Source organism: Gopherus evgoodei, chromosome 1, assembly GCF_007399415.2.
Source record: "Gopherus evgoodei ecotype Sinaloan lineage chromosome 1, rGopEvg1_v1.p, whole genome shotgun sequence".
Taxonomy (NCBI): domain Eukaryota; kingdom Metazoa; phylum Chordata; order Testudines; family Testudinidae; genus Gopherus; species Gopherus evgoodei.
The window spans coordinates 137530263-137770706 of record NC_044322.1 but is presented as its reverse complement, the minus strand read 5'-3'; the positions used below and the strand labels follow the sequence as shown (position 1 = coordinate 137770706).

The 240444-nt window shown below is 42.9% G+C and overlaps 4 protein-coding genes across 14 annotated transcripts; 3 read left to right on the top strand and 1 right to left on the bottom strand.

Moving 5' to 3' along the window:
• Positions 1-9742: 9742 nt before the first annotated feature.
• BMX (BMX non-receptor tyrosine kinase) lies at positions 9743-43950 on the bottom strand. Its single transcript, XM_030552008.1, has 18 exons — positions 43813-43950; positions 42684-42788; positions 41102-41183; positions 39113-39232; positions 36911-36978; positions 32690-32868; positions 25901-25963; positions 24503-24562; positions 23025-23079; positions 21751-21830; positions 20281-20408; positions 19929-20003; positions 17668-17839; positions 16036-16252; positions 13922-13986; positions 13218-13336; positions 10659-10816; positions 9743-9817 (listed from the first exon to the last, which is right to left on the bottom strand). The coding sequence occupies exons 1-18, from the start codon at positions 43948-43950 to the stop codon at positions 9743-9745; spliced, it is 1959 nt and encodes a 652-aa protein (XP_030407868.1).
• Positions 43951-59945: 15995 nt separating this feature from the next.
• Positions 59946-160593, top strand: PIR (pirin). Of its 7 annotated transcripts, none has more exons than XM_030573499.1 (10): positions 59946-59969; positions 70941-71075; positions 72689-72781; positions 96215-96298; positions 96792-96998; positions 127572-127656; positions 146631-146675; positions 151710-151792; positions 158442-158508; positions 160157-160593. In XM_030573499.1, exons 2-10 carry the CDS (start codon positions 70980-70982, stop codon positions 160270-160272), a joined length of 876 nt encoding a protein of 291 aa, XP_030429359.1. In that variant the 5' UTR covers positions 59946-59969; positions 70941-70979; the 3' UTR covers positions 160273-160593. The 7 variants fall into 7 exon arrangements, with proteins under 7 accessions (XP_030429359.1, XP_030429352.1, XP_030429323.1 ...); XM_030573492.1 differs by lacking the exon at positions 59946-59969 and adding an exon at positions 68620-69002; XM_030573463.1 differs by lacking the exon at positions 59946-59969 and adding an exon at positions 70555-70662.
• A 156-nt stretch (positions 160594-160749) lies between these two features.
• On the top strand, positions 160750-199619 carry VEGFD (vascular endothelial growth factor D). 2 transcript variants are annotated; one of them, XM_030573450.1, is made up of 8 exons: positions 160750-160773; positions 161483-161512; positions 183150-183360; positions 186471-186661; positions 188429-188577; positions 189429-189526; positions 196884-197079; positions 198943-199619. In XM_030573450.1, exons 1-8 carry the CDS (start codon positions 160765-160767, stop codon positions 199067-199069), a joined length of 1011 nt encoding a protein of 336 aa, XP_030429310.1. In that variant the 5' UTR covers positions 160750-160764; the 3' UTR covers positions 199070-199619. The 2 variants fall into 2 exon arrangements, with proteins under 2 accessions (XP_030429310.1, XP_030429302.1); XM_030573442.1 differs by lacking the exon at positions 160750-160773 and having other exon boundaries at positions 160814-161512.
• Positions 199620-209724: 10105 nt separating this feature from the next.
• PIGA (phosphatidylinositol glycan anchor biosynthesis class A) lies at positions 209725-226735 on the top strand. Of its 4 annotated transcripts, none has more exons than XM_030573398.1 (6): positions 209725-209794; positions 214121-214905; positions 217969-218101; positions 221531-221663; positions 223183-223389; positions 226054-226735. In XM_030573398.1, exons 2-6 carry the CDS (start codon positions 214191-214193, stop codon positions 226315-226317), a joined length of 1452 nt encoding a protein of 483 aa, XP_030429258.1. In that variant the 5' UTR covers positions 209725-209794; positions 214121-214190; the 3' UTR covers positions 226318-226735. The 4 variants fall into 4 exon arrangements, with proteins under 4 accessions (XP_030429258.1, XP_030429269.1, XP_030429278.1 ...); XM_030573409.1 differs by lacking the exon at positions 209725-209794 and adding an exon at positions 209968-210141; XM_030573418.1 differs by lacking the exon at positions 209725-209794 and adding an exon at positions 210181-210253.
• Positions 226736-240444: the final 13709 nt, after the last annotated feature.

Below are 240444 nucleotides of genomic sequence, written 5' to 3'. Positions count from 1 at the left end.
TTCCATCTCTGTGTTCAATCAGTGATGTACAAATACACAAGAGGTACATTGTGTGTAGCCCTTTCTTGAAATATATTTATCACATCACACTGCCACTTATGCTGCTATCCGTCAACCAACTATTTGCAATTTCTCTGTGTTTGTTCTATACCCTATTGCCAAAGGTTTTTAAATTAGCCATTTCTAGACTATGAGCAAATATATAAGAAGAACTGAAAAAGAAAGTGCTTCCTCCAGATGACGATGAAGCTGTCCAATAAGAAGAAAAATCAGAATTTATTAGGAGAGCTGAAAAAAGACCTCTTAGTCAATGGACACACACTGAGAAGCTGAGGAACTTCAGCTTTGGGGGATGCAGTTTGAAATTACATGAGTTTTTGCACCTTCAAAGTACCTGACTTCATACTAAATCCAAACCAAAAACTGAAAGAAGACAAACAGAAACTTGAACTTTGTTTAAATGTTGTGGCGTATGTAATTTGCCGAGTTGGTTGGCCTGGTAAGTATGGTGTTGAGGCCAAACAGCGAATGTCCCCCGAATGGGTTATACTTCCAGCTGAAAAGGAAACCTATTGTATAACTTGCGACAAAGAGTCCTGTGGCACCTTATAGACTAACAGAAGTATTGGAGCATGAGCTGTCGTGGGTGAATACCCACTTCGTCAGAGGCATGCATCTGATGAAGTGGATATTCACCATGAAAGCTTATGCTCCAATACTTCTGTTAGTCTGTAAGGTGCCACAGGAGTTGTCGTCACTTTTTATAGATACTACCCCTCTGATATTGTATAACTATGTTTTGGAATAAACTCCTCTAATATCAAATGATCAGAACTTGAATTATAATTTAAAATATTTCAGTATTTGGTTCCATTATTGAACACCTCACTAGTGGTAGCAGTTAGGTCATCATAATCTCATAAGCAGCTTTTATTTGCATGTATGGAAGTTGCTTTACATAGTCTGGTTTCTGACTTACCTTATTTGTTTTATTTAATAGTTCATAGACATTAAGATCAAATGATCCATCCTGCCCATTGTGTCCATCCTGATCATCTAGTCTGACTTCCTGCCCATTGCATGGCACAGAACCTCACCAACCCACTCCTGTAATAGACCCTTAGCCTCTGGTTGAGTTACTAAAATCTTCGAATCATGGTTTAAAGACTTAGTTGTTGGATTTGTCAAATAATATTTCTGATGTTAGTATAGAACAGGATAAAATTGAGATCCCAGGAACTCTCTGACTTATGGTTGTGAGGAATGTGAACTGGGAACATCGTGGTGATTTAATTTTTGTATGAGGCAAGAGAATCAGACTGTTCTTCAGGTTATTAATGTTTCCCATTGAACCATTCCAGATCTCCAGATGGTACAGAAAATAGAACATGCTTTCTCCACTGCCACTAGTGGTTTAATTCTCACCTAAAATGGGCTATTCATCTATTTCTGTGGTTTTCAATCTTTTTTTCATTTGTGGACCCCTAAAATGTTTTGAATGGAGGTGCAGACCTCTTTGGAAATCTTAGGGCAGTGGTTTTCAACCTATTTCATATACAAATAAATCTGTAATAATCATTAACTCACTGAAAAACCCATATAAAACTTAGGGCTGTCAAGCAATTAAAAAAATTAATCACCATTAATCGTGTGATTAAAAAAAGTAATCATGATTAATCACACTGTTAAACAATAATAGAAAACCATTTATTTAAATATATTTGGATGTTTTCTACATTTTCCAATATTTTTATTTCAATTATAACACAGAATAGAAAGTGTACAGTGCTCACTTTATATTTATTTTTATTATAAATATTTGCATTGTAAAAAACAAAACAAATAGTATTTTTCAATTAATCTAATACAAGTACTGTAGTGCAATCTCTTTGCCAGGAAAGTTGAACTTTAAAATGTAGAATTAGGTACAAAAAATAACTGATTTCAAATATAAAACAATGTAAAACTTTAGAGCCTAGAAAGTCCACTCAGTCCTACTTCTTGTACAGCCAATCACTCAGACAAACAAATTTGTTTATATCTGCAGGAGATAATGCTGCCTGCTTCTTGTCATCTGAAAGTGAGAATAGGCCTTTGTATGGTACTATTATAGCCGGAGTCACAAGATATTTATGTGCCAGATATGCTAAAAATTCATATGTTCCTTCATACTTCAATCATCATTCCAGAGGATGTTCATTCATGCTGATGATGGGTTCTGCTAGATAATGATCCAAAGCAGTGCAGACCAATGCATATTCATTTTCATTATCTAAGTCAGATGCCACCAGCAGAAGGTTGATTTTCCTTTTTGGTGGTTCGGGTTCTGTAGTTTCCGCATCAGAGTGCTGTGCTTTTAAGACTCCTGAAAGTATGCTCCACACTTTGTCCCTCTCAATTTTTGGAAGGCACTTCAGATTCTTAAACCTTGGGTCGAGTGCTGTAGCTATCTTTACAAATCTCGCATTGGCACCTTCTTTGCATTTTGTCAAATATGCAATGAGAGTGTTCTTAAAACAAACAACGTGCTGGGTCATCATCCGAGACGGCTATAACATGAAATATATGGCAGAATGCATGTAAAACAGCAGGAAACATACAATTCTCCCCCAAGGAATTCAGTCATAAATTTAATTAATGCAATATTTTTTTAATGAGCATCATCAGCATATCCTCTGGAATGGTGGCTGGAACATGAGGAGGAATACGAATGTTTAGCATATCTGGCATGTAAATACCTTGCAATGTCAGCTACAAAAATGCCATGCAAATGCCTGTTCTCACTTTCTGGTGACATTGTAAATAAGAAGCGAGCAACATTATCTCCCATGAATGTAAAAAAACTTATTTCTCTTAGCAATTGGCTGAACAAGAAGTAGAACTAAGTGGACTTAAAGGCTTTACATTTTTACATTGTTTTGTTTTTTAATGCAGTTATGTAACAAAAAAATCTACATTTGTAAGTTGAACTTTCACGATAAAGAGATTTCACTTCAGTGCTTGTATGACGTGAATTGAAAAATACTATTTCTTTTGTTTATCATTTTTTACAGTGCAAATATTTGTAATAAAAAGTAAATATAAAGTGAGTATTCTGTGGTGTAACTGAAATCAATATATTTGAAAATGTAGAAAAACATCCAAAACTATTTAATAAATTTCAATTGCTATTCTATTTTTTAATAGTGCAATTAAAACTGTGATTAATCGCGATTAATTTTTTTGAGTTAATTGCATGAGTTTAACGGCGATTAATTGTCAGCCCTAATACAAATACATTAATTTTTTTCCTAATACACTTCTACCCCGATATAACTCAGTCCTTGGGAGACAAAAAAATCTCACTGTGTTACAGGTGAGACTGCATTATATCAAACTTGCTTTGTGCCTCCTTGTTCCCTGACCGCCCCCCCCAGAGACCCCTGTCCCTAATCACCCCCAGGACCCCACCCCTTACCCAACCCCCCTGTCCCCTGACTACTCCGACCCTGTCATAAACAGATAGTTAAGGGTTAATGCCTCTTTTAGCTGTAAAGGGTTAAGAGGATCAGTGAACCTGGCTGACACCTGACCAGAGGACCAATAAGGGGACAAAATACTTTCAAATCTTGGTGGAGGGAAGTCTTTGTTTGTGCTCTTTGTTTTGGGTGTTGTTCACTCTTGGGACTAAGAGGGACCAGATGTCAATCCAGACTCTCCAAACCTTTCTGAATCAGTCTCTCATGTTTCAAAAATTGTAAGTAACAGCCAGGCAAGGTGGAGTGGTTTTATTTTTGTTTTCTCAACTTGTAAATGTCCCTTTTTTGCTGAGAGAATTTTACCTTTGTTTGCTGTAACTTTGAACCTTAGGCTAGAGGGGGTTCCTCTGGGCTATACGAATTTGATTACCCTGTAAAGTATTTTCCATCCTGATTTACAGAGATGATTTTTACCTTTCTTCTTTAATTAAAGGCTTTCTTTTTAAGAACCTGATTGATTTTTCCTTGTTTTAAGATCCAAGGGGATTGGATCTGGACTCACCAGGGATTGGTAGGGGAAAAGAGGGGGGATGGTTAATTTCTTCTTGTTTTAAGATCCAAGGGGTTTGGATCTGTGTTCATCAGGGAATTGGTGAAGCGTCTCAAGGCTACCCAGGGAGGGGAAGGTTTTGGGGGGGACAAGAAGTTCTCCAGACACTGAAATTTCTGGATGGTGGCAGAGTTACCAGATCTAAGCTAATAATTAAGCTTAGAAGTGTCCATGCAGGTCCCCACATTTGTACCCTAAAGTTCAGAGTGGGGAAGGAACTTTGACAGACCCCATCCACCCCACCCCCACCCCCTGACAGGCACTCACTGGCAGTGGCAGGAAGCGGAGCAGCCCAGCCCCAGTCCTCCAGCTCCCAGCCATGGCGCTCCGCTTCCCACCGTCAGTGAATGGGAGGAGGTTGGGGAAAGGATGCCCTCCCTCCACACTCAGCTGTGGTGGGAAGCTGAGCGACACAGCCCCAGCCCGCTCCGCTTTCCTTGCCCCAGCCCCAACCGTGTTGCTGTGGAAAGGTTCTGCACTCACCTGTGGCAGGAGGCGGAGCCTGAGGCTGGGAGCTGGCGGAGTGGAGTGGGCTGGGGCTGGGCTGCTCTGCTTCCGCCACTGCTGGGGAGATCCCTTCTCCCAACCCCCCTCCCCTGAGTGACATGGCTGGGGCTGGGGCAAGGGGATCAGACCGGGCTGCTCCCAGTCCCCCACTAATCCCTCAGGGCACTCTGGGAGTGCAGGGCCCCCAAAAATGCCATCCCAGAGCTCCTGTCCCCCAGACCCTGGGGGGGAGCCCCTGACTGCCCCCGAGTCCCTCTGCCCCTTGTCGAACCTCTCGGCCCCAGCCTGGCCCAGCACCCTTAACACGCTGCTCAGAGCAGCCTGTCAGAGCTTTACCGCATTGTATGCGAGTCCGCTTTATATCGGGTCACCTTATATCGGGGTAGAGGTGTACCCTTATTTTTCTATGTAAGCCATGGGTGTAGTTTCCATAGTGATGATGTGACCATAAATAGGAGGGGCGTTGGGCCATGTGACTATGAATGAGAGGAAAGATGTTTCATGAGACACCGTTTCTATTATGCTTATCAATGAGATGATTCATGTCCTTAAATTTAAGGATTTGCTCAAATTAGCAGGACTGAGACCTTACAGTTTAGATAGAAACTTCAGCTTAACCATATCTTCTTAACCAGCCTGCCTTAGCGCCCCTGTTGCAATGCTGAGTGGGACCCACCCGAGGTAAGCCTGTGCCCCAACCCCGAGCCCAGAGAAAGTGAGTGAGGGTGGAGGGGGACTGGAGTGGGGGAGGTGGAGCCTCAGGGAAGGGGCAGGGTAGGGGCAGGGCAAGAGTGTTCGGTTTTGTGCAATTAGAAAGTTGGCAACCCTATGTCCTACCAGAATGATATTAAATGGCTGATGGTGTGATATTTTTTTGCAGCTCCGTGAGAAAATCAAGCCAAATTTAGGAGAGTGCAGAGATGTGCTTAAAGTAGCTGTTTCCTGCCTCAGTTCCATATAAATTAATGGGAATTTTCCATTGATGTGGGACCAGGATTTGGTCTGTAATCTAGTACAGGGGTTCGTAACCTTTTTCTTTCTGAGCACATCCCCCCGCCCTCCCAACATGCTATTAAAAACGTCATGGCTCACCTGTGCCACAAAACTGTTTGTCTGCATATGAAAGCCAGGGCTGGCATTAGGAGGTAGCACGTTGGGTAATTTCCTGGGGCCCCACACCACATGAGGCACCGCAAAGCTAAGTTGCTCAGTCTTCAGCTTCACTCCAGGGTTGCGGGGTGCAGGTCCCTGGCTAAGTTCCCTCTAAGTTGCGAGGCCGCATAGCTGCTTATTAAGCCCCATCTAGGGGCTTGGGGCTTAGGGCTGTGGCGGGGGAGACACCTCTCCCCACCTACCTCAGCGTGGACCTGCCGCCATGGGGAGAGATGACCCTCCCCTGGCGCCCGCCCCAGTGTGGAGCTGCCATGGCTGGGAGAGAGGCGCCCCACTCCTCATACTGGCCCCAGTGCGGAGGTGCTTGCCCCTGACTTGCCGCAGCCGGGGAAGAAGAACCCCTCCCTTGGCCCAGCCCCACTGGAGCTGCTGTAGCCAGGGAGATGCGTCTCTCCTCCAGCCCTGAGCTGCTAAGGTGACGGAGCCTGGGCTGAGGGGAGTCCTCTCTCCCCACTGTAGCCCCTGGGCAGCCCGCACCCCAGACCCCTCATCCCTGGCCCAACCCCAGAACCTGCACCCCCAACAGTTTGCCCCAGCCCTGAACCCCCCTGGACCCCAAACTCCTCATCCCCACCCCAGAGCCTTCACCTCTAGCCAGAGCCCTCCCCCCACACCCAACTGCCTGCCCAGCCTTGAGCCCCCTCCTGCACCCTGAACTCATCCCCAGACCCACCCCAGAGCCCGCCCCCAGAATCTCATCCCCCCTCACCACTGATCCTCTTCCCCAGCCCTGAGCCCCTCCCCACTTCAAACCCCTTGGCCCCACCTCCACCACATGAATTTTGTTATGTGCACCAATATGAAGGTAATGTGTCACATATCACTTTCATATTGGTATATATAAGAAAATTCATTCTGTACATGGATGTAAAAAACTAGAGGGAACACTGGTCCCCAGGCTTCAGCCCTGTGTGTGAGGGCTTCGGCTTTCTGCCTTAGGCCCCAGTGAGTCTAACGCCGGTCCTGCTTGGTGACCCTCCTGAAACCTGCTTGTGGCCCCCGAGGGCTCCCCAGACACCTGGTTGACAACTGCTGCTCTAGCAGACTTTGACTTGTTCTAATAATGAAATCATAGAACACCAAGTATTTTTTCTATTTTATGAATGTTTCAGTGCAACAGCGTACACAACTCCGTTAAAATGTTGCCTCAAGTTAGATGTCATTAATGCAGCTGACAGTATCTTGCTACTAGAACAAAACTGTGCACGCATATGCTCACATATACCCACTAGTAATTAATTTCATATAACTTGTGCATCTTTCACAATATTTAATAGTAGACTCCGTCATCTACTTTTGTTAGGATCTGAATTCTTTTGACAACTGTGTGTCCTGTGTAACTTGTTTTATTTTTCACTTGGACCAACAAACAACTTATATGCAAACAGGAAAACAACTAAGCTTGCCATGTTCCCTTCATGCTGTAATGTCACAAAATGCCATGTAATAATCCAATCGACAATGCTAAATAAGAGATGTGGGCTAAAAATAACACAGTCTCAGCATCCGTTCATAACTTGCAGCTAAGACAAATGTATTCACTTTAGAGTTAAAGTTCCAAATGTCTCATCTAGATGCAGGAAGAAGTCTCATAAATTCTGGTAACCTTGTGCATTGAGATATGTGATGTTTGCATTTAGCTGTGAATTTACAACACAGTGATAGAAAGTCGCAGGATTCTGATACAGACGTGAGCCAAATCAACTTTGCAGCACTCCACTTTGGTTTGTCAGACTCAAACAAACAATGCTGCCTCACACAGGTTTGGAGCTTCAGCCAAAGCACTAATTAAAGCCTCTTCTGAACATGATCTAGTTCAGAGAGAAGCGGCTACCCTGTTTATATCCATAAAACTTGATGCTAACGAGAGAAAGACCAACATCAAACATAGGCCAAGGACATATGGAAAACAGTTCATAACTGGCTCTTACATGTACTAAGCTTCAAAACTAATCAAGCAATTTTATAATTCAATCTAAATGTAACTGAAAACAAGGGAAAGGCCTATAACGAAGGATCAGTTAAAAGCAACTATTTTCATCCGTCTTAAGCAACATTTTCCTTACACTTCCCATTCTGTATTGGGCATTATGGAGAAAAGGGGGAAAAACCTGTTAAAAATGCTATGCAGACATTACTGGCCAGTTCCTAATAGTCAGACAGGAATTTTTGTAAATGAGCATAATTCCCTCTAATGTGCCTGTTTACCACTGTACTCCAGGTGCCAAAGCATCCTCTGCATTAATATTTCAGCCTGACTTTTAAAAATAAACAGTTCTGCTATACATGTTCTTTCTACTCCTTTAAAAATACCAGAAACATGGCAAGACAAACACTGGAGCAGTCGAATACATAAAGTTCAATGTACTCTTCCCCCCTGTAGAGCCAAAACAATTACTGTTACCATTACTATGAATCAAACACTATTCAAAATTTTTCAACATGTACTTAGAGGAAAATAAGCCAAAATTTGCAAACCTGGGTGCCTAAGGTTAGGTTCCTAAATCTATATTTAAGCACTTACATAGAAGTAAGTTCAGAGGTGCTAAGCAGTGCCAGCTGTCATTGCAGTCAGAGGGAGCCAGTTCCTAATAGTCAGACAGGAATTTTTGTAAATGAGCATAATTCCCTCTAATGTGCCTGTTTACCACTGTACTCCAGGTGCCAAAGCATCCTCTGCATTAATATTTCAGCCTGACTTTTAAAAATAAACAGTTCTGCTATACATGTTCTTTCTACTCCTTTAAAAATACCAGAAACATGGCAAGACAAACACTGGAGCAGTCGAATACATAAAGTTCAATGTACTCTTCCCCCCTGTAGAGCCAAAACAATTACTGTTACCATTACTATGAATCAAACACTATTCAAAATTTTTCAACATGTACTTAGAGGAAAATAAGCCAAAATTTGCAAACCTGGGTGCCTAAGGTTAGGTTCCTAAATCTATATTTAAGCACTTACATAGAAGTAAGTTCAGAGGTGCTAAGCAGTGCCAGCTGTCATTGCAGTCAGAGGGAGCTACAGTGTCCAAATATGAATTTAGGAGTCAAATTTCAAGCACTCAAGTGTGAAATTTTTGGTCATGCCATTATATTAATAACATTTCAAATGGTGATGTCTTCTTCAGGTATCTGGTCTTGCTGCTCCCATACTGATGTTTCAATAGACCAGTCTGTTTAAGGCTCATGGAATTCTAGACAAGGATAGTTGTGCATTATCAGGGATTAAATAGGGAATAAGAAGGTATCACTGCCACCAGTAGCCCCAAAATTGTATTTCAAATGCCACACAGATCTAGTTTAGAATGAACAATGAATTAAATCTATGTCATTAGGGCTCAATCCAATATGCACTAGTCAATGGAAAGACTCCCCTTGACCTCAGGGAAACTGGATCAGGCCCTAGTGACCAAACTGATATGCTGTTTACTGGCAATAGCATCCACGTCATTGAAGTTAATACTAATGCCATTGAAATTGCAGCCACTTGCACCAGGTATGAATTTGACCCATAATACCAACCTCAGGTTTATATACCAGAAAATACCCTGGGATCTGATATGATAATGAGAAAACCTATTAAGCTTATATTACCCACGTTTACATTTTCCAAATAAAGATAATAAAATCCTGTTGTGATCTGAAATAAACCCACCATAACAAACCTTGAAAGAGTTTACATTATTACTGCATATTTCTCTGCTTGTGAAGTACTGAGGGTGGGGATCATACTAACAGCATCAGTAATATACTTCTACACTCTTCTTTCAGACAATACCAAGTCACCACAACTTCACAAGACTTTTCTTCTTTACTCTGTGTTGTTAAAGCACTGCGAATTAAAAGACAATGAAAAACCAGTGTAATACTGCTGGAGTCAGCCAAATCCGGAGTCAGCCAGATTTCAGAATTCACACAAGAGTATTAGCTCCCACAAAACAGACTGGTGATATATCAACCAATATTCAAAGCCACATGATAAGGACTTGTCTTCAAGACTTGTCATCTTCTCTGAGTGGCTCAATAATTGATAGGAGTTGCTGAAATGTGGGGCGCTTTTCTGGCAGCTATATGAAAACAAAGAACAACTTATGTGGTTACTTAACAGTGAAAATACAACATAGTTACTGTAACACTCATTTTTCTTAGCTCAAACATTCAGAATTATGTAGAGGTAACTGCATTTATGTGGCAAAGCTATTTATGATTCCAAGCACTGTAAGCTTTAAATCTTTCTTCTATTGCTATTGCTTTCTTTTTTCTTTCTCTTTAAAATTTTTGTTCTAGTAGAACTTATTTTTGTCATGTTTGTTGTGAGTCATATAAAAACTAACAATCACCATTTTATAGTAGCACCAATAATGTGCCAGACAGTTTCTAGACACTCAAGAAGGGACATATCATAGTTTAAAGACCGGTAAACAGAGGTGGGAAGAAGAACAATAAATTGGGAATTTTTTTATACTGGAGAGTCACTGTAGGCAGCATGGCAGCATTGATCTTTAAGAGAAACTTAAATATGGATACAGAATGATCAGTGTTTGACCTACAAACCTTGACAGTGCTCTTATGTTTAGAAATTCAGGCACAGAGACATTATGATGAATCACAAACTCTAAATCTGTCATCTACTTTGCGGTTTATTTTAAAGCTATCTTCATAAATGAATGGTACACCTTCCTCAAAAGGAAAAATTTTGCTTAATTTTCCACACTTGTCCTCTTGTTAATTATGGGCCCTTTCTCTGGATTACTGTTGTAGAGGGCTTTATGGAAGCTAGTTTTTCTCTACAATTGACGTTATTTAACAGAAATAGTTTCCTGTATTGCTTTTTTTTCAACTGCCCATCATGAAGCTCATCAATTGTTTAAGATAACATCTCCAGCGCATATGGACCAAGGTACATACCTCATGCCAGCAGCTGTACATTAACTGATAGACGGTCTCTGAGGCCAGTTGTGGTCGGTAAAGCCGATATCCCTCAGAAACCTTCTCAATCACTTGTATGTTATCATACAGTTCATAGGGTTGCTTTCCCAAAGTGAACACCTCCCACATTAAGATCCCTGCAGAAATTTCCAGGGTTGAAAGACAAGAAATTTAATGAAAAAACCATTCCAGATCAAGACACTTAAGCAATACTCATCTAACAGAATGGTAATAACAGATGAGACTTCTAGCACAAAATGTTTTTCTAGCAAATGTGTGGGGCTGATTTGTGACCAGGGTATGATGAACGGTATTAGTGTTAGTGATGCTGTACTCAGTTGAAAACAACATACTGTTGCAGTGGAAGGTGATGTTGAATGAGACAAATGTTTGATGGTGTTATTCAGTGATAATGCCCAAGACATGGCAATTTAAGATTTGTCCTATGTCAACTTTACAAAATATAGAATAAGTACTAAGGGCATTTTGTAGATGATTTTCTCATGTGATTTTACAGATGTTTTTAAGGGACTGGGACATTTAGTCCTTTAGTGTTAGGAGACTTAAATAAGATTCCCAAAGGACTTACAGTGCTTATACATAAGGTTGCGAGTCTGTCACAGAGATCACAGAAGTCATGGATTCCGTGACTTTCTGTGACTTCTACAGCTGCTGGGCTGGCAGACCCCTGGGCTGCCCGAGTAGCTGACCCCGGAGCCAGCTGCTGGGGCAGCCCTGGGGCCAGCCGCACTGGCTACTGCTGGAGGAGCCCCAGGGCCTTGGAGCAGCAGTGGTCACGGAGGAGCAGCAGTCCCAGAGGCTGCCCCAGGGACTGTCAGAGCAGCAGTCCCCAGTGGCCTTGGAGCAGTGCGGGGCAGTCAGTGCCACCAGAGCAGGGGCCAGCCATTGACCCCCACACACCCTCCCAGAGCATCAGTGTCCCGGGGGCCCCCAGAGCAGTGGCACCCTGGTCCCCAGGAGCTGTTAAGTTTTAGTCACTCAGGAGTATTTATAGTAAAAAAGTCATGGACAGGTCACAGGCAGTGATTTTTTGTTTATTGCCCGTGACCTGTCCATGACTTTTACTAAAAATATCTGTACTAAATCTTAGCCTTAATTATATACCTTTCATACCTGTCGATAAAAACTGCAAGCTCTAGACATCAGTTAATGTAATTGTCATTAGTACCTGATGTTTTGTGACAATTTTGCAGTAAACACTCTTTCAGGCTAATTAAACCTACATGAAACTCATGTCAATTCCAAATTGAAAAAAAAGTATTTCATTGTTTCTTAATTACGTATAGAACTGTACACAAAGAGTTTTTTCAAAAGTATTTTTTTCTGATTAGTTTTTACATCAGAATTAGCAGGCCTTGACTACTTTGTAGCTGCTTGAGGACTCTTCTGAAGACTGGCGAATTGCAGTGGGACAGAAAGGGCATAACAGAATGAAATCTGTATTCCAGCTTTCCCTGGAGTTCTCCTAGAATACCTAAAAATCAACATAACTTCTGTTCAGGATTCAGCTATTGGAATATGACTATTGCTCCTGTTCTTTAGCCCTCCAAAGAGTCATCAGGCAAATACAGGGCAATCAAGAAATGATGGGCCTGATTCTTCTCTTGCTTACACTTGGGCAATGGATCACTGTAAAACTGCTATGAAAGAGAAGACAATCAGGCCCTGTATTTCTAGGGTGAAATACTGTCCCCCCTGAAGTCAAAATTGTCACAAGGCTTCAGTGGAGCCAGGATTTTGCCCACAATGTAAAAGCAAACAGGAAAAGCTATCATTTATAAAAAGAAATTATGATGCCCTCTGTATACTGTATATCATAGTAGTATAGGGCACAAGCAAAACATTTTCAGCATTGCAGTCTTTCTTTTAATGGGATAGGGTGACTAGCTGGAGACAAAGCTGAGAGGAAGAAGAATTTGGAAAACCTTTCTTCTGCCTTGTTCCCCACAGCTCAGTGCCAGGCTGCCATGAGAAGATCAGCTGTTTGAGCTCTCCTGGCTGGAAACAGGTTTGCATCATGTTCTAAGTTCTGGCAAGAAGCTAGCGTGGCACATGCATCCCATGATTACACAGTATCGCGTGCTCACCCATGCTAGAGGTTAGGCTTGAGATTTATGAATCTGCTACAACCTTTGAACTAACTGAACAGGTCTTTTAGCTCAGGCACTAGAGGTTGGTGCTTTTAGAGCTAGAGGGCTCCGGTTCGGTCTCTGCTCCAGCGACCCACCCTGGGCATTGCACTACACACATATTGCACAACATATGGGTAGTGGGCCAAATTCTAGTCTGTGCACCCACAAAGATGCCATTAAGATTACAGCAGCTTGGTCTATTGTTATTGCATGGCAATATTAAGCAGAATATACCTGCTATAAGTAGTAAATACCTCTCTTCGACTTTTGCACAGTAGTTAAAGTCTGTCAGTCATTTTTTTGGCTTTTCAAATATGCAGTCAAGTTTGCATTTTTTTGAGCTTATTAAGCATCTCCAATATGAAAGGTCAAATCCCATACGTACCAAAGGCCCATACATCCGACTTGCTGCTAAACTTGGTATAATGAAAAACTTCTGGTGCCGACCACTTCACTGGAAACTTAGTTCCTAATGAACTTATATACAGGTCATCCAAAACATACCTGCAAGGGAAGAGCCAGTCTTCAGGCTATGACAAATAGCTAGTGAAACATTGTTTACTGCTTCTGCCTGGAATGCCCCGCAAGAACTCTCCAACAAGCCTGTGAGCAAAGCCTGGCCAGAAACCCAGGTCTCCAGAGGTGACCTGATAGAAACTCTAACCTCAAGCTACGAGGTATGTTGCTGCAATCAAGTTATCAAGGGACTCTTTATCATGTCATTGCTAGAGGGATCAGAAACCCAAAATCATGTGAATCTCTCACAAAGGGAATATTGCACACAGAGAATATTGTTGAGATTTCTTTCACAAGCAGGAAACGGTGATGTGCATACATTTGCCCTCTAACCTTTCGCGATGACAGGAGTCTGCACCTTCTATTTTTTATTTCATTGAAAGCCCCAGAATGGGTTACAATCATTAACTCAGTTGGACTAAAGAGAACTAGATAGTCCCTGTGGTTTAACTTTACTAATAACCAGTTCATTCACTGTTGGTTTCATGGCAGCGCTGGCTGGCTAACACCAATAAAGCATTCAGGATTGATATTATTGCACTACAGTGGTTGAAGAGTCAGTCTGTAGCTTACCTAGCCATCCCAAAGTCAGACACCTTCACAGTAAGATCACTATCAACCAAGCAGTTTCTAGCAGCCTTTAGTGGGAAAACAAGAAAACAGAGTGAGTTACCAAAATCCAAGTGAAATAAGAGTTTGGTTATTTTTAAGTAGTATTTCTATCCTTCAGAATTCCTTCGCAAGGGTCCTTGGGCTAGAACCTGGGTCTGTAGAGCCTGGGACAGCTACAGTCGGGGGGACTGTGGAGAGTAAGCACTGCAGGAAGTACTACCGAAGTACTTGCTGCCCTCTGATTTGCCAAGTGCCCCTACTTAGCCTCAGGGGTTGCCCCAGGAAGTTGTCTGGACAACCACATGGACTTTGCCTTGTCTCCTGATCTCTTATCCCAGCCTGACTCTGACCCTGATTCCTGCCTCCTGATTCCAGCCTGGTGCTATCTCTGACTTCCGCTCTCTGACCCTGGTCTGACTCTGATCCCAATGCTTGCTTCCTGAACCTGGCTCTTGTGATTTATGCAACTCCGGCTCAGCGACCACTGTTCCTCACATGCAGACCATGGCCTAAATGTGACTACTAGGTCACACTGCCTATGCCCTGATCACTTATATTCATGAAGTTCTTTGATTAAAAAATGATGCAATATATTTTTAATTTGTAACAATAATAATACCAAGCTCTTCAATAGCACTTGCCATCCATAGATATCAAAGTGCTTTACAAAGGAAATCAGTATCATTATCCCCATTCTACTGATGGGGAAACTGAGGCACAGGGCAGCACAGTCACCCAGCAAACCAATGGCAGAGCCAAGAATTGAATGCAAGTCTTCTGGGTCCCAGACCAGTGTTCTAGCCACTAGGTAACACCACATCAAAAGTTGCTAGTACATTAAAAACAAGAACAACATATGTATGATAGGAGAATGCTGACTTGGTTATTTACTATGCATTATAAGGAGAATGGATTATTGAGAGATAATTTAAGCAGTATGGTCAATGAATAGGCCAGTGAGAGCCCCGATCTGCACAGACTTATTTATTTGAGCATTTACCTAAGGCTATCATCTCTGCCCTGAGGGCTGTTAACAGGGCCATCTCCAGGCACCAGCTTAGCAAGCAGGTGCTTGGGGCGGCCACTCCGGAGAGGGGTGGCTCATCCAGCTATTCGGCAGCAATTTGGCAGAGGGTCCCTCACTCCCACTCTGAGCAAAGGACCTCTCACTGAATTGCTGCTGCAGATCGTGGCTGTGTTTTTTTGGGCTGCTTGGGGCAGCAAACCCCCTGGAGTTGACCCTGGCTGTCAATCCCAGGGACATGGTTCACCTCCTAAAGCCAAGTTCAGTTTTTATTCTTGGCTCTGTATGGTTTGTAACAGTCAGTAGCAAATTTTCAGACATTGCCTTTATATTTATAACTTGAATTTTGTACAGATAAACTGCTCGGCATCCTGGATTTCTGATTTGAATGTGCAGACTGGTTAGTTACATGTCCAGTTACTCAATTAGTATACACAAATAAATAACTGCAAACACTACAATGAATATTTAAAATGATGGTTGAAGCTGCAGATGTTGGGCTGAAGCTCCTTTGAAAATGTAGCTCTCCATAGTGTAGAGTCTCCTGCATTTTCCAATGGCTATAGTTAGAACACAGAGTGTCAAGACTGAGCCTGGAACATGAGTCTCCAGGAGCTAGGGATAGTTCTCTTTCAGTGATCTCACACAATAACAAATCTGCTCCAACCCAAACCTGTCTGCCAGTGTTCTTGAACACATGTTCCTGCCTGGATACCAAGGTCCTGATTCTGCTCTCAGTTATACTGGTGTAAAGTAGAGCTAGATCACTATAAAACCGGGGTGCGTAATAGAAGGAACAAGACCCAACTAGGTAAAATACTGGCTGATTATAACAAAACCTGAAAGGTTCAAGTTCTTGACACAGCAGCTCTTCTTATAATGGTAACAAAACACCACTAAACAAAATGTTCTATTCCAGTGGCCTAAATGTCCACATCGTTACCCTTGTTTTATGCCAGTGTGAGTTACACTGGTATAAAATAGGAGTAACAGAACATAGAATCAGTCCTAACTCGCCTCTTCCTACCTATCCTATGTGGCTAGAGCTTACCAAGTCTCGATGAATGAACTGCTGACTCTCTAAGAAAGTCATAGCTTCACAAATGTCATAACATATTTCCAGCAGCTGAGAGGGTTGCAGCTCCTTTCCGTGACTCCTCAAGTAGTTAAGCAAACAGCCATTAGCCATATATTCTGCCACTATATAGATGGGATATCTCTCTGTGCAAACTCCATAGAGCTTAACAAGTTTGGGATGATTAAGTTTCCTGAAACAAAATATTAAGACATAAATATGTTGCTCTATTTTGTGAGCTTTTATTCCTTATCATCACCTTGACATTTGTAAAGGAACTTTTGGAACCATGCAAACAAATAATAATAAGAGTTCTAGCCTAGTTTGTAAATCCTAACACAAGTTTGGGTTTGGTCAATGAAATCTCAGACTTAAAAATCTCCCTTTCAAGCAAAGGTTAATTTCTTTCTCCATGCTAGCATGAAACAATTGCACAAATAATCACTAATGGTGAAACTGACTATTTTAGGTTCCAGTAGTGCAGACTTCTGAGACCCACCAGCACACATGAAGAAAGCTGCGTTAGTGTATTGGCACCTGAGATTTAAGGGTTTTAGGTCACAGAATGGACTGGGCCCAACCCACCTGTGCCTTAATAGCCTCTCAAAATGGGCCAGATAAAGGGCAGCTGATCTCTGTAAAGAGCTGGAGGAAGGCAGGAAACAAGAAGGGAAAGCTGTGGCAGAGAGTGAGAAAGGTTCCTGCAGGGAAGATCATGCAATCAGGGGAGTTGATCCAGCTTGGAAGGGCTGGGAGCGGCCTGCTGAAGCAGGGAAGATCCTGAGACACTAGGGGAGTTTTGAGACAGTACCTCAGGGAGGATGGGTTGTCCCTAGCTTAAGTCTGGGGAAGCCTCATTTTGAACTTTTTGCTATTAAAACTAGACTTTAAGGAGGGGTAACATTGAACAAAGAGAAGCCTTTTTTGAATTCTTGAGGAGTCCAAGAGGAGAAACGGAGGTAGGGCACGACAGAGCCACCCTAGGCTATCAGAAAGCATTCAAGATAAGAGGTGGCTACATTCCTACTAAGAGAATGTAGCAAAGTAGAATCAGCTATTATAACCATTTCAGCTAGTCCACTGACAGGAACACAGCTCATTTCCTTATGTCGTGACATACCTAAAATGGCCCTGAATAAAACTACTTGCAAACTGGTATCTCACTGTGGGTGGTTACCTCCCCATTGCCAAGGTGAAATATACTGCAGATGCATTCATTGGTCTAATACGTCCCATCTACTCATGAGTATGTCACTCCTACCTGCTTCTGATGACAGAAATAGATAATTCCATCCATGCCTGTTGAAGGAGGCCTTTCAATAATAAAGTACATGTTTAAATCACACATGCAGAAGCTCAGCAGTCAGTGAAGCTGAAGAGCAGTATAATACTGGTTACTGGTAACCCCAGCAATCTCTCTACTATTCTGTTGATGCCTCTTTAAATGTGATGCCGTAGGTGGCCACATACTCAGCCCATGCCTAAAGCTGCCTGTGGTATTCATTTTGAAGAGGAACTTCTTTTTTCAGTGACTATTCTATGTTAGTGAGATGACTTGTGGAAGAGCCTTATTTACAATGTTACTTCATTAAGCAAAGTGCAGCTTACATCATGGTGTGAGCTTCCTCTATGAATTCATCTTCTGACATTGATCTTTCTTTAATCATCTTAATGGCAACATCGTACTTTCCCTTCCATTTTCCCAGCTGTACCACTCCAAATTGGCCACTTCCTAATTCCTTTTGCAGGATGATTTCCTCTCGTTTCAGCTCCCAGATCCCTAGACAGACAGAAGCAATCCCTTTTAGCTACCAGCCTGACATATTCAGTCCCAGGGTCCTAAAGGTGTCCATCCATTTTCTTTTGCAGTGCATGAAAGTGTGCCACATGAAGTCTATAGGTTTTGTATGCGAGTGACATCAGAAATGTAGCACAACCCCAGAGTGCCATTTGATACTACAGCTGAGGTATGTTAGTTCGCAAAACCAGATAAAGTTTGTGTGACTTATGAAGGACTTTTGGGTCAAACAATCGAAATATCACCAGGCTGTTTTTCAGTTGGCTTTGCAAACAAATGCAATCCCACCACATAATGTGCCAGAACAGAATAAGAAAGGGCCAGACTGAGATGGCTGTGGCATGGGTGTGCAGATGGAGGGAGTGCACAAGGAGCCAATCACTTGACCCCAGAGGGAGTTGGGGAATGTGGTTCCCATGGCCTTCCAACATCCACACACACAGCAGCCTTGGGAATAGGCTGTGTGCACTGGTGGGTGGTGACTAAACTAGCTTTAAGAATAATGCTTCTGTGCACTCCCCATATAAGGGAGCTAGGGGAGGGAATGATCACCAAAGAACAATCCCTCTCTACACTCTATGTGTGGCAGGGTGGTTCTGCATTACCTCTGACACAGAGATAAATGTAGGTGGCTGCCAACCAGAGAGTGTAAAGCTTCTGCAGCCTTCTATAAGGTCAAGATTGGAAGTAAGGAAAATCCTAATGGTTTATTTTTACAGACAAATTATACCTTGTCGGTGTGACGATGTGTGGGATCCATCTGTACAACCTAAGGAATTCTGAGTGAGATTATGAACTCTCTCCATGCGTCTTTATCAAACTCTATTTGGAATGTGCAGCCTTTTGTCTTCTCTGTTGTCCTTTTACCTCATCTTGGACAGAAGTTCCTTGGGGGGTGACACAGGACTGGCAATAGAGGGTTGTGAAATCTAGGTGGTCCTCTACTCAAATACAAGTGCCTTAGGAAATAGGCAGGTTCCCACCCAGAAAATCTAGTCTGTCAGGGGAGAAATAACCTGGCCACAAAGTCATCTGGTACGGGTTTGGGATCATCTGTGGAGCCTGATCCAGGAGTCACAGGACAGCAGGAATGGAAGGTTATAAAAGGGCAGGAGCAGTTCTCCTGGGAGCCTTCCGCCATTTTCACCAGCTCACACAGAGGGATGCTGCTGCAGGAGCCTGATGGGGAATTGGGGACCCCTGGCCATCTGAATTCTGATGGACCCCAAAGGAGAAGTGAGTTAGTGGGGCATTGCATTCAGAATGTTCAGTGTTTTCTAAATGATCTATACCCTCTTGTCCTTTCTCTCAGAAGTAAAGAGAAGTAATGGTTTAGAATCTTGTGTAAAATCTGGCTGTGTGAGTTATGCGTAACACCTACCACGTGTCCCTGAGGGGTTAACCTGTTTACCTAGGGTGCTCACAAGGCTGGAATTCTGAGAAGCGCAGTACATAGGCTTTGGTGGGGAATTGTTAGAGTCACTCCTGGTTGCAGAGGCTAGGCAGTTGGACCACAAGGTCTCAGCTCTCAGAAGCGAGTGCTAAACAGAGGATCTTCATCTCAAGAATGTTCCTAGAGCCCCCAAGCCATATATATATATATATATATATATATATATATATATATATATATATATATATATATATATATATATATATATATATATATATATATATATATATATTGTCACATGGGCCACAGCTGTATGCTGTTTGGGCTGCAAGCGGCCTGCGAGTTTAGTACGACCACTCTACAGAAGTGGTCTCCAAGTGGGCTGCACACACCCCAGGGGGTGCACAAGAGGATCCTTGGGGGTGCTTTTTTTTCCACTTTGGCAAAAATGGTAGACCTGGCATGGCAGGGGGTGCATTCTCAAATGTTTTTACTGAGAGAAGTGAGTGATCAAAAAATTTTGGAGACCATTGCTGTAGAGGCTTAGAGGATTTGAGGATTCAGCATTGGGATCCCCTCAAAGCTGTCTGGTGAGTGTCCAGCACGGGGAGCTCAACCAGAGCTGTGACAGGTGGCAAACAGTGACAATAGTTTTAAAAGGGAAAATCATCTCCATACCATTTCCTAAGGATGCTGTCGATGGGACCTTATTTGCTTTCGTAGTCACAGCATGCCGAAGCCTTGTAATCATACCTACAAAGAAAGCCAGTTAATGATCACAGTACATGCAGCTCTCTTAAATAATAATAAAAATCCTAGGCAACTAACCCCACCACCATGAACAAATTCTCAAGATCGACACCTAAAAGAGGGATAAATCTATTCTTAGTATTTAGACTATTCAGTATGGCAAGAGATTCATCATAAATACTAGAAACCCAACAACCTGAGTCTCTCTAAATCTATCTATGATAGGAGAAAAGCACATTCAGGGTCAGCAGAAGGGGAAGAAGAGACAGAAGTGGTTTACCTGCTGAGTTATGCTGATGATAGTGAATAAGCTGGGGAACTGAATCAAAACAGTAATTTTCAGCCAGATAATATTTGTTTTCGTAGTTTGTGTGCACGTGGTAATGTTTGACAGTTCCTTTTTTATCTCTGAAAAATAGCACAAAGTATTTTTTATGTAAGAGCCTTGGCAAATGGACTCAATAAAGTCCAAGCCTTATTTAGTTAATTAAACAGGTAGTCACCAAACTCATAATGCACCATTTACAACTTTAATTATATTTTTTCTTTGCTGCTATCAGCTGTCATTTAGTTAAGGGGACTCTTTGCTTAATAAGTGGTATCTAAATACTTACTGTAGTAAAGTGGTCATGATAAAGTTAATTGGGCCACCCAGAATATTATGGGCTTGAGTGATGCTCCAGCCCTCCTTTACTTTCTGTTCTGTGTGTTCCCACTCTACTGTGGTGCAGATGAATAAAGCAGCAAGTTCCCCAGCTTGCAGTCCTGTGAGTGAAGTGTTACGTCTGTTGCACGGAGCAGTCCCTTTACAAAATTACTTGTTACAAATTTTCCATATTTCCGTAGTTTCCAATATGTAGCATTCAAAATGCTGGTCATATTTATAAGGGATATCGGCTGTCCCACTGCAGGACACTTAACTGCCTGGGGATATGAAAAAACTTCCCCCATGAAAATCATAGAACTATAGGCTTAGGGTCATCTCATAGACTCATAGACTTTAAGGTCAAAAGGGACCATTATGATCATCTAGTCTGACCTCCTGCACAATGCAGGCCACAGAATCTCACCCACCCACTCCTGAAACAAACCTCTAGCCACCCCCCAGCCCCCGCCAAGATGCAGGATTTATTGTGTCTAAATGTTATTTAATGCAAACAATGGTGGTGGGGAATCAGGGTATTATATCTTCCTCTGATGCATCTGCTATTGGACACCTCTGATTAAAGGACATTTGACTAGAAGGACCAGTGGTTTGATCCACTAAGGCAATTTTTCTGAATGTTTGCAGTTCCATTTCTAACCACTCCTTGCTTTTTCCTGCCTCTCCCAAGCTTGGTTTCTTCTCCCCACCCCATTTCTCTCTCTCTTCAGTTTCCCTCTCCTTCCAGACATTACATTAATCTCCCATACAGCCTGTACTTGGAAATGCTCCCTGTTCAGCTGGCAATGAAACAATATTTCTATCAGCTCTCCCCTACTCTCTCTCTTCCCTGCAATGAGCACATCTCTTTGTGGTGCCTTCTGTCACGATAGCACTGGACTCAGCAAAAGGGACCAGAAAAAGGGACCAAAGAGAAGGTTAAGGCACGGATGGATTTAGAGGGATAATACTGTTTAGAAGCCTGTTTTCAAACTTGCCCAAAGTTCAGTCCAGATCTGGTGAGGTAACCTTGGTATTGAATGATTCCCCCAGGAACAAACCCATGGAGTGGACAATGGAAACACAGGCAATCCTTTGAATACTCACTCAAGAGCCTTGCTGAATAGCGACACGGTGTACTTGCCCATTCGGCTTGAATTTCGAACCATAAAAGCACCTTCTTTCTCCTAATAATAATAAACAAAAAAGGAAGGAAAACATCACAAGAAACTCCCACTATTTGAGAAATATTTTGTAACTTTGCCTCGATGCATTTCCAGAATGCCTTAAACTCACAGCAGTCGTCCACTGCCTCAGTATATCTGGGTGACTAAACAGCTAGAGAGATTTTCAGTACATATTCATTTTCAGGCTATTTCTGAGTGAGAGAGGCAGCTAAATCCTACTTTTCCCCTCTTCCCCATCCCCCAACTTTGCACTATAGGTTTCTGCTTTTGAGGATGGTTTCCCAGGTAGGTGCTGAGATTCTGGTTTCCATTAGGACTTTCCTAGCAGTACATGTAGGAGCGACATTAGTCTTGTGCTCGAATTTGGTTGCTGTGTGGCTGGAACAAGACACTTACAAGTCCAGCTGTGGTCTAAGATTCAATGTTGCAAGATGCTGCGCAACCTCATGTCCCATTCAGATCAATAGGATTTCGGACTGTTCAGCCCCTGATAGAGCCATAGGTGACTAATCCTTCTACTGCCCCACCACCCCCCGGTCTTCCTAGAAATACACAGTGATTTGCCAGGATTATATTTCCTTTCTGAACCTCGGGTGCAGGCATCTGGGAAGGAAAATTGGGCCATGGATCCGTGGAGCATGGTATGAACTGCAAGTGGCTGAGCACCAATGGGACAGGCAGTACTCAAGGAGTGAGTGTCACAGGCGCTAGGAGGTGTAATAGGTAAGTGTACTAGCTGCTGACATGTCATGTCTCCGATGGAAAGGAATATGACAATGCCATTGTCCAGTCGTCTCCATTTGTGCATGTCATAGAATCCCCCCACAGTATTCTCTGACTGGCAGTCTGTGCTCCAAAAAGACCAACATTTGAAATAGCAATTTAGAGTATTGTATGTCAGGAGTGAAATCCATTGGCAAAGCTTTGGGGGGAGGGCTCTGCCTGCCCTTTGCCTAGTTTAGATTAGTGCCATTACTTAGTCACCTCTAGGGCCCTCACATTCACCCACAACCTAATTACTCTTATATCTTCATACTAAATTAATACCTATTGGTATTTCAGTTTCTACCACTCTCACCGTAATACTAAAGTTATTTGAAAGGCATCAGCACCCTCTACAGGTGAGGAGCAGCAACAATAACAATAGATTTAAGAGAGAGGTTTAAACGTACTTAATAAAGATATTCCCAGTACCTTCTGTCGTAGCAGTTGCTCTGCCTGGGCCCTGGAGATATCACCAGCATACCAACTGCAGCAAGAAATATTGTTTACAGCATGATTTCTGAATAACGGTTTGGCAAAGTAGACCAATGAAAAACCCTTACAAGATGCCTCATTTTCAAATTTGCTTTTAAAAAGGAAAAGTATCTATCTTACATAGCCCCTGCTAGTAGTAGTAGTACCTGAGCACCTTGCAGTCTTTAATGCGTTTATCCTCGCAACACCCCTGTGAGGCAGAGCAGTGCTATTATCCCCATTCTTCAGATGGGAAACTGAGGCACAGAGAGACTAAATGACTTGCCCAAAGTCACACATGAGTGTCCTAGGCTAGTTCCCTAACCACTGGACCATCCTTCCTCCCTAATATACATTTGTGAGTTATATGTGATATCTAAGGTAATAAGTGTGATCTTGAGATAGCTGGAAGTAGACAAAGATAACCTAAAAATAAATAAATATCTTCTGAATTAGCCTCCTAGACACTGAGATTCCCAGATGTTTATTCCCCATAGACAATGCCTATAAAATTACATTATTAACAACAGATCACAGGACTCTGAGGGCCACATTTCAAGAGAATGAAGTAACTGCCCACCCCTAAGTGTTTAGATGTCTAAATACCCATTTAGATGCATTATTGTGGGTAAAGTGTGAGCAAACTGTGCCTGCCAGGGGGCCTCCCTCTATCCATGAAGATTTGTCTCTTGAGACGCCACTAGCAGGTTAAGAATTGTCCATTTTCAAACACAAAGTTCCTGACCACTGTTTTTAATAAAATCTTGGATCATTAAAATTAAGCATCTGGGGTGGCCGCTGCCTCTCTACGTTCCCTGTGCAGGGGCTTCAGGTCACTGAATCCATGTAAATACCCTACTCCTCTGGCCCTCTTCACCTTGGCCTATTTGGGACCAGCGGGGCACCCTGCCATGCAGCCTTCAGAGAGTGAGGATACTTTCTTTTTTGACAACTCTGCCATGGAGAGCCCTGCATGCACCCCCACCCTGGGGGGATTTTCAGTTGAAAAGCATCAACTGTGTGTAACTCCTTCAACATTCAAACCTCTTTGTGCTAGTCAGGCTTTACCTCACATAATATGCTAATGAGCTGCATGCTCCCAAAAGAAGGAGACAGCTACTTCATACATGTTTTCAAGAGAGACTTCCCCCAGTCTTATCACAGGTGTCAGTCTTTTGTGAGCACACCCTTTTATCGGAGTATCAGACAGGCTTTTCTACAAGCGTCCCCATCTGTGGCTTTGTTGGGTGAAACCAGACTCATTCCATTGGAAGCCTATGGAAGAGTATTAATAATAAGGATGATTTGTATCACAGAAAGGTTGAGAGGAGGATAAGGGCTCTACCGTGCTAGGCACTGTGCAGACAGCTAATGGAAAGACAGTTCTTGTCCCAAAGAACTTAAGATTTACAGATGAAACCACTCCACATACTCACTCATGCTTAGTGATGCTCTCCTCATCTTCTGATGAATGGTCACTTCCACTGGAGTTTCCCCTACAAAGACGAAACACCCCATTGAAATCATGTGAATATGCAGAGCTTCCTCAAGTAAAAAGCCATATTAAATATAGTCACACTGAACTAATGCTAGGCTTGGCCGAAAGTGGATTTTTCCCCCCTTTAGACAAATCTGAGGATATATTTCATTTTCTTTCCATTTCTTTTTTGGTTTGGTGAGGGTGAAAAAAAATACACACTTTCCCATGGTACAATAGTCCAACCTCAGTTTTAGAGCTGCACCTGAATGTTGCAAATGAACATGTTGCGGGTAGAAAGTCCTTTATAAGTAGTGATGCTTTGGCTAGCTGTGCAAGGAAATTTTAACTTGAGTTTTAAAAATTATCAATTGAAAAATCAGAAGCCTGCTCAGAGGGCATTCACTAGGACTTCTGAGGAGAGCCTAACGCGGCTCCTCTCCCTTTGTGATAATATCTAGCGAGCTTGGAGAGTTAAACACTCTCTCTGCCTGTTCAGCTAAGCAGAGGGGCTGAACCTTTCTGCTGCAGTTATTATGAGGAGATTGTAATTGCCTCATTAAAGCTTACACAGAAATCCTCCAAAACCACAAAAGCTCAAAATCCTCCAATAAATGTTCTTAACATCAGGACAGAATTAAAACAGCACATGCCAAAACAAGTTACAACAAAACAAATACCTAACCCCCTCCACTTCCTAACCTCAACAACAAACCAACAATTTAGGATTCTGATTTTTACTGCATTCTACAGCATTCAGGAAATTATAGGAAATTATACGATTACATTTAAAAAAAAAAGTTGTAGGCCTGATCCAGCACTGCTTACTCAAGACAAATCTCTTTACAGTCTATGAGATTAGTTAAATGCTTTCTGCAAATACTCAGGCAAGTGCTTAATTTTATGCACAACATAAGTGTTTGCAAGATCAAGGCCAAAGATACTTAAAAAAAAGGGGGTCTGATCTGGCAGGCTTCACTTAAAATCATGTTACTTTCTATGGGACTACTCACAGGCACAATGTTACTCACATAAGTAAATGTTTGCAAGGTTGGGGCCTTAATAGTGAAGTAAGGATACTTAGGGTGAAATCCTGGCCCTGTTGAAGTCAATGGCAAAACTTCCATTGATGTCAGTGGGGCTGGTATTTCACCCATAATTTTTTTGCATTAAATACATGTACAACAAGGAGATGAAGATCTAGTCATTCCGATATCTTTCATGACATTTTATGCCAGGTACTCAGAAAGCCATAGAATAGATCATAAACCAGTGAAACATTCTGGAAATGTGGCCTGGTCTTTTCTAAAATGGTGGGCTGAAAATTTAAGCACTGAGTGGCCGGATGTTGATTTACCCAGGTTCATCATCATCTGGGGAGATCTCTTTCAGATAGGGACTTGGTGCGAAGCCTTCATTCCTGCAAATTAAACATTTCACAATTCAGTTATCTTGTATAAGTCTATCTTAAATTTGATCTTTTCAAATAGAAAATGGGATTAAACAAACTCACTCACTAACTTTTTATAGTGACAGAGAGATTTTCATGTTTAAAATATTTTAAAATAGTCCTAGTGTTTATATGCCACATAGAGGAATGGATGGGGAATTTTGTTGTTGTAGGAAATTACTTTTTAATACATTAAAACCTGTCATAGCCATTGAAATAATTTCCAATGTAGAGATCGGCTTTCTCAGTAGGAGGAGTGGAGCAGGCAGTTTATAGGTAGGGCTGCTCAGTAACATCTTGATGTACTAATGGCTGCTAGCAGAGGGTTCTCTGATCCAAAACCAATTCCAGACTTCAAAAAGTCAATGGCTGTACCAAGCACTCTCTTTCAGGGTCAACTCAGTCAAGCACCTTTATGGAGTAAAGCAGCTAGGGCTGTGAGGAGGCCACCTGAGGCACTAGACAGCATGGCAGGGCAGAGCTAAACTGACTGAGGGGCTTTTCTGATTGGAAACACAGGGCAACCGTATCAGTTGCAAGCTGTGACTGTTGGAGGGACAGAAAGACAGGACAGTAGCAGTGAATGTGACCTTAACTAAAGCAGAGAGACTGGGCTTCTTGAGCAGAGAACTCAATGGAGTGGAAGATTGCTGAGTAAGGGAACTGCCTGCTTTCTGTTTCTGCTGTGTTAACAGAAAGAGGACAATGTGGGTCCTTTTTTGTTTGTTTCTGCAAATAGAAGGTTACACCAAAAATATACCTGATTCATACTTTCAATTTCTCATCCTAATAGCAATGGCCCTCCAACGCCCTGACTCCGATTAGCCACAAAGGTCAAAGGGAAACACTATAAATAATTCTCTTTCTCGCTCTCTGCTTCTTCCCTTCAGCTCAGGATGCTGTGTCTGAGCTGTGAGAGCCCGGAGCTGATTGCATCAGATGTATACATACACCACTTAGGGCTTGGCTACACTGGCACTTTACAGCGCTGCAACTTTCGCTCTCAGGGGTGTGACAAAATACCCCTCTGAGCTAGGACCGGCACTAGGGGTTTGAGCGCCCTAGGCGCACGGCAATTTCTCCGCCCCGAGCGCTGGTCCCGCGGCTCCGGTGGAGCTGCCGCAGTCATGCCTGCGGGTGGTCCACCGAAGCCACGCGAGCAGCTGACCGTCCGCAGGCACGACTGCGGCAGCTCCACCGGAGCCGCCTGCCGCCCCCTCCGGCAAAACAACACCCACCAATTATTCTGGCGCCCTAGGCGATTGCCTAGGCTGCCTAAATGGTAGCGCCGGCCCTGCCCTGAGCGCTGCAAGATACAGCGCTGTAAAGCCTCAGTGTAATCAGTGCCGCAGCGCTGGGAGCGCGGTTCCCAGCGCTGCAAGGTACACTTGTAGAGGATGTGGTTTACGTGCAGTGCTGGGAGAGCTCTCTCCTAGCGCTGGCGCTGCGACCACACTCACACTTCCTCCCTTTGTGGACCACAAGGGACATAACCAAGAAAATCTATAGATGGGGGTGCCCAGTCATTGCAGTAAAACACTAAGGGCTTGTCTACATGGGGATTTTAATCCAGATCAAATCAAGTTAATCTGGTTTGAAAACACTTGTGTACACATGGTGCAACCATTCACTGTGTATTAATTCCTCATCTATCAGGAGTTCTGGAGTTATCCTGCCCAGTGGACTAGGTTCACTTCAAATTGTATTAGTTTGGTCTTTTGTTTGTGTGCATGCAATTGCTGCACACCACTTTTTGCATGCTTCCATTGGCAATCCCATAGTGCTTTGCAGGTTGACCATTACTGACCTGTCTGTTTACTTGTGTGCACTCCCTGCAAGTTTACAAGATGTTCCTTCCTCCTTTGAAAAGCTGGTACAGAGCCAGATTTTACTGTTTGCTCCTGGATCCCAGTGTACCATTCTGGTGATACCACTGCAATAGTGCTCCAGAAACCCACACCATGCCTCATGCAGTCCCTTGGATCTCAGCTGAGACCCTAGATTTCATCACCATCTGGGGGAGAAGTGTTGGTTCAGGAAGCTCTTTGTGGCCAGCTAGAGGAATAAGGAGTTTTTTGTGGACACTGCAAAGCAGATGTCTGTGAGGCGGCGTGAGTGGGTTGCCAACCAGTGCTGGATAGAGCAAGCAGCTCAGGAGAAAATACATTGAAATAAGGGATAAAAAGAGATAATCTGGCAGTGGACACGTGACCTGTCCATTTTTTTTAATCAGCTGGGCAAATTCTACACAATTATAACATGACCTTTCCCAGGCACTATTTGGAGCCTGCTGCCTGTGCGCTGCATTCCACCGAGGATGACCGGCTCAATCAGTTGGAGAATGAGCAGGAGGATGCCGGAGAGGAGCTGCCCTGGAAAGCCAGGATCTTTTGGGGACTCAGGATGCTGACGATGGCCAGCTGGAAAGCCAGCCCCAATCCTGACGTGCTACAATGGACCCTGACTCCTGCCTTGTATTGCCGGAACCAGAGTCCCGGCCAGAAACCCAGGCTGGGACCGAAGAATCAGATGGATCCCTTGAACCCAGATGGACCCTCCCCTCAACCTCCTTTTGCTGTTTCAAAATGGCGCATATTCCAACCCCCTGTGCCCCTTCCCATGGCAGAGTTGAATACCAAAAGCATTCATTTGTGCAAAATACCACCATTTGTTGAGACAATGGTTACAGGAAAATAACTGGAATTAGTTTTCCTGGTTCATATTAGGTAGGAGTGCAAATTGCACGAGTGGACCAGGCTGAGGTACAAATATCCTGTAACAAGCAGCTTAGTGAACAACCATAGCAGGGCCTTTCTGGTTTTGTCTGCGCTGTCTCCATGTCTGCAGGGGAGGTATAGCAGAATATAAGACTGAGAAATTGCTGAATTTTGTTGAGCATGTTATACAAAATAGTCACATGACCAGCCCCCTCCCGCCAGCATAGCTTGCAAGCCCCTTCCACTCCTGCAGCACTTCTGGGGGGTCCATCCTGATGAATAACTTCACAGTGTATCTCGTTGGTCTGCCTTTTGCCTTTTTGAATACGGACCTTCTGTGCCTCCTAGTCACGCTCTTCAACATAAGTCACTGAAAGTCAGGGCAGTCTAACAGGGATGTAGAGAGGATTACAATCTAGCTTGCCCCCTGATGCTCCCCATAGCCCTCCCTTTGCAAGGCAGATACCATAGAAACCCCTCCAGCACACGAACAAATCTGCAAAAGCAAACCTGGAACATAGCTCCGATCACCCCTCCCCTATCAACAGCCTGAAAGCAGATACAGGACACTGAAATCCAAATGCAGCCAGCACCTTCTCTCCATGCAAACCACTGCCTATCTCTCATGTTCCCCAAGAATGGGAAGAGTCTCAAGGAGGAAAAGTCACATATACAAAGAAGCTATCATGACTTGTCTGGGATATAAACAGTACACAGCTGTTTTTTTCCCCCTACGCCCACGACACGTGCAACAGCCAGACCATCAAGGCCTCTATACATTGCTGAGAGGCTGGTCAATCTGAAGGAGAGAAAAAGGAAGACTCGCAATGAGACATTAGCAGAAGACTGGCTGAGAGGTAGAGGCAGTACATGAGGACTGAGTGGGAGAAAGAAATGCAGCTCTCCCAGGAGGTAATGACAGTGGCCAAGAACAGAGACCAGAGAAAGCATGTCTGTGGCTAAGGTCAACATTGCCATGGCCAAGGAGCACATGGAAAAACACAGAGAGATGCAGAGGCAGCTCATGGATGCTATCCTGAACCAGAATGCCATCTGCAAAACATGCTCCTGCTAGGCCAGGCTCATAATTTGGGACCCTGGAAAAGGCTGGATACTGGGATCAGCAGCAATGCCTAACCTCCAGATCCCCACAGCAGGGCTGATGGCAGCTCCCATTCACTTCTCAGATCCAACCTCTGGGCACTGAGAACACTGACTCATGGGAGCTCTGCGACACCTCTGACAACTTTGAGCCATGGCACTGAACCCCAGAACTCAGAGGCAAGGTGTATTCTCGCACTGTTGCATTAATTAAAGGTTTGTGTACAGTTGATTAGCTAGTAGATTGGTTAGTTAAATACATATACATTATTTTTCCATTGGGTTTCATTAAAACCTTATTATTTGTTTTTGTTGTTGTTTCGTAATAAAAACAGTTCACAATGCATCCGTTATGAGCCATCATTGCATTTAACACAGAAAATCCTTTAAATAAAACTGAAATAATTCATAGGATTTTACATAAGTATACAGGGAACGCTACACTTCAACCACCTACACACAATCCCCCAGTGCTTGCAATGTCTGTGTCCCAGCACAACCCCCACAGGCTGCCATGTTCAGGCACAAGACTCAAAATATGAAAACAGGCATCCCTGGCAGCATTCTCCCAGCTGTTAGTGTTTTCTAGGGGATGCCCTACTGGCTGCTCCAACCTTCAAGCAAGTCTCTCCTAACACCAGCCTCCCACCCATCAGCAAGGTTCCCCCACCCTTGCTTTCACAAATATTGCACAGAAGCGTGATGTGCAGTTAGAATGCTTGGAAAAAAAGTTTCTGTAGCTTCCAACCTATTCCATAAATGGCACCATCTGCCTTTCAAATGACCGAATGCACACTCGACTCCCATTCTGCAATTACTGAGGCAATAGTTACCTCCTTCCGTCGCAGCAACCAGTGTATGGCTTCATTAGCCAGGGCATCAGGGGGTAAATCAGGTCTCCCAGAATAACCAGCCCAGCGTCCATGTTATTAATGTCCACAGTGCTTCTGAGAGGGAACAGGCTTTTCTCCATTAATATAAATGGAACTGAGTTCCAGAAGATGCTAGCATTGTGGATGCTTCCAGAGCACCCCACATTTATTTCTGTCATCCTGCCATGGGAGTCAACTTGTCCTTGGTGCAGCATGGAGAAATACCCTCTTCTGTTTATAAATTCTGCAGCCTGGCAGGGGAGGGGGCAAAAGATAGGCACATGGGTCCCATCACTTGCCCCTATACAGTTTGGGAACCGTATGCATGCAAAGCCATCAATAATCTCCTGAGCATTATCCAGCTTCATGACCTGGTTAGACAGCACCTTATCAATGGCCTAGCACAGAATGTTCCCAATGGTTGACCTCTGTATACTGAATTGGCTGGCTACAGACCAGTAACAGTCTGGGGTGGCCAATTTCCAGATGGCAACGATGACCTGCTTCTCCACCAGTGGGGCATAGCATGCTGGCACACAGTTTCTGCAGCTTTAGGGTCAGTTCCACGCAGATCTCAAAAAAGGTTCCCTATCCAGAAGTTCTATGGCCACTGCTGGTCACCTTGGCTCTGCAGAACGATCCTCTCCCACCAATCCACACCGGTTTCCTGAGCCCAGAAGTGGCACTGAATGCTGTGTAGGTGATCCAGGAACTTGCCTTCTTGTTCTAATGGCATCCTCCTGTTCTTCTACCTTGTCCTGCTGCCACAGCTGTAGAGTATCCCCTCGTTGCTCAAGGAGTTGTTGCTGATGCCATAGGATATTCTCCAGCTCCCACGTCATTCGCTTGGGTGGTGCAATGGGCGTTTGTCCGGCTCTGAGTGCTGTAATGTAGCCCAAGCGGCCTGTGCATACTCATGCTTATCACCATGGCAGTGTGGAGCATTGTGGGGTCCGTACTGGACAACAGTATTTGGGAAATGTTGTGAGCCCACCCAGAGAGGAAGTGTGGGGTGGAGACAGTGGAAACGTCATTCTTTTAAATAAAATTGAACTTGCCTGGCTTTCCACAATTCACAGCAAAAACAATCCCAGGATTCACGCTGCTCAGCAGTGAAGCACAGACATACCCCTTGGAAATACATTCCATGGGACACCTCTGGAGAATGCTATGCCCTCACTTCGCAGCAAACTGCTGCCACATGTTCACATGAAGTGAACTGAAAATGGAACAGTCGTTCCATATGCACACTGTTGGTGCAACTCACATCCTGCAAGTTACCTGATGTGCAACAAAAAGCTTTGGGTTACCCTTTCCCAACTCCCCAGCCCCATGTGGATACCCCAAAGGCAAAAAGTGCTTCTTTCCTAATAGTCTCCATTGACTCTAAAGCTGCCATTGCTATTGCAGGTACATACCAAAATAAAAACCACTAGAGACTGTTCAGATAATAGGCTGCTCAGTGATTATTGTTACTCTTGCCTGATCTGGTAACTAAAATTCTAGTTATTTCACAGAGAGGAGTGGAAGTAGGTGAGATGAAAGGAAAGATGGTGCAGGACAGATTTTTGAACAGCCTTAAGGAAAGCAACCCCCCTTCTTTGTACATATGGTTATACAGTTTGCAAATAGTGGACTTTCTGTGAGCCTTTGAAATGAAAATGATAAATCCCAAGGTGGCTTTACATTCCTCTAAATTCCATACCAACATGTTAAATACACATGCATCAGAGAGATGCTCTAAATGTCAACTATATAAGACTGTGCCAAGAGTCAGACAGGAGCTAGGACTGGAGCAAGGTAAGAGGAGAAAAGTATGGAGGAGTGTAGAGAAAATTAAGGCTCATGAGATCAGCTGGAGCAAGTTTAAAGAGCCACCAGGGTAGTTCTTAATTGGATCTTGGAATGCACCAGTGCCAGCAGGGTTGTTTAAGGATAGGGTGTGATGTGGAATGAGGGTCATAACTGAACAAATATTCTCAATTGAGTGTGCAAAGTAAACTTACCCTTCCATGTCTCTTACTTGCCACCAGTCAGGATCCTCTTCTTTCAGAACATAATACTTGCTGTTCCTGACAAGCTGGATATCAGCGTTTCCTTTGGCTTCATAGTCATACTCTGCCACAGTGATCTTCAGCGAGGGTTTACTAGATGCTAGAACTGGAGGCAGACTGTCATGCTTCAGCTTTTGAAGGCAGAGGAAATAAAACTACAATGAAGTGCATCGCAGTAGAAAATCATTTTTAGCATTTATATTGCAGTTTGCATCTTCAGTGAGCTCTGTGACTGCAAAGAAATTAATGCAAGCTAACTAGAAATGCATGGTGTGCTGAAGTATTTTTTTCCTTCATCTGTTTTGTAATACATTCCAACAGCTGTAGTCCAATATAAATAATGAAATACAAACCAAACTCTGTTACAATAATATTCAAGGTTTGGTCCTCCTCTAATATATGTGGAGTTGTGTGTTTTGTGAAATTAGCAACAGCACAGACCTTATGTTACAAGAGCCAGGGAGCATGGTTTTGTACTATAGCTGAGAACAGGAGTCAGCCCAGAGGGTTAAAATTACACCAGAAGAGGTAAGGGCATTCTCAACTAAAGCTAACAATTTGTGAGCTCACAATGAGCTCAAACTGAAAAGGTTACATGCTGCAGGTGGCTCAGCAAGAGGATGAATTTACATAAAAGGGAAAGGTAATAGGATTAACTGATATTTACACCAGGGGTACATCTGCACTGCAAAAATAGGTGTGTTCCTAACTCAGGTTAGCTGACTTGGGTTAAAATAGCAATGAAAACATGGGAATTTGGCATTTAACTTGGGTTAGCAGCTCAAGTTCAAGCCTATAGGTTACCCTGGGGCTGAACTCAAGGTACTAAAGCAAGTTAAAAACACACCTTTTTTTGCAATGTAGACATACTTGTAGTGTGATTGTGAGTCATGAAGTGTAAGTACCTTCCACCATATGTAAATGTGCTGATAGCAGACTGTACCAAAAGACTCTGCTGTAATATTATACAATAGCACGTTGCATTTTTAAAAAATGTGCCCTAGATCAATAAGAAGTATAATAGTCACCATTAAAAATGAAATCAGTATTAGCCAACTGTTACTGCACGGCGGTGTCTGTTATTTCTTTTTCTGAACACGGTATAGAAGATATGGATATGTCAGATAACCAAGGCTGATTATTTTTCATGGAATAAAATGGGAGGAGTCAGGGCTTTGTCATAGCAGGAAATGCAAATATTGGATTAAAAGAGGAAAGTCATGGCACACACTTATTTTGCTTAATATTAACTCGTCCATCATATGGAATTATGAAAAAGTCAAATAATTGTTTAAAACTAGGCAATAACAAGCAGCTTAAAAGAATTAAAAACTTTTAGTCAAATACAGTGGGCATGTATAGAGCTAAGCTTGTAAAAATTCCCAGAGGAGTCCTGGCTTAGTGGTGGGCTGGTTGGGATTATAAAAGTTCTGAATTTTTGTTTAAAAATATCCTGTAAGTCGCAGTTCCAGTCTCGGAAGGCCTGGCCACCACAAACATATAGATTTGCAGGTAATATACCACCCTGAGCCCTAGTCGCCTTTCAGTGACGTCAGTAAGAGTTTTTCTGTTGACTTTAATAGCAGTAGGAATGAGGCCTAAAGATAACATTTTCAGAATGCCCAAGTCCCGTTGACTTTCAATGAGACTTAGGCACCTATATGCCTGCCACTTTTGGTTACCAGCTTGGATTTGATGTGGAGAGCAGCACTGTGGATAAGTTCAATTTTCCCCAGAGGGATCATGTGTGTTTGTGTGTGTAAGAGAGAGAGAGAGAGAGAGAGAGAGAGAGAGAGAGAGAGAGAGAGAGAGAGGCAGGCTAGAATCCTCAAACTAAGGCCACAGAGTAATTAATAGTGAAACTCCTCAATGGCTATGGAAGCAACCTCAGCGAAGCAGGAAGGGGGTAAGGGGAATGACTGGAGTGAGGGCTAGGACTGGCCCATGGATCTGTCCCTGCCCACCAGCTAGGAGGTGTGAGGGGGCAGGAGAGAAACAGCAAAGGATACAAATAGGGTGCAGGGGACTAACAGACATGAAAAGCTGCCTCTCACGGTAGGAAATAACTGCTGCTCCCAAAGAGTCAGGAAACTCTCTGGCGGCTCCTGTGAAGACACATTCATGCCCATTAATCCGGCTCATGGTCCCCAACTCCCATATTTGCTCCTGGAGTAGCCTCTTCTGTCAGGCCCCAGCATAAGAGGGCAGAGATATGATGTTGGTCTGAGGAAAAGGGACTCCAGAGACCCAGGGAGATGGGCAGAAGGACTGCACAAAGAACAACCTGGACAGGGAAAAGGGAGACAGAGTCGCCAGAGATTTGGAGGGAGGATGACAGGAGGGACATGATCCAACAGAGACTTGGAAGGAAGGTTAGGAGATTATGATGTTGGGTATGTTGATCAATTTGAATGGGTGCTAAACGGGGCAAAGGCAAAAAGAAGAAAGTTATTCAAAGTTGTGTTGGGGGCTTGCACTAATAGTTGCTGGACTAAGTAGATGCTGCTCCCTGTCATTTGATAACTTCTGTAGTCCTGACCTGTGCCTTATGACTGGGGCCAGGAAATAAAGTTGCTTTGTCTCTGACAAGCCCTCCCTGCTTTTTAAATTTCCCTTTCAAAACAGCTCCTTGATAATCAGCTGGGAAGTCCTAATATGAGTCAGTGTATTCAATGGCTGATTTGCATGACTGATCATCTCTTTAGATAAACAAAATTCTTTGACAGGCATCAGGGAGGATGGCCTACAGCATTTGAAACTTGTCTCACTATCCTCAAACTTCATTATCAGAACCAGTGTCAAAAGCCCATTTGCTCAGTTATAAATGCTTTCCAAGTCCCTACTCACACAAACATACTTAACCCAGTGTTGCCAATTCTATGATTTTTATCATGAGCCTTGTGATATTTGGTATGTTTCTTAAATCCCCTGCTGCTGGAGTCATGTTATTATGTGAGAATCTCAGCTTTCATTTTAAAAAAAGTTTCTAGCACTTGCGGTTGCAGGGAAAAGCTGGAAACTGTGACCTGAGTGTATCCTGAAGATTAAAAAGCCAGAAGGTAAATAAAGAGAACCCCAAAAGTATTTTTTGAAAAATCTCATTATTTTAAAGCCGTTGTTGTGATTTTTTTATTTTGGGGGGGGAGCTGAAAGAAGAATTTTGAATCCCTGACATTGGCAGTACTGTGAGCCACCTCTTAGATCTATGACATATAACTGAGCTCTTAGTCCCAAGCCCTCTCCCTAGTTCCAAGCCTGAGTGACTTGTCTGGACACAGAAGCATTCAGTGGAGATAACCCCAATCCCCGGCCATGGAACAACAGTGAAGCGGCACTGCATTCACTACCTGGGCCTAAGTTCTGGAGTGACCTCCATGGATCTTGTGCTCTACAGGGAGGAAAGGACCAGAGAATCAGTGAAGCAGCAGATCCTCCATCCCCATCATGACTCTTGTCTCTGACAACCACCCCCTTCCCTCTAACATGCCTCTGTACATGACTATAACAGAAGCCTCCATGGAGGTGGACTCTGTGGCTGGCAGAGATTGCACAATTCCTATATAGACACATGTAATCCTGCCCTATCCCCAATACAGGGGAACTGCAGCACTTCCACTCTGTAGGAGGCCCTCTGCACCTGCTGGTATAGGAAGGATTTGGACTCTAGATAAACAATTTTGGGCCCAGACCTGCTCTCACTGAAGCCTGTGGGGTAAAATTCCCATTGACTTTAATGGAAACAGGCACATAAAAGCAAATCTGTTCAAACAACTTCACAAGAAGCAGAGGTTTGCTATGGCCCAAACTGACATCTACACACTGCAATGCATTGAAACTATCTGAGACTTTCCCAGCTTTGCAGGCACTCCTGCACGACAGCCCAGAGGTGAGTGTGGGCAGGGTGAGGAATGAGTGGAGAAAGGGTGGAACTGGAAGACTAATAAGCGTACCCTCCTGTCCTTCCCCGGGCTGTGCTGGTGGCCACTAAGGATATTGATGCTACTCAGTAATTAGATTGGAGTAGCTTCCGTTGAACAGTTGGCTGGGGGAGAAGCTTCCCCAATCCTTCTCCAATGGATCTCTCCATCATTTATTTGGGCTGGATGCTAGGGAATAGATTTGCCCCCATAAGCAGAGATCATTGTAGGCAGATACTAAAAGTTTGTCACCTACCAGTTTCCCAGGGACAGGAGGCAGTGGTTTCATAGAGCTGGTTCTGCTAGGTAGACTCATATCTATAACTGGGGGAAAGAAAAAATATCACAAGGAATTTACTGCATGACTCCAAGGCCGTGCGTGCAATAGGGGTTTTCCACTTATGTAGCTCCACTAGTGGCAGTAGTGGTGGGATTACTAGAGGAGACACAGCCCTGGTGATCACCAATGTTTTACCTCCACATTGGGTTAACGTGCTTTAGGTAATGTGATAGTTACTATGTTGGAGGCTGCCTGGGATTGTCCCTCCTCTAGCCCTCTCACACTGTTGCTATCACTAGTACAGCTGCATCATCAACAATAGATGTTTTTCTGAAGAAAATTTAGAGGAGACACAACACCCTCTTGCATTCTGTAGTATTTCAGACAGAAACAAAGTATTTGATACATGGTGACCCTATTTTTGGGAAGGTTTTCTTTTTCTACCTACTACTGTGTGTAGAAGTCCAGTGACAACCAAACAGTTACTTGTGGCAGTGTGTGGGTTTTATAGCATTATTTGCATATATCATATTTGGTTTGGAAGTTACATAAGGCCATTCAAATGACAAAAAAACAACTGGCAACTCTAAAATAGTAGGGTATTGTTTAGTGTTCCTCCACTGTGTCCATACATAGGACATTGATGTTACTACTAAATAGTGCAGCTACATTTTCAAAAGGGGCCTCTATATTTTCACTTGGAATCTCACATATATAAATTGGATTCTTAGGTGTTTGGGCTTCCATTTCAAATGTGTCCCTTAATTATGGGTTGGCTGTCATTTTGAAACATTAACCGTCTTGAACAACTGGGGCCTGATTATCAGAGGAGTTGAGCACTCTCAATGTCAATGGGAACTGCAAGAGTTCAACACCTTTGAAAAATCAGGCTTTTGATATCCCAAGTGAAGCTCCCAAACCGGAGGCACCCCAAACAAGTGTCCACTTTCAAAAAAATGTAAGCCTCAACTATCCAATGTGCATGCAATAATGTGGGGCGGGGGGGGGGGGGGCGAACAGGGGGATGGGCAAGATGCTTACTAATACGTAGATCCTGGCATGCATCCATTTTGAAAATTAACTCCTCAGGTTCTTTATGGTGACTAATAAATGAGCTAAGTAGTTGTGTTTAATTTCCAGTCCAGTATTTTAAAAATGTATATTTAAATCAAAAAACATTAAGTATATAAAATACTCCTTCATTCAGTAAATACATTGTTCCAACATACTGCAGGAGTTTGCTACTTGGATATACCATGTTTGTTTTTAAATGATGCACAGGAAAGAAATGCACAAATGCTCTATGAGGTTCTGGAATGTGTATTTGAAACAACTGCTCCCTAGAACCATTTTGTGGAGTAATTTGACTGGAAATTTTCCCTAACTAAACTTGCTCCTCAGCACAGTACGTTTTATAAAATTAAAATGATTTTTCAGCTAGTCTTTTGATTCCCCTATTCTTATTGTAATCCTATTTCTTATAAATTCACATTCCACTAGGGTGATCAGACAGCAAGTATGAAAAATTGGGAGAGAGTGTGGGGGGTAATAGGTGCCCATATAAGAAAAAGCCCCGAATATCAGGACTGTCCCTATAAAATTGGGACATCTGGTCACCCTACATTCCACAGAGTAACAAAAACAGACTTGTGGAGGAGAATATAGCATTGTTTAGAAAAGCAGCCACTATAAATATGAATATAATGAAAAAATCAGTTTTACTTTGGATTAATTATAAAGTTAAATTCTTTATAACTGACACACAAATGTTGCTAGAGATTATTTGGCTGTTTGGGTGCAGCCATAAAGACAAGTTCTGATATTTTTTTCTCCCACTCCCATAACAACAGCAACAACAACTCAGCATACTAAGTCAAAGGAGTAAGGAGAACGGATTTCTATTTGGTGCATTTCGGAGGTACAGTAAAAAATTGTCATGATTTCAGCATGGGTATTTCACATGCTATATTATTTTCCCCTAGCCATATTATCAAACTACATAGTACAATTGCAGTGCTGTTAAAATAAGTTAAGAACAAACAACAAGAGGAATAATTGACCAGATTTTTATATTTACCACCATTGACTACAATTATCCTTGTAGATTTACCAATATCATGAAAAGCACCATTAAGACTAACATATCAAAAAGCAAATACAAACAAAATGGCTCATTACATTTCTCCCAGATGGTACATCCAGGGGCTGCTTTACATGCCTGGTTGCAGCACAGAAACTTCCCATTGGTAAAGAATTCTTTGTGATACTTGTTTAGTAAATCAGGATTGTCTTTAATCTCTGGAGAGCACAGGCGGGGAAGAAGAAAAAAAAGAACTTTAAAAGGTTTGCTGGTAGCATGTTTTCAGTAAGTAATATACACTGATACAATAAAAGAACTCAGTAAATGTGAATCAAGATCATGGAGGAGATGTGCATTTTATAAAGACTTAAAGACTTTGCTAGACTATCCTAAAGCCCATTTAACTGTGTTCAAAAATCTAATAAAATATTTTATATATCAAAAATATGAAGAGTGATTTATTTCTAATTCATATTATAGAAATAAACTAGACAAACTATAGGTGTTCAGTACACCAAATGGCAAATTTCAGTACAAAACTGACCTGTTAAAGGAATGTCCAGTTAAAATGCAACACTTCCTATTTCTCAAACCTCTTAAATAAACATTTGTTACTTGTATATAAAAAAAATCCAGTATTCTTTAGAAATGTCCCAAAACGGTATAATTGGCAATAGTGACACTGTAGTTTTTTGAATCAGAGTTGTAGTATTTGTTTTAAAAGATAATGAAATGAATAATTTTAAAAGTTTAGGGCGAGTTTATAAATGATTTCTTGAAGTTAGGCTCCTAAATCCCTGATTCGGCACTTGAATTTACAGCCTGGTTTTCAAAAATGTTGCGCACCCAGAAGCATAGGAGCTGATGCATGATTGTTCAAAATCTTGGCCACAGAATTTTGTTCCTTGTATTTACAGCTAAACCTTATTTTAAAAGTTCCTTAGAAAATTTAGTAATCACTTTGCTATAATGCACATCACAAGATTTAGGCAATATTTCCCTGAACAAGTGGTATTCCTCACATACTCTTTTTAAAAAACATATCTTGTTTGAATAGCACTTTTATTAACATGTTCAGCTGAGAATATTGGACCAAATCCTGAGGTCCTAAGGTCAGATCTTTCTCCCATCAGGAAAAAGACAATTTAGGGGACAATAAGCCCCATGAAGAAACAAATCCTGGAGTTTCCATCACATAATTCTGTTGGGTGAATGGAATGAGCAGACGAGTCAGCTGCCAAAAACTCAATCTGCCAGAGATCAGGGCCATAAATGGGGACGTCTTTATGCCTCCAAACTGTCTACTGGTTTCTTGTGGTTCTTCCTTATTCCCTTGCCAGTCTGCATCCCTGCTGGGTTTCAAAACCAAATTTTTCTTCAGAAGAATTATTCAAAAGAATATGTCCCTGGTTTCTAGAAGAAAAAATGTACATAGCCTATTGGAGCCTCCCACTGCTGCCCAGATCATCCAGGGACAATGTTGCAGCAGTAGTTAATATATCTTCACTTCCATGTAGGGAAGGAGAGAGCCACACACTCAAAGTCATCTCCACCCATGGGCCCACAAGGGACAACTGCGGGGATAAACAGGGCCTGACCCAAAGTCCATTAAAGTAAATGGAAAGGCTCCTGTTGACTTTAATGGGTGCTACTGCAATGCGTAGTATGTGGACGGACTCCCCCTCCCCATAGGAGTCCTATTGATTTCACTGTGGTTTACGGGGCCCAGCACTCTGCCTACACACTACTTATTGCATGGACGGAGCCTTGCTCAGTTAAAGACCATGGAAAGAATCACAATAAACTAAGTAAAGACTAGAGCTGGTGGGGAAATGCTGGCAGGGAAATGCTGTGAATTTTTTCCTCTCACCGTTTTTCATTGAAATTTTTGTAATGTTCTCATCCACTCCAGTCCTGTTGCATGGAGGAGTGAGGCTGAGGCTGAAAATGGCTGACAAAACCATTGCATTAAAATGAGAAACTAGATTCATCTACTCCCCTTATTCACATGATTTCTCTGAAAATCCAATCTTTCCCCCGCATGTTAAAAAAATGTTGCTTCACAAGATGGCAAAAGCAAATGTTACCTTTATGTAAAGCTTTCAGCCACTGGTTTCGGCTCTTTTCATTTGCTGCAAAGACATAGAGAAGACCATCCTTGTATACAATCTAAAGAGGCGAGGAAACAATTCATATTAGTTATCCTGTTCTCAAAGTTCATTAGCATTTTTTTTTAAATAAAGACCTAGAGTAACAAAGAAACAAAGAAGTAAAGGACTTAGGAACCCAAATATCAAGCACTGCAGGCCTGTTCACGCCAAAATGCATGCAGCCCAGGCACGGTTGCCAATGTTAGTTCGATGTATTCCTGGAAATTTCATCGCATGACATAATTTTTAATTAAAGATTAATCTTTAATTCCTGGAGACTCCAGGCGAATCCTGGATGGTTGACCACCCTAAACCCAGGACAGTGATGAGCCAGAACAGAATTAAATAGTTATACTCCCATTTCACATGAAAGTGAGCTTGCATTGTGGGCCTGAACCAATCCTGCTTCCAGTGGCAAAACTCCCTTTGGCATTAGTAGGAGAACAATAAACCCCTAAATTCAGTAACTTGCACATTCTCATTGGAACAGGGAAGTACAGTATGTACCTTTAATTCCTTTCCCACCCTCTCTCCTCCATATTTGAGTGTATTAGGTGCTCATGAGAGTAACAAACTAATTTAATATAAAAATACTATTTAATGAGGGTTGGGGGTATTCAATCTGAGGTAAGTCAGACAGTGATAACACTGCTGCCATCTCTTGGGGTTAACCCTAGGGGTAACAATTGTTGGGTGGCAGTTAATTAATGAATTCCTCTGCTGCCCAGATCACGTACCCTTTCCAAGGTACCGTTGCCTATTTTAGATTATAGCACCCTACCCTCGGCAGAAAGGGAAGTTGCAGCTGCTTTGCACTATTGTATACTCTTCTCCTCATGGACTCTCTGCCTCCAGAACTCTCTGCTCTGGCATAGGCTTTGGAATGATAATTAACACATACAGTACAAATAACAGCAAAGTCAAAATTATGGCTTCTGCAGTATATATGACTTCGCTTACATGCACATATGTAGTATTGGTATTACTGTATATGTTGATAAAGATAAGGTTTAATAGAGATGTGCAGTTTGGATGAGGTACAATTGCTGAGGGAACCTTAACTTTGAATTTCTGGACTCTTGTGCATTTAAATGGTCAACCTATAGTTTCAATATCAAAAGGCCAAATTCTGCACTTTTTTTTGCTACTAAAGTGAAAGGCGGTCAGGTGGGGAAGGTTAAAAAGAGAAAATGAATTGTGATTAGTAATGCACAACAAAATAAACATATTTAATATTCAGATAAATGCACCATTCTTGTATGTGTATATGATCACACCAAAATAAATAAACTATTATACACACATGAATGCACAGACAGGTCCTGATCCAAATTCTGCTGTAGTCAATGAAAGGACTCCCGTTGATTTTGATGGTCTTTGAGTCAGGTTTATAGTAATAAGGATTCATTTCCAACCTGCTGTAAGTTTTTCTAACAGTCAGCAGTGACACAAGCCCTTATTTGTCCTAAAAATAATGGTTTACCACACTAAAGATCAGTTTTGTATTTTGTGATCTTACCTGAAATGGATATTGTCTCTCCAAAGGTGCCTGTTCCTCCTGATTCACTGTCTCAACACATCGAATTTTCTTAATGTCAATTGATCCTTTTTTGCTTCCTTTTTTCTAAGAATAAAAGCCGAAGCAAGACTACTCATCATTCTAAACACAAGACTATTGTCCTCAAATCAAAAATACTTTATGGTCACGACAAGTCTTATAAAGCCACACTTAATTTAAGTTGTGTGCAATTGCACACTTCGGATTGGGTAAGGTAGAGTTTCACTTTTGTTAAACTGTTTGGAAAAGACATTGAAAACTTATCCTGCAAACCATACACTGACAAAACTCCCTGTGAAGTGAAGGTTCAAAAGACAACAGGATGGGCCCTATGTCTGGTACATGAACTTTGGTATTACAATGCAAAAGCAGAGATGGAGGATATAAAATCAAAAGTCTCTAATGGGAAATGGGAGTCTGATTTTGTATTATATTATTTTGTTAAGATACTGGCACCGATCCTGCCACCCTTATTCAGACAAGGAGTTGTAACTCACAGGAGTTATCCAAATGTGCTCTCAGGAGTGCAGATGGTAATAATGTATTTTAGTCGCTTCAGAGTTATATCTGAATGCACAAAAGAGGCCACTGTGCTGAAAGTACTGATCATTTTTCGATATACAATCACTTTTTAAAATACAATTATACTTTAGGCTTTTAGTTTATATCAGTTATGGTCCAAATTCTGCTCTGAGCTATCTCCTGTATAAATGACTTCCAAACCAATGCCAGATATATAACTCACCACAGAGACCCTGATTCAGGAAAACATCCCTATTCCAGGCATGTGCTTAACTTTAGGCATGTGCCTAAGTCCCATTGATGTTGACGAGATTTAAGCATATGCCTAAGATTAAGCATGATTAAGTTCTGTCCTGAATAGGGGTGGACTTACACACAGTCTTAAGTGCTGTCCTGAATCAAAGCCAGATTTTGGTCCCGTACCATTTTTAAATCCCACTTGGAACAAAATATATCACTACCCCTACTATATGATATCTAATCAAAGCACAGTGAGGAAGAAGATCCAGAGGCATAAACTTACTTTAGAAAAATATGTACCTCTGTAGTTAAGAAAATGATTTCTCACCTCTTTGTCATATTCATAGTAAGAGAGGTTTGTTTTTGTGAGAACAAACAGCCGTTCTTTGTAATTAATTGGTGAAATTTTTTTCTTCTGTTGTGACTTCTTTAAAAGAAGCTCCTCTAGAATTGATTCCTGCTCCATTTTATTGCCCTAAAAATTGGAAATAGTCATTTTAACAATAATAGTTGTTAAAAGATTAGCAAAGACAGCTATGTCCTTTACTAATGGATTGTCAAGCATGTTATAAAATGAATTTAAGACATATTTATTGCATGTTCTAACAAGCTGTTACAAAGAGTGTATTTTATATTTTATAAACAGCTGTGAGTGGTTAGTTTTTCTACTCAGACAAAAATAAACATGTTATAGGAATTTAAAATTTAAGGTAAAACTGTAGCTCCAACTAAGACATTTTCAGTTCTTTTGTTGCCTGGGAATTTCTCCCTTTAAAGTCTTGCACTGTCTGGCAAGGAATTGAAGCTATATTAAGCACAAATGTATCATATCAGAGACATAGGAAGAAAGTAATTATAGCAACAAACACACAATCCTTCATATCACAGATGAGAAAAAGCATAATTGATCACAGTGTTTCCTGGACTGGTAATTTCTAATTTCTTTCTTTGCACTGAAAGAAACATATGGATATGAAACAGAACCATTCAAGTAAAGAAATGTAAAAAAGTGAAAATATTATTAGATGATTATTAATATGTATTAATCCTGTTATTAATTATGCAATAGCAAGTGAAAAGATGAGCGAAGACCCTTTGGTTTTTAAAACTATTTGGATTTAAGGTTACTTACATGGGTGTTGCACTTACAAGAGGAATTATGTCCTTTGTCTTTTGTTTGTTTGGCGCTCCAAAGGGAAGTGTCCTGCTGACTTATTCTCCATCACGTCCTTATCAAACCTGGAGCGTTTATCAGAAAAAGGATATTTGCATGCCACTCATCACACCCATTCTGTCAGAACACATATAGCTGTGTTTTCTGTGTTAGCATATATTTTGCACAATTCCATTTTTAGCCTTGATACATTTGAGTCAAGGGGGTTTATGGCCTCTGAACAATTCCCTGTAGTGTCAGCAATCAAGATACTGCAACATTATGCTAGTGTATTATAAAAGGAAGAGCAGCTAGTGTGTTTTTGTTGTCTAGTCTCATGAAAAGGATCGGAAGCTGTGAGCGGGGGAAAGCATGGGCTGTTATAGCAGGGATAAGGGGAGACAAGAAAGAACATAGAGGGGAAATCAGATCAGTATATTTTATGTCTATATACTAATGCAAGAAGTATGGGGAATAAGCAGGAAGAACTTGAAATGCTAGTTATTAACACAGCTATGACACAGCTGGCATCACAGAGACTTGGTGGAATAATACACATGACTGGAATATTGGTATAAAAGGGTACAGCTAGTACAGGAAGGATGGGCAAGGAAAAAAAGGAGGAAGTGTTGCCTTATATGTTAAAAATGTACACATTTGGACTGAGGTTGAGATGGAAATAGGAGACAGACTTGTTTAAAGGCTCTAGGTAGGATAAAAGAGTTAAAAACAAGGGTGCTGTCATGGTTGGGGGTCTACTACAGGCTCCCTAACCAGGAAGAAGAGGTGGATGAGGCTTTTTTAAACAACTAACAAAATTATCCAAAGCACAGGACTTGGTGGTGATGGGGGACTTCAACTACCCAGACATCAGTTAGGACAATAACACAGCAGGGTACAGACTATCCAACAAGTTCTTGGAATGTACTGGAGACAATTTTTTATTTCATAAAATGGAGAAAGCTACTAGAGGAGAGGCTGTTCTAGATTTGATTTCAACAAATAGGAAGGAACTGGTTGAGAATTTGAAAGTGGAAGCAGCTTAGATGATAGTGATCATGAGATGGTAGAGTTCATGATTCTAAGGAATGGTAGGAGGGAAAACAGCACAATAAAGATAATGGATTTCAAGAAGGCAGACTTTAGCAAATGCAGGGAGTCGGCATATAAGATCCCATGGGAAGCAAGTCTAAGGAAAAAACAGTTCAAGAGAGTTGGCAATTTTCAAAGAGACATTATTAAGAGCACAAGAGCAAACTATCCCACTGTGTAGGAAAGATAGGAGGTATGGCAAGAGACCACCCTGGCTTAACAAGGAGTTCTTCAATGTTCTGAAACTCAAAAAACAGCCCTACAAGAAGTGGAAACTAGTTCAAATTATAAATGATGAACATAAACAAATAACACAAGTATGTAGGGACAAAATTAGAAAGGCTAAAGCACAAAACAAGATCACATTAGCTAGAGACATAAAGAGTAACAAGAAAACATTCTACAAATACATTAGAAGCAAGAGAAAGACTAAGGACAGGGTAGGCCTATTACTAAATGAGGAGGGGAAAACAATAACAGAAAATGTGGAAATGGAAAAAAGTGTTAAATTACATTTTTGTTTTGGTTTTCATGAAAAAGATTAGTAGTGATTGGACGTCTAACATAGTGAATGCCAGTGAAAATGGGGTAGATTCAGAGGCTACAATAGGGAAAGAGCAAGTTAAAAATAACTTAGACAAATAAGATGTCTTCAAGTCACCAGGACTTTATGAAATACATCTTAGAATACTCAAGGAATTGACTGTGGAGATATCTGAACCATTACCAATTATCTTTGAAAAGTCATGGAAGACGAGTGAGATTCCAGAGGATAGGAAAAGGGCAAATATAGTGCCAATCTATAAAAATAAGGATAACCTACGGAATTACAGACCAGTCAGCTTAACTTCAGTACCTGGAAAGATAATGGAGCAAATAATTAAGCAATCAATTTGCAAACACCTAGAAGATAATAAGGTGATAAGTAACAGTCAGCATAGATTTGTCAAGAACAAATTGTGTCAAACCTACCTAATAGCTTCTTTGACTGGGTAACAAGTCTTGAGGATAGGGGGAAAGTGGATAGTAGATGTGGCATATCTTGACTTTAGTAAGGCTTTTGATACTATTTCACATGACCTTCTCATAAACAAACTAGGGAAATACAACCTAGATGGAACTACTGTAAGATGGGTGCATAACTATCTGCAAAAACCATTCCCAGATAGCAGTTACCAGTGGTTCATAGTCATGCTGGAAGAGCATAATGAGTGGGGTCTTGCAGGGATCAGTTCTGGTTCCAGTTCTGTTCAATATCTTCATCAATGATTTAAATAATGGCATAGAGAGTACATTTATAAAGTTTGTGGATGATACCAGGCTGGGAGGGGTTGCAAGTGCTTTGGAGGATAGGATTAAAATTCAAAATGATCTGGACAAACTGGAGAAATGATCTGTCGTAAATAGGATGAAATTCAATAAGGACAAATGCAAAGTACTCCACTTAGGAAAGAACAAGCAGCTGCACACATACAAAATGAGAAATGACTGCCTAGAGAAGAGTAGTATCTGGGGTTAATAGTGGATCACAAGCTAAATATGAGTGAACAGAGTAACACTGTTGCAAACAAAGCAAACATTCTGGGATGGATTATCAGGAGTGTTGTAAGCATGACACAAGGAGTAATTCTTCTGCTCTACTCCATACTGATTAGGCCTCAGCTGGACTATTGTATTCAGCTCTGGGCACCACATTTCAGGAAAGATGTGGACAAATTGGAAAAAGTCCAGAGAAGAGCAAAAAGAATGATTAAAGGTCTAGAAAACATGACCTATGAGGGAAGATTGAAGAAACTGGGCTTGTTTACTTAGTCTGGAGAAGAGAAGACTGAGAGGGGACATGATAATAGTTTTCAAGTACATAAAAGGTTGTTACAAGGAGGATGGAGAAAAATTGTTCTCGTTAACCTCTGAGAAAAGGACAAGAAGCAGAAAGGGAGATTTAGGTTGGACCTTAGGAAAAACTTCCTGTCAAGGTGGTTAAGCACTGGAATAAATTGCCCAGGGAGGCTGTGGAATCTTCATCACTGGAGATTTTTAAGAGCAGGTTAGACAAACACCTGTCAGGAATGGTGCAAATCAGGGGTCGGCAAACTTTTTGGTCCGAGAGCCACATCTGAGTGGGGATTTGTATGCAGGGCCATGAATGTAGGACTGGGGCAGGGGGTTGGGGTGCAGGAGGGGTGCAGAGTGCAGCAGGGGGCTCGGGACAGGGGGTTGGGGGTTCAGGGCAGGAGGTTGGGGTGCAGGAAGGGTACGGCAGGGGGCTCAAGGCAGGGGGTTATGAGGCTCAGGGCAGGGGGTTGGAGTGCAGGGTGCAGTAGGGGTTTGGGGTGCGGGCTCCGGCCTGGCACCGCTTACCTTGAGCAGCTCCAGGGTGGCAGCAGCGCGCAGCAGGGCTAAGGCAGGCTCCCTGCCTGCCCTGGCCCCGTGCCGCTCCTGGAAGTGGCGGGCATCTCTGGCAGTGGCTCCTGGGGGTTGAGTGGGGCAGGAGGCTCCACTGTGCATTGCCCTCACTTGTGGATATCACCCCCAAAGCTCCCATTGGCAGCGGTTCCCTGTTCCTGGCCAATGGGAGCTGCTGGGGGTGGTGCCTACAGGTGAGGGCAGCGCACAGAGCCCTCTCACTCCTCCTTTCCCCGAGGGGACACAAGGACATGGTGCCCTCCACTTCTGGGAGTGGTGTGGGGCCAATTCAGGCAGGGAGCCTGCCTTAGCACCACTGCGCCACAGGGTTGGTAATCCTGCAAGCTGTATTGAAGGCCCTGATGGGCCGGATCCAGCTCATGGACCATAGTTTGTCCTCCCTGGTCTAGTTAATACTTAGTCCTGCCATGAATGGAAGGGGACTGGACTAGATGATATCTCGTGGTCCCTTCCAGACCTATGATTCTATGATTAAAAAGAACATGCACCATTAAACCATGTCTAACCACCATGATGCTTGTCTTTTCCTTATTTTAGTGTCTGCCCATGCAAATAGAGCAACCGCTGGGATCAGAGAGCCGCTGTCAGTTCCTAACCAATATTCTATTTTCTGAAAGATCGTAGTAAAAGGCAACTGGGACAAAAACAAAAAAAAAACAGGTCATTTTGACTTCAAATGACAATACAAATTGCAATATAATAAATAATGAAATAGATCTTCCACCTGCCCTAAACCTCCTGAATAGAGGCAGTTAATTTTCTTGGTATATTGGCCCTCTATTTAAACTGTCTGCATGAACTGAAAAGGAAGAGCTGAAAGGGCCCCTCTTAGCATGTTGTTACACAAACTCTAAATATCTGGCATATCTAGGAGTCTTGTGAACAAGGTGGAACCAAGGTGACATTTTAAATAGAAACAAGTGCTTATTCATATCTTCTCTTCTTGATTTCATTATGGATTTCACATTTTTAAAACTTTAATCATTTCTGATTTTGAGAAACCTAGTGAATGCAAAGACTTTTGAATATACTCTAACCAAGGAAATTTACATGAAAAAGTCCAACAGAGCTGTGCCTCTAAGCATAGCCTTGGCAATTGCTGTGAGTGTATATTGTGACCATGAAGCCAAAAAATGAATGTTCCATTTGGACAGAATAGAGTCCATGCCTGTCTTGGCTCTCAGAAGAGCAGCTGGGCTATTATTTGGAAGACTGAGAATCTTCCTAAGAAATTTGTTTAGAATCACTTCCAGTCCCATGGTATCATTCCATCCCCATATTTCAGCACCATACAAAATTAAGTGCATACCTTGGCCTCCAACAGTGTGATGGCTGGTGCAATTAAGTAGCCCCCAGGAGTCCAGGAAAAACATAACACAGCTTCCATTGATTTTGAGGCCTTCTCTTTGGTCAGTAATCATGGAACGCAAGAGGCTAGTTCCTGGAAACAATGGATTGTGCTCGACTGTACTTGCCTGACATGTTGCTGTCTCCATCACAGATTTTTCCTCTCAGCTTTTGCAGTGGGAATTCAGACTAAGAAGTAAACCACACACCATACCATAAATATGCTTTAAAAATGTTTTGGAAATTTTAATTTTCCCTTCTCTCCCCTTCTATTCCCTTTTAGCCAACGAGTGAAGAATGAAGTGAAAAGAATAACATCCACAGTTTAGGGCTGTTTTTTTGCTAGTCTGTAACTTTTCACTTATAAAAATTAAAGAGTGAAAAAGGAAGAAGAAGAAAAAATCTCTGAAGTCATGAGACTACTGCATAGGACCTTCAGTTTAATGTTAAAATTGAAATCAGGCCCGTAATGCCCTCAGACCAGCTTTAATAATAAGCCCTTTTATAAAATCTGTAAATAAAGGAAGACAATTGTGACAGATCCAAATGAGTAGGGTACAGGAGTCTGGTAGAGGGCAAATATACTGGTCACTGGATGAGTAGTTTTCTGTTCCCTGAGTGACCAGAGCAGGGGCTGCACTGGAGTAATCAGGAACCTGCAAGAACCAATTAAGGCAGACAGGCTAATTAGAACACCTGCAGCCAAACAAGGCAGGCTAATCAGGGCACCTGGGTTTAAAAAGGAGCTCACTCCAGTCAGGCGGGGGGAGCCAAAGGAGAGGGAGTGTGTGTGAGGAGCTGGGAGCAAGAGGCACAAGGAGCTGAGAGTGGGAGGCTGTGCTGCTGGAGGAGTAAAGAGTACAAGCATTATCAGACACCAGGAGGAAGGTCCTGTGGTGAGGAGAAAGAAGGTGTTTGGAGGAGGCCATGGGGAAGTAGCCCAGGAAGTTGTAGCTGTCATGCAGCTGTTACAGGAGGCACTATAGACAGCTGCGATCCACAGGGCCCTGGGCTGGAACCTGGAGTAGAAGGTGGGCCTGGGTTCCCCCAAACCTTCGCACTCCTGATCAGACACAGGAGAAGTTGACCGAGACTGTGGGGAAGATCACTGAGGTGAGCAAATCTGCCAATAAGCGCAGGACCCACCAAGTTAGAGGAGGAACTTTGTCACAAATGGTGTCAGAAGTGGGACTTGATGTGCACAGCGCAGCAGAAGAAGGAGGGTGATTAAAAAAAAAAGTAGAGGGTTTATCCTTTTTTCACTACAATGGATGACTTAGTGCGCGCATTGATACAAGCTACGGCAGGAGGCTACCCGTGTCTACCCAACAGGAGGCAGTGCGGCTGCAGCAAGAGACTAATCACCTGCTGATGGACCAGGCTTCTCAAGACCGAGCTATGTTGTGGGAACTGGTAAACAAGGTAAAGACCCTTACAGAGCTGAACCGCGGCCGTGATGGGATGCAGATCATAAGGGCCAGCCATTGGCTGCAAAAAATGATGCGGGAGGATGATGTAGAGGCATATCTTCTGGCCTTTCAGAGGACAGCCCTACGGGAGGCCTGGCCTCAAGATCAGTGGTCTGGCATCCTTGCCCCATTCCTGCGTGAGTAGGCCCAGAAGGCCTACTATGATCTGCCTGAAGAGGCTGCAGCAGACTACTCCCAGCTGAAAGCAGAGATCCTGGCCAGATCTGGGGTAATGAGCGCAGTGCGGGCCCAGCAGTATCACGAGTGGAGGTACCAGGAATACAAAACCCCGCGGTCCCAATTGCATGACCTCATCCATCTCGCATGAAAGTGGTTGAGAACGGAGTCCCGGAGTCCGGCAGAGTTGTTTTGGACTATTCTACTTGCTACCGCCAGACCTTCGTGCCTGGGTAAGCCAGAACCAACCCTCCACCTATGATAAGGTTGTCGCGCTGACAGAGAGGTGAAGGACAGCGAGGGAGCTGACCCGACCAGTTAAGGAAGAGTCACCCTGGGTTAAACTAGCAGCACCATGCCCTGGAGCTCGGGTGATTGGGCAACCAGGAGATCACAGGTGGAAAAAGAGAGGGGCTGAAGGCTCACCAGAAGCCACAAGGAGTCGGAGCACTGAGGGAGAAGAGGATCGTGATGTTAGTCTGCCCAAACCAAGAGACCGGGGAATGCCTAGGGCCCCATACAGATGTTATGCCTGCGGGGAGTGGGGACATATAGCTGCACAGTGTCCCAATGTGGAGGAGCCTATGCAGTGTAACCTAGGAAACTGGACAGACCCATGCTCCCTCATCCACCTTGTGGGGGGTCTCACTAACCCCACATATGTACACCAGACCAGTAAAGCTAAATGGGTTAGAGACTATAGCACTGGTTGATTCGGGGAGTGCTATCATGGTTGTCTCGGGGAAGCTCGTCAAGTGTAGTCAGCTGCTATGGGCTAAGCGTTCGGGGATAATGTGTCCACGGGACAGTTGGTTATTACCCCACCATCCCAATAAAAATTGAGATTCAGGGAAACACTACTGAGGTAGCAGCAGGTGTAGTCCCTAAACTCCCATACCTGGTGCTCATAGGGAGGGACTTCCCAGGGTTTGGAGACTTACAGTAGGAGGATTGGAGAAAGAGGGGAATCCTGAAATTAGTGAGGCATCCACAGTAGACTGTCAACCCCAGTCTTCTCTGAAATATCCCCAGATTTATTTTCCATACCCAGACAGGGCAAAAAGTCGAAAAGGGTAAAGAGGGCAGCTAAGGCCTTGGGAACCCAAATACTGACTCATAGCCAGAGGGTCACTCTTGTAGGTAGGTGGACCCGAGCAGCTGAAAAGGAGGCCACCCAGGACGGAGAAGCACCTGAGTCTGACCCCGACCCTAATGCTTCTGAATCAGTACAGGCAACAGAGACTGGGCCCCTAGTTCTTGGGTAGATTAGCTCCGGGAGAGGAAATTTTGGACGAGACGAGGCTGAAGACCCAAGGTACGACATTAGGAAGGAGGTGACTGAAATAGATGGGGTCCCCGTGGAAAGGAAAACCCAGGGGCCAGGACCCTACTTCATAATGAAGAAGAATCTCTTATATCGGGTTGCACCAGTACAGAGGCAGAAGGTACAGCAGATCCTAGTACCTCAAAAACACCAGAACGCTGTATTAATTCTTGCTCATAATCTTCTTTTTAGGGGGGCATTTGGGGGTAGAGAAGACCCTGGCACAAATCCTATGAAGGTTCTTCTGGCCCGGAGTACATGAAGAAGGGCGGAGGTACTGTGTGTCTTGCCCAGAGTGTCAGCTGCACAGTCCCCATCCCCACTTGAGAGCACCTTTAGTACTGCTTCCCATCATAGAAGTCCCCTTTGAGAGAATAGCCATGGACCTACTGGGACCCCTGGAGAAGATGGCTCGGAGCCACCAATATATACTTGTTGTTTTGGACTATTCTACTCGCTACCCAGAAGCTGTCCCTCTGCGGAACACAGCCTCTAAAACGATAGCCAAAGAGCTGGTGGGGATCTTTGCCTGAGTGAGGTACCAAAGGAGATATTAACAGACCAAGGAACCCCATTTATGTCAAAGCTAATGAAGGACCTCTGTACGCTGCTCCATATACATACTCTGAGAACTTCAGTCTACCATCTGCAGAATGATGGGTTGATAAAAACGTTTAACCGAACCCTCAAGGCGGTGGTGGTAAGTCAGGACGGGAAGGATTGGGACACTCTACTACCCTATCTTATATTCGCTATCTGGGAGGTACCTTAGGCCTCAACTGGATTGTCCCCCTTCGAGTTATTATACGGGTGTCACCCCCGTGGCATACTAGATATCGCCAAAAAGATCTGGGAAGAGGAACCCAATGAGGGGAGAAATATAATAGAACATGTAATACAGATGTGAGACCGGATAGCCCGGGTCACCCCTATTGTATGGAAACATTTGGAAAAGGCACAAGAGGCCCAGAGAACCCATTACAATAGCCAGGCAAAAGTCCGACAGTTCCAACCAGGGGATCGGGTGATGGTGGTGGCACCCACTGCAGAAAGCAAGCTTTTGGCCCAATGGCAGGGGCCCTATGAGGTGGCTGAAACCGTGGGGGAAGTAACCTACAAGGTACGGCAGCCAGGATGCCGAAAACAAGAACAGATTTATCACATCAACCTTCTGAAACTCTGGCATGCACAAGATGCATGCATAACTGTCCGAAAAGACCTAACCCAGGAAAACAAGCCTTCCAAACAGGTGAAAGTGTCTCCCAGTTTAACACCAGACCAAAAGAATGAGATGTCTGAGATGATCTTGTGGAACCAAGATGTGTTCTCAACAAAACCGGGTTGAATAACCGAGGCATAGCACCACATCATCATGAACCCTGGGGCCAGAATAACTATGAGGCCCTATCGGGTACCAGGGGCCAAAAGGGAGGAAATAAAAGCAGAAGTAAAAAAAATGCTGGAGTTGGGGATCATCGAAGAATTCCACAGTCAGTGGTCCAGCCCAATTGTGCTGGTGCCCAAACCCGATGGCACCACAAGATTTTGCAACGACTTCCGGCGACTAAATGAAGTATCTCAGTTTGACGCATACCCCATACCTCGCATAGATGAGTTTGTGGACCGTCTGGGTAATGCCCGGTACTTTACTACCCTAGACTTGACAAAGGGGTACTGGCAGATTCCCCTTGCGGAAGACACAAAGGAAAAGACTGCATTCTCTACACCAGAGGGTCTTTTTCAATATACTGTCCTCCCTTTTGGACTCCATGGGGCCCCAGCTATTTTCCAGTGCCTCATGGACAAGCTCTTACGCTTGCATACCAGTTATGCTGCTGCCTACTTGGACGATGTGGTCATTCATATCCCAGACTGGGAAACCCACCTAGAGAAGGTGGAGGCAGTCCTTGATACCTTCAGGCTAGCTGGCCTTACAGCAAACCCTGCCAAGTGCACCGTGGGGTTTACGGAGGCCAAATATCTTGGTTACATTGTGGGAAAAGGTCTGGTAAAACCCCAAGTGAACAAGTTGTTACCCATCCAAAATTGGCCTCGACCACGTCGCAAGAAACAAGTCTGGGCATTCCTAGGTGAAGTGGGGTATTACTGACGATTTATCCCCCACTTTGCCACAAGGGCAAGTCCCCTGACAGACCTAGTAAAAGCCCGTGGACCTGATCTGGTAAGATGGTCTGATACAGCAGAGGAAGCATTCACAGATCTAAGGACTGCCCTTTGCAGTAACCCTGTACTAATATCCCCTGATTTCACCAAGGAATTTATCCTGCAGACAGATGCATCGGAAGTAGGGTTGGGGGCAGTTCTATCACAGATGGTTGGGGAGGAGGAAACCTGATTCTCTACCTCAGTAGGAAACTCCTTCCGAGGGAACAAAAATATGCAATGGTGGAGAGAGAGTGCCTCGCCGTAAAATGGGCCATGGAAGCATTGCGCTACGACTTGGTCGGGCGCAAATTTGTCCTCGTGCCCGACCATGCCCCTCTTCAATGGATACAGCGGAACAAGGAGAAGAACACAAGGCTGACCAGTTCCGTGTGCAACACAGAGCAGGGAGCCGTCATGGCAATGCTGATGGCTTGTCCCATGAGCACTGTCTGGCTTCCCAAGCTGCCCAATCCCTTGGTGTTGAGTAGGGGGGAGGGATATGTGACAGACCCAAACGAGTAGGGTACAGGAGTCTGGTAGAGGGCAAATATACTGGTCACTGGATGAGTAGTTTTCTGTTCCCTGAGTGACCAGAGCAGGGGCTGCACTAGCGTAATCAGGAACCTGCTAGAACCAATTAAGGCAGACAGGCTGATTAGAACACCTGTAGCCAATCAAGGCAGGCTAATCAGGGCACCTGGGTTTAAAAAGGAGCTCACTCCAGTCAGGTGAGGGGGAGCCCAGAGGAGAGGAAATGTGTGTGAGAAGCTGGGAGCAAAAGGTGCAAGGACCTGAGAGTGAAAGGGTGTGCTGCTGGAGGACTGAGGAGTACAAGCGTTATCAGACACCAGGAGGAAGGTCCTGTGGTGAGGAGAAAGAAGGTGTTTGTAGGAGGCCGTGGGGAATTAGCCCAGGGAGTTGTAGCTGTCATGCAGCTGTTACAGGAGGCACTATAGACAGCTGCAATCCACAGGGCCCTGGGCTGGAACCGGGAGTAGAAGGTGGGCCCGAGTTCCCCCCAAACCTTCGCACTCCTGATCAGACACAGGAGAAGTTGACTGAGAGTGTGGGGAAGATCACTGAGGTGAGCAAATCTGCCAATAAGCGCAGGACCCACCAAGGTAGAGGAGGAACTTTGTCACACAATATTGATACCAATTTTGAAATTAAAAGAATAAATGGAAAGTAAGATTAGTATTTGAAGAAATTGCTAATAATTAGTATCAGTTTGTAATGACTTCAGTGAGATTACACAGAATACTGCTAAATTTTTCACATTGGAAAGAAATTACAATGGTTACAGTTATGCCAAAAATGCCACTTAAGATTTTTTTTAAAAACAAGACTGAAGATAAAAAAGAAAACTTAAACACATTGCAATAGGTTTAGCACTTTCCATACTTAATGGTGGGATTCCTGTGTTGTTTTGGAATGTTTGATGAACAGATGTGGAGAAAATAATTGTTTGTATTTACTGTGTATGGTTTGAGTTACTTCTAGGTCAAAACACAGGAAAGTTTGAACATGAGCAGAATGTGGTATTAATGTGAAACAGTTATTTTCTTGTTTTAATTTTCACTGATTTGTAATATCCTAAGAGCATCCTTTTTATATAGATTTTTATATTAACTCTTACCTCTTTTTTTTCTAATGTGAAAAAAATAAATAAGGATATGGAAAATGACATACTGTGGGCCACTTACTGCCTTCAGTCTGCGCTTATAACTCCAGCTGATCTCAATAGACATTAGTAATACCTAGCTGTTCCATACCATAGTACTTCCTATCAGAGCTGAGATGATGTGACTTGCCCAGGTCACCTGGCAGGCCAGTGGAAGAGCCAGGAGTAGCATGCAGATCTTCTGAGTGTCAACCCACTGCTCTGTTCACTGGGTCACATTGTCTCAGTGCAGTAATTGTTAACTTTTCCATGATGGTGACCCCTTTTGCTAAGTCAGAACTTTTGCAAACATCTTCCTCCCCCCAATTACATTTACTATAGAAGTAAGAATAAAAAAATGTATCAGTGATCATAAGGGTAGGCCTAGATAATGTATTTTGTGTGTATATTTGGAGAGGTGGCTATAGATTGCTTCACCTTGAAGGGGAAGGTTGTGCAGGGGGTAGGAGAGTGATAAAGTAGCTCCTGACTTAAAGTCGTCCCAGTTAACGTTGTTTTGTTGTTATGTTGCTGATCAATTAGAGAACATGCTCGTTTAAAGTTGTGCAATGCTCCCTTATAATGTTGTTTGGCATCCACCTGCTTTGCTTGCAGAAAGAGCACTCGTTGGAACTAGCTAGTGGGGGCTTGGAACCATGGTGGACCGGCAGCCCCCCATCAGCTCCCTGCTCCCCTAATTTCCCTGTGTGGCAGCCGCCCAGCAGGCTATCAATTGCCAGGCAGTGCAGCTGTCCCTCCCCCCACTGTCGGGTGCTGCTCCTGCCCTCTGCCTTGGAGCTGCTCCCAGGAGCCTCCTGCTTGCTGTGCAGGGACTGGGGGGGAAGAAGAGAGCTAATGTCAGAGTGTCCCCTTCCTCCTGCTCCAGCCCCCCACTTACCCCTTCTCCATATAGAGCAAGGTGGGGACATGACAGGGCTCAGGCTGGAGGGAGTTTGCTGGCCACAGCTGCTGTCTCAGCTTCCTGATGTACTTAGAGTGGTCTTAGGGCACTTAAAGGGGCAATGCGCATCTCTCGCCCAAACACAGGGTGTGTGTCTCTGTCTGACATGCTCTCTCCCCTCCCTCCATTCATACTGTCTTGTAGAGTGTGAGGCTACATAAACAATGGGTTAACCCTTGATGGCTCAGCCGAATGCTAGTTCACTATTTAGCAGGAAGGTATTCCCTGGGAAGTATCCCACCCTCTTCCACCCTCTGACTTCACCACCTCAACCAAGCTTCACAATCATCATTGCTGTGTACAGTATTAAATTGATTGTTTAAAACTTATACTATGTGTTATATAGGTTTTTGTGTGGTGAAAAAAATTTCCCTGGACCCCCCCCCATTCACATTAATTCTTATGAGGGAATTGGATTCACTTAACATCGTTTCGCTTAAAGTTGCATTTTTCAGGAACATAACTACAACGTTAAGCGAGGAGTTACTGTACTTTCTTTGCTTTAGGTTTTGCAACTTCAAACTGTATAACTTCCAAGGCTTTGCACTGCCCTGACTACCTTTTGTGTGACCCTCTGGTTGTGAAACGCTGTCCTAGCAGAGCAAGAGCACAAAATACTTCTACTTTAGAATTTGGGATCAACTGTGTTCCCTCTAGGAGTAGCAGCACCGGGCAGGGAACAGAAATAGACACAGTGAGGCTGACATTTCTGTTTTTGATTAGGCTTGTTTGGTTTTTGTTGCCAGTTTCAGTTTTTCTTTCCTTTCTTTTTGTTTTGTTTTATTGGGGACCATGTAATTGGTTTCACATTTTTCCCCTCTGCTCTTTCTGAAAAATAAAATGAGAGGCTCACTCTAGAAGATGAGAAATAGTATTGCCTTTGCCCTGCCCAGTATTGGGTAATATTTGAAAAACTGGGGACAGATGGGTCTAGGCCTGCCCAAAACTAAAGACACTCTCCTCAATTAAGGGGGAGGATCCACTGAGCTCAAGCAACAATTGATTTACTGGGGACAGTGAATGAAAAAAGAGGAGTGGGAGTGGGGTCAAAGATTGAAAATTAGGGATCTGGCAGGGGACACCGAGCAGAAACCCTCGACAGCACCCACTGCTACTCAAGGGTGTCTAAGGAGTCAGTGGATGCTGCCCAGAGGAACTCTTCCGGAGGCATGATTGTACAAGGGATTGGATAGGGCCCTGCAGTCGTGGAACACCTCTGTCTCCACCTTTCTCCTCCTGGTATGATGGATGGCCACCTTGGCCAGCTCCAGAAAGAGGATGATGAGGAGATTCCTCCACTTTGTGCGGCCATGGATGAGACGTGCATTGATCAAGAGGAGTGAGGAAAAGTGTAGCCAGAAAAGGGGCTGCAACTTGATGTACCCTATATAGATATCCACCGGGGTGTCCCTCTCTCCACAAAGGACAAGTGTCAGGGAGTTTGTGAACCATATCAGGTTACGGTTACGGCTCAATGAATGAGCCACCAGCTAATATCTCCAGCCAGCCATGGAACCAGAGTGGATTACAGACTGGCCCACTGGAGTGCCTCGCCCTGCTTAGGTGGCAGCAGATCCTGCCACTTGGGACATGAGAGTGAGAAAGTGGATGGAAGAGAAGCACGAGTGCCTACAGATACTCTCTGGGTGTGGTTCAGAGGTGAACAGGCTAGATGTCATGCAGCTGGCTTAAGTGGCGTGTTGGGGGTGGCAAAGGAGGCTCACAGGGCAAGGGCCTGATGATGAGTTAAAGAGGGTCAGAGGTGAGGAGTGGGTAGACAGCAGCCTCCTACAGGACCCACTCAAGGAAAATGAGAGAAACAGGAGGCAAGGCTTCACTTTTTTTCTTGGAGCACATGACGGGGGCACACTGGATGGTCTGCCCCATGCACAGGCCGAGCACCACAGGGTCCAGACAGTCCCTTTGATCGTAACCCAGGAGGACTCACATAAAGGGGGACTCTGCCACCTTCACATGGAGATGAGGTTTGTGTAGCAGGAGTTCTGTGAGGAAATCCTTCCCCTCGATGGCCACCGCTAAGGTACCAGATGTCCCAATTTTATGGGGACAGCCCAATATTTAGGTCTTTTTCTTACACAGTAACTCCTCGCTTAACGTAGTTATGTTCTTGAAAAATGCAACTTTAAGCAAAACGATGTTAAGTGATTCCAATTTCCCTATAAGAATTAATGTTAATGGAGAGCAGAGGTTAGGTTCCAGGGAATTTTTTTTCACCAGACAAAAGACTATATTATATATATGTATACACAGTATAAGTTTTAAACAAACAGTTTAATACTGTACACGGCAATGATGATTGTGAAGCTTGGATGCGGTGGTGGAGTCAGAGGATGGGATATTTCCCAGGGAATGCCTTACCACTAAATGATGAACTAGAACTTGGCTGAGCCCTCAAGGGTTAACACATTTTTGTTAATGTAGCCTCATACTCTACAAGGCAGCATGAATGGAGAGAGAGGAGACAGCAGGGCAGACAGAGGCAGCGACACACATGGTGTGTGTGTGTGTGTGTGTGTGTGTGAGAGAGAGAGAGAGAGAGATATATATGCATTGCCCCTTTAAATATGCTAAACCACTCTATGTACATTGCCTTTTTAAGTAGACCAGGAAGTTGAGACAGCAGCTACTGCCAGCCCTCCATCCTGAGCCACCCTGTCGTGTCCTCACCACCTGCTCTATGGAACTTGGGTAAGCAGGGGGGAGGGGGACACCCTGATATTAGCCCCCCTCTTTCCCCACTCCTCCCTGCACAACAAAAAGGAGGCTTCTGGGAGCAGCTCCAAGGCAGAGGACAGGAGCAGCACATGGTAGTGGTGGAGGGGACAGCTGAACTGCCCGCAATTGCTAGCCTGCTGGGCGGCTGCCGCACAGGGAACTTAGGAGAGCGGGGAGCTGATGGGGGGGCTGCCGGCACACCGTGGTTCCAAGCCCCCATCAGCTAGCTGCAATGGGCTGCTCTTTTTGCAAGCAGTGGTCAAAGCAGGCAGCTGCCAAACAACGTTATAAGAGAGCATTACACAACTTTAAACGAGCATGTTCCCTAATTGATCAGCAACATCACAACAAAACATTACCCGGGACAACTTTATGTGAGGAGGTACTGTATAGGTGCTTATTGTCCCCCTAGCCGCTGTTCCAATTTTTCACACTTGCTTTCTGGTCACCCTAGCCGCCATGGACCTGGTCGTGAAAACTAGCTTGCAAGTCCTGAGGAGGTCTGGGCAGCAAACTGACCACTCAGAGAGGTCTTGGGAGACACCTCTTGGGTGGAGGTAAAAGGGCTGCCAGTTGTATTGGAGGTGATAAAGGAAAGCATGTGCTAGCATGCTCCATGCTGGACTACCTGCACTGTAAAGGAGGCAACGCCGGGCCTGGAGGTAGCCCAGTGTTTGGTGAGTGGTTTCCCTGGGTAAATGAGGTCCCAGCCCTTGTGCACAATCTGCAGAAGAGTGTACTTGGCAGGGGTTGCCCAGAAACTAGCTGTGATGCTGCCTTCCGTGGCTGGGAGCTGGCCTGGCTGAATGTGTCTCAGCTTGGGGAGTGGGCACCAGGCTGGCACCAAGAGTGCTGCTGTGAAGGCTGTGATACATCCCTGAGACTCAAGTGGAGTATGATCCCCCCTCAGCTGGGAGATAAAACCGTCCATCCTTTAGTGGGCAAGGGGGGTGTTGGGAGTGGGGTTTACAGTGCAGAGGATTCTGCCCTCTGCAGGTAGTGTGAGAAAGTGCACAGTGCATGTGTCATCTGGGATTACATCATCTGTGTCTGTGTGTGCACAATTGTGGTCTCTGTGATTGTGTCGTCTGAGTGTGCGATTGTGATTTGTGATTGTATATCTGTGTGTGACTGAGATCTTTGCAATTGTATCATCTGTGTGCATGTCTGACTGTGATTGTGTCAGTTTATTAATCCCTGTGTATAGTTGTTGTCTATGAGTGGAATAAGCCTGTGTGATTGTGTGTGCCATGTCTGCTTGATGTGGCACTCTTTCTCCCTCTAGCATCACCTAGACCATCTAGAGATTTCTGAGTCTGCTACAGCCTTAGCTAAGAACCACGTGGCTTTTAGCTCATGCCGTAGAGGCTCATGCAGTAAGCTTCAGAGATCCCTGGTTTGATCCTGCTGACAGACACACCCAGTACTATTAATATGATAAAAGCCTCCAAACCTCTGTAGTATATAGCATTTTCCCAGCCCTGCACTACTGGAAGCTTCCCCTCCTAGTGTATGTGACCCACCCATCCTTTGTTTCTTGTTTGCTAGGAGACGGGGGATCATGGGCAGCAGGTATAAGACACTAAATGGGGCAAGAAATGGCAGATGCGGCACACCTTCCTTTGGAACTGTGTCCACCCTCCACCTTTGGAGTGCTGCCTCCAGAAGCTCCAAGAAGTGGGGGCTACAGGTGCCCTGACCATGGCCCCACCCTTGCTCCACCTCTTCCCACCTCCAGTCCGCCTCTTCCCCTGAGACCCCTTTGCCTGCCTTGAGGTGAGGGGGAGGCAGAAAGGAGCAAGTGGCAGGTGGGGGTGGGGCTCAGGTGGAGAGGAGTGAGTGGAGGGAGACCTCTGGGGAGGGGGCAGAGAGGAACCAGCAGCAGGCGGGCATAGGCGGCAGGTTATATATGTTTGTGGTGCCCGGGCACCAGGAATATTCAGGAGCTGCAATATTTGGAGCTGGGTCTCTCCCCTGGTCCTGCCTGGATCAGGCCCCGGCCCCTCCGGGTCACCCCCCTGCACTGCCACGTCTCTGCCTGGAGCGGGTCCCGGCCTCTGCCTGCCAGCCTCCCCCTGCGTGTCCCTGCCTGCTTGGGCTCCCGGCAGAACTGCTGTCTGCTGCCCCAGGGTCCTCTCGCCCGCCATCCATTAATGGCAGGGCCGGCTGCCATTAACCTGTGCTTTTGCCCGCTCCCTGAGTCTCCCCAACACCCCAACCCCCTCATCCTCAGCCAGAGCCCTCATCCCCCCGCACCCTGATCCTCTGCCCCAGCCCTGAGCCCCCTCGCAGCATGAACCCCTCATCCTCAGCCCCAACCCTCATCCCCCCGCACCCTAATCCTCTGCCCCAGCCCTGAGCCTCCCACATCATGAACCCCTCATCCTCAACCCCAACCTTCATCCCCCTGCACCCTGATCCTCTGCCCCAGCCCTGAGCCCCCCCAAACACAAGAGTCACACACCACCTAGGCTGGGGATGATTTTGCTGATCATACTGAGTTGGTTACTCTGAAGTGCAGAGGGGGGTTAAATGAGAAGCAATCTTAGTTTGCAGGCTTGCACAGATAGGGAATTGCAAGATAGTGTTTTATAGGTAGGAGCAGGGAGCTAGATTAGCCTAGGCATGTGGTGCAACTTTCCTTTGGTGGAAAAGAGAAAGTCCTTAGCTTCAAAAAATTGAGGCTCCCATCTGCTATTTTGGTTTTTGCTACAGGGGACACGTTGGTTGTTTCCTGATTTAAAGCAAACGACAACGTCGTAGTCTTTTGCCAATTTTCTATCTTCATTTGCAGTTGTGCTGTTAACTGCTGTTTGTGAGCTTGTGTGTGTAGGTGCTTGTGTATGTTTTGTTTCTTTGCTTTCCAAAATATTGTATTGACAACATTTAAAAATCGTATGTATTTCCTTAGCAGATTTTCGAAATCCCACCCACTCCAGCAGAACACATCTCTGTTTGTTTGTCTATATATTAGCATACATTTTGCACAATTCAAATTTTTAGCTGATCCATTAAAGTTAATGAGATTCTCACATGCACCGTGATCCTTAATAGGGGATCCTGATATAGTATTTGGGTGTGGCCTGCAGAGAGTTCTTTTGAGGCCTGGGGCAAAATCTGAAAGTGAGGGCCTCCTCCCCCACCCCCATCCTTCCAAATCCCCAAGGTTACAAAAACACTGAAGGGGAGCCATGGGGCAAGAGCAGGGAGGAGACTGGGGAGCGAGCCTGCCATGCACCCAACCTGCAACTGCAGCTCCTGTCCTACAGTGCTGGGCCTGGCTCCCCACTCCCCCATTCTGGGTGTTGTGATCTGACACACTGAGTCACACACCAAACCTGAGGAGCACTGTGACCCAATAGACTCATAGACTTTAAGATCAGAAGGGACCGTTATGATCATCTAGTCCAGTGGTCCCCAACCTTTTTGTGGCCAGTAGCACATTCACGTTTTCAGAAGAGTGTGGTGGGCACCAGCAATTTTTCAAGGCTTATTTTGTATTTCTACATTAAATAATATGAAAATCATATTTAATACTACATAATATATGAAGCGCTAAGATAAAAAGGGTAATTTTACATGTAAAATGTATTAAATTAAATTATTCGACAATTACTCTTTCACCTTACCATGTGAATTTGCTCTTTTTTATCTACCTGTAAGAAAAATTAAGGAGTTTTTACAAAATAAATATCATAAACAGTTTTCATCTTATTTATTTTAAAAAAGTAAAACATTGTTGAACTGCTGGTCCAAATATATTTATTATTCTTTCTTTAACATAGAATGAAGCCTGCAGCCCCGAAGTTCTCTGTCCCCGGCAGACACGGGGTCACGGCTTCTCTCTGGCTTAAGCCACGGCCCCACGCCTGCCAGGGACTGAGAACACCGGTGCCCGCAGCCCGGGAGTTCTCTGTCCCTGGCAGGGGCCAAACCTGAGTGTGTACCAGGCACAGTACCACTCAGTTTGGGGGTAGTGTTGCCACGCATCCAGTTTTCAACCAGAACGCCCAGTTGAAAAGGGACCGTGGCGGCTCTGGTCAGCACCACTGATTGGGCCGTTAAAAGTCTGGCCATCCCAAGCAGACCGGGATGTGGGAGGGGTTTTGGGGTGTGGGTTTCACCTAGGAGCCACAGGGACATGTCACCACTTCCCAGGGGGTGCCTGAGGTGAGCGCCACCTAGAGCCCAACCACCTGCCCCAGCACCCAAACTCCCTCCCAGAGCCTGCACCCCCAACCCCCTGCCCCTGCTCTGAGACCCCTCCTACACCCCAAGCCCCTCATCCCCAGCCCCATCCCAGAGCCTGCACCCCTAGAGTCCTTACCGCCACTGCATCCTAATCCCCTGCCCTAGCCCAGAGCCCTCTCCTGCATCCTGAACCCCTCATTTCTGACCTCACCCTGGAGCCTGCATCTTCCCAGCCGGAGCCTTCACTCCCTACTATACCCCAACCCTTTGCCCCAGCTTGGAGCCCCCTCCTGCACTCCAAATCCCTGGATCCCAGCCCAGAGCCCCCTCCTGCATCCCAAACCCCTCATCTACAGCCTCACCATAAGTCCACCTCCCCAGCTGGAGCCCTCACCACTTCCACACCCCTACTCTCTGCCCCAGCCTGGAGCCCCCTCCTGCACCCCGAACCCCTCATTTCTGGCCCCACTCTGGAGCCCACACCACCAGCCCAGAGCCCTGCCCCGTATTCCAACCCCCAGCCCCAGCTCAGCCCCCCAGAGCCCACACCCCAAACCCCCTCCCGCACCCCAAACCTCTGCCCCAGCCCAGTGAAAATGTGTGAGTGAACGAGGGTGGGGAGAGTGAGCAACAGTGGAACAGGGGATGGAGTGAGTGGGAGTGGGGCCTTGGAGAAGGGGTGGGGCAGGCACAGGGCAAGGGCATTCAATTTTCTGCAAATAGAAAATTAGCCCTCAAATGTGGCATCTGGGGAGGTCCTGATTTAGGTTATAGTTTTTGAAATAGCTGCATTATTTACAGGCCCTTTGTCTTGGAATTGCCCAGGGAAATCTGTGCAGAACTCTTTCAATATCTGTGGGCTGAATATATCTGGACAACTGCCCAATTCCCAGAATGTAATGATCACATTAGTTATGTAAGACTGGGATTTTAATTCACACGGGACATGACATAATGATAACTAAGGACCACATCAGCTGAAACAGTAAGCAGGGGCCACTGCTAATAAAACTGGTTGTGGACATAACATCTGATCCAAAAAAGGAAGGGCCAGGAGCTCATTCACGGCCTGATTGTGCTCTCATTGAAGTAATTGGCAAAACTACCATTGATTTAATAGGACATGCCACGTCTGGTCCTGAATAAGAAATGAGTAAGCACTGCCAGATATGTCTCAATATAAAGTCTCCTTTAAGCATTAGAATCTCATGTTCCATAAATGTACTTTTGCACAATTCTGTGCAAACAGAGTACTTTTAATTTAACTATTTCTTTATACAATACAAATTATAACATTTTTTTCTGTGATTATATGGAAATAAACATGTTGTAAAACTTATAAAGTTATGAGCTCTAGCTAGGGTATATTTTAACATAGGAAATGATATACTGGGTCAGATCAGTGGTTCATCCAGTTCAGTATCCTGTGTGTCGAAAACCAGTATCGTGTTAGAGGTGTGAGAAACTCTGTAGCGGACAAATATGGAATAACTTGCCCATCCAATTCCTATCAGTCAGTGGTTGCCATATGTCCTGAAGCAAAACATTGTGTTTTTTAAATTTACTAACTACTAAATAGTTATTACAGGCTAGTTCAACATTAAACAGTTACCACATAATGTGAGGGGCTGCTTCCTGGTAATAACAGGTAGTGCTCCATTGTACTTCCCTGACACATTGCTGGCTCCATCAGAGATTTATTCTCAGTGGCAAATATAGGCAAAGAATGATACCACTCACCATACCACAAAGATTCCTTTAAAAAATTCAGTTTTTGAAATTTCATTTGTCCCTTCCCTGCCCTTTATCTCTTTTTAGCCCATGAGTGAAATGATAGGATTTTTTGGTGTTTTACCAGAGTTCTTGTTTTGTTTTTTGTCACGCTGTAACCTTTCACTTGAAAAATTATGGAGCAGACATAGGAAACAAGGAAGAAGACAAACAGGAAAGTTTGAACATAAACCCAACGTGGTATTTATTTCAAATGGTTATTTTCTTGTTTTAATTATCACTGGTTCGTAACATCTTAAAACATGTTTTTTATATAGAATGTTATATTTACTTTTACCTCTTTTTCCTCTAATATAAAATAAATAAATAAGGATATGGAAAACACTATGAGCCCCTGACTGTCTGCAATTTGAATGATGTCGCTCCAATTGATCTGAATGGAAATTAGTAATATCTAGCTGTTCCATAACACTTCCCTTAGGTATCATTATTTAAGCAAAGAGGTGGAGTGACTTGCCACAGGTCACCCAGCAGGCCAGTGGAAGAGCCAGGCACAGCATGCAAATCTTCTGAGTGCCAACCTACTGCTCTGTTCACTAGACCACATTGTCTCAGTGCAGTAATTGTTATCCTTTCCATGATGGTGGCCCCTTTTGCTAAGTCAGATCTTTTGCAATCCTCCCACTTCTATAACATGTACTGTAAAAGTAAGAGTTAAAAAACGCATCAATGATAACAAGGATAAGCCTATACAATTGATTTATGTGGGCTTGTCTACAGTTCAAAGGCTACAGAATTCTTCTGTTAACCTAGTGCTGTCTACTGGGGGAATTATAGAATCATAGAATATCAGGGTAGGTCGGCTTATCTACGTCATTCAGGGGTGTGGATGTTTCACACCTCCGAGCAACATAGTTATGCCAACCTAATTTTCTATTGTAGATCAGGCCTCTGTGTATATTTGGAGAGATGGCAGGGGATTGCTTCACCTTGAAAGGGGAGGGTGTGCAGGGGGAAGGGGAGTGATACTTTATTTGCTTTAGATTGTGATATAATTTCCAATGCCTTGAGATACCCTGACTACCTTTGTGTAACCCACTGGTTATGAAACACTGTCCTAGTAGATTAAGAGCACAAAATAGCTTCTACTTTAGAATTTGGGATTGGTTGTGTTGCCTCTAGGAGTAACAGCACCTGGGCAGGGAACAGAAATACACAGTTAGGCTGATATTTCCAATTTTGATTTCAGCTTGTGACACATATCAGGGTACAGTACAGACCAGTGGGGGGCTGTGTCACCCCTGCCCTGCAATGTTGGGTGCTTTACTGAACTAGCTCCCACCTGGGCCAATCACAAACAGCCTTCCAGCATACAAGCCACACCCTGAGAGTCTGTGTGTAACTGCAGCCTACCAGCCACACTTGGGTTACCCTCTGGCTCTCACAAGTCTGGATTATATTGCATGGTGACCCTAACACACCCCTAACCCCAGATTTTCCCCCAGAACAGCATGTCTTCTGCTGCCCAGCCCTCTCCTAGACAGTATAAATATTTAAGTACATTATTTCTTTAAGAGAATAATATGCCAATTCATTATTACAAACAATTATTCAGACACTTCAATTTAAACACTCCGGATTAGATAAAACAGTAAAACAAGTTTATTAACTACAAAGAAATAGATTTTAAATGAGTACAAGTAGTGAGGCATAAAAATCAGAAATAGTTACAAGAAAAGATGTTTACTAATGCCTAATATAACAAACTATATTAGATTCAAACAAAATTTCCACCACATATTCCAGCAGATTACTGACCAAACTCTTAGGTCAGGACCCCTCCTCCACTGAGTCTACATGAAAGGATGGTCTCTGCTGTTTTTTTTTACCTGTTTGAATTTCCTTTGTCTTCCTTTCCTGCTTGATGACTCTGTTAACTGCTTAAATGCAAATTAAGGCACACACACATTTCTTTGTCTAGAACAGACCTGTTTACCAATTTTTGCCTGGGCAGAGCTCTGGGAAGGGCCCTACCAAATTCATGGCCATGAAAAATGCATCAGAGACCATGCAATTTGGTCTCCGCTGTGAAATCTAGCTATTGTAGAGGAGGAGCAAGGCTAGGGGGCACCTACTGTGTGCCAGGCTCTAGCTTTCATGGCAGTAGTAGGTGCCTGAAGCCATCGGGTGTGTGTACCTTCCTGGAGGTTCCTGGAGACAGGTCTTGCCCAGCCCCTGGGGAGCAGCCAATGCAGGAGAAGAGGACATCCCATCGCTCCTGAGCCTGGCCCCTCCCTGGCTTCAGGTCCAGTGCTCAGGGATTAAAGGGACCTTATGTTGGGTCTGTGTGTGCAGGGGACCACAGCACCCCCCTAACCATGGGCAGTCACCTACTTGCCTGCCTATAAGCCTGGCCTTGCTTCCCCCACTCATGTGACCCTCACTTGTGTGCTGCTGCCAGTGGTGGCGCTGCCTTTAGAGCTGGGTGCCAGGCCACTAGCCCACCCTCTGGCTGCCCAGCTTTGAAGGCAACACTGCTGCCATTAGCAGCGCAGAAGTAAGGGTGGCAATAGCCCTGCAAACCCTGCCCCCTCCCCAACACTTTTTGGGTCAGGACCCCCAGGGTTACAACACCACGACATTTCAGATTTAAATATCTGAAAGCATGAAATTTACAATGTAAAAAAATCCTGTGACCATGAAACTGACCAAAATGGACCTTGAACTTGGTAGGGTACCAACTATGGGGTTTGGAAAGTGTTGCCACACATATTTTACCTGCACAATAGTGACCAGCAAATTATGAGTTTTCAACTGGCACGTTAGGAGCCACACTTTGAAGGAAGCAGCTTTATTACGCTACCACGCAGGGGGCCTGCACACAGGCGTGCATATCACAGCTTGTTGGCTTTGATAACGAGAGTCTGGTTCTCTTCGCTGCCGTTTGGTTTGGTGCGGGGCTTTATTGCTGGTTTTGCAATTTTCTCCTGCCGGCGCTTTCGGACAAGCAGACGGAGCTCAGGTTGCGGAGCAAACCCAGTCTCTGCCCTACCCTGCCCTGCCGCCGGGCAAGTCGCTTCCCGGGTAAATGAGGCCCCGGCGCCATATCCGCAGAGGGGTGCGCCTGGGAGCGGGCTGAACAGGACCCGGCCGTGACGCCGCGTGGGAAGGGAGCGGGCACCGCGCTGCACGTGCAGCCCGAGGGGCCCCACCGGCCGCTCTCCGACTCCCCAGGACTCTAGAACGGGTCAGGGCTCCAACTCGGCTCCCCTAGGCGCGCGGACAGCCTGAAGCCCCGCCCCTGCCTCCCCGCGCCGCAGCCAATACGCAGCTGCGTTCACTCCCCCCCCCCCCATTGGGAGCGGAGAGGGAGCGCTCGCTCCGTTCGCTCCCCGGGGGCGGTGCCTTCACTGCAGCGAGCGGGCGGGGGAGCCTCTCCGGGGGGCGCATGCGTCACCTGGGATTGTGTTTTGTGTGTGAGGGGAAGGCTACACTTGCACCGCTTTGAAGTGTGAGTGTGGTCGGAGCGCCAGTGCTGGGAGGGAGCTCTCCCAGCGCTGCACGTACTCCACATCCTCTACGGGTGTAGCTTGCAGCGCTGGGAGCTGTGATCTCTTGTGTCATCTCAGGGCTTGGCTACACTGGCACTTTACAACGCTGCAACTTCTGTGCTCAGGGGTGTGAAAAACACCCCCCAGTAGCGCTGCAAGATACAGTGCTGTAAAGCCTCAGTGTAATCAGTGCCACAGCACTGGGAGTGTGGCTCCCAGCGCTGCAAGCTACACCCGTAAGGGATGTGGTTTACGTGCAGTGCTGGGAGAGCTCTGTCCCAGCACTGGTGCTCCGACCACACTCTCACTTCAGCGCTTTGAAATTTCAAGTGTAGCCATACCCTCCGTGTGTGTGTGGCTGGGATCCTATCACTGTGTTTGTTGATCCCTGTGACTTGTTGAGTGTCTGCGTTCAGAGGAGCAGCCCTGTTAGTCTGGATCCGCAAAAAGAACAGGAGTACTTGTGGCACCTTAGAGACTAACAAATTTATTTGGGCATAAGCTTTTGTGGGCTACAGCTCACTTCATCAGATGCGTGAAGTGAAAAATACAATAAGTAAAATATATATTATTCCACATGAAACGATGAGAGTTGCCTTACCAAGTTGGGGGGGGGGGGAGTCAATGCTAACAAGTCAGTTCAATTAAGGTGGAAGTGACAAGATGCAACAGAATGGAACATATAGTGAGGAGATATATATACATATTCTGATATATATAATATATACTGTATACATATTAATGTTCTGTATGTATATATATCTTCTTACTATATGTGCCATTCTACACATCCATGAAGTGGGTTTTAGCCCACGAAAGCTTATGCTCAAATAAATTTGTTAATCTCTAAGGTGCCATAAGTACTCCTGTTTTTGTTGGTCTGTGACTCTCACTGAGCACCATGAGCCGGTGTGACTGTGTGTGTGCTGGCTGAGATAGCAATACTCCTGAAGTATTAGCATCATAAAAGCCCCGTAGCCAGACTGTAGCATATATGACGTCCCTTGCACTATCCTGCCCCGCCCCAGGCTGCCCCCCCCCAGCATGTGATTCACCCATCTCGTTTGCTAGGCGATGGGATGATTGTGCTGACTCATGCTGAGTTAGTTACTGTGAAGTGCAGAGGGAGTTAAATGAAAAGCAATCTGCGGTTTGCAGGCATTGCAGTCTTGCACCAGATAGGGAGCAGTAAGGTACTGTACCGCTGTGGGGGGTATCTGAGGCATGAGATGCACCTTTCCTTTGGTGGAAAAATGAACTATTTAGCTTAAGTAAATGGAAACCCCCATCTGCTGTTTTGGCTTTTGCTATAGGCAACATGTTATAGTCTTTTGCCAATTTTCTGTCTTCATTTGCAGTTAATGTTTTGAGCTGTTAACTGCTCTGTTTGTATGTTAGGGCGCTTTTGGTTTTTTACTTTCCAAGAGATAATATTGACAACATTTAAAAATCTTATCTATTCCTTGTGCAGATTTTTGAAGTCTTGGAAACTGCATCTTCTTTCAGAAGGATGGTAACTCTGAGGAAAGTTATCAAAACTGTACTCAGCATTGAGCAGGCGGAAGGGGTTGGGGCACGTGTTCGGAGAAGCATTGGCAGGCCTGAGGTATTCTCTATACTTTCTCGCTTCCCAAAGATATTTGATGTGGTGCTGAATGATGATCATTTCCTGGTTGGAATGTTTGATGGTGGATATATGAAAAGCAAAACCCATCCATAATGCATTAGCTTCATACAGCAGCAGGAAAAAATAGCACCATCAACTAATATAATAGTAAGTCCCCAGTCCTGTGTCAGGGCTTTCCTGATGCTCTGGTTGTGATATGATTTTGGGGCTTGGATAAGAGGAAGCTGGTGATGCTCAACCAGAGATGATGGAGGTAATGCTGTGAAAGCCTCTAGGGCAGGGATTGGCAACCTCTGGCACGTGGCTTGGGACGGGATGGTTTGTTTACTTGCCATGTCTGCAGGTTCGGCCGATCGCGGCTCCCACTGGCTGCAGTTTGCCACTCCAGGCCAATGGGGGTGACAGGAAGCCATGGCCAGCACATACCTCAGCTGACTCTGGCAGCCTCATGCCAGAGGTTGCTGACCCCTGCTCTAGGAGAAACAGGTGAGTTGATACCTGCCTCATTTACTTTTTAAGTTGGAGATTTTCAAACTTTTGTCGATATAGTAGGAGAACTGGGGGTCCTGTTGTGGGGACCATGGCTGGTATTAGATAAGAGTGGCAGTTGTGCCACGGTATTGTCTTGCAAACTGTGGCCTTCTCTTTCACATCTTGCATCCGACGAAGTGGGTATTCACCCACGAAAGCTCATGCTCCAATACATCTGTTAGTCTATAAGGTGCCACAGGACTCTTTGCTGCTCTTTCACGTATAAATCTTACCAGTTATCTGTGTCTTAGGCTCATAGACTGGATTAATACAATGAACACTAGATGATGCTACCCCTAAAAGCTATGGGGAAAACTGCTGTTGCAGAATGCTTGCTTCTTGAAGCTTCCTGTAGGTAGGGAGCACATTATATTTGTGCTCTCCATAGCTTGCACTGGATTCAGGTTTGCTTCTGGGTACAGTTCATAGTGTTGACTTTGGTTGTTCCCAATAAAGCTCTATGTTTTGAGTGCTTGCTGTCTTAAAGCCTGCCTCTTTATCCTTGTGTGGTGCTACAGCAGTTGAGATCAATTGATGCACTCAAGTTGACAAATAACAAGGGGCCTTGTGGTATGGTGTTACCGAGAGTTCAGGACTCTGGAATTCACTGCATCCATCAGAATCTGTCTGCTGACCTTCCAGGCATGCTTCCAGTTCTGTTTATTCACTCAAGCTTTTGCTGGAGTCGATCATTAGTGAGAATCTTTACTCTGGGGGAGGAGCTCTCATTGGACTGGAACCAATCTGTAAATAGTTCTATAGTTATTTTTAAACTACTGGGTATACATGCTATGAAACTGTATTGATTAGTACATTTCAAAAATAAACACAGGAAATAAAGATAACGAGCACTGAAAAATGATATAGCTTCTATAATTTCATTTGCACCTATATTTGTGTAACTTAAATTTTGAATGCTGGGCTGTAAGGGAATTTGTTTAAGAATTAAAGGATATTTTGAGGTTCAGTATTTCTGACAATGTTATGTTTTGTGTGCAGCAGGTAAAGTAGAATTTGATGCAAAATCTTTGTCTAAACAGCCTAAATTTGATTTATTTCAGTTAAAAAATGTGGATCCTTTTTTGTTGCTTGATGAATTCAAAGGAGGTAAACCAGCTGGCTTTCCTGATCACCCCCATCGGGGTTTTGAGACGGTGAGTAATTTAGGTGATTTTCTGATGTATGTGTTTTTAAATTTGAACCTGCTAGTGTCATTATAACTCAGGGACCTGTTATTGCATCTGTGACTGTGTCTGCATGGATGGTGGTGTATAGAGTACAGGTACTCCATGTGTAGCAACAAGGTGCAATGAAATGAAAGCTGCATCCACACTGGTCACTGCAATGTTGTAAGGTTCCCACTTCTCAGGATCAGGGCCCCACCCCCTTCCCCTGGTAACGTCGGGGACTAAGTACCTACGCCAGATCTGTTGCTCGGGAGTTCTGGCTTGCAGTGGGGCAACTAAAAGAGCAACAGCTTAGGCCTCATGGATGTGGGCTGAATGAACTGGCAGTCAATAATTCAGGTCTCATGGATGTGGGCTGAGTAAATAAACAGTCAGTAGCTCAGGCCTCCTAGGTGTGGGTTGAGCAAACAAACAGTCACTGGCTCTGGCCTTCAGCCATGAGTGTGTGCAAGGGGACCTGGGCCCACCCTGCACCACCGGGTCCCAGCCTAGTATCCTTGAAGCAATGACTGATCCTGTTGCTTCATTGGCAGGGAAATGTGGGGTTACTACCTCACCTCTGGCAACTCAGCAGGACCAAAGTCTCGTTTCCCTGGGCTGCTTCTTACTAGCATCTGGTTGGGTTGCTCTGCAGCCACTGGGGCCTGGTTCCCAGTCTCCTTGTCAAATGGCTCACTCTCTGCTTCCTCTTTGGATTCCTGAGTCTCCTGGGTCAATGGCTTGCCTTGACTCCAGGCCAGCTCAGGACAGTTGTCACCCACCACAGCTGGTCACGGACTCCGTGGACGGTTTGGCTCCCTGGGAAGGATGTCTGGCTCCTGCCCTGGTCTGGCCCAAGCTGAGCTCCAGGGCCCTGTTCATATAGGCCTGGTCTACACTAAGTGTTTATACCGAATTTAGCAGCGTTAAACCAAATTAACCCTGCATCCGTCCACACAATGAAGCCCTTTATTTCGATATAAAGGGCTCTTAATATCGATATCTGTACTCCTCCCCGATGAGGGGAGTAGCGCTCAAATCAGTATTGCCATTTCGGATTAGGGTTAGTGTGGCTGGAATTCGATGGTATTGGCCTCCGGGAGCTATCCCACAGTGCACTATTGTGACCGCTCTGGACAGCAATCTGGAGTCGGATGCACTGGCCAGGTAGACAGGAAAAGCCCTGCGAACTTTTGAATTTCATTTCCTGTTTGCCCAGTGTGTAGCGCTGATCAGCATGGACTGTACGGGAGATACTGGATCTGATCGCTTTATGGGAAGACAAATCTGTTCTATCAGAACTCCGTTCAAGAAGTCGAAATGCCAAAGCATTTGAAAAAATCTCTAGACAGAGGCCACAGCAGGGACTCAACACAGTGCTGCGTGACAAGAATAACGGAAAGCCAAAGAATCAAATGGACACTCATGGAGGGAGGGAGGGGGGACTGAGGACTCCAGCTATCCCACAGTCCCCGCAGTCTCCGAAAAGCATTTGCATTCTTGGCTGAGCTCCCAAAGCCTGAAGGGTCAAAAGCATTGTCCTGGGTGGTTCAGGGTATATGTCATCAATTTACCCCTCTCCCCCCATAAAAGAAAAGGGAAACAAATCATTTCTCACCTTTTTCCTGTGTCACCGTATGTCTACTGCATGCTGCTGGTAGATGCAGTGCTGCGGCGCTGAACAGCAGCATCCGCTTCCCTTCCTTTCCTGATGGCATATGGTACAAAAGGCTTGTAAACTGTCCTCATCATACCGTGAGTGCTCCTGGCTGGCCTCGGTGAGGTTGGCCGGGGTCACGTGGGCAAAAATGGGAATGACTCCTGGTCATTCCCGGCAGATGGTGCAAAAGGATTGAAAACCGTCCTCATCATAGCAACTGGGGGCTGAGCTCCTCACCCCCCCATGTCTAATGAAGATTCTGTACTGCGTGGACTATCATAGCAGTGGGAGGCTGCCTCCTTCTCATTTTATCTCACTAAAAAGTCAGTGTTTCTTATTCCTGCATTCTTTATTACTTCATCACACAAATGGGGGAACATTGCCACGGTAGCCCAGGAGGGGTGTGAGAGGAGGGAAGCAATGTGTGGAGTTGTTGCAGGGGCACCCCCTAGAATGACATGCAGCTCATCATTTCTGCGGGATATCTGGGGCTCTGACCCGGAGCGGCTGTGCTCTCTGGTTCTCCAGTAGACTTGCCCCATGTTCTAGGCAGGACTGACTCTAATTTTAGACAAAACATAAAGAAGGGAATGATCTGGGGAGTCATTCCCATTTTTGTCCATGCACCCCTGGCCAAGCTCAGCGAGGCCAGCCCGGAGCACCCATGACAGCAGCAGACGGTACAAAAGAATTGATAACCGTCATCGCCAATTTCCAATTGCAGATGGTGATATAGGGCTGGTAACTGTCTCTGCTACCTTGCAAAGGCAAATGAATGCTGCTGTGTAGCACTGCAGTACCGCGTCTGTCAGCAGCATCCAGTACACATACAATGACAGTGACAAAAGGCTAAACAGGCTCCATGGTTGCCATGCTATGGCGTCTGCCAGGGCAATCCAGGGAAAAGGGATGCGAAATAATTGTGTGCCGTTGCTTTCATGGAGGAAGGATTGAGTGACAACATTTACCCAGAATCACTCGCGACACTGTTTTGGCCCCATCATACATTCGGGTCTCAACCCAGAATTCCAATGAGCGGGGGAGACTGCAGGAACTATGGGATAGCTAGGGATAGCAATCCACAGTGCAACGCTCCGGAAATCGACTCTAACCTCAGTACATGGACGCACACCGCTGAATTAATGTGCTTAGTGTGGCCGCATGCACTCGACATTATACAGTCTGTTTTAAAAAACCGGTTTCTGTAAAATCTGAATAATCCCGTAGTGTAGACATAGCCTTACTTCCTGCAAGGGAGAAGGGATGGGGTTAGCTGAGCTCAACTCTGCCTCAGGGCTATAAGGGGCAGTCCGCAACCCCTTCTGATCTTGCCAGGGTTTCAAGATGTTCACGTGGTATATTTGTAATTTCTTCCTCTTGTCCAGCTGCTGAATTTCATAGTTAATAGCCTTATCCAGCGGATAACTTCATGAGGCCCCAGCCATTGGGCGAGCAGTTTTGACTCCTCAGAGGGGAGTAACAGAAGAATCTTGTCCCCTGGTTCAAAGGCCATTTCCTGGCTCCCTGGTTGTATGCCTGCTCCTGTGACTTCTGTGTGTTGTGAAGATTCTTGCATGCTAAGACCCCCACCTTTTCAAGTTGGGTGCAGTCAGAGGATGTACTGCAGGGGAGACCTTATAATGGGGAAGTGCCTGCTCCCAGCTCTCACACACCAGGTGCAGGACTCCCCGTGGCTGCCTCCCATAAAGCAGCTCAAATGCAGAAAACTTGGTTGATGATTGGTGAACTTCCCAGATTGTGAGTAGCAGAAGCTCTGTCAGGGAAAATCTCCAAAGCATGCCCTTGAGGGTTCTGTTTAAATGTTCTACTAAGCCATCCATCTGAGGGTGATAAACGGACGTCTGAATCATCTCAATGCCCAACAGGTTGCAGACTTGCTTAACTTTGATGTGACATTTGTGCCCTGGTCTGTCCAGGAGGTCCACCTGAGCAAAGACCTTGAATATCTCCACAGCAATGGTCTGGGCTGTGATATTATGGAGGGGGATTGCTTCAGGGAAGTGGGTAGCAGAGTCCAGGATCACCAAAATGTATCTGAAACTTCTCTTGAGGGGTTCCACCAGTTCCATGGTTATCCTCTCAAAGAGTACCCCCACTATGCATATTGGGAGTAGTGTGGCTTTCAGTGCTCACTGTGGAGTGATAAGCTGGGAGTCTGGAAAGAAGCTGCAAAAGTCTTTGACTTCCCGGTGAATTCCTGGACAAAAATAATTGGTCCGAATTTTGGCCCAATGTCTTTTCATGGCCCAGTGCCCAGTAACAGGGACATCATGAGTGAACCTCACGACAGCTCGCTTGTGGCACCAGGGCACAAGCAACTGAGTCTGGGCCTCTTGACTTTGCGGGTCACAGTCAACCCAGTATAGGCAGTCCTGTTTTAGCTCAAACTGGGGGTACTCTGTTGCTGATCGAGGCTCTGTGACCCTTCCATTTATGCTGGCCAGTTGCTTGTGCGCTCAACTGAGTTTAGAGTCTTCTCGCTAGTTTTGGCCAAAGTTGGCTCCCAAGTTTGGTGGATCCTCCCCATGTTGATGAACAGGGTCTGCCTTCTCATCAGGGCTGTCGAGCTTGGTGCCCTGGGCTCCCTCAAAGTCAGTGTCGGGATTACTAGATGTCTCCCTCATTTCCTCAAGGGGGTCCCTCCTCAAACATGGGATCTGGTTTGCCTGGCTCAGGGTTTCTAGTGTGTAGAACCCTTGTGAATCCCTTCCAATCACAGCTGCGGATGACTGTGTAGGCTAGGCCTACCATCATGATTCTGATGTCACTGTCCACGATGACCCGAGTGCTGAGGTAGGGCTTCACATCCCTGTCAATACACTGTAATTGGATGACTCCTCTCTGTGGATTTGGGATGGTGATGAAGTCTTGACAAGTGACTTTGACTACATCCCAGGTCCATGAGTGTGGGGACCCAAACTCTGTTAATCTCCATGGGAACCATCAGTTTGCCAGAGGGCTGTTTTCGAGCATGAGCCTCTCCGGTCCAGCCTTGCCTGAAGTTGCAGTCCATTGCCGGGCATTCTCTTGAAGCCCCTATAGAGTCCCATTGCCCCTGCATCTGGAACTCTCCCAACGAGCCTACACTGAGCCCCTCTGGTGCACCTGGCCCAGAGGGGCAGAGTCCCAGGGTGTTTCTGGGACAGGCTATGTGCTATATTAGGGTCAGGTGCAGCCTCACTGCTGAGTCTGTGTCCCGAGGGTGAGGGGCTGCAGGGTGATCTCCCACCTTCATGCAGCCAGTGGCCTATGTTGCCCACTGCTATGCTGGAGCCTCTGCATTTACTTATTGACAAATAAAAGTTGCAGAATTTTAAAATATTGTGTGCAGATTTTTTTTTTGGTGCAGAATGCCCCCAGTAGTAATCTATTCATACCTTTCTATTCATTATAGGTTCTTATACTGCCCTCATCATCTTAGTATCTGGGTACCTTCCAGTAGTACATGAAGTGACATGATTGATATCTGTTACGTGTGATTTGTTTTCTCTTCCTCTCCCCGGGAGGAGAATTACATGTCCTGTTTGTTTTGGTAGGGTTATTTTTGTGTGTGTTTGTTTTTTAAATTTGCATACTGCTGTGTGTTTTTAAGTTAGAGAGGGCAGATCAAAGAAGGGCACCTTGCAGTTACAGCGGAAGGTGGTGAGGTTTATGATGCAGGTTTCTTCCTGATAAAATTAGATGCTGCAATAAAATACTGTTGATTTAATATATGCCAAAGTGTATGAGAGACAGAGATTTTAACTGCCAGTTAAACTCTAACATTACTTCTCTATTTCCTAACATCATCTCCTTTTTATGCTGTACTTAAAACTACACAGAAACTGAATGCATCTTTCCTCAAACTACTTCTGGTTTGTTTCTTTGCAGGCAGACAGTAACAGTTGGTCTTGCTTGGAGATGTTGGCTATACTTTAAACAATATTCAGCCCACCCATCACTACCCCTTTGCAAACTATTATTTTGCAGTTATTTACATGTCATCTGTCACCACAGGAGCTGGACGTCTTGAATAACATGATAAGAACACTACAATCCCTATTGGGTGGCTGTAAGGGTGCGGACTCACCCCTGCGGCACCTCCTGCTGGGCTCTCAGGGAATTAGCTCAATTTCTAGCCTGGAGCGCCCTCTGCAGGCCGGTGATCCACCTTACTGCTTGCTGTTGGCCCTCTTTGTCCCTCCCTGGACCCGGTGCCCCTTTTGCCTGGGGTGCTGCCCCTTGGCAGTAACCCCTTTCTCTCAGGGTCTCCCCTCCCTAGGGAACCCCCACCCACTATCCCCACCTCACTTCAGTATATGGCTACTGCCAGTCATTGTCTAGCCCCTGAACCCTGGGGCAGACTGCAGTATCAGCCTACTCATCACTGGCAAGGTTGGTTTTGGACCTGCTGCCTTGGCCTACCCCTGGGCTGCCCTCTGCAACCCCCAGTATCTATTAACCCAGTGCTAGGCCACAGTCTGGGGCTTTCCAGGCTGGAGCTCCCCAGCTCCTCTGCCTTTCCCCAGTCCTGCTCCACATAGGTACTCTGTCTCTAGCTCCTTGTAGCCAGGCCCTTCTCCCTCTACAGGCAGAGGGAGGAGACTTTTTGGGCTCCTGGCTCACAACCTTTTTATACAGGCCAGCTGTGGCCTGATTGGGGCATGGCCCAGCTGCGGCTGCTTCCCCAATCAGCCCAGCTTTTAGAGCTGCAGCCCTCTCCAGGGCTGCTTTTTAACCCCCTCAGGGCAGGAGTGGGTAACCACCCCGCTACACAGGCCAAAACACGCTTTTTTATGATGGTGTAATGACAATTAATTGGCTAGCACCCATCTCATCACAGCACTCTAAAACCAACGCTAATTAAACAGATGTATCTTACTCTCATCCTTGAAGGGCAGCAAGCTGTACTCTCCAGTAAGAGGAGGTGAGTTCCATAGCTGAAGGTCTTCTACTGAGAGACTCCTAAAACTGGGACTTCAGAGTCTTCTTCCTGGAAGGGAAAGCAATCATGTCCCAAAAGCACTTCTGAGTTGCAGTGAGTTTGTACATATGGATGTGGATAATGGTAATTCAGTTTTGAAGGGAAAATTTTTCCATATGAGGTAGGTCCGGCATATGGAATCTCTCCTAGAAAGAGTTCTTCATTTCATTAAAGCCCTCATAGTGTTTGCTAGTAAACCTTAGGCCTAGTTTACCCATGCAAACTGCATGTGCAATATTATATTTGCATTTGAAAAGTAAGACTGTGGTGGTTCAAAATACTAACATTTTAACAAAATGTTTTTGGAGTTACAGTATTTTTTATGCATTTTAAAGAAAAGGGGCTCAATTGTCTATGAGGAGAAATTTAGCACAGAGTATCAAACAAAGTAGCCATGGAGGTTACAGAAAACCTCAGGGCCAGCTTGCAATACCCTAGTTGCATTGAACAGTGTTTTACAGCAAGAGCAATCCCACTGAAGTCAATTAGACTACTTTTGGAATAAAACACTACTCAGAGTGAGGGAGGACCTCAGTATCTCAGGAATACAAGATCAATTAACATGGAAATGGGAGCAAATGCAGAGTGATACATTTTTGCATTGTGGTATGCAGGGAGTTAGCAGTGCAACTCACATTAATATTTAAAGAATATAGCCATTTGCCATACCAAAATTCATCCTAGATTCAGTATCTTCTCTAATGATTAATAAGCTGGTTAATTGTGTGGTGTGCTTGTGCAAAAGTGATTGAGAAATCCATGAATTCCACTTAGAACTTGACTTTTTAAAGCTCACTGGCATACATTTCCAGTGAAAATGAACTAGTTGGACTCACTATGTATTCTTTTTATATTGCTGACTGTTAGAAATATTTACATTACATATAAGAGCAAGCACAAAACATACAATAGACATGACAGTTTAAACTCACTACATAATGTACATTTTTTTTTTAAATTGTGCTTATTTTCCCCTCCTCAGATTAACTAGCATTCAGGCTACTGAGTGCCAGAAGGTTTTTCACACAGCATATTAAAGCAAGTAAACTTTCTTTTGTTGGACAGAAACCTAGACAATAAGTTTTTCATGTTTTTGCACAATAATAAACTTGCTGAACCAAGTAAAGAGAGTGATTCTTGACAAAGCTTCAAGATTATAAAATACAAATATTAAAGTGTATGTAATATTAAAGTGTGCATGACACTTAATTTATTTAGAACTGGTCATTTACCAGGTGCTATGGTATGTAACCTATTGCTTAAATCAGCCTCTGTACCCAATGACTGGTGGATTGCTAATATAATGCCAATTTTAAAAAAAGGCTCTAGAGTGGATTCTGGCAATTACTGGCCGGTAAGGCTGACTTCAGTACCAGGCAAACTGGTTGAAACTGTAATAAAGAACAGAATTATCAGACACATAGAAGAATAGGATATGTTGGGGAAGAGTCAACACAGCTTTTGAAAAGGGAAATGGTACCTCATGAATCTGAACAGGCCACAGAACCTCGCCCACCCACTCCTGTAATAGACCCCTAACCTTTGGCTGAGTTACTGAAGTACTCAAATCATGGTTTAAAGACTTCAAGTTACAGAGAATTCACTAATTTAAACCTGCAAGTGACCCAAGCCCCATGTTGCAGAAGAAGGCAAAAATCTGCTGGGTTCCTTGCCAATCTGACTTGGAGAAATTCCTTCCCAACCCCAAATTTGGCAATCAGTTTTGACCCTGAGCATATGGGCAAGATCCACCAACCAGACACCCAAGAAGGTTTAAATGGGATTTAAAATGGTGCATAGAATGGTGAAGGCCTTTCACATACAGGTGAATTGAACCTTTAATGGACTGTATATAAAGGAACGCCCTGAGCCACCGGGGTAAAATTGTCCTTTACTGTTCAAGAGTGGAGGGTGAAGAGTGGCCATCTTCACTTTGCTTTTGATCACTATAATATTCAGAGGTGCCTTGTTTTTTAAGGAAGACATAAAAATGTATTGGCTTTAATCCAATGTAGAGAAGTGATTATTCCATAAGCAATGATAATTTATGCACAGGATAGGAACTAACAGTAAACAGTATGGCCAATCCCAAGTATTCAAAAATCATGAGTTAGGCCCAAAAGAATCATATTTTAAAGAGGAATTTTTGGGGTCTCTTTTTGTCTTCTGGTTTTTGCATCTTTAGGTTGTACTCAGGTCCCACTTACAAGCTTTTCTCCTTAAGCCTGAGTGCTAGAATTTTTTTTTAAATGAGAACTGAGAGTTAACTTAGAGGCGGGTCTTCAAGCAGAACTCCAACTGTCATTTGATTGGTTATTTATAACAATCATGAACTTACAGCAGGAAGATTTAATATGTACAGCAAACATAGTGTCAGTGGGCTGAATCCATCAAACTTTATTTCTCATGAGAACCGGCAGATGGCATTGTGTGGCAGCAGAAAAAATCAGTATGCTGAATGAAGTAAGAATTTATTTCATGAGTATTTACTTGTGGGTGGAAAGTACTCATAAAAATTCCTGTTTAAGAAATTCTTAATTTATGCTTTAACGATATGATCCAATGGCTATTGAAACCAATAGGCATTCCATTGACTTTATAACACCAAGGACCTGAGCCAGTGTCCATTAGACAAGTATCTGCCTTCTGACTCCACTAATAGAAAGATGAAAGAACAAGAAAAATCTGAGTTCCAGTGTCCTTGTATGTGACACACTTGGGATAATGCAGCAGCTTAATGCAGCAGCTATTCTTCTAAGGTTTAATTATAATGGTAAGGTACTACTTATTTCATTGCCCATTTTATTATAATACATAAAACATGGGGTTAAACTTAAAAGGAAACATTATAGTATAGTGCTGATATCATCACACCATCATATATTTTATGAACATAAATATATCACTGTAAGGTCAATATAACAATAAAACAATTTTTTTAATGCAAACTACTATTTCGTTCTAGTAGAACAAGGTATGAATCTGTAACATGAAATGTAAAGAAGAAATAGTATTTATAACGTAAAAATGTTCACTTAAATATAATAAAAATGATTGTCAGAACTGGTAATTCCCGCCCCTTCCCCTCCCCACTCCCAAACTCCAAATGTCTGTGCTTGTAAATAGATCCTGAAAGTATACGTTCATTAAAAATTGCAGAGCGAAACTCAAGGAAACGAATACAGACTTTGGCTGATGAAATAATGTCACTGAAAGTGTTTCAAATTGTGGTCTCACTTATAACTACTGTCAGCTTAGAATCATTACAGAGAAAAGTGTGGTTTGGAAGCCACTTGCATTCAGCTCTGCTATAGAGCTGGTTGGGAATTTTTCAATAAAATATTTTTAATAAAAAAAATGCTGATTGATTAAAACGGAAATTGTTCACAAAACAGGGTCAGTTTTGATGATTCTCCTGACTCGAAAAGCTTCTGGGGAATTTTTTTTCAAAATTTTAATACTTTAGAAATGAAGAATTCGGGTTTTCACTTTTGAAATAGCTTTTTATTTTGAAATTTAAGCTAAATGTGATTGACAAAGCTTAAATAAAAAGTCAGAATCACAGTGGAACATTTGAATTGATTCAAATTGGAAAACTTTGTGACTTCCGTCCAAATTTGGGACGGGAAAAATTTTTGAATTCTCAAAAATAGTCATGGGATGGGAAAATCATTTATCATCCAGCTCTACTCAGCTACCTCATTACCAGATATTCTCACTGTTGCTGAAAGACAATTTCCTGTTCCAGTTGCAGTAAGGAGAGGCAGTACAACCACTTAATAGCTTGAGGGTGCTTGATATTGTGAGGTGAGAACTATATCCAAGTGTTTGATTCTCTGGTGAAAGAATGAATTTCTCCTGTGATGGGAGACTAGGGCCTTTGGTTTAAAAAATGCGTAGGCCAGAGTCTTTCCCGACCCCTCCTTGCCCCAGGATATGCCTATTACTGTACTGTCATGCTGAATATATTGAAACATTTTTATTTTGCCCCTGCATTCTGATTTGTTGTTGTCAAGAGAACTCAACCAAATGCCCACAACAAGCTTGTCAGGATAAGGAGGGGGTTACAAGTTAGTTTGTTGGTGTATGGGTGCTCGGATGGTAGAAGCCTATACGAACAGAGGACTTCATATTTGGTGCAAGCAAAGAGAGAGAACACTTGAATATATCTTCATCCTCAGGAGGGTACAGCCTGTTGCCTCAGTAATTACATCTTGGGTTAAGAAACTCTTTGCCCTTGGGGTATTTTGGTATTTGAGGCTGCCATGTTTGTGGTTGACCTGTCAATGAGGAGTTCTGAGAGTTGTAGCAGAGAGACTTGCATAATCACATATGGTTATTTTCAGTCTGAATTGCCCTATAATATAAAAATAAAAGGCGAACAAGAAAAGAAACAAGTCTCTAGGGAAAAGCAGTATGCTTCCTCTAACATCTTGACACTCAGCATGGCAGCAGACCAATAAATACTTAAAAGTGCAGTTCACAGAAAACAAAACTCACTTACATAGCCACATACACTGTAGGAAAAAATATTCTAGAAAAATATGTGGGCCACAGCCTGGGTGCACTTTAGCAGCATTTTCTGCTCCTGGGGAGATCAGGAAGGAACAAAGATAGCCTTATCCCACCTTTCTGCCTCCCAGCGTATTAAATGGTAAAATTTGTGAAACCAAAAATTAATTATTAACACTTGAGTGTGTTTTCTGTTTAATAAGTATAGCTCTGGCTTTGGTATTCCCTTTATAAATGGTGAAAATTATTATTACTACTATTTATGGATTATGGGCTCCTTTATGCGAAGTGCTGTGCAAACATAGAGGCGGCGCAATTCATGCCCCAAAGAGTCACAGCCAATAAGGTATCATTTAAGGAACTCATATTATTCTCCTGCAAAGTGCAGTAATTGTCCAGCTCACGCTTAATGTTTTGTTAGCTTAGTGCTTAGTTTTGGCTGTGTTATTCTATGAAGCTTCCACACTGAGTACTTTAAAAGCTTAACTTTTAGTATACAATATCTGAGTTTTTGCAGCCTCTCTGCTCAAGTTAATAATCTAGCCTTATTATCATTCTTGTTGACTGCCGCTGGAACATCTCAATGTCCGTTCTGTACAAGGCTGCCAGATGCTTAGTGGAGTATTGTGAATGTCTTAAGAGAAGTAGATTAACTTATTCCTCTTTGTTTATTTACAGCCATATGTTGGTGTTGATGGTTCCACAATTCTGTCTCACACTCAGATCCGCTCTATGTGTTTGTGTAATATATGGGCCTCAGTTTCCATGGGCTGTGCAGCCAGTTTAGGATGCAACTGTGCAACTTGATTCAAATTCACGATGAGACTCATTCGGTGCAAACTCATACAAAACAGAAACAATAATGCTTGCTGAATCTTCTGCAAACTGAAACTTTTGAGTTCTGCACGTCACTGGTTGAGTTTTTTTGAAACCCCCAAACCCTGACATCTTACTGGCTGGATTTTTTGGACTCTGATTTTGTTTGTGAATTGGGACTAAGTTACATTACGTTTGGTTCAGCGAAGCAGTTAGGTATGTTTTAATGTGAACATCTTTTAAAGAGGTTTCCTGAGGTATTTCCTCTATTGCACACAATAATAACTAGGCCTCATATGTTGGTTTTCATTAGAAGATGACAGTTACTGGCTTAGTCAATAGGGGAGAAGCGGTAGGTGTGATAAATCTTGATTTTAGTAAGGCTTTTGACACGGTCACACATAGCATTCTCATAAGCAAACTAGGGAATGATGATCGAGATGAAATTACTATAAGGTAGGTGTGCAACTAGTTGAAAGACTCTACTCAAAGAGTACTTAGCAATGGTTTGCTGTCAGATAGGGAGGATGTATCTAGTGGGGTATCACAGGGGTCAGCCCTGTATCTGGTACTATTCAATATGTTCATTAATGACTTAGATAAAGGAGTGAAAAGTATGCTTATAAAATCTGTGGATGACACCAAGCTGGGAGGGGTTGCAAGCACTTTGGAGGACAGGATTTGAATTGAGAATGACCTTGCCAAATTGGAGAATTTATCTGTACTCAACAAGATGAAATTCAGTAAAGATAAGTGCTAAGTACTGAACTTTAGGAATGAAAAATCAAATGCACGGTTACAATATAGGAAATAACTAGCTAGGTGGTAGTAGTGCTGGAACGGGTCTGTGGGTTATAGTGGTTCAGAGATTGAATATGAATCAACAATGTGATGCAGTTGTGAAAAAAAAGACTAATAACATTGTGGAGTGTATTCACAGAAGTGTCATATGTAAGGCCTCAGCTGGAGTACTTTGTCCACTTCTGGACACCACAGTTTAAAAAGGTGTGGACAAAACAGCGAGAATTCAGAGCATAGCAACAAAATGATTAAACGGTTAGACAACCTGACCTATCAAGAAAGGTTAAAAACACTGGGCATGTTTCGTCTTGAGAAAAGAAGACTGAGGGGGGGCTTGATAACAGTCTTCACTATGGTACGAGCTGTTTAAAAGAGGATGGTGAACAATTTTTCTTCATGTCCATTGAAGGTGGGACAAGAAGTAATGGGCTTTATCTGCAGCAAGAGAGATTTGGGTTAGATATTAGGAAAAACTTTCCATCTCTTTAATTAAACTAATTAAATACAAAATAAATGGAGATCAGCCAAATATAAATCCTGTTTGTAGTAGACTGAGGGCTTGTCTACAATATTGCTTAAGTTGATCTAAGTTACATCGCTCGGGTGTGAAAAAAGCTACTCCCCTGAGCTACAGAAGTTACATCAACTTAAAGCGGTGTCCACAGTTCACTATGACGCTCTCCTGCTGACATAGCTTCCACCTCTCATTGAGGTGGAGTAATTATGCGTCAGCATAGCACGTCTTCACCAGATGCGCTACTGTGGTGCAGCTACACCAATGTAGTGTGGCAGTGTAGACTAGCCTTTAGTTAGACTATCATTTTAACAAACAAGTTTAAGATAAATATAGACCTAACAAGAAGCTGACCTTCAAATTATGATTTGGATGTTTCTCCCCTTTTATATTTTTAAGTGAAGAGTTCTACAGTCTGCCCATTTTTGCTCAATACAAGAGTGGAAAAATCATTGGGTTTGATTCTCCATTATATTGCAGCCATATCACAAGGGCTACTTTGCACAGCCTATATCTGTGCAGTGTCAGGGTAAAAACACTACCATTTGGATTTACATTCACTTTACACAGACCTAGACCTGGTCTACACTATGAATTTAGGTAGAATTTAGCAGCATTAGATCGATTTGCTCATCCACACAACAAAGTCATTTTTGTTGACTTAAAGGGCTCTTAAAATCGATTTCTGTACTCCTCCCCAATGAGGGGATTAGCACTAAAATCGACCCCGCTGGGTTGAATTTGAGGTAGTGTGGACTCAATTCGATGGTATTGGCCTCCAGGAGCTATCCCAGAAAGCTCCATTGTGACCACTCTGGACAGCACCTTAACTCAGATACACTGGCCAGGTAGATAGGAAAAGCCCTGCAAACTTTTGAACTTTAAGTGGGGACACACACAATTGACTGTATCAAATTGATTTCTAAAACAATCAATTTATATTAAATCAACCTAATTTTGTAGTGTAGACATACCCTTAGAGACACATCTATTAGACAAAAGCCATGCATAAACTGAGGGAAGGGCCAGCCCTAGTCAAATGCAGAGTGCAGTCTCATCAACCTCAAACTTTCAGGAATCATTAGTCAACCCACCAGAATCATGGGATTATCTTAAACTTCACGAGATCTTAAAAGACAACAAATTTTTGACTCTGTATTTGCCTTTAATTTTTTTTCATTGAGTCTTCAGTGTTCATGTTGTCAAGCTTTTCTCTGCAACAAGGGCTAAAAATGTACTTTTATTTTAAATGAAAACTACGATTCTCATGATATCAGGAGCTGGGGGCTGCAAGAAAAAGAGCAAATATTGTTAGATTTGCAATAAAATCATGAGTTGTCAATATGCAGTGAGCAGCTCAGCTGCCTCAGGCTGTGAGGGCCCCTGAATTCCAGGGGTCAGACCCTCAGAGCACATGGCATGGTCAGTTCTGGCTGGCTCTGAAATCTCTTCACCCATTCTCTTTCTCGGAGTAGAGAGAAGAAGCAGTGTGGCGCAATCCAAGCTGAAGAAACTCGCTCCCTGCATCCTAGTGGTCCACTGCTCTGCTCACATAGTTCAGACGGTACAGGGAAAGGGATTGGCAGATGACAGTATGCACTGTTCCACAGTCTCCGAGCATGCTTAATGTATTTAACCTATGGTTCTGAAACCTTAATTTGTGGCTAACCCAAGTCACTCCCGATGGTCAGCAAAAGGAGAAGCTTTGTGAACCAAATAGTGGGAGATTGGGCAGGGATTTGAGAAGGATGTTGCTCCATGAAAGGGGCTTTTGCTACGTGGTCCGCAGCAGGATGTTGGGGTGAATCATTATCTGATGTGACTAAGTAATTTTCTATATGGTAAGTTAATTTATCTCATAACACATAGTAACAGAGATTGTACCACAATCTTTCTAAGTTTAAACACATTGAAATAATGATGAACTTGGTCCACAAAATCCTAGTACATCTTTATGCTGTTTATTTCCATCAGTGGTATTTTTGGAATTAAAAGTTGGGTATTGCGATATGTGGGAATGGCTCCTAATTTATTCTGGTTTTTTTTTCCTGACTTGACTTTAGTCATATTTTGAAACCATTCTGATTGTTGTGATATATAAGACCTGACTCTTGGTGGTATTAATGGTTATTAATACTTAATGGGTATTCATTTTATTGTCATGAATATCTTATAGGAAAGGTTTTTCTGCTAGTTAAAAGCTTACGTAGCCATGCCAAACTTTTAACCACATATGGAGATATACCTATCTCATAGAGCTGGAAAGGATCCTGAAAGGTCATTGAGTCCAGCCCCCTGCCTTCACTAGCAGAACTAAGTACTAATTTTGCTCCAGATCCCTAAGTGTCCCCCTCAAGGATTGAACTCCCAACCCTGGGTTTAGCAGGCCAATACTCAAACCATGGAGCTATCCTTTCCCCCACATGATAGTCTATAACTGTTTTGAAGGACAGTAATTATGTCTGAGGGGTACTAGTGCCATGCAACTTCATTGGAGTCTAACACATAAAAAAAACCAAATAAGTAACCTCATCTCAGTTATGTCTCCCTCCTTTCAGAGGGAGAGGGAGAACTCTTTGCCATGAGTGTTGAAATGTGCATATGTGTTGGACTTCAAGAATGTGACTTTTTTTCCTTCCCCTCCATTCCTCTGATAAGTATTTTGTTTCAAACAAGCTTAAAAGTCTCAATATTTTTTGTTGACAGTCTCATGCTCTTATGTGCTGTTGGCAAAAAGGGCTCTTCATTCTTTGGTTACTTACTATTAAGTGTTTTTTCCCTTCCATCTGGCAGAGTCTCAAAGTGAAAACGAAGATTACAAATGCTCTTGTGGGCAGAGTGCTGAATAACTGAGTTACTGCAGACATTCTTATCCTATTTGTGTTAAATTTGACTATTGTCAGATAGAATTTGCATAAAAAAATTATTTGACCATTTCATGCTAGTAAGCTCTCCTGTAAGATTATATACATTGCGGTAATGCTACAATGCAAAAATAAATACTGTTGCAAGAAGAAAAATTGCAGTCAACTTTATTGGACAATTAAAATCCTTAGGACAGGACTTGGTGCTGCTTCCAATCTCTTTTCAAGAAGAGAGTAAATGCAGTTTAAAGCAACTACTTTCAACCCAGTTTAGACTGATATTTTTAAATCATGGATTGACCTTGAACTCCATAAACCAGGGCAAAACAAGTGCAAAGACCTTGTTTAAATTAATCCTAGTTAGGCCCTGCATCTTAAGTTTTACAGTCAAAGTTGCCTAAAACCCATAAGGGTTAATTAACACTCTTTGGGGGACTGCAAAACAGCTTTTCACACTACCCTGCCCACTCTCCCAGATGTAACTAGTTCTTGTCCACTCTCATCATGCCACTATACATAAGGTCAACAATAGGATTTTGGGGAGGATCAGTGAGGTAACTCTTTAGAGGAATTGATTCTTAACTCCATCACCTTGAGCCTTCTGCTGAAAGAGAGTTTGTGCTGGGGTCTCTATATAGTTGCCAATATTTTGTGCAGGTACTAAACAAGTGGCCTTTTTTTTTTAGGTTACAGACACCACGAATCAACTGGAGGCACAGAGGCTCTGTACCTCTGTACCATCCCTTGTAGCTCCACTCCTTGGCGTATGACATCTGATGTTGTCCATCAGAGTCTAAATAGCCTGATTCAATACCAGTGCCATGCTGTTGTAACCACATTGACTTCCATGGAGTTTACGTGAACATCAAATTAGAATAACTTACTGATGAACTGGCCCTTTGATTTAAAAATTAGCTTTCCTTATGTCTTGAAAGAAATAGCTAATGCATGACGATGCAGGTTTTGGTGTATGAGTAAGCCAGCCAGGCACTAGAGGAAGCTTACATTAACTAAAAAGTCATGAGGAAATAATCCTCCTTAAGTGGAGTGGAAGGACAGCCATCAACCTTTAGTAAATAAAAAGGTGAAAAACGAGTAGAAAACTGTTGAACTAAATCTTCTAGTATGGCATTAAATCAGAGTAAAAATGAACTATTACAGCATTTGACAATGTCTTTTTAAAATGGAGAGGAAAAACTATTGAAAGTCAGGAAAACAATTTTTAATTGGAAGCATAGCTGTCAATTAAAAAAAAAACTTGGTTCTTACTATGCAATTCTTGAGTACAAGATGAACGCTACTCATACTGAACATAAAGTGGTGCACAGAACTCCCAAGAAGGTTGTAATTCAGTGGATGCATAGTACAGTACAAACATCATAAACCACAAGGACTTAGCTCTAGAGACTTAAAAATGTTAGCAATGTCTCTGTAATTGAAATAGGCACTTCAGAAACTTGTAATATATGCAGGATAAATTTCAGAAGCTTTAGGTTGTTTGAAGAAAGGCAGAGGGTACATTAGATGAGGAGGAAGATTAGTGTGGATACAATGTCTAACAATTAACTTGTTCTCTTTAAAAATGAGATTTTTCAGGAATTTGAAGCAAACTCACATTGTTCAAAAATAGTATAGAGTGGTTCTCTAAAATATAAACAGATTCATAGCTGCACAGCTCAGGGTGCTTTTTGACCAGGTGACAGTAATACCTTCTTTGTGCCTGCAGACAAGACCTCCTTCATATGGAAAAAGTCTCTACCCCTTTCCTCCATCCTCTGATCCCTGCATAAATAAAACCCAGCTCTTTGGTTATGTTCTGCAAGTAAAGTTCAGCCTTGACATGAGGACGCACATCTATATCAACTCCAATGACTTGCCCTGCTTAATCCACCTCTGAATCTACTGTTACTCACAGTCTTGTGATATTTGGAGGTTTTAAATGTCACTTGATCTCTGTATTTCTGCCTTCCAGTTTATGAATTTTTCCTGATTCAAAATGTCCATCTTTTCCAATGGGGCTGAAACCAAGGAAAGATGGCTGCCATTTTCATACAGTCCTGGCATGTAGACGTGAGGCTGTCTAATAGAGATGGGCCCCATTCTCATTGTTTTTAAAGGGGGTTGAAACTATGATACCCCAAGGAGAAACCTACAGATGTGGCCTGACAGAACCCAGTGTGCAAATACAAGGGATTGTGTGGAGCACAAGACTGAAGAGGTGAATGGAGAGACTGAGGGAACAATGTAGAGGGAGAGGGGAGAGGAGGAAGCCTAAGGGGGCTTATGAAAATGTATGGGATGAGAGGGAGACTAAAGAAGAGGAGAGTGTAGAGGATAATTACATGGGAAGGAGATGGACAGGGATAGAAAAGCTACTCCACTACCCCCGGTATTTTGAAAGAGTAAGCGGAGTCCTCCTCCAAGCAGTCAGCAGGGAGGTGTGTATTTTCCATATGCATTTTAGATTTAATTGTGAACCTGAAATGATTACACATGCCCTGGGAACAAGCAGGCTTTCTAGAGAGACTCAAAACAAGGTGGGTGAGAGAATACCTTTTATTGGACCAGCTTCTGTTGATGAGAGAGACATGCCTTGTCCTCTCTGATGTCGTGGGAGGCACACGACTACCACAACACTGCAAACATCCAAAAGCATATGACAAGTATGTTTTTAAACTATTTTTTAAATCTCATGATTTTTGAAGGTCTGACAATACGTTGGCAATACCAGAATTTGGCTTGGAGTAAGGAGCAGAAGCTCTTTGATAATAGCTGTCTGTTGATGTCTGTCTGTCCTCAGTGTGGAGGATCAAATTTGGTTTAACAAGCTATTTAGTCTGGAAGTCTAAATGTATGGTACATTTTATATCTTTGCTTTATATTTAGCCTTATTTTTATTCCCCCCCCCACATGTAATTGTACTCCTTCCCTTCCTCCACTCTTGGCTCTATTGCCGATGATCCATAGTTTGTTTTGGCTTTGTTTTGCTCCACTTGAGTTATGGCTCAGATTGTGTGGGAGGGTGACTCAAAGATAGATGCACAGTTCATTTGTGGTCCCAGATTCTGAGGCCAACCTGGCATTGGGCTGGTTCTTGAGGTGAGCAGGAACAAGTGATATGCTATAACTTATGCCCAGCTGCTTTGGCCCCAAATGGTTGTTCTGGCGGCTGAGAAGAGCTGAACCTCTTCTTGGCCATGCTCCTGACCATCCCCTACATGTGATGTGGCTGACTGGGAATTTCTCAGTGGCCAGTTCAGCTGGCTTTATTTTACAGTCCTTTTATAGATGCAGAGCCAATGTAAAGATCAGAGGTTAGAATTGGGTTGTCTGCAAGGATATCATTAAATAGACTTCCTTTCCCCTGTAAGGGGACTGTTGGCTCCTTACTAACACTCAGTGGGGTTTTTTTGGTTGGCTAGCTCCTAGTACCAAAAGAAAGGGGAAGTGTTGATAGGAAATCAGGACCCTGAGACTGACAATCCCCAGAGGGACTAGGGAGAGGCCAATGCTTCAGGTCAGCCTGATTGAAAGGGCAGGCAGGCCAATAAGGGAATCAGGAGGCCAGGGGTGTCCCATCCTCTGTGGGAGCTGGAGCTGCCAGAGACATAGTGGGGATGAGCTAAGAAGAGAGAAGGGACATGAGCTGAGCTGAGCTGGGGAGCAGAACTCTGCCAGTCAGAGAGAACCAGAAAAGCATCAAGGAAGCAGGTCAGTGCTGCAGCAGCCAGAGCCAGAGGGACCAGAAAAAGCAGCTCGGGGGCTGGAGGCAGAATGGAGCTGGAGCTGGGGCTAGGTGTGATGAGCAGCTGAGGAGAGCGAGGGAGGACCCTGGGCAGCGGGCCCAGCACAAGGAGATGCCCCCAGCCAATACACCTTGCAGGCCAAACTTGGGCGTGGGTGGGAGGGGGGGAAGGGATCGTAACCCTGACAGAGGAGCTGATACTGGGAAGAAGGGTCCTGCTACCTAGAGCCTGAAGGCATGTGGCCATTGCCAGAGCAAGTGTCCAACTCGCGGCATCCCTGCAGCACAGCCAGGGCCTGAAAGGAGGCCTGGGATGTGTGAGGAGCAGACTGTGAACTTCCCCTACATTCCAGAGATGCTAGTTGTGATGTCCCCGTGCCACAGAGCAGGGTGACATGTTTTCTTTTAATCTTTCCCATTTTTTCCTTATTTTTTTTTAAATTGATTGCTGTTTAATAAATTGTATTTGCTTTGAACTGTACGTAATGATCAGTGGCTCAAGGGAAGCATCCAGCACAGAGAGCACCCCAGAGTGGGGACACCCTAGTCCAGGGGTCGGCATGTGAGCAGCTTTTTACTGGCACGCTGTCGACAGCTGGGGTCCCTGCCACTGGTCCCGCTCAGCCCACTGCTGGCCTGGGTGAACGGAACCCCTGGCAGTGGCTGAGTGGGGCCAGTGGCCGGGAACCCGGCTGGCAGGAGCCAGCGGATGAAACCCCCAACCGCAGCAGGCTGAGCCGCTCAGCCCGCCGCTGGTCTGGCGTTCGAGCTGCCGGCCCCTTGCCAGCCAGGGTCTTGACCATCAGTCCCGCTCAGCCCACTGCTGCTGGCCTGGGATATCAGCCGCTAGCCCCGCTCACCTCACTGCTGGTCTGGAGTTCCAGCCACCCAGCCCCCTGCCAACCAGGGTCCAGGCCTCTGGCCCTGCTCAGCCCTCCTGCCAGCCTAGGGTACTGGCAGCCAGCCCAGGGCTCTGCTTCTGGTCTGGTCCCAGCACTCAGCAGCCCTTATAAAAAATTACACTGCAGTTAGCTTAAAAACTTGAAAACTTAAACTTTCTTTGTATATTATAGTAATCGTTAAAACATGTATAATGTTAATAAATACGTATGTTTGATTAAAGAAAGTAGTTGTACTTATGTGCCTGTGCTTAATTTGTGTTTTTGATGATTTACCTTCTAAAAAAATCTCAAATGTCTCGCATCCCCAGAAAGAGCATCTGGTACCCCAGGTTAAGAACCACTGCACTAAGCTAATAAAATCTGCATTTCAATTTAATTTTAAATGAAGCTTCTTAAACATTTTAAAAAGCTTGTTTACTTTACAACAATAGTTTAGTTATATAATATAGACTTATAGAGAGAGACCTTCTAAAAATGTTAAAATGTTTTACCGGCATGCAATACTTTAAATCAGAGTGAATAAATGAAGACTCGGCACACCACTTCTGAAAGGTTGCCAGCCCCTGGCCTAAATGGTCACGACAACGTTGGGGACCAAGCCCCTTAGGAATTCTTGGCTCAACCTTATCAGGGTTACGAGGACTCTGCCACTCAGGAGAGTGGAAAGGGAGCCCTCAAGGTCAGGCAGGCCTCTGGGTAAAGGAAGTAGGAGTGAGGACTCAGATCCTTTTGCTAGCCTATTTCACAGGGGTAGTGTATAAGCCAGAAAAGTTCCTCACAATAGCGGGACCGTTCGTCCACTTACACCCTGATATGTCTGTCTTTGCAGATGAAACTGACCAAGGCTTGCACTTTGACACTGTCCCTAGTGCCTTCTGCAGTGATCAGGGCCGGCTCCAGGCACCAGCCGAGCAAGCTCGTGCTTGGGGTCACAGATTCTACGGAGAGGCAATCCGCCCAATCCTAGGGTGGCACGGCAGGTTTTGGGGTTTTTTTTGGTTCCCCGATCCGGCCGCCCTGTAGGGGGTGGAGGAGGGGAGCGCCCTGCAGCAAACTTGGCAGGGCAGCCCACGTCCTTCCCTTCCAGTCGAGCAGTGCAGAGCCCTCCCGGCAAGTGATGTAGTGGTCAGGGCCGCGGGGCGAGTGCCCCGCTGAAACCCTGGCAGCCCCCCTGCTCTCTCTCTCCCGCTCCCTCCCCCACCCCCACATTAGACCAGGCACGCACTCTGCAGCGCAGGGAGTCCCTCTACACCCTGGCTCCGGCCGCCCTGAGGGAACCCCACTCCCGCTTTGCCGCTCCGGCCGTGCCGGTTTTTTTTCCCTGTTTTCCCGCTCCAGCCACCCCTGCCTCCCCCCACCTTTTTTTTTTCTTGGGGCGGCAAAAAAGCCCTGGCGGTGATGATAATCTTAGCTGGTTTTACTTTTTCCTTATTGCCATCACAGCAAAAACACTACTATGCAGAAATAGAGCCTTGATTAGTTTCTTCTGCAATTTCCCTTTTTGTTGGAATTGAGACCAAAAAGAAGAGTTCTGAAAGAAAAACAAAAGGGAGAAAAGGAAAACATGATGGTGGGAGAGGTCCATAAAGAGAAATGGAAGAAGAGGAATGAGTGAGAAGCTGAGAACAAAAAGGTGCAGTGCTGATCCTAAAATCGTAATCCTTTTCAACATGGGTAATTTTGACATCAAATTGTGTGGCCATGTGAGTCAATATTGGGCTACTAGAACTTTCTGGTTTCTGTTACAGTGGAATAGACTGATTCTGTTGTGCTCTCACCTATTTTCTTATGAGTGCTATCTATCTGTTTGTCAAGGTTCCTTCCCCACTCTGAACTTTAGGGTACAGATGTGGGGACCAGCATGGACACTTCTAAGCTTAATTACTAGCTTAGATCTGGTATCACTGCCACCACCCTCAAGTACCCCTTGTTTCCCCTGGGTAGTCTTGAGGGATTTCACCAAGTCCCTGGTGAACAGAGATCCAAACCCCATGGATCTTAAAACAGAGAGAAATTAACCATCCCCCCTCCTTTCCCCCACCAATTCCTGGTGAGTCCAGATCCAAGCCCCTTGGATATAAAAAACAAGGAAAAAATCAATCAGGTATTAAGAAAAAGGCTTTTAATTAAAGAAAAGAAAGGTAAAAGAAAACCCTCTGGGAGAGATTAGCATACCAGCTACTCTCACAGACAACAGATTTAAAACACAGAGAATGTTCCCCTGGGCACAAATTTAGTTACACAAAAAAAAAAATACCCAAATACCCAATTATGATAATTCCCTTAATGATACCAAGACAAGTTACAAAGAAAATAAACATAAACCTATTTATTCCTTTCTAAAACTTACTACTCTGATAAGAAGCTGGTTCCTTGATCTTTTTCACTCCGGCTGAAACTGAAACTCTCAAACAAAAGAAAAACTTCCCTCCTTCCTTTTGAAACATCTTGTTCCCCCATTGGTTCCTCTGGTCAGGTGTTAGCTAGGCTAGGTGAACTTTTTAACCCTTTACAGGTGAAAGAGGCATTAACCTTTAACCATCTGTTTATGACACTGTTAAAAACAAAACAAACAAAAGAGAGCTTTTGCATAACAATTTCATCTCTCTCTCATTCTTCCAAGGTAACTTACCTGTTAGATGGTGGCTCTATAGCCCATGAAGATTTTTGCGGACATGCTGGTATATTGAACCCAGGAGATTTACAGGTATGGGAAAGTGGGCAGAAAGGAATCATTGACATCTTAATCTTAAACAGTGACTACTTCTGCCTTTTCATTTGAATTTGTGAAGAGCCTGCAGTTGAGGAACACTACCCCTCTTTCTGTTATAAGAGAAGTTGTAACTGGATGCTTTTAAACTCAGCCACTATATTGCACTCTGTTGTCATATGCTTAGATAAATTCCCACTACACCATGTTACTGTGGGAAACTTCATATTTTAGCTTTTAAAAATCTTGGCTAAAATACATTAACAAATCAATTATATTGTTTCAATGCTGCACTTCAACATTTGAAATCAATAGATAAACAATAACCTTTCCTAACATTTAGTCTATCTAATCCGTCTTCTAACCAGACAAAAGCTTTAGTCATATTAACTTGTCCCATGTAATGAAATTCAAGTGTGTTTTCTTTTCTCCATTTTCTAAAATTTAATGTCTGTGTGTGTGTTCTGTTCCTTCTATACCATTTTTCTAGTGGATGACAGCAGGGCGGGGTATTCTTCATGCAGAGATGCTCTGCTCAGAGGAACAAGCACATGCTCTGCAACTCTGGGTCAATCTGAGAAGTTCAGAGAAAATGGTGGAACCCCAATACCAAGAACTGAAAAACAAAGACATCCCCAAACCCTCCAAGAATGGTGTGACTGTGTCCGTCATTTCAGGAGAGGCACTGGGTGTAAAGGTAAACTGTGATCATTGGTACAACTGGTGCCTATGTACAAGGAATATGTACATTTGAAGCGTTAACTATTCATCATATATTTGCTGACATGTTTAAACATCAAAGGTTTTGTCAGCTCACTTTTGTTGCGAAAGGAGAGATCCTGTGAGTTTTAGAAACATTCTCTGAAGGTTGCAGTTATATGGTAATTGTTCCATCTTGTCTTTTTTGTTTGGTAAGATATGTTTCTTGTAAGAAAATGCTGCATTACAAGTTATTCCCTTATGTAATGTACTGTAAATCATGCATATAACACAGTTCTCCACTCAAGAAGAGCAAAGTCTGTGTGCATGTGCTAGACAGAATGTTCCTCGGCCTTTTGGAGGGATACAGTTAACTGTCAGTTAACAGGCCCTAAGAAAATAAATGTTGTCGCAGCCCTTAATCACATGCATAGTCCCTTTTAATTCAATGGGACCATTTGCATGAGAAGGGCAATTCAATATAAGGGTTGCAACTTCAGGCCCTTAAAAAGTATATGAAGATCTAAATAATGTCTCTGCAACAGGTTGGCTGCTCATCTGAAGCAGCATATCCTGTTAGCAAGGTTTGCTCTTGTTGGAATCAAAGGAGGTTGGAAAAGGCAGGTGCTTAACTGTTCAGGTGCAGTAGTGTGCGAGGAGGGCACAGGGATCTCACTTCTCTAATCCTGTGGTCAACCATGTTGGGAGCAAACGCCTTCTGTTGGGATGCACAAGTGGTGTGGTGAACAGGCTAGCTAGTGGTGCCTGCAACAGTAGTGGACCCTGAGGGCCTGGTTCTATACTGCCTTACACTTGGTGTAATCATTGACATCTGTGCAAAGTGGGTGTGAAATGCATCAGATCAGAATGGCAGCAGTTCACACCCACTAGTCCAGATGCAAATGATTACACAAGGCTTTGGGGAATCAGGCCCAGAATGAACATGTCTGCTTGTGGAGCCATGACCTGAACCACCCAGAGTGCCTGTAGCAAATGGCTCTTCTGAGCGCACTGCCCCACATTTCCAGCACCAAAACAGACATTGTCTCTTTGGAAATCATAAAGCTTCAAGCTGTCTCTACTCTCACCTTTGCAAAAGGCAAAACCAGTTCCCATAGTCTCTGTACTCACTGGGGTCCAGCTGTATTTCACCCTTCTTTTTATAACTAACTGAATGTTGGCTGAATATATATTGCCTAGGGCCTGATTACCCACTGCCTTGCCCTTTGTATGGTCATGTAACATTTCTGAATCAACATGCTAACATTTTACAGCCATTCTGCACAAGAGGCAAGCGGTGGAGAATCAAGCCCTAAAACTATCCATAACATTTTCCCTGCTGACACTTCACAATAGATATCACTATTGTGCATGAAGTAAAGCTTCATGTTAATGTTCAGTTAAAGTAGAGTTTGGGGACTTTAGAACTGTAAATTCCTTTTGACAAATCTTTGTGTGTACTCGTAATTCCTAGTAATGGAAATTACATGCAGCAGAAGGAATCCTATATAACACTTAAATTTGTACTGGAAAAAGCAAGTTTTTGCAAACAGTGACCAGATAAAAACTGGTACCAGAGCAATTTCTAGATATTATTAGGGCAATTTGAAATATCAAACTCAACTTATTTGTTAAGTCTACCTGATTATGAAGTGTCTATTCCCTCTGCCTTTCTTTCAGCTACAAGTAGACTTCTTATGGAATGGATGCCAAGTAACCAATGAAATAGTAATGTTTCACATTTCAAGTACTGCTTTCAACTCATATTTACTAAAACCAGGACAATTAATATAATTAAATCTTGGTTTTTTCATGGCAAACGATGAAGGTTCATAATCTTGGTATTTGAATCAGTCTTTTTATTAGGTATTTTATAAGCTAGTGTGACAAAGTTCCTCCTCTACCTTGGTGGGTCCTGCGCTTATTGGCAGATTTGCTCACCTCAGTGATCTTCCCCACAGTCTGGGTCAGCTCCTCCTGTGTCTGATCAGGAGTTGGGAGGTTTGGGGGGAACCCAGGCCCGCCCTCTACTCTGGGTTCCAGCCCAGGGCCCTGTGGATTGCAGCTGTCTATAGTACCTCCTGTAACAGCTGCATGACAGCTACACCTCCCTGGGCTACTTCCCCATGGCCTCCTCCAAACACCTTCTTTATTCTCACCACAGGATCTTCCTCCTGGTGTCTGATAATGCTTGTACTCCTTAGTCCTCCAGCAGCACACCCTCTCACTCTCAGCTCCTTGTGCCTCTTGCTCCCAGCTCCTCACACACACTTCCTCTCCTCTGGCTCCTCTCTGCCTGACTGGAGTGAGATCCTTTTTAAACCCAGGTGCCCTGATTTGCCTGCCTTGATTGGCTGCAGGTGTTCTAATTAGCCTGTCTGCCTTAATTGGTTCTAGCAGGTTCCTGATTACTCTAGTGCAGCCCCTGCTCTGGTCACTCAGGGAACAGAAAACTACTCATCCAGTGACCAGTATATTTGCCCTCTACCAGACTCCTGTACCCACTGGCCTGGGTCTGTCACACTAGTTAAATTGCACATAAATCTAGCAGCATATGAAAAAAATTGAGCCAATGTCCTCATGTATATAATGTTACTAAGAGGAGACATGCCTTTGTAATCTACTGGAATGTGCCTTGTAAAGGAAGACTGAGCTTTTGTCTTTGCACTGAATCAACGTGATCTTTTAATCAGACAAGGTTACAAAGAAAAAACAAACCACACAGCTGGCTAGGCTGGGGCCAACTGCTCACACATAGTGCTTGTGAGCCCATCCCCTCCCTTTCCAAGGTGAACCTTGACAACTCCATTTTGCCTCTACATTTCACTGCTCTCATTAAACTGACTGTTACCTTGTAGAAGCAGGGCATCAGACAGTTGTCTCTTTCAGAAGTGCTTGTATATTTTCTATCCGCAACTAGAGACAGTTCAAGCTTGATGCCCATTGAAATCTGGGTCTCACACGGGACGGCCAAGTGATCACACGAGCTGGAGTGATCACATCAGTCCTGTTTGAATCTTTGCATCACCTCCCTCCATTCTACTGCATCAAGTCTGATCTTGTTGTCCTTGCTGTCAGGGCTCTACAGGAATGCCCTGCCTAATTATCCAACCCTTAATGCAATGAGGCTACATGGGTGATGTAAGCAGGGTGGAATTTGGCCCTTAGATTGTAACCTTTTGGGTCCAGAAAACTTGTTGTCTTACCCTACTTAACTGTAAATCACCTAGTACACTTTGGCACTACATCATTTTATATTGGGAGGTGGGTTGGAAGAGAACAGTCCACATGCACAACAGGAATAGTTTGTCTTGGACTACTCTTCGAGGAAGTCCATACTTGCATCTCTTAAAAGAATGATTCCTAGTTCCCTATTAGCAGTGGGTGTGGCTGGTCATTTCCTAACTAAGGAAGTGTGAAGTAACTGGTTCCATCTGTAGCTGCAGACCTTTAAATGAAGAGATAGGTGTGATGGGATCCCTGAGGTGCAGTGTGGGACCAATGTGGCCCTTGAACTCTCTCCAGTCTGGGCTGTCTCTCACAATGCTCTGCTAGTGACCAGCAGCAAACCCCTCCAGGTGCTGTGATCACTTAGCACAGCCGTATGTGGAGCCCAACACCCAGTAGATTGCATAAAGGCTCCTAGAGCCACTCATGAATCACCCAGAGAAAGGCACCATCCCAATCCTCCCCCTCTGCCCAGCTCCCAGCACTGTACTCCAGGAATATACTGTCTTGCACTGCTCAAGACAATCAGAGCAGATTTATTAATTGGTTTATCACTTCATCAATGAAAAGTGGACATACACCAGCCTTTGCAAAACTTGAGCAGGTTTGCCAAACACTTCATACAAACCCACTGGTAAAGATAAGCAGTAAAACAAATGTATTGACTACAGAAGATAAATTTTAAGTGATATTAAGTGATAGGCAAAAAATCAGAGTTAGTTACCAAAATAAAATAAAATATAAGCGTGCAGTCTAAACTTTCAACCCTATTAGACTGGGCAACATCTAGATCAGGGGTGGGCAAACTTTTTGGCCCAAGGGCCACATCTGGGTATGGAAATTGTGTGGTGGGCCATGAATGTTCATGAAATTGGGTGTTTGGGTGCGGGGAGGGGAAGTGATGGCTCAGGCTGGGGGTGCAGGCTCTGGGGTGGAGTCAGATATGAGGTGATCAGAATGCTTGAAGGGTCTCCTGGCTGGGGGAGGGAGTTGGGGTGAGGGCTCCAGCTGGGGGTGCAGGCTCTGAAGTGGGGCTGGAAATGCGGGGCTGGGGGTGCAGAAGGATGCTCCAGGCTGGGACTGAGGGGTTTGGAGGGCAGGAGGGGGATCAGGGCTGGGGCAGGAGGTTGGGGTGCAGGAAGGGGTCAGAGGTGCAGGGTTTGGGCAGCGCTTATCTCAAGCAGCTCCCAGAAGCAGTGGCATGTGCCCACTCCGGCTCCTACATGGAGGCACAGCCAGGTGGCTCTGTGTGCTGCCCTGTCTGCAGGCACCGCCCCTGCAGCTCCCATTGGCCGTAGTTCGCAGCCAATGGGAGCTGCGGGGACGGGGGCAGCATGCAGAGCCCCTGGGCTGCCCCTATGCACAGGAGCTGGATGGGGGACATGCCACCGCTTCTGGGAGCCGAGCAGAACGGGGCAAGCCAGCTGGAGTGGAGCAAGCCTCAGACCCCGCTCTCTAGCAGGAGCTTGAGGGCCAGATTAAAATGTCTGGAGAGCCAGATGTGGCCCCCGGGCCATAGTTTGCCCACCCCAATTTAGATTAAGCAGTTTTTCTCACTCCACTGGATACTGCAGTCCTTAATATATAGCTTCATCCCTTAAACTTGGGCCAGTCTCCTCTGTTGGAGTCTTCAGTCTTCTTCTGAGTGTCTTTGTTGCTTGCAGCATAGGTGGGGAAAGGAGAAAGGCCAAGCATGTGGCCACAGTGTTCTGTTTTTTACTCTTAGTCCCAAGTGCTTGGGGAGCACAAGTCCAGGCATGTCTGGGGGGTATTGCTGAGTCTCCAGGAAAGGCTGAGTAATTCCATTGGTGTGACCTCATACTGGTGAGTCACTGAATTGTAACTCCCTTGCTGGACAATGGTGGTTGATGGTTTGTTTGATGCCCTGCCCAGGTGTTGGTTACTTTCTTTGCTGTTGCCTTTGGAGAGCTAATATCTGGCTGATTCCCCAACTTACAGCATGTTTTAGTGACAACCATATAACACAATTCTCATAACTTAATATGCATTAACGATATACATATATGGATAGAGAAATGACTTTCAGCACATCATAACCTTTCCCCTGATACCTTACAAAGCATGCTTCGTGTGTAAGATCACAATTATATAAAAATGAGGAATATGAGGGTTACAGGACACTCCCCCAAGGTATAGAATGTCACAATGAGCATTCCTGAAGTAAACAGCTTCAGGAATGCTCAGCAAGGCATAATCATCTTGTTGCTTTTTTTCTTGCCATCAGTTTTGTTTGTTTTCATGATAGGCACAATGCCTATGTGGAACATTGAGCAGGAATGAGTTAACTTTTCTGTTACACAAATATAACTTGGTGCAGGTACTCCGTTTCTGTTAAGGCTGCTCTTGAAACATAGAGAATGTACATGGTACCATAAAGTATGGAATTTCTGTTGCCTTCTCTCAGTGAACATCAGTGAGCGAGGAAATAGGCTTTTGGGGAGTGAATTTGCATAAGATAGCCTGCTACTATGGGTCCCCAAAAGGCATTCATTGTGAACATCTTCTACTATATTTTCTACAAACTGGTATTTTATTTATTTCACAGGCCCCTTTATTTTAAGAAGTAGATACTCTCCCAAAGAATATCCATACTTCCAAGTCAAACTGTTCCCCAGGAGCTTGGATCACACAACTACAAACATGAAGTGATGCAACTTCATTTGTAACTCAAAATTGCAATACAAACAGTGCTGCAGAATGCACACAGCTCAGTTGTCCAAAATCTTAGTAATGTTGATCTTACCTGTGCTCTTGCTTATTCAGGGTGCAAGTCTTTGACATAGGGCTTGTCTTCACTATGGGGCTATGACGACCTAAGTTATGCTACTCCAGCTATGTGAGTAACTTAGGTCGATCTACCCCAGTGTCTTCACTGTATTGCATCAATGGGAAACACTCTCTGGTTGATTTCCCTTAGTCTTCTCAGGGAGCAGGAGTCCTGGGGTCAACCGGAGAGCACTCTGCTATTGATTTATCGGGTCTTCACTAGACCTGCTATATCGATCTCTGCTGCATCAATTGCGGCAGTGTTGATCTCCCGGTAGTGAAGGTCAGCCCATAGTTACTCAAGAATTACATTCCCACCTACTAGGATGGGATCAAATATACTCTTACACCAAAATAAAAATATTTGACTCACTACAGCATCATTATCAATATAATGGATAATAGTGAGAATAAACACACATCTGGTGCTCCACATTTGTATCTGGTGCTACAGAAATATGAATTTACAGTAGGACCTCACCACCAGAGAAACAGAAGATGGAACTGGTCTACAAACGTTGTGCATAATATTGTGTCAGTGATGCAGTACAGAAATGAAGCTGGTTTTCTTCCAAATGGAAGAATTTATCTTATGCTATAAAGAAAGACCACTTATTCTCTGATTCGTGCTTTGACATAGCGCATGTGAAGAGCTCTGACTGGATTTCTTGTGGAGATTGTGCCTTTAGAAAATGCTCAGCCAGGTAGAGGACACATAGACACTTGGATGCCTGAGGTGTGCTTTTGCCACTGCTAAGTAGTTGGTGGAGCCTCTTTTATCTATAGAGAAGCTAAATGGGACTACACTGCTCAGATGGAGCAGGCTTTCAGAGCATTGTCATCCCCCCAGACAATACAGGCCATGCACATATACTCCTCTATAAAACATTTTCTGCTGTTTCCAGCCATAGTGTTTAGAACCCACATACCTGAGGTCTGCCCTCATAGAATAATAGCCTGTCAACTAAAACAAAGGGTGTAGAATGGACTGGATTGACCTGATTGCACAATAGGATGATTACTAAACAAATACACCAGAAAACTGCTATATTATTTAGTTTTTACAAAACACCAATTGAAAGTTCTCAGTCTAAATTCATGGTTAAGATGGGAGAAGAGTCAGCTACAAGGGAGAAGGAAGAGAAGCCCTGACGATTTTGATTCCTTCAGTTGCTGTGGCCAAAAGAAACTGTGGTGGGGTTGGGGCTGTTGCTGTTTGCATAGTATTACCTTGCACCAAACAATGAGTCCTGCATGGGGGTATGTGTACAGCCACTGCCTTGCAGAAGTTTCTGAATTTCAGAGCTGAGCACATTAGTACTGCTGAGTGTGAGGGATCTATACTGACAATATCTGAAGGAGTAATAAACCTTTCGACATCATCAAGTCCCTTAAGAGTGAAAAATCAACTGGACTGTCTCGGACTTCCAAATAGCCAACTGTCTTCTAGCCAAAATTCAGTGCTATGCTTAAAAATCATCTCATAAATAGTCATGAGAATAGAAGAATGATGACTAAGACAATAAATTGCAGGCACTGGGTCTACTGCTACACTCAGAATGTTGGACAGAGTGTCAACTTTTGCCTGCCAAAAACTCTGTATTTCGATGCAAGAGCAAGTCCAGCAGCTTGGAGTGTCCCTGGATGATCTGCATTTAGGAAATCAGTCTGAGAACCTGAAATCTATCACATTAAAAAGCAAAATACACACACACACACACACACACACACACACACACACACTCACAACCCCTACATTGGTGTTTACCTTGTAATAACAGCATCTGTTCAGGTATAGCTACAGATATTCTCTTCTCACTCTGGAGAGGTAGCATCTGTTGTGTAGGGGGCACAATCTAATGGAAACGATGCTTAACTCATTTTGGGTGCCTCCCTAACTCTCTCTTCTTACATGTAGACCATAAGAATGAAAACTCTTCTGCAAGACTTCCATGCTATGCAGATATGAAACTGTTAAAGTGGGGAAACTCCTTTTTTTCAAAATAGAATGATGTAGAAAAGGAAGATCAGATGCTTCTGTTCTCCCTGTCAGAACACAAGAACAAAGGAAAATTCAAATGAAACTGGAAGGTGGTAAATTCCAAACTGACAAAAGGAAATACTTTTTATGCAATGTATAATTAGGTTATGGGATTCATTGCCGCAGGAAGTTGTTGATGCCAAGAAATAACAAGATTCAAAGCAGGACTGGAAATTGTATAGAGATAACAAGAATATCCAAAGTTATGTTGATTGCTAACAAAAATTTTGGAAAGGATATTTTGTTGCTTGCAGGGCTCATGATACGGGGCTGAAACCAGTCACTAACTATTAGAGATCAGGATAAGACATAACGTGGGAGGCCAATTATCCAACATCTTTCTGATGTGGGGTCCTTACACTATCCTATGAAGTGCCTAATGCTGCTGGCTATTGCTGGAGACAGGATACTGGACTAGGTAGATTTTGGGTCTGATCCAGTATGACAATTCCTTTGTACATGGCACATAGAAACAAAGGGACAGTCCCCACTATACTCCATTTGAAATGAGCTAAAATGCCCATAGACAACTCAGAGTATGTTGTTTTTCTTCTGAGCTTATGTATATATTAATACATGCATGTTGTAGGCAGTCACCTAATGAAGCTCTGGACAACCTGGATCACTTCTGCTATATCTGCTCAATTCTTACCAGCTCACTTAACCTTGACAGGGAACTCGATGCTAGAATCGGCAAAGCTTCTATTACCTTTGGCAAACTTACCTCATGTATTTGGAGCAACAAGTTGCTAAACCTGAACACAGAGGTGGCTGTTTATCAGGCTTGTGTCCTGAGTACCCTCCTTTACGTTTGTGAAAGCTGGGTAACGTACTCCAAGCAGGAGCAGAGATTCAACAGTTTCCACCTCCGCTGTCTTAGAAAAATGCTTGGAGTTACTTGGGACAAACGGATCACCAATAACGAGATCCTTGAGACAGCTGGTCTACAGTCTATGCAAACTATGCTGGACAGTCGCAGGCTTCGCAGGTTGGGGCATGTGGACCACATGCCTCAAGACTGTCTGCCAAAGGCTGTGCTGTACAGTCAACTTAAGAACTGCCTAAGATGCAGAGGAAAGACAAAGCTCTGATACATCAACAAGGTGAAGCAAAATCTCAAGGAATTCTGCATTCTCACTAACAAGAGGGGAAAATCCTTCCCAAAATAGTTCAGTTTGGAGAAGCTGGGCTAAGACTGGTGCAGTCACTGCAGAGAACCATCAGACAGACCAGGCTGAAGCTTGCAGGTGAGCCAGGAAGCAGAGTATGCTTCAACTTACATCTGGCGAGTGGACCTGCAGCCAATGTGCGAAGGTTTGTCGCTCGCGCAGCAGGCTCTTTTCCCATACCATTGCTAAGCACTCTGATGGACTGACTTAGTTGCATCTCCTTTCATCTGTCAGGAAGTTGGACGGCGGTTACTCTATAGCATATAGCACACTGTGTGATGTCTTCATGTTAAGATATGGTGTTCTTTCTGAAGGAGAGGTTCAGATGAGCAAAATTGTAGAACAAAAAGAGTTCATGTCATCTGCACTGAGAATTAGTGTTTGGTGGAGGTGGAGAAGCTACTAGAGGAGAGGCTGTTCTAGATTTGATTTTGACAAATAGAGAGTAACTAGTTAAGAATTTGAAAGTGGAAAGTAGCTTGGGTGAAAGTGATCAAGAAATGGTAGAGTTCATGATTCTAACGAATGGTAGGAGAGAGAACAGCCAATGGATTTCAAGGCAGACTTTTGCAAACTCAGGGAGTTGGTAGGTAAGGTGCCATGGGAAGCAAGTCTAAGGGGAAAAACAATTGAAGACAGTTGGGAGTGTTTCAAAGAGACATTATTAAGGGCACAAGAGCAAACTATCCTACTGCATAGGAAAAACAGGAAGTGTGGCAAGAGACCACCCTGTCTTAACCAGGAGATCTTCAATGATCTAAAAATCAAAAAAGAGTCCTAGAAAAAAATGGAAAGTAGGTCAAATTACTGGGGATAAATATACACAAATAACACAAGTAAAGGGACAAAATTAGAAAGGCCAAGGCACAAAACGAGATCACACTAGCTAGAGACATAAGGGGTAAGAATAAAACATTCTAAAAATACATTAGGAACAAGAGGAAGGCCAAGTATAGGGCAAGCCAGTTACTCAGTGAGGGGGGAGGGAAATAATAACAGAAAATGTGGAAATGGCAGAGGTGCTTAACTACTTCTTTGTTTCAGTTTTCACCAAGAAGGTGGGTGGTGATTGGAGATCTAACATAGTGAATGCCAGTGAAAATGAGGAAGGATCAGAGGCTAAAATAGGAAAAGAACAAGTTAAAAATTACTTAGACAAATCAGATGTCTTTGAGTCACCAGGCCTGATGAAGTGCATCCTAGAATACTCAAGAAGCTGACTAAGGAGATATCTGAGCCATTAGTGATTATCTTTGAAAAGTCATGGAAAACAGGAGAGATTCCAGAAGACTGGAAAAGAGCAAATATAGTGCCAATCTATAAAAAGGGAAATAAGGACAACCTGGGGAATTACAGGCCAGTCAGCTTAACTTCTGCACCCAGAAAGATTATGGAGCAAATAATTAAGCGCTCAGTCTGCAAACATCTAGAAGATAATAAGGTGAAAAGTAACTGTCAGCATGGATTTGTCAAAAACAAATAGTGTCAAACCAACCTGATAGCTTTCTTTGACAGAGTAACAAGCCTTGTGGATGGAGAAATGTCTGAAGTAAATAGGATGAAATTCAGAAAGAACAAATGCAAAGTACTCCACTTAGGAAGGAACAATCAGTTGCACAATTACAAAATGGGAAATGACTGTCTAGGAAGGAGTACTGCGGAAAGGGATCTGGGAGTCATAGTGGATAACAAACTAAATATGAGTCAATGGTGTAACACTGTTGCAAAAAAAGCAAACATCATTCTGGGATGTATTAGTAGGAGTGTTGTAAGCAAGATACAAGAAGTAATTCTGCTGTACTCCACTCTGATTAGGCCTCAACTGGAGTATTTGTCCAGTTCTGGGTGCCACATTTCAGAAAAGATGTGGACAAATTGGAGAAAGTCCAGAGAAGAGCAAGAAAAATGATTAAAAGTCTAGAAAACATGCCCTCAAACAAACAAACCAAAACAAATTTGGTTTGTTTAGTCTGGAAAAGAGAAGATTGAGAGGGGACATGATAACAGTTTTCAAGTACATAAAACACTGTTACAAGGAGGAAGAAAAATAATATGTTTTTCTTAACCTCTGAGGATAGGACAAGAAGCAACAGGCTTGAATTATAGCAAGAGTGGTTTAGGTTGGACCATTAGGGAAAACTTCCTGTCAGGATGATTAAGCATTGGAATAAATTGCCTACGGAGGTTGTGGAATCTCCATCATTGGAGATTTTTTAAGAGCAGGTTAGACAAACACCTGTCAGGGATGGTCTAGATAATACTTAGTCCTGCCATGAGTGCAGAGAACTGGACTAGGTCTCTTCCAGTCCTATGATTCTATGATAATTTATTGCTTATGTCCCATAAGATGATGGACTCTTAACTAAACTTCCACCTCAAAACAATTATGTTGAAAACCTCTGCTATGCTGTGTTTTGCACAAAGTGATAGCGAGGCTTGCATTGTTCAGTATCTGATCTGATAGATTAAATACTTGTGGCAGAAGTTTCAGGTGCAAGGCAGAATCTTTTATTTAGCTGTGTATGTTTAAAACTTGTTGCTTATTATTATTTGTATTACCATAGCACCTAGGAGCCCCAGTGTGCTAGGTGCTGTACAAAGAGAGAATACCTCCACTACAGCTAGGAAGGGTGATTCCCAATGTGGGTTGATAGACTCCTGCTGGCTCTGCTCAAGCTAGCACATAAAAAAGCAGTATTGATGTTGCTGCCTGGCAAGTGGTTGGCTGACCTTAGACCCAAGGGGTCAGGCGGGGTTGGATCTGGGCATCTAGCATGAGCTGCCGGGCTTGCAGTAATGTCCCACTCTGGACCCTTGGCTATTGCTCCTCTGACAGACATTCTGAAGAGTCTCACAACAGCTCTTTCTCCATATCTAAAGAACAATTCATGCCTTTTATTTTCTGCCTTGCTTTCATGAACAGTTGTGACCCACAACTAAATCCTCAGAATTCCCTGCCTTAAAGGGCTACACAGGCTGTGCCTGTGTTTACATGGCCAGCATCCTGTTGCAGAATGTCAGAGATGGGAAAGACTATTAAGTGCTCCAAAAGTTCTCCTTGCCAGTAAAGGACCGTTCTGTATATTTTGTTTTCTAGTGTCTTGACCAGGCTAGTTTAAAAAGTGCTACATACTACTTCCTGTAGACAAGCCTCTCGCCTCCAGAGCACCTCCATGTGCTCAGGCACATTGTTGCAGAGGTTTTTTCAGCCTAGTCCTGTTAGCCATTCTTGTTCCACAGCGATCTGTCATTTTCCATGGCCTAGCCCTCCATCCAGGTCACTACTTAGTCCATTCTCCTACTGGGGTAAACAGAAAAGTGCAAAAATAGGAAACTCAAAAGCTGATGTCCTTCAAGCCCATTTTCTGACATCTCTCTGGAACTTGTCATTCTTGGCCTCTCTTACTCTCACTCTTATGTACCCCCTTTTTGGTCGAGGGGCACAGCAGAGAAGCCTGTTTTCTCCTCTGGGTTCCAGCCCAGGGACTCTGTTTTGAGCAGATAAGGAGTGTTTCTTCAATCCTTCCATCACTTCTTGGAGCTGCTCCTACCTTCACCCTGCTTGCTGACATCTTCACAAGGGTCTCTGGACTCTATCCCAGCTTAGATCCTCACAGCTTCTCCCTAGCCAGTTATGAAGGTCCTTTCTCAAAGACTGCTCCTAGCCCTTCTGTGCAACAGCTGGGCTGTATTGCAAGCAGTCCCTCTGTCTCTCGCCTTTAGAGCAGTCACTATTTCCTTCCTCCAAAGAAGAATTCCCCCTCAGCCCTCTCTCTAGGGTTTGTCTCTCAGGGCTCTTGCCTTGGAATAAACATCAGCAAGGCTTTTGCCAGCTGAACACCCTCTCCATTAGCCTTCCAATCTGGAGGGTTCAGCAGGGCCAGCCTTCTCCTGTCAGTGTCGGTCTGCTGGAAGGGAAGACGCTGTCTTTATGCTGGTGGTCCCTTTCTCTCAACTCTTTCCCAGTTGATTGGGTGAGAGGAGAGCCTTGCCCTGCCCCTCTGCAAGGCTTCGGGCCCTTAAAGGGGCAGTGCCAGGATCCCTTCCCCAAGCATCATTCCCAGGACCCTTAGGGTATGTCTATGCTGCAATTAAAAACCCGTGGCTGGCCTGTACCAGCTGACTTGGGCTCACAGCTGACTTGGGCTGCGTGGCTGTTTAATGGCAGTGTAGATGTCTGGGCTCGAGCCACAACTTGAGCTCTGGGACTCTCCCACCTCGCAGGGTTCTAGAGCCCAAGTCAGCTGGCATGGGTCAGCCATGGGTTTTTAATTGCAGTGTAGACATACCCTCGCTATATATAATGAACCTCTCTAAAACCTTAAAGGGCCATGCTAGATGGTGGAGTACGGAGACCACTAGGCACGATGGCCCTTAAGGACAGGCCACTCCATCACACTTTCCTTAAAAGATTATTCAGTACACCTCACTGTTAGGAAGTATTTCCTATTATTTTGCTAACTTTTCCTATTTATGATATCATCCCATTACTTCTAGTTCATGCACCCCGTTAAGACACTAAATAAAAGTATTGCCAATCCTTAGATTCAGAAATCACGAGTAGGCCTTAAAAATCATGAGATTGAATAATACATTTTATTTGCCTTCTGGCTTCTGAGCCTTTAGAATGTATTTAGGTTATGTTTTCAAGCTTGTCTCCACAAATATGGGAGTGAGGTGCTTCGGTTGGTTGATTGAGTGATTTATAAGGAATGCTGAGATTCTCATAATCACATGAGTCCAGGAGCTGGGGCTTTAAGGAAAGCACCAAATATCACAAAAGTTGATAACAATGAAATAATTAATCTCCCACCATCAAATCTTTGTAGATCATCATCTTCTGTCCCCCCCTTAGCAATTGCCTAGCTAAGCTATACATACTCTTAATCTTTCCTTCAAGCTCAGTCCCTCCTCCCCTGTTGATATTTTTTGTTCTCTGAACACCTTTATATTTGCCAATATCTGTATGATAATGTGGGATCCAGAACTGAGCATGGTATTCCAGGTGTAAATGTGGCATAAGGAGTTCAGAGAGAGACAATCACCTTCAGTAGGTGATCTCTGTACCCAGAATTGCATTGGTGCCTTTGGTGCCATATGGCATTGCTAATGTCTAATCTGTTGTTCACTAGTACTCGTTTGTCCCACATTTCTCCTTCTTATAGTGTGTGAGGTTGTCAGATTATTTTCCCCACAGTATATTAGGGTTGTATTTATATATAGGGTTCCCCAATATATATTAGGTTGTATTTTTCCAAGATGTTGTTTTCCCAAGGATTCTTCCCGTCCTTCTGATCTAAGTCCCTTTGTATGATTTTTCTGTCTTGACTGCTGTTTGCAACTCCTCACAGGAGTAGCGTTGGCAAACTTCATAAGCGTGCTGTTTCCCAGGGTGACCAGATGAGAGACATGAAATATCGGGACATGGGGTGGGGTGAGGGGGGGATCGAAGGTGGAGCAAAAAAAAAAAAAAAAAAAAAGCTGCTGGAGCATAGGAAAAATTGGTGGGGGCTGAGCTCCCACCAGCAGCTCCCCAGCCTGCCCCCCACCACAACAGCTCACCTGCACCTTTCCTGAGAGGGCTGCTGCGTCCTGCTTCTCCCCCCTCCCTCCCAGCGCTTGCACCGCCATACAGCTGATTCGCACAAGCCTGGGAAGGAGAGGGGAGGAGGAGGAATGCGGCATGCTTGGGGAAGAGGTGGGGCCAGGGTGGGGATTTGGGGAGGAATCCAATGGGGCAGGGAGGGGGCAGAGTCAGGGTGGGGCCAGGGCGGAGTTGGGGGCATGAGCCCCCTCTACCTGTGTGCCAGAGTGCAAAATATCGGGACTCTGTCAGGACACAGGATAAACAAGTAAATATCGGGACATCTGGTCACCCTACTGTTTCCTCACTTTCCTAGATCATAAATTTACACGTTACGTAAAACCAGATCTAACACTGATCCCTGCACCACCTATTAGCTATCTCCCCATAACTCTGTAACATTATCATTTATCATAACCCTTTCTTTCCTGTTGACAGGTTTTCAAACCACATGACTGTTCCTGTCCTTGCCAATTCACATTAATTTTGTAAGATTTTGTGAGACACAGGGCTTGTCTACAGAGTGGGGTAACACACTCTATGGGGATGTGATTTCTAAAATGCACTAATGCGTTGTTCATTAATTGGTACATGTAGACCTTGCTAGTGCTCACTAAAAGTAAATTAAAGCACATTAGGAACCATTAGTGTGCACTGGCAAGGTCTACACAGACGAATTAATGTGCAAGATATGTGCTTTAGAAATCACTCTTCCATGGAGCACATTACCTCTCCATGTAGGCAAGCCCACAGTATGAAAAGCTTTGCTGTAATCCAAGAATGATATTTATTGCATTTCCTTCAACCACTAGTCGTGTATTTCTGTCAAAAAGCAATCATGAAAAAACAGTGAGCATAAGTAAATAAAGATGGAAGGTGTAGGTGTACATATGGCATATATAATCAAGACCTCACTCTAAGTAATATGACAGAAACTGTATTCACAGCTGAGGCCTTCACTTTTCACATAGGTGAGTATTTTCCTTCTGCCATTCGTATAAATATGTTTCATCTGTGTGAAGTACTGCAAATATAGCCAAAATAATGAGATGCCTTGGGGTTTTATGGTTTTCACTGCCAGATGAAGCAAATGTCCGTTTACAAAAAGGGGGGAAAGTAGTATAACTGAAGTCACTGAAGTCTGACATGGATACTAAACTAGATGAACTACAGGTCTGATCCAATATGACAGTTTCTATATCCCTTTGAAGCATACATGACATTATGAGAGGGCACTTTTTAGTTCCACCTTTTCCCAATTGCTCTTGTTCCTATCCCAGTACTCTGTAAATTGGACAAGAGAGGAAGGCTCCGAATTAATAGTCCTGATCTCTTCTTCTTTCAGAGGTCATTTTCCATAAGGTGTCAAGATGTAATAATGAGCTCTTCAGTCTAGCAGAGAAAAAGGTATAATATGATCCAATGGCTGGAAGTTGAAGCTAGCCAAATTCAGTCTGGAAATAAGACATGAATTTTTAAAGATGAGAGTATTTAACCCTTGGAACAATTTACCAAGAGTTGTGGTGGATTCTCTACCACTGAGACTTCTTAAATCAAGATTGAATGGTTTTCTAAAAGATACGCTCCAAGAATTATTCTGGGGACGTTCTGTGGCCTGTGTTATAGAGGAGGTCATGATCATAATGGTCCCTTCTGACTTAGAATCTATGAGCATGTCCCGATTATATGCATTTAAAATAAGCAGGCCCCTTAAGGGAAAGAATACTACTTTCTCCAACTCCCTCCCACATGAAGTCAGTTTTGTCAACTCCTTTAATTTTATTTGTGAGTGTTGTGATAGTTGGTCATTCACTCAAGGCCCTAGCTCCTGGAGTCAGATTATTCTATGAAAATATCAGCTTTTATTTATTTTTAAAGGAAATTCCTCACCTCCATGGTTGTAGAAAAAATCTTGAAAATTGTGGCTCAGAAACCAGAAGGGAAATTTAAAATAAAAATCTTACTGGTTTTTAAATCTCATGATTTTTAGGCCAGTCTCATGATTCTGGGGGGTCTGAGTGATTTTTTTTTCGTTTTTTGAATACCTGTGGTTCTGTACTAGGTAGTCAGACCAAATCTATCCATGCAATACCAAAAGGAGACAGAAACTTTCATCCTCACCCTCTGTCTAGCAAAAGGCATTAGCTTGATCTACCAGCCTCAGGATACCACACAAGCGCCCCAATATTTTAAAATGCAGAATCCCTGTTAAGATTCGTGGGGAGAGTTCTTAAACTGTTGTTCTTTTTTTCAGCTTGGGCTACAAACATGCAATATAGATAGGCTTGGCAGAATTCTGCTTTTATTATTTTATAATTTTGATGGATGATGTTGATTATTTTTAACCATTATTTAGATTTTTATCTATTTTAATGTTCACAGTTTTTTTAAATTACGTATTTTATGAATTTTTATTTTATTTTATCAATTTAAATTTTCACAGTTGCAGGAAATTATGAGGGCATCAGACAATTTTTTAATGACAGTAGATGTTGAGATTCAAAAGGTTAAAGCTTTATGAACCATTTAAACACAAATTGTCAACATCACATGTCAAAAGATACAAAGTAAATATCCTTAAATCAACAGCTCATAGCTATTTTTACTGTTCATTTGCTAGTTCAGGTAACAAACTGAATTCAAAAAATCTAAATAATTGGACTTTGACTCTAAGAACTCCTCAAGCAACATTTTTCTTACTTTGTGTATCTGTAAACTTGGATTATCAATGGAAATATTTTTTGTCAGTGTGTGTGCACAGCAAAATCAATGTTTACTGACATTTATTGGTAAAAATCTAATCATTGCAAGCTTAATATGGGTTTACACCATCCCTTCAACATGGTCACTACCATATTTCCTGTTTCCTGGGATGGCATTCATCCTGTCACCTGACCCAGTCCTTATTTTCCTCCATGCACGCACACACTCACAGAGGACTGACTGTGATGTATGCTTGTGGCTGTTCATCACTTAGGAGCTGCTGTGTTGGAGATCAGGGGCGGGGAGGGGGGAGGAAAGAAATAAATGAAATAAGTGGGGGTTATGTATATTAGTGAGGCAACAAAGGAAATAGCAAAGCATGCTCCAGAGCTGTACGTTACTGCATAGCATGCCTCTTGTTTTGCCACTATTTTTTTTGTGGTATATCCAACCAAAACTAGACATTGTTACTCTGTGTCAGCATTGCTGGATTCTCCTGGTCTGGAGAATATGTCTTAGAGCTTGTAACCACTTGGCACATGCAGACAGTGATGTTGGAACTGTTTGTTTCCAAGAAAATTGAGGTAATTTTTCAGTGTGGGAGAATGTTAGTGTTTGTGGGTCGCTGTTGTTCTGACTTGGTTTATAAAGCTGCATGTGGCGCTCTCTGTTGTCCAAATTGAATTCAAGGTCAGTGAGATCATTGCAAACATGCCTCATATTTAGAGTGTGAACTGAATGGAAGCTTTGAATTCAGATTTATTAGTTGATCATCAAACTGACAGGTAACTCCCTGACACTGACACATTCCACTGATTCTGATAGCCAATATGTAATCTCATCGCCCCAAGCACACTTGTTAGACTGCTGACATCAGTCATGTGTGGCTGCCATAATTTATCCCATTTTGCCTGTTTTGTAGGTTGAGTATGAAGCACCTGTGTTGTTTTATCTGTGTGTATCCAGAGTAAACTTTAGGAAGAGCCAGGGGACCCCAACACACTTTGAAATAGGTGTTACGTTACCTATTTAATGTTATAATCAGTCCATTTCTAGTTTTATATAAAGACATCTTAGGTATCATAGTTCTACGGACTTTAAAAATATAGTAAATAGAATATAATCCTCTCTCTACTGACCCGGCAGTGTGACTGAACCCTTATCTGGAGAAACAACATAGTGTGGGGGTAAGAGAATAGTTCAGGTTTCTTGACCTCTTTGTTGAGATGGTCGATGTATATGCTAGCTGGGGTTGTCGTTTGTTTGATATGGATACTTTGTCCACTGAGAATAAGACTAACACTACCAAATTCATTTAACAGAAGTTACCAAAATGATCTATTTTAGATGGCGGCAGCACATCCCTGCGGCCCGCGCCACTTCCTGCAGCTTCCATTGGCCGGGAACAGTGAACCATGGCCTAAGGGAACTGCGAGCGGCTGTGCAAATGTAAACAAACTGTCTCACGGCCCACCAGCAGATTACCCTGATGGGCCGCAGGTTGCCCACCACTGCCCCAACAGGTCTTGGTGCCCTGTTGTGCTAATCACCATGTGCACATATATAATGAAAAGATAGTCCCTGTCTTAAAGAAATTACAATCTTTGTCTTTTATGTTTTTTGTATATTTTTAAAAAATCTAATTGCTATTAAATGCAAACAAAATTGGTTTAATTGTACTCTTTAAGTGAGTTAGTGTGGGAGAATAATTGGGTCCTCTGTTAATGGCCCGTTTAGGATGGACAATATAATCCTAAATGAAGAAATTCAAAATCTAAGGCTGCAATGACAACTTTGATGTAGGTGCATTGCAAACACTATGTATTTACTTTTATGATCTGTGTTTCACAGCAGGAGCAGGAAGACACATTTAGGCCCTGACCCTGCAATCAGATCTTTGCAGGAGAATCCTTGTGGTTGTATGTGGCCCTGGGTCCCTGCATGGACACAAGGATCAACCTGTGTGGACGTGACTGCATTAGTTAAATAGCTGATAATCTCTTCCCCTTCTGTGTCTTGGAAGGGGGACTAGGCGGGGAGGTGTTGGGGTTTTTCTGAAAGAAGAACGGAACATTCCATCCTCCTACATAAATATTTCAGTCCCATTTAAACTATCATCCTCTCAGACCAGTATCACTCAATCTGAGTAAGAGATTAAGGTCCTCAATCTTACATCAGGATTTTCAACAGCAGACTCCCTGCACTAGTATGATTTCCCATGGAAGCAGGGGTCCACACTAGCAGATCCTGATGCAGGATTGGGACCTGACATTGCTCTATACAGGAGTTAGTGGCCTGCAGTTGAACCACCACATTCACACTGAGGTTTTTTCTATCTAGATACGGACAATGGACAAAAGACTTCATTTAAAAAAAGAAAGCACACAGGGTAAAGACCCACTCAGTCCTCTCTGGTCTGTGCTCAATGGAAGTCTTTGAACCAATACAAGATAAACAGCTGTTGCCCAGCTTGCAAATAAAGCATGAAATCTGGTATGGCTTTGGACCTCTTTGACAAACGATAATTGTAACATGGGTACTTACATTTCACTCCTGGTAGTTTGTTTGTTCAATGTTCTCATTATTAGTGTTAAGGATTTTGCACAATCAGAAATAAATGATAGGAAATACTGCTTTTGAAATTCTTCTGGGCAGGATGTGCATTTTTATTAGATTATCTCATCCTTGGAGAGAGAAGAGCAGATCTGTCCAAAGCGGATTCTGATATAGAAGGCTGGCTGCCAGGCATAGTTTCAGTTTCTGAGTTTACACTCTCTAGCATGTAGCAGAGTTGACTGATTTGATTTCAGTGACTGGTGTGTCCAACACAACAATATACAGAAAAGGCGTAGCCACTGTCATCAGGGTTAATCATTTTGAATTTAAAGTTTATTTTAACTAGAAAATATACTGGACTTATTGACATGTAATGCCCTCTAGCAAGAATTCAGCAGGTCCACATGGTAGTGTTTATTTTTTTTTCCCTTATAAAAAATGAATGATCATCTCAGTCAGTATCTTTCTTTCTTTCTTTCTTGTTTAAATGACATCACAAATAGGGCCGGGGATGTCATAAGGCACCCACAATCATCTTAAAAGCATGCCACGTCTGTGGATAGGTAGGGAGGTATCTACACATCTGCATGCAACAGCCTTATCAGTCTCACAAAGGATGTACAGCAATCCATCTGTCTCACTGCCCCAAGCCCATTGGTTGTAGTGAAACTGTCACTTTCACAGTATGTGAGACCAATATCATAGGCCCTTAAAGTCCTTTGTGTGAGGGAGTCAGAGGGTACGTCAGCATGGGAATAAAAGACCCATGGCATGGCCACATCTGGCCCAGGTCAGCTAACTCAGGTTTGCAGGGCTAAAAATTGTGGTTTAGCTGTTTGGGCTTGGGCTGGAGCATAGGCTCTAGGATCCTGCCACCCAGGGACGGTCCTAGGGGATGCGGGGCCTGGGACATAGGCACTGAGTTTCTATCACGTCCCACTTTACCCCTTCTCCCAAGGTCCCACCCCACCCCGCCTTTTCCAAGCCCCGCCTCATCTGCTCCCGCCCCGCCTCTTCCCAACCCAGTTCTGCCCCTCCCCTGAGTGTGCTGAGCCCTCGCTCCTTTCCCCTCCTCCCCAGGGCCTCCAGACACAGCAAAACAGCTGATCGGTGGTAGGCACTGGGAGGGAGGGGGAGGTGCTGATCAGTTGGGGTTCTCGCCCCTGCCCACTCACACCTCACCTCCCTGCCTGCCTCCTCACAAAGTGCGGGACCCAGGGTGGTTGTCCCGATTTGCCTTACCCTAGGGATGGCTCTGCTCCTACCTCGCAGGGTCCCAGAGCTTGAGCTCCAGCGCAAGCCTGAACATCTACACAGCAATGTTATGGCCCTGCAGCCCAAGGCCTGCAAGCCCTAAGCAGCTGACCTGGTCCAGCTCCGAGTATTTAATTGCTGTGTAGACATATCCATAGAGGCTAGCAGTAAGAACACTGTTTTGCTGGAGGCTTTCAAATGCTCTCCTGTGACATGAAGAAGAAATTTGAACAGTTAGTGTTTTAAGCTTTATTCTTGATGCAAGTCGATTCGTTGCCATTTTTATAATTTTGCAATTTTTAATTATATTTTTAAGTTGCATATGTTGCCCTGTGTATGTAAATAATGGTACCATTTGTGACGGGATCCCCCTGGAGTGCAGCCTGGGACTGTGGGACCACTGTGGGAAAAAGGTGATGTCCGAAGTAGATAAGTCCTTGGCCAGTGTCAACCTCTTAAACTTCAACAGACAGCCAATGCAGGTCATGAAACACCAGTATCCTATGCATAGAGCAAGATACTCCAGTTAGCAGCAGGCAAAGTTTAGCATTCTGCAGTAGCTTCAGCTTTCATAAACTTGGGTTTAAGGTTTTCCCCCTGCAGAACATGTTGCAGAAGTCCCAATCTAATGGTGGCCAACATGTGGGATTATGGTGGTGAGAAGTTCCTTCCTAGCCCTGTCAGTGGATGGGTTGGTTTATGCCCAGAATCAGGAGAGTTATATCCCTTATTTTAAAAATTCAGTCTAGAAACTGGATGTGCTCACTATTCATATTAATTTCTAGGTCTCTCCCTCCCCTTTTTTTGAATTGGTTGTCCTTTGGCCTCAGTGCTATCTTGTAACTGTAGATTCAATAGGCTAATGGTCATTTTCTTAAATTGTTTTCTCTTATCAGTTTTAAACTCTTCACCTTTCACTTTAATTGAATATCCCTTTGTTCATATACTTTGAAACGATAAAGGATAAGTATGATATTGGATTTGAACGATCTAACCTGCAACTCCCGAGGTTCTCTGATAACGTGGACTCTCATTATTTATGAAATAGTTATTTAGTCTTTATTAACAACATTTGATTACAAAGCAAACAGTTGAAATAAAAGCTTTTGTTTATGTCTTTGATTTCTCTCTTGGTGCTATTAACGTTTCATACAGAAATATTACATAGATGTTCAGCCTGAATCTGTGGTCCAAACTGCTTCAGGTATTCATGTTCATTCATTCATTATTGCTTGGAGATGAAGAAAAAATAGTCTCTCAATGAGTTTTTTAACAAGCCGTGGAGAACGACAACTAAACTGTTGTGCTTTGATGTCTTGGAATTTAGTCTTAGTCCTTTTAATATCGGTCAGGTAACCTAATCACAACAATCACATTCTTTGTTAGCAGTCTCAGCAGGGAAGGCAGGAATTGATTTGGCATGGAGACTAACCTCTCACCCCTTCAGGTGGTCCCCTCAGGAGAGTGTGGAGGCACATAAGTGGATTAGTATGGGGAACCTTATGTTGCTGGCTGTCAGTTCAACACTTTCCATGAGCATTACATTCCTCTAGTTGTGACAATAGTACAGCTCTGTGCAACAAGTGAAACACAGATCTATTTCCATACCATTCATGTTTTCACATTAATTTTTTTGTATTCCCTTTTCAGACAAAGCTTTTCCATTGCATTTGTACCCTCAGTTCATAGTAATATGTGTGACTATGACTAATGCAGATCAGTATCCTAATTTTTTTAAACAATAATGACTGATGGGTGGGGTATTTCCTGGTGGCTAGTGACCATCTGGAGGAGGCCTTTAACCCATCTGGTAATTAACTGCCAGGAAATGTTTGACTCTGAGGTTGTTATTGCTGTTATAAACCAAACAGATTTTTCTTCTCTCACCATGTCTGTTGCATTACATACCTAATATGTTCTCCCTGATGAATATTTTTTCTTTACTAAATAATTTATTATGTATATATATAGTTGTCCAAGATGCACTAGGAGCTTTACAGAAATAAAAAATGTGCTTGCTACCCAAAAGAATTTATAACCTGGGACCCTAGTTCTGCATTTGGATCTGTTCAGTGGACCCTCATTGAATTAAAAGGGGCTCTACAACAGATGCGAAGGTCTGTCCATTCAGATTCAGTTGCCGTATCAAGGCCTACAATTACATATAAAGTTACAAGGATTAACAACAGACAATGGGGTTTATGGGTATGGAAAATTGTGGTTACAATAATGTGCAGCATCCCTAAAAGATAAATATAGATGAATGTTAGCATGTAGGTTAGTTATATAACAGCAACCCCCCTAGAAGCAGCATTGACTGGCTCTGGATGAGATCTGTCTGTCACTGGTCGGAAGGACACATTAATCCAATACAGAGCCTTTAAGAGGAGGAAAAATTGAGGGAATCTGGGCAGAGCCTCCACAAAAGTCACTATTTGCTCATACAATTCATAATGTTCCATGAATTGTGAGTAGCTCCGATTCTAATACAATATCCTGATGGTATGTCATCAGTGTGCACCTAATCACAAATGTAAACAAAATCCGTGTGATTGCTGCATTCATCTGACAGGAAATAACTATTCTAGGAGAAAAGAGGAGATAGGACCACTAATTATGAGATGAGGATTGGAGATTTTCATATCTCAGTTACAATTGTAATCTGATCGGGAATTGAATCAGAATTGGAAATGCGCCATAGTGAATTAAAAAAGTGGGTCCCCTGAAAAACATTAAATAAAAAATATCTTTTAAAATGATACTATAAAATACATACGGAAGCATTTGAAGCCACATGTTGATAGAATTTATGACTTTGTTGGTATGCAAACTCCACTTCATTTCGTCGTATTTTATTTGTTCTGTTTGAGTATGGCAATAAAGTGCCTCAGTTAAAAAGGTCCAGTAAATCAGCTCTGATATGTAGAAAGCAGATTGATGGAGGACTTTGTGTATTTTTGTCTGTCACGCTTGTATTAGAAAATGCAGTGTCGCCTCATTGGTGCAACCATGATTTCATTAGGCTACGCAGCTTACATGTGGCAATGATTTCTTCTCATAATTAAGAAAACGTTTACAAATAAAACCTGAGGAAGGAAGGAAAGAATAAAAGAATCCTGTGGCACCTTATAGACTAACAGACGTTTTGGAGCATGAGCTTTCGTGGGTGAATACCCACTTCCTCAGATGCATTCACCCACGAAAGCTCATGCTCCAAAACGTCTGTTAGTCTATAAGGTGCCACAGGATTCTTTGCTGCTTTTACAGATCCAGACTAACACGGCTACCCTCTGATACTTGAAGGAAAGAATGTTCAGGGTGATAAAAATTACAGACTTGTGATTGGGAAGTCTTTAAAGACTATGCAGTGTGGATAATCTTTGGTTTTAAAAGGAAATTTGTAAGTATTGATTAATTATACAGTGTTTTGTGGTTTTTGGGTTTAATATGGAGAATCTGCATATGATTAGAATGGGCCACTGCTAACTAAAGGCCAAATTCTGAATTTCTTACTCACTGCTTGGTCAGGGAATTTTCCATTGAAGCCAGAAGAGTTTATCTGAGCAAGGATTACAAGAAAATGAGCAAGACAGGATTTGGCTTTATGATCATATATCTTAGGCACTTAGGAAGTGGTGGAGATATTTTTACATGTCTGGTAGCACTGCATAGTTAAGGGTCCTTTATAAATCATCTTCAGGATTGCATAATTTACAGCTAGACTGTTCCCTTGGGTGTGTGGAAGGGGGAAGTGTCAGCTCCAAGGCAACATATTCTGTCCCAAAGCCCTGCAAAGAGCTCTCTGTGAGGTTAGTGGTTCGTGAGCAAGGAGAGACTGGAAGGGGAGGATGGAAATGGGTTTACTATTTGCATCACCTCTCCCTATTTCCCATGGGAACCACTAGGAAATCCACTGTCAAATGAATTCTGAGGCTGAATTAGCTTTTTGTATGGAGCCTTCCACTCTGTGGAACCTTCCTTTAGGGGAGGGCTCCCAAGGCAGCTGCAAACAAGGGAAGCCTGTCAGTACAGCTCCACCATGGTGAGTGACTTCAGAAGTCCCTGCATGGATAGCTCTGTCCTTTGATTACATAGGCAGATCCCCTGAGATCCAGACACTCTCTGCCTTTTGTTTAGGGGTGAGAGCTCCACACCTTTTCCCCATCCTTTAGGAAATGATCTGGAGGCATCTTCAGAAGTCTACCTGTTAGTGGGCTTTTCCGCAGTGAGAAATGGTCTGGCCCATGTCTATGGAAACTCGCTCTTGTATGAAATTGGTGGGTAAGGTTAAAGCCTACCTGCGATTTGAAGACACAGAAGAGTAATGTAACATGGCCCATAATATTGGTGCCTTTACAGAAGAACAAAAGGAGGCAAATTTACTAATTCTGTGGCCTTTTTTGTGTTATAACTTTAGAAGCAGATTTTATTTTTTAAAGGATGGTTTTGCAGTTCACTAATCCAAACATAAAACAAAGCCCTTTGGGTACTGGGTATTTAACAATATGAGTTAACCCACAAAAATGCAGAGAGTTTAAACCAGTCTAGTGTACATGTGCAGGATATAATATCCATGAGCATGTCTGTTACATTTTGGAGATGGTGGATAAGGTTGTACTACTTTAACAGTTGTCAGCAATCTCCCACAGAAAACATTAAATGATTTTGTCATGAACAATATAAAATCTCTGTAAAATTCCAACTTCCTCTTTTAACTCTTCTCCACCTCAGATTTTTCTAATAGTTCCTAACCCTTTCCTCTATTGTTCACTTATTTCAGTGTTAAGTACTGAGTTTATGTATTCATGTACAGCTTTGATCTCCTTCACTGTGCTTTACACCTGCAATGAGACATCTTCTTTATTATTCATTATGTTGGACTGTAAAGTGTGCACAGTACTTTACAACTGGTCAGTGTGCCATACAAGGAACATCATCACTGCTCTAAGGTGCTCATGAGCTAACGGCACAAATGGGAATATTTCTTTAAAGGGTTCTCAGAAGCTGCTTAAATTAAAAGATGGAAGAAGCTGCACTGAGATCTCCTGATGCAGTTTCAAAGCCAAAAGACAGCCCATTCTGTTCATTACAATGAAGGTGAAAGCGATCACTTGCTAGTGGCAGGCTCTGCTTGGTCTAGCTTTAGGTAAGCAAAAGAAAAAGCCTCCTATTTACAAATCCTCCCCTCTCCCCCTAGGATGGATTAAAGGAAGAGAGAATGCTTAATGTCAGCATCCTCCCTGTTCCAACATAACAATAAAACTACCCTTTTCAGACTAGAGTTTAAAGGGCACTGAAATCATCTTGAAAATGTTACTTTGTGTGTGTGTGTAAACAATGAGACAAAACTCACCCACTACTTTGGAACCGTTTGTGACATGCTGATGGTACTAAATCTGGTATCAATAACTTAAGAGGCCACTGTTGTTCATTACAAACTCCATTTGTTTTGTTCTAATCTGAGTCCTTGTTAGTGTGCATAAAAGGCAAGCTCTACAAAAAGTCACTTCATAAAATGCAGAATTTTTAGTATTCTGCATTCTAAGTCAAATGAACACTGCTGTAGCTTGAAAAAATGTTTTGTGAAAATGGCTATATTATTGTTACTCAGCAACCTAGATGGGTCGTGGCAGAGCTGTATAAAAACTGTCTATTGCACCCTGTCTTCACATTTCACTATCATTATTCGTTCACAGATTCCTTAGAGCAAGGGTCGGCAACCTTTCAGAAGTGGTGTGCCGAGTCTTCATTTATTCATTCCAATTTAAGGTTTTCTGTGCCAGTAATACATTTTAACATTTTTAGAAGGTTTCTTTCTATAAGTCTATAATATATAACTAAACTATTGTTGTATGTAAAGTAAATAAGGTTTTTAAAATGTTTAAGAAGCTTCATTTAAAATTAAATTAAAATGAGGAGCCCCTCGGTTTGGTGGCCAGGACCTGGGCAGTGTGAGTGCCACTGAAAAGCAGCTTGCGTGCCACCTTTGACACCCATGCCATAGGTTGCCTATCCCTGCCTTAGAGTGTGCTCTGCCCTGTGAAAACAGAACACATAGTCCCTGTTCCAGTGATAATCTCCTGCAAACATTTACTGTCAAGTGTAGTGCACATTGCCACAGTAGTTCCATATGATATGTCTACATTTCAAAAATTTTTGTGGTCAAAATAGTAAGTCTTAAATTGGCTGCTGCAATACTGACTGTCAGTCAGTGTAGATGAGGGAAAATTGTGTTCAAACCTTGTGTCAATTTATAGTTAATCTGTTAGCTGACATGATACTGAACACAATTTGCTCTAGTTTATATTGGCCAGTCGGATGTGGTCAGCATTGTGTCAGCAAACTCAGCTCTTCACACTTCATGGTAAAATTTTATGTCCATCAACATCTGTAGGGCTAATGACACTGAGTGTCCTTCTGAAAATGTCCTATAGAATTTTGAAGTGCTGAAACCAATGTATTTATATAGAAATCTAATGGAGTCCAATAAAAACTACTCTGGCTATAGAATTTAACAGAGAATGATAGTGTTTCTAGATTTTTTTTTGAACTTGTAGAATTCTATAGCAGTGATAGATTTCTCTGTTAAATTCTATAGGATGATTCAAAACTCTGTAGCAAGGGGTTTTTTTTCTTTTAAATTCAACAGAACTTTTCTAAAAGGACACTAACTTAGCAGTAAATGTTTCCAGGGATGGACCCTGCATTGTTAACTATTTTAAGGGAAACATTCTGCCAAGACTGCAAGGCGATCAAATCTAGCAACACTCCATTGGAAGGTGACTGCAAAATCAGGAGAAAATGGCTGTCAGCATTTTGGCATGGACTGCCTTTTCCTAGACACATTCTGACAACTTAACCAAAGTATTCCAGCAAAGCAACTTTATAAACAATGATCTCTTACTATAGTGACTTATCAGTTGCTCCTGTATTTTTGTCATCCAGTTGTTTATATAAGATCTAAGTACATCTTAATGATTATATAATAGCTTAGAAGGTTCTGGGATAGCTTTATCACTTGTCTCCTAGGAAGGAAGGCTGTACATATTGGAGGGCTTAATGATTTGGCATATACACCGTTGAGAGCTCTTTTCTTTTGGGGGCTTTTTTCTTGCACGTCTGGAAGTGCCTCTTAATTAAAAAAACTTCCAAATAATGATAGGCCAAGTAACCCCCCACTGGAAAAAGTATTTTATTGCAGTAATAGTCCTGGTGAATATATTTATTGGTTTTATTTGCTTCTGTTCTATTAACATCTGTCGCTTGTGTGAGGTTTCATCGTTATTGCTGACTTCTCTGAGGAGCCTTTTTATACAATACAAGGGAACGTAATCATTAGAACACTGGCATCTTTCACTGTTAGACAATATGGGTGTGCACTCATGTTCGCCTGCAGTCTCCAAAGGACAAATGTATTTTGTTGATGTAGGGGTATGCTAGTGCTTAAAAAACACCTAGACTTAAAAAAAATTATCTTGATTTTCTTCAATATTATGTAAACGATAAGAATGCATGTATATAAAACTATTTATCCAGCTTTTGGTTACCTGAAAGTCAGTTATGTCTCTAGACATCTATGCATTTCTCTTCTGCTTAGCCCAACCCCTGTTTTCTGAAAATTGTACTGTGATTATCATACCAAATAGAGGGAAAAGCTACTTTATTTAGGCATAAGCTTTCTTGGACTAGAATCACTTCATGAGATGGATGGAGTGAAAAATACAGGAGCAGGTATAAATACACAGCACATGAAAAGATGGGAGTTGCCTTACCAAGTATGAGGTCAGTCTAACAAGACAATTCAATTAACAGTAGGATACCAAGAGAGGAAAAATCACTCTTGTAGTCATAATGTGAGTGGCCCATTTCAAACAGTTGACAAGAAGGTGTGAGTAACAGTAGGGGGAAATTAGTATGGGGGAAATTAGGTTTAGGTTTTGTAATGACCCAACCACTCCCAGTCTTTATTCAGGCTTAATTTGATGGTGTCTCGTTTTCAAATTAATTCCAATTGAGTGACCAGAGAGATTGAAGTGTTCTCCTACTGGTTTTTTAATGTTATAGTCCCTGATGTCAGATTTGTGTCCATTTATTCTTTTGTGTAGAGACTGTCCAGTTTCGCCAATGTACACGGCGCAGGGGTATTGCTGGCACATGATGGCATACATCACATATTAGTATATACATATATACTAATATATCATATATTAGTAAATGTGCAGGTGAACGAATGGCTGATGTGATTAGGTCCTATGATGGTGTGCCTCGAATAGATATGTGGACAGAGTTGGCACCAGGGTTTGTTGCAGGGTTCAGTTCCTGGGTTGGTGTGTTTGGTGTGTAGTTGCTGGTGAGTATTTGCTTCAGGTTGCGGGGCTGTCTGGAATTACAACATTCAAAAACCAGTAGGAGAACACTTCAGTCTCCCTGGTCACTCAATAACAGACCTAAAAGTGGCAATTCTTCAACAAAAAAACTTCAAAACCAGACTCCAGCGTGAGACTGTAGAACTGGAATTAATTTGCAAATTCACTCCCCCATTCTGTTATCACCCAGTCTCATTCCCTCCATGTAATCTCACCTTTTTTGGGTGTAAGAGCCACTTTTCTGCAGGTCTGGCTATATGGAAGAGCCGATCTGTAACTCACCACCTCATTCACACTTTCAAACGTTTCATATCTCAGCTGGAAATACAGCTTTTCTCCTTTGTACCTCTTGATCTCTCTCATTTTTCCGTAATGTATTTATTATTTAACTTTGTCTTAGGACTATTTAACTGTGAAAAGTATTTTGGAACATGCTTCATATGAAAGATGCTACAAAATACAGTTAAGTAATTGTAGTGCTGAAATGATCTTCAAATATTTTATAGAGTGTGTAACTCAGTTTTTTGTTTTGTTAAATAACAACAAACTCAGTTATTCATTTGACGACTGGCTATTTATTATGTGAAAATCATTATATTATATAAAGCAGGGGTTCTCAAACTGGGGATCGGGTCCCCTCAGGGGGTCGTGAGGTTATTACATGGGGGGTTGCAAGCTGTCAGCCTCCACCCCAAACCCTGCTTTGCCGCCAGCATTTATAAAGATGTTAAATATAGAATAAAGTGTTTTTAATGTATAAGGGGGGTAGCACTCAGAGGCTTGCTGTGTGAAAGGGGTCACCAGTAAAAAAGTCTGAGAACCCCTGAAATAAAGGTATACTCCATTTATAGAAATTACCTTTTTCTCTCTACTTCTTCCCCAGTCAAAGGTATATACTCGCACACCAACATTATATCTGGACTTCAAGCTGGACAAAGGAGCCAAGCACATTCAGCCAGTTCCCAAAGGTAGGAAAGATTTCATTGACTGGTTTAACAAAGAAATTGAAGCCACTTCTCCTGTGATGGGTTGAGTATGAATCTCTGTATCTTTGTATCATTATGGGTAAAATGTTCCCCTTATGGAGTATTCTGTATCCTCTGAGTTTAAAAGTTTCAACGTGGCAGTTAGTTACCCTTGGCCAAATGCTGCCGTTGAATACAGGGGCATAATTCTCATTGATATGTCATCCATGTATCCAAGGGCTGAAGAGCCTCCCCTGTATCTGAAGTATTCCTCCTTGGTAGTCCATCGATCCGATAATGACAAATCTGTGCAGATCATCTATTGTTGGTCTCATGATGTGCCCTCTGATGACTGTACAAGCCAATTCTAGAGGTGCACATTTTGCTGCAGATGATGCATGGGAAGTTCGCGGTCAGTGGATTGTGCGCTGCTGATGCTCTGTGATGTCGTTCGTGTGCCTCTTGTAGACGCCGGCAGCGGTCTTCCTCAAAGGCGATGCAGGTATTTCTAACTATTGCACACCACTGTGTTCTGTCGCTGGCGGCGTCCTCAAGGTCCCTAGGTTTGATACTGCTGTACTGCAGATTGGCTTTGATGGTGTCCTTGTAACGTTTCCGTGGACGACCTATATGCCAGATGCCCTGGGAGAGCTCACCATACAGAAGCTGGCGGGGGATTCTGTTGGCATCCACGCGGCTGACGTGACCAGTCCAACATAGCTGTGACTTCATGATCATCATTTCGATGCTTGTCATCTGGGCTCTCTTGAGGACCTCGAGATTGAGCACTTTGTCTTGCTAGCGGATCTTCATGATGTTGCGGAGGCAGCGCATGTGGAATGCTTCAAGCTGCTTGATGTGATGCCTATATAGTGTCCATGTTTTGCACCCGTACAAAAGAGATGAGAGAACACAGCTCTGTACACAAGCAGTTTTGTTGACATTCGGATGTTGTGGTGGTTTAAAACTTTGACACGCAGACAGCCAAGTGCCTGGCTTGCTTTGGATATTCGTGCGTTGATCTCATTATCCAGTGATCCATCACTGGATATGTCACTACCCGGGTATTTAAAGTTCTCCACTACTTTAAGATGAGTGCCATCAATGGAGATACTCGGGACAGAAGCATTTGATCCAGGTACAGGTTGATGAAGAACTTCTGTCTTTCCGAGGCTGATAGTTAGTCCGAAGAATTGCGAGGCCTCAGCAAACTTGTTGACAATGCGCTGAAGATCATTTTCAGTGTGAGCCATGAGGGCACAGTGATTGGCAAAGAGTGCCTCAAGAAGGAGTTTCTGCACTGTCTTAGTCTTTGCATTCAGGCGACGAGGTCAAAAAGTGAACCATCGTGCCGGTATTTCAAGTATATACCTCGATCCAGATCTTTCATTGTATGGTTAAGGACACATGCAAAGAACAGGTTAAGTAGAACAGGAGCGAGAACACATCCTTGTTTCACGCCATTGGTGATGTTGAAGGGGGCTGATGTGGCTCCATCAGACAATACTTCGCCTGTCATGCTGTCATGAAAAAGGCTTATAATCTGGACAAATTTTCTTGGCCAGCCAAGTCGTGTTAGAATGGTCCAAAGGGCTTCCCTGTTGACGGTGTCAAATGCCTTTGTCAGATCTATGAAGACAGCATACAGGTGCATGTTCTGTTCAATGCACTTCTCTTGTATTTGTCTGACAGCAAACACCATGTCGACTGTGCTCCGGCCAGGTCAGAAACCACATTGACTTTCAGGTAGATTTGCCTCGGAAATACTGGCTATTATGCGGTTCAAGATGATGCGGGCGATGATCTTCCCACCAACGGAGAGGAGGGATATGCCTCTATAGTTTCCACATTCTGCTTTACTGCCTTTGTTCTTGAAAAGAGAGACAATAGTAGCATCGCGGAGGTCCTGTGGTATGTTTTCATCCTCCCAGATGCTGATGATCACGCTGTGGAACGCTGCTAATGCTGCTGGACCTGCTGCTTTGTAAATCTGAACTCATCTGGCTAACAGCTTTCTTAATCTCATCTATAGTGGGCGGAAAGTCAAGATCTGTCAGAGCAGGTTGTTGTGGGATTTCATTGAGGACATTGTTATTCATGGTTGACAGTCTATTGAGAAGGTTGCTAAAGTGTTCTCGCCATCTTTCATTGATGCCTTCTTTATCTTTAATCAGCATTGTGTTGTCTGATGAGACAACCAATGGGGTGGTCCTTGGTTTAGAAGGTCCATAGACAGTCTTAATAGCACTGAAGAACATCTTTGAGTTGTGAGTCTCAACATAGTGCTCAATTTCTTTGGCTTTGCTCTCCCACCAGTTATCTTGTATCTAATGGAGGTCTTTCTGTGTTTTGCTCTGAAGGTACTTGAAATGGTCCCATTTAGAGACTGAGGAGTGGTCATTCTGCCATTCGATAAAGGCTTTTCTCTTTACTTCCAGTGCCGAGCATATTTCTTCTTGGTTCTCATCAAACCAATCCTGATGTGTTCTTTTATTTGGTCCAAGAGATGTTATTGCTGTGTCAGTCACTATCTGCTTGAACTGGTCCCACTTTTCGGTTACAGTACGGATCAATTGTCCGTGGATGTCAGTTTGTCATCAAGACTCCTCTGGAAATTGTTGAAACACTGAGCATCCTTCAGTTTGGCTATGTTGAAAGCAGGTTGCACATGCTTAGGGCGTTTGTGCCGAGAGGGAGCGATGTGAAGTTGAAGAGACATCCTGACTAATCTGTGATCTGTCCAGCACCCTGTGCCTCGCATTACTCTGATGATCATTATGTATCGGATGTCTCGCCTTCTGACAATGGCATAATCTAACAGATGCCACTGTTTGGACCTAGGGTGCATCCACGTCGTTTTATATTTGTCCGCTTGTCGGAACAGAGTGTTGGTAATGGTCAGGTCATTTTCAGAACAAAGGCTCAAAAGGAGTAGTCCATAGCTGTTCATTTTGCCTACACCATGTGGCCCGGTTACTCCTTTCCAGTTCTCGCTGTCAGCCCCGACTCGGGCATTGAAATCTCCAAGTAGGAGTAGTTTGTCTGTTACAGGTGTGGCCTTGATCAGTCTGTCGAGATCTTCATAGTATTGTTCCTTTGAGTTGTCAGGGTATGTTAGAGTGGGTGCATATGCACTGATGATGATGGCATGACGTTTGGCATTTAGTGGGAAGCGTAGTTTCAGCAATCTTTCATTGATACCCACTGGAAGGTCTGGGAGTTGATGCATCAATGAGGTTTTTATTGCCAGACCAACTCCATGTATTCTGTCCTCTGTCTCAGTCTTACCCTTCCAGAGGAAGGTGTAACCACTTCCTGGTTCGCTCAAGGAACCTTCCCCAGGCAATCTTGTTTCACTTAATGCCACTATGTCTATGTTGTAGTGGGCTAGTTCTCAAGCAATGAGAGCTGTCCTTCTCTCAGGTCTTGCAACAGCTTCTCGATCCATGAGGATATGAGGTTACCACTGGGAGTCGTAGTCCCAGTCCTGCACGCAGGCGGCCTGTGGATAGGTGAAGTATAATACTAGATTATTAGTCCAAATTCTAGGGTCTGAAAACTATTAATAACTCAGAGATGTAAAACTAGTCCAATTAATGTGATTTTGGGAGACTGGTTTGGAGAAAGGGATGCTCCTGGTTTGGATCCACAAGGTGGCAGTGACTAAAAATTATTACCATCCTCACCTGTTTAGTGAGTTTGAGTAACAGGATTGGTGCTCTAAGATTTAGGGTATGGGGTTCACATCACAGTTGGCACTGTAGTATCTTTATTGCTGTTCTCAATGGGGAGATTTCAAAGTAAAGCACCAAGAGGACTAAACTACTCTCTTACCCTTGATGGTGGTTTCACTGCATTAAGGTTGAAGCTATTGGTGAGAGAATTTGCACACAGTTGCCTGTACTATGCCTTGTCTGTGAATAAATAGTCCCTCCACTCTCCGGGATTGTAAATCTCAATTTATACCTGGGTTCCGTGGTCCTTCCCTCACTGTGGGGGTGGACCTTCCATTACTTTGGTGGACTGTGCTCACCAGTCCCAGTCATTGGATAGGCTCGTCACTAAATGCACTTCAGCTGGGAAACATTAAGAAGATTAAAACCAAATCAAACTAATAAATAACCTAAAGTTAATTTGTTAACTCTCTGTATTGGCCCATGAGAAGCCACTTCAAATATCTTCAAGAATCAGCCATTTTACTAATTTGATAGCAGAGAACCAGTTTGACCAAGGGTGGAATACTTTTAAAGCACAGACAGCTTGAGCCCACAGTTTAGCTGTGGTATTTCAAACACTGAAATATTTCAAACTATTTCCTTGTGTGTACAGTTTTAATATAGCCTTTATAGAGTTGTTAATTAATAGATTACACTCTTTTGTATACAGCGGCGGCTCCAGGCACCAGCGCTCCAAGCATGTGCCTGGGGAGGCAAGCCACGGGGAGCACCGTGCTGGTCCCTGCAAGGGCAGCAGTCAGGCCACCTTCAGCGGCTTGCCTGCGGGAAGTCCGCTGATCCCGCAGATTCGGAGGCGGGTATGCCGAAGCCGTGGGACTGGCGGACCTCCCGCAGGCAAGCCGCCGAATCCGCAGGACCGGGGACCTCCTGCAGGCGTGCCAACAAAGGCAGCCTGCTGCCATGTTTGGGGCGGCAAAAAGCAAGAGCCGCCCCTGGTTGTGTAGAAAATACCAATACAATTTGGAGGATTTCCCTCCAAATCAACTGTAAAGAAGCATGGAAACAGTAACAATATGGGATTTTCATGTACATCTACTTCATTCTATAGTGGCTATTAATGCACCCTATTTCCAATTTTTTTTTGGTCATCTTAGTGTTTCCTTCAGACTAGACACATCTAAGCAGGGCCAGCTCCAGGGTTTTTGCCGCCCCAAGCAGCAAAAAGAAAGGAAAAGAAAAAAAAAGCTGCGATCGCAATCTGCAGCTCTACTGCCACTGCTTCAGTCTTCGGCGGCAATTCAGCGGCTGATCCTTCACTCCAAGAGGGAGTAAGGGACTCACCGCCGAATTGCCACCAAAGACCCGGACTTGTTGCCACTCACCGTTGGCTGCCCCAAGCAGCTGCTTGCTGGGCTGGTGCATGGAGCCGGCCCTGCATCTAAGAGTTAAGCAGCAGGTCAGTTACTTTGCTTTCTTAGAAAACAGATGTTTATGCACAGTATTTTTACAATAGCAGCTGATGCAAGTCAATAAAATTTTGGCTATTATATTATTGCAAAGAATCTAGGGCCCAATCCTGCAGCCCTCCTTCATCTGGTAACCCTTACTCTCATGAACAGTCCCAGTGACTTCAGTAGGGCTACTCATATGTGTAAAGGTTGGCAGGATTGGGCTCATAATTTGCAAAATCTCCATCATTACCAAATTCCTTCACATTTGCAACACATTTTTGCTTGTTAGCTCGAGAAAAAAGAATTCAATGTTGTTCATCGCTGTAACTGTTGTAAAGTATTTGCATAACAAATTGATTTTACTTTTAGCAAAACAATGTAGAGTTGTTCCCTGTCTTACATTTATGGGGGTGGGGGGAGAGGGAGGACATGATCTCAGGATTTTGGAACATGCCACACATACAGAAAAACAAATTACCTGTATATGCATCTGTCACAGATTTCATCAGATACATTACCCATGTATCATACAAATAGTAAATGTGACTAGTTTGGCCTGACATCTCATCTCAAAATATATATATAGCAGGGGTCGGCAACCTCTGGCACGCAGCTTGCCAGGGTAAGCACCCTGGTGGGCCGGGCCAGTTTGTTTACCTGCCGTGTCGGCAGGTTCGGCCGATCGCGGCTCCCACTGGCTCTGGTTTGCTGCCTTCTTGGAAGTATATCAGATGTGGGAGGAGGCGTGGCTGTCCCTGGCTATGGACCGGCCCCTATAATTAGGAGACTCTGGGTCCAGATTAGTAACATATTTAAATACCTGCTTATGTCTCATTCACTTAATGGGACTTAAGCCCATGCTTAAGTGCACTGCTGAACTGAAGCCTGTAACCCAGCCTTCTGTGTGCGTGAAAGTGTGGTGCATAATTAAGCAGCATTCTGTTTGCTGTAAAACCAATTCTTTTCAACACCTTTATAAATTGAGTTACATGCCTGCTCCAACATGGATGTTTCAGAGCACGACTGTAGATAAGCATAATCAAATTGAGCATTGCCTTCTCATCAAGCTTTTCTCTTCTCTGTATGTTACCAAATTTCCAGTACAAAATGTCAAATCTAATACTGTGCACTGGGGAGGGAAGAAATCAGCTTATGGCAGCATACCATGGCTCACCCCAAAAAAGACAACCTACCAATAAAACAACTTGCAAGTCTTGGCTGGTTCATTTCTTTTCTTTGATATTTCTTCAAAAAGAATTCTCATTGTAATTGTTTTATATATTGCAACTTCACAGTACCTTTTTTCTTACTATCTGAGGGTTGCTCATGTTGCATTGACTTGTCATATGTGTGTCACTTTTATGATGATGAGGTACCTCCATAGGTGGTGTGGACTGAGAGAGAGAGAAGCACTTCAGTAAATGTTTTTGCTATACATCTGTGCAGGAGCATGATTTCCCTTGCGTGCAGAGCTGTGCATCAGTTGTGTGGGAGAACGGCATATCAGGTGCAGCTTGGCATTTTATGAAATACTGAGGCCAGTTCTTGCCACAGAAAGGCAGGCACAACCCCCATTGAGGGCCATCCTCTTGCTGAGGATGGTGGCAGGGGCCAATATGACCTCACCTGCTCCCTGTCCTCTGGTGGTTCCTTCCCAGTCTTTCCCCGGTTGAGATAGCTTCTTCTTTCTTCTGCAAGTGGTTAGGCAGGATCCGGGCCCCCTACTTAATCTTACCTCTCCTTGGGAGATTAGGGTCCTTCCCTCCCAGTGGGTCCTTGTAGTGGGGGCAGGAACCCCATGGCATCACTTTCTGGGGATCCATGGGACTGTCTTCCTGTGGAGGGGTTGCTCTTCCACCTCACTTGGGGCAGATGCAGCCCACACATTGGGGAGAATGGGCTTGATCTGTCTCCTGTTGAGTAGAGCTCATTGGGTATATTCTGACAAAAAGTTTTTTTGGTGGAAAGCGCTCCTTCATCAAAACTAAAACTGTTCATTGATAAATCTCCCCCTGTGGGAAAAAAAATAAAAAAAATCCTCTTTTGGAACTTTTCATTTTGAAATTCTCATTTATATTTCAAAAAGGTTTAAAAATGTAAAGAGTAAAATCAGAAATGTTTTGAAATTATTGAAACACAATGTTTCAATTGACCCAATCAAAGTTTTTTCATATTATCAGTTCACAAACATTTTTGAGATTTTGACTTCTTGTCCTGGTCTGGGATGGGAAGAAATTTCAAAATCTCAAACTTTACAAGATGAAGAAACCATTTTCCCTCCAGCTCTGTAGTCAAAGTCAATGTGAGCCATTCGTTCTACTGACTTCAGGGAATGCTGGATCAGAGCCAGTATTATTCACTCACCTCACATGGATGATGTGAACACTTGTCAGGGTTTGCACAGTGCTTTGAAGATATGGTAGACTATGTACGTGATAAGTATTATTAAATAGATAGTGTCAGGTCACATTTTTATCCCGAATTTAAGGTTTTGTAAAAACTATTATTTACAAAATCTAAAACCCATGGAAATGTTATCATGGCTATTTTTAATTCCAGTGAGAAGAGTTTTCTGAACCACACATTCCTCTTTTCTGTCTGTAACCCAGACATCACAACATGAAATGAAGTCATGAAAACTTGAAAGTGAAAATGACAAAAATTGCATGTAAGTGAAAGTAACTAGTTTATTTTCAGTATCCAGTGTGAGAAAAATGCAAAATTACCAAGCAGTAGCAGGTAAAATTGTTACTTCAAGTTCTTCCACTTTTCGTAATCTAAAGTGCTGTTTGTCACATAAGTAGGATATTTTTAACTTGACGGTGCCTCTCTAAGAGTAAAACTTTTGAGAGGAAACAGTGCAATTTAGTGATGTAATACCATACACAGAGTACTAAACTGATCTAGAGCTCTTAATACATATGGGGGAACCTCTTCAATTGGAATTGCTGATAGGCCGAAAACAACAAGGGAACAGATCATATAGGAGCCAAAACTGATTAGCAAGGTAAGCATAGAAGAAGTGGAATAGACTTGGGGCAAATACATTATCATGGAGGAAAAGGTAGATTGATGGATTTAGCAGTTGCAAGCCATATTGTTGGGCAATGTTAGTGAACAGTCAGACCTTGGTGTGGGAGCTAACTTGGGCTGGAGATGTGTTACTTGGAAAGGTCATTAGTATTTCCCAAAGCATGCATTTTCTGTCATTTAAAAATGTGAGACTTGAAAGAGACAGAAGGATATGGAAATACACCCTCCCTTTTCCCAGCAGTGTATTTTATTAAAAAAAAAAAAGTGATACAGAAAGAACAGAAGGGGATGGATAAAAGGAAGGAATTAGGGATTTGGAATGCACTGAGAAAAGATATGAAAGATACTTGAGAATTAAGAAGACACAGAGCATCAAAAATAGACTTTTGGCTTATACTACAGATGTTTCATGGACATTATAGTCATAACATATTTAATCTTCTGGCATAATATTAGAAAGTTAGTTTAAGTGTTTCTAACACCACAGATAATACAGTTAAAACGTAATAAAAGGTTGCACAATTGCACCCTGGAGAGCCTTTGTCATGCTGAAGCACATTTCCCTTATATACCCAAACATCGATACAAGAGGATTTAGTTTATCTTCATTTCTTTTCTCACACTGCTGAATACTGACTTACATGTATATTCTCCTTCATAACTGGCTTTTCTTCTTCGAGTGATTGCTCACATCCATTCCAGTTAGGTGTGCGCGCCGCGCGTGCACGTTCGTCGGAAACTTTTTTACCCTAGCAACTCCAGTGGGCCGGCAGGTCGCCCCCTAGAGTGGCGCCGCCATGGCGCTCTATATATACCCCTGCCGGCCCGCCCGCTCCTCAGTTCCTTCTTACCGCCGTGTCAGTCGTTGGAACTGTGGAGCGCGGCTTAGCTGTCCTCCACGTCCCTAGCTCTCCTAGTTCTCTATCGCTTGTCTATCGTTTATCTCTAGTTCCATATAGTTGTTAATTAGTTTGTTAAGTAGATAGTTTAGTTAAATAGTTGTTAAGTAGTTCTATGCCGGGGGCTTAGCCCTTCCCGGCACCCGGCGCCAGGCTCATGCCTGTTTCGCCGGGCTTCAAGCAGTGTGCGGCCTGCAAGAAGCCCATGCCTACCAGCGATCCCCACGAAGCGTGCCTGAAGTGCCTCGGGGAATCGCACAGATCTGACAAGTGCCGCATCTGTAAGGCTTTTAAGCCGAGGACAAAAAAGGAGAGGGATCAGAGGCTCCGAACTCTCCTAATGGAGGCGGCACTTGACCCGTCGACTTCGCAGGCCGTGGTATCGGCACCGGCACCGGATCGCTCCGGCACCGAGAAGACTCCCCGGCACCGACCTTCTCCGGCACCGGAATCAGAGCCTAGGCCGTCGAAGTCTGATACTCCGGCCAGGCAGACCCGGCTTGAGCGCCCGGCCTCGACATCGGCCGCGGCGCCGCCGGCACCGTCAGCACCGTTGACTCCGGGCCCGGCGGGTCCGTTGAGTCCGGTGCCGCCGAGCTCCCCCATGAGATCTGGGGTTGAGATAGTGGTCCCATCCACACCGGAGACCTTCGCCTCGGCTCGGGACCTTATTGCCCTGACTGAGCCCATGAGGCCTCTCCAGCTGTGGCTTATCAGTCGTTACAGGCCGCAAAGGCAACCTTTAGACATGTTAGTCACAATCCCCCAGAAGGTCTTAGATTCTCTCGGCTGGTGGTTGGACCAGTCCGTATTATGTGCGGGTCTTCCCTTTCACCCCTCTCAGCCATCGGTATCCCTGACAACGGATGCCTCAGATCTAGGCTGGGGGGCCCACCTAGGGACCCTGCGGACACAGGGCCTGTGGTCCCAGGAGGAGGTGGGGCTCCACATCAACATACGGGAGTTGAGAGCGGTCCGCCTTGCTTGTCAAGCGTTTTGTCATCAGCTTCAGGGTCGTTGTGTCGCCGTGTTCACGGACAACACGACGACCATGTACTATATCAACAAGCAGGGCGGCACCAGGTCCTCCTCCCTGTGCCACGAGGCGATACGTCTCTGGGACTTTTGCGTAGCCCACTCCATTCACCTCAGGGCTTCCTTCCTCCCTGGAGTACGGAACACTCTGGCAGATCGATTGAGCAGATCCTTCCTGTCACACGAGTGGTCCCTTTGCCCGGACGTCGCTCTCTCCATTTTCCGGAGGTGGGGTTATCCCCGGGTGGACCTCTTCGCGTCCAAGGGGAACAGGAAGTGCCAAGCGTTCTGCTCCTTTCAGGGCAGGGAGCCGGGGTCGATAGCGGATGCCTTCCTCATCCAGTGGTCGACCCACCTGTACTATGCGTTTCCCCCGTTCCCTCTGGTCCACAAGGTCCTCCTGAAGGTGCGCAGGGACAGGGCTCTCGTGATCATGGTGGCCCCGGCGTGGCCCAGGCAGCACTGGTACACCATGCTGCTGGACTTGGCCATAGCCGACCCAGTTCCCCTGCCCCTTCATCCGGACCTGATTACCCAGGACCACGGGACCCTCTGTCACCCAGACCTGCAGTCGCTGCACCTAGCGGCGTGGCTCCTGCGTGGCTAACTGGTTCAGAGCTGCGCTGCTCTACGCCTGTGAGAGAGGTGCTCTTGAGCAGCAGGAAACCGTCCACAAGAGCCTCATATTCAGCGAAATGGAAGCGCTTCTCCTGTTGGTGCGTAGAGAGAAATCTCCGCCCTATGGAAGTTTCGGTTTCCGAAATCTTAGACTACGTTTTGTCCCTCAAAGGGCAAGGTCTGGCCTTATCGTCGTTGCGAGTCCACCTAGCAGCTATCTCCACCTTTCACCCGGGTGCGGACGGTCGCTCCGTTTTTTCTCACCCGACGGTGTCGAGATTCCTTAAAGGGCTGGAATGTTTATTCCCTAACGTCCGTCCCCCTGCTCCAACCTGGGATCTTAACCTGGTGTTGTCCCGGCTCATGGGACCCCCCTTTGAGCCGTTAGCTACTTGCTCCCTGCTCTACCTCTCTTGGAAAACTGCCTTTCTAGTGGCTATCACCTCAGCTAGACGGGTGTCGGAGCTCCGAGCTCTGGTGGTAGACCCCCCATATACGGTCTTCCTCAAGGATAAGGTGCAGCTGAGGCCACACCCTGCTTTTCTGCCCAAGGTGGTCTCAGCCTTTCATATCAACCAAGAGATTTTCCTTCCGGTTTTTTTCCCAAAACCTCACTCCTCAGGCAGGGAGCAGCAGCTCCACTCGCTGGATGTCCGTAGGGCTCTCGCGTTCTACATAGAGAGGACTAAGCCCTTCCGAAAATCCCCCCAACTTTTCGTGGCGGTAGCAGATCGTATGAAAGGTCTTCCTATCTCCTCCCAGAGGATATCCTCTTGGGTTACGTCCTGTATCAGGACTTGTTATGACTTGGCCCATGTCCCTACGGGCCGTGTGACTGCGCATTCTACCAGGGCGCTGGCGTCGTCGCTGGCTTTCCTAGCCCGTGTGCCCATCCAGGAAATCTGTCGGGCAGCGACCTGGTCATCGGTCCACACCTTTGCTTCCCACTACGCCCTGGTCCAGCAGTCGAGGGAGGATGCGGCCTTCGGAACTGCAGTGCTCCGGGCCGCGACTTCTCACTCCGACCCCACCGCCTGGGTATGGCTTGGGAGTCACCTAACTGGAATGGATGTGAGCAATCACTCGAAGAAGAAAAGACGGTTACTCACCTTTGTAACTGTTGTTCTTCGAGATGTGTTGCTCACATCCATTCCACACCCGCCCTCCTTCCCCACTGTCGGAGTAGCCGGCAAGAAGGAACTGAGGAGCGGGCGGGCCGGCAGGGGTATATATAGAGCGCCATGGCGGCGCCACTCTAGGGGGCGACCTGCCGGCCCACTGGAGTTGCTAGGGTAAAAAAGTTTCCGACGAACGTGCACGCGCGGCGCGCACACCTAACTGGAATGGATGTGAGCAACACATCTCGAAGAACAACAGTTACAAAGGTGAGTAACCGTCTTTTTTCCTGTGCCAATCCCTAGCAATGTCACAGAATTCACTCTGTCTTTGACAGATGGATTGTGATGTCACGTACATTGTATTAGTGTCTCAACTATATTAGTCCAATCTGTTCTTCAGAGTAAAAAATTGTGGAGGGGAAGAAATTAGTTAAAAATGTCTGTGACAACACTGGGTATGGTCATTTGGGGCTTTTTTGAGAGGGTTGGGATGAGCATGAAGTGCTTTCCAGCTCAGAAAAGCTGCTTTGTGTAGATTCACTGCCAGTCTTCCAATGGTGGGAAAGCTAGTGGCTAATCTACCCTAGTGCTCTCACTGTTGCCAGCACCTGTAAAGCTGCACCAGTGCTCGAATAACAGTGAGAGAATTTCTGAAAATCCAGAGTCTTTTAAAGTTTTCTGCTGAAAAGATGCCACAGTTGGGAAGTGAAATGAATGGAGTGAGAGGGATTTTAGAAGGCTATGGTGAAATTGTGAGATAGGGTTTGTGTAGGGTTGGAAAACAAGCCACGTTTTATATACAGTGATTTCACTATTTAATTTTAAAACTAATGTATTTGCAGTCTGTGATCATCATCATCATCATCATCATCATCATCATAATCTCATAGCAGATCCCAAAAGGACATAGCCTCCTTGCTGTTTGAGCACCACCCAGATTGATCTCTAGCTATGTCTGCCATGAGCAATCTTATCATGCCACTGAAGTTTCTGGTGAACACATGATCGCCAAACATGTAGCAGCATTCGTTGGTAAACACTTCCTAATTCAGGAGGCCTCTATCCTAATATAAGAATGTGCCAAGAAAGCTGCTGACAAAGGTGGCTGATGGATTTTGCTATGGATATCTTCATTGCTGATTTTGTCCTGCCACTTAGTATGGCAAAGATAGCGAGAATCAAACCCACCAATCCTCCACTCTTCATCCTTCCTCAGCACCCACATTTTATGGCTGTCCAGTACCGCCGGTGTAAGTGTAGTCCTATAGAGCCACAGCTCATAGCAAATTCAATGTCATGACAGCCCAAACAGAAGCCGCTGAAGGGCCTGGAACATGGTGGTGGCTGCTACTATATAAGTGTCTGCATTTTTTGAGCGTCCTCCAGAACTGTCTATGATACTGCCCATGTATTTGGCAGTTGCCACTTCCTCAGTGTCATAAACACACAGGTTAATACTTGGCTGGTTGTAATCTGGAGCTGGAGGCTGCTTGATGGTAATGCCCAGGGACTTAATTTGGTCTGGATTGATAACCAGATCAGTGCACTCTGCTTCTTTCTGAAGCAGATCAGCCATCAGCTGCAGTGATTCACCAAACTGAGCCAACAAGACAATCAGTATATTTGAGGTCTCAAAGGAAAATGGTGTTCTTCTCAATGCCTACAGCCTCCTCGAGCTTATCCATCAGCCAGTCAGTGCTGATACTGAACAATGAAGGTGACTCAATGCAGCCTTCCCAAACTCGAACGCAGCTTTCTGTTCCATTGTAGAGCTCTTCAATCAATGACACTATCTTCCCAGAGATGCCAAGTCATCTCATGGCTTTCACAAGCTTGTTCATTGCACTGAATCCAAGGCCTGATGGAAGTCTATAAACAGTACTGTGCACACCTTATTAAATTCAGCCAGCTTCTTAAAAAGCTGTCTCAAGGGAAAGATCTGGTTGATAGTGGAATGATCAAGTCCAGAGCCACACTAAATATCCTGCTCTCTGCCATGAAGTGTATCATTGATTTGAAATATTAACATGGATGGTAAAAACAACATAGTAATACCTCTAGGGTTGCTAAATTCACCCTTATTGTCCCTTTCCAGTCATCTCAGATGATATCAATGCACCAGATGGTCTGGAAGAGCCTGTGCAGCCATAGTACAACAATACTCTCACCTGTCTTCAGCAACTCAGGGATGACATTACAAATCCCTTGTGGCTTCCCATATTTCAACTTATGGACTGCAATCCAGGTCTCCTGTTGGTTGAAAAAAGGTGGCTGTACCGGAACGTCCTGACCCATTTCAGTCAGAAGATGCACAGTAGGCAGTGAACTGCTGAGGAGTGTCTTGAAATGATCTTCTCATTGATACAACTTATCTTGCAAACTCAGACTGACCCTTCATTTGACAAGCTGGTGCCACCTTCCCCTACAAAGATTGCAAAGTTGCAAAGTGGATGTGGAGGTTGTGCCTGGGACTGGCCTGATCTAAACTGGCAGTGTGAGTGAACCACCAGCACAATGACATGATGATGTTTTGCAACTTACACACAGGGTCAAATGCTGTCTTCAGCTGTGAAGATGGACGTACGCGTACAAATTCATCATTGAATTATTTTAAGCTACAAGAAGAGCATATTGCAAATATAGAAGTACACACTGTCCTTAAGCTTAGTGTAGAAATGGAGAATTTAAAGCCCCAAATATCCAGAATGTTATACACTATGTTGCTGTTTCCCAGATCAATACAATCACTATCGAAGAAACTCCATTATGGTGCCCTATGTCATCTTTCTCATTTTTATTCTAATAATGTGAGTCTTTTGGCCTGCCCATGTTTCCAGTGAAATCAATAGTAAAACTCATATTGAGTTTACTGGGAAAAGGACTGGGGCAGTAGAAGTTTTAGCAGAACTTTTAAGCCTGGGAACATAGTGCAGGGAGAGAGTATATTGGCAGAATGAAACAAAATTAAACACCTTCCTGAAACAACAGGATTATACTAATGCTAACTAAGTGCTGTGTTGCAGCTACCTGTTCTCTAAGGGTCTCAAGACTCTGTGCTTAACCCATCTTTCCTTATGTTTCTATTTATGGAGAAAGCTGGTGACCTTACAACAAAAGTTTTATATATCATGTTTTTCCAGGCTAAAAACAGACTGATAAATAGGGCCCAACTATCTGCATGTTCTGGGCCTCATGCCCAGAGAATTGGAAGAATGTAGATTGTTACGGTTATTCTCTGCAGTAGTTGACATACAAGTACTATTAGATGTGTTCTTTAAATTTAGAAAAAAAAAATAAAGACTTGGAAGAAAATCCAGACAGTATTTCAGAGGGGCATGTACTTAGACTATCCTTTCCTATAGCTATAACAAATCTCCAGCATAGATGAAAACTACATTTTAATAGCTTGTATATACCAGTTTTAGATTGCCAAGTACTTTACAAAATAGGGAAACTGAGGCATGGAGCAGTGCAATAACTTACACAAGGTCATACAGCAAGTTAGCGGTAAAACCAGGACTAGCACCTTGGTCTTTTGACTCTGTGAAATGCCTTAATCACTGTACCAAACAGCTTTTTTCACTGTACATATTTGAGAGAGCGGTGATATAAGTGTATTCATTCATTGGGATCGGGGCGGCTCCAGCTTTTTTGCCGCCTCAAGTGAAGAAGAAAAAAATCCCACGATTGGCGGCACTTTGGCGGTAGCTCTACCGCACTGCTTCATTCTTCAGTGGCAATTCGGCGGCCGGTCCTTCCCTCTGAGAGGGACTGAGGGACCCACCGCCAAATTGCTCCCAAAGATCCCGGATATGCCGCCCCTTTCTTTTGGCCGCCCCAAGCACCTGCTTCCTGTGCTGATGCCTGGAGCCAGCCCTGACTGGGATTTTTAAAAGAAAAATTGATGGCGCGGGGAGAGGTCATTTTCTTTTGTAAAACTTAACAGATTGCCTGATTCTCCCAGTACAAGGATACAAGTAACTCTTATCAGCGTCACTAGCATTACTTCTGACCTGTGCCAGATGTAATTGCAGACCAGAAAAAGTAGCACCGTGTTCATTTGGTTGTTGGTAATTATTGAGTTTAAATATAATTATTTGCAAAATCCTTGTTACAGCAACATTACCATTGCAAAGCTAAAACCAAATAGGAAAAAAATCTAAAAATGTGAAGGTTAATGTTTCCAGTAGCAATATTAACTTGGCTGCATTGCACAAAGCCAGATGTAGGACAACACATAGTGGACATTAACCACTATGCTTACAAAACTGATCATTAATTGAAAAATCATATACCTTTTTAACTCACGCTAATCACTAGGCAACCTATGCAAATTATTGAATTTTGGATGTTACCAAGTATGTGAATAAGTGGGACCTAATACAATCAACCAGTGAGAATACTATATATCTCAAATGAGAAACTATAGCTTCTATTAAATTTAATTTTTTCCTCCAGTAACATTAAAGAAAGATTATTACAGAACAAGAATGGCATCCTTAAATTTAATTGCTCTCCCCTGTGGCTTGCCTGGCGAAGGTGTGATTATTAATCAAGTGCCGTTAATAATAGAAGGAGGCTTCTAAACTAACATATGTGATAAAAATGTTATACCAAATGACAGAAACTGATGCAGGAGAGGGTTGGTATGGATTATACGGAAAATATTTACTAGGGGTAAATTCAGCATTTCATCTTACAGAAGAGAAATGAAGAAAGTTAGTAAGGAACTCCTTGAAGAAATTAGTGGGTCAAATCCTCAGATGGTATAAATTGCTGAAACCACATCAGCTGAGGATCTGGCCCCAGGTGTTTAAAGGAAGAATTGCACAAAGAAAAAGGGTCCAATACAATACTAAACTGTTACAGTAGATAAGGAAAATGTGTTACTGATAGAGAAAACTGAGAAAGCTCTGAGGCTAATGCAGAATTACTGTGAGGAAAGTAATAAAAGTGGATACGATTCTGGAATTTAAATTTCAGAGCCAGGAAAGGAAATCAATAAATATATCTTATGAAAGAAAAAAGAAGGCAGACTTAAATGCTTTTCACTCCAAGGAGATTTGCATGGAATTTGTGGTATTTTCTCACAGACTTTATGCAGCCAAAACAAAAGGTGGAGAACAGACGTACTGAAAATGATTTAAGACAGGCAAAAATGCCTAAAATCTGAGGGCACTGGCAGGAAAGTTTAGAAGACCTAATTTCCATTTGGGAGAAAGGAACATGGAGTTAAAATGTTTACAATCAGATGAAGTAAAAGATCCGGAGGGGGTATTTTGTGAATTCCGTAATTAGTCAGTGGCCTGTCTGGTCATGTAGTAAAGCTATTTAAAACATTTCTACAAGGATGGAGTCTCTCAGATTGTATATAAGATGAAGAGAAAAATAAATCCAGAGTGTATATAAAGTACTGTGATGTGCTGAATTCTTTGTGCCACCCACATGTGTTAGAACTGCTCAGTTTTATACAAACAAGGTGGGGTGAGGTAACATCCTTTATTCTGCCTGAAGAAGAGGTCTGTGTGGCTCAAAAGCTTGTCTCTCTCGCCAACAGAAGTTGATCCAGTAAAAGATATTGTCCCTCACCCACCTTGTCTCTCTAATATCCTAGGACCAACATGACTACAATGCCACTGCAAACAACAATTTTACAAAAACAATGAGGAGTCCTTGTGGCACCTTAGAGACTAACAAATCTAAGGTGCCACAAGGACTCCTTGTTGTTTTTGCTGATACACACTAACACGGCCACCCCTCTGAAACCATTTTACAGAAGCCTAAATCAACATGGGGGATAAAAATGTGCCCCATAAGGGACACATGGGAAACTTTTCCAAAATGAATCATGTTGGAGAGCTTCCACCTATTTTTTGTTTTTGAACAGGTTTTCCTGGTTATTTCCTGGTTATTTTCACACATACAACAAAAGAAACTACATAATTATACAGGGGAAATAGTAAAAGTGACCACACAAAATGAAACAATAGGAAAAAATATCTAATTGTTTCCAGTTATAGTAATCTTAGGTATTACTTATAATAATACCAGATACAAAATTTTCAGATGAAAATGTGAGCTTTTAAATTGCTGGTGTCCTGTTAAATAGGAATAAATCTATCTTATATAATTACGAGAGGCACTGTGGAACATATCATGGAGAACGGAGCATACAGTATCAGTATAATTCCATGCAGTGTTAAATATGAGTACATTAACATTATCAGAGGGGTAGCCGTGTTAGTCTGGATCTGTAAAAGCAGCAAAGAATCCTGTGGCACCTTATAGACTAACAGACGTTTTGGAGCATGAGCTTTCGTGGGTGAATACCCACTTCCTCAGATGCATATAGTGGAAATTTCCAGGGGCAGGTATATATATATGCTAGCAAGCAAGCTAGAGATAACGAGGTCAGTTCAATCAGGGAGGATGAGGCCCTGTTCTAGCAGTTGAGGTGTGAAAACCAAGAGAGGAGAAACTGGTTCTGTAGTTGGCAAGCCATTCACAGTCTTTGTTCAATCCTGAGCTGATGGTGTCAAATTTGCAGATGAACTGAAGCTCAGCAGTTTCTCTTTGAAGTCTGGTCCTGAAGTTTTTTTGGATGGCCACCTTAAGGTCTGCTATAGTGTGGTCAGAGAGGTTGAAGTGCTCTCCTACAGGTTTTTGTATATTAGGAATGGCAATATACAAAAACCTGTAGGAGAGCACTTCAACCTCCCTGACCACACTATAGCAGACCTTAAGGTGGCCATCCTGCAGCAAAAAAACTTCAGGACCAGACTTCAAAGAGAAACTGCTGAGCTTCAGTTCATCTGCAAATTTGACACCATCAGCTCAGGATTGAACAAAGACTGTGAATGGCTTGCCAACTACAGAACCAGTTTCTCCTCTCTTAGTTTTCAAACCTCAACTGCTAGAACAGGGCCTCATCCTCCCTGATTGAACTGACCTCGTTATCTCTAGCTTGCTTGCTAGCATATATATACCTGCCCCTGGAAACTTCCACTACATGCATCTGAGGAAGTGGGTATTCACCCATGAAAGCTCATGCTCCAAAACGTCTGTTAGTCTATAAGGTGCCACAGGATTCTTTGCTGCATTAACATTATGTATGCTAACCTTTAATATTGCTTGATTATATTTCAGGATGGACATCTTTTATTTACACTCTGTCTGGCAATCTGTATGTTGGTAAGTTTCCCATTAAACTCTTATTTCAGTTGTTGATAGGGAGGATTTAACTAATTAAAAGTTACTGTTCTACAGGAAAAAAGGAAGATCAGACCTACAAATAATTTAGATCCCATACTTAAAAAATCAAACATAACAAAGGGATGGGGATAGCTCAGTGGTTTGAGCATTGGCCTACTAAACCCAGGGTTGTGAGTTCAATCCTTGAAGGGGCCACCTAGGAATCTGGGGCAAAATCAGTACTTGGCCCTGCCTAGTGAAGGCAGGGAGCTGGACTTGATGACCTTGCAGGGTCCCTTTTAGCTCTAGGAGATAGGTATATCTCCATATTTAAAGGTATGTGGTTTAGCACAGTGATCTGTTAGAGCAAGGGTGGCCAACCTCTGGCTCAGGAGCTGCATGCAGTTCTTCAGAAGATAATATGCAGCTCCTTCCATAGGCACCAACTTTCCAATGTGCCTGGCTCTGCCACAGGCCCTTTCCCCTGAACCTGCAGTGACCTTGCACCTCCTGCATGCCACAAAACTGCTGAGGGGGAGGTGCTGGGAGCAGGGTCAGGGAGCTGATGGTGGGCTGCTGACATATTACTGTGGCTCCTAGGCAATGTACATTGGTAAATTCTGGCTCCTTCTCAGGCTCAGGTTGGCCACCCCTGTGTTAGTGCAATCATTTATACTATGCACTTCCACTGGGTATCAATACACGTGCCATTTATACCATCAGGTTTTAATGAAAAGTAGTCCAAAGGACACATTTACATTAAGGGATTATAAATTTTCAATACTTTTTTTCAGATCTATTTGATAACAATAAAACTGACTATGGCCCCTGTCTGGCAAGCTGTTCTATGTAGGCTAACTCCTATGCCTTCACAGAGTCCTCATGGGGCTCCACACAGGTGCAGGCATCCACCCATAAAAGGCAACTTGTATGCTGTGCTCATTGAAATGGGCTTTATAGCAAAATGACATAGACATTGTCTCAAGCAAATCCAGGAATATGACTAGTGTAACATTCCATCTCTTTAATTTTTTTTAAACAAAGACTAATCAGTTGATAATCTCTAGCTGTTATATAGTAGTTTTCATTAGTAGCTTTTGAAGCATTTTACAAAGGAGAGCAATATTATTATCCACATTTTACAAATGGGGAAACTGAGGTACAGAGAGATGCTATGACTTGCCCAAGATCACTTTGCAAGCTAATGGAAAAGCTAGGAAGAGAACCCATGTTTCCTGAGTCCTAGCCTACTGGTCTGTCCACTAAGCCACACTTCCTCCTGTAAGTAGGCTGTCTCTCCTTCCAATATTTTGTGAGCGATTCCAGCTGCTGGATTCCATATGCTTCTAGGCCAACTTGGTCTGGGAAGAGCAAGTCACCGTTCCCAGCTCTGGGTCTCTAAGGCACACCCTTGGGTGAAAAACCTTTGCCTGACACCCTTCCCTGGGACATGGGGCTCTACAACCCGGCCACAATAAACCACCAAATCACTGTCTCAACCCTTCCAAGCCCCCAGTTGCTTATTCACAGTGCCTCAGAGTTCCACCTTGCTGTGGGCACGCTAGCCTTCTTTCAGAGACAACGTAGCAGGCAAGCAAGGGATACAGGCTTAGCAAAGGAATTTCTTAACCACAATCACTTTTAGGTAAGCACTGTAGAGTTACAGATCTTTGCAACGTAACTAACAGTTCTGAGACACAGCCTGTTCTAGACTATTCTCAGCATTTCTGAGGTCTGGTCAGCATTCCAGGCTGGGCACACTCTCCTGTCTTTTCTGTCTCTAGCCCAGCCTTCTGGCATGTGGAGGTGGACATCCCTCTTCTCGTACAACACCGACCTCTTAAATACACCCTCTGATACTGTTTTGCGATGCACTTATGATGCGTGTAACTGTTAACAGTAGGCTAACTTTTGGCTTTTTCCCAGGCCTATGCAAGGGGCAGCATATAGTTGTACTGCACCAGCAGCAGACCAAGAGCCAGATTGAATGAGTGTCCTAGTCTGGTTCCTGGCTGCCCCTCTTGCTCGGAGGACAAGGAAAGGTATCCATATCAGCCCTCAGGCACAGATTACTTCCCCCTGTGGGCCAGCTCAGCTACATTGTTGGCTGGTGCAATATGTGTATGGAGTCGAGGACCCCCCCATTCCATGCTCTTGCTCACATGTGCAAAAAGGGGAATAGCGTCATGGAGACAGCTATCCCGTGTTGTAACCTTCCAGATGTATTGCTCATGCAGGGGTGGGCAGAAGTGTCTTACATCACCTCTCCACTCCCTTTTGCAGGTGTGCTTAGGGCAAGTCACAACCTTGCTCTATATTGGCAACCAAAAGAAAAAGAATAAGACTTGATAGTAGTATGAAGTTTGATTGCATGTCACGTGGTGATTCTAGCTGAATATTTTCATTCAGTTGGTTTGGGTAATATACCTTGTAATACTAGAAATTGTGGACTCTTTTAATTCTTAGCTCCAGAAAAAAAAGAAATAAACCCATTGGGGAATACATAAACAGTAGCTGAGATAGTCACACTCTGAAAATACTACAATGTAAATGCAGGACCTGGTTTTTTAAGGTTGCTTTTCCTTTCCTTTTACAAATGTTTAGACAGCCAAATCTAACAACATTGCAGCAGTTTTTCCGCGGGCCTTTTGTGTACAGCACTGTTAGATTTAGCATTCTTGGCCAAGGTCAGTGATGGAAAATATTTATCTGATTTGGCTGTATTTATAACTGACAGCCATTTTAAAAACATGTTTTTCTTTTGAAACTTACTTTGTTTAATTAAAGAAAGATAATTATATTAATAAAATACCAGGGAAATCACCTGTGAACATAGGAACTATCCTCTTTCCTGCTACTTGGCAGCCCTTTTGCAAACATTTTACACCTAGTCTTTTTTTGCAATATTGGAAAATAAAAGTAAGATGTTATAAAATTTAGTCAAGGGCCTACCATTCAACTATGAAGCCAGAAATTGCTAGAACAGGAACAAAACATATGGATTACATCTATGTCTGTACTTCATTTTAAGTGATCCTTCAAATCACAACTTTATGGCTTCCATCTGTGCACTATGACAATGAGTGAGAAGGAGCAATAATCCCATATAAAGTCAGACGTGCAGTTCCTTGGCAGACTTGTGCTAGTCAAGTCTAAATTCTGATTCCCTGGAAGAACAGTAGAAGAGAAATCACCTAGGAAGTCTAACAGGTCATTCTTAAAAGGATGCTGATGCTATCTTCAGAATATGGGCCACTTTAGATTTTATTTTATTGCTTTGCAAAGTCCAGTTCAGTTTTCAAAATGAATGCTTTAGTGTTCTTTCTGTGTTTAAGGAACAAATTGGTTCCAGCAGTCTAGCACTCCTTGAATATCAGACGACAGTGTGCACACAAAGGAACACAGATGAGCATATTCACTATTCTTGTACAGCTGCCCTCTCAGCGTTGCTTGATAGCTTTTAAGGAATTTCATCTCTGTCCTTCCATGTGACACATGGTGACACATCTTTTTCCAATTTCTTCATGATTTTATACCAGTTAAGCCTACAAGAAGTACATTAATTCGAATATTCAAGTGTTGTTTGTCTGAAAAAGGTTCAGTACAATTTCATTTGTCCATTTTTAAAGCTCTCTCCATGTTGAAGTGTTTAGAAATGTCAGTTCAAGAAAATAAAGTCATTTCTTACTCCTACCATAATTCAAGGTGTTAGTTTTGTAAATTGTTCCCATCCTGCAGTTTACAACTAACTAAAAAGTCCACAAATCAGGTAGGGACAAGAGTTTGGGATAAGGGTGGGGGTGGGGGAAGTCTTCATATCAACCAGAAAAGCCAGATCACATCCTGTGTATCTGTGACTAATAGTATTTCAAGGTGAAGAGGCCCCACATAAGGTCCTATTCACCACTTAGATCCCTCTTAAGACCAATATTAAAGGTTTAATTGAGGCCTAAGTGCAGGAGTGAAAGTAAAGCTGAAGACTTATCGGTACGGGGGCCCGCTCTATCCCCTGGAAGGGGTGGAGCCTTGGGCAGAAAGGGCAGGGCTGGGGGTCAGCATCCCCTGCCAGCTCTTCCACACTGCCTGGCCCACGCCACCTGGGACTTCAGCGCTGATTCAAAGGGCCCGGGGCTCCAGCCACTGCCGTGGAAGCAGCAGCGGTGGCCGGAGCCCTGGGGCCCTTTTAAATCACCAGCCCTGGGGCAGCTGCTCCTTTTGCACTGCCATATCAGTGTGGCAGTGCTTTAAGCAGGGTCCTAAGTTAGCTGGGTATGGGCCGGTACTGGCAGCCACTTTTTACCAGTATGCTGTACCGGCCCATACCGGCTTACTTTCATCCCTGCCTAAGTGGTAGATAGGGACCTGTAAGGGACTGCTACACTGAGGGTGAAATGTACTCTTAAAATATAAAAATCCTATTTGCATATGTACCAGAAAGCTTTCGTGGGAATATGACTATTAAAATTCCAGGCACTCCCCTCCTCCATGTCTCTTTTTTGATCCCTTTTATTAACATGTGTGTTAACACTGGTGCAGGTCTCAATATTTGCTATCCAACAATACCATATTACAGCAGAAAAAAGGTTAGGGACTCTTTTCTCTCCCCTCACATGTAGACATAAAGAAAAGGAGGCCGGCCATCACCTCCCAAGCCTGTTTGCAATCCCTAGATTGAGAACTCATGTATTAGTGTATCAGACGCATTCATCTCCATCACACTTCTCTCAACTGGATAGTTCTCTAATCCCTACGGGCATGGTGTATCAGAGGATGTGCATAATGGACTTGACAGAGAGGGAGAAAAGGCCTTTGTTCATCTGCCGCAGAAAGGAAATTAAAAGTAAAAGACAACTGAGGTGGACAGCAAGTATGTGTGAAAGACAGAGTGGAAATGTTAGAGGAAGATGAATTAAAGAAAAGCATGTGTGTTCTTAAGTAAAATAGCTCTCAGCAGAAAAGATGACTAATCATTTCATGATTTGCAGCTTTGATTGTGTCATGCATTGTCTTTTTACATATCTGGTCTATTCAAAGGATCTGATGATGCCCAACAGAAAATCGAACCCCATCACACAGCAGTGTTGGACGATGGTGACGGTGTTCAGTTAGAAAACAAGGTAATCCTTATCCTGTCCTCATGCTTGGAGCTTATAACTCAATTCGGGAAAAGATTTTGGATGGGAATTATTAATTTTATTTCTTTGATTGGTATTTCCATCACACCTCCCCCCAGTCTTTTAATGCACAGAATGTGCAAACATACCATAAGAAATGTTAGGACCAGGAAGAGGCCAGACATCCCAAAATGCATGTCATTTTCATAACTGGTCTTAAAATTGTTTTCTTATTTTTTCACCGTACATCAATTCCCCTCTTGCACTGGAAACACATCTAGATAAGAGGTGAAATCCTAATTGGGGAGCTTTGCCATTGACTTCAGTGAGGCCAAGGGCCAAGGGCAGCTCCAGTTTACACTCCACTTCTCATGGTCTCCCTTGGGTGCTGGGAAGTAGAAAATTGTCATAGTACATCTAGGCCACACTCTGTCCATCAGAGGCTGGGAACTGGGCCTCAGGGAGCCATTTCTGCTCGCTCTAAGGCCTCTTTACTCTCTGACAGAGCGATGTGAGAGAACCTTTAGCACAACTGAGAGACAGCCCCTACGACTTTGCCAGTATGGTTGCCAACTTTCTAATATTTAAAAACCAGATACCCTTCACCATCCCTTTCCCCTGAGGCCCCACCCCTTCCCTGCCCCTTCCCCCTAGGCCTCACCCTTGCCCCGCATCTCTCCCCTGTTCCCGGTGTGGGTCAGGAGGGACTCACCTGTGGAACTGGGGTTGGGAGCTGCAGCTGCCTGATGCAGGTAGGAGGTGGCCCTGTTGAGTGTAGGGGTTGGCGCAGTGATGACTCCCCACCTCCCCGGCCCACAGTAACTGGACTTTGGGTGTCCGGTCAGTAGATCTGACCAGACACTGTCAGGTCCCCTTTACAACCAGACTTTCCTCTTGAAAACCGGACACCTGACAACCCTATTTGCCAGTCAAATGGAAACAAGGTATTTTGTGTCACTTATCACCAGAAATTTTACAGTGCAAGAGATCTGATTAAAACTCCAAAAATGCCAACATTTCACTTACATTTTATGTAACTATGATAAGTTCACAGATGGGAGGGGGGTTCTGCGTGCCACCATGATGGGCTGAATTCTGTTTACCTTACTCATGCATGTGGTCCCACTAACTGCTTAGGGTTTGGCCTGAGTCTAAAATGCACATGGGGAAACCAGTCTTACATCTTCTGTTTCTGTTATAAAGTACATCATCTTCAAAGAAATGTAATTGCCACTTGGATATAATCTGACCTCCATCCCAACATGCAGCCATGGTACAATGTGTTACCAAAGCTGTTCAGTTGCATGAGGCTACTATAGGTGAGGAATGTTCAGTCAGATTTCTTTGATATCCTGTGAGCTCTCAATCAGTAGCCACTTTGATTACCTCACTGTTAGGGTGACCAGACAGCAAGTGTGAAAATTCAGGATGGTGGGTGGGAGATAATAGGCACCTATGTAAGACAAAGCCCCAAATATCGGGACTGTCCCTATACAATCAGGACATCTGGTCACCCTACTCACTGTAGAATTTTAGTGTAATCTGTAAGCAAATGACTGCATTAAAAACCCAGTAGATCATATAGGGTGACCAGACAGCAAGTGTGAAAAATCGGGATGGGGTGAGGGTAATAGGAGCCTATATAAGAAAAAGACCCAAAAATCGGGACTGTCCCTATAAAATCGGGACAGCTGGTCACCCTAAGGCCAGGTCCACACTACAGCGTTAAATCGATTTAAACAGCGTTAAATCGATTTAACGCTGTAACCGTCCACACTACAAGGCACTTAAAATTGATTTTAAGGGGTCTTAAAATCGATTTCTGTACTCCAGCTAAACGAAAGGAGTAACCCTAAAATCGATATTACTAAATCGATTTAGGGTTAGTGTGGACGGATATCGCAATTATTGGTCCTATTCTTTTACTGAGCTACCCAGAGTGCACCGCTCCGGAAATCGATGGTACCCTGGGACCATGGACGCACACCACCGAAGTAATGTGCCCTAGTGTGGACGCGTAAAATCGATTTTATAAAACCTGTTTTATAAAATCGATTTTACTAATATCGATTTAAAGCTGTAGTGTGGACGTAGGCTAAGATAGTATATCAACTTTGTTGATATTATTCCCTGCTGAAATATGTAACATTGTTCTGACTGAGGAGTAAGTTAAATGCCAAATAAATCTACCTTGTCTGTAGCACTAGCAATACAGAAGTCATGGGTAGGAGTAGCCATGTGGATTCTCTTGCTTGCTGATTAAGTGGAATCACTTGTAGATAGTGAGCAGGGTCAAGGATGTTGTTGTGACTTTCAGTCTTGTCTTTCCTTGACAAATCATATGTTTGGCATGGTCCAAAAGTGTTTATTCAGTTGTGCAATTGGTGCAGTCTATACTCTTGTGTCCCATGACAATTTTGCAACAACAATACATGCCTTTAAGAGAATGAGGTTCTATTATTCTAATTTCCTTGCAAAGCATCCAACAGTTCATCTCTTTTGCTTGCAGTCTCTTCAGTATGCAGCAGCACATTTGTTCACTGCTCCAGGGTACTGGGATCATATTACACTTTCCTTGCTTATTGTACATTGACTGCTTATGAAGTATCAAGTTGACTTGGAATTGTTCATCTTGGTTTTTATACCTTTAGTGGCTATATTTGTTACCTCCTCCATAACCCTCATCTGGACAGGTAATTACTTTCTGACACCACTTACCCTCTAAGGGCCACAGCAGAGTATCAGATTCCAGCATGTGACCAGATCTTTGCTGTAGTGGGCCTTGGATGTGGAATTCACTCCATCAGAAACCTGCCTCTCCTCCTTTTTTTTCCTATTGTCCAGTACCTTAACTCTTTCATCCGCATATTTTATATTTTTCTCTTCCCCTCTTTTTTATGTTAGATTTCCTCTTAGATTTTTTTACAGTGAAAAGCGAGGGGGTTTTATTCTATTTCATAACATTTGAGGACATTTTTGAAATAACAAGAAAAACAAAATAATTGTGAATTCATTTCACCACTTTGTAGTTAATGTTTGGTAACCATTTCAGCTGTGTTCTGACTACATGTCATATAAACACATGCTAAGGGCCACACGGTAGTCAGCCCATGCACAGGCGTGCAAAGGGAAGAGAGTACAAAGAGCTTCCATTCTCTTTTATCTCCTAGGTTGCAGGAAGCCACAATTATAGCTAGGGCCCTACCAAATTCACGGCCACGAAAAACATGTCATGGACCGTGAAATCTGGTCTTTTGTGTATTTTTACTCTATACTATACACATTTTACAGGGGAGACCAGTGTTTCTCAAACTGGGGGTCCTGACCCAAAAGGGGGCAGCAGCGGGGTTCCAAGGTTATTGTAGGTGGGTCATTGTATTGCCATATTCACTTCTGCGCTGCCTTCAGAGCTGGCTGGCCAGAAAGTGGCAGCTACTGGCCAGGCATCCAGCTTTGAAGGCAGCATTGCCAGTAGCAGCACAGAACTAAGGGTGGCAATGGGTGGCCCGTGAGTGGCGGCTGCTGGCCGAGGGCCCAGCTCTGAAGGCAGCAACATAGAAGTAAGGGTGGCAATACCATACCAGGCCATCCTTACTTCTGCGCTGCTGCTGGCCGTGGCTCTGCCTTTAGAGCTGAGCTCCCAGCCAGCAGCTGCCGCTCCCCAGCCATCCAGCTCTGAAGGCAGCACTACAGCCAGCAGCAGCATGGGAATAAGGGTGGCAGTCCCACAATCCCCCTACAATAACCTTGTGACGCTTCCCCTCTATACCCTTTTGGGTCAGTACCCTACAGTTGCAACACTGTGAAATTTCAGATTTAAATAGCTGAAATAATGAAATTTATGATTTAAAATCCTATGACCATGAAATTGATCAAGTGGACTGTGAATTTGGTAGGACCTTAATTATAGCCATTGCTGTCCTGATCAGTGGCTCTGTGAGCTAGTGCCTTTAAGGGTCTGAATTGCGTCAAAAGGGCAGAGAGGAGGCAGGGTTTTGGAATACCACTCCTCCACAGCAGCCAGTAGCTCTGGCTTGCTACAGATGGGATATTGCACCCTCTTTAGCATAAGGACCATCTCGTTGGATGTGTATGTACAGCGTCTAGCGCAACAGGGCCCTTATCCTCAGGAAAATCTCTCTGGGTACTACTATAATAAATATGAAATAAGGGGTGGCACAGCAGTTGTTGTCTCCAGGAGATTTGGGCACAGTGTCTCCCACAGAGAGAGCTGTTTGAAAAATTTCAAAGTATTCTACATGATGATTTATTTGATGATTTATTTCTGCATTTTTTTTACTAACTCTCCTCTTGGATCTTCCTGTTGGGCTGTATGGGCCTTGCACTGCTCCCTATTTGGAGCTAGGCCTTAAGGCCAGATTATGCTACTGTCTATACCACTGAGCAGTGAATTCATGGTTATTGTCATTCATATGTGCTAAAGCTGAACAATCATCCTGCAGATATCTAAGGCCCTGAACCTGAAAAGCACTTGGTACAGATAGAATCCTGTGCTGGCACAGTGCCCTATTTCTCTGCCTGCATTCAGGGGTCTATCAGCATAGAGTAACTTGCAGAATCAGGGCCTAAATTGGTTGTTTGATCATTAGTAATAAATATATATATATCTTCAGCTCAAACTCACTTAGCTTTACATTTCCAAAACACTGTGCTAGTATGTCTAGAGTGAAGTTTCTGGTTGCAACAGTCATGATATTAACAACAGTTTTTTACTAAAACCATCTTTTAGAAGTTTAATAATGTGTGTCTGTTCATTGATAAACCTAAAATCAGTATTTAATTGCTGTGCCATAAATATCTTATTAAAGCTAAATTAGATCCTTATTTGAGACGCTTGAGATAATGACAATTTTTCTTTTTCCTTGTAATTGCAAGGAGAACAAAAGGTCTTCTGTGTGTGGATTAGTTCTAGGGAATGTGTAGATCCCCTCACAGGATCAATTTACAAATACTTGCTTAATGATTTTAGCTGGGAATTATGTTAGCTTCCTGAACTTTGCTTAGTTCAGAAACGTAAACTGATACAGAAATCCTATAACTAATGGTTTCAAATACAAAAAATGTGATGAAGTCATATGTTATTTTGAGGTCAGGGTTAATTAACTGCTTCTATTGAGCTCATATTTTATTGTTGCAGCTTGAAACTACCAGTTTAATTGGTGATAATCTAGAGCCTGATCCCACAAATCCCTTTTCATATGAGTAGTCCCTTTGGTTTTGATTGACTACAGTGAGCAGGCTTCACAGAATCATGTTGTAATGTTTTGCCACATGTCTCTGGATTAAGATGATTTTTGTATCCAGTGCTTCTCTTTTTGTTTTGTTTGGCATGTGGAGATGTTGGTCTGGACCCGTCCTTGGGTATAATCTCTTGTTAAATACCTGAAAGGAATTTATTTTCTCACCTGAATTTTCACACTAAAGTATATATGTGAGCAGATACTACACAGAAAGAATTTGATACCAGAGGAAAACTATCTGTTCCTTGTTTTGTCTGTGTGCCACTACTTCCCTCCGTGTGCTCCCATGAGGCCTACTGAGGCACAGTGCAGGAGGGATAGCTAAGTGGTTTGAGCATTGGCCTGCTAAATCCATGCTTGTGAGTTCAATCCTTGAGAGGGCCATTTAGGGAACTAGGGTAAAAATCTGGCTGGGGATTAGTCCTCCTTTGAGGAGGTGGGGTGGACTAGATACCTCCTGAGGTCCCTTCCAACCTTGATATTCTGTTTCCATCTTATTCTTAAGAACTATCCTGCAGTGGACCTACCTCCCCTCAGGGAGGCCCTGTCTAGTAGCTGTCTCTAGTCCAAAGAGCTGTGTTTACCTTTCACCATGCCTATTCCTACAGTGCTGAGCTTCTCCTGAAGGCCCAGCCCCAACTTGAGCCACTGGCCCTTGGGATTTCTTCTCTGGAGTCCTTCCTCTAATCTGGTTCTCCCCAAACTGGATATTTATTCCCAGGCCATCTGCCGGGAGGTTGGTGTTTCCCAGCCTCCTCTGGCCATGCCACCCTCTCCTTCCAGGCCAGTCACAGGAGACTCCACCCTCTGTAGCTCTCTTCCAGCTGAGTCTCCCTGCTCCTCATCACCCAGCTCTTCCCCAGCTGAGTCTGATAAATTAATTGAGCCACCTGCTCCCCAGCCAGTCAGGATCAATTGCAGAGGCTAATTTGTGATAGGCGAGGCTGAGCCTATCTCCCCATAAAGGGCCAGCCAGCCTGCAACGGTCTATAAAATATCTATCTAAATATAATCTATAACAGGAGTCAGCAGCCTTTCAGAAGTGGTGTGCCAAGTCTTCATTTATTCACTCTAATTTAAGGTTTTACATGCCAGTAATACATTTTAATGTTTTTAGAAGGTCTCTTTCTATAAGTCTATAATATATAACTAAACTATCGCTGTATGTAAAGTAAATAAGGTTTTTAAAATGTTTAAGAAGCTTTATTTAAAATTAAATTAAAATGCAGAGCCCCCTGGACCAGTGGCCAGGACCTGGGCAGTGTGAGTGCCACTGAAAATCAGCGCACGTGCCACCTTTGGCACATGTGCCATAGGTTGCCTACCCCTGATCTATAATAACATAATCTAAATATATGTTGCTATTTAATGCATTCCGTTTATCAATTTAGGGTCCTGAAATAAGCCATTTTGTGTTAGTCGCTGGGGAGCCGATTAAGGAATCCGTGGTACAACATGGTAAGCATTTCTAGTAAACAAACCACTGGTTGGCTGGTTGATGGTTTTGTCTTGTAAACTAGCAGAAAGAATTCCAAGGATGTGCGCCATCTCCCATACCTGCCAGCTTTTGGAGCCTGTTATGTTCCTCTCCATCACAAATACAGTGACTGAAAATTAAAGTCAGTGCCTCCCATGTTCCCCAGCCAGCTTGTTTGTATATGAGATAGTGCTGTTGGACTCAAGGTGTATTCTTTGTATTTCTGTATTCTAAAAATATAATATTCTATATTTTTAAAGTACTATACTTCTCACTTTTAGCATGTTTTCCATCCATGTTTGTTTGAAACATTTTAAAAATAACATGAACCCTGAAAAAACTCTCATGAAATCCATTAGGGACTTCACTATTGCTATTGATTTTTTTTTGTGGGGGACGGAAGTGCTCAGATACTAACATGATGGGTGACAGTTGTGTACTGGAAAATGAAAGACATCTGAGTCAGGACATGGTGTGGTGGGCAGGGGGAAAGTTGGGAACCATGGGTGCAGATAGTATGAGCAAGCTGTTTCCTAGAAAGTCAGTTAATTTAGAGTTTCTCCACACTTCTGTTGACTTTCTTTGCTTTGTCTCTGCCTTCATTAAAAACTTTAAAATCTGATTCAAATCCTATTAAAGTCAACAGGAGATCTTCTCTTGACTTACGTGGGCTTTGGGTCAAGTTCTTAAAGGGGAGTCTAAATATAACTGTCTGAACCTGCAGCATTTTACTTCATTTTGTAAATATGATGGAATCTGTGGCCAGAAGGGAGCATTGTGATCATCTCCCCTGAAACACAGGCCATAGAACTTCCAGAGATACCATTGAGAATTTCTGCACTACTAATAATACCTAGGTGTTAATATGGCACTTTTCGTCAGTAGATCTCAAAACCCTTTACCAAGGACATCACTATCTTTATCCCCATTTTACAGATGGGGAAACTGAAGCACAGAGAGGTGAAGTAACTTGCCCAGGTCGCCAAGCTGGGAAGAGATGCCATATTTTTCAAGTCCCAGTCCAGTGCTCTAGCCACTAGGACATACTGCCTCCCCACACTAGAGCACACTGAAGTAGTGCCTCCGAAGGGAAGTTTACAGTAACGCAGACAGGGTCATGTGCTGTACTTGGGATGGATAGCAGTGTGGGAAAGAGAGCAGAGAAGCCAAATGTTAAATGAGGCATTTAAGTTTAAAATATTTTTAGATTAAATAGTATTTGAATTAAAATGAATAGTTTAATTAACTGATTATAATGTAGTGGGGAAAGGCACTATTCATACAGGGTGAAATTCCCCCTTTGGCAAAGGACCTGTTGAAACCCTATGATTCCCCTTGCAAATGGAGGGAGGGGAGTGGGGAAGGGGAAGACACAGAGAGCAGAAGACTCAGCACATCCTGACTGGGGAAGGGAACTCCATGCCATCCCTGAATGAAGCAATACAGCAAGGTCAAGCCACAATCACTGGGGATCAACTGGTTGGCAGGGGTAGAATGTTGCATTCAGAAAACAGATGGCAAAAGACTAAAGCCACAAATAATATAACAATGTGTGTTTCAAAAATAATTTCTCTATTAACTAACAGATCACAGCTGAAAATATTGGATTAAAATTATTTTCTATCATAGGGCCATTTGTGATGAATACTCAGGAAGAAATTATACAAGCAATTGACGATTACAGAAATGCAAAAAATGGATTTGAGAGAGCTGCCACCTGGAAGTCAAAGATAGGAAACCAATAATCTGCAATGTTAAGAGTATAGCTGGGTGTTTCATATTTACATCATTAGGGTCTGATCCTGCAAACCCTTACACATGTGAGTAGTCCTGTTGCCTTCAGTGGAACTACTTATATGAATAAAAATAACTGGATCAGGCCAGTAGCGTATATTTAGTATACCTAATTACCAAGGTGTGTATGTGTGATTAATGTTTTTTGAGGGTTAATACTACATTTCTGCATATATATGTACATGTGTGTGGAAATGCATTAAGTGATTTTGTTTTGGTGTACAAAAATATATTTCTCTTTTGCTGCAATAAAGACTCTTATTTTAAATCTATTGCTTCATAAGGTCTCTTTAAAGAAAATTATTTATTTAAACTACTTACTTTCCGTTGTGACACTCCATTAAGCAAATCTTACAGCCCAGAAGATATAAAAGAGTATGTAGTCATCTCGGGAACTAGCTATTGTAATGCGTGTGCTGTGGAAGAACGTGTGCTGAAGTTTCATGTTTCAGGTAATCTTTTTAAAATAATGGCAGTCTAGATTGCATCAGTTAGTTTAAAAACTGCAATGCTATTGGTAGGGACAGAATGGGATTAGAGCCAAAGTTTGACTCTGTTTCTGCCAAAGTCTGTATCAGATTTAAGACACATGCTTCTGCAAGCTTCCACGAAGGTTGTGAAAAAAGTTTTAATACAGAGTTGGATTACAGCTCTCTGTAGCTCAAAACATTGGCCGTTATACTACCATCTTAAAAGGCAGCTGTAACACAGAGCACGGAGTATAGCATATTTTTATATTTTCTGGACCACAAATGAATTGAGTCCTTTTGTGAGTCTAGATGGGAGATCAGTTAATAACGTTAATGTGAATCTATACCTGGTTACTTGTGAGAGTATCTGATAAAACCAAGCAAACCCTTAAAAACTTTTTTCAAATGTATCTAAAGAACAGTCTACGAAATGACATTGTCTAGGTGAATTATAATTGTGTTGGATGAGACAACAGTTATTTACTTTCTCACGTGCATATTCTGTTTGGATTTACAACTGAAATTTTGGAAGCTTTTTTTTTTTAATTGTTGCAAGAAATGCATTTCGAAACAGAGCCTTCCAGCTGTATGATATCAACTGCGTAGTAATCTGTGGAACTTAAACATCAGAATGTACAAACGGTGGGCAACCTTGAATATTTTCATGGTGTCTTTTCTGCATTTCCTGCAGGGATCTGATTATGAGTATGGACCTGTGAAGGTAGGTGGGCTTTAATTTACTAATACAGCTAATCTCAATTTGTCTGAGAATACATGAATTGCATTGCATGAAGTGGCGGTAGTGTCTAAATGATTTTTGTTTGTTTACCTATTTGGTGGTGTGAGTTATTGTTGTTCAGTTACACCGATATCAAGTAAGCAGAGAGGAACCAGTATTCTGTACTAAATAGTTTAATCCATAATCATTGTTTGATAGTTTTGCCCTTTTAAATTTGCCTTATAAAGTTTCTGCCTTAAATAAATCCTTTAATATCGGTTTTAAAAATAAAAAATTAACTTGAAAGTCAGAAAATTTAGAATTTTTTTAAAAAATAGATGCTCCTTATCATTTTGCATTAGTATATTATCTAGGGAATTACATACAAGGTATAGTAAGATTTCTTCTGAAGCACTTGTTCAGTAATTTGCCACTAATTAATGTCTCTTCTCACTGTTGTTAAAAGACTTTATCCAGATTTTTAACCTATGCTGTGACAGATAATAATACAGCATATTGACCAGAGATTCAGTTTTCTTCTAAATGGGATTTGTACATTGAAAATTAAGACGAAGCATCCTCATGAATGTGGGACTTTTCAAATCTGACTTTTTGAGAAAATGTAAATACCCCCCAGACAGTAATTTCTAAAGGAAACCAAGAGTCAAATAAGATTCCTAGTTTGTAGAATTTCCAAGTCACAGTTAATCCAGTGTGCTCCTGAGACACTAGCAAGTCCTTGTGACATTAAGGAAAAAAAACAACACCAGTTACTCTTGTTCTTACTTCAGAGAATGTCTTCCTTTACTAAGCAATGACTACATACTAGTCCATAAAACACACTGAATTTTGACCTCTGTTCCAAGAGGCTGGGTTGCACACACAAACGCAGAGATCCTCTACAAGAATGTCAATTAGCATTAGTGCATGATATGTGTTTGAGAATGACAAATGACTAGTCCCTCTGCATCCTCCTGGTATGAAGTTTTAATTTACATCGTGAACAGTCTTAATTTGAAACAGTGAAGACTAGTATAATCAGTTTGTTCATTTCCTTTGCACCTTGATTGACAAATCATTGGTTTCTTCCATGGAGATGACTAAACCTGTATGTGACTGGGTGCACAACAGAAGTAAAAGATATGATGAGAACTCTGTCTGCAGATGCAGCACAGAGTGCTAATTCAGTATATTGATAGTCCAATAGTTATGTGGGTAAAAAATCTTTCACTGAATTTTGTAACAGTATATGCTCCCCCAAGAATAAATACAATGTCTTATTTAGCTATGATATTCTTAATAGCTTTTCTGCACACTGTATGTACTATGATGCCACTGTCATACAGTCTTTTCAACATATGTACAACTGTAATGGTTGACATTTGGCTGCACTGTCAATTAGTCACAGTTTGGCCATAGCATATTACTGCAGTATAAGACCAGTTACTCTCCAGCACTAACATGAAGGTGTGGTGTAGGTCACTCTAAAAAAAGATCTGTGTTTCAAGTAGACTTCGCCGCATGATAAAACCAAAGTTAATTTCTCTGCTTTCTCATACTTGAAATATTCTTCTCTTTTTTTGTGGAGAGAGAGATTAGTGGTTGAGTTTTAAGCACATTTAAGTTTTTAGATATTTTACTTCTTGATATCAAGATTTTGATATTATTTTGGCATTTACTTCAGATGAATTTCCTAAAAATACAACTCTTTAATGTAATGATGTTTAACGTAATCCATAGATTCCTAGCCATTAGGGGGAGAAAATGCCATTTGATTAATCTAGTCTAACTGCCTGAATTTTGCAAGACTACGATCTACAGCACTTCTACTATTGTCTGGCCTCTTCCCTTGGTAGTTTAACCACTGCCCAGTTGCTCCTTTTGGGTAAGATCATCTCTTCTGTTATGCCGTACAGAAGGGAGTAAATGGACCTAAGAGGCCATGTGGCGAGGAAATATAGCTATGTAGGATCATATTGTGACTTATCTGATGCTATTTAACTGTTAAAGTATTTCTCCTGCTTGCAAGTAGCAGCTCTGTCACCCCAGAGGGTTGCATATGTAACCAAGGATGCTGTGAACATTACTTTAGTTGCAGAACACAGAAAATATATAGCAATTCATACTATAAACTTCTAAAGCTCTTTTATGTCAATGAGAGCTGTGATTGAGTAACAACTGCAGAATAGAGAGGTGTGTTGTATATTAAAAATTACACTCACATGCCGTTAAGGAACATTAGTTGGGTTGCAAAGTCAAGCATGCAAAAGTTAGAAAATACCAGAATTAAGATTGATTTTTGCGTGCTTGACTCTGCAAACCTAAATAATATTTTACATACAAAATATGTATGGAATTTCCCAAATTAACCCCCACCCCACAAAAAATAACATAATGTGGTATCATATTGCCATCCACATAGTTCATCAGCAGGGTTGGAACCTTTAGATCCACCACAGACCTCTGCCATTTGAGGTAAGAGAGTAACTAATAGCAATGGTAGGTGTCTCCTCAGTGTGGCCCAGTGCTAGAGGGGGGGATGAGATACACACTTTGCCAGTAGGTTTCACAGATATTTGCTGACTGCAGAGGAACGTTGAGAACCCCAGGAATTTTGGGTTGCATTCCAGGCTCTGTAGGGCAGAGTCTTTAGTGGGCACAGACCCTTCTGCCCATTCCCCCTTCTCCCCACCTAGGATTGCCAACATTCCCTTATTACAAGGGACGTCCATTATATTTTCATCTCTGTATAACAAGACCAGGACTTGCTGAGTGCTGCAAAAAGTAGATAGAAATATGCCTGGTGAATGTAGATGATGCTTATTAATTATTATTGATGAAGATGATACTATCAGGAGAAGGGGTAGGGTGGGGATGCTAAGAGAACAGTCTCTTATTTTTTAAATACAGTGTTGGGAATCCTACAGGCCTCACCCCAAGTTGAACCCTTCTGCCCTGCCCAGTCTCTTCGCTACTCCCGGCTCCTCATGCCAGACCCATTCTCCTCATCTAACTGGTATTCAGTTCTCTAACTCCTCATCCCACTCCAGGTATCCTTGCCCAACCAGACCCAGTTCCTCCCCTCCCAGCGTCTCCATCTAAGCTGTTTCTCTCCCCATCATCTACTCACTGATTCTCCTTCCCATCTTCCCAATTCCCACCGGTTCCCAATCTCAGTCTCCCATCCTGGGCTCCTCCTCCATTCTCAGTGTCCCCACTTCACCAGGCTCCTTGTCCAGCTCTCTTTGCCCAGCCTGTCTCAGTTGTCCCCTCACACCTTGGCTCCTTGCTAGATATGTCTCCCCTGCCCAGTAGTTCCCAATCCCAGCCTTGACAGTTCCACCCTCTCTTGCCCCCCAGCTCTGTCTCTGATCCCAGTTCCCTGCCCCAGCTTCAACATTTCCCCCGGCCCTCCCATTTCCCTCCCTGGCGCCCAGTTCCAGCCACCATCTCCCTTCCTGCCAGCCTCCAGTGCCAGTCTTCCTGCCTCCACCTTCGGCCCCTTATCCCAATCTCCTCCCCACCTACCCTCAGGTCTGACTCTTGATCCCTGTGCGTTCAAATTAGGCAATGTCCTTCTCCACACTGCCTGAGCCCAGAAGATGGAGCATTGCATGCACCAAAGGGACAGACTCCCTGCTTTCAGTTTTGGGGCCTGTGCCTGGCCCAGCCACCCTTAGCTGCAATTACAAGGCAAGTCCTGTTCACTCTGGGCTGCAGCATGCTCAGTGCAGATGGAACCTTTAGAGATTTCAGCTGCTAAACTCTAAATCATCTCTACAGAACATGTGAGAGCTGTGCTTTTTCAAAGCCTGATAATTTGGGTGGATTTTCATGCGAATGGCAAAAGGCACATTCCTGACACAAAGGCCACCTGCTTATCAAACTTCAAGTAACTGCTCCACTGCCTGCAGGGAGCGGGAGCTTCTAAGTTAAAGGTCACCAGTTTTTTTAACATGAGCTAAATGGTGTATTTTTCTGTAAACTCATTCACGGAAATGGCTGAAGCATTTTGGCTGAAACTTTCCAAAAACAAAATTCAGCCAGAGGCAGACTTTAGCCAGGAAAAAGTTCATCCTGAACAGTTAAAGTTTGGTAAAGTTATGAGCAACTGAAAACAAAGTCTTCTAATGGGAAGTGTGAGGCATCCTTCATAATAGATAATGCTGCCAGCCCCATCTAAAATAATGGCAGGCATCAGTAGTGACTCTACAGCGAAGGTCGTGTTGCGATTGGCACAAAATTGGAAATCCTTCTAATTCACACTTTAATGATTGGACCCAGGCTGCAAAATTTGGCACACTGGCTGTTCAGACAACAATTGCATTTTCCATGTCACTTTTTTGAAGACTATTTATTAATTTTTGCAGAGGAAACATTAAGAAATGTTCCCTTGTTGAAATTTTATCCTGACAGTCTCTTATTTTTAGGAATCTGCTGGCTAAATAACTCCAACCATCTTTTCCTATCTCTCTCCCAGAAATTCTCTATTTTTAAGTATCACAGGCATAGGTCACTTTTTCCAGAACTTTAAAATTAAATACTAAGAGAGCTATTCCTTTTATTCATCATAACCCAATTGATCTCCACCAAGAAAAGCCAATGGAACTGCTCAGATCCGTCAGCTACTTCTGTTCTCTAACACTACAGCTGTCGTTCCTCATCTCTGAAACTTGGCCTTCAACTTTCCCTGCCTCTTTTCACTCTCTGCCAACCCCTCTTTGAAACAGAGAGATGAAGCCTAAGTTGTCAGATCCACGCCCACCTCTCCTATTGAAGTCTGCTCCCTCTGACAGACCTCCTATAGTTATTAGAGAGGAGCCCTGGGCTTACAGACCTGAGGAAGACCATTGGACTGGAACTCCTCTGCTAAACTTAACTGCAAGGTAAGGGATTCTAGATATTCCCCAGCCCCATGAAAACCACTGTACCTTCTCTAATTACTCATGCATCCACACACAGTTAAAACCACCCATTTTCTAGGCACTCCACACTCATACAGTTGAATCTGTAGAGGCTGTTTGCAGTCCAACAGTCTTCCGGAGGCCCATCAGACTGGGATTCCCACAGGAGGCTTACCAGAGGTAGAAACTGCCTCCAGAGCACAACTGATACATCCATGCCTGTGGCATGGCCCTCACCAGTCCACCCAGCTTGCTCTGCTGCACAATGTTGAGAAAGGGCGCCGTGGGTCTGTCTTCAATATGATCTTCATCTTGGGAGGTACATAGCTAGAGCAGGCCTTATGCCTCTGCGATCACAGGGAGTGCGAATATAAATGGTCTTCATGCAGGGTGCCCAGGGAGGAGGGAGGTTCTGTTTTTCCTTTCCAAAAGCCAGTCATGCTCTGTCCCTTAATGACTACACTGGCATTGTCTTTCAGACAAAAAACTATGCATCAGTGCAGTGCCACCTATAACCCTGCTGTTGAGGTCAGGAAATTGGAAGCTGTGGAGTAAGTGTGTGTGACATTAAATTCTGAGGCTGACCTCCTTAAAGATGAGCTTGTAGGATGCAACACTCTGAAAAACCAAAATCCAATTGAAGAGATTTTTCAAATCTAAAACACAACATCCTAGCTCCTTCTCAAATTCCAGCTGTGATCAGTGGCTGTGTTCTGCAGAAGATTTTGCCCACCTTTTGTAAAAAGATGAGTCAGTGAATTTCCTATCACATCTGACTCTTTCCTTGTGGAGGCTACAATACCTGGAAGCAGAGTCTAGCACACAGTGACCAACAGAAAGGGAGTTTCAAGGCTGCTGGAAAACATTCCCCGCTTTTAACTAGGCATCTCTTCAGCGTTCCTTACACCTCACTTTCTATAGCAGTTAGCAAACTGTTTGAAACCACCAATATGAAACAGTGGCTTTCAACAACAGTTCTTGCTTTTGCTGTACCTTTGCTGATGTTGATTTGTGATGACTGAAGTTGATAGTCACTATGAGCAATGTCTTACAAAACCTGCACAATGTTCCTATGCTTCCCCTGAAGAGTACAATTTCCCTCCAGTAAATCATGGAGAAAGCCGGTTTGTTCCTGGCTTCTATCTCTCATCAACTTTCAAAGCAACACAGGAAGATTAAAGCAAAATTCTGTTTTATTGCCATCCCACACTGCATTAGTCCTTGACTCTTTTCTTATCCATTTGGAAAGGAAACTAATAATGCTGTTACCTTAGATAGCACAACTCTTGTTCATGAGAAACAGCAGGAGAAATCCTCCTGACTGCACAGTCTCAGTAGGAAATGTAACGTCTGGAGATTCAGCAGACCTCTCTTAATATTATGAGCTGTTTAGGGTAATCAAACACAGGCTGGCAGATGCTTTCAATCAATCATTAGCTGTTTGAACTAAAGACAGCAGCTAACTAAACATGGACATCAATCTTGGTCCACAACTGGAAGGCTATAAAACTGGTGGGGAGAAGCTATGGTAGATGGAGAGTAGAAGACATTTTTAGACAATCGTGCAGGGGTCACCATTCTGCTGGTTGGTGATCACAGTGAAATAAAAATAAGCAAGTAACTTGGATATAGCAAACATTTACTTATTGATGGTCTTCCTCTGCATCCCTTACTCATGCCTGGTCTACATGAGAGATTTGCTTCAGCTGTACCACCAGCAACCAGTCATCAGTGTTGTTGCACTGGTGCAAACTCCTAGCATAGACAAACAAATCAGAAACAAGGCTAGCCTGCTTGAAAATGGGATAAGCTACTCTGGTGCAAAGTGGGGCTTGTAGCAGGTTTGCCTGTCTGCAGTAGTGGCTTTCTACTGGTGCAGGTACTCCAGCGGCTTGCTGCAGTCCCCAGAGTGGATGAGGCCTGAGTAGCGTTTACTCACACGCACAGTATTGACCACTCACCACCCACTTGAAGCAGCGTATTCTTATGCACCGCTTTAAATCTAGATTTCTTTTTGTTGAGGGCTTTTTAAAAATCATTATCTTAAAAAACCTCACATAGCAGTTGTGTTGTTATAGTGAAGTGACCATGGACAATGTTTATTTTAAACCCTCTTGATATAGCAAGTGAGTGCACTTATAAAAGCTGACCACTGCTATATAAAAAGGGGCTTTAAAATAAACATTGTTTTCAGTCCCTTGGGCTAACTCCTGCCCTGAAGGCACAGCCATAGTACGCAGTGGAGGGGTGCCCGACTGCCCCAGGTGAGCAGTAGGAGGCATTCTGCTCCAAGGAGGCAGGATATCTCTCAGAGCTCGCTGGCACACAATGAAAGCACATGTGCAGAGCTGTCCCTTGGGTAGGGAGAATCGGGGCACGTTGGGGGGCCCCACGCTTCAATAAAATCGGGACTGTCCCGATATTTAGCTCTTTGTCCTGCGTCCCAACCGATGTACGGTCGGGACGCCATTTGTCCTGATATTCAGGTGGGGAGGTGAGGCAGAAGGCAGGCAGGCGAGCAGGGTGAGGAGGTGAACGATGAGGTGACAGGCAGGCGGATGGCGAGGAGGAGACCAGCGGGCGGAGGGGTGGGGTGGGTGCCCTGGATGGATGGCGAGGAGATTAGTGGGGAGGTGAGCAGCGGGCAGGCGGGTGAGTAGGCAAGTGGCAGGTGGACAGTGGGGTTGGGGGTGAGGAGGCGAGCAGTGGCCAGGTGTGCCAGGTGGATGGTGAGGAGACTAGCAGGAAGGTTGATTTATCCTGGGCCCTGCACCCCCCAAGGATGGCCCTGCACATGTGGTACTACATCCTTACTCCCCTTGCACCATGCCCGTCCCTTTGGGGCTACTATGGATCTGCCCTGTCTCCTCCCCATCCCCTTAGGGGTACGGTGCCTAGCCCTTGCACGGACTGCAGGGGCAGGGCAGAAGGAGAAAGGCCCTTGTGACATTCCCCCCACCGAACACTGTGCACCCGCATGAGGGGCGAGCAGAATTTGGATTTTCATGATATCTATGCAAAGTAGTCACGGTTTTCTGTGTGTATAGATAGCAGAGCAAAAAAACACAGCATACTAGTTTGCTCATGTTCACATTATTCTGCTTGCTGAGCTGCATTTATGTGCCTACTCTTCCCCCCTCCCTCTTCCCTCACCAAATATGATTTCTAGTGTATGACTTCTGTCTCCTCAGCTGGTGATACAACGCCCTCTAGGGTCCTTGGGATCTAAACAGAACTGCATCAGGTAGCCAGCTGGAGACATGCTATGGAATGGATGACATTTTGCAAGACTGAATGGGCATCACACTGAGGTTTGGAAAGGGACGATTCCAGGGCTTGTTTTGCAAGTGATTGTATTTCAGCCATAGGCACTTTTCTAGCTGTGGGTTTCATGCTGCACCTGATGACACACCTGCAGCACCACTGACTGCAACAGTGCTGTTTGCGTGGATCTTAAGAGTTAAGTTTGGCTCCTGTTCAAGTGCAAGACGTTTGCACCTTGTTGGCGTACTCTTTGTAGTGCTGCCAGTGAAGAGTGATGCACACAACTGGTCAAGCCCTTTAATTTCAATTAGGAACATGATTCAGAAGCCTTTTCCTTTGGATACTTGACTGACCGGCTAGGGAAATATTACTTAAGAAAAATTACAGTTCCAGGAAATTGTATGCATGAGGGAGAGGTAACATAATTTCAGTCAGTGATGGCAGTCACTCTGCATTATACAGTGACATTTAGAAATCCTGCTTCTTTGATTGGTTAGTCACAGTTCTAAGTCATTGATTAAAGCAACGCACGTCAGAACCGGATACTGATGAGAGGACAAAACAACAGAAAGCTCCACGGCATTAAAAGAATATTTGCAATGAATAGTATCAGAGGGGTAGCCGTGTTAGTCTGGATCTGTAAAAGCAGCAAAGAATCCTGTGGCACCTTATAGACTAACAGAGGTTTTGGAGCATGAGCTTTCATGGGATGAAGTGGGTATTCACCCACGAAAGCTCATGCTCCAAAACGTCTGTTAGTCTATAAGGTGCCACAAGGCTCTTCGCTGCTTTTGCAATGAATAGTGCATATTCAGATTCTCTAGCTCACTTCTTCATGTCTGGGACAGTCCAGAATCATTGTCCTGGGCCTTGCAAATGATGGACAGTTGCCAGACTCAAATGGCAACTCCCTGGAAACATTCATATACCCCTGTAATAGGACATTTCTTGACATGTGTGCCCCGTCACAGTATTAAATTAGCTCCTAATATTCTCTGTGATACAATATTACTAATCAGTGTCTGGAGTGGAATTCTGTACTGTTCCAAGCCTAATGTCAATTTGGAAAGAAAATATTACAGCATCACGGGAAAGTATGGGTGAGTATGATATTTATTCAAACAATGGTCCAAAGAGTGTTTTAATAAGAACTACAAAGCAGATGGTACCATTTAGCTCGTACTGACTGACTTAGACAATCCCAGTGCATTTAGGATGGAATTCACTGATGCCCCTTCACATCCTAAGCTATTGGATTTTGCATGGGGAAGCATGCGTGTGCGTGAGAAGGGGGTATGGAATCCACTACCTCAACTATTGTGGGCTAAGACGGGGCAGGTCCCCACCACCTCCAGCCCTGCTTCTTTCCTCTCTCTGCCTCCCAGTAGCTGCCCTTCTTGCTTCTCCTCTCCCATCTTCTTCTCACTGAGCTTGTCAGTGGTTTCCCCTTCCAGGAGCTTTAGGAGTCTCCCTCCAGTTTTTTTCTCTGGCTCCTCCAGTATAAGCAGGAGGTGGTCTGGCTGCAGCAGCTCTCCTCCTGCCTGTGCGGCTCCTTAGCCCCACATGGATCCGGACTGAACACTTAGAGGAGAGGGCGTGGGCAGCACACATACATTAAAAACAACAATAATAATTGAGATGAAAACATGGGCCCCAATCAGCCACCAGCCAAGGATGGATGGAATGCAGTTGGCATCTTCCCTATTTAGGTACAGTCCCTGGAGCCGTCCTGAAGGCCACTAAAAGCGCAAAGAATTGCGGGAGCACAGCTCCATGCCTGCCACATGCTACCTCTGCCTTGGAATGGTCCATGCAGCCAGCCGTGGTGGTGAAGCTCCCCATAGCAGTGGACCTTCCATGGAGAGAGATTGAGGTTGTCCTATGACTCCTTTGCACCAATCTAGCTAGAGTATAGGGACAGCGCTGCGCTGCTCCATTAGGCCTATTCTTGTTAATTTCATATTTATCTGTGGGACTGCTGTCTCTGTGATTAGCCTCCAGAATGTTGTGTGGTTGTGTTCTCTTGGCCGACTCTGCTCTGCAGTAAGAAAACCAAGAGATCTCTTATTAGAGCAGTGTGAAATGTTTATGTTACAAACTCCAAACTCATTGAGAGCTTGCTATCATTCATAAACCTTGCAACCTGATTCTGAGAAGTAGTGTTGTTTAAATGGGAGAGCAAACTGACTCCCTAAACCCTCCATGACTCCTTTCCGCAAGCATACACCCACATCCCCGCCTTTTACTACAAAAGCTACTACTGGCTAATGGGGGGGGCAAGGGGGGGGTGGGGAATATATTTGTGAGATGCCTTTTGATAAAATATTAGCAGCACTTAACTGCAGCAAGCATGACAAAAAATTGAATTGACTTGAGTTTATTTATGGCTTTACCTTAAAATCTGGTGAAAATCTGCAGGGTTTTTTGTTGTTGTTTTTTTTGCTTCCTTTGAGTTTTTGAGTTCATCCAGTTCAAAGGCCCAGAGTGAAACCCAGAGATAGAAGCCAAAGCACATTACTTTGCATATGTCTCTGAGGGCATTGATAGTATAAGCATGCTGTTAAAGTGCTAGAAGTCTGATCTGCATTTGCTGTAGCTTTACAAAGGATGCAATTCCAGTGGTGAAATCAATCAAACTATAGAACAGCTGCTTCCTTGAAATTACAATATAACTAATATAGTTTTGCTGTGAAAACACATCATATTCAGCTAAGCCAGTAGCCATTTTATGTCCATTTTGTGGCTATGAATGTGAAGATTAAGAAGCAGAAGATTAATTAAACCTCCTATTTCATAGAGTCAGTTACTAGGATATGGGAGATAGGAAGGAACTTTTCCTCATGCATGGGATCGCACAGTTGGAACATGATAAGCATGTTTCCCTGTCTCTGAAGTTTTAGGTAGTGGTCCAAGAATGTGCTGCCAAGATTTTAATGAGGGGCTCCATGAAATATTCCCCCTGTCAGTGATACATGTGACATTCCCTGGGTAGAATACTCCCCCTAAGACAAATCCATCAATTCCATCCTCCCTCACGCAAACTCCAGACAAAAATTGATTAATTTTACATATTTTTACTCCCAGAAATCCACCCATTACAGACTTCCCCTCCTCCATCCTTCCATCCCTATCCTAGGCCCCAGTACCTCACAACCCACCATGCTCCAGTGCTCTTCCTCACACCACGCTGGTGGTGCAGACATCTTATCCTGCAGCTTCTTTTACAGCAGTGGTGGCAGGCAAGTTGTCCTGCTCTCTGACTGTAGAGGGGCTGGATGGGTGGAGAGGAGGTCCCTTCTGTGGGTGTGGTCAGTTGGAGAAATGGACCCTCTTTACTTTTTGATGCAGGCAGGTGTCCAATGAATGTGGGAGGTCTCCCCTACCTGTTGTGAGTAGCCGATGGACGTCGCCTAGGCTAGCTCTTGGGGGAACAGAGCTCCAGGCTCCCTCCCAGTATGAACTCTTCAAACTTTGGTTGACAGCTGGACAGGCAGGCACTAATAGGGAGAGAGTTGGGCTGCAGGACTCCCACTAGGTGTAGCAGCAACTTGGCCATGTCTTCTCCTCTTCCTCATGCATTGCTGGAGCTGCAGGGACTAACAGTGCATTGTCTATGTGGTCCTATAGTTACAGGGGGAAGATGCAAGAGGTCATGGCAGTAAAGAGCATGTTCAGAGAGGGCTGAATATGTTAACAGCCTTAGCATTTTGGAGCGTGTTGTGAAACAATTGCTGCTGTCTGTCCATGATTATCACATCACTATGCTGGAGATTTTGGGATATACCCCAAACATAACTGACACAATTTACATAACCAATGTGGGCGGGGGGGGGGGATCTTTTAGTTTTTTCCAACTTCCTGTTGCAGAAATTGAGCCCAGCTGCATATTCTTGTCAATCCTAGCTCTCCATTTGTGCACAACACGTTTACATTTTCAAGGTTATCTTTGCAAGGGAAAGAGCTAGAGACTGCCTTTTAAAAAAGTAAAGATAAAATTCTCCTTTACAGGGCCCCCAAACTGGCTCTGTCAACAAGCGGCTTTTGTGAGCCCCTCCAGCTCATCACTGTATGGGCCCTTCTGTAACAATGACAACAAACTATATGGTCTGAATGATACGGAAATCCCAGTACAATGGGATAGCTTACACTTTTTTTCTAAAGTGTTAGAGGCAGATAGGAATATCCTAAGGCAAGAGTGGTGAGTAGCAATGTTCAAATAACTTAAGTCCATATTAGTGAAGCAGTAAGTAGCTTCAGAAGTGGTTTGGCATAAGTCTGACATGCCACCGGCAAACAATCAAAGCGGGCACTGATTTACAATGTGATCCGTACTTTGCGACTGGCATGCACATTGTGCATTGTCTCTTATCTTGCAGAGCTGTAAGAGATGACAGCATCTGCTGTGCAAAGTTCTGAAATGGTTCAATGAGGACCATTGTTTCCAGGGTAGGTTGAAGCCTAGGAGTTTTTTAGTGGGGTTGGCAATCAGATGTTTGTTTGGGACATTAGCATTATCCCAGAACTTTTTCCTGTGTGCCTCAGGATGGAATGAGGATGCTTTAAGAATTTTAGCCCAATCCCCAAAAACCTTGCAAGATTTCAGATGTGTCTTTGGAAGGTTCTGAAGGTAGTCCTGAATTGGTAAATTCAAGTTGGCCATGGTTTGCCTGTACTCATGAGCTATATGTGTCTCTCTCCCAATTTTGGGTAGGAGCACACATGCCACAATGGAAAACTATTGAATGAGTGTTCATTTTAATCCATTATGGCATGAAGTTGCACGTCCAGAGATTTGGTAAATGAGCTGTCCACTAGACAGGTGCGCAATATTCAACAGCCAAATAATGACCACTTAAAGCTAGAATGAGGTCATGGAACTTTACTGTCTGAGTATTAAGCCGGCTTCCTATAACAGAGTAAGAGGCCATCAAGTTCAGGATCAGCCCATTTCATACAAGACAGCAATGTTAAAATTGGAACTCTATTACTAGGAAGCCAAAAAATGTAATTACTTGTTTAGGATCACGTTGATAATTAGCAAAGTGCTTGATTTGCACATTACTGTAGCTAATGATTATCATGTGTGATGTGCAAATCAAGTACTTTGCTAATTTATAATTTATAACATACTTATAGGCAAGTACTTCACAGTGGATAGTGTTACAGATGGGAATTCATGTGTCATGATTTCATAGCTGATATAAATTCAGAAATATTGTTCAGATGGAATGTCGAGAAATAGAGAATTTCCATAATGCTACTCAGAAATGACATACCATTGCTGGTGATGTCATAATGACTGCAAGCCAGATCCCAGTTTATTAGACATATAGTAAAGCTGGACTCTTGATACAGGATTTTATAGGGTACTGCAGTAGGTTGTTAATAAGGCTATGATTTACTTTTGCAAGTCTGATGTTTTCAAGCTGCTCAAGGTTTTCTCTCATAATTTTAGTACATCTCTACCCTGATATAACGTGACCCAATATAACACAAATTTGGATATAACGCGGTAAAGCAGTGCTCCGGAGTGGCTGGCTGTGCACTCCGGTGGATCAAATCAAGTTCGATATAATGCGGTTTCACCTATAATACAGTACGATTTTTTGGCTCCCAAGGACAGCGTTATATCAAGGTAGAGGTGTATAGAGCACTGCAAATGTGAAAGTCACTGTTTCACGATGTCTACAAAAAAAAATGGACAATTCAGCAGCTGGTTTCCCAGACTACTGCCTATCATGCTGAACAATATTGTCTTGTTTTCTTGTACTTCCCCAGCTACCTGTCTGTATCTATCCATTGTCTCTTGTCTTTTACTTAGATTGTAAGCTCTTTGGGACAGAGACTGTCTTGTTCTGTGTTTGTACAGCACCTAGCACAATGGGGTCCTGATCCATGACTAGGGCTCCTAGACTGTACAGTAATAATAATAGTAACGATGATGATATTGGAATTCCTCGAGTGGAGTTCATGCCACTGCAGAGCCCACACAAGCCTGCCACCATGGCTTAAACCCAAGAGTGGATGGCAAAACAGAGGAGTCTCCACATAATATGTGGGTCTTTGTGTTGGCTTGACATTAGCTGGTGCTGGGGTAGGCTGAGAGGGAAGGAGGTTTGTTATTATCCAAGTAATACCTAAGTAATTCTACAAGTGGAACTGGGTAAAACTTTTTGTGCAAAATATTTTTTTGCTAAAAATTTTCAGATTGGGTCATCCTAAACAATTCACAGATTTGGATCAGTTTCGGCAAATTGTTTTAGCTGGGTATAAAAAAAAATCAGAAACATTGAAATGGTTTATTTCATTCTGGAATGAACCATTTTGATGTTTAATCCCAAAAATGTTTCATTTTGGAATCTCCCACAATTTAATTTTTTAGATGTAAAAACATTTTTAAAACCTCAAAATCAAAAGAAAATATTTCAGTTAATGGAAAACAAACACTTTGGGAACATTTTGTTTCACCAAACAAATTTCACTCTGGCTCAACCCGAAACAAATACAATTTTTTAAAAATGTTTCAGTTTAGCCACTGAACTGAAAAAATGAGTCTTTGCACAACTCGACACACAAGTAGCACAGGAGGTATTTGGCCACATCATCTCATAGGCTCTAGTAACCAGGGTTACCAAGTATTCATAATTCCAGTGGAGGTTGATGGGAGCTATGGGTGTTCCATGTCTCTGCAAACTGGGCCCATAATGGCTATTGACTAATGCATTTTCTGTGCATATACATGCAGGAATAAATATGAATAGAAACTAGGTTATTTTCAGATACACTGCACAAAGACATGCGACACCAAAGTAACTGGCCATTTCAGTGCTGTGGTGATTAATACACAAATTATTTTAAAGGCTGGATCAACCATAGTTGGATAGCATCCAAGCAGCACTGGAAGCTATAAAACAGATAACTCTAGATAAAAAGATTGTGATTTTTTCATCTCACCACCTTCCTCATGACCTCTCATGAATGTAACAGTACTCCTACTTACTTACCAGGACGAAGAAATTCACATCCAGATTTTTTGTCTCTTTTACATTTTCAAATGACAGCTGTAAGCTGAAATTGTCCAGACACTCATGCTACATTGTGAGTAGCACTCTCCCAGGATAATCAAATTAATCTTAAAAAAAGAGATTTATTTCAAACTTATTTTAAAATGTTTGTAACATGGTATTAACAAGATCTCCACTCTGTGTTATGCAGACTCTTTCCTTGTCAAGATACAGCAGTTGGCATCTCTATATAGCTTAGCCATTGAGAAGCTGTATCAGTGCTCCATTAAACAAGGCAATATTATTGAGGTCTCCCTTTCCCTGGCCTGAGACATAGGAGTCATAGCTAAGCTTTCCATTGCTATTTGTGTAGTGCTCATTACAACAGCATCCATGTCTGTTAGTCTGGAAAGCACTGGAATGTTTGCTTAGGTGTGAAGGTGGTGTGGGTAGGACTTTGGGGGAGATGATTTTATCAGTTAAATAAGGTTTTCATGAGGCCTTTCTTGGGTTGTAATGGCAGCCAGTAAGTCCCTCAGCCCGCGCTGCTTCCAGTAGCTCCCATTGGCCTGAAGCAATGATCCGCGGCCAGTGGGAGCTGCTATCGGCCGGACCTGTGGATGGGGCAGGTAAACAAACCAGCCCGGCCCGGCCCGCCAGGGGCTTTCCCTGCACAAGCGGCAACCCCAGTTTGACAAACACTGATATAGAGTGAAAGGTACAAGTGGGACCATCGTCAAATTAATGAAAATGTAACCTTGGTTTTTATTCAAGCTTTCTGTCTCTCATTCTGCACTGGCTATGCTTCACAATGGATACATTTACTTAGGTGAGGAAGCTAATTGTCGCAGTCCTTGAAGAAAGTGGCTTTTGATTTGCAGATACGCTTGTTTCTTTTACAGTTCCTCACATGAATTTAAGACCTGAGTATGTCTTTCTTTTCTTATTACTTTGCACTTATCTTTTTCCAGTTGTGTAAAATTCCTGCATGAGATGCTGAATGGTCCAAAGTCGAAACAAATCAAAAGTGCAAAATCCATCTGTAACAGGCCAGCAGTTTATTAGTCTTAAGCATCCCCACCCTGTTAGCAGATGTTGATCCTGCTGGGAAAGTGTTAGGTGGGTCCTGCTGACTTACTGGTGCAGATGGCTCTACAGAGAGTTAAGATGTAGGGTGTGGGCTGAGCAATCCTTGGGAAGGAAACCTAGGAGCCAGGGAGAAGGTGTTACTGATATTTGTGTCATCTGTTTGTGGATTGTTTTGTTAGTAAAGCCCAATCTCAGGACAGGGCTGAGTTTGCACTTTATAGATATACTGTATGGTCTGTGGACCAGATCCTCATCTGATGTATATCAGCACTTTATTGAATTCAGTGGAGCTATGCCTAATTTTTACTCACTGAGTACCTGGTCTTGTCTTTGTAAATCAAGTTGGAAAGGCCCTTGCTCACATCATCTTCTTTTCCATTCCAGTGTTACCTATTTTAAGGGGTTTTAGGGTTCTGCACACGTCTCAAATTATTAGAGAGAAGATCGATGTTAGCTCTTTATGGCTTCTTCTGGAAATACAAAAGCTATAAGTATCTAAACATCCCAAAGTTGACCTGAGGAATTGTTTCTTGATATCTGTGAGACTATGCATAGCTCAGTGCAGAAAAACAGATTTTCCTCTTACTGTTGAAGGATAGCTTTGGAAAATCTGAGAGTTCAGTGTTATGGAAAAACATACAACTTGACACTAATACAAATATGATTATTATCTTCTGTTATGGAATCCATTCTTGCAGTTCAAAAATAATATTACAAATGGTTGTAAACCAAAGAGCCTGGGATCAGTTATGTAAACATATGACTTTGGTTTGATATTTGTTATTTGTGTCTTCCTGCAGAACCTCTTACTGTAGGCCATAGCATTTGTGTTTTGTGTGCTTTTTGGCATTTGAACATTGTAAAACTTGTCAGATTCACCATGAAATAGCCTGAAATGTGATTTTGTTCATTTTAGGGTCATGTGTATGAGTCTATCATGACTAGTTTCTCATGACTCTCCCAAAGCATTGTAGATGGTAAGTTTTTTGAGGCACGGATAGTTGTTTTATTAGCTGTGTGTACAGTGCCTCGCACAATGGGATCCCATTCCATGACTAGATACTGTCACAATACAAATAATAACAACAGTGGAAATGACAGATATTTCCACATCCTCCTGGATGAGCTTAAGGAAAGAGGAAGACAGTGAGTGAGAGATCCTTCAGCACCAGGATCCTCCAGCCTGACCAACCCTCCTGAGACTGAACTACCTGGCTACAGGTAAGTCTGATCAGACCTCATCAGACTTATTTCCAAAGGTAAAGACTTGGCAGAAGGAGTCTCTGACACTGAACTAGAAAGCACAGTGAAGAAGAGAACTGTGTGAGATGAAGTGGGAAGACAGGAGGTGGTTGCAGACCGAACTGAAGTGAAAAAAGGTAGAGATGGGCTGTCTGGCACAGACCAGGATATGGACCAGTGGACAAAGCCATGTTTGGAACGTGGAAAGAGTGCAGAAGAGATGAGCTCAGGGCAGTGAGAGGTGAGCGGGAGGTGCCCTCTGCACATTGCTTGAAGTCAGAGATAGCCGAGAAAAGGCAGCTCCCATCATCTGCTGAAGCAGAGGGGAGCTCCCTTCCTTTTCCGTGCTTTTGGGACTTGATCCTATGCTCACCGAAGTCAATCACAAAGCTCCCATAGACTTTAATGGTGCAGGATCAGGCCCTTGATAAGCAGCACTCCTCAAACCTCTCCGCCTCTTCCTTGGCTGTGCAATGCTCGCTGCCCTTCTGTTTCAATCAACTTTAAACCTTTGTCCCCAAAGGGAGGCTGCGGTAGAGGGAGGAAGAGACATTTGAACAGCAAGCAGGAGATGGGCTTGGGAAATGCTAACGCACACATCTTCTGGGGAGCCTTTCCATGATTTGTCATGTCTAAAACCGGCACAGCTGCACTGTTTTAAGATAAGGCTTTCCGGCCTCTGTGTGTGTGTGTGTGTGTAATATGTGTTGTCTGCTGTAGAATTGTAGCAATAAGCAGGCATGATCATGTCCTTTTCTGCATGGTTTACAGTACCAGGCAACCATATGGTGCTTTAGCGTTTTCATGTTTTCACTGTACGAGGTCATTTTTAGAACAATTTCTTTGATGAGATGTGTTCTAGGATGATTTTGATATCAAACAATATTCATTGCTGCTCTGCCACAAGAAAAAGTGCATAATCCTATAGAATCCCTTGTGTCTCAGAGTTCACAGGCTATGGATAATTAACAGGTTTGCTGCATTTTCACACTCATTTAAAAAGTTTTTATTTTTGAATGCTCTTAAATTATGAAAAACCATGTATACACGATGTGATCTGACTGGAAATAGGAGAAACACAGTCTATTACAATATCCCTGCCAAAAGAACTAAGATTTCCACATAACACTCTCTGAACTGAACTTTTCTGGCTCTTGTTCCCCTTGACTCAGAGTAGGGGACCCAACTCAGAAAACCTCCCCAACCTCCAAAGAACCTAGGCTGCTACATTTTTGGTAGGACTGTGAAATGGCTAGTTAAACATTACCTGAAGTCTTCCTCTCAATGCTACACAGCCTTATCCCTTCTTGTGACAGCCTTAAGAAGGCAAGTTCAATCTACCCTATGGTTTGAGGGATGATGGCCTTCAAGGTCCTGAACACTCTGTCTGTGATCCGGAAAAGTAATCTGGCAAAGTACTTAAGCACTAGCTTAAGGTGTGAGCAGTCCCAGTGAAGTCGAAACATGTCCTTAACACCCTTAAAGCTAAACACATGCTTAAGTGCTTTTCTGAATAGGGATGGACTTAAGCATGTGCTGAAAGATATGCATATGCTTAAGTGCTTTGCGGAATCAGGGCCCTAGTCTGGAGGGAATCTTTTCAACTGGAGGGACAGTTGTGCATGAGGTGGGGCCTTTGAGGATGATGGGCGATCTCTGTCAGTTAGCGAAGTGGAAATGGTTATGGAATACAAGATGCTAGAGGGGAAAGGCTTTGCATCACCCTGCACCACCCCCCGCATCATTCCCTCTCCATACCATTGATCAGGTACAAACTTTGAGCAGGCTAAGCAGTGCTCCTAAGGGAACAATGGTTTATCTCAGCAGCTGTTGCCTTCACAGTAAAGTGCTTCAGGGTGCCATAGATTAGGATGGGGATTACTGGGGAGAAGAAAATAACTATAAAATCTTTCCACCCCCAAAAGAAGCTAATATATGAAAAGACCTGGAACTATTCCTTGTGCAGGTATACAGCTGGCTCAGCTGCACTATAAAACTGAGAGGCTTGGAACAGTGAAGAGAGTTATACAAGTATAATCAAAGTGGTATGGTTATACTTGTATAACGCTCTTCACTGTTCCAAGCCCAATCAAAGTGGTATGGCTTTCTAGCGTAGATGAGGCATAGATTCACAGTGATCATGCAGATGTGTTCATGCTTTTCTCTTTATTCTGTTCTTAGTGTTGTCAGACTTTTTTGCTTGAATAGTAATTTTTAGGAAATCCCTTAGTAAACTCTTGAACACCCTCCCCTCCCCCAAAGAACAAACAAAAAATTCCTCCTCAAACCACTGGCCTTCATGTACAGTACAGAGCTATCTCTTTGAATTTGCATAATATCATAGTCTCATTTTAAAAGTTCCCTTTAATTTAAATCTGGTTTAAAAGTCCCAGACACTGTTGATTGCGCTGGAATGTCTTCTTGCACTAATAAAGGACATCATGGTACTGTTTGAGGGTGTTTGCCATTCTATTCCGTTCTACTGCACTTGAACTGCTTACTCGTTAACTGCTTTATTATTGGTCCTAAACTCTTAGTGTCTGTGGGATTGAGCAGACAATTTGCAAATGGAAAAAAATAGGCAAAATTCTTACAATTAATTATTTATTATAAATTATTTTCTCAGCTTTTTTTTCAGCTTTCCTAGATCAATAGAACTAGAGTGGCATTGCAGTTCAGTATTTGTGATAATTATTCATATTTATATTACACTTTTGGGCTGGATTTCCAGAAAGGTTTAAAAGTACTTTTCAAGCTTCACTAAATGTAAACTACAGCAGAAATCACTTTACTCACCAGTGAAATACAGTAGTCTGTAAGGTGAAACATGACCACAGGCTAGAGTACAGAGTAATGCTACATATAGGTTTAGGATAGGAGTGAATAACTTATTTCAAGTGACCTAAGCAGGGAATTTTAGGTAGGTGGAAAGTAATTACCCAAAAACAAAATTGGCCAGAACATCCGAGCTAACATCTATACTCTTGAAAATAAATAAACAAAAATAAAAATGCCTCGGATGTTTTGATACTTAACAACACATGTAGTCAGGCTGTTGGTTTTACATCTTGTCCAGAAGACTGCTCCTCATGCAGCATGGTGTCCCCCTGATTGTATTTGGAGCACTGGTTTAATATCGATACAGATCTTGGACTATTACCTGCTCAATCACCAGTTTCATATATTGGGGTTTCCTCGATGTTCTTTTACTTATAAGAATTGAAGTTTTGCTTATGAGAATTGACGAGATAAGATCCCAGGGAGGGCAGCACTTCGTCATGTGCAAAAAAATATTACCATGAGCCCCATCACAGCGCAATACACATGTGCATACATAGTCAGAGAAATACTGTACGCTTCCAGTAAGGAATGCTCACAAATAATATGCTGAAGCCACAGCTGTAAATTGACTTGTGAATAATACTCTCAGTGACTACAATAGTTTTGCTTGAGGAGGTCTGCGGGATATGGCCAATAATTAATACCGGAAAACAGGTAAGATTCTTGTGAACAGGCAGACTCTCCACCTGGCTCTCAGCACTGTGCACACCCTGGGTTAATGTCCAAAATTCATCTCTCTTCCTGCGGTAAGCCTTTATTAAACCATGAACCTCAATCGAAGCTTTCTCCTGAGTTTGGCTTGTTCCTAAGATGTCTTCCTGCAGAGCCTCGCTCCCCTTTCTCCCTGTATATGGCCTTACCCTTGGTTCCCCAGTTCTTCAGAGACATGCAAAACTCTTTATCATCTCATTGGTTAGAGCTACTTGTAGTCAGCAGAAATAATGCTGTAGGCAGGGCACTAATCTTTACATCAGGCTGAGTCAGCAGAAAAACCCTGCATTTCTATGTAGAGTCCTGGAACATGACACCCTCTCACAAATGGGTGTATTTTATTAATACTGACATTAGGAAACAAGCTGGATTGGGCCTTATAGGTACAGGTCTGCCTTGGGGGTGGATAAGAGTTATATCATTCCAGCAGGAGCACCAGCGGGCTTTGTGACTCAGGCAAGCACAATGTCTCCTGGAGCTGTCTCACTGTAAATATAGTGCTGTTTTTTAAAAGTGGTTCTTGTGTACTGCATTCTGTACATATTGCAAGTGCACTGCCCTTCTGATGTTCCTCTTTCATCACAGAGGGCATCTCTGTCAGCATTGGAACGGTCAGAACAGCTGATAAGGAACGCAGCCAGTCTGGAAGAGCTGCTTCGAATCACTCACGCTGAGGACTGGAAGCTGTGGAAATGCAGACTAAAACTCAAAAGCCTCTCCCATTTAGATTCCCGGTCTGCGTCCCATCGCTCCACTAGATTTGCTGCTGCTTTCTATGACATTGAGACACTGAGAGGTAAGTGTGCAGTTGTGCATGAGTCATCAACTTCATCAGTGGTTTGAGCATTGGCTTGCTAAACCTAGGGTTGTGACTTCAATCCTTGAGGATGCCATTTAGGGATTGGGGGATTTAGTTGGGGATTGGTCCTGCTTTGAGTAGGGGATTGGACTAGGTTGTCTTCTGAGGTCCCTTCCAACCCTAAGAATCTATGATTTTCAGGATCACCAAGCGCATGTGTGACTAGGAGTTAAATAAACAGGCATTCTTAGAACAGACAGCTTCAGAGAGGAAATGGTGAATGAGTAAAGAGACATCATGTGAAGGAACATGTTAGGCAACACCCTGCATACGTCTTCCTGGTTTATGGTCAGAGCTGGTTTAGTGCTCTCTGTACACAAGCCAAAGAAAAGATATATAAAATATGGATTTGCCAGTCAACAAAACAAGAGGAGAAGTAAACATGCAGGAATGGCTTGGAAAGGCTGGCTGAAGGGACAGCCAACAGCAAAATGCTAAATCCTGGAATTTGCCTGCAGACAGAGACAAATGAGCCTTACAGAAAGCATTGGAATTCCTACTTTTATGAGCTGTGTTCTGATATAAGGCATCTCATCAGCAGAGAGGTTGCCACCACTCTGTATGGGTGGGAGCTACCTAGCAAGGAGGTACTGCCTTGATCTTCTTTAAGAGTCTGAGAAAATCTCTCTGGAGAGAGGAAGTAGGTGCTAAAACAATAGACTTAATACCCGAATGAGTTGTAGGTAGTCATAATCTAGACCCTCACTTAGAATGAATTAAAATACGACTCCCTTTTCAAATGAGAGAATCAAGATCTAATCTAAATTCATTGAACTAAAAGAAAGAGATAGTGATTGTTCCTTGATGACGTGAATAGATATTATATGATAGACCTTTATTATACAAGCTGTGAAGTAACAAGGTGTAAAAGATCTGTTCCTTTTATTGTACAGTCTTGAACTTGATACAGTGTGACTACAGCCAGAATATTAAGTTCCCTGTGTAGAAGCCAGAAAACAGTGATCCTATTCCTATACGACTTCTAGGATATTTGCAGTCCCTCTTTCACATGTTTGCTGACACATCCACATCTTTTGCTTATTCATTTTAGCTAAACTAAGACTTGGCTGTGTTAGCTGGAGCTTAATTTGCATCTCTGAGCTGAAGCCCAAAGATACAGACAAAAGTGCCCACACTAAATTAGCTTGCAAGTAATTGAATGGGATTTAGAGTCACAGAGTCAGAATTTAAGGCCAGAAGAGGCCATCAAATCATCCAGTCTGACCTTTTGTATATTGCAGGCCACCAACTGCCACCCAGCACCCACACACTAAACCCAACAACTAAAATTAGACCAAAGTACTACAACCCTCAAGCAACTTAACTATTGTGTGCCACAGGCAGAGGGCAGGAGGGACCAAATTGCACCAAAACCTGAGGCCTCTGCAATGGCCGGGAATTGATTTAGTGAGATATGCCTACACGAACCAAGCAAGCAACCAACACTGCATGCTGCAGAAGGTGGTGAACCCACCGACCCCCACACATGATCTCTGCCAATCTGATCTGATGGAAAATTCATTCCTGACCCTGAGTATGACAGTGAGTCCAACTGTGAGCACGTGAGCCAGACTCATCAGCCAAGCTGCAGAGAGGGAGAACTCTGAGCACAAATCCACCCCATCCTGTGTCCAATCTCCATTTGTAGCAATCTCTGATGTTTCAGAGGAAGGAGACCAAAAAAAGCAGAATACATTAGCGAAAAAATATCATTTCCTGACCACTTATCAACACCTAAAAATAATATAACTACTTAGCTAATAAGGTTAGAAAAACAGTCACCATCTCAAAAGAGTAGCAAGTATAAACAGATGAAGCAATAGTCTACAGATGACCTTTACTGTGTCATCTGAAGGAGCTGTTAGCTTTCTCTTCCCTTTCTCTTTAAACATCTAACTCCAGATACAGAACTGCCAAATATCCTCACCAGATCCAGGTGAGAAGATCATTTAAATTCAAATAATTGAAATTTGTGGTAGAAAAATCCTGTTAGGTCTTCTTCCCCATCTTCTAAGGCAGAATTATTCCAAGTCCCACTCTATTAATGTTCTAATATGCCCTGAATCATCACAGAATCTGACTGAGCACCTACTAAAATCATTCACATAAACTTATATTTCTCTTTCCCTCTCCCAGTCATCAGGGACTGATCTCTGTTTATAGTGTGTTTTGTTTTAATGTTGTGGTATTGTGTGAAGACTAGGCCAAAGACATAGATGCTCATCACCCCATTGCTTGTCTCTCTTTACTGGTTCCCCGTGAACTACCAGGGCAAATTCCAGATTTTGGTCTTCATCTTCATCTTCCCTGAGCTCCATGAATATGTAACTCACACATGGAAGAGATCAGAATGACCACAAACCTCAGTGCTTGCAGAACAAAATGTAAAATGCACTTCTCTGATCTAGTCTCCCTACAACAACACCTGTTTTTCAAAGTGATTAATAGTGGGAGAACGTGTGTGTGCTTGACGAATATTTCTGTTATACAAGTGACATCTTGAATGATGATGTGCACACAATTAAATTAATTTTCTACTTTAACAGGAAGCTCAAAGTCAGATTCTGATCTCGATACACTGGTATCAAATGGAGTAATTCTATCGACTCTAGTGCACTTACTCCAGGTTTACACTGCTATGATGAAAATCAGAATCCATGCTCCAAAATCCTAATTGAACAATGGCAAATAAACGGATCCTAGGGCCAAGATGTTCAAAAGTGACTGGTGATGTTGGGTGTCCAATTTGAGAGATCTTGATGGAGCCTGATTTTAAGAAAGCGCTGAGCACCTCCCTCTGAAAATCAGGTTCCTTTAAAGTGACTCATGCTGGGTATCCAAAAATGGAGGCACTCAAATTCACTGGTCATTTTTTAATGTCTTTGCCTATTGATGAGATCCTGTCCCTATCAAAGTCAATGGGAGTTTTGCCATTAACTTCAGTAGGGCCAGGATTCCATCCCAGACCTGCTTCTTGAATCTTTTTTAATTGAATGCAGTTATTATTATTTTTTCAATACTGTTCATAATGATTGTGCTTTCTACAGTGATAGATGAGGAATGGCAAAAAACTCAGTGTATGCCAAGGGAGACCTGCGTGGAAGTTGCCAAAGAACTAGGTACAACCACCAACAAGTTCTTTAAGCCTCCCTGTGTGAATGTGTTCCGGTGTGGAGGCTGCTGCAATGAGGAGAGCCTGGGCTGTATGAACACAAGCACAACTTATGTTTCAAAAACGGTAATTGAAACAATTTGTCTTCCTTCTAGCCTGTCACTGGCTCTGAAACAAAGTGAGGGAAGAGGATGCTGGGCCTCTGAAAGCCAGTTATGGAGATACCTGAGGATACAGCTATTCTCTACAGTCGTAATGATAAGCATACATTTGTATTGATACCAAGCGAATAAGGCCTGGCGAATGATGATTTAGTACCATTTTATAGTCACTTTACACAAGTATACATGACGAAACCTGGTGCACAGCAGTGGAGAATGAGCTCACGTGAATGGACTATGATCTCGTGTTGCGTTAATGAGTTTAATTCTTCTTTATTCTGTAGCTGAAACCTGGGATTTCCTGATGCTAGTGGCTCATGGAGACTCCCAATACCACTGACCTAATGGATTCTGTAGGAAATTCTCATGGTAGTGCCTCAGAGATAAGTTCTAAATTTTGAAAATTGTGGCCAGTGACAAAAGAAAAGTGACTAGTGATTTTAGGTGTCTCATCGTTTGGGTGTCCTGCTTCACATTCCGTAAAGGAGCTTGAATTTCCCAAGTGCTATGCAGCTGCTCTTTGAAAATAAGGTGCCCTCATTACAAATGCCTTAGGTTTTCAGTGTCCAAAATCGCAAATTGCTTCTGAAAATGTAGGCTTAAATCAATAGGCAGATACTGCTAAGTAGCAACAGGCAGCAAATAACCTGAATTTTGCAGGCAGCACTATTAATTTACAGTTGTTAAAACTTTATGCCTTTACAGAGATACATTAAATTCTAGTTATGAAAAGTTTTTGCACTGGTACAAAATTTGTGGACAATTGTTTAGAGAGAAAGTTAAAATATTCCTGGAACAAGGATTCTAAAACCAGTGGTCTTGATCCACCTATGTGTTATTCCAGTTGTGTATCAGTGTAATTCCACTGATTTCAGTGGAGTTGTGCTGGAACAAACCTGGAGTAACACAATGGTGAATCAGGCCCAATACCTTCTATGTAGATGTTTGTTAATCAGTTCCACTTCACATGAGGAGGAGAGTGATCTTATGAGCTGTTGTATGTATACCACAGATGTTTGACCATCTCAGAGGTCTGGGTTAGGCTAGAAATCATTTATTTATTCATGTAGTTATTCTTGGAGCAGTAGTTTATAAGTCTGTTAAAAAACTAAAGTTTATTCAATTCTGCAGAGTGTAACATTCCTTTAACTTCCTTCAAAATAGCTATTTTCAAAAGCCTTTGGGTACATTCTGTTCCCAGATACAACCATGTAAATCCAGAATCATTCTACTAACATCAATGAAGTTACTCCAAACTTACATCAGTGTTACTGAGAACAGAATTGTCGCCCGAGCTCTTTATTTCTTTACAGAGAAATTGTAGTCTTCATGGTGAAAAATCCGCTGGATGTTGAGACAGACAAGATAAATGAGTCTCTATATAAGTGATTGAGGTTACATTGCTAATGTATATGAAAACAAGTTCCAGTCATCTACATGTTTTTCAGCTTCAATCATGAAACATACTGTTGATTGCTCGGTAAATGATATTTACAATACATCATTTTGTTAGCTCTGGGTCGACTATGCTGACCAGTTCCTAGCTCCGTGGGCATTGCTTAATTTTCCCTTTTGGGTAACTTAGGTCCGACCTGTGGTGGCTACCAGCAGAAAAGAGGAAGGGGGGTGGTAGTGGGGAAATGGCAGTGAGTAGGAAGCTGGCATTAAAAAGATTTTAAGAAATAATGATAGGTGTATAATAGAAACTGAACAGTATATTTCATTCTTCTAGCTCTTTGAGATTTCAGTTCCTTTGACAAGTGTGCCAGAGCCAGTGCCAGTCAAAATTGCCAACCACACAGGTTGTAGATGCTTATCAACTGCTCAGCATCACCAATATGCCATCATACGAAGATCTGTCCAGTACCCAGAGGAGGATGGGTAAGGCTCTCTGTCTTTACAAAATATTACAGAGTATACTGGATTAACTAGGAAGCTCTTTTGTTTTAAGTCATTCGCTACTGCTTTTCTTCCATCTTTTGCTTTCCCACTAGTTTCCAGATATCCTGGGTATTCTTCAAACTTATAGAGCCAAACCCAAACCTGCTGTAAAAAGGTTTAGTCTGCACATATTTGGCAGCCAGATTGAGGTCACAATTCAGCAAGTACCGAACTAGAAGCACTTGGGTAATCCCATCGCAGTTAATGTACCTACTTGTATTCTTAAAGTTAGGCATGTTCCTAACTTGTGCATCATTGAATTGGGACGTCAGTGCAGACTGCCACAGTGTTCCTATCTAGGGTAATATGACACAGTGCTTAATTTGTAATGAAAGAGGTGCCGGGACTCAAGCAGTTTTTTTTCTTTCATAACATGGCAAGCCCAGAGGCACCTGAGCTAAGAACTGCCAGGCCTAGAGGTGCCAAGGTTCAGCCCTAGCAAGCCCTGGCATAAATTAAGCACTGCTGTTCCCATTATTTCCCATAATACAGTTGACAGGTCTGGCAGTAAATAATTGTCTTGAGCAAACTCCCTGACTAGTAAAAGCAGCAAAGAATCCTGTGGCACCTTATAGACTAACAGACGCATCTGAGGAAGTAGGTATTCACCCACGAAAACTCATGCTCCAAAACGTCTGTTAGTCTATAAGGTGTCACAGGATTCTTTGCTGCTTTTACAGATCCAGACTAACATGGCTACCCCTCTGATCCCTGACTAGTCTTTTTCAGTAGCTACATTAATTCTTGTGAAGCTTTTTTAAAATATCTGACCATGTTGTTTTTCCTTCTAGTTGCCCTTTTACCAACAAACTTTGTCACAGTGGCTTGATATGGGACAGCAACAAATGTGAATGCGTGGTAGATAAAGAACATCCTGGCAGAAGGGAAGGTAAAAGTAGTATCATTGGCTGACATTTCTGCAGCTACTGTCTCTATCAGAAGAGGGTTGATAAGGTTCTCTCCTTTTTCTCACTGAGATTTCTCTTTGATTCTAAATCAATAGACTGCATTGCCTTATTATAGAATACTCTAGTTGTAAACACGCACACAAATGGTGTTCCCTCATCTCATTTTCTTCTGAGGATTTTTGCCTTTTCCTATTAGCAATGCGAATAAGGAATAGCAATATCCTGGAAGGAATTAATGTAGCTGGCAGTCACTCTACATTTTCATTATACACGGATGACTTAGTCGTTTGTTTAGGGGGCTTTCAACTCAGTATCCCACATCTATTCACCTGTATTCAATAAATGTTCATGTTTTCCTGGGTTTAAAATAAATTGGCAAAGATATTACCACTCAAATTCGGGGCTACGTTCTATCCTCATACATAGTGCACACATGAAAACTTAACTGAAATCAGTAGGGTTGTATGAATAAAAAAGTGCTGAGTGTGGGCTTCTGCCCTCAGTGATTCTAGAGTTTGACCCTGCAAACCATTCCTCACAGGATTGATTCTTATAGGCTAGACTCCACATAAATTGCACTTGAGAGGAAATGTGCTTCAGAGACACCCCTCTGAGGCATAATGCTTCCTGTGCTCCCCTCATATGTGGGGGGAAGGAGGGAATGTTTCACTCGAGTCTTTTACAGGGCTCTTTGTTCTCTTTCCCCTGGTGCCCAGCTAGTTCTCTGGCTGGCAAGTTGACACTCAGGATTGAGCTGTGACTCCGTCCCTCTCTCCTCGGTCCTCACCCACTGCGTGAAGAAAGTTATGCATGCAGGCAAGGCCAGGGCACACTCTATATGATGCCAGTGGAGCTACTTGTGAGAGTAAGGCTCTCCGTTAGGCTACTGGATACAAACTGAACAGAATAACGTTAGTAGAAATGATATGTAGAAGTGACTTCCAAGAAAGCATCCAACTTGTATAAAAGCATAAGATCATTATCAGCTATTGCCTCCTTCCTCTTTTCTTGGTGGAGAAGAGTTGAATCCATCAACTGAAAACTTTCCTTGGGGGGAAATAAACAACCTGCTATAAATCTAAAGAATTTTGAAATATTGAGAGGTATTAAAAATATCCCTAAATACCATACAATATTTATATTCAGATGGGCAATAATGGGAATCTAATCTGCCTGGACTACATGGACACAGAAGAAAATCTTGCCTTTCTAGATGATCTTACATTCAACAAATTAAAGAATACAAACTAGTAGTAAAGGCAATTTGGCAAGCATTTGCATTCCTAGGCCAGTGACCTAAACTAAAACTGAATCACTCCATAAACTCTTTCTGTCTAGTATGCTCTCTTAGCATTAATAGACAAGAAACCAATTTTACTGGGACACAGGTTTGTCATCCTGGATCAGCTCATTAGTCCATCAACTATGGTATCCTGGCTTTATCAATGCTAAGTAATTGATACCTTATAGGAAGACCAAAGCATGGGGGTTAGGGGGTGCCAGGCAAACTCCTATTGCACCTACCATCTAGCCATTTGTGCTATGGGCTAACAACAAGAAAAATAGGGTGACTTAAAATAACAACTGTATTATGCCTTTTACTGATGTAAGACAAACATTTACAATAATGAACAATCATTTGCTGCAGTTTGACAGTAGCTTAGACAAATTAATTTTAAATAAGACCTTGAGGCTAAAGCAAAGAGCGAATTGAACAATCTACACCAATTAATATATGCCAAGGTTCATCACCCAAGGAGAGGGGGGTGGGGAGCATTTCACTACTACTAATTAGTTACTACACAGTACTGTCTATTCATTTTATAGGTTACCCTTGCTGCTGTTTGTCACCCTTGGGTAAGCTTTACTGGGCAGGAAACAGAAGTGGGTAGCTTTTCTGTTCCATTGGTTGATGTAGATTCAGTTGTTTTTTATGGATGCTGTCTTCCAGATAACCTACTGAATGGACAGTAACCAATTTATCAAATATTGCTGTGTCAGGATTTAATATTGGTACCCAGCCACTGAACAAGATTGTTTTGAATAACATGTGCCTCAGTTAGGATGCAGTGTCACTGACCCAAATTATGACTGGTGCTAACAGGCAATTTATTTACCCAATTTGTAGTTACAATGTAACTTAGTTTCTTTACCAATTTGTTTTTTTTTTCTTGCCCTCATGTTGTTTGCTGCCATTTGTTTTTTGATTTTTACCTGTGGGTTGGTTAAACAGTTTAGCAAGGTTATACACATTGTACATGTTGTACAGCAATAATACAATACAGCAATAATACAGCAGTACAATGATAATACAGTAGTACAGCAACAATACATTTGTTTTTACACAGTAACCAAGTTGAAATTAAATGACAGTTTTTCTGGTCCAGCTAGTGGTTTTTAGCTGATTGTTAACTTAATTGTCCATATATAGTAAGTAGAGGTGTATTTGACCAGTCTCTTATTTATAAAGCACTTCATTTTTCTTTTCCTGATGCTTGGAGGTTTCTTCACTGAGGACTTCAATAACTCCTCATTACAGGAGTGGGTGGACGAGATTCTGTAGCCTGTGTTATGCAGGAGGTCAGACTAAAAGATCATAATGGTCCCTTCTGACCTTAAAGTCTATGAGTCTATTTGGTGTCTTCTGGGTGTGATATTTTCTGGCATCTTTCGTCTGTGGGATGCAACTTAAACAACTTTTGTTAATTAACACAGTAAAGGGTTTTTTTGTTTGTTTGTTTGTTTTTAGTAACCCAAACTTAATACACAGTTTGAGGTGAGTTTGTTTACAATGTAATAAGAACAATGTAATAGAGACCGAGCCTTTTATAACACAAGCTATACTTTTGCAGTTGTTGTATAGACATTCATTTTCATTTGGGGTGCATTACGGCTAAAATAAATGCTCATAATGTTCCATGAGAAGGTGTATTGTTTTCCTTTGCTGAACACTTTGTTTCAGCAAAAGAGTTAGTAACATAATTTTAACTAGCTTTTTAGAGTTAATTTGCTTGTAATACCAACTTCACTCTTGTTAACTGTTTAGAAGCACAAACCTTAACAACCATTGCTTCCCATTAACATAACATAACAAAAGAAAAGCATATAAAATTAAACCAACTATAACATTAAACCAAAGGGTATTTGAGGGTATACTTTCATGATGCTTTGTTATGTTTGGGAGCCAAAGGTGGAAACCTGTTGAAATTGTTTGGTTAGCTTTATGCATAAATTGTTATTTTAAAACATTTTGATTGTGACATTCTTTTAACTATATTTAAAAGTGCAAACAAGTTTATAAAAAGCCCAAACAAGAAATTAACATTTTTGTTAATATTGTGTTTACCTTAATGATGAGGTTTCCCCTCACATTTTTTCTTTGACTAACAAATTAAAAAAAGACTTAAAAAACAAAACTGTGATTGATAAAAGAGAATTCTTTTTGTTTGCAATTGCATTATTTGCATTATTTGCTGAGTCAGAAATATATGTACATATATTTATAACTGAAACCTTTTTGAACTTTGCACAAAAAAATAGTGTTAATAATACTATGATTATACCGCAGCCATGATTTTAAAATAGGGTGGTACATATACACATCTACATATTTTTTTAAAAGGGTATAAAATTGACTTTTGTTGCAACAAAATTAAAATAATTTTAAAAAATAGTCACGTGACACACACACATAGACACAAGACACACACATGACATACAGGACAAACTTACAATTAAAAACAAATGGCTCCAGAATTCTATTCATAACTATACATAATAACACAACCAAAAATAAAAAAGTAAAAAGGGTTAAACATCTGAATAAACAAGTTATTACCTTATTTAAAACTTGTAGCATAAATTTGATAAAAAATATATTAATATTTGCCAAATGTATTGTATTAATTTGGTAACAAGGAATTTTGCATTATTTTATATTTAACATTATTTTAAAACTCTGCTATATGGAAATAAGAAAAGCCCCATGTTTCAAATATTAGTTAATGGTTAGGATTAGAAGCAGAGAGTGCACTTCTGTTGCTTGGCAATCATATCTTCAAGAAAGTTAGGAATAATTCCAGCTGTTGCATTCCTGAAGGGTTAAAATAATTAATTTACTGGATTTAAAGTTTTTACCTTGTTTTCTTTTTGTTTCTTGTTTTGTTCTGTTTTCAATTGCTTTATCTTTTGGAGGTTTCTGTGAAAACTATAACTTTTAACTTTTAAAACAAAGAAAGAGCAGAACTGAGGAGAGGCGAGGAAAAAAGGGGGGGTGAAGAGCAACCTAGGAAGGTAGCAAGACCGGAGCCAAGAGAGATTAACTCTATCAGGGTATTTAAAAGTACAGGCAGCAGCAGCAAGTTTAGCAAACTGAGAAAACATATAAAGGACAAAATTTAACTGGTATGTAAAAATATTTGAGAAAGAAGGTTCTATTTTTAGATATGAGCGCGGAGTGTGGTTCCGTGGGTCAAAGCAATTGGGAACCTGCACAGTTGGGAATTACGCCCCTGGTTTTTATCCTGGCTCTGAGAGAAGATTGGGGGTAGTTACCTGCTCTTGTAAAACCTGAATTTGTTCTGTTGCTTTTGTGTGCATGCCAAATGGATGGTGGGGGTGCCCTTTTTTGCTGCAGTTAACTGTTTTTGGACAACTCCATGTGTTAATGCATCAATTCTAGGTGTCAACCCGCTTAATTTTAGTTTTTTTTACTTTGAAATTCTTTTTTATTTAGTCCCCTGCGATCGAGTTGCAGTTCCTGTCTCCTAATGTGCTCTGTGAACTGTTCTATTTTTTCCTTCATTTTATTTACCAGTTCAATGAGAGTATTGTTTGCTACTCTTTCCTTCTGTGCACTTACTTGTCCCGTTCTGACAGGCACCAGTCTAGGTTCCGGTTTAAGTTTAACTGGAACCCGGTTTTTATCATAAGGTGGTGGTTGCAATGCAGTGGATCCCATTTCATCTTTTAATTTTACTAGGGCCACCTTTTTCCACTTCTGTCCCCATTCTTCAGGCACTGTAACAGCACTTGAAGTGCGTTGAACACCAGAGGACGGCACTTTTTACTTCTGCAGGTTTTCTACAGCTGTCTCCAATTTTTTATTTTCCTTCTGTACGTTTTCTACAGCTGTCTCCAATTTTTTATTTTCCTGCTTTACTTGCTCGAGCATATCATGAGTCTGGACTGCCTGTTGCCCTGCTAAAAGAGCTTGGGCTTTCCAGTGCTCGACTGCCCGGGTTGCCTCTTCTACTTCTCCTGTTTTTTCTGTTACTTGTTTGGCCAGCATGTCAGCGTGCTGTCTAAGCCATCTCACTGCCATAGACATTAGTTGCAAAATTTTTGCTTTTTTACTTTTATTACTATTTCTCAGAGCCTCGGTTTCTACCATCACTCTACATATGCCAGTCCATGTTTCCCCACTCTCTTTTTTAAATTCATATGGACGCCCTTTACTGGCAATCCATCTGGTCCAAGAGTTATCAAACTCCATGGGGATCATAAGGGAGGGGATCAGGGGGTTCCCTAGCTCGAGGTTTTCTGCCATGTTAGATTGTGATTCTTACTCGGGCAGGTTCGCTTACTCACCAGATCAGCGGTTGGGGTCACCAGTGTTGTCAGATGCTACCGGTGTGGTGCTCTGCTCTGTTCAATGTTGGTATCACTCGGCTGCGTGTGTATGTTCCCTCTGTGTGCTGCCCCAGCTCTGCAGATAGCTGACACAGCAGACCCGAAGAGAACCCCCAATGACCACAGAGTCTAGTAAGGTACGAAGGCACATCGGCCAGATTTATTGCTGTATGGACACAATGATAGTTCCTTGTAGATTTCTTAGTCTAACTCAGGGCATACTATGAGAAAGTGCCTCTTGGGAATGGACTCAGCTCAGTCAGTGGCGGGACTTTCCACTGCCCCCTCGGCTGGACAAAGACACCGCCTCAGGAATGCATTCTTATACACAGGTACAAACAAGTTACACATCACTCCTGACGTATTGAGGTACAACCCTTCTACATAGTAAGGTACTGCCTCTCACCTTGTACATGTTGGTTGGAACAAAACAACTCTATCCATCATATTACCCTTTTGGCCCTGTTATTGGGATGGGTCAGCCTGTTCCTTGTTATCTGTGTGGAATGTGCAAGTAGTGAATGTTATGATTTCTAGTGTTCAGTACCTTTTAGGTACGTATCTTCTTGCAGCATCAGCCCTTTCCTGGCCAGCTTGTGTCAGCAGGGCCTGCCTCTGGCTCAGAGCTTCACTTTGCTTTATGTTAGCAAAGTCTTGACCATTACTTTAGTTCAGGCCTTAGGCCTCATACCAGGCCTGTGATACCAAGGTTTATATCTCAGGGCCTCCTCTTACTACAGAACCTATGCAGATTTTAGTATCTTTAAATTGTATTTGCTTTTTATGTTGTTTGGCTGTTAATTTCTGGTATTAAGCTAACAACAATGGAGGCTTCCCTCAAATAATGAGTATGGTATATCCTTTCTGGCCATTGAGGTCAGAGCTCAGATTCCAGAGGTCATAGTCATAGGTTAAATTTCACATTCCATAGGTTAAATCCAAGACCTATTTATAAAATTACAGGAAATTACCATTCCATTGACACATTGTATGCTATGACCTTTAACCAGGGTGTACTGCCAACACTTTACTAAGGGCTCTCATAAAAATGTTCACCTTTTGTCATGCTAAATCTCCTGGTATGCCAGGATGTGGATGTTTGCAGAAAAGGGGTGAGGTATTGAGGAGCACAGTCATTTATTTTCTGCTTTTAACATTGAAACAAAATGTTTTCTCACTGCCCTAACCATATTAATCAAGAAGGGAATGTGTGCTGCTTAGCAAACAGACTTAGACTAGGCTGTACCTTGCTAGAATTGTTTTATACTTTGTTTCTGAAAAAATATACTGAGTACATTGATTGAGACCCACAATGTTGTGTGTATGTTGTTTGTACCTTGTATGGGATACGTTTGGTTTTTTTAAATACCTGCCATTTGGTGTAATCTGCTGCATTCCAAAAATAAAAAAGCTCCTCACAAATATTTTTTGTAGGCATCCCAGGGGAGGTTGTCTCTTTCGAGGGTGATTTAGCAGTATAGCTCCGTCAGAGGCAGGGAAATCATCTTGATCTTCTCTTCAGTTTGGTGGTGGTTTCATCGAGCATATTAACTCGTAATAGAAATTCTAAAGACCAGATTCCTCCTTCATGTACACATGCATAAATCCTGGTGATTTCAATGGAAGTTCCACACATACAATCATATAATCTAAAGCAGAATCTGGGCATACAGACCTTATTGCCAAAAGATTTGTCTATTGTTACAGGACTCCCTCCTCTTGCTGAGCTGGCTAAGTGTGGACCACATATGGAATTTGATGAAGATAATTGTGAATGTATCTGTAGATGGAAATGTCCCACTGATTTTTTCCAAAATAAAGAGAACTGCAGCTGCTATTTGTGTAGGGAGAGCCAGGAGAGCTGCTCTCAGAAACACAAGATATTTCATGCAGAAACCTGCAGGTAAGTGTTCCTTTCCTTTCAATTTCACACCTCTTAACATAGCTGAGCCTCCTGAAAACCATATTCTTTTTCAATTAAGCAATACATATGAACTTGGAAAATACAATTCACTTTTGTAGTTTTGGGGGTAGTTGTTTTTTAACGTGTTTGCCAGTTTTCTTTGCAGTCCCAATCTATTGATATAATGTCATTTATTGATGAAACTTGAGGACAAAGAGTTAAGACCCGGGGGCGTATTCTTAACTCTCCCAGTTACTCACTGTGTGACCCAGGGCAAGTCACTTAACCTATCAGTAAAATGGAAATAATACTTACAATATTTACCTCATAGAAGGTCTCAGGTTTGTTTAGCTAAAGTACTTTGAGACGCTTGGACAATAGGTGCTACTTAATTGAAAAGAGGAGTTGCTAATATTTGTTATGTAGTTTCTAAGCACCTTCATGCACAGAGACGTATTTGTTTCTAATATTTGGGGAACTATTGCTTTAACTATCTTATCTGAAGACAGTGTATGTCCCAGAAGATTTATGGTGGGATCTGGAGCCTTTCATTTCCAGGTGGTTCAGATTCAGTCCATGTCCCTTGTGACTGACAGTCATTACCATCTGACTGCTGTGCAGTGGCCTTTGGGAAATAAGTTAATTGTCTCGGTATAATTCATAGTGAACAGTTGTCCATGTGACAAAAAACATCATCACATAATGCCTACCATTAAATGAGCATATTTTCTCATCACCTCAGCAGAGTGCTCAAGGACTTAATGGGGGTGGGAAATTAACTATCCTTTCATGCATAGATATAGACCCTCTAGGTCAGGGCTGAGGTACCTTGAGGCTGTGCAGGAAGCCTGCATTGTCTGTGTTGTATCTGTCCTGTCCTGTGGATAAGTAGAGTGCTTCATCTGCAAAGATATCACTTCAGCACCGTTCCTGTTCAGGAGCACTGCATTCACATAATTTAAAAGACATTGAACTAGAGCGGCCCCTTCACTGCTCTGAAGGGGGCTCAGAAGGAGGCAGGGGAACTGCTAGCTCCACAGTATTGCTCCCCCTCCTGGGATTCTCTTTTGGAGCTCTGGGCTCGTCCAGACTAGGGGAGGGAAATCGATCTTAGATACGCAACTTCAGCTACGTGAATAACATAGCTGAAGTCGAATATCTAAGATCGGATTACTCACCCGTCCAGATGGCGCGGGATCGATGTCCGTGGCTCTCCGTGTCGATTCCGGAACTCCGTTCGGGTTGATGGAGTTCCGGAATCGATATAAGCGCGCTCGGGGATCGATATATCGCGTCTAGATTAGACGCAATATATCGATCCCCAAGCAATCGATTTTAACCCGCCGATACGGCGGGTAGTCTGGACGTACACTCTGTAACATGAGGACTCTGCAGGATTTGGAAGTCAAGAGGGCATGAAGCAAGGAAACAGCTGCTCTCTTCAGCGTTGCCATCTGGTGGGCCCTTGAGTTTCCACTTCGGAATCTGATTAGAAATTACTCTTTAAAGCAACATTAACTTGGGGGCACTCTAGGGCTGCTACTGTGCAACTGCTGGGAAATTCAGGCAATGGCAAGACGTGGTTAAAGAGAAGGGATGTCAGCAGAATGGTGTGAAAGGGGAAATCCTCCATGCAGATGCCTCTCTTTATCTAGGTTTCCCCTTTCATGTGGACCTACTGGACCTATCCATTCCATGCCTTCCCAATCTCCTCCCATGCAAGGGCATTACATTTTGGGTAAATATGCTAAGATGCTGAAAATGTTGAAAGATATACAAGTGGAGAGCTATCACATTATCATGCTTCTCTCTCTCTCTCTCTCTCTCTCTCTCTCTCTCTCTCTCTCTCTCTTTATGAAACAGCTGTGAGGACAAGTGCCCATTCCAACCCAGAACATGTTCAACTGCAAAGCCAGTGTGTACAAAGCATTGCCGTTGTCCAAAGGAGAAGAGAAGCTCTCATGGGTCTCAAAGCAAAGAAACTCCTTGATCTCGCTTTCCTCCTCTCTCCCAAAAACACACTGCTTTGCAAAGTAGCTGTCACTGACTTTTAAATCATTAGTAAACATGGGACATCTTCCACATTAATCGCAGAAGAATGAATCCAGTCTGCATTTATTTATTAGATTAATCACTAACTATTAGTGGACCCTCTGGGTCATTGATAGCTGTTTTCTAATGGATAACTACAGTAGAAGGATTACCAGCTGTAGGAAAGGAAGAGTTTAAAGAGCCAACTCAACACTGTTATATGGAGGATGAGACTGGTATATGTGTAGTAGAGTGAACATCACCATCCAGCAGTTCAGGAATTTGAACTAAATAGTCTCTGAATTCTTAGCTAATGCATCTCTTTGGTGAAACATTCTTCAGAGCTTCAGTGTACAGGATTTGGCTTCTAATATGCTCAGCACTGAATGATTTGATCTACTGTCCAGCTTTGATTATCATTTTGAGTTTATCGTACAACTACTGTCAGATGTGCCATATTTAAATGTATATAAGAAAATAAATACTTCAGTTATTCAAGCTGTTTATTATCCTGTGTCATCTCAGATAAATGCAGACAAAACAAAAGCAAACAAACCCACCCCACAAAAGGGTCAAGCTATGGCTTCATTGGGTTTGTCCCCACTGGAACTGACCCCAGTCCACACCTAGCTTGGAGTAAGGACCCGTGGTAAATCTGGTTGTCACAGTAGTTCGAGTAAAGGATTTCATTTCCCACACAGGTGACAGGTTTCAGTCTTGGGTTTTTTTGGCTCCTGCTGTGGGGTGTTGGTGCCCTACAGAGGTAACACTCAAACAGCTACCAAAATACCCCCAGAGATTTTTGGGAAGTCAAATTCTGTTGAGGGCTTGTTTTACTTTTAGGCTGTGATGCTATGGAAATAGAGGGTATCTTTATTAGGAGGGAATTCACTTCACCCACATATGACCTGAGCAATGGAGCATTATGCAGGTTAAGTGTGGGAAAAGGCTGGAAAGCCCAATCGTATGAGTCATTTAAACCTGGACTGAACAAGTCTGGAGAAAATACTGTAAGGAAAAATCCTACACTGGCAGTGGGATGGATTAAATGACCTAACAGGTCTTTTCCAGTTCTAAATTCTATATTTCCATATGCTATTTTCAGAAGATGGACGCTCAGGAGGAACAGTGGAAACAAAACTGGACTCCTGGACATAACATAAGGAAAAGAAACAAATCTTTGTAATGTGTGGGCTGAGCATTATTTTCTGGATTTATACAGGATTTCTTTAAAAAGAAAAGGGCCAAATCCTGCAGTATTTACTCAGTAATTGGGCAAATTTCCCATTAACTTTAGTGCATAGGTGTGGGAACTAGCGGTGCGAGGTGCTGCAGCACCCCAGGGATCCCAGCTGATGGCCCTGCACACCTGGAATCCCGGCCTCAGCTCTGGGGGATGGGGGTGGGTAGTGGTAGGGGGGCTGGCTTTCAGCACCCCCACTATTTAAAATGTTCTAGTGCCACTGCTTTAGTGAGACTCTTATTTGAGTAAGGGATATAGGATTTGGCCCTAGACAAATGTTCTAAACAGTTACTCCTAGACCCTCTGTCATCTGGCTATTGCTGGTGCACTTGTGGATTCTCCTGGCATACTCTCTTCTCTCTGATAGACTTCAAGTTCATACACATTTGTTATGGGACAGGTTGTCCCGTCCCCTTCTGCAGGTTCCTCAAGGCAATAGAAGAATGCCACCCCTCCAGTTTGCTCAAAATCCAGCCCCTTGGTTGGACTTGCTGGCAGAGTATGCTGCACCGGTCCAATAGTTATTGTAGCTTGTACATTTCCCCTATATGTCACGGAGCTGTCAGAGAAACTGCACTTCCTGAACACCACGCTGCCTCCCATTTTGGGCCAGGACCTAAATGCACAAAACTTTGTTAGTATAGCTTTGTTTGCGCAGCTAAACGGTTGTTTAAAAAGTCAGGCAATACAATTCTATGCCTAACTGATAAGGAAGAGGCCTTGTTAACATTAGGTTTGCTATTATGTAATCGCAAGGAATGATACTCTTAAAAATAATCATACAAAAATGATCCTGCAAAGACTTATGCATGTGCTTTATTTTACCAATTCTGAATCATTCTATTGACTTCCATGGGACTACACCCAGTATGCAAAGTTAAGCACTTGCATGAGTCTTTGCAGAATCAGGGCTGCCTTCTTGTCCCCCCTCCCCATTCCTTCATAATACATAGTATCAAAATTAACATTACCAAAGTTTCTTTCCTGTCTCTCATGTATACCATTGGCCAGATTCCGTACAGTTGGTGCAGGAATGCAAAATATCCCTGAATCTGCTAGGCCCCTGATGGCATGATGGAGATTCACCTGAAAGAGCACCATGTGCCAGCACTGGCCTCCCTTGGGTTTCTATGGTGCAGAAGGATAGATTTAATGGGAACCCTGCTGATGGAAGATGCACCGAATCAGCACATCCATCCTCCTACATCCCTTGTCATCACAGCCTACTTTTTGAGTGGTGCTGGCTCATGCCTGTCCTTCCAGCACAAGGGAGATGGCAGCTTATTTCTTCTACAATATATTCCTGCCCTAGCAGATCTTCTGCCACCAAGGCCCTGTGTCAGTGTTTGTGCTGCTGGAAGCTGTCCTTTTCCATAATGCTATCCTACACGAACAGTGAAACAACAAAACTGGAACATGTGCTGGATAGTCATAACATGCCACATAACAGCAGTATGTGGAAAAGCTGAAGAGTTTAAGCATAATACTGCAAATGCCAGTTCTGTGGGATGTTCTTGATTATTACAGCCACAAGACAGTCTGGGTGTTGCAAACACCATGGAAAAGACCATAAATCCTCTATGTGAAAAACAGGGACTAAAAGGAAAACACTGACAGGATCTTTTGTTGCAGATGGAAACACAAGCAGATATGTAATGACAAGAGTTTGATGAGGATTTACCCAAACTCTTTGAGGATAATTTATTTGACAGATACCGGAAATGATCCATTTTGAAATCTTTAATGTAACATAAAAAATAAATGCTTTTTACATATCAACTTTCATGCCAATATATCATAAAATTTTTTCAGATTTCATAATAGAGATTTAAAAAAACAATGCAGAAGACTTAAGTGAGGCATGTAAAACTGATGACAGATCTGTATTTTGATTGATGTCATTAGCTCTTGACCAATGACTAAAAGATTTCAACTGCAAAAAGGTTGCTTAAACAGAGGAACATCTCTTGTCTGAAATGTGACATGCCTTTTATTACTGTGTTCAGCCTGCATTGCTTTTCAGACATATGGACCTGATCTACAGATCTCATAACCAGAGTAAGAATTCTAAATTTTCTTGTTATAGTATGTCTAATTTTTACATAATCAGAAGTGTATCTGGATTCTGGCCTTTTGAGTTCTCCTCTATACACTAATATATACATTAAGATTCAATACATTTAAATAATAATGGCTAATTCCTCATAAAGCCCATATGAAGTTTGATTAGAACACCAGTTATTACTGACTAACCTTTTCACATCTTCCATGTGTTTTCTTGGACTGAATGAGAAACATAGTAAAGCTTCAATACTGATGCAGCCCCGACCTTTGAAACAGTCAGAAAAGTATTGTCCATTAATGAAAAATGTACTTAAATTCTGGAGGGACAGAAGCATGTGTTCTGCCTACCTGAGGAGGTGACAATGAAGAACGCCAAACAAATCTGGTAAGGATAAATAACCTACTTATTCCAAACCAATCCATATTCTGTATACTTGTAGAAGGGCCTGCAGCACATGGAATATGCAATGGAAAGCTGAGAGATCATTAAAAGATTATTGTCTTTTAAACACTATTGCAATATCTATCCCTGTCCCTCATGCCCTCTCCACTTGTGGATCTCCAGCTCTGTAATATTTGTTCCCTGGCCCATTCCTCAGACCATGTAGAGCTTGGGATTTGCAAGTAGAAAATGAGGTACAGGATGGGCACTGTCTGTACATCATCTCGTCCACCTCAGACTTGTGAGGATTCCTCACCTAACTTAATGCTGACCACCACCATCAATGCAGGCCTACTTACACTCCACAACTTCCCCTGAAGGAGGTGTCCAGGGCCAGTGTCCAGTACAATATACCTTGAAGGCTAGAGAGAGGAATGGGCAGGAAGATACTGTGGCAGCAGAGATGGTGGTTCCAGGCTACTATTGTATGTGGATATTAGTCTGATTCAGAAAGCTGAATATCATCTGAATGTAAGGACTCATGAATTAGACTAGAAGCCTATTTGTCCATCCCTTTCAAACAAAAAAATTAAAATGATGGTGTTTCTGTGCAAATCTGCTTCTCTTCCCTCTTCCACTGGTGTAAATCAAGAGGAACTTTGTTTAAATCAATAATTACACGGAGGTGGCTACATTAGTGTAAACAAAAGGAGAATTAAACCTGCAGGAGTGGGTTTGGTTTATCTTCTCCAGGCAATGGGACTTGTCTTTCAACTGCAAAACATAATAGATGCTATCAGCTAGTAATCCATATAGATTTTGGATCCTAGCTGTGAATTACCACATGTGTAACTACAAGTGGGTAAGAAGGCAAATGAATTTATGCTACTTACATAATCTGTTCTACACTGAATGATAAACAAACCAGGATGTACAAATGATGTCCTGTCATCCATTTAACTTGGTCAGCCTCCCATATCAATAGTTACAGAAAACATCAACAAGAGGTTTTAACTCAGGGGGAAATAATCTGATTTACATTAAGTTTAAAAGGAAACTGTTCCCAGTCAGTGAACTATGATGGATGGTGGCAGGGCTTGGCACCCCATCTCACAATACCTATTTTTTGTTTTATTCTTACCATATTTTACAATGCCCCTAATTCTTAAAGGCCCTTCATTGGGATAACCCCTCCCTCTAGTAGAGGAAACCTGGAATCTGTTTCTTTCAGACCCTGCCAGCATTTTTCCTTGGAAAGCCATGCAAGGTGCCCCCTGCTTCTTGAGGGGCTGAGAGCGTTGAGCCTCTGCAGAACAGCAAGTGTTGCCAGGTTTCTGAAGAGCAAAATCTAACATACTTTAAAAAGTTTATAATTGGATAGGCAATGACTCCCTGATTCTACATTGTTAGATTTTTTTGAAATGTGATATTCAGTTGTTGAGAAATAATCTAAGTTTGGGTGACAAGATAGCAACAGACCAGAAAGTGTTTCATATAGTTTCCTGGCCTGGACTGTTTGATTACAGTGGTGATTCTTTCTTTATGAAGACACTAATCCTAATGTTTGGTTTATTTGCAGTTATTTCACAAGCCCAGGTGAGAATGTGATGAAGACTAAACTGATTAACTCATCACATTCCATTTATCTGAATCCATGGACACTGTTGCAGGGTAAAGTATCAATCTAGGGTTTTCTATTGAGCCCATCACTTTCGTACCTAAATTAATTTACTCCCCTGGAAAAATATATCTGCATGGCAACATCCCTAGTGGATTTCATGGAGGACTTTACTTTTCTTACTTTCCTGATAAAGAATTACTAGCTTGTATGAATGAACCTTACTGGCGAGCATAGTGCATTACTATTGAGAGTAGTCACAAGGAAGTTAATTAAAAGGGATATGGACCCTGTTGACATGAGCAGCTACTCAGAATTGGAATGGATGTTCAAACATAACTGTGCAGTATTTGATCAGCTCTATTCTTGAGGCAAAAAAGAAATTATATAAATACTATATTACAAAGTGGAGCGCACCAAATTGATAAGAACTATGAAAGATTTGTTTACTAGATGTTACCCATTTAATGAACTGTAACAGTTTCTTTAATCAGATTATAAATGCACTATTATCAAAAGACCTTTAAATCCACATAGTCCATCTCCAGTCTGGGAATATCCTGTATATCCTTTTAAAGAAATATTTGTTTCACTTTACGTTGATTTTTTAATTAAAGTTACAGTTGAGTACTCATTCTTTATCATTCTTTATCAAGTAAGTTAGCTTTTAACCAAATGGCTACAATTTTCACATCTGCCCTTTAAGATTACATAGTTCATGATACAGTACAGTATATATACATCCTTTGAGATGGGTAATGCAGTCTGCTCTTAATCCAAGCCCTGTAGAAGGCACCCAAGATGCTACAGTAAGGGGTACCTCAAATGCATGTTGTAGTAGTAGTAATAATGAATTTTATAATCTTTGCACTTTCAGTTAGATAGTTGAAGGAAATAACTATAACATATCACATTGTCACAGAGTACTTTCACAGGGCTGCTGGGTTTACACAACTGCATTCAAACCTAGGCAGGCAGTGCCTTGGTTCACAATACACTTGGATCAGTAAATGGTTAAGGGTCCTCTAGCTCCATCTATTGTTCTAACATAATTTTCCCTAATTTATACTAACAAACCACTTTTGTTAACATTTTCACGTGAGAACCATCTTAGCATTTTTGCCATTTATTTTGTGCTGATTTTATGGCATTAATTATAAAGATTATTTTTCTAAAGGGATGATGCCTAATTTTGGTTATTTAAATTCAAAATCTGATTTATCACAAAAATAATTATTTTGTAAGATTGGCCTTCCTGGATCTGTGCTAACATTGTTGATGCACAAATGGGGAAAAACACATGTCCAATCTGTCCAGTTTTTGTCCAGCTCCAGGACTAGAGAGGTGGAGGTTTAGATCTGTACCCTCTCTGCAAGTTAATACATACAAAGCCGTTATTAGGGTGCTCTAAAAGCTCCAGTGAAGAAAATTGAGCAAAGAAAAATGTAGGCTGAATATTGGGCGAAATTACATAACAAGGCAAATTATCAGGGTTTGATCCTGAAGTCTTCATGTGGGAGGACTGTAGGACTGGGCCTTTAGATTTTGGAATGGTCTCTGAATGGAAATGATGAAAGACTCCTATTTTGAGTCACTTAAAACAGGACTGCACAAAACAATTGACAGCACACTGTGGGGGTCCAATCCTTCACTGGCAAGAAGCTAGACAAGGTCACCCAAAAAGTAGTTTCCATCTCTAATTCCATGGATAAAAAAAAATAGTAAGTTCAGCTGCATTAGAAACACTGGATGGCAAGGAGCTAGGCTGGGATCTGAGTCTGCAACATGGAAAGACAGGAGCAGCGCCAGGGTTTTTGGCGCCCTAGGTGGGGGTCCTTCCGCGCACCCGGTCGTTGGCGGCAGTTCTGAAGCGGGGGAGTCCTTCCGCGCTCCCGGTCTTCGGGGCACTTCGATGGCAGTCCCGGACCGAGTGACGGACCCGCCGCACAATTGCTGCTGAAGACACGGAGCGTGGAAGGACTCCCTGCCTCTGAATTGCCGCCGAGGGCGGCAAAATGCTGCCCCCCCCCAAATCCTGGCACCTTAGGTGACCGCCTAGGTCGCCTAAATGGAAGCACTGGCCCTGTGGAAAGCTAACTTATTTTCAGGACTCTGAAAGGGAATTTCAAACAAGAGAAAATAAGTACTTTTTTACTTTTTATATGTGTCATTTTATACATGGATGGTGCTGCTTTACCCTTTGGTTGTTTATTTAAAATCTTACACCAACATACAATCTTGTCCGGTGTCCAAGAGATTTTATTATCTACAAAGTCAGAAGATTTACAGGTGGGATTTTAAGGAAAAACAAGTGTTTGGATATAATGGCATTACCCTTCTTAACCAATTGTTAGGCTGTGTTAAGTATCTGGCTGGCTCTCCATCTACAGCACTGATACTCAGACTGCAATGGTTCAGGAAAGAAATTCAGTAGTGTGAATTCACTGTTTCCTTTACTCCCTCTCTCTCTCTCTCTAAAATTCTCACTGCAAAATGACTAAGTATTGTTATTTTATGAACTACACTTGGTTAATAACATAGTAAAAGCATCTTGATCGTTACTATCATGTGCTGCAAAAATTCGCAGGAGACACATTAAAGAGCCACTTGTGGTTTGCAAGCCTTAGTCCAAGTATCACTGATCTACAGAAATAATGCAGCACCAGTCAGTCTAGAGCAGGGATCTGCAACCTTTGGCACACAGCCCGCCAGGGTAAGCCCTCTGGCTGGCCGGGCCAGTTTGTTTACCTGCCGTGTCCGCAGGTTTGGCTGACCGTGGCTCCCACTGGCCATGGTTCGCTGCTCCAGGCCAATCGGGAGTGCGGGAAGTGGCGCGGGCCAAGGGATGTGCTTGCCACTGCTTCCCGCAGCCCCCATTGGCCTGGAGTGGCGAACAGCGGCCAGCGGGAGTCGTGATTGGTCAAACCTGTGGACGTGGCAGGTAAACAAACAGGCCCAGCCAGCCAGAGTGCTTACCCTGGCAGGCCGCCTGCCAAAGGTTGCCGATCCCTGGTCTAGAGTGTTACAGGAACCTTATTCTTACACTTTCAAAAATTGCTGAAGTGGACTGTTTCCTCTCTCCACGTCATCTCAGGGAGAAATGCCAAAAATCTCCACTCTCAATTACTATAGAATATCTCCAGCCAGAGACACAAAACAAAAACCAAGAACAGTTTACCCTTCACTTCAGAGTAGAGGCACAAAATATCAATTACCTCTTCACCTCAGAGCAGAGGCAAAGCTATCACAGACCAAAAAAACCTATTTTTTTCTCATATGGCTCATGGTTGCTCTTTGCTACTTCCTGCTCAGCTTCACCTAACAATCTTGCTCTATACCTGGCATTTAAGGCCCCAGTACTCCATTGTGGGACTATTCACAGTGGTAAAGTCAAGCATGTGCATTTAAGTGTTTACAGAATTAGGGCCTAAGCCAATCTCTATAGGGCAGAGCCCATCAGCTTTCTTCAGTCCAAGGAAGAAATTTAACTTCTTTGATATCAAACTCTGAGCACAGCACGTACAGCCCATCATAACTCCATTTGGTTTCATATGATTATTTATTGGTGCCTGTTTGCTACAGTGCTGTAGTATAGATGTCAGGAACATCATCACTTGGTAAATTACACTTATTTTAAAATGAAATAATATGTATGGTTTAAACATTTGTCTTTTGTTAAATGTGCATGTGTGTGTGCATACAGAATTAAACAAATTATATATATAATAGTATATATAGGTTTTATACATTTAATTTTTAAAATGTATTGTGTTCATTAAAAGAACTACGCAAAGCCTGTAGTGCTCCAGGTTAGAAATATTTTGTAGTGGCTGGGAGTGGAATGGGGTTGCTGGTATCTGGAGGCTGAAGGAGTAATTGGTTCTAAATCTAAACATTTCTAATATGCAATCTAGGTTCCAAATTATCAGTAAACATCAAGGGATGCAGGCAGGAAAACTTAGCCAGAATACTCTTCCTGACTTCCTTTGAAAGGACAGTCCAGTGTTTTGGATCAGCTGTGGCAAAGGCACTACCTCCTAGCTAGTGTTCAGATAAATACAGTGGGCCCAAAGATCATAGCTGCCATGGCAGGTTCCTGAATAAAAAGAGGTCTCTGAGAGAACATGGGCCTATCCCACTGAAGGTTTTGTAACTCGGTGTCAGACCCCTGAGTGGCATCTTTTGGGTCTGGTGCTGTCCAGGAGTCAGCTACAACTTGCAGAGCACAGTCATATATAGTCTTCAGCCCATTTCACTTAGCGTGCTGCAACATATGCCAGATGTCATTTCACTGCAAATTTTCTCAGGCTAAGAAATAAAGAACTGCAGTACTCCAGACAACAGGTGACAAACATATAAACTACTGTGGCCAATCAACATCTTAAAAAGATTAGGAGTTTTCTTGATAGCTGGTGATTCTCCGGGATCAGCATGATCCCAAGGCTGCATACCAACAATACTGGAGGTACAATGACGTGTAGGTGCTGAACAGAACTTTTAAGCAATTACCTCCTTCTACTAGCATTACTTTGGTCTTTCCTGAATTTAAGACAGCTAGTTTCATTCAGCCAACCACTATACTATCTGTTACCCAATGGTGTCTTCTGCTGGAAGGATACAGATATCTGCAGGTCAGCAGCACATTGGCATTGCAGCCTGTATCATCTTGCTATGCTATCAAAGATTTGCACATAGATATTTGAATAAAAACAGGACTGAGCCTTGAGGGACTCCACAAGTCAGCACTCCTGGCAAAGAGCAGTAGAGATTCTTGCCATGTGTGGTGATGTGTGGCCTGGTTGGTAGCAGCTGACTCCAGGGCGAGTGCTGTGGGACTGCAGAAACACACATTAGTTTTCCGGTAATAAATACAATATTATGAGTCTTGCGATTCATGGTGCGTTTCCTAGAGCCCCAGCTCCCGGAGTCAGGTGAATGTGCTAGAGTCCCAGCTCAGTAAGCTTCTAGCTGCAGAGAAAAGCTTCAAGAGGAGCCCGGCTGCCGGCTCAGAAACCCGGGCGGGATCACAGCCCCGCAAACACCCCCCACACCCAGACCCCGCCCGGCGCACGAGGAACCCCGGCCCTAGGGCGAGGAAGGGGTTAAAGGGAAGTCCGGGCACGGAGCACCACAGAACGTCAAGGACGCCACGTTCCGCCCCTTCCCCTCTCAGCGTTCCAGGGCTGAACCAAACTGAGGTTTCCGATTGGCTGCTCTGTCCCGCGTGACTTGAAGCTGCTCGCTCCATTGGTTGGCGGCTCGGGCTTCGGGGCAGAGCGGGGGCGGGGCTGTTGTCTAGGCGACGGGGGCGGGGTGGGGACAGCGAGTGGCCGGTGCTCCCTCCTTCCCGGAAATGGATGGACCCGCCTGTTGGAAGGTCCGTGAGTGACTCTGCCCCGCTCCTTCCCTTGGGCCCCCCCGCAGAGCCGGGGCGCGGAGCGGGTCCCCTGGTCTGTCCCCTCCCCCCGCCAGGCCTGTGGGGCGGCCCCGGCCCCTGTGACGTGCTCGGCTGCGCTGGGGCTGCTCAGGGATCGCACCCCCCCGCCCGCGCCGCTGACTGCAGAGCCCGGCTGGGCGGGGGAGGAGCTGCTGTCATTGCCCCCGGTGACAACCAGACCCTGCAGCCCCAGCCAGGATCCATCCCCTTGTATGGCAGCCCCGTCCCCTGCCCTCCTGCTGCCCCTGGCCGCGCTCGGCAGGAGGGCTCGTCTCTCCCCGTGTAGTGTAAGTACAGCGCCGGGCGCGGCGGGGTTCCAGCCCCCCCCCCCCCCACGTAATACAGACACACGTGGCAGTTGCAGGCTACTGGTTGTGCAACGGTGTTTGCAACGCCGTGGTAGGTTTCCATCCCGCAGAGCCTCGTAATGTGATGATTTTTTTATAAATGCGGTAGAGGCTCAAGGTCATTAACGTTAGTGGTTCATGGGCTCCAAAGTTGCCAGTAAGGGGGGGACTTGATGTCACGTGTTTGTGTGAGCACTGTGCAGGGGCCAGGAGGGCACAAGCTCGTGCTGTTTTGTTGTAATGAAAGTATAGAGAGGCTGAGGCAATATCTTTTGTTGGGCCGTTTTCTGTTGGTGAGAGAGAGAAGCTTTTCAGCTGTACAGAGCTCTTCTTCTAGTCTGGGGAAGGCACTCAGAGTGTTATAGCTAAATACAAGGCTGTACAGATCGTTTAGCATAGATAGCGTATATTTTAAGGGACCATTTCCAATGAAGTGCCTGTTAACGCCCCTGAAGTTGTAGGACAAAAAGGAGGGGTTAAATAGTTGTAATAATCCATAAATCCAGTGTCCGCATCCAGTCCATGTTTTTTAGTGTCTAGCAAAGTTATGAACTTAAGTTTCTAGGTTCCTCTTTTGAAGGTGGTGTGTCGACTTCCTTTGAGGATGAGGGCTGATGAGTCAAATGTAGCGTGAGCAATTTGTGAAAGGTGTAATACAGTGCTTTTGTCTTTTATTTTCCTGTGTGAGTTCAATTGAGAGCACAGTCATTGGTTTCATCCATATAGTTGCTATTGGGGCATTTAGTACACTGGATGAGGTACACCACACATTGTGATAGGCATGTGTAGGACCAATGGAATTTGAAAGGTGTGTTGTGGGGATATTGATCATTGTAGCAGTGGAAATAAGTCTGCAGGTTTTGCATCTGTTATAGTAGCAGGGTTTGGTGCCACTTTGAGTTGGTGTATCTGGTCTGTGAGGAGCTTTCTTCTGATGATGATAAGCTTGGAGAGGTCGAGGGATTGTTGAAGGCCAGAAGAGGGGGCTTGGGAAATATTTCTTTCGGGGTGGGATGCCCATTGAGTATGGGTTGTAATTGTTTGCTGATACTCCATACGGGTTCCAATGTGGGGTGGTAGGTAACAACTAGGGGTGTGCAGTTGGAAAGGGGTTTATTTTTGTATTAAAGCAGGTTCTTTTGGGATATTTGAGTAGCCCATTTAATGTTGCGATCGAGTTCTCTAGTGGAATCTCTGTGTTTGGTGAAGGTGTTTTTGAGAGCGTTAAGGTGTGTATCTCGGACCTTCTTCTCAGAGCATATTCTGCAGTACCTGAGTGCCTGGCTGTAGATAAGTTTCTTGCTGTATTTAGGATGGTTATTGGATCTGTGAAAGTAGATGTGGGAATCCATAGGTTTCTTGTATGTAGTTGTCTGTAGGGTTCCACTGAAGCTGATTTTGGTGTCCAAGAAGTTGATGCTGTATGGAAGTGTTCCAGAGAGAGTTTAATGGATGAGTGGTGGTGGTTGAAGTTATGGTGGCAGTCTGAGGGAGTTTGTCATCTCTCCAGATGATGAAAATATCATTGATGTATTCAGGTATATCATTGGTTTTGTGGTATAGCTCAAAAGCTTGTGTCTCTCACCAACAGGAGTTGGTCCAATAAAATATATTTTCTCATTTACCTTGTCCCTCTAATATCCTGCGACTGACATGGCTGCAACTACACTGCATACGTGTATTGAAAGTGCAACATTTGTAAACCAAGACCCGGACCCTGTGTCTGGAAGATGTACTTTTAGAAAAAACAACTTATTGGGCATGATGCAGGTATAGCTGTGTTAAGTTTTGTGGTCTGTTAGATACAGTAGTCCAGACTAGATCAGTGGTTTTCAACCTTTTTTCATTTGTGGACCCCTAAAAGATGTTAAATGCAGGTACAGATCCCTTTGGAAACCTTAGACATAGTCTGTGGACCACAGGTTGAAAACCACTGGACTAGATGATCAAGTGATTCTGTGTGGCCTTCAAAACTATTTTAAGTAGGAGTTGCATCACTTGGTTTTATGGACATGTAGTAAAATCATATGATGGTGATCAGATTTCTTTAAAAATTGTTATGCAAGAACAGAACCTATGGCTGTACAAAATATAGTCCTAGTCCTGCAAAGGAACCTGCAAGTGTGGACGCTCATATGGAGTCCCTGTGAAGTTAATGAGTAACATGTGTGGACTCCTTTACATGACAGGAGCCAATTATATGAATATGTGGGTCAGAAACTCAGAAAACCGATCAGAATTTTTATGGTCATTTATAGTAATTATCCCTGCATTGTGAAAACAAGTGTATGGTATTTTACAATAATTAAGGCCTGGCTTAAAGAGCTTAAAAACTGTTGATATACAGAAAAGATAACATATGCTTACGAGGTGGGAGGAACTCTTCTTAATACAAAGTGTAAAGAGTGAATACCAAGACATGAGATGAAAGGACAAGTCTTGAGTTTTTACTTTAGGATGGTGTGATGATCCTCCTCTCTTAATAGGACTGTAATTCTGTGTGTGTGTGTGTGACATATATACTGGTATATAGTATACTGTACTCACTAGCCTTACATTAATGAAAGGCCAATATACATTTTATAAAATGTGGTATTGCTTCAAAGAATATGGAACATGTTCTGCTGTAATAGTGGCTTTTATAAAATTAAGCGCTTTTATTGGTCTTTTATTAGCACAGTATCTAAGGCACATTGGTAAGAGATTGTAATTCAGTATTACAGTATTGCATATAGTTCTTCAGCTTTTATTGATAAGCAGAATTTTGTGGTAACTATATAAGTGGCTCATCAGCCTGGTATCATCCCCAATTCCTATCCCCTGTCCTGTTGGTCACAGAAAACTGCAGAAAAGATCTGGGGTTCTGTCTTCCTGCCACTCAGAGCCAAAGAACACCTCTGTCTCCTTGCTTGATGGTATTGGGATGAGGAAACAGAGTCACCGGAGGCCATGAAGCCTTACAAATTAATGAGGGAGGTAGTTACCAAAGGCAGGATGTGGCTGGGAAGGAGGGAGGGTTCTATTGTAGGTGGATGACATAGAGCAGAGGTGGGCAAACTATGGCCCATGGGCCGGATTTGGCCCCTCAGGGCTTCAGATCCGGCCTGCAGCGCCGGCGGTACCATATCCCTGTGGTCCCTGGGCGAGGGGGCAGAAGACTCCATGCATTTCCCTTGCCTCCAGGCACTGCCCCCGCAGCTCCCATTGGCCAGGAATGAGGAACCGTGGTAAATGGGAGCTCTGGGGGAGGTACCTGGAGACGCGGCAAGGACAGCACACGCAGACCCCTCTGCTTCCCCTCCTTCAGGGGTTGTAGTGCTTCCTGGAGCGGCGTGGGGCCGGGGACCAACCCCTCCTGTACCCACCCCCCAACTCCCTGCCCACACCTCGCACTCTTCCTGCACCCCAACTCCCTCCCCTGAGCCCCTCATACATCCCGCACCCGTCCTGCACCCCAACCCTGCCCTGAGCCCCCTCGTACACCTTGCACCCCAGGCCCCTCACCTGAGCTCCCTAACCCCCTGTCCTGAGTCCCCTCATACATCCCGCAACCCTCCTGCCCACCAACCCCCTGCCCTGAGTTCCCTGCTGCACCCTGCATCCCTGTGCACCCCTGCCCTGAGCCCCCTCCCGCAGTCTACACCCCTCCTGTACCCTAACCCCCTTCCCTGAGCTCCTTCCCACACTTCCTCCTGCACCCCAATCCCCTGCCCCGGCCCTGCATACAATTTCCCCATCCAGATGTGGCCCTCTGCCCAAAAAGTTTGCTGACCCCGGCATAGAGCTTCCCAAAAGCTAGCGCCAGCCCTGCAGAAACTAAAATGATAATATTGCTGTAGCATGAAGGTCCTTGTAGAAGTGACAGTCTTAAGCCCTGCTTCTTTACATTTTTGGCAATATTTTTTTTTCACCGTCTTAGGTAATGAGGAGGCCCAGATCTACAAACTGGCTGGCTACCAGAAGGACTTATTTCTAAACTTTTTCTAAATATGGATTGCAGAAGAATAGGAGGCCATGGACACACACACTCTCCAACTTCCTCTATTAACTGCATAAAAGCCCTAGCAGCTGGAATTCGAGCACATAGTATATGCATGGTATCTGATTTTTTTTATCCAAATATGGGAGGAGTGGAAAGTCACATCTACCAGCTGTCACAGTGCCTGATTGAAAGAGGGCACAAAGTTATAATTGTCACCCATGCTTACGGAAACCGAAAAGGCATTCGTTACCTCGCCAGTGGTCTGAAAGTTTATTATTTACCTTTGAAGGTCATGTACAATCAGTCTACAGCAACAACGCTCTTCCATAGTCTGCCTCTACTCAGGTACATATTTGTGCGGGAGAGAGTCACCATAGTCCATTCCCATAGTTCGTTTTCTTCCATGGCTCATGATGCACTCTTCCATGCCAAGACAATGGGACTACAGACAGTTTTTACAGACCATTCTCTCTTTGGATTTGCTGATGTCAGTTCGGTGCTTACAAACAAACTTCTAACTGTGTCACTGTGTGATACAAACCACATCATTTGTGTCTCGTACACTAGCAAGGAAAACACTGTACTAAGAGCCGCACTGAATCCTGAGATCGTATCTGTCATCCCTAATGCTGTTGATCCCACCGACTTCACTCCAGACCCAAGTAGGAGGGATGATAGTATGATAACAGTAGTTGTTGTCAGCAGGCTTGTTTACAGAAAAGGTAATGAGGTCCAAACTGTAAGTTGCTATTCAAAAACATTTTTTTCTCTTTTTTTTTTTTTTTTTTTAAATGGGTGGTAAGAAATGTTCAATATTTAAGCAACTGAATACAGATGCCATATCGGTGACCGAAGGAAAATGCGTTGAATCTGAAACAGTTGTTTCACTCATTTCCCTCTTTCCACTTCCATGTCTTATGTCTAAGGGCCTGATCCTAAGGGGTTTAACTCGTATTGACTTCATTGGAACAGAAGCTGGCCCTGAATAGCCAGCCCTGTGAGTCACCAAGTGACTGAGGGTACTCAGCAGCTGTCATGGAGTCACAGGGTTTGCGCTATGCCTCCAGCCTGTCTCCAGTCCCCTAGAAGTGACCCATGTAGTGTGCCCCAAAGACCCACACAGTTCCACAGGGGAGGCCCATGGCCTTTAAGACCCCAAGACTGGCCTTCAAAATCTGTGTTCACTGTCTGTTTCCATGCCTCCTTGCAGCAAATCCAGCCAAGCCAGATTTCCGTGGGAGACTGGTACTGGGGTACAGGGGAATGTTCATGTTGAAAGAAAAATTAAACCTATGTCCGCTGATATTTTTTTTTAAATTCTTTGGTCTTAGATTTTGAATATATGTACACTTCAGTCAGATTCATGTAAATTTTGGTCTTGTACAGATTCTACTGTAAGGTCCCATTTCTACAGTCAGTGGAAATGAGCACTTGCCACACTCACACAGAACCCCATTGAAATCAGTAGAGCTTCTGGCAGGCACAGTGCTGTCCTTGGACGTAGTAAATGTGTGTTTGTCCTGACAATGTCCCTTTTAAATAGAAAAATAAATAACTATATGAAACTAGTTAGGTCCCACCCCTATAACAAATCCTGACCAGTTAAAAAAAAAAAAGTTTCCACTTTTTCCTCTTTAATTGTAGCAATGAGCTGATATTTAAGCAAATAAGCATTGTACTCTTAAAAACCTGAAAGTGAAGCTGTTTATTAAATGAAAATTGACTCATTTGATTTTCAGTGCCCCAGTAGGTAGAAATGGAAGGCGTAAACAAAGAATATAAACCAGTGATACTCAGACTGAGGCTCGCGAGCTGTAAGTGGCTCTTTAATGTGTCTCTTGTGGTTCTTTGCAGCACGTGATATTAAAACATTGTGTGACTTCATTATTAACAAATCAGGATGCTCCACTAGGTTATTAACCAATTGTAGTTGATAAAATAATAATGGTCAGTCATTTTGCTGTGAGAATAATATATATATATATATATATATATGATTTGTCATACTGTTTAAATATGAATATATATTCCTATAATAAAGAAACAATGAATTCACATTAGCTCTTTTGAGTAATGTTGATTGCTAATTTGGTTCCTGAACCACTGAGGTCTGAGCATCACTGACATGAACTGTGAAAATTTTAATTTTTTTCGCTTTCCATAAGCATAGGTGGGGCTGGTAACAGAGGTAAAGAAATCTGTTTACTATATAATTTTTAATTGACAGTATGCCCTTAATTTCTCCTCTTCAACAGAATTTTAATGTTTATCATAGGTTTTTGTTTCAATTGCTTTTGTTTATTGTAATTGTAGAAAGAAGGAAGAAATTTCTTGATATAGTAAACCTAAAGGTTCTAAATTTTTAGTTCAGGTTTTAAAAATGCTATGTCAAATACAGCATATTGGAATACCATATCGTTGCTGAGTAACTGTTAATATTCTAATCACTCACTCTTTATCATTCAGAGTAATATACATAAAAGATACTAATTCAGGCTAATATACATACATGCATATAACTAAAATAGTTAAGCTAATGAAAAATATTCTTAATGGAATTCATGAATATTTTTACTGCTACCATGAATTTTTTTTGTTGGAAGATGGGGGAAGGAACAATATGAGGCACTATTTGAGCCATTAAAACAATATGGCCATCACAAGAATTCAGTGTGATATTAATGGCCTAGTTCCTTTCTTTCTTTTTAAAAAATAGATGGGAGGGACTTGTGGAGATTTGCTCCATAAGGATTCCAGCCTGAAGCTTCTCCATTGTCACCTTGTCAGGATTTGTTCCCCTCCGTTGCAGAAAATGACGCAGGGTCTTTAGCTAAACCTGGGGGATCCTTGGGAAGCCAGGGACATTCATGTGGATTTCCTGTGTCTCTGTTCTAGTTTGGCCTCCCCCTCACCATGGCTTCATAGAAGTGCGGCTCAGTCAGATCACAGACATAGGGCATACAATTTGGACTGAGATACTGTTTTTATGTAAATCACCTATCTCTAAATTTAAGTACTAATTTTTTTTTAAAAAATATCGTATCTGTATGACCAGTTTTAACCCAATGCTAATTAAAACATTAGAATAATAAAACTGTAGTTTTAGTTTCATTCTTTATTTCTGCTTTTAGATTCCTTTTGCTAGTTGATTTGGGGTCCAGTACTTACTTTATAAAGAGATCCTGAGTGGCCCAGAATCTCCACAACATTGCATGCTTAGGTCCTGCCCCTGACATGCCCTTCCTGTTCCCAGCCATCCACCTTGTACCAGGACTTGCAAGGGGGTCCTCAGAGGGAAAGCCTGCAGCTGTCCTCCTCAGTTCCTGCACCAAGGGAGTTCTCATCTGACCAGAACTGGGGCTTTTAGGGTCCCTTTACTGGTAAAAGAGGTTGGAGCTGGGGTGAGAATCTCACCCATTGACTTCATTGGGTCTACTCATGTGACTAGAGTTGCAGGATTGAGTCTTCTGCTTTTTAGCAAACTGTGTTCATATCTCAGTTGTGGCACTTGGGGGTTTTGATGCCTTGTGCAGTAATTTTCTGTTAAGTTGAAAATGGTTATATGCTTAAAATAAGTAAAGAGGATACGTAATTTAAACACTTCTTACACTCTTGCATTCTGCTAGTTTATCGGTTTTGATATTTTAATAGCCAGTGATGCATCCATCTTTCAGAAACCTCTGATTTTGACGTGTGTGAATAGTGTTACAGGAATGGATGGCATCAGAAAGATAAGCTCTGAACACTCAAATACAATAATAACTGCTCTACATTTTGTATTTTAGGTATAGATTTGCTTAGTGGTATAATTCCTGAACTTTGTCAGAAATATCCAGATTTACATTTCTTAGTTGGAGGAGAAGGACCAAAGCGAATAGTTTTGGAAGAGGTACGGGAAAGATACCAACTACATGACAGGTTTGTTCTATGTGTCTGTGGTTACAATGTAAATATAAAAAAGAATATGCTGAAACAATGAGAGGGTGGAAGGAAGTGGGTAGGGACACAGATTAAACGAGAATAAGCAGATTCTTGCAAATTTACACCCTGATTCTGCAAGTTGGTTTGTGCCGGCAGATCTGTGCCAAGCCCCAGTGAGTTCAGTGGACTCTGCACAGGCATAAAGATCTGTCCACACGAATCCAGTTGCAGGGTCAGCATTAGAGCCCTAGCCATCGCAGGCAGTTATCATACAGTGAAATAAGGCATCAGTGGTTAGGCAGCTGGTTTGCTGCCATTGCTGCTTATCAAGTTGACCAGTACTGTTTTATTGAGCTTCCCCCATCTGTGTACCTACCTGTTGTCTCATTTTATACTTTGATTGTAGGCTCTACGGAGCAGCGACTATCTGCTTGGCATTGTACACACACATAAACACAGTGGGTCCCTGATTGGCGCTCCTAGGCGCTATCATAATAAAACGATAAATTAATAGAGGTAGGATCTGTTTCCATAGCAAATATTGGTGTGAGTTGGTTCCTCTTTTTGGGGGAGGGGGAAGTGGGGGCGGATGAGAAGAGCTTGTTTTTCTATTAGACAACAATATGGGTTGCTGGTTCATTGTTTCTGCATATAATACCAAGCAATAGAAACAAAAAGAAATGAAATCCTCACTGGATTAAGATACTGTTTTCTACTTAATTATTTACACTGCACTTATTGATGTTTTGGCATATTCAAATTTACACACTTGAAAAACTAAAACTAATTTTGCATTTTCCAGCCAAAAATTTAGTGGGTTTTTTAAAAAAACCTGTCTGGATATATGAAAACTATACTAGAGAGTTGCACAGTTCATTGTTTCTGTGGGTTCAGCTCACTACACACCCAGAGGCTCCTTTCATTCCTCAAACCCTCTTCTTCCCCCTCCCCCCCCCGTGTGCCACCGCTCCATCCCCCTCTTTCAGGGCCTCCCTTCAACTCCCCCTCCCCCCCACCCTCCCTCAAGGCAGGGAACTCCCTACAACCTGGCACACCTTCCCTCATGGCTGGGGCTCTGTGTGCCTTCCTACCTGGGTCCACCATTCCAATTCCAGAGGTTCTGTGTGTGCCCTCCCTCCTCCCCGCTTTATTATTTCTTTTCTCTCTGTGGGAGAGAAACATGTCTCTCTTCTAGTTTTCCTATTTCCCCCCAAATTAAAGGGTTCCTCCCAGTGATGCCTAGAACACTCCCTGAACTTTTGGAATTGATTAGAGGTTGTGTTGAAAAGTTACTGGTTGGCCAACGTATATGAAAAAGCAATTGGTATTTTGTTTCTCTTTTTAAATCTACTGCACATATGCAGGACATGTGTTCCTAAATACTTTTACTAGAGATGTGTATATCCCTGTTATGTATTACAGACTTCAAATATCTGTCTGATAATTACCCAGAAGAAGCTGTTTTGATTTCTTTAGTGTGATTTTATAATTTTCAGAAAAATATTTTCAGACTGTTTCCTGTTTTGCATTTCATGTGGGACAGAATTTTTATAGTCTCATAGGTTTGTTTTTTTTATAATGGCTAGAGAGGTCTATTGTGACTCATATATTCTGGTCTTCTGCTTAACACAGGCTATTGAACTTCCCCTGAATTAAATCTTGTGTCAGGTCCAGTAGTTGTTTAAAGCATATTTTTTAGGAAGAAAAATCTTCCCTTCTCTCTTGCCTACATGATCTATCCTGAATACGTTATAACCGGAGACTTTAACATTTCAGTCATGCAGATCTTCCCACAAGGTTTCAATAACACCAGCTAGGTCAAATTTATGCTCATAAATGATCACTTCCAATTCCTCTTGCCTATGAGCTAAATTCCTAGCATTCATGTAGACGTAATGAAAGTATTTCTTCTGCATTTACCTTGATTAATTTTATTCTTGATATGTTGATTTTGTGCTAAATGAGTTCTCATTTGTTCTCCCTTTTCACCCTACCTTTTTGTTATTAGTTTAACACCTTCCTGACTAGTCTAGTCAGCCAGTCCCCTAGACGATGGAGGCCATACAAATTGCATGGTGCCCTCTCCCCATAGAAGGTGATCCAGTTTTCCAAAAAACCAAAACCCTGTACTTTATAACACTTACCTAGCCAGCGATTTGCTTCTAGAATCTTTTGTTTGCTGTCTTCCTTCACTCAGAGGACTTCCTTCCTCGCCTTCAGCACCTTTCTAAGTTCTCTAAAGTAATTTATAATCTGAGTTATCACATGAAGCAGTGTCAGTAGCGTAGATATGCACCATCGCTAGTGGAGTCTTGCCTGTCAACTGCAGAAGCCTGTCTAACCTTGCAGTCACATCTTATGTCTTGGCTCTGGGAAGACCTCATGCCATCCTGTTGTCTGCCTGTCCCTTGCAGAATGTTCTTTCCATTCTGTAGCATAGAATCCCTGACAAAGATCATCTGTCTTCTTTGCATGTTTGGAGATCTTTGTGAGCATGGGGGGTTTCTTATGGGTTGGGGTGAGCAGCCATTCTCAGCTATTTCCTGTATGCTCTCCATTCCATTTGACTTGCTGGATCTTCAGACACACTTTTTACCATGTCCACGCTAAGAATCTGGTAGCGATTGGCTATTTCTAGCTGTATGGAATTCCTGTGGTCCTTGCTCAATTGGTCACAGTCTATCCATCATCTTTTTTCCTCCAGCAGTGTAGAATGCCACTTTGTTCTCTTGCCCTCTTGCAGTTACAAGCTGCCAATACTGTCTGGTTTCTGCTCTTTCTGTTTCCTTGGTCATCAAATCCTTCTTGAACCTGGGATGGTGTTGTTTTCAGAATCTGGTTGTCCAGGTACTCAGCCTCTCAGATATGCAGTGTCAATACCTATTCTTTCAAACCATGGGTCTTATCTTCAGCACAACCACTAACTTCTACCTCAAACAAAGTCTCTTTTGCTTCAGGCAGGAAAGAAATCATGGCACATCTGTTGCAGGTCACAGCCACTTTTCCATTGCTGGTAGTCATGGTACTGAATGTAGAAACATACCAAGAAAGAGAGCACCTTTACTCTTCCTGTAGATCTTTCCTGTTTGCTGCACTTGTTTGAACATGGGAGACTGGTAAATTTGGAATATTAACCAAATAACATAAATCTTCACTTCTTAAGCTAGAAAACATGGTAGAAATATTTTAGAGGCAATTGCCATAAAAACTCAGTTTTTCAAACAGTTGGTTTTTCTTTTCAAGCTAAATACAGAGCTTTGATTAAAAAATTAAGCTTTAAAGAAATTGAAATAAGATGGTGTCCACTCTGCTTTAATACAGTACTATGTATACACCGTTAACTGTATGTTCCAAAATATGTAATGTTTTGTAGCATTATTACAGTATGTGAAACCAGTGTTCATCTTTTTCTTTAACTATGGGCAGAGTGCGTCTTTTAGGGGCTTTGGAACACCAGGATGTTAGAAACGTGTTGGTCCAGGGACATATTTTTCTCAATACTTCTCTCACTGAAGCCTTCTGTATGGCAATTGTGGAAGCAGCCAGTTGTGGTTTACAGGTAAAAGAATCTTTGCTGTATAGAATGCATGCATACATATTTTTACAATGCTTATTTTCATAATATATGCTTATAACAGTGCATTTCATCTGAGGATCTATAAGCAGTCTACCAAGGTGGGCAAATATTAATCCACATTTACACATCCTCTGGAAACTGAGATGAAGAGAGGTTAACTGATTTGCTTAACTCCCAGAGGAAGCTCATGTAGAGTTGGGAATAGCATACAGGTCTCCTAACTCCTAGTTCTCTGAACTAACCAAGCTGCTTCTTCAAAATGCTGTTCTGTATGTATTTTTTGAAAGTGTTTTTGGCCAGTTAACTCTCTGTCCATGGACAATATATCTGTTAGACTTTTGCCTCTACCTTCCATCAGCAATAGGTATTTGAAGAAAAATGTTTGGTGAATATGACCGATCTTTTGATTGATTTATGTAGCATTGATTGAGCCATTGTTCTTAACACTGTTCTTTGGCTGACTCAGGAGCTGGCATCCATTTCTTAAGTCAGCTGAGGAAGTATTTATTCTATGTAGAGATTTCACATAAAGAGGAAAGAGATCAAAGACTAGGACATTCTCGGTGGAATCCCTTGCTGGCTTCTATACTTTTGTGAGCGTTATGAATCCATGTTAGTGTTGTGAGGGTTAAAATAGCAACTGAGCAGAGTCATGCTGTCAGAGATTCCATTCCCACATGACTTTTTAAATATAGAGGCTGTCTTGGACATAGAGAAATTTAAATGATGGGGACTGGAATCCTCTCCAGAGATCCATGATAGCAGATTCTGCCTGCTAGCCTCACCCCTCTCTCCAGTCACAAGTCCCAGTACCCATTCCCTTTCCACTTGCTGCTTGGGGTGAGTTCTAAACTTTTTTATTACTGCCTAATAATAATAGACCTGCCAAGAGTTTGTGTTCTACTTCCTTCCTTTTTTTAGATTAAAATTAGTATTCCAAAACTTTCAAATATGTTATGGTCTTGTAAATGTTAGTGACACAGAAGCTTAAAAGTGTGTGTGGGAGATAAAATGACCCTCCGCCCCTCTCAAATTTGCCTACTGGCCTTTTTTCCCTTGGGGATGGTGGAGGTGGGGCGGGGGGCACGAAAGAGGCGGTGGGTAGGGAATCCAAGCCTGATTATACATAATCGTTTGTGTATGGTGACAAGCACCTTAGGGAAAGATAATTCCCTTCTTTGAAAATTTCTGTTGTACATAATACTTTCTGCTTCTGCATGTGAGGTCCCTTTTGATATCCAGATATTGATTCTGAATGTCCCACAGCTAAGCTACTGCACTAACACCTCTGCTAGGTCCAAGACCTATAGTTGTCATGCAGATTAAACTCTTTTTGAAGTCGTTTGATGTTGTTCTTGGAAGGCACCTGCAAGGCTGGATCCTTTGTTTTAATCTAAAGTACTGCTGTTGAGCAATTTTATCTTATTACCAGTCTAGCTGTATTTTAGTGAGTTATGTTATGCAGCATATATACTACTTAATTGTTTTGTTGCCTCCAAAGGTTGTGAGTACAAGAGTTGGTGGAATCCCTGAGGTGCTACCGGAAAATCTTATCATTTTATGTGAGCCCTCAATGAAATCTTTGTGTGATGGTCTGGAAAAAGCTGTTGCCCAGATCAGGTCAGGAACACTACCAACCCCAGAAACTATCCATAACAAAGTAAAGACATTCTATACATGGAGGAATGTTGCAAAGAGAACTGAAAAAGTACGTAGACATCTACTTCTGACTGTCTTAAAGTGTGATTTTACTCGAAAAGTGATTCTATATAAGTAGCGTTGTGAAATTCTGTGTATTATTTCAGTGACACCCATATCAAATGTGCATGGTTTAACAAATAAAAAGTGAATGTTTTCTCCGCCAACTGCAAGCCCTGTAAATTCACACTACCACTAGGAAATCAAACTGGATTCTTACCTTGTTATGCACCGTTACCAACAATAAAGATTCAGAAGTGCAGATAATGCCCTCAGTTATGTCTGTGCAACCCTGTTGTTTTCAGTTGGTTTGTGCGCATGTCTGCTTGACCTTGAAATCTGAAAAGGTACTGAACAAGTCTGATGCACAAAAAGGAATAGAATCTGTCTGTCTCTGGCTCTGCCAGATTAACAGAAGTAAAACTTAGTGATTAAAATAAGATCTTAACATCTTCAGATACCATTGGACACACACAAGTTAAGGATATGTTGAGTAAGAAGTTGCCATGTTTTCACAGCCACTTATCAGAGTAGACCTGTACTTTATATGTTAGTACTTTTTTTTTTACATTAGTGACAAACTTTACCTGTTATAGATAACGCAGTTATAACTTGTTGCAGCAAGCTCTTCCAGCTGACACTTCTAGAAAAACTGATTTTGGCCTCAAAGGGGTTGGTAAGAGATAAAATAACATGCCACTTAATGTCAACTTGGTTTTATCAGTGTCCTATAGGATAATTATAACACACCCATAAGATTGTATTTCTCAATCCATTTCATTTTAAACTTCACTGTTTTCAATGTTTTAACTTGCACTTTAAGAATAGCTTGTCATGCTGCAACATTCTTATTGCACATTGCTCCAATATTGCTGTTAATGTCAGCTATGTTGGCTAACCGTTGCTGCGTAAGGAATACTAATATTGCAGCTACTGGAAGAATGTAGTCTTTTAATCAATAGTGCAGTGGTCCCCAACGCGGTGCCCGCGGGGAGATCGTATTGCAACCACGTCCTGGCCCCTGGGAGAGCACCTGCTGAAATGCTGCCAAATTTCAGTGGCATTTCAGCCTCTCAATGACGACACTTGTCGCTGACAAGTAATGTCATCGAGAGGCGTCGCTCCCGAATTTCGGCAGGGACACCTCTCGATGTCACTTGTCAATGGCAAGCGGCGTCATTGAGAGGCGTCGCCGCCGAAATTCAGCAGCATTTCGGTGGGTGCTCCACTGCCGCAGTGGTCCTTCAGCTGGCGCCCGCCAGCCAAAAAGGTTGGGGACCACTGCAATAGTGGAATAGGAGATTAAAAGGGTTGTATGTAACCTTTTAAAAAAAACAACTACTCTTTGAAGTGTGATTATAGAGGTTAGTTTGGTTTAGTTTTTAGGAAAGAGCTAAAAGAAACTGGATTCTAAACAAACTAGGAAAATGTTGGGATGAGTAGAAGAGTCACATTTTTTTAACCATGAAACAATACTCGTTATTTGCAGAACTAACTTCACTTTATCTCTGAAATAACTGCCGCATGATAGTTGCAGTTCAAAGACATGGCTTTGGGGCTATTTGAAAACTTCCATTATCTATATGTTGTAGATATTTATAGTGCTGCCTTTTTACGATAGCACCATTCTCTAAATAGTAGTTTTGAATAATAGTACTCACTAAAAAGAAAGTTGTCGCTTGTATATTTTCAAGCCTATTCTATTATTGTATTAATAACTCTTACAAAGTTATTTTTCTCAAGAAAGCTCTAGAGTGTGTCCCATTCCTACTTACTCGCTAGCTACAGGTACAAAGATTAGAATTTAGACAGCCCTACCTGATTTGCATGGATGAACAAAGAATCTTTGTGCTGCAAATCAAGTTGTTAAATCACTATGGTTTGTTCCTGTGTGTGTATAGGCTTCTAATTTTACATATACACACACATGCTCACCCCTTTACCTTTAATGTAAGGATAGCAAAAGAGCTTCAGACTTCCTCTCATAAAGAAAAATAGAATTTCTGATAAAATGGACTCACAGTGTTCAGCATTCTGGGATTCCCACATATTTTTGTGGACAGGGCAAGAAATATACTTTTCATTATTTATCATCATGTTGAAGTGTGAATGAATAGAGTTTGAGTCTGGATTGGTTGACTTTCATGGAAAGTTAGTTTTTTCTAACTGGAAACCCTCCTTAAATAGCTAAGTGTCTGATCCTTTTTGAATCCCACTGAGCTCTTGCCCTTAGTGATCTCTTGTGATGAGTTCTGTGAGGTAATTTAATTAAGTTGGGGAAAGTATTTCCTTTTCATCAGTTTTAAATTTGCTGCCTTTCTGTTTGACTATCCCCTTGTTCTTGTATTATGTGAGGCTGATTAGTAGTGTGTGATCTTTCACTCCTCTGTGCCATTCATTATCAAGTTACATGCAGTAATGTTCCAGTCTCTTAAATCTGTCTTCCTGTGGAAGTTTTTCCACCTCTTTAGCTATTCTCATCTTTTTTTTTTTTAAAGGACAGTCTTTTATCTGTAAGAAGCTATTTTTGTTGGACACTCCTGTCTAAGTTTGGAACAGGATCATTATTATGTGCAATACATAGTAAAACACAGTTTTGCCTAATCTTCAGAGATAATACATCATAAAGATGACTCAGCAAAATTTTAACTCTTTCCTCATTCCCCTCTTTCAGGTGTATAACAGAGTTGCAGATGAAGTGGTATTACCAATGGACAAGCGGCTTGACAGACTGATATCTCACTGTGGCTCAGTGACTGGGTGTATTTTTGCTCTTTTTGCTGTATTAAGCTTCCTTTTCCTGGTGTTTCTGAGATGGATGACTCCAGATTCCCTTATTGATGTTGCAGTAGATGCCACAGGTCCTAGTGGAGCATGGACTCAACAGTATTTTTCTAGTAAAAAAGGAAGTGAGAAAGAAGAGATTTCAAACTGTTAAAAATGTTTGAAGTGAGGAAGAAGGGCATTGCTGTCTAAAAGGTTTAGTATTTGCTGATAGTTAGTTCCATAAAGAGATACTGTTTTTAAACTCTTAAAAGCTTTCCTAAATTGTTGGAAAGAAACTTGATAAAATGTGCTACCTCAAGTTAGGATTGTGCTAATTAGTTTTGGGGAAAGATTTAAACATATGCAGTTTATGGACATAATTCTTTTGCACTTAAAGTAGGGAGGAAAGTGGTAATATGTACAGCTCAGGTGTAAAACTACCTTCAGAGAGACAAGAATACTAGATTTCATCTGTTATTAGTGTATTATACAGAGAATGAGCATGGATTTTTCATGGTGTTATACCAATATAATAAAAACCAGCAGGATCTTATTAAGAGGGATAAGACAAAGATGACACATTTATTGTAAATATAATAATAAGGCAAAAGATAAAAGCAAACAACGTTGTTTTACTACTTATTCCTATCACTGCTTATTCCTTATACACACACACACATCATTCATTCAGGTTCTGTATAGGTATTATAGTTACCAGCCTAGAAGTTGCTCATTCCAAGTTACTGGCCAGATATCTTGGTCATGAGGATGGAGCCAAGTCTGTGTCAGATGCATCTGATGCTCCTGGAGATTGGCAGCCGAACCAGGGACTCAAAGTCCTCACTTTTTAGAGTCCATTTTTGTAGGAATTAATTCTTATGTTAGTCTATGGGAACTGTTTCATCCTGCTGTTGTTGGCTCAATTAGCAGATGGCACATTCCTGGTGGCTCCACACTGTTTAAAGTGGCACATTCCTTCCAGGTGTTTGGGGTGGATCCCAGTTTACCCTCCGGGGGTTGTCTGGTGGTCCACTTGACACATTCTTCGGCCGATGGATCCTTTCCAGGCTGGCACCTCCTTAATCATTCACGTACATCAAACATTCATCAACATACATTCTATATCTTAACCATATTTTAGTTTACTTTCTCCTCCACTTTTGGAGTGTGTGTTAATTCCTATGAGATTCCTGGCCCTGTAATCACAGAGGGTGGGAGTCTGTTTGTTTACATTATATCAATTAAAGCTTAAGGCTAGCATAGTGTTTTCTTCAAGAACAAAGTCAATTAACTTGTTTGTAAGTTTTGCACAGTAATAGAGTATCTTTCACAGGACAGATAGAATCAATCAGTGTTTTCTGCAGACAGGAGCTTACAAGCCCCAACAGAAGAACAAAAAGACCTTTGCACTTGGTGAAATTGGGGGGGGTCACTGTCACTTGGGGGAATCACTGTTAGTACCCTCTTTAATATCCCTACAGTGGCACCTAGGGTGCAAAATACAATATTAACTAGCTTTAGATGGTTTTTGCCGACTCCTGATATTTGTATTGATGTATTGGAGACCTGTGAAGAATTGGCAAAATAAAAATACCTACGCAAATCAATCAAAAACTGAAAAGTGATATGTGAAATCACTTCTGTAAAAACAAGCACATTACCATGTAGACTTTCAGCATTTGATGTACTGCTAGCCAGCTCTTGTCCTATCCAACTGTATCCCCTAGACAGACACTTCTGGCTGCACAAAACTAATTTTGAAAGGGTTCTTCAATGTTCTGCCTAAATGTGATCAGTATCTCTCTGATCTATCAAAACTCCATTATAGAATTTGTTTTGATATTTTAGAAAATGCTAAATACTGCCTATTTCACTCTTACATGTAAAAGTAACATTTTATTTTGTTTGTTTTTAAAGTACTCATGAAAGTGAGGGAATTATATTGTTTTTTAGAAACCAGCATAATGCAAAGACACAAGCTTCCAAGAATAGCTCAGGTCTGCCAACTTCTCCAGTAGACCATGCCAAAGTGTATGGTAACTTCTGTTTGTATGAGAGATGTAGATAAACATCCACTAAGGGCTAGACAAAAACTACTATTTTTTTTCGTTTATGACATCAGTTGCATTTGAATTCATCTTCAGAAGAGAAAATGTTAAATGTTATGACACCTAGACTGCACCAAAGATATTCTTAAATGAATCCAGCAAGTTAAATCTCTTTCTGGAAAAAGTTAGTGGGTCTGGCCAATAGATTTGCATATTCCCTGTGAGGTGAGAAATGTGGTCCCTTGCAGTCATTGGTTCACTAGCCCTAATCTAAGTAGTCTACACCTATATCAATCAGAAAACAACTTTGAACACATAAGAAGTGAAGATATGATATTTCACATTCCTGTAAAGCAACTCTCTCAGGACATTATCTGTTGTATGCACTGGATTAATTTCTTGTTATAGCATTGTTTTAAACTGAAGGGGTTTAATGAACCTGTGCATAATGAAACTCCCCATGATATAATTGTATTCTGGATGTGCAATATGCAAAGCAATGTTTTCAGAACTTTGCAGAATAACTGTGAACATGCAACCAGTCAATGTTTTGTACAAACATCTTCTAAAATTTAAGTTTATTTTGCTGTCTGGGGTGGCAAAATTGACAACTTTTTTTTTAAAACTAAATCTGTTTAACAGTATTTTAATGAAGCACTGATGTGATTATGAGAGGCACACTGTTTACAAAGTCTAAGATTTAGTTTCTTCTGTTAGAAAAAATGCTCAGCTCTAGATATTTAACATACAGTAAACATATTATACATTTGAACATTTTTTAAATGTTAAGAAAAAAGTAGAGATTAAATATAGTACTACCACAGAGATTGATAAAGTGGGTAGAGTTGTAGGTAACACTTTACTAAGGAGAATTTTGTAACTTTTAAAATCTGGTGCACTATTTATTTTTTGTAAAAACAACTTCTAAAAAATCACTGATACCATTTCAACTTATTGTAAAACTAAGTATTTTTGAAATGTTATGCTGATTTCAGTTTTCTTTTGGAACTTTTTTGTTTTGATTGCCAAAAGCATATAGGAACTCATGTAAAGCGTACAGAACTCATAAATTATACAAAACTCAAATGTAGAGTAGGAGAATTATATATGATATTCTTTCTTGTGCCAGAGTATTACATGCTTCTGACTAATACAATAAGGCCTTCTCATAATGTTGTACAATTTACAGGTTACCTCAGGTTTCTGTACTTTGCAATAAAGCACTGATATTTTTAGTTATAACGTGCATACCCAAACACTAGCAACATATATGGAAACTCACTGCACTGATGCTGTTGCTCACTATTCTAGCATTGTAACTAGAATGTTCTGTGGTAAACGACATATAAAAGAAAAGGGTTTTGGCTTGTTGTAAATGAAGTTTAATCTGACTGACTTAACTACAAATCAACTGTATCTCAAACAGTATAGTTTATAATATCTGTAGTTCGCCTGATCACTCTACCAATTTCCTCTTTTCAAATACCAGGTCTTTGACCTCATCAGTGTATCCATTAATAGTTCCACTGAACTCAGTAGGATTACTCTCCTATATAAAGTTACTCCGTATACGTAAATGTTTGCAGATCTGGGGCCTAAAATTGCAGTGTGCAAGTTAGATGAGTAAAAGTGGGCAGGATGGAGTCGTCTGGCTATACCAAAAGAAGGACAAGAGACACTTGATATGGTTTTAATTAGGCTGCAACTTTATTATTAGATGTCCAGGACTACCCAGCAGATAAGTCTGCAGTGCAGATAACCCCATATTCATTCAGTATCTACCTGGGAACTTCCTCTAGCTCCACTCTTTTTTTCTTTTTTTTTTCTCCCCCATCCAGGGCCCCCAGCCAACCCATTGATGGGACTTTACCATCTCTCCCCTGCTTGAATGAGGGTTCAGGTTAGCTATAAGAAAGGGGTTGGCTCCCTGCCGTACCAGTCATAGGAGCCCCTCTCAGAGAGAGAGACACACACACACATACACACACACACACCAGTTCCACTCCTTTAACCAACACCTCCTTTTTAAGTCCTTTACCAAGCTATTTATCTGGTCATGGTACCTTCCCTATGGAGTACCTGCACTGAACAAGTATGCAAGTTAGATGAGTAAAAGTGGGCAGGGTGGAGTCATTCCTTTCACAGTCAGTGAGTGATTCAGAAGACAGCAGTAGGCAACAATGGGAAAAGGAGAGGAGGAAGAGTGCATCCGAAGAAGTGGGCTGTAGCCCACGAAAGCTCATGCTGAAATAAACTTGTTAGTCTCTAAGGTGCCACAAGGACTCCTGTTCTTTTTGCGGATACAGACTAACACGGCTGCTACTCTGAAACATAGAATAGAATATTTGTGGGACTGACAAAGGCATGGAATACTTGAGGAACAAAGTATAGAAAGCCCTGCAGAGTTCATGGGTAAATGCTAGTATAATAGTAAGCAGATAATACTTTTTAAAAAATCTGAAGATATAATTGTGAAATATATTTTCCACTTTTACAAATAATATCCATTAAGTGTTACCAAACAGTGAATCAAACCAACTGAAGAAATAATGTGTCTTAAATGGAGAAAAATCTGAAAGACACCTTTTGAATAAAGGATTACAGAAGATATTTCCCTCTTCTTGATGGAGCGGGTCATCTTGAAAACTTGAGTGGTTTGACTTACTTCCTTATTTCAAAGATGATGGAAATCTTAAACTGATTTGCATTCCATAGCATGTGAGACCTTGCCTCTTGTGCCTAGACACTCTGTACAAACACTGTGAACATACATAACAGCATGTTGATAATGTAAAATAACCTGTTAAAATCAGAACAAGTATCAAATGAAGTATGCCTCCTTACTGTATGATATTCAAATGCTTTTTTAAGAGTCTAGATAGATCTACAAAGGTATATCAACTTGTAATGTTTAATCATTTTTATGATCAAGGCTTTCTGTATAAATATTTTGTAATATAAATTTATTTTCCTTTTGATATTTATTGATCTGTTTGGTTACTTTTTCACCTTTCATCCATGCCTGGACTTATAAGGATTTAAGTTTGTCCCCAAAAAATACTTACTTACCAGCTTTACTAAATGTCCCTGTCATAAACAGATAAGTAAGAGTTAATAGAACAGAAGTACTTCATCACTCTTTTGCCTGTAAAGGGTTAACAAGATCAGTGAGCCAGGCTGTCACCTGACCAGAGGACCAATTGGGACAGGATACTTTCAAATCTTGAGGGAGGGAAGTTTGTGTGTGCTGTTAGTTTTTGGTTGTTGTTCACTCTGGGGGCTCAGAGGGACCAGACATGCAACCAGGTTTCTCTCCAATCTCTCCGATACAGGCTCTTATAAGTTCAGAACAGTGAGTACTAGGTAGATAAGGCGAGTTAGGCTTGTGTTTGTTTTCTTTATTTGCAAATGTGTATTTGGCTGGAAGGAGTTCAAATTTATATTTTGCTGAAAGGATTTTAATTTGTACTTGTATACTTAGGCTGGGAGGGTATTCCCAGTGTCTATAGCTGAAAGACCCTGAAAAATATTCCATCTTAAATTTACAAAGATAATTTTTACTGTTTTTCTCTCTTTAATTAAAAGTTTCTTGTTTAAGAACCTGATTGTTTGTTTTTTTTTATTCTGGTGAGACCCCAGGGGACGAGGTCTGGATTCACCAGGGAATTGGTGGGGAGAAAGGAGGGAAGGGGGAGAGAGAGGTTAATTTCTCTCTGTGTTAGGATTACTTTCTCTCTCAGGGAGAATCTGGGAGGGGAAGAGAGAAGGAGGGAGGAAAGTGAATTGTCCTCTCTGTTTTGTGATTCAAGGAGTTTGAATCACAGTGATCTTCCAGGGTAACCCAGGGAGGGGAAGCCTGGGAGAGGCAACTGTGAGGGAAAGGGTTTACTTTCCTTGTGTTAAGATCCAGAGGGTCTGGGTCTTGGGGGTCCCCGGGCAAGGTTTTGGGGGGACCAGAGTGTACGAGGCACTGGAATTCCTGGTTGGTGGCAGCGCTACAGGTTCTAAGCTGGTAATTGAGCTTAGAGGAATTCATGCTGGTACCCCATCTTTTGGACGCTAAGGTTCAGAGTGGGGAATTATACCATGACAGTCCCCGTTCGCTTAAATAAAACAGCAGAATTTCAAAGGGGGGGGGAAATGCTATATACTAAGCATAGAACACCAACGACTATTCAGCCCCCAATATATGCTTTCTACTTGATATGCCAGGTGTGTGTGTGTGTGTGTGTGTGTGAGATAGTAAAGAAAGTATGTGTGTTTCTGCTGGAAAGTTATTTATTGGTTTCATTTTCCCCTAAGTTATTCTAGGTCCTTTCCAGAACATAGAGAAGACATGAGCCCTATCACAAATATGTTACAAGCTAAGTCCCTGACCTTGCAAACATTTGTGCCCAAGTCCATGGGACTACACTTGTGTATAAATTTAAGCATGTATACATGTGTTAAATCAGGCCCTTAAGGCTCATAACATAGAAGATCTATGCCAGAAAAATAACAAAAGGGGGAAAGGAGGACAGCACTACAAGAAGACTCAGCCCAGTGAGTTTTAGTGGATTTTTAAGTAGAAATGTTATTTTAGCATACATTGTATTTACACTGGAGCTGCCCAGGGAATTTGTTTCTTGCATACTACAGCTCTCTGCAGGATTCAAAGCAATAGTGAATTGACTTGCATGGCTTTCCTGTTTTCTAATCTGTGCATCATCAATAAAAAAAAACCCGCTGACACTGTTTTGTTATACAGCTGAAACTAGCATCATGCTAAAATATTCTTCAAGTTACACATTTTGCTTGTAAGTTAACATGTGGATATTGGATCCTTCAGGTTCCTACTTTATTCTCACACCAGTGTAAATCTGCAGGTCAGGAATGGGCACTGGCTGTGTTTGTCTTCTACTTGCATGAGAACTAGCGTGGAATAAACACCTCTCTGAGTGTGTCTGCCATGTGTGCTAAGCTTTTTGAATGTATCTGAACTAATATTAGCTTCAGGCACTTACAAATTCAGCTTGTAAGAAATGTACATCTGCAGCTCAAGGGTTGGCAAGACCTAAGGCACAGTAGTTCATTCCTAATCTTCTAGAGGCTCTTTCCTATCTTCTGACCCATTCTTGTTCATACAAGAGCTCAACTAGGTTACTCCCCAGTGTCAGCTCATGGGTCACATCTGGGCCCATGGGACCCTCCTGCCTGACCCCCAGACTCCTGGCCTGGGAGACTACCCTGGCCCCTCCCCTGCTGTTCCCTCTCTCCCACAGCCTGATTTTGCTCCACTGCCAGCACAATGCTCTGGGCGGTGGGGCTGCGAGCTTCTGGGGCAGCGCAACTGCAGAGCCTGGCCAGCCACCAGTGCTCCAGACAACGTGGTAAAGGGGCAGAGAGCAGGTGGGGGGGGGATTGGATAGAGGGCAGGGGAATTAGAGGGGGTAGTTGGAGTAAGGGTGCGGATAGAGGTCAGGGCGGTCAGATGGCAGAGAACAGGGGGATTGAATGGGGGCAGGGGTCCCCAGGGAGCAGTCAGGAATGAGAGGAGAGGTTGCAGGGGGCAATCAGAGGCAGGGGTTCTAGGGGTGGTCAGGGGACAGGGATCCTGGTGTCTGTGAATGGGGCGGGGGTCTTGGGGGTGCAGATAGGGGGTGGAAGTCAGGCCATGACCCTCTCCCCAAACCAGCCCTCCATACAATTTCTGAAACCCGATGCAGCCCTCAAGCCAAAAAGTTTGCCTGCCCCTAATCTATTGAAAATGAATTGCTATTGAGGCAAAGCCATTTTCCCTTGCCTCCACTCCCCACATCTTTGAGAAGTTAAGAAACTAGTGTTTGAGGTTTGATTTAAAAAAACCTTGCTCTTCATTTACCATATTTCAACATGTGCAATGGTAGCTTATGACACACAACTATTTAGCTGTCTGTGACTATGCAGGCAGTAGTTGATGAGTCCTCTAGCTGAAATCCTGGATGAGGTGAGTTTTCTGCCAAGTTTTAAGAACATTTCTTTTTCAGTTTGGGGTTAAATCCTCAAAGCCAGGTGGCTAAACTCTGTGCATAGGGATAATTTTTCCCCTTGCAGAATATAGTTTTTTTTTTTTGCTGAAAATGCTATTTTTTCTCCAGTGAGCAACGCTGTTCTCTAATAACCTTCCTTTGTTGGAAGTTAGCAATGCTTGCATCCTCTTATGTTCACATTATCCAGCATTGCACAGGAATGGACTTCCTATTTGTCCAGGCAGAGGAGGGGAGAAGAAATCACTCAAATTGTTTTTTGAGTAGATGCAGCTGTGTATTCCACTTAGATGTGTGCCTGTCCACTCACCGGAGCTGGAGAATTTTGTCTAGCAATACCCGTAGGATGCAATACTTGTGTCTAGTGACCATAGACCCTCCCCTGGCTTTATGAGGTGGCGCCGCCTCAAGCCTCTTTCAGTTCCTTCTTACTAACCATGGCTGGAGTCGGAGCTCTGTGTGGTTCTTAACCTCACAATTCCCCTTTGACTTAGTTGTATATAGTTAGTACCCTTAGTAACAGTATTAGCTAGTTAGTTTCATTGTTTTCCCTGGTGTTGCCCTCACCAGGGTTAAAACATTGTCTGTGATGTGTGGGGGGGGGTGACCCCCAACAATGGCCCTTTTACAAGGTGCTTGCTCTGCTTAGATTAGGCTCATGTCAAAGAGTGGCATTCGATCTGTAAATATTCATGAAACAGGTGGCTATAGACCTTCGCCTAAAGCAGTTCCTTCTCGAGCAGACCACAAGGCATGTTTTGGCACTGAGGGTTCATCATGCAGAATCACCATTTGCAGTACATTGTGTCCTTCCTTTTGGTTTCTCTTCTGTCCTCTGGGTTTTTACCAAATGTACAGTCTTGGTGATGGCGTACCTTGGGAAGAAGAGAATCCACGACTTCTTGTATTTGGACAACTGGTTACTAAGGGACAGATCCAGAAAAGAAATTCTCTTTCAAATATATGTTACACTGCACTTGCTTGACTGTCTGGAACTCATCCTAAACCAGAGTTTCTCAAACGGGTTGCTGTTTGTGTAAGGAAAGCCCCTGGCAGGTCGGGCCGGTGTGTTTACCTGCCCAATCCGCAGGTCCGGCTGATTGTGGCTCCCACTGGCCATGGATCACTGTTCCAGGCCAATGGGAGCTGCTAGAAGTGGCACGGGCCGAGGGACTTACTGGCTGCTGCTTCCAGCAGCTCCCATTTCCCCAGAGCAGTGATCTGCTGCCGGTGGGAACCGTGATCGGCTGGACTTGCGGATGGGGCAGGTAAACACACCAGCTCGGCCCGCCAGGGGCTTTCCCTACACAAACGGTGACCCCTGTTTGAGAAACCCTGTCCTAAACACTGGGAGATCAACACTGGTCCCAGCTCAGAAAATTGATTTCTTTGGGGCCTTAACAGACTCTAAAAGTTCGAGACTGTTTTTACCAACTGACTGTATTCAGATGTTTCACTGGCTTTGTCTCGATCTGTTGTCTCAGCCTTCCAAGACAGTTCAAATGTGCCTAAAGCTCTTGCGCCACATGTCCACATGCATGCAAGTGGTTTGGTTGATAAGGTTGTATCTTTGTACTATTCAAATGTGTCTCAGGACAATTTATCTTCCAGTTCTTCACCCCGGGACAGTTTTCTGTGCCTCTCTGCATTCATCCTGGTCTCCTTGCAGCGGTGGATGGTTCGGAAGAATGTATGTCAGGGCGTTCCCCTCATCTGGCCTTTACCAACTAGGATGGTTGTCACTGATGCGTCCCTGATGGGTTGGGGAGCACACCTAGGCTTGCTGAAAGTTCAGAGTCTTTGGTTGGAGCAGGAAGCTTCACTTCACTTTTTGAGACTGCATCAGAGGCTTAGTGGTTCACATATTTACTGACAATACCACCATGATGTATTATGTGACCATTCCAGGATGCTCTGCCAAGAGGCAATCGAGCTGTGACAGTTCTGTATCAAGGAGAGTATCACTCCGATAGCTTATTACATGTTTGAGGTCCAGAATACTCTCATAGAGCATCTCAGTAGGAATTTTTCCCTGAGTCATGAGTGGTCTCTGAAACCCAGTGCTTTGCGAGTTATCTTCTCAGCTTGGGTCATCCTGACAATTCACCTGTTTGTTACAAAGTATAATATGAAATGCCATCTGTTCTGCGATTGAGAGAGCCTCAGTTCAGGCTCATTGTCTAAAGCCTTCCACCTCAGCTGGCTACTATGCACTTTTCCTCCAAGCCCAATTATTCATTGATTTCATAGATTTCATAGACTTTAAGGTCAGAAGGGACCATTATTATCATCTAGTCTGATCTCCTGCACAACACAGATCACAGAATCTCACCCACCCACTCCTGTATCAAACCCCTAACCTATGTCTGAGCTATTGAAGTCCTCAAATAGTGATTTAAAGACTTCAATTCCGCAGGCCATCTTTGAGATGAAAGCAAATCAGGCCAAGCTCATCCTCATTGCTCTGGCATGATCTAGGCAGTGCAGGTTTTCTGACTTCTCATGTTGTCAGTTCAGCCTCCCGTACCTCTTTTTCTCCAGCCTGACCTGCTGACACAGGATCATGGTCACACTTTGCATCCTGTGCTCAGGTCCCTGCATTTCACTGTGTGGCTGTTCTGTGGTTGAATGAGGATGATGTATGGTGTTTGACAGCTGTTTGACAAGTTCTACTTAACAGCAAAAAGCCCTCTACCAGAATGGCCCGTTCGGCAAAATGGAAGTGGTTTTCAATGTGCTTGTTGGTCCATGAAGTTCAGCCAATGCTGGCTTCTGTCCAGGATATCGTGTAGTATTTGCTGCACCTTCAGTTGTGAGGCCTTAGATTAACTCATTGACAGTGCATCTGGCAGCAGTATCAGTGTTTCATCCTCCCATTCATGGAAGGATATTCCAATGCTATGGTAGCAAGAGTCTTAAAAGGGCTTCTTTGTCTCCATCCACTGGTGCGGGACCTGGTGCTGTTGTGGGAGTTTAATACAGTCTTAGTGGCTCTGATGGGACCTCCGTTCAAGCCTTTGGCATCTTGTCTTTTTCCTCTATTCTGTCAAAAAACTGCATTCCTGGTGGTGATAACATTAGCAAGGAGAGTCTGTGAGTTGCAGACTTTGATGGCAGAGCCTCCTTACATACAACTCTCCAAAAACACAGTGAAGTTGCGGCTGCACCAAAAATTTGTGGCTAAAGTGGTTTCTCAGTTTCATTTGAACCAGGTGGTATATTTGCTTCCGTTCTTTCCTAAACCACATTCATTTCTGGAGGAGCAGCGCCTTCACACAATAGACGTCAGATGATGACTAGCCTTCTATCTGGACAGTACTAAACCCTTTCATTCTTCACTTCATCTGTTTGTGTCATATGCAGATTATATGAAGGGGCAGGTGATTCCTTCACAGATGGTCTCTAAATGGATAACTTCCAGTATCGATGCTGCATACAAAATAGCTTTTCCTATGCCCCCTCGACAGATGCAAGCTCATTCTATGAGAGCACAAGGTAGGTCAATGGCATTCTTAAGTGATGTCTCAGTCTTGGACATTTGCAGGGCTGCTTGTGGCTGTTGATTACATTGTTTCTGAACCATTATGCCATTACTGCATCATCCAGAGCAGATACAAACGTTGGGAAGGCAGACCTGCAATCCTTGTTTAAGTAGACTCTGAGCCCCACCCCCTGTGGATACTGCTTGTGAGTCACCCCAGTGGAATACACAGCTGCATCTACTGGAAGAAGAAATGGTTACTTACTATAACTGGTTCTTTGTGATATGATGCAGACATGCATTCCTGACTATGACGGGTTTCCTCCAGAATGTCACCAGGAACTGGGGTACTACTGAGCCCTGTGACGTACCAGCCTGGGCTCCCTCTCACATTGTGCTGCTGTGACAAGCTGTAGATCATTCCCCCTAGCATTCACACAGGCAGAGACACACCCAGCTGCAGTTGCATGAAGGCTCTGGCCAGCCACTGCATGAAGCAAAAATAGAGAGGCTACAGCCAAGGTAATCCCCAGCTCCTCAGGCATGGACCCCCCTCTGGAGTATAAACCCAAAATTATACCATCTTGCACTGTACAGGGATTTATACAATGTAAAATCATTAATAGTTTGCCCCTCCTTTTATGTGGAGAAGAATATGCAATAAGTGTGTGTTAACCAAGCTGAGATATTCCCCAGACACTTCAGTCAAAGGCACACTGGTTCAGAGGAAGGAAAAACAAATTTATTAACTAGAAAAGATAGATTAAATTGATTATAAGTGTTAGCAAACAGATCAAAGTGGATTACCTGGAAAATAAACAAAATACAAACTAAGCCTAAAATACTAGATAGATTGGATATGAATTAGCAATTTCTCACCCTGACTGATGATACAAGCAGTCCACCAGCTTTCCATACACAGGCTAGAAATCCTTTTAGCCTGGGGCCAGCACTTCCCCAGTTCGGTCTTTGTTCCTCAGGTGTTTTCAGGAGTTCTCTTGTGTTGGGAATGAGGCCCCTAGATGATGCACACCCCACCTTGAATAGCTTTACCATAGGACAAGAACCCTTTGTTTCAAAACACAGTTCTCAGTCCAGCTTGTGGAAAAACACAAGTACCCAAATGGAGCTCAGGATCATGTGATCTGGTCACATGCCCTTGCAGAGTCATTTCAGCCAGTATTTACAAGCTGACTGAAATGTTCACAAGAAGGCTAAGCTCTCCCCTAGTCCATTGTCTTTGCTGATGGGCCATCAGCACTGTCTGGCTTCTTCACTGGTGTACCTAAAAGGCTAGTTGTGGGTATCACCCAAAGTAAATATGTTTGAAATACAGATACATAGTTAATATTCATAACTTCAGATACAAAAAATATACATGCATACAAATAGGATAATCATATTCAACAAATCATAACTTTTCCATGACACCTTACATGACACATCTTGTACTAGATGCATCATAATTATATTATAATCATATCACAATCATACAATTATGAAGAATATGGGGTGCAGTGGCACACTGACCCACCTTCTGTCCCTTCTACATCAGAATTCAGTGTCTGACTGGGTGTTTGATGTGAAGGAACTGAGGGCCGTTGAGGCAGAGCCATCTCATCTAGCCTGGGAAGAGGCTATAGCCAGGAGGTCCGGGTGCTTCCCCTCTACAGCTACTGCTAGGAAAATTCTCTGGCTCTGGTGCTCTGAGTGTGCACCACCTAACTGGAATACACATCTGCATCACATCTCAAAGAACCACAGTTACAGTAACTAATTGCTTCTTTTCTCTGTTGCATTAGTTCTCAGACACTGGTCTGTGGAGAGCTGGCTGGTCACATGACACTGGCTCTTCCCCTTATTTTCATTTGCTAAATTGCATTAAATCAGCTAAAAATCCATTATTTTACTTATCCAGGTGAACAATTGCAGTAGTTATACACTTGTGAGTGGGAAAGCAAGTGGTGTGCATAAACACTTCCTTTCTTATTAAAATGTGGTGCATATTAAACTTCATTACAGTACCACAGTTAGCTTGAAAGGTGACAGATTGATTCATGTGAATTGTGCTTTCTCTTTTTCCAAACAGTTTTTCTTTCCTCCTCCCCTTTCAGCAGTCTGTCTAAGCAGTCACTGTACGAGGTGCTAGTCCCTGGGATCTGAACACCAACGGGCAAGTACCTGTATTTATTCCAATGGTAGCTGAGAGACTGAGGTGCTGAAGAGTGACATGAGAATAGATGGAATGCTGGAGGGTTGGGAGGACAAGGGGGAAACCAAATTACTTGAAGTTGTCCAGGAAATAATTCACTATAATATTTTGTTCCACATGTCCAACTATGAGGTATCTTTAAGAAGAGAGGTCTTTCTCCACAACTGGTATGACCCTTGAGGTCAAAGTTCACTGAAGGCTACAGTCTTTCTCTGCATTTGGGCTGCAGGTGAACTTGCAGGAAGGAATGAGATGGTTCCTTTCTCATTTCTATACTATTCCCTGCCCCCAGATGTTATTTATTTGTTTAGTGCTGACAAAGTGTGTGGGGATGTAGAGTACACATACGTATATTCCCCTACCCCCAAGGAGATTGATTGGGACTCTCAGCCATCATAAAGTCCTGCCTGCCCATGCAGATCCCGTTGCAGGATTGGACCCTACCACAGACACATAAATTGGGAAGCACTGGGACATTGTGAAGGGGAGGGTTGAATGGCTTAATGATTTGGGGTTTTTGCATCATAAACTCATTTCTTGGACTTGTGGGAGA

Bases quoted from the DNA above. Each gene is read 5' to 3' on its own strand.
- BMX (XM_030552008.1), bottom strand. From the start codon at position 43,950: ATGGAGCAGGAATCAATTCTAGAGGAGCTTCTTTTAAAGAAGTCACAA. The intron at 25,964-32,689 runs GTAAGTTTACTT...TTTAATTTGCAG, and splicing joins CAAGTAAGAGACATGGAAGG to GAATGAAGGCTTCGCACCAA. The intron at 13,987-16,035 runs GTAAGCTCTAGC...TTCCCACTAAAG, and splicing joins AGTTCATTCATCGAGACTTG to GCTGCTAGAAACTGCTTGGT.
- PIR (XM_030573463.1), top strand. From the start codon at position 70,603: ATGAAAAGCAATCTGCGGTTTGCAGGCATTGCAGTCTTGCACCAGATA. The intron at 71,076-72,688 runs GTATTCTCTATA...GATTTATTTCAG, and splicing joins GAAGCATTGGCAGGCCTGAG to TTAAAAAATGTGGATCCTTT. The intron at 158,509-160,156 runs GTAAGCATTTCT...TTTCTATCATAG, and splicing joins GGAATCCGTGGTACAACATG to GGCCATTTGTGATGAATACT.
- VEGFD (XM_030573442.1), top strand. From the start codon at position 161,423: ATGTACAAACGGTGGGCAACCTTGAATATTTTCATGGTGTCTTTTCTG. The intron at 161,513-183,149 runs GTAGGTGGGCTT...CTTTCATCACAG, and splicing joins ATGAGTATGGACCTGTGAAG to AGGGCATCTCTGTCAGCATT. The intron at 186,662-188,428 runs GTAATTGAAACA...TCATTCTTCTAG, and splicing joins CAACTTATGTTTCAAAAACG to CTCTTTGAGATTTCAGTTCC.
- PIGA (XM_030573398.1), top strand. From the start codon at position 214,191: ATGGATTGCAGAAGAATAGGAGGCCATGGACACACACACTCTCCAACT. The intron at 218,102-221,530 runs GTTTGTTCTATG...AACTATGGGCAG, and splicing joins AGATACCAACTACATGACAG to AGTGCGTCTTTTAGGGGCTT. The intron at 221,664-223,182 runs GTAAAAGAATCT...TTGCCTCCAAAG, and splicing joins CAGCCAGTTGTGGTTTACAG to GTTGTGAGTACAAGAGTTGG.